Raw genomic sequence first — 252939 nt, forward strand, 5'->3', positions numbered from 1 at the left:
GCGTGATAAATAAAATTTACTTCTACCTCGGATGCTACGATGATCATTTGCATAGCAATCGTCGCCTCTATACGGAGAAAGGCGTCAGTGATTCAGCCTCACTTTGATTTACTCCGCTCCGACTGTTGCTTTCAGGACCATGGAGAGGGTCAGCGCCGCTCTGTTGATCACAGCGAACACAAACCTCAGAGATCCCTTTCAGCCAGCGATACAATACAGAGCAATGTGCAACACAGGAGGCGGACATCGCTCCCTCGATGCACCCGGCTACTACAAATCCAAATTCAAACCACCATGCTAGGGGGTCTTACTATATTTTTTCCAACGTCAAAGACTCCGTCTGCTAAACGCATCTTTTGGTTTCCAAGTCATTCATTACCCGAATAGCACCGAGTGTCTGGGAGTGTGAAATCTCATGCAGGACATGTTTTACAGCAGCGAGACGAGTAAACACAGGAAATCTAGCGCGCGCTCTCTCTCTGGAGAAACTGCAGGCACATCCGGGTAGGGGCCCGTCAAATAATGCATGGAAAGTGAATACTTTACAAAAGCAACATCGAGGGCTGCCCAGCTGTGCGATAAGCAGTTTTTTCTATATATAACAGCAGGATTTAATGTGTAGGCTTCTACGCTCTGGCAGCGATGGTTCACCCAAAGGCGGTTAAGTGTATCCACAGCGTTTTACCGTAATGAAAAAGCAGCATACATTACGCACGACCACTTTTAAACCGATAATGTGTCGGTCCGCAAAGGGTACGAGGTAATGACAGCTCCGTGCACACTCGTGACATATAAAAAACCCACATTATCACCCATTTGAGTGCCCTTGGCCAGCAGACTGTACAGATTTTAGAAAAGTCTAAATGTTGTACAATCCGGATTGATTTAAAAGCAACCTAAATCCGCAAGGAAACCCGTCAAAAGCCATGTCATCGGTGGCATCTCCCGAATCTGCTCTCCGCTCCGTGTCCCCCCTACTCATCTCCTCCCATCCTGCAGCCGAGCATCCTTCACCCTCCACGGTCACAATGTCAAACGCTAAAGCGCGGCATTTTTCCCGATGAAAGCGAAGGAAATTGTACCTTCAACAACAGCAGATCTGCCTCCCTGTCCTCGCCCAAAGCTCCTCGGATATCCCCCGTCCGTGTGTGTCTGATCGCCAAAGGGATGGAGGGCACAGGGCAGCAGATAGCGAGCGATCAGCATCCACTCCGCCTCCTACGCCAGTGCGCAGGCGCCGCATCTGACAGGTGATCACAATATATATCACGCACGGAAATTGAAATTAAAGGGGACAGGGCGATTTATACCCCCAGAGTCACGTGTTATCAGCGTCGTAGACCTTAAGATTTACCATCCTGCGTGATGTGTTGCACATTTTCTCAGGGACTGCTGACATATTTGAAATGTCACTGCAGTGATCATGAGAAAAAAAGAGGGCTAATGTGATTTTAGCCCCAAGTGTGATGAGCCATAAGAGTGATATCGGATGTATTCAGTTTGCTTTGAATTGCATTTGACATTATAGGCTCAGGGGAGTAAATATAGACAGTGTAGGTGGGCAGTTGCACTGGGGCCCATAAGGTGAGGGGGTCCATAGAGAGTGGGCCCTCCAGCACTATGTTGAAAACAAGCACCTGTACTAATTCAGATTGCCACCTTTGCAATACATTTGTGTTTAGAAAAAAAATCCAAAATAAATTTAAAAAGATTTGCAATGTATTCTTTTGAAAAACCAAACCCACTGTTTTTTTAAATTTTATAAAATGGTCAATAGCAATCTAAAACAAAATATATGATAAAATACACAAATGTGTATGAAAAATATACTGACAGCACAAATGAGGCAAACATTTATTATGGATTGATTATAGATATGTCTATACATAGTTTTTTCCAACAGTTTCCAAATTAGAGCTGCAGCATTAAGTGATTAATAAACTGATTGGTTTGAGATATTTTTTAATAATAATGTTAAAATTAATGACTTCAGCCTCTAAAATGTAAGCTATGTCAGTTATTTTTTTAGATTTCTTTCATGTTTTTTTAAAATTTGTCCTGCATTTGTGTTTTATTTGATTTTATGTGTAAAGCACTTCATAACGTTGATTTTGATAAGTGCTATCAAGAATAAATCTTAAATTTATACATTTTATAAATTAATTAATTATAAGAAATCATTAGTTGTAGCCCTCGGCCAAATACACACAGATCTGTGTGTCCACGTGTGCAGGTGCATGCTGGGTCATCTCTCAAAATGAGCTGGCCACGTCTCCCTTTTTTCTTTATGAATATACCAGTCTTTACCTGATAGGATCAAACAAGAAATATTGTCATCCAAACACTGATAGATCATCCATCTCCATCTTAGATATCCTGAACATCATCCATCCATCAACCCTGTCATAGTACCAGCACAAAGAGTAACACAACCCATTTCAGCAGAAATCAATACATCTCAAAACAATCATTAAAATCCCCTTTTCATATTTCATTCTCTTTGCCAATTTAGCATACATAAGTGCTCTGTCCATAGACTATAGCCTCCAGACCTGCTACACCAGGTACAATATGCTGGATATAATCCACATAGCTCAAAGCTTTGGACATCAGTTCATATGATTGTAAAGCAAAATGTCTGCTGGTAATGACATTTTTTATTTATTTATTTTAGCATAAACACATCTTGGACTAGACACCATTCTTCAGCAATTCATCCACTTTGCATACATTGTCTAGACACTCCCTCTTGGGACTGACTAAATGGTTGTTGCTGCTGGTTGCATTTTAGTTTATAGAATACCTGATGGAGATGTGCGTAATAGGAAGTGAACACCCACGGGCACAGAGCACCTATTTAGACTGTGTAACCTGTCTCTTCTTCCTGTGCTGGCCTTCTTATCCTGGCATTCCTCCCACAAGAGTTTTTCTACAAAGCAGATGTGATGTGAAGAGACAATCTGGGCAATCTTATCCTGTGCCGCTGTCAGTGATAAAAAACTTGCTGGCTTTTTTATCTTCTCCTTCCAGCTTAAGGCCAGACGAATAGACACGCTGAGACTTCTGTCCAACCGTGAACTGACAAACATTACACTGTAAAATCTGACAAGTCAGTCTTACTTTAAGTAATCTTGGAAAACTGATTGTCTTGAAAAAGGAAAGTAAATATAACTACAAATCTTAATTTATGTTTACTTTACTGCTAATTTTTAAGTTGACATAAAATTTCGCTGTATTTACTTTATTTTGTGAAGATGTTGCAACTTAAAAATGACAAGTGGAATTAACTTTTTTTTAGATTGTTAGCAACCAAGTTAGTCTGACTCAACTTGATCATCACAGAGAGAATTTTGCCAATGATGAAGTTAGGAGACCTGTGACTTCTGTTTTCTTAACATGTTAGAAAATACAAACATGACTGACTAGTTTACAACCAGCAGAATACAGATACAGTATACTTGTTTTACTGGTTGCTAAAACTTAAAAAGATTGTCATTTTTAAGTTGCAACAACTTCACAATATTAAGTAATTAAAACTAAATTTTAAGTAAACATATAAAGTAAACATAAATTAAGACTAATAGTTATATTTATTTACCTCTTTCAAGACAATCAGTTTGCTAGATTAAAAAAAAAGTAAAATCAACGTCTCAGATTTTTTGGCTGTTCTGTTTTAAAAACCCCCAATGAAAAGCAAAATAGCAGGGAATTAAAATAAAGCATTTAATCACTACACTTCCTGTGAAGTGGTTTGCAGAATACAATCTGGAGATTTAGAAAACTTGATTAAAAAGCAAGAAGAGGATGCATCACAAAAACTGGAAAAAAAATCTCACCTACAGATCACCCTTCTGCTTTAAAAATATAATTTACCATCAATGGTTACTTATCAGTGACGGAAAGGACATATCTACAATTCCTTAATGGACACATGCCTCCCCCACGCCCCTCAAAGACACATGCAAATCTACACACGACATACAGTAGATGAATCTCTATTCAGTAAGTGGTGAGCGTGAGTGTGGGAAGGATGGAGAGCAAGTGGTGTGTGGGCGTGTGGAAGAGTTACGTCATGCATGATGTGTGAGCTGCATGAATCGCTATGGTCTCTCTTTGGAAAGCGCCAGATTTGGCTTCATCGCAGACTCTCACACACACACAAACACACACACACACACACACACACACACACCACACACACACGAAACATTCATCAGCACAATCTCCATCTGGGGATATAGGCTGTAGCTTTGCAGTGGGCTTGTACACGGTCCGGAAATCCTTTCAGTAATCTTAGAATACTTATATCAACCTCATCCTCTCAATCTGGTACCTGGAAATGTTTTTTTGGTGGACATATTACATGATGATCCTTTTTTGTGATGTACAAATAAAGAACAAATGTCAATGCAGGATGAATTCCCTTACAGTAGATGCCACTATTTATTATCTGATGGAAGATATAACTTAACGTTTTCTCTAACTCGAAGGACAAGAAGAATGCGCTGCCTGTTATTTTAAAACACATGGCAGCAAACAAACAGCTGTCCAAAAATCTGAGTTTGTCATTAATGTATTTGGTGTTGTTAAACTGCTTTCATCCTGCTCCACAAGCGAGTCGTGTTTGTCAGTCAACAATATTATGTAAGACTGAAAGACAGCAGGCAATCACCAGATGCGGCACCCCCATGTTCTTCTCTTTTTTGATCCCCCCCCCCCCGCTTGTCAGTTTAAATGCAATAACTACAATCTCCTCTGTCACCATCCTTTTTTTTTTTTCTCCCACGCACACTCTGATAACACCAGGACAGACTTAAATCCCGCGCTCACACAGCTGAAGCATCATCGACTTTAACAGCATCGCTCGTTTGTAGAGGCAGACCCCAACATAAATTGTATGATCTCGCGTGTACTGAGGGGTGAAAAGAATTCAGCCTGCCCGTGGGGAGCGATTTGAAAAGCTTGAATATTAAAATATGTTTCACCTGCGGGTCCCTTTTGTCTGGCTTTACCACGTATGAGTAAATTCACACGAGGGATTGAGATTAAATTCCCATCAAAGGCCTTTTAAATATCTTTTTTTTTTCAAGTCTTTTCCAAGCTGATTCCCCGTGGAAACACAGAATTTCCTGCAGGAATTTTCAGAGATGATTAGCATCAGTCACTCTGCTTCCTTCCCTGTGGTGTGATTTAGTTGTCCAAAAAGAGACACAAAGCCTACATTCATTTACCAGAAGCTTGTAGTTTTTATATATATATATATACACACACATATATTTAACCCTTTAAGTAATCCCATTTCTTCAGTTAAGGTACACAGTCACATATCTAGCATCCACATGTAGACATGTAGGTCTAGCAGTTGATATAAAAAAATGAATATTGATGATGAGAGGCATTACGAAAGAATTCAAACATGTTCATTGACATGCCTATAAGGGATACTTCGCCTGTTTTCAACCAGCTTTGTTTTATAACAATGTGTGTAGTATGTGTAAATAACTGACTCTGTGGCTGCTTCTCCAACAACAGATTCGACTTCTGCATTTTCGTGAGCCCGCCACTTTCGACACAAAGAATAGAATAGAAGCAGAGCAAGAGAGATACCTGCTTCTCTCTGTCTCTCTCTCTCTCAAAAGCAGACCAAACTAAGGTCAAAATGTGAAAGTAGGCACTGTTGATCACATATACACAGATTCTGTTGCTGTATGTCATATGTGTCATGAGTCATGAGTCATATGTGAGCAATATGACTCAAATATGGCTAAAATGTTTTTAATCTGTGTCGAACACAGCCCACCAGAAACTGCACTGGGCTTTGAAGCTATGTAACAACCAAACAGTGTAATTACACCATCACATTATGATAAATGAGGAATGCCTTTACAACGCTACTCACAGACTGCAGCTGTGGTCGTCCCTGAGGTGAGAAACAGACCAGTGGTTCACCAGAATATACTCGTTTGATTTCCACAGTGCACTTAGTGTGTACAAGCTAACATTACGCAGTGACAGAAGGTATGTTAGTGACTGCAGCACACACATAGCATAAAGCTTATCTTCGAAGGTCATTTTCTTTAAACAGTTTGAATCAATTTTTTCGACTTTTTTGGCCATGTCTTTTTAAGTTGCTGATTGCCCACTCCCAGTGTTTTTGAGAGAAATCGATTTGCACAGCTTTCAAAGGGTCAAACATTGTATGCTTCCAGTTTACATTTAAATGAAGCACAAACTCCAGTAGCCTGTTTACTGCACAGCTGAAACTGAAAGCTGATCTCCATGAGAAGAAACCTATCCTGTTTAAGGTTCAGGTGTCTAAATCCTCAGGAGAGAGGTGGGCTACATCCCACAGGTCACCGGTCCATCACAGGTCCCATGCAGACAGAGATATATAGATTAGATTTACACCTACGGGCCTTTTAGTGGCTGAGTTTTTACTGCACCTAACCTGGAAGTCTTGACTGTGGGAGGAAACCCACACGGGTTTGAATCCAGGACCTGCTTGCTAAGCACACACCATCAAAAGCCACCTGGGGCTAGCTCAGAGTCCATTAATGCTAACTATTAATGTACTTATTCACTGAATTCCATTTTCCAAACATTAATACAGGCACGAGGGCATGTCCCAACTGACAGTTGACCAGGTGCCTCTGTGCTTTTCCTCTCTGCAGCATTGCCTTTCTGCTCACTCAGGCGTACGCCATTAGAAAGACATCACATTTAGAGAGCATTTGTATTCTTCTCTGCACGGTCAAGCCAGTTCCCACACACTCGTCTTTCTCTCTCTCTCCCTCTCTTTCTCTGTGTGGCTCTCTCATACACAAACACACTCAAACAAACAGAGCTCTGAAGCAGTACTTATCTCTCTCTCATTTTAATTAAGCCGACACACTGGAGCATAATGCTGCCTAGCCGGTTCCAACTCCCTCAGCCGTAATTCTCATGCATGAGACTGCAACTTCCACAACAACCACACACTCACTTACAGATGCCTTTTTTTAAAAAAAAAAAAAAAAACAAGTATTTTGGTAAAGAAATGAGTTTGCAAAAAAAACCCTGTAAAAAGCACACACCTCTGACGTTGACCCTTGAGGAAGGCAAAGCAGTTTTTCCCCGGCATGGTTTTCTTTGGAGCGGAGCCGGAGCGGTGTGGAGCAGTTACCTGCATGGAGGTAAATTACTGTCCTCTGTAGGTCTCTAGGTCTCTGTGCCTGTGTGTTTTGCAGGGTCACCATGTAATCTATACAGTAACCTGATCACACGCACTTTGCCAGTGTCATTAAATTTACATATCTGCCCCGAGGAGGGGAAAATATGCACTCACGATACTACGCTCTAGATGGAACCAAAAGACTGGTGGAATGCACCAAAACGACAAAAAGAAAATTAAAGTTGACAAAAGCTGATAAACTGAGTGCGGCATGTAAAACTAGATATAATTTGTCTCTCTATAAGCTAGCATTTTGTTTGTATCAAATTAATTGTCCAATATATGAAGGAAAAAAAATTGGCTTCATAATAGGGCCGTCGGTGTTAACGCATTAATTGCAATGCGATTAAGGTCTGTAATTAACGCATTAATCTTTTTTAAAATCATGTTAATCCCCGGCCGACATTTCTGTCTTTAAGAGGCTGCAGCGGGCTGATTTCTAAAGCTAGAGTAACGATTCGTACATCATATGAAACTAGAAGAAATAAGGAATCCAGTGAATTACAGAGTGTCAGATCCTTTGTGCTCTTGTATGAAATGTTCATTTACCTTGTATTTGGTATTTCCTACAAGACAATCCCAAGATTGTGTGTGTGTGTTTCTGCATACAGCTTTTAAAGTAAGGCTCTCCTCTCTCTTAACTCCCCCTAACCTTAACCATTAGGGTTCCTCATTAGGGCTTTTCATGGACAAAATTTTAAAACTTTTGCATGACTTTTCAAGGACCCAAAATTATTATTTTTTTCTTTCCCTACTTTCCCAGCATTTTTTTTTTTTTTTTTTAAATAACATAAACTCTTTTCAAACATAAGAGTCTGGACATGGCGAGAAAAAAAAAGGCACGTATGTGATTATCCAAAGAACAACTCCGGTAACAATTTCATTACACACAACAAAATTCTAAAACTTTGTTGGTTTTTACTACGACTGTCAGCATTAAAGTGTTAATTCCTATGAGATTAATTTTTTTATTGCATTAATCACCAGCCAACATTGCCATCTTTAAGAGGCTTAAGTGGGGTGAGTTTTGGTGATACTGGTATCATATGAATAGTGCCACCAACCACGTCATGCTAGCTTCTCAGTAAGGGGTCAGAATAATACTCTGTTATGTTAGGCTAAATTTTGGCGATGGAAAAACGGCATGGTTATTTCCTAGGGGTCCCTTGACCTCTGACCTCAAGATATCTGAATAAAAATGGGTTTTATGGATACCAATGAGACTCCCCTTTATAGCAATTCCCACTTTATACTAGTCCAATGCAGTTTTTTTGCTGCCATTTGACTCCTAATCAATTGCTTTCCCTTGTCAACAAGGACTTCAAAACTATTTTGTCATGCAAAATAACGGAATAGAAAACGTGAATGTGATTAAAAAATTTATTAATCACAATTAACTATAGATATTCTGCAATTAATCACACCTTAAAGAAATGACTGTATGACAGCCCTACTTTATAATAATTATATATATCGTAATAATATAATTCATAGTAGTAAAGTGCTTCAAAGGTCTCTTTGTCTCCCAAACACCTGATTATTCACAGACGTATTCAAGCCAGGACTGTCACACATTATAAACGTTCCAACAATGTAATTGACTGACTGATATCTTGATTGTGTTCGAATGCTCATGATACGCAGGTAGGGTTACCACGCCTTGGCAGTCTGCTGTGTGTCACGAGGGAGCACGGCTTGTGCTCTGCCTCCTCCCTCCCTCCCTCCGCATCATGCCAGAACGCTGCACAAGTCTCTAAAGCCACCCAGTCTTTTTTTCCTGACGAGTGACCACTGCCATCCGCCATACTAAAAATACTCTTAAAGGAACAGCGTCCACAAGGCATCACTACACCCTTTCTGTCGCCACTTCCCCTATTCTTATCTCGCTTTTCCCACCAGCCCCTCCCTCGGCTGCCATGTCATGGGAGAATTCTCAGGATAACACAGTTCACGCCCCCAAATCCTACAAATCAGTGAGCAGGAAATCACTGCTGATCAGATTCAGACTGGCAAAGGAGAGAGGGGTGGGAGAGAATGAAAATGTGAGTGGAAAAGACCGGGCAGGATAAAAATACATCTGATAATGGAAATGAGGACGCTAAATTGATAAATACCATAAAGATAAGAGGAAAAAGTCACTGGCAGATGTGAGGACAGCTATGGAGAGGATGCTCTAAATAGAAAAAGGAAGGAAGATGTGACAGAGCTGCAGATGCTTCATTGCTAATGTAAGCCTTTATTGGAAGTGGCAAATGACTTGAGTAAGAAGTCTTTCTCGCATCAGACATATCTTGTAGCCATTAGTAATCTCTAATCTTACAAGGCGATGGAAAGTGCACACATCTGCATTGTGCTCTCAGATATGATCTTGCATTATAATGGCAAGGCAGACAAGCCTCTGAAATACAGATTTTAACAATGTGACAGTAAATTCACCACTGAAAAGACAAAACTGTAACGCTTGTCGGCTTGTAGCCTGAGATATATTGCATTTTAGTGAACAGTGATGTTTGCCGTTCGGCAGATGGACTTCAGAATATTTGTAGAGGTGCTGTGTTAAGGTCTAGACAGCAGGCTGTATATAATTGAAGAGGTGTAAAAGAAGATGGGGTTTTAGACTACCTGAGGACTCAGGCCTCCAGTGTACAGTGTCAGATCCAAACCTTGCTCAGTTAACAGGCAGGTACCACAGTGCATATTTCACTTTCGAAGAAATCCGAAATGACTCAATAGCATTGTTACTAAGAGTTTACAGGGGTGCGCTTTTTAAATATTCAAATTTGCATTTCTGTCTCATCATAGATATGATTCATGAACAAATGTTTTACCTCTCAAGTCCTTTAAAAGCCCCTTTTCCACTGAACCAAAAATCACTAACAACTCAGGTCGTTCTCACTCCTTTGCTTTCACGATGTGGGCCACCAGAAAATACTGTCTGTCTTGCCAAAGCAGCGCTTGAACATCGTTCCTCATCAGTCTGCACCGAGTTTGAAAAAGAGGAAAAGTCAGAAATACTAAAAAAGAAGTAACCACTGTCACTTTTTCACTGGCCTCCATGCTGTTTTCTGTAGTTTGCTAGCTAGTTTTCTGGCCCATCCATGATGTCAAACCAGACAGATTAGTTAACAAAACATGCATACATGAAGGCATCTACTATAGTTGATACACTTGAGTACCACAGTATTATGTTTTGTGCTGCTGTATTGATTATTAAAAGCACTATAGTTTTTTTTTTTTTTTTTTATTAATAGATTTGTGGGACTGGTTGATTTTGTGTTGTTTTTAGTTTTGTTATCTATCTTCAGCCATTTGACTCTTCCACTTCAATATGACAACATATTGCTATTCACTAGCAGAAACACAAAGAAAACACAGAGTCATAAAGGGAACCCAGCTAGCACTGACAGCTTTCCTGAAGTTCAACTTTAAAGAAAATTCACAATATATCACCTTGCTTACAGTATCGCAATATATTGCGATATACCAAATCATAACCCCTGTAATGTATCGTATCACCAGACTCTTGCCAATACTAAGTCCTAATTTAACAACTACTGACTTGTAGTATTTCAGGTTGGTTTTCATTCATAGCACAACAGAGTGAAAAAAAGCTCACAGAGGCTTGTTACTTGCTTGTTTAGTCCACCCAAATGAACACCGTGTTGAATTGTTTTGTTGTCAGAGATGCATTAACCTCTCTATGCTAAACTATGCTAATGCAGTTATAAGTGCACATCTATTTGAAAAGTCCGCACTGCAGTGCCAAAAAGAAAATAAAAAAACAATCACGCCTCTAAAAAGGGTTGTAATGCACAGACTAAAACATTCAGAAAAGCTGGCCTGATCCTCTAAAGTGTACAAATAATGCAAACGTTGAATAAGAATCAATGAACAAGTGCACTTGTAATTGCTCAGTTCTAGGCATCCTTGCATTTGACTTGCTCTTAGTATTCCTCTCTTGCTACTTGAAAGCTACTGTTGAAAAAGTGAAGATGACCTTGCATGTGTGCGTGAGCGTGTGTCCCAATGATTTCTAATATGGAGACCATGGAGAATAAGAGGCATCACTTTCTGGTGTGCTTTTCATCAGCAGTTATGCAGTGTACTCTAATATCACCTTCACTGGCACCTGCTTGGCGTAAGACTATGGAACAGCAGCGAAACCGCACCACCCGATGTGGGTTCACATATGTGTATGCGCGCTTGTGTGTGTGTGTGTGTGTGTGCAATTGAGTATGCACACTGTACTCAACCTGCCCAGGGAGAGGATCCATTCTCTCATCAAATATTCACCAGCAACCACAGGCTCCCAGATGCCTGCTGCTGTAATGCACACACATTGCTCTGTTATTGGTTCCTGATGTACTCACTAGAAAAAAGTGCCCCATAAAATGTTTCAGCAGTCCATTTTGAAGATCATTTTTCAAGTTTATGCGGCTAAGCTTCAAATGTAACTGCCACACACCTACACCTGGATGCAGCAAATCTCCTACTTGAATGCAAGCTGGCTGCTTCGCTAGATTGTGAGTAAAAAGTCCCACTCAAATACATGTGCTCACGCGCTTCAGGAGTAGCTTGCGGCTGTTTGTATAACACCTCACCCTAATGCAGTGCCATGTTTGTCTAATGGTATTGCTTAACATGTTATGAAAGCCAAATATGTATAGAGTTTGATACACAAAACTATAAAAATAAATACATGTTTGCATATACTCCTCTGCCTATACTGTTGTATTTATTTGCAGTGCTGGTATGTATTCAGCACTGTGACATGATCTACTTGCTTTTAATTCATGCATTTATAAATGATAGTGCCTTTGAAAGGGGAAAAAAATGTATGTGACTGGAAACTGATATGACTCAAATGTGGACCTATGAATTATAAATGTCTAGGACCTCATAACCAAAACTGGAGACTTGTGCTGCAGTGCAATGATGGAACAGATACACAGGTAACCTCCTTGGAGCTTTACAGTGAAAAGCAGATATCTGAATAACATTAATAATGTTGCATAATCTTGTACATAGGTGTGGATTTCAGAGGAGGATGCTGGGAAAACAATATTTAGAATAAGGGCTGTCAGCGTTAATTGAAATGCGATCCATACATAACATGCTTTTTTTTGTTGTTGTTTTTTTTCGCGTTTATCACCGTCTGACGTTTCTGTCTTAAGAGGCTGTAGCGGGCTGAGTTTAAAAGCTACAGCGATGACCTGAGGAATCCAGGTTTTGGTGATGGAGAAACTGCACGGTCATTTCACAGGGGTCCTTTGACCTCTGACCTCAAGATATCCGAATAGAAATGGGTTCTATGGGTACCCATGAGTCTCCCCTTTACAGATACTTTCTAATAGTCCCATGCAGTTTTTTTCTGTCATTTGATTCCTAATCAAGACAGTCTGGTAAGAACTGCTTTATCTTGTCAATATGGACTTCATACCTTTTTAGTAATACAGAATAATTGAAAATGTGATTAAAATGCAATTTATCACAATTAACTATTGGAGTTCTGCAATAAGACATTTATACCATAATTTGATGCAGAAAAGGCACCAATCAGTGCATAAAAATTCACCAAAATGCAGGAAATTCAGTGTTTGATGCTCCAATTTAGCTTCTTCTCTTTTATGTCTGTCCCCTCAATGTTAAAGAGGAACCTACTCCCTATTTAAGATTGGTCAAAATATTCCCTCAAAGAAAGGACCACAGTATTATAACACTGACAGAACACAGAAAGCATCCTTTACATGTACAGATACTGAGCCATAATTCATAATTCACTTCTGATATGGAAAAGCAGGCAGCCCCACTGAAAGTCTGTTTATTGTCAATGTCAAAGCATTTTGTAATAGGCTACAGATAAAGATACACAGTATAGTACTTCTGTAATAGTAATATTCTTTTGGGGGAATTAATTTCATAGCTGACTTGTTTCACGTAATCGTGAAATGCTGTCAGCTCAGACTGGAGCTGCAAATACAACTGCTTTAGTTGAGGGACAGTGCGAGAAACTAATTCAAGCAAATCTCCAACACACGCTAATACATACAACTATAACCAATTTGCAGGGATATTACATACAAATATGGATATTTTTATGGATTGTTGAGGCAAACTTGCAAAATGACAATCTTTTTATGAGTCTATGTCTGTGGCAATAGTAAGGTAAAGCTGAGAGTTAATCAGTGATGTACTACATTTGAGACTAATCTCATTTAATCACGTACAAAGTAGAAGTGAACTACACGTGGCTTTGCAGAATGTTTCTGAAAATGTCAGAAGAGGTGAACAATCTGCTTAACACCTTTAATTAGATCACTCATATAAATCCTTACTTTTTCTGCTGAAGCAACATCTGTTGGTACCTCACAGCCTTCTCTAAATGCAGCTTGGAGTTAGGAGGGTCTGACGGATTCAGCATCGGGTAAAATATTCTCTTCTCCCGTCTCCTTGCTTCATTTGGGGGACAGCTACACATTTCATCTTCATCAAAATATCACAGTTGCTTTCCTATGACTAAGCTATCTGTCATTTAGAAAGAATGATTCAGGGATTATATCAGCAAAAAGTGATGAGTTTCTGTCGTGCGGCAGACTTATGCCATTCTTACTTTAAAATCGATTTGGATTTTCTGGGTTTTATTTCATAAAGAATGACCTTTTTGAGGAGAGACGGATACACTATATAAGCTAAACATCTTTCTCATGGTTAGTAATGTTTATTGACTTTGAAAAAATAGACAGACAAAGAGAAAGGGATCAGTTTAGGCATATTGATTATAGAGCAGCTCAGTCAACTCCCAACTCACTCCAGTGAAAGGTTGCCTGCAATATAATGTATGCTCACTTAATCACATACACGGCCTTGAATATTCAATACATGCATTTCTTCAGCCATGCAAATCTTTAGGGACCTCCAGCATAGAGAAATTCCCAGCTACTACACTGTATGCATGAGTGTACCGCTTCCAGCAATCACATTTCACATCTCTGTATTTAAAGTCGAGCCTCTGTAATTGATCCTCGAGTAAAACCACAGTATCCTGCTGTATGCACACAGTGGTATTTGTGTTTAATGCTATACTTTATGATTTCTGCAGAGTCAATATGGTTGTGTTGATTGACTGTTTATTGTTTAACAGCCTCGGCCAGCTGTTGGGGCTGCCACAGTGCAGAGGTCAGAGTGATGTAATGAGAAAGATGCAGGGGATAAAGAGATGGATTAGAGGAGAAAGCAGCCCCCACAGGGACACAGATGTAGTGATTACACCCAGATTAATGACACAGCACTCACTGCGTCACTCACATGCACACACATCCGTGGCATGTGTCGTAATTTCACTGAACATAATGTACTCCAGAGCGTGCAGACATGCGCCCAAACAAAGTTGCACAGATGGGTTTGTATTTCCGACATTCTGCTGGAAACGCAATCCAAAAATAAAAAAAACACATGACAAAGACTTGTTGTTATTTTTTAGCTGTGCCAAATAGCATTACTAATTTATACCTGTCAGACAAGTTTCAGCGTGTTCTGGGTCGTCAGTTTTTCTCACTTGCATCAGGTCCCAGCTCTCTTGGCAGCCTTAAAGTTCAGATAGCCAGATCAGGCAGCAATATAACTCAAAGACTTTTTTGGTCTCATGGGAGGCAAAACCCCAAGGTGTGGAGAGCACAGAGCTCCACATCACACACCTCCTTTCTTTTCTCTTTTCTTTTTCCTCTCCTATTCCTTCTCACCGCTTCGCTCGCTTCACACTTTCTCTCTCACTGATTCACTCTCCCTTCTCTGCTTTCCCTTGGCTATCAGCAGTAGGAAAAAGCCAGATGATCTCTGCCTCCCATCTTTCTTACTCCTTCGGCCGGCCTCTCTGGGGTATGTGAGTTGTGGGAAACATCACAGGTTTATGGGTGGTATAGGCATCTTTTATACAAACTCTCTCTGCGCTTCATGGAAAGACACACCTCAGCCTAGTGAATCATGTTGAATAAATGGATTCAGTTTTTATTAAGCTGTGTGTTGCTTTTGGAGGCAATATGTGGGGGGAAAAAAAAGATCATGGACACAGATTTTTAAATACAACATTAAATTCTGCAGGGATCAGTCCGACCTCTCCCGGCGCTGGTTATTTAACTGCTGAGGGGGAATACTGTTCCCCCAGACAGCTGTGTCAGCGAGATAACACACAGTACATGTTGACACGCTGCTTGTGTGTACAGTGTGTTCATGTCTATATTATTTCAGATTCAGTTTATGTATTTTGTGCCGTCATCATATCTAGTGGTGACAAATATACACCTAACTTCAAAACTGAAGTATCTTTTGTCCTAACCTGATATGCAGGGCAAGTTACTGCCTGCAAATCTACTGATAGTGGTTCGTCTTTGCTTATCGATGTGGAGAGGATTGTATCTGGTGTTTAACCTTCACTTTTTGCACCAATGTGCCGAGAACATCTAGAGATAAAAACGAAGGCTTGCTCTGTCTGGACACATAAACAAATACTAAACTAGAATTACCGCCACACAGCTGTTTGCCTCCGTGCATCAGTCAAGTCTCACTTACAGTTCACATCGGTGTCTATTAAAACATGGATGCTTCACACACATCTAACCCCCCACCAGCGGCACAGGAGATCCATACAATCAGCACAGTTTCAAGGTGGGCACCCAAAGTTTTTTGAGTTATGGCCAAAAAATGTTTTATGAGGTCACTGTGACCTTGACCTTCAACCACGAGATTATAATCAGTTCATTCTTGTGTCCAAGTGGATGTTTGTGCCAAATTTAAGGAAACTCCTTCAAGGCCATCTTCAGATGAAAAATGAAAATGAGACGTACGACAGCTCACAGTGACCTTGACCTTTGCACACAATATTATAATCAGCTCAATGTTGAGTCCAAGTGAATGTTTATGCAAAATTTGAAGAAATTCCCTTGAGGCATTCATGAGATATTGCATTCACATCGACTGGACAACCAGAAAACATAATGTCATCGGCCTTGCCTATCGCCAGCACGGAGGCATAAAAAAATTATAATAAAATGGCCATAAATCAGAGCAAATCCAAAAGGGTATTTTTTGGAAGTATCAAAAGTGCTGCAGTGCGGCACGATGCTGTATTTAGAACCTAAATGAACACTGAAGAACTAAGTCCAGAATATAAACAATTTATTTCTGAAAGCCTTTAATCTGAAGCTCATAGGTCAGGATCAAAGAGAGTTTATCAAGTGAATGCTATGAAAGTGAGAGATGTTTTTCCGTGGTGTGTGCATAAGATGTGTATATGAGGTTAGCCTTGCATACTACTGATAACACTAAATCAAAGAAAGGAGAAAGACGGAGACATCTATCTGTTCACATCTGCTGGGCTTTCATTCTCTAACAGACATTAAGGCTTGTAAATGCAAAAACAGCTGCAAAAACATACAAGACACTGCACACACTGACAGCATGTGGAGTGATACTGGCTACAGAGGCTCATTTACTGTTTGTCCTCCAATCTTCATTTCCCTCTGCCTCATAACCTCTCCTTCCCTCTCTGACATTTTCACTTGTAATAAAGTGTTCTGGTGCATTGGCTTCTGATAGAAAACAGCTCTGCATGGGGACAACAAAGATGTAGAGAAGAAACGGAGAGGGATGCCAGCCGAGGAGGAAAAGGATAACTGTCATCTTCACACACTGATAGACACATACAGCAGCCTGATTATTGTACTGCCCTTTGACCTTTTGATCCCTCTGTAGATCAATGAATGGATTTATGCTGCAGCATTTCATTCCATTAAATTAGCCCCTTTAACCTTGAAATTTATGACGAAACTATGTGCAGCTCCAGTTTTAAGACCTATTTTTGCATTTGTTCCCACTGGCGTCTATCTGTGGGGTCAGAAGCTCCATCCAGCAGGCAAATGCCAGCTCCAGTCCCCAAAGAAAAAAAGGCACTTTTAAGTTTAACTAAGGAGACCAGCAATCTCATACATTAGAGTCTGATCTATAAGTGGCTACGGGGAAGGGAGCATTGGCTAGAGGGTGCCCAGGGGCCACAGTAACAGTGTTCAAACTTGACAGTGAGAGAGCAGAGAGCTTTGATGAGGAGGGGAGCTGAACTGGTTCAGAGCCTGTTGCTATGGTAGCCATGTGGAATAAATCAGCAGCATGAATTCCATTCTCAAATGCCTTCAGCACCCCACCGACTCAGGTACTGTAGACCCAGGCAGAATTTGAATGAGTATGGTGTCCTAGTGTGCAGCTCACTGTGAGAAAAAAAATGTCAGAACCAGTCCTTGCTGTTAATACTAGATTTTGAATTTCCCCATCTTAAATATCTTGTTTACAGCACTTGCAAGATCAAATAAAAATGTAACATTACATAATTATGAAATTGCGTGTTTTAATTCAGAGGTACAGTGAGTAAGATGCAAAAATATAAAATAACTAGGGCGGTCAGGCAACTGTATTTTTTAATTGCGATTAATTGCATAATTTCAGTATTAATCGCTTGTTTTTAATTCCATTATTTGCATTAAAATTCAAATTTTCAAGTCCATATTGACAAGGTGTAGCAATTCTTACCAGGTTGTTTATTAGGAACTACATGACAGCAAAAAACTGCCTGAGACTAGCATAAAGTGGGCTTGTCTGTAAAGAGTAGACTCGTGGGTACCCATAGTACCCGTTTTCATTTAGATATCTTGAAGTCAGAGGTCAAGGAAAATGGCCATGCTGTTTTTCCATTGCCAAATTATTGGAAATTATTATTATGCTCTTACTGAGAAGCTAGCACGGCATGGTTGGTACCACTGATTTCCTTAGTTCTTCTAGTTTCATATGATACCAGTATCATCACAAATCAGCCAGCTGACACCTCTTAAAGATGGTAATTATGGCTGGTGATTAATAAATGATGATGATTAAAAAATATTAAATATAGTAAGATAATAATAATATATACACTTTTTTTATTGTAAAGAAATCTTAAGATGGGCATCTTCCCCCATCATCCCCTACTTTTTACTAAACAATGAAAAACTTGTGTTAGTCCTTTTTTCTTAATAGCCCCATTTGATGCAAAAAGCTGCTGGCCCCCTGGTATATTTCACATTATCTAATCTGGCCCAAATTCAAAAAGCTCGCTTTAAGCAGTGTTGCGTATAACGCTTTACAAACCCTGCTGAAAAATAAACAGCTTGATCATCTTAAAATGGTTAAGCTGGTTGACCAGCTGTTTGAAAAGCTTAATGTATGTTTTTGCACAACTTTTGATGGTTTAGCTGGTCATTCCAGCTTGTGATGGTCACTCTAGCTGGTTTATCCATGGAAGTTCCTGTAAAACTGAAACCAAATCAATGCAACTGAGTATGGAGAAATAACAATGTCATGAGGGGGAAGCATGAAAAGCTAAGGCCATAAATCAGTTAAGTCTTCTCACATGTGTTATGTTTATAAGCATAACACATGTGTTATGTTGTCATGTCAACATGTCTGTTGTCACACATTTCCTGCTCACTTGCTTGGACAGTTGCACCACCTGACATTTTAAGATTGTGAGAAGCCAAAACATAAAATAATATAATTATTTGAATTAACTAAAAAATGTATGAAAATAAATAGGTTTTATAGAATGAAGTGACAGATGTCCTGAATAAATTATTATTATCATTATTTTTTTTTTGAAGACTCAGACACAAAAATATGCATGTCATGTCACTGACCCTTATAGATATGTGTGACCCAGATGGATAGATTGGGCAAACCATTAAAGGCCAGAAAGAACTGGGTCAGAACCATCTGCGACCATCTTCAACCAACTTAAACCAGCTAAAACCAACTAAAACCAACTAAAACCAGCTATCAGCATAAGCTTTTTCCAGCAGGCAAGAAAGGCCTTATCTCATTACTTTGTGAAGCAGCATTGTAAAGTGCTGCTGTTCTGAAGTTTGTTATCTCATTACAGTTTCTATACAGTCGTTATTTCCACATTATTCCGCAATTATCTGCAGAAAAAAAAACAAACAAACTGCTGCCAACAACAACAACAAACAACAACAATGGCGTCTAGTAAAGAGTCTCTTCAGCCTGGACAGTCTGAGCAGAAACCGGGGTGAAACCAGTTTATCTGAGTCTCCTCCTCATGAGCTTTAACGCCGCTTCAGTCATAAACATCTCAAATAAGCTGAAGGAGTCCGCTACAGAGCTAAACTTAGCTAGCTGCTTAGATATACACATACAAATGTTAACACGTCTGTCAGCTTGGTTAGATTCACATTTCAATCCTTCAATTCACTTACTGAAACCATAAACATGAAAATATTATTCATTTACCATGATACACCGAACAATAGACACAAAAAAAGTGGTGAATCCCTACCTCTGAGGCCGTCATAAAGTCCAAACATGTGTCCATCTCTTCATTATATTTTCCCTCAGTCCTTAAGGGTCCACGGATCACATTAGCAAAACATTTTTTAATTAAAAAAGTAATCCAAGTTGTGGACATTGTTGTAACAGGAAGTGTTGTGGTGTTTAGCAAGTGCCGTAAACCGACCGCCATAACGCTCTCTTTCGACCGCGCGCTCTCTCTCGCGTGCTCTCTCGCGCGCTCTCGCCTATACAAGCAGGGCCAGCTCTACCCAATTGGTGCCCTAGGTGCCCTAACCCTAACGACACATCACGTGCTCACACCTAATTTAGGAACATGTCACTGTTTATTTATTTGTAATGTTAATATATATTTTTTTCTAGACAGAAAACACTAAGTGAGGGCGCCAGTGGGCATAGACAATTATTATTTTATTATTATTTTCCCTCGAGGCCAAGGGGGACTGGTGGCGTGGCGGCGCCCCTCCAGCAGATAGCGCCCTAGGCAACCGCCTATATCGCCTATGCCAAGAGCCGGCCCTGTATAAAAGTGATATTCAGACTTGTTTAAATACACAATTTATAAATGGCCTATATGCCATTTTGTAACACATGACTGCGTCTCAGGCAATGATGCAAAAATGCAAGTGTTTTAACAGGTTGTGTAACAAATTACTTACAATAGGGATTAATTAAATGAAGTAATGCATTTTTTTTTAAGTATTGTGTAATTCATTATCTGCTCATACTTTTTGAGTAACTACACCAACACTGCCTTTGACCCTTTGAAACTTGAGCAAATTTGTAAGATTTAATTCAAAAACATGGAGAAGGCAACAAGCCATTTAACAAGACAAAAAATATATTTGAATAATTAACATTTTTTTTAAAAAGCAAACAAATGTAAAAAAAAAAGTTCCAAAAAAATTACCTGAAACTAAACAGAAAAGTCTTTACAGACATGCCTACTTATGATAGTCCCATGCAATTCTTGCTGTCATTGATTCCTTATCAAGACAATCTGATAAGAATTGCTTTACTTTGCCAAAACGAACTTCATAACTCTTGTAATGCAAAATAATGGAACTGAACATGTGATTAAAAAATGTGAGTAATCGAGATTAACTATTGAAATTCTGCGATTATTCAGGATTTTATTTGTTTAATTTGTCTGACAGCCCTTGTATTTATTTATACATTATATTGTTTCTGTAACATAATTTTGAATGTATAATTGTTATAATTAAAAACTGAGACATTTTCTATTTATATTACCCTCTTTTTTAAAACAACTTTTTTTGGGGTATTTCCCTTTTACTAATTTCTTGCAATTTGTGAGACATTTCTTATTAAGTTGGTCATCGCCTTTTTCCCATGCTTTCAAAAGAAATCGTACCAATTTGCTCAAGTGTCAAAGGCTCAAATGCTTGTGAAAGACATCTGAATGCAGAGCAAGAAAAGTGATGTCGATCCAGGTTTCTAAGGGTTAATTGACTACTGCACATCTCTCTCTCTCTCTACCTCTTTCTTTCCGCTTCATTGACTGCAGACTCTGAATATGACTGTGTGTGTGTGTGTGTGTGTGTGTGTGGACTCAGTATACTTTGTCATTATTGATGGCTAAACCACAGAGGTGACACCAAGGGAAGGATGGTCCATCTTTTTTTAATGGCAGGTATTTATAAGGTTTATAGCAGACACATCATTTTCAATCTACGTCAAACTCTTAGTTGAGGAATATTCAAGGAGAGCAATGAGTGACGATATAAGGCCTTGACAGAGACCCCGTTATAAATACGGGGAAATACAGCTAGGTCGAAACTTTAAAGTGACAAAATTAACAGATAAATAAGGCACAACATGAAAAAAGAGGTGATCCTCCACACTCTATTGCACTACAATGCATTTCACTGTAACATCAGATTGTTTGATGTTTTTTTGTCATTTTAGGATTAACTGAATATTCATGAGGCTGATTCATCAGTTTTGCTAATGGCATGCTTGGATGGTCACCCTAACATTTATTTGTCCTTTTTTTCCTTCTGAGGGAAATGTGGTGTTCTACATCGCTGTTTTGTGGTGGTAATTATGAATCCCATCTGCAACATCGTTACAGATGAACAAATGTGGGGGGAAATGAAGGGGTGATAGAGGGAGAAGAAGAGAGAGAGAGAGAGAGAGAGGAGGGAGCAGCCTGCAGAGAGGGATGACTTTTCGGATACACAATTAGTTACCAGATGTGCACACAAAGACCACCCTGAATGTTAGATAAATACAATATACAACACACACAATACTGTTGATACATTTGATCACAACCGGTGTAAATGTAGACACTTACAACAACAATAACATCAACTGATAGGACCACTTTTTAGCTACTGTAACAGTTTCAACAAGTGCTTAAATAGGAATTATTTTCATTGAGGGCATAATTATAACCAAAACATGCCTCAAATATCCATAATAGTGGCATTGCAACATCATACTGTATGCATCTTGACCATAATAACCACACACACCACAGCCATGACCACATTATAATCAAATAATCATAAAGCTCAAGGCATTTTTCACTGTACAAAAACAACAACACTACATATTTTCCAGTTTATGACATCTAAAAACTACTACAGAACTCAAAGTAAAGAAATAAGTTATCGTAGTACAAAAAAAAGATTAGAAGGCCATTACCTTTTACGTAGTTTTCTCTCATAATAGATACAGTCTAAGTTTGTCATATGGGGTTACTGAATGAGAGGTGGGGCGGAGGTGTAGCCGTCTCTGTGTGCGTTTGGGTTGACAGCTGGGTTGGGCTGGGTCAGTCCACAGGAGCTGATATATTATGTTCTGTCTCTTCAGATCAGAGGCAACGCCTCTAAATCAGTCGCCCCTCTCCTCCAAGGGGCCTCCGCTCTGACACTGACGTTGACAGTATTTACCCAGGGTCTGCACCACATAATCAGTTTACACAACACACACAAAAAAAGGCAAAATGTTGCTTTTTAAAATAAACATCACAGTCAAACTACTGAGTGATAAATGTAGCTACAACAGCTCAACAGCCTGCTGCTGTTGTTCTTCTGGTACTGCTCGCGTTAAAAGCAAAGTGAAAACCTTTTACATGGTGCAAACACTGAGTGAGTCCGACCTTTAGACTATGTGAGTGTGTGTGTGTGTGTGTGTGTGTGTATGTGTGTGTAGTCAGTCTCAGTTCTCCTCAGGTGTCCAAGGTGTGCCTGGGCGCTCGGTGGGAGTTCTCCTCCCCTCTCCCCTTCCCTCTCTTCTCGCCACCCATAGGAACATACTTCCTTTTGGTCTTTTTACGTTTTTTATCAGAGCACCACACTCTCTCACAGTACTCCTCTACTCTCTGGGCATCCCCGTAGCCAATCAGCTGGAGAAACTCCTTGTACCACAGCCTGGAGTGGGGGCCTGGGACTGAGGAAGGCAGCAGAGCCCTGGGGCTGACGCTGGGGCCTGGTGGGGGGCCGATGGAGGAGTGGCACTGAGGAGCAGCTTTCTCTCCGTTCCCATCATTAGCCCTGTGGATGGCTGACTCCACCCTCTCCCCTCTGAGCACGTGTAGTGAGATACGTAATAATGTGTGCACGTATCCGTGTTCCACAGTCTGGCACACGTACACGCCAGCATCAGAGCTTCTCACTCGGAGAAACAGCAGCCCGTGTGAGGTTATAACAACTCGCTCATCGCCTCGAACCTGTAAGGAGGAGAAAAAAAATCTTTTCTCAAGTCGTTGATGTAGCCATTTTTCAAGTCTAGCAATACAGACATTTGCAGCATCACTGCTGCTCCATTTGTTCTTCTCCTGAGAGGAATTTTAATTAAAGAAACCTGCAGAACTAAAGGATAAATTAAGGAATGATGGAACTTCAATAGTGAACTCAATAGAGTGACTTCTGTACTTAAGGTTTTGTGAGATATATATAACCATGCCACATTTCTGTTTAATGTTTAAAACTGCATGTTTAAATATAATGTTTTTATCAAAATGTTCAAGATATAAACATTTTAATCTATTGCAATTTATTCAAATGAATTTCCCAGGGTTCTGAGATATATGGTGCCAGCCTGTTATCATTTATTTACTCATTTATTTGTTTTTTGTTTTTTTTTACACTTACATTGATATTGATTTTTTAGGTGGCTTAAATATGTTTTAAAATGGTCTTAAAACAACACTGACAATTATAAAGTTTGCCATGATATATTCTTTCATTTTATTTTTCCTCCAACAAAATGTATTATTGTGACAGTCCGACTGAAACGTCTGTTTAAATTATGTCGATTTTACTGATAGAGATTTTCCTAATGTGTGTTGGTGCTTTTTTATTTATTTTTTTATTGTGTATTCACTCAAATTTCAACTGTTTTTATCAGCACAGTTGGTCAATTGGAGCGCCTCAGTTTCACTGTCGTGCCTGCTGCACGCGACAATCAATCCGCCTTCAATCATGTGATCTAAATTGTGTTTTTGGACGTGATGTACACAGTTGGAACAGGTGGGAAATCATTTAAATTACCTGACTCTTATACATCATCTCCACTGCGCTCCTTTTTTAGTGTATTGTCTATAATCTACTTTTCATATCTCTGTTTGTAGTGTAATCTATGTTTAGTCTCTTTACGTGTGTGTTTTTGTCATGTATAGGTCAAACATCCACCTCACCTCCTGTTTCTCTCCATCTTTCTGCAGGAACCAAAGGACCTTGGCCTGAAGTGACCGAGGGACGCACTCCAGTAAAGTGCTGTTGCTCTCCACACCGTACACCAGCCTCTCCTCAGCTCTGTGCCACTGCTCATCTGCACGCAAACACGCAGACATCACACAAGACAGTGAGGCCAGAGAGACTGCGATGAACTGACGTGACCTTTCATTATCTGACAAACACAGAGCGGATTGTTCTTCCCCAATCTGTCGCCTCTGTGGAAGCATTAACCTCTTACCTCCAACTGCGACGAAACATGAAGAGTTCATATTTTGTCATGTTCAGTCTAGTGCTTCTAAAGAACTGCATCATTTCCTTGCTTGTATATACTATTTGTTTGACAATTTTTTTTGACGCACACACACACACACACACACACACACACACAGTCACTTATACACTAACCATCAATTTGCAGCCCATTGCACAGCTGGACGGCGTTGCCATGGCGAACATCCTGCCGCCTGAATCGTCTGCTGATATGGGAGCGAGGGAAGTACAGAGAGAAAGTAAATTAGTACATGATGAAGACGGGTGAAAGCAAAGAGGCAGAAATCAAAGATGGAGAAATAGAGAGAAAAGATAAAAAGAGAGGAGGGGTGATCCAGTGCATACTGAGAGGCATTACACAGCACCTGGCTGTCAGACTCTGTGATAATGACTTGGCAAAGCAGCCTCAGAGCTTTGTGTCATTCAGAGCGAGATGCCATGATGGAACAGAGCTACTGGTAAAGGTGTGAACAGCTGGTATCTCACTGACACGTCTGCGGGGACAAAAGATGGGAGCTGTCTCTGAGTGTTTGTTGTTACCTTTTGGTGTAGACTCCAGCAGGGTAGTATCTGGAGCAGGTCAGACCATCCCAGGCGCAGTAAGGGTCTCTGGCCAGGCAGCAATCAGCACATTCTGAGCCATAGAGGTCACACTGATGCAGTCTGACCTGGGCCACACCCACCTCTGACCCCACATACAGCTGTTGCTGTGGACCCGACAGTATGAAGCATTAGCATGAAGACAGTTTCGTTGGAATCAAATTTTATATATGCACTTATCAGCCAAAACATTAATAAATTCATCTTGTTTAAAAACGTTAGTGTACCATGCTGCACTGCAATTTGTCACTGATTAACGTTCCCACACATCATGGCAGTCTTGGTGAGGAAACTGGTTTGTCGTCTCTATACAAACGTAGAATGGGGCTCTGATACGCTTTTTTTTAATAAGGCCATTTTACATGAACTGCCTCCTTATTTATGTGCTCTACTGCCTCCTGAAACTGTCAGAAACCTTCGGTCATGTAGACAACTTCATTATATCGTTCCTCGAGCCCACACTGTCTTTAGTGAAAGTGCTTTAAAAGCCTTTGCTCCGTCATCTCGCTGTCAGCTGCAGTCACCTTAAACTAGCCTCTGTAATAAGCCTGAGCGATTTTAAAATCAGGATTAAGGACTCTTTGAAAACTGAATGCACATGTCAATGCTGCTAATTGGCTGTTTGTTTGAAGTTTGCTGCTTGCGTGTGAAGTTTTATGCTGCTTGTTTTAACTTTTGCTGTTGTGCTTTCGGTCTGTTTGTTCTGTTATGTGAAATTCTTCATGCCTTCTTGGCCAGGATTTTAAATGTCGATGGGATTGTTAAAATAAATAATTAGTTAAAATAAAAATACAAACCAACTTTTGGCTGTGAAACCCTGGGCATTCATGTGGATGTCACCTTACACGCTCCACCCTCCCAAACGCTGTTACAGACCAAGCAGCCCCCCTTAAGGTAATGACACTCCCTGATGTGCCCCCAGCAGGATAATGTGCTACACCACACTGTAAAAACTGCTCGGGAATGGCCCGAGGAACATGGCCTGGCCTCCAAATTCTCACAAAATCCCAATCCCATTAAGCTTCTATGGGATGTGCTGGTAACTTACCTCATGACATACAGGACTCAGAGGATCCACTGCCAACGCCCTGGAGCCAGACACCACAGGACACCCCTAAGGGTTCTCTGTTCATGCCAACTCCAAGAGGTCAGAGCCAAGTCTGATTAAGGAGCCCCCACTGCATACCTCTGGGATACAGGCATATCCCACATATGCATGATCAGTTTGGGATCTGGTTTGGTGCATAAGGGTAGTGTACTTAGACTGAAACATTGTTTAGGTGGGTTGTGAATGTCAGTTGGCATCCACATGAATGCCAGACCCAAAGTTTCCCTGCAGAACATTGAACTGAAATAAAATGTTCAATGTAATTCACTTCACCTGCCAGTGGTTTCATTGTTTTGGCTGATCAGTGTATATGCTGTCTGTCTTTACATCATCCAACTGAGTTAGTTTGCCACAAGAGAGAAACATATGAATTATGTCAATGCAAAGTAATGAAATGTGTTGCAATGTTAACATCTTGTGGCTAAACAACAGAACTGCATGAACGAGCAACAGTATGGAGATTCAGATGATCCTCTTACCCTTTTAGGAGATATTATGATTTCTCTTATTGGTGCAGGAACCTGCAAACAGGGAACATTTGACTCTCATTCAAAAATTCAGCTGAATCAGTGGTTCATTATATCATAAGAATTAAGTAACAAGCGCTGACTTTAAGTTCTTTGTCACTGGAGGCGTCCCGTCATGCTTCTATCCTCCCCAAATCATTTCTTAATTAAAATGGCAGCAGCCATGGCTTGGAGACTAGTTTTCAGACGTAACTGATATAAGCTAAAATGATATATTCAAATCAGTCTGAAGATCTCTCCCAGCAAGCGGGCTGCACAATCACACTTGTACCCCTCTGATGATGGAAAGTGAGCAAATCAGCAATCAGTGTTTTCAAACTGTCTCCTCTTAACTGCTGCAGTAATGGGCTGTGATGTGTATGCAGTAAAATGCAGAAAGCTTGGTTACTAAAGTCTACTTTGCTTTCACATTTTGCAGCTAAAAATAGAGTACCTTGAATACTTGAAGCTCCTCCAGCAGCACCTCCTCCATAGTGTCTGTGTCTTTGTTGTAGATGGTGATAACTTTCAACACCACTGAGTCGTCTAATAAAAGAAGACAGGCAACGGCATAACATTCCTCTTCACAATTGCAGTAGTGAATGCAGTATTCAGATCCTTTAGTGAAGTGAAAGTCCTAATACCACATGGAAATACTAATTTCAAAATAAAAGCCATGCATTGAAAATGTTACTTAAGTAAAAGTAAGTATAATCAAGAAAATAAAGCTTAAGTATTAAAAGTACCCAATGAAGAAAAAAAAACAACAAACAAAACAAGCCAAAACCTTATAATCAGAAAAAATGAATACATTAATCAAAAAACTACTAAATAATGTATTTAAAAATACATTATTTAGTAAAAATAAAAAAACCCTCTACACTATCAACCCTAAAATTACAGCCCTCCCCCCCAAAAAAAGACACTATCCAAAAGAAAAAAAACAATGCAAAAAATTAAAATGATTAAAAAAATATAAAATTAAATAAAAAATAAATATATAATAAATATAAAATTATCAAAAAAATCCATAGGAAATTATTTAAAAAAAAAAGAATAAAAAATAAAATGTTTATCAAGAAATTTGGAAATCAATTAATTAATTAAAATGTCACTTTTGATGGCAAAACATTTTGGTTTGCTCCCAAATGTTCACAGTACCTCCTGCTTGTCCTTGGATTTAGCCAATCAAGCATGTGGTATTCAAGATTAAGCATAAAAGGTATTCATTTTTCACAGTGTGAGTACCAGTGCCGATGTAGAGAACATGGTAGTGTCCATCCTGGGCTTGGACTCTGTCCACAGCGATCTGGGTCAGCTTTCTTCTGCCTGGCTCAGTCTGCAGCAGGACAGGTCTGCGGTGCTGGGGAAGGACTGGACGATACATCACAGGATGAGAACGCACAAACCGCAAAACCTCGTCAGGAAACTCCTTTGAGCTGGAGAAGCCGCCGCCGTTCACTTTACTGGCACACTGTCAAAGAGATGGTAGGACAGAAATAGAGGGAGTCAATGAAGAAGCAGGGACAGAGGAGAGACATTAAATGCACTGACCCTTCTCACAGTGTAAGAAAAAAAAAGCTGACATGTTTTTGTGTGGCTCAGGCTGTCCCCGTATGACCTGCTGAGGTAGCTACAACAGTGCTGACATTCACCAGAGCTGTCCTACATGCTCTCAACACTGTCCCTCCCAGAGGACAGCTGTCATGGACACAGACTAACAGAGAGTGCTGTGAATGCATAATGTTGGTGCATCAGGGGATTAAAACCCATAAACATAACTTTATGCAAACTTTAAAGACTCACAGATCCAGGTCGAGGGTAGGGGACTTTGTCCTCGTAAGGTGTCCAGTGATGCTCGGGTCTTTCTCGGTAGGCAAACGGACCGTTAAAGGCTGCTCTGATATCGTCCATGTGATAGACACACACTGCGTAGCCTTTGAACACCGCACTGCAAAGGCAGGTTTTATTTGTGATTTGATGGATGGTTAAGCTGTGACCGAATCATCACACGCTGATGTCGACCTCCACTCACCTCGTTGTGCTAAACAGGCCAAAGATTTCTGGGTTTTTTCCATCCTTGTTCTTGAGCACGAACACGTCCTCTGAAACACAATATTCAGAAATTAGCTGTTGTTTGTTAGCCACACTAAGCTGATATTTTTGTATTTGTGACATGATAAAGACATAAAGCCCAGACATATGTAAGCATTTTAGTTCTCCTGGTTCCCTCGTCTCAAAGTCAATGTTTTTTTTTTAATGGATTTTTGTTTAGATACCTGAAATAAGGTCAGTGTTTAAGAGACTTTCATGTTTTGCTCTAAAACATAAAATACGTCAGTAAACACCCCACTCATGGATTTTGAAGCTGTGCTAACCAGTGGCTAAATAAGACTACAGAGGGTCATCAGGCTGGACCAGGCTTTACGTCCTCATTGTGGTGGTGACGGTCATGTGACCATCGTGTAGTTTGTTTATAGCCTAGTGTTAGCTTTTTACTTCTGTCGTTTGCATTTATGCTTCAAAAAATCCTTAAAGTTGTTTCATTTGTGAAACTTAAAACCTAAACTCATGTTTTTTTTTTTAATGCAATAATCCAAAAAAAACATTGCTCTATTGTCTGGGGAATCATACTGATGATAACTTCCTGGTTGGCCTGCTAAAAGACATTATCCTTGCCCTTCACCATACCTGCTAAGCATCAGCATGTTAGCACTGTCGTGGTGAGCATGTTAACATGCTGACATTAGCATTTAGCTCAGAGCACTGCAGGGCTGCAGTGTTACAGAGCTGCATGTGGTTGAGACAGTTTGTTGAAGGCAGTCTTTGGGAAGTTTGTAAAAAGTCTCAGGTTACTACTCGCTAGTTGCGAAAAAGATTGAAATCTTTCTAATTCTGCTTAGCAGACAGAAAAATGTTTTTCATGTTTTTTTATCCAGGTGCGTCCAAGAGTTTTTGTGGATTTTGAAAATACCTTCAGGAGAGCAGTAAGCCTTGTTAAATGAGTTTCTGGGATTTTCAAAGATCACTGCTTCTTTATTTTTCCATAAATTGAATGCTTAGCTCTGTGACTGGAATGTAATGGTGGGTGCGTCTGTAAATCCAATCTGATGCTCCACACTACAATGAGGAAGCTCTTGTTCAAAGAACCGCAGCGTTCTTGTTTCTACATGAATTAACGAACCGTTTAGTTAATCACACATTCACTCTGTTCGGTGCTCTGCTGCTCCGTCTCCCCAGAGGGAGCGCCCAGAGTGCACTCTGCCACTCCCAGAGTGCCGTGCTCTGGATAACTGAACGGTACATTACAAACAGTGCTCCGAATGTACGCACAGTCCAGTGTGTGCCAGAGTGAGCTGCGGCACTCAGAGTGAGGGTTTCTGAATGCACCTGGCACTTCACGAGAAGCGATCACTGGGGCTTCGGTATCTCTACACTTGCGCTGCTTAAATGTTGAAATGCATTGTTTTAACATGATTCTAAATTTGGTCACCACAACTGCAGATCAGAGACACAATTTAACAAAAACCCTTCATACCATACTGAGGTTTCAAATCTCAGTGTATAGATAGATGTGTACATCACTGTGAAGCTTAGAGACCTCAAAGTTTAACAACAAATAAATAAGATGGCAAGCAAACAGTCTCCATGTATCCCCACCGAGTTCATCAAAGTGTGTATCGATGCCGTTGGGTCCAGCCACAGAGCAGATGAGACGAGTTTTCAGGAAGGAGCTCCACCTATTCACCAGCATCCTCTGCCCTCCTTGGTCATTCTGAGGGATGAAGGCGGATATAGAATGTGAGTGCAGTACTTTGCTTTCGGCTGGAGAAAAGCCAGAAATCTTTCTACGGCATTTGCATTCTCACCGCACAGACTCGCCCCACACGAGTATACACAGCCTTGTTCACTCCCTCGGCATCCATTTCTCGCTCAGTGAAGAAGAAGTAAACTTTATCATCGTCCCTGTCATCGTTGTCAGGAATAACTGTTGACCCGACAAATTTGGGTTCTGTGGGAAGAGGAGTTTGTCACAAAAGGCTTGGAAAGTAAAAACAATGAGGTACTGGAGGAAGTCGTTTTGCAACCAGTATGGCCGCTATTAGCTGTTCATTTTAAATTCATGCTGATGTGGCGGTAGACATGTTTTTTGTTTTAACTTATCATTATGAAGTAAATGTTGATTGCACAATGAAATGGCTAGTGACAGGCTGTAAGCCTCAAGTTCACTGCAACTCTGTGTGTGAAAATGAAAGCTTGTTTTATAGCAAAAATGATGTTTGTCAACCGTCAACAAAAACAGGTAGAGGATAGCACTTTTTTACCACCCGTTATCTATCAGTAGCCATCCCCAGTTACCAATGTATCAATGAAAGTTCTCTGCAGTTACTATCCCTAATAAGAGACAGTAAAACATGGATGCTTCACACACAGAAGATCTAAACAATCAGCACAGTTTCAAGGTGGCTGTTGAAGATTCTTGAGTTATGGTTTTTGTGCATGAAATTTGTTAGCGCACACACACTATATGTCACTGCACTCTGGTATTTTGCTGTAATGTTCACGAACCGTTGAGTTGCTGCCTGTCGTCTCTTTCGGTGCGTGTGTAGGTCTGGTTGTTAAGTCGACAGAAAGCACCATCATTCTCCCAGTAGTCAGTGTACAGGCCGATATACAGCTCTCCTCCTAACACACACACACACACACACACACACACACACACACACAAAAAAAAAAAACAATCCTCAGTTATCTGAATGTATATTTTTAAATGTGAAACCCCCTGTCCTGTGAAATAAAGACGTGAAAAAAGACCACAAGATGGCAGAATCGACTGGTTAGAGGTCAATAAAGAGGAAGTTCATGGTATAAATGTAAGCACACATCGAGGTCTCACTAAGGTGCCGTACGCTCAGCTGATGGTGACGCGATGAGCGTGACAGAGTGAGTAGTGTCTTACTGGAGAGCGTAGACGTGCAGGGACTGTTGGGGTCGTAAGGACAGCGTCCTCTGCCACTCATGATGCTGTCTTCCTCAAGAGCAAACATTCTGTCCTAAGAACAACACACACACACAGATTAGGGAAAGGCAGTTCATTGATAGTATATTGATAGCGTGATATGAAATATTGTACCTGATGCAAGAAACTATATATAAAAACTAATTTTTGTTCACAACCAAGATTTATTCTCATTTCGTTCATATCCACTGATTTTAAGGATCTGACAATGTTTTCTTATTTTTACTACTCTCTTGGGTAAGAGAGCATTTTATGACTGGTTGAGAGCACTCTGACCAAGATAAGAGAAAAACAGCTGGTTTTCAAAGGCCACAAATTGCTGCCCAGCACAAGGGAAAAATAAGTTTTACATTTGAATAACATTTTAATCAAATTTAGATAATGTTTCAGAGTGATTTTAATGATTGGATTATTAAATTTCCACTTACTTGATGCACTGACCCCAATTACTGCAATTTCAGTTACTGTGCTTCCCTCTGCTGGCCAGTGCTGGAATGGAACTAAGTACATTTACACAAGTAATGTACAAGTACAAATCTGAGGAACTTTTACATCAGTTGAGTATTTTTATCTCATGCCATTTTCCACTTCTCCTCCACTACACTACAGACGAAAATATTTCACTTTTTACTCCACTGCTATTATTAGATAACTACTTTACAAATTAAGATTTTTGCACACAAAACAAAAATATGTAAATATACATGTACAGCTAAAACAATTAGTCAATACATAAGAAAATCATTTGCAACTATTTTTATGATCATTTAAGTCATTTTCCCAGCTTCCTCTATATACTGTATATATGAGGAAAAGCTGCTTTTCCTTTTAAGTACTCCTACTACTTTGATTTATGATATATATTTAAACCTTTTTGCATGCATACTTTTACTTTTAATGCTTCAATACATTTCCGTGAAATTATATTTATGTCTAAATTCATTTAACTATACATCAGTTTCACTTTTTCTGAAGTTCTTCTTTTTCTACAACCTTTTTTGGTGTCATTTCTCTTCTTTGCACACGGCACAAAACCTGCCCTTACATCGTTTTTACAGGGCGGAACTTATGCTAATAGCTGACTTATGATCGAGTGGGATTCATCATTGTGCACGCCCTGTAAGAGCAGATTTGAATGGTTAAGAACATTTGATGTGTCTGGAGTTGACCTCCCTTTTAAATTTTTCTGCCAGAAAATTCAGAAAAAATATAAAAGAAATTTAAAAGAATGTGAAGATTATTTATCAGAAATCTTTTTTTGCAAATATTTGTTTGAGAGCACCAGTCAATCATATAATACTGTGGCAATATCGATATCGAGGTATTTGATTGAAAATATTGTGATATTTGATTTTCTACGTATCGCCCGGCTCTAACAGGCATAGTTACTCATACACAAAGATGCATGAATATGAATACTGCAAGCACACGCTGAAAATCTGTACCCTTGTGAAGGCTGTAACAGCATCCAAACAAACCCCAGCAGGAGGCGGTGCGTGGAGAGAAAGATAGAGGTGAATTAGAGAGAGGAGGCATCAGAAAGTGATGGATGGGACTGAGGACGAAAGATAGATGAGACGAGGAGTGATGGATGACCGAACGAAGGATTTCTGTCTGCATGCGTCGAACAAACAATGTTCTGCTCTTATATCACGGTGAGTTCACCACTTCTGCTCTTCTGATCTTACTGCTCTGCACAGCAGGTGGCAGAAACACACATGCACACGCACACACGCACCACGCACACACGCACGCACACGCACGCACGCACACACACACACACACACCAGTAGACCTGAACTCCCTACAGCCCCACAGCTCATATCTTGTGGGACACCACCGTGTTTATGGCTGTCACTGGCAGATCAGAGAGGATGTCATATATTGATTTATGAGTAGCCACGAAACCCTACTGTGCTGTGACCACCGCCTGACGTATAACTGTAAAAGAAGTCCGTTTCTGGGTTAAACTCATCCATCATATCATAACAGAATGGAAAATAGTTAGGACGATACAATATTACTCTATATGCAGTACTCTAAAAATGTTTTTTTTTAAATGTCAGGGCCAGTGCTGCCTTATTATTTGATTTGTTACTCAGTGGCTGGCTTGATGAATGGCAATAGTGTTTTCTATCACAGTTTATCGCCATATAAATATTATTCAACTCAGGCTTTATGGTAATCTAGATGTAATCTCATACACCAAGTACGAAATTTATGAGGAAACCTCATCATAGAGAGATTAGGTTGCTTATATGGACCCAGTTTTGCTCAGTCTACAAGCATTCCAATGATATGAGTGATGGTGGTTCCTGTGTGGATGGTGTGACTGGCCTGCTCAGCCTACTGGACCAGCGCTGGAATGCAGGGCGGAAACCTTCTCCCCTCCTCACTCTCTAAATACACACCAGGCGCACACACTGCTCCGTGTTTGACTTCTGGGAGATATGTGTCATACTGTAGACAAACACACTCGCACAGATGGATGCAGGCCATTTTGCATGGACAGCAGCATGCAGGCGAGCCCCTCCTGTGCAGCCGACACACACGCATCTGAACTGACCCCCTGAGCGACAGGACATTTGTCTTCCCTAACCATGCTCGTACAGAGAGCAGCACGTGGCCTGTTGTCCGTTTACCTGGACGGTGGTGGTGTCAGCTTTTTTCCATATAAATGAAAATCTTGTGTAAAAGTTTTCTGCCTCTGAGGAAAACAAAAAAAAAAACTCCACCCTCTCACTGTCTTTTCCAACTCCACCTCACATCACTCCTTGTTGCTAGGAGGGTAAACTCAATACAGTAGTAAGAGTTCAATAACTCCTGGTTTAAAACATCAAAACTGTGTGAAGGAGGTTTTAGCTACTTCAACTAAACACAAAAGAGTATAGAGGCACAATGGGAAAAATTTGGCTGACTGTATAATGAAGAAATTAGCAACATTTTCATGGCATTAATCATCTGTTTTGCTGCCCTTTTTAGCCCTTTGAAACAAATTGGCTTTTTTTTTTTTTTTTTTTTTTTTTTTTTTTTTAAAAAATGGAAAGAAGGCAATGAGCAACTTGACAAGATTAGAAAAAAAATATAAAATTGCAAGAAAATTACATTACCTAAAACTAAATGAAAGGAAATGAAAGAAAAATAAAAGAACAAAAACAGGAAATAACCTGAAAAACTGCTCAAATAAAATCAATATATATATTTAAATAATATATTATTTAAATATTTTTCCTGTAACCTTTATTATATAATTATAATAATTATAAAGGTATTTTTATATATTTTTCCCTAGTTATTCTGGTGATTTTCTCTATCTAACTTCTTTACCTGTTAAAAAAAAATTCAAACCAGTTTTTTCATGTTTCAGAGGTTTAAATGTTTGTTAAAGGCATCCAAACACGTCTTTGGGACTCACCTGGCCTGTGTGGCCGACTCTGACCAGGACACAGAGGGGGCTAAAGGCTCCTGTTCCACACACCAGCAGATGGGTCTGGTTGTACTGTTGCAGGACCTTGATGTAGTTAGCACACTCCGCCTGTTGGATGAGACGCAGAGATGAAGCAGTGGGTGCAGAGGAGGTTGGGAGGTTGAGGGGTCATGAGGGCGGATTGAGGCCACGCAGGACAAAATGGTGTACTGGAAAAATGCCAGATCTTTTACTGCCTCATCAATAACATCAATACCTCGGGTTAGACAAAGGTTAATGAGCACAGTGAGATATGTAAATCAATTCATACATGCTGACAGTATCTATCTCTATAATATCTACCTACATAATATATCAGTCCTGTTGTACATATAAATGCCAAGTTAATGCACATGATAAACTGGGCATTTGTGCTTTTCACATGATCATCAATCTCAGGCATACCGACAACGACCAGAAGAGAATTTATTTGCATGCAGTCACGTAGAGGGTGTCTCATACCTTTTCCCTCCCCTTCATCAGACACTCCTCTATCTGAGATTCTGTACTGGCCCACTGGATCTGCAGGAAAACACAGTTCCACTCATATTTACAATATGGTTGTTTCACCCTAAATAAACACAAAATGAACTTGTTGAATATAGCACATATTTAATAGGGGATGCATGATAATACTGGCCAACATCAGTAGCAGCAGATATTGGCTTTAAAATGAAATATTCAAATTGGCCAACATGCTGATTTCTGCCAATATCACAAACCAATACTTTTATATTTTAAATTGACAAAGTTGAATGTGTGCAAAACATCAACCTTAAGTCGAAGTATTTTTTAATTTAGTTTAGTTTAATTCCACTACAGAAGAGATTTGATGATCGCAAAAGTAAGGTGGGGGAAAAAAGTGGATATATTAATAATAGTTATCAGCCAAATAAGTTATTATACTGTATATCAGCATATCAAAAAAATCCTATATCGTACATCCCTAAAATTTTAACTTAACTTTCAGAAAATCAGAAAAAGAAAATATGACTTTATGTCCTTGAATACTGAATATTTGACTCATTGAGATAAACAGTAGGGGGTGCTAATTATCCAGTCAGTTTTCACTGTAGAAGAAGAGGGTGCAACAAGATGATGTAATTTAAAAAGTCCCAGTCGAACATCAAACAAATCCAAAATTATTGGCGTTTCTATTCAGGTTTTTAATGCGCAAATCAAAAATGTGCATTAAGGAGGAGAGGGAAACACGCAGATTGTGAAGTATTTTGTACATAAATAGGTGTTAAATTAAAATTTTGACCATTATAATTATAACAACCATTATCTTCAATCCATAACAGGCTCACAGGGTTATTGTGCCACCTTTTCGGTGCCTAATTATAAAACATACTAGTTTCTACTGAGCAAAGACCGTTAAGGCTGCACACACGCACACTCAGTTTGGCTAACCTATTGCCCTATAGATGTTAGAGTTCAATACGTCTCACTTACTAACAGGCGTGTGTGTGTGTGTGTGTGTGTGTGTGTGTGTGTGTGTGTGCGAAAACAGGCGCACCTCTCTGTGGTGTGTGTTAACCCGGTCCAGGCTAAGCGAGAACAGAGTATTCTTGGCCCCAACGTAAAGCCTCTCATGGCCCTCATCCAGCAGCATGGTCTGGGGCTGAAGAGACGATCCATGTCCCTGAAACACCCAGGTCCTGTTCAGCTGCCAAAGCTCTGCACACAACAAGAACACACAAAAAGAGATTAAAAACATAAAAATCTAGCAACGCAAAAGTACACTGTAAAATCTGACGAGTTGATCTTACTGAAAAAAAGTCTGAGAAATCAATTGCCTTGACAAAGGAAACTAAATAAAACTAGTATTCTAACTAATTTACATTTTGTTGCAACTTGAAAATGACAAGTGAAATGACCTAATTCTTTCTAAGTTTAAGCAACTTCAGTAAACCAAGTTAGTCTGACTGAACTTGATCATTACAAAGAAGATTTAGCCAGTGATGAAGTTAGCAGATCTGTTTTCTTAAAATGTTTAAGAACATTTTTAAGAACATACAAATATGATTAACTACTTTGCAACCAGCAGAATACAGATATACAGCACAGTATACTTGGTTTACTTAAGTTACAAAAACTCAGACAGATTGATTTAATTCAACTTGTCATTTTTAAGTTGCTAAAACTTCACAAAATAAAGTAAACGTAACAGTTAGATATAAAGTGAACACAAGTTGGGATTTATAGGTCTTTTTGGGCAAATTACACAAAGCGCACTTTTCCTCGGACGCGTCGATTTTCAGCCAAAGCACTCTGATAAATGTTTCATATTTTGATTTCTGCTTGCACTCTCTGAACCCCACACAATTCGGGATTGGACAGATATCGTAAATGTCATTTATGTTACGGAAAAGATTACTTTCTCTCTTCACGTGTGTGTAAGTGTGTTCATTGGATTTTGGATCGAGTGAGTGAAATATGTAAGACCTTTATGGCCAGGGTCTGTAGGTATTTGATAAATGACCTTATTATGTTGCTCTATTCTGACGGCTATTCTATTTTCTTTTCTCAAATATCCACCTGAAAAGTTTTACAGAATTTTTACATGCACACTTTGTCTAAATGGTTCTCAAATTTTGGAAAAATCTGAGCAATAGGGGAATATATATATATTTTTTTTTAAAGTAAAATCAATTTGGCAGATTTTACAGTGAAGTCTGCAACTTCGGCAGGGAGAGCTCTCTGGAGTTTTCATTTCATTTCAAACCTGAATCCTCCTCTTGCTCCTTGCCTCTACTAACCAGCAAGATCAAATTTGACCAAACCCCATCCTCAGGGGATTTCTAACTGATCCAGTATCCTGCGTCTGAGTCCCAACTGCTCCCATGGCCGAGGGCACATTGCAACATGTGTTTCTGATTCATAGCTTCCCCTAAGAGAATGTCAAAGAGCAAAAGCAGGGTTATCTTTCCATCTCATCTCTCCATCTCATGTGGCACCTATGCCTCCTTTCACTCAGTTTAGCCACGCTTCTTTTTGTCACTGACTCACAGAACTACAAAGCATCTTTTTTTTATCATCAGCAAAAGTTCACACCGCTCACAGGCATCAGAAGGTACCAATAAATTGCTTCAAGGACTTCTGAGAGGAGTTCTGAGAGGACATTTTGGCAATCCTAAAGGCGCTTTGCAGAAGCAGCGGTGGAAGAATGAATCTCGGGAAAGATGTTGTGATTATTTGGAGGGACATTTGATGTTCTCTGGTCTCTTCTACCGGAGGAAGCAGTTTTATCAGACAGGAAACGGAACCTCTTTATCAGCCATTAGTTTGAGATCAGCTGCCACTCCCAGTCAGTCTCGCTTTAGGTGATTTGAAATCCTACTTTAAAAAGGAAGCAGTGGACCATCACAGATACGTCATTACATATAAACACGAAGACATCGGAATAATCACAGACCGTGCAGACGCAGATAGTTTGCATGCACACATGTGACACACCCAGTTCTAGCAGCATGTACCTGATTGGACCTGACAGGCTGCTCCTCTGTACCTGCTCGCTGTGAGCTTCTGGAGAGTTTGGGGCTGAAGGGTTTCAACAAAGTACTGAAGCCCCAGAGGTGTGCATGTCCTCTGGGTTGCATTGGCCTTTGATTAACACATGGTCGGGTTGGTGTCCTTGCAAAAGATGAAATGGGGATCTGGTGTGTGTTTGCACAGCTTTTGAAACGTTAGACAGATTTAAACTGACAAGCCAGATTTATTGCTTCACACAGTCTGTATTCTCTCCATTTGTTTTACTTTCATACACAAAGTAGGCCCTCCACGCACTAATCTTCAGAAAACTCTCTTTAAAGGAACAGTGGATTTAAGATTTAAGGGGATTTAGTGGCATCTACTGGTGAGGATTACAGATTGCAACCAGCTGAAACTTCTCCTGGTTATAATTCCTTCAGTGTTTATTGTTCAGGAGTTTTTTTTTACCAGGAGTTGGATTATCTGCAGAGGTCTGTTTCTCTCCAAAACAAACAAACCAGGTGATTAGGACAGAGGGATGTTGTATACTACGAAATCCTGAATACACTGAATAAAGCACTTTACGTTAAGAAAATCTAAGTTCTTCTGACATTATTGTTGCAGAGGGACTTACAACTATGATGGCTGATGCCAAAAATGCAAAAGACCCCATCTAGAGTCAGTGTTTGGTTTGTCCCTTCTGGGCCACTGTAGAAACATGGCAATGCAACATGTCCATATCTCTGGACGAGGATATGCTCCTCATAAAGATATAAACGTATCATTCTAAATTAACGCAAACACAATGACTCTAATTTTAGTGTATTACATGATAAAGAAAACATGCTTGTTATACAGTATTATATTCAAATGCTGCCAATATATACTCCTGAAATGTACACAATGGACCTTTAAATGAAAAGAGGGGAAGAAAAGGCGACCACCCATTATTCACGCATAACTGTAATACTATGCCAACCTTTCAACCACCACAAATTATGCTGAGATGTCTCTGCATGCTTGGGGTTCGAAGGGTAATTGTTTGATTTGTTTTCCTAGCAGCTGTGTATTTTCAGTGATACTTGATCTCCAAGATAGAAGGAGAAAGAGTGTTTATCCCATTTTTGAACATTACTCATAGCAACAGCACTCCGTAGAAGGTTTTATTTGTTTAACATGGGATTAGGTATCCACAGAGGAGTGGGTGACTGTGTATATTTTGTTGCTATTAAGATTTCTATGATGGAGACAAGCGAGTGTTTGTTTGAGTAGCATTAGATCTCGGGTGGTTAGGTGGCAGAGACTGAAGGGATGTGGCAGTGGTGTTCTGCCAGGGCGCATACATGCTTCCTGTAATTATCTAATCCACACACACTTGGAGCTCGCTCTTTCTCTAAAACACGCATGCACGCACACGTACGCACACGTGTGCACACACACACACACACACACACAGCCTCTATCTCCTCACAGTCCCCTCTGAGTTAAGCCGTACTTGGATCAAGGACAGTCCTCCCACATTCCACTCTAACTTTTCTGCAAGTGTTAGGCCGCGCTCTCAAACAATCAGCTCCTTCTTTATGTGAAGGCAAAGCTGCTACCACTTATTTAGATGACAGACACAGACGGCTATTTAAAGTGATGGAGTAAACAGTCCATAAGCCAAAAGCTTTTTTTCCGTCTAGTTTTCACTTGTCTTTGTTAATAATCACCAGTGGCAACTGATTTATATGGACACGCAGACAGATGCTGACATGCACGAGCTGTCTCGCTGTCTCTCACACAAATAAACACACACACACACACACACACACATACATTTCATTCTAGAATTTTGTTTACATGTGCAGAATTGTAAATTACAGATGTATAGTGTTCAACTCCAAACTGGAATATTTCCATGTCTCCTAAAAGGAGGAAGTCTAACAAAGACCAGTGTGAAATTTCAAACTGAAAGAAAGAAAGAAAGAAAGAAAGTGAGGAAGAGAGAAACATAGAAAGGAAGGACGGACAGACGGACAGACGGAAGGGAGAAGGAATGAAAGAAGGAAGGAGGAAAGACAGAAAGAAAGCTGAGCAAATGGATGAACCGATGGATGGACGGAGGAAATGAAAGACAGAAAGACAGAAAGAACAAAAGAAAGAAAGAAAGAAAAAAGAAAAAACTAAGTTCGAAAGAAACAATGATAGGAAGGAAGGAAGAAAGAAAGAAAAAGAAAGTGAGGAAGGAGGGATGGACAGAAGGGAGAAGGGAGGAAAGGAAGGAAAGAAGGAAGGAGGAAAGAAAGAGGAAGAAAGGAAGGAGGGTGGATGGATGGACGGACAGAGAAAATGAAAGAAAGAAAGAAACAGAGAAAAAGTTTAGTTCGAAAGAAATAAAGATAGGAAGGAAGAAAGGAATAAATAAAGGAAGGAAGGAGGGAAAAACATCCACCCCCATCAGTGTACAAATACAAGTGATAAGAAACTATAATCATACTCACAATAAAGAAGAGGCTGATTAATCAGCTTAATTACACGTGATTACAGAGTTACTATGAAGCACAGTTGGTAGATGTGATTACACGCTGACACACGGAGTGACACTTCAGAGCCCACAATGCTGTTTAAAAGCTTTCTGCTCTGTCATTACGTGCACCAGTTACAGACGCTCGCAGCCACTGCTCAGACTGAGGAGGGGAAGAGGGGGATTTCCGCAATTCCCTTTTCCTCTCTCGCTCTCTTTTCCAAGTTTTTCTCGCCATCTGCAGCCAGCGAGGGCTCCTTAGCTGTCAGCTGAGGAGCTGTGAGGAGGAGGTGGAGGAGGAGGGGGGGTTCTCCATTTGCAACCAAGCCAGGGAGACACATGGCCCTGGTGTGATCCCACTTCAAATGGAAAACACAGGGAAAAAGAAAGGACTCCCTCAAGACAGACACTTTCATCGGCTGTCTGAGGAGTGCTGAGAGATGCCCGAGAAGATTTGCTGAGGTGAAATGAAAATAAACTTTGTGATCTCCTCTTTATGGAAACACTGTTTTGCTGCACCAGGGGACAACAATGTGTGTGTGTGTGTGTGTGTGTGTGTGTGTGTGTGTGTGTGAGCAGTAGCAACCTACTTCTGATTCTCTTAACAGCAGGAGCTTAATATTCATGTTTCGTCAAAGATAAATACACACGGGAGTTCACATAAAACATTCCTCAGGAAACTTAAAAACGCAAATTAAATTTGCAGTCATAATTTAATCTGTTGCCAATACTAGGCACACATTTCATGTCAGAAATAAAACTTGGGCAGTCTCGTATTTCCAGTTAAAAAAGTCTATGTAGGTTTGCTTATTGAGTTATGGGACTCGTGCTGGAACAGAAACAGAGAGAATGAGAGGAGTGGGCTGGAGTTAAAGGGGACAGGCATAAGGAGAGAGTCTGTTCTCCTCGTGCCGTCCGGGCCTGAGACTGCGGAGCCCCTGGGGGTGGGGTCAGGAGCTGGAAAGCTGGGGTGTTATGCCATTATCGGTATACAGCCTTGTGTTCCCGTATACCTCCTGTGTGTGTGTGTGAGGGGGTGATGTCACAGGGCAAAATGAAAGCCACATGGAGTGTGTGAGCCGGACGCGAACGAGAGAGAGAGAGCAACGTATGTTTGTCTGCAATAAGACTGAGTGTAAGCCTGACTGATGTCATAAATCAGCGGCACACATTGACAACTGGCAGTTCATGTTGTTATTGGCCCGAACAGATGTATATACTTCTATAATTAAACCATGCAGGTATTCACATACAGTACCTGTGTCACAAGTGAGCTAAATTTGACGGACATTTAATCAAACTATACTGCCTCAACTGTTCATACATATATGACCGTGGAGCCCAAATGGATGTGTTATTGATGTGGGTTACTGTGTGTCAATCTATATGTGTAATACTGCAACTATGTCAAAAGCCCGATGAAGTGCAGCATCTAATGCCTTGTTTCTGCAGCGTTTCGTTTTGTGTGTGTATTACTGAATAGTATACAGACTCGCCCCTAGTCTTCAATGCCAGGTAATGCATCTCTTTACTGATGGATAAAAACAAAAAAGTTGATACAGAGTGTTTTTTCGTAAGGCTGCCCCTTGAATGTCGAAGGCTAAAATTAGTTGACTGAGATTGCTTCAAGTTGAATTTTTTTCCATGCAGTGTACTTTTGGGGACATTTTGGTACGATTTTGCAACAGAGCGAGTGCTCTTGACTTAGGCGCTACTCTGCAGCTGCAGATGTGCAGGCAGCGGCACAGAGGGAGAAAGAGGCCGCACTGTAAGGTGAATAAGTGGTGAATTTACAGCTCACAGCAAGTTAGTACTATAGTGTCAGGCTTTTATTTGATATCTAGTGTCGGCAAAAAATCGGCATTTGGGATCCATCGTTTGCGCAGTTTGTTGTTAGCTATATAAAGTGATGCCACTGTCACACTGTAAAGTGGCAGTCCTTCAATCTTTAAAACATTCTATGAAAAACAAAATGAATCCTCAAATACGCATATTGAACAGCCAAATCCCATTCGACTGGCAATTCTAAGTAAGGTGCAGCCCGAAGATTGGCTCAGCATTTGTTAATCAGTTTATTCCCCTTTTAATGTCATCAGCCTCTACATTTAACCAAAAACTTGCCATATTTTAGATCAACACTTTATGTTTCTTCTCTGTCTCCCACAGGTTGGCAGAGCAAAATAACAAGCTTTGCTTTTAAGTGCCAGCCTATAATAAGCAATATCAACATGGCATTTCTTGAAGCGCTCACCTCAGTAATCATCCATCATCCTCTTCTTTTCCCCCTCTCTTATATCATTTTAAAATACTCTCTGAAGACTAAAACAATCTTTGTGCCTTTGCAGCTTTTCCCATGTCACAAACTTAACTCATCTCGTGTCCCTGATCCCTTCACCGGGAAAAGGTCAGAAAGGATATTAGAGTTTCACCAGCTGCTTTCCCCTCCGGACAGCTCATTAATGAACTGCAGAGCACACACATAACACAATGGGAGAGAAAAGGACGCTGAGATGTACACAGACAAAATGAGAAAGCGATAGAGGGGGAGAGGCGAGTGTGCAGGGGAGGGGAGCTCAGAAAACATCCTTTTTTCCCTCTGCTGACCTAAAAGGTGTGATTTATCTAATCACTATAACCTCCATTTTCCAGTGTTAGATGTTAGGTCTGTAACTGCCCTATGGCCATGATCCAGTGTGGTAAATGTTAATTGTAGGGTGTGCATGGAGGCGGAAGAGAGTTAATGGGACTCCTCACTCTGCACATTAGTTTTACATACAGAACATAAAAATAAAAATCCCCCATTCACTTTATCTCAAGCAAACACAACTTTAGGCCATACTGGTATTTCCCATCTCCCCCTCAGAAGACAGACACCTACAGCCACATCATTTCAAGGCTGTAAAATATAGAGGGAGCGTTTTCTTGTCTGGAGAGGAAGGTTTAAAATTACAGCTCAAAGGGGGGTTTCATACATACAGTAATTGCTACCTGAGTAATCCCTTTGTTCACACACGCACGTACCTCAGCTCCTTCTGTTTAAATCTCACAATTTAATTGTAAGTGCTGCAGAAAATAAATGGGTTTAGCATTTGTTGACCAACGTATTTGCACAAGCTGCATGCACTCTCCTTTATTCTCATTCATTAAGTTTTAGAGGAGTATAAACACATGCATGTATGAGTGAATCCAGCTGCTTTGGCCAACTTTTGTTTAAATTTTCTATGAAGTAAATGCTGGGTTGAAATAGGGAAAGCACATGCGTTTATTTACATAAGCGAACATATACAGTATGATGTTAACCCTGTCAGAACAGCTTAGCATCACTGGATAACTTTATTCACCTTCACAGGCCCGTGGAGGAAAAATATTTATATTTTACTGAACGCTTATGACTTTAAAGTAAACACATGTTTGGCAGACATGCTGAAGGTAGGCCTGCTCAGTTTAATTGTTGTGAAATGTTCCAGTTTTATTTTGTGTGTTTCTTGCCCTCATGAACACTTTAACTTAACTCAGACGTGTTTTTAGGAGAGACAAGCTTGACTGCAATAATAACTTGTCAATGTTATTTTTCAGGACTGTCCGAATGTGACAATTTTGGGACTTTCTGAAGATTTTTTTTTCTGCAATTGCAGCAAGAGTTCATAGACTCCCTCAGTTATGAAGTGTTTAGTTTGAACACACCAAGCAGACGGTCAGCTGTGGGTCAACGTTTGGTCGTCGGAAAGCGTCTGTCGTTCCAGTCGCTGTGTTGTATCCAGCAACATTATACCTCCTCGACCTCTATCGGCCCTTGACACCTTTTTTAGCATATTCAGCATGCTGACAAAAGGGTACAGAAATATAACTACAGCAAACTAGTTTGTTAGCACTGTTTAATCTAATGCATACTGCACATTTAAAAATGTAGCACTGTGTGGGGTGTCCAGTGGTTCAACTGGTCCCGGCACCCCATGTACAAACGCTGTGTCCTTGATGCAGAGGTCACAGGTTTGATTCCAGCCTTGGCCCTTTGCTGCATGTCATCCCCTCTCTCTTCCCCTTTCAAAACTTGTCTGTCCTGTCCATTAAAGGCCAAAAAAGCCCCAAAAAATAATCAAAAAAATCCCGTTGGGATCTTATGCCGAAATCATTGCAAAAGCAGTGGGATTTGACGATTTCAGAGTGAGAACAGGCTTTTAATCTTAATCCAGATTAAAGATTTTATTTATCCTAAACACTGCTGAATTGAAACCACATGACTGAATCAGCAGGAACTGAACGTCCAGCGCAAACCTCACCTTCGAACGTAAAAGCAATGTGAGCCAACAAATCAAAGTATGCAGAAGTGAAGAGTTTTTGGAAGTGACTTTGATCTAAATAGGTCATCACTATCATGAAAAAACTGCTGCATCACACTCTCTGCAGCTCAGTCCAGGCATGATGACAGTGTTGTAGAGGCAGCAAAATAAGTCAAAGCCTGGCCTCCTACCTGCCGCCTGTCGAAATTCTGACACATACTAGCTGCGCAACTGCTTCATTAGCAGAATTGATGGTTGTCCTAAAAGAAGTCCTGGAGATCTGAAGCTGCTGCCAAGAGCCTTGGACGGTGTACATCCAAATCTCATGGATTTGCATCCAAATGCACAAAATAAAGTGCAAAACAAACTTTCTGGTCTATAGTGAGCGCATCTCCCTGCGGGGCAAATCTATGTGTAATATGCCAGGATTTGGAGAGTCTGATTGGCCAAAGACCTCGCAATTGAGGTCTTTAGGTTGTGTTTAAGGACTTTGGTAGCTGTGCAGTCTAAGATTAGGGTGAAATCTCCCTTAACACAGCATAGAGTGTGTGAATGTAACTCAATACTGCATGTGATTTAGATAACAACCATTTGGAATTGCAGTTAATTCGGGGAGTAAGCAAATGAAAGGATGACCGGGATGAAAGTGAATTGAATGCATTTGGTAAAGATCTTCACTGGTCCAGAAGTCAAGACAAGAAGAAGGGAAACAGATGAAAGAGAGGGTGAATAATATAACCACACCATGTGTGAGGTGTGTCTAACATCAAAGCCTGCGGAGATCCATACCCGATGGTGGTAAGGTCGTCCTCAAAACACATGATAATGTGCCCGAAGGAATTCATTCCCAGAAACCAGGAGAAAGTTGATCCCATATTCTACTGAGATTTCTATTGATCCAACACTTGTTATCTGCCCCCGTGACCAGCAGCGGGATAAAAATATTTCTGTGCCACATTTTCTTCTCATTATCAATCTTTATGTCAAAAAGGAGAATCTGGTTTTTGATACCAGATGTTGCCGTTATATTTTCTTAGTCCTAAGGGCAAACAGTTCATGCCACATCCCTCTCCATCTCCCTGAACCCAATCCAAGTCATTGACGTGTGAGGAATTCACACTATTCTGCCTGTGTGTTTCTGTGTGTGTACATGCATGTGAGTTTGTGTGATTGTAAGTGTGTGTGCAAAAATCACTGGGAGAGCCCATGAGGCATATATTAGGGCTTAGATGTTTTTCATTCCATAATGAAAGGATCCAAGTGCAGCCCTTCATGGCGCTGTGTGCTAGCCAGAACACGTATCAAAGGAGAGAGGCAGAGGTGGGATGTCAATCACTGCAGCAGCGTTTCCCTCAGGCGGTTAATGAATTGGGTGATATTCATCAACTACGAAGTCACGATCATGTCACATTTTGACATGATATTTCTGACTAAGAACATCAGCACCGAGCTGCTCACTTTTATTTATATATAAGCTTTGCATCACTGTTGCCAGTCAGACTTGGTTCTTGTCTTTTTCTCAGATTATCTTTCAAATTAAGTCTAATTCTACATCAGTTTCCTTTACTTCTCAATACTTTACTTTATCTATTTATCTTGTCTCAATGCTGACAAATTGTACAGAGAAAATCAGAATATGCAGTTCATATAATATACCAAACCCTCCTCGCAGAAGTAACTAACAAACCAGACTTGTCAACTCTCATAACGGACTAACAGCTCCATATTTATGTATGAGTTATTGACCATCCAAATTCCACACCTATATTCAACCATGACTAACAGGCTCATGTGGAATCATCACCTTCTGTTGGTGTAGAGATCAAACAAGCTGTGAGAAAGAGCCCGTGTTTATTCTGGAGTTTTATCTACAAAGATAAAACCCCCATTATTGTCAAAGAGATACACAACCATCGGTCCGCATACCAGTGCATGCCACATCCATGTCACACACTCCCACGCACACGTAAACAGACGCACACACACACAAGCATGTTTCTCTCTACGCAGCCTCATCCATTCCCATGGCCAAAAAAACACCTCCATGGCTCTGCCGCTGTGGCATGAGAGAAAGCCACATTGTGGATTCTCAGCCCGCATGGCTGAGGAATCAAAACAAGCTACACGGAGGCTCCTCGATCCCCAACAGTGAGTAAAAAAAAAAAAAACACACTTCACAAAGTCAGAGCACAAGTCAGATCCAACCCTGACTGTTTCTCTCAGGCTAAAACATAAATCTTCAATGACCATCTCATTACATGGTAATGATAACCTGCGGCTTCTTTTACTCACTCACAGAGGATGCTGCCTCTCCTGACTTTTTTATTTATACATCTTCTACATTTACGGTTGTGCTTTTGAATATTTTCTACTTATATTTTAAATATATCCTGAAGACAAAGATGCCATAAATATTCCATGTTAACAGCTTATTCTTTGAATTGCATTTACTCTTATTGGTATGGGTTGTTATTGTTATTTTTGTTTTGTAATTGTTTCTGTGTCTATTTCTCATTATCGTCTGTCTTCATTCTAATATGTTTATGCCTCAATCTCTTGTTTAATTCTACTTTAAATTTTGTCTGGCCCAAGTTCGGCTTATTGTTCTGCTCCTATAGTTATGCTGCCTCTGCAAGAAACCCTTCTTGTTTCTGCTTTGCCTTGTTTGTCAAAGCACTTTGTAAACTCTGTTTTAAAAGGTGCCATAAAAATAAAGTTATTTATTATAAGTATAAACTTGTTAAATAAGGGCAGATAGGCAAAACATTTTTTTAACATTTACTGAGCTAATTTTAGTTATGCCAACAATAATTATGCAATGAAAACTGCTATAATGTGAGAGCAGAGACGTATTAAAGAGTGAAACATTCTGCTCAGTTACACCTGTCTTATTCTCAACCTGCACTAAAGGCGCTGAACAGAGAATGAGAGTTTCAGTTGAGGCAGCAACAGACTGCATCACCTAAACACTGTCTTTCCTGTTATATCTGTGCAACACAGGAGAGCATTTGAATTTGTTGCCAAAGTAGACTTAATGTAATAAAAGAAACACACACTGAGTGTTTCTTACCTTTGTGTGAGAGCCGAATTCTTGGGTAGATGCTGTGGGCTGTGTGAGCCGTGCCCAGCAGAACGAGATACAGCAGCATCAGTGTCAGATACACAGTCCTTATGAGCTCTGCCATCCTCAATGAGACGCTCACTCCACGTTCATCTACTCGGAAATCCTGCAAGTCCGCTCAACATGGGCAGCAAAGTCCATGAAAAGAAAGTCTTTGCCCTCCAAGTTCCTGCAAACAATGTTAAATAAGAGATCCAACAGAAGTCCACTTAGAGGTAACAGTCCATTTTCTGATGATCACCCCAATGTGGATCGACTAGATGTATCTCTGCAGCCTCTATACAGTCTCTGCTTTCCCTATAGCAGTGCGATGAAAGCTGCATCCACCCACTACCTCGGAGGACAGGATAGTGCTCTGGCTATTATCCTTGTTTAGTCTTAGTAACCAGGGAGAAGAGAAGTCCAGTTGCTACATTCACGCCGCAGTGCCCACTGCTCTCTGTCCATATGTCAGTCCGTCTGTTTGTTTGTCTGTCTGTACGCCCAGTTTAGATCCAGTCTTTCTGATCTGATGACAGAAAAAAAAAAAATAAAAATAAGTGAATCCCACAAAGGTGTTGGAGCTGATTTGCAAAACCTCAATGCATTTGTGTGTCCCAGCAGGCAGGCAGGCAGGCGGGAGCTGCTGTACTGTATCCTCAGGCTGCGTTCCTCCTCTTGGGTCCACTGGAGCCAGTCATTCTCTGGACGGGAGCCCAGGAAAAGGCAGAGTGGGAGAGGGGAGGAGTGGGGAGCCTCGTGCCTGGCGTGCGGTCTCTCTGCACTGGGAAAGAAAGTGAAGCTCCACTCTAACTCTGCTCACGCTCGAATGGTCAGGGAGGATCCAAAGCTCAGCTCCAAACCTCAGCGTAAGATGGCTTCGACCACAGCTACCGATCTGGGCAGAGGCCACCTGCCACGGTGTGGTCTGACTGAGGAAAATCCTCTGTGTGTGTGTGTGTGTGTAATGAGGGGAGAGTGTATCAGCTTGAAGGGCTGGAAATTGCCTGCTCCTTCTTCTAGATTGTCTTGGGATCTCTCTCTCTTTCTCTCTCTCTCTCAGGCAGCTGGATTAAGTGTGCTGTGTCTCCCCGGCTCTCCTCTAAGAAATACTGCCTCTCATGTCACTCTACAGACCACCCCTTGCTTCTCGTCTCCCCTTGCCCTCCTCCTTCACCACCTTCTTTTTGCCCCTACTTCCACTGCATTAACAAGGACCCGAGCCAAGGTTTTCAGCCTCTCTACTCTTTCATTTTTCAATTATTGCTCCCTTTTGTGTTTGTTTCCACGTGGATAGTCATTATCACTGTTACCATGGATTTTCATGTGCAAGGTTTCTTTCATGCCCTACCTATTAAATCTCTCCCTCTGTTTATCCATCCACCCATCTCTCACACTTTTGTAGAACCTAGTTATTACTTTGTCCTCCCATAATGTAGCTTGGCTTTTCACTTTCTCTCTGCTACTGTATTCTGTCTAAATGAATTACCTCCGTTTGTGTACCTGCCTGAGTAAAATATTAATGTTGAAACTCATTGAAATGCAGCCTTATGTTTTGTCCTTGTGGTTTTTTGTTTTCTCTCAAGGTCCACAGCTTTCTGAATCTGATTAGCAGCCACACAAACTCAAAAAGAAGGGAAAAAAAATCATGTACATGATGTGACTCGAGTCATTATTGAATTTGCACATATCCCACAGGAAAGTCCCACAGGCTTCCTGTTACTGGAGCAGAGCTGTGTCTGTCTCCCGTAAAGCCCCTCTGCAATGCATCTGTTTCTCTCTGTCTCTGTCTCATGGCTGTGTGGTGACACTAACATGAAGTCATGCTGCCTGACATGGAGGCATTCCCCCAGTTTGTGCATGGTTCATTTTGTGGTGTTTTTTATTTTCCAAAACAGGGATTTAATGAGAACACTTCCCAGTGGTAATCCTCACTTATAATTTGGATCTGCATTCATTAAGTTAACCCTTTGAAATCTACAGGGCAAAACTTTTCGTGTTTTGCTTTCAGATGCCTTTCGCAAGTATTTAAACCTTCGAACAATGAGCAAATTGGTGCCATTTCTTTCAAAAACATGGGGGAAAAGGCAATGAGCAACTTGGTAAGAAATGTTCCACTAATTCCAAGAAATTGGTAGATTTTGTAAATTATTTTTAAAAAGCTTGGAAAGAATGTCTATGACAAAAAGGAAAAAATAAATAATAAAAATACTACATTTTAATGATCACAAGGTTATTTTCTTGTTTTTTAATGTTCTCTTTCTTTTTATTTATTTTATAAATATTTTATTCTTAGTATCATTATTATTATTATTTTATAAAAACAAATTTTCAAGAAATGTTGTGTACTTCACTTTTTTTTTTGCTAAACTTTGGGCCATTTCTTCTTTTGTTGCTCACTGCCTTCCTCCAATGTTTTTTGATAGAAATCAAGCCAATTTGCTCACGTTTTAAAGGGTTAAATTAAAACTGCACCAAACTCACGCACAGACAAAGCAGGCATTTTTCTGAATAAACAGGCTGAATAGCTGAACAGGGTGACAGAGAAAGTGGAAGCTCGATATATGCACAGTGTGAATGCAAGTGTGAATACCCATCAACAAATGGCATGCTTATATATTAAGACACATGCAGTAATACAGAATTTGACATGATTCCATTAGGCTGCAGCAGCTGCAACCCCACCCCCTTTGCACCACCCTGAGATCTGATGACTCCAACTCCCACGTTGCACCTGTTCCCTGCCAGAACAGAAGGACTTTGTGTTTGAGGAGGTCTCGTAACGTACACTATCTCTGTTATTCCATTGCCTGGTGCAATTATAGACTCTCATCTGTTGTTGAGAGTGAGACAACTGTTCAATGTTAGCTTCCCACAGAGATGACACTATCTGACCCAATGTGACACACAATTTCATCAAGTTGAACCTAAGAGCATATTTTAGACTCGCATCCTGATGAAAGGTGCGCCGGAAGATCTTCATTTCCGATCTCTTAAGCCGCTATCGCAGATTGATAGCCATTTAAGGAGGCTAATGCACACAGGCTAGCGGGCACAGCATCCACTTATTCACATCGGCCCCTCGGTGACTGAATGGGTCTCTCCTGCCTTCGCCCAGTCTAATAGCAGTAATCAGTCAGAAATCTGCCTGAGACCAGAAACAGCAACAGCTCAATCCCCCAATTCCCAAACCTTTATAACTGTCCCTGCTTCCCTTCGCTGTTCTTGATTTGTGTTGCACTTTCAGCCCTTGATGTTTCCATTAGTATGACTCCAACTGTGCTAGTAGCTTCTACCAAGCGCCCTGACATGCAGCACTCCCACACAGCAGCCAAACACCCACTTTCTTTCCACCTCCATTGAAATTCTGTCCTCTTACGTGCGTCCCTGGGATTCCAACAATACCTAGAATATTTATTCAGCGTGTACTGCACTGCAGAGGTTTGCTCTGCACTATCTGAGTCCTGTGCATGCGTCAGATCTCAATGATTTCATGGTCGGACCTGCAGTCTGTCACATCACTGAGTGCCACCTTCCTTTAGCTGCTGTTTTAGGAAGCAGCCATGTGTGAAAAGACTGCTTGATTGAGTGCTGATGTCTGGCGTTTGTTTGAATAGGCCATGTACAAACGTCTGGCGGCCTTCCTTTCATGCTCTCTGAACACAGAAAATATTTTCATTCATGTTAATGCTGTGTCAATATCCGCCCCTGTTCAACAGAAGCCCTCCTCACCTCCTGTGTTGACCCGCAGAGACAGACACTCCTCCTGCCCCCCAACATACACACTGTTAATGCCCATGCAAGTGTCTAACAGCTATGCACACTGAACTGCACAGCTGCAGTGTGAGACTAAAAGGAAATAGAGAGATTAAAAGCAAGATATACTTAACTGTGTGATTATGTGTGCATGAATTTATGCATGAAACTGTATGTATGTTGGTGCATGTCTACCATTGACCGCCTGCTGGGCTCAGCTCGCTAAAGAGAGGTCAGGCTCCTTGTCTCCCGCGGCAACAGAAGCTGCGCTCTGAGGATCCTGTGTTTCAGAGCCACTGGATACTCCGGCCGTTTACACAGGTGGCTATCATATGGCCGGTGAGGCTTGTCCCCGCGGCACACGCTGACTACGGACACATCAGTCAGAATTTGACAGCAGGTAGCAGCCTTTCCTTGCTGTACATCAGCGATCACAGTACACGAAAAGTGGTTCCTATTCCTTAAGGGGACTCTTTTTTATCAGTATACTGACAACCCCTGACTAAGTGATGTATTTTACGGACATATTACCTTCAGTGCATAACAAATACTGTACAGAACAGCTGATAAACTGTGTAATAAGCCCAAATAGTGAATGCAATAACTGCAGGAAGTTTGTGAAAAATGAGCTGAAAATGAGAAACTGAACCCCAAATTGGAGTGTGAGTGTGTGTGAATGGTTACTGAGCACTTTGTACAGTAGCCTTGGCCACCAGTGTGTGTGAATGTGACATGTTGCGTGAAAGCGCTTTGAGTGGTCAAAAGACTAGAAATGTGCTATAAAGGTGCAGTCAATTTATCTTATCTTGTGAGTTTCAAGTTAATAACTTAAATAATTATCTAAACTGTGAAATAGGGCTGTCAAAGAGTTTGGTTTTTTTTTAATCGCAGAATTTCAATAGTTAATTGCAATTACAAGCATTTTTTATTGGCAAGTTTTCAATTTTAATTTTTTCATTAATAACGCTTTTGAAATCCAGTGTAGTATACCAGTATCATAACTGCAGCAATAAAACTCAGCCCTGTACAGCCTCGTAAAGACAGCAATGTTGGCCGCTGATGGCCGCAGTGGACTATGACATAGTGGTGAGTGGCCCGGTAGCAAAACCTCACACACAAATGTTCGTCCTGTTTGCGCGATGGTTTAGAGATTCTTTCAGGGAGCTCGAGTTGCATTGTGTATGATACCACGCAGAGAGAAGGAGTCACTGTTAGCCACAAATGAACGAACCGGGAGAGGAAGCAGAGAAGAAGTGTGGGCCGACTCTGACTGAGAAGCCAGGTGTGTTATGGTTGGCTTGGCTGCGTCTGCTGAGTGCGAACATCATGGTATAAAACCCACTGTGCACACCTTCACGCATATGAAATCATACATAACCACTTTTAACATATGTTTGTAGAGAAGTGGAAAGAGGTCTGCATATATTCCGTTACACTCCATTATTTCCTAACATGACTCCCACTGAGCGCTGCTAATCCTCAGGTGAGACGCTAAGTAGGTGCATGCTTCGCATGAGCCGCCGTGGCACCAAAGCGTGGTGAATGCATTTTCTCTTTGCCAAATAAAACGCCAGAAAACTCAAAGGATCATCCAAGCTCAGGTGGTTACAAACCGCTATCAAAGACGCTATGTGGCCACCATTTTGGCTTCCTTCGCTTCCTGTGATTCAGCGCTCAGGGCATATTTCTTAGTTATAGTGTAAGTAATGGGAAACACAGGCCAGGCCAGTGCTCTGCAGTCACAGATGGTGAAGAGGAGGAATGGGTTACGCCTCTGGAGTGATATGTGGAAGTGACCATCTGGCCTCATGTGTATTCTCATCTATCATCATGGTAACCGTCACATAGGCTACAGGTGTTTTTCGTGGGTGTGTGCTTGTGAATGTGCATTGTGTGCCCTCAGGTGAATTTTGTCATGTTTTTGCACATGTGCAAAAGATGAAAAAAAAAAAGCTCACAGACATGTGAAAGCAGCCATTTATCCTCCTGTGCATTGTTATCCGTCATGCTTGACATCATGACATGAGTGGATTTATGTTTAAAAGTTAAAAAATTGAAAAACCAGACTTGACAAGCTTTTTTTTTTGATGCTGTCCATCAAAATCTCTCTTAGGTCTGATCACAGTTAGCAGACAAAATGGAGATAAATATAATAATAATGGTGATGAGTACAGACTAAACATCTGTCTTAATGTGTACTTTTGGCTGTTTCTTTAAGCCCACTGGTTTGTGATTTATTCCCACACAGAAATGTCCAACACTTTTCATTCAGAGCAAAACAGAATGGAAAAACAGCGGAGTTTGGATCACCGTGGGGAAAACAGTGTTGAACATTGCATCAATTCAGAGTTGGAAAACCTCACCGCATAAAATCAACCAAACTGGAAAAACAACTTTTTGACTGCGGGTATAAATGTGCAAGTTGCCTGTCGCTGTGTGTGAGTGCATGACATCCGTGTGTGTGATACGCTTATATGTGTTTATGCGTACCCCTCGGTGTTTTGAAATATGAATAAGGACACATTAATTGAATCAGAGCGCTCCCATCCTGCTTCGCGGCAGGACCACCGTGCGCTGCTGCAGCAGGGGGAAACGCTGTGGCACTTTGTCCCTGCCTCAATTTTACGACAGTTTGCTTTGAAGTGGCTCAGAAGCAGTAAGAGTTCCTTAAAATCATGTATGGATTGATTGCCTGTGACCAATAAGGGCAGATCTTGTTTTTAAACCATGACATTAATTGCTAGACCAATCTGAGAAATAAGCATTCAACAGAATGAAAAAAAGAAACTCCCTGTCTGCTGTAAAAAAATAATAAAATTTGTTTAATTGGGACCAAATGCTTGAAAAAGTAGTACATACAGTACCCACATCCGAGTGTGAGTCACACTTTTGGGTGTATTTGTTGATCTGTATGTGTGTCTCAGTAAATTATGGGCTTGCGTCTGTTGTTTCCTGCATTTTGCCCTCCTACAAATGTTTGACATGCTTCACATCAACACCTTGTCCTTGTCTGAACTCCCTGATTATCAAGATCACAGAGGTGACATGATCTTAAATACTGAGTTTTACTGTGCTCCAGTTGCACCCAATGCTTACACACGGACATGCCGCGTGTCTTTGTCATTGTCAAGCATGAGTAAGAATGTGAGTGGGACGATGAGAACTGGGTGGAGGGTATCTGGGCTAATGTTTGTTACAGATGTGCAGCTCTGTCTGGCAGAACTATCAGTTAACCTGTTAACCTACACTACATCACTCTGACTGCTCCAAATGGCACTATCAGTGACTTTTGTCAAAAGCTCCTGTTAATCCATCTGCGGATGTCACAAAGTTTACATGTCTCTCGAACTGTGATTAATATCCTTTAGCAGTTGTTTAGATCACAATGAGAGATACTCCAGAGAAATGCATGCAAGCAGATTCAGGCCGACTGTACGTGTAGATTTGTAGATGCACACATACAGAAGAATGAGGCGGGCAGTATCAACCTTGGAAAAACAAAGATAGCCTTTGCATTTTCTCCAGCTGAGCCAAATACACTATACTTTTAAGTTTGACATTTGGGTAAGTTTTCATGTCTGTACAATAAAGATGGAGGTTCAGACAGTATATTGTTAATTCAGCTTAGAACGAAGACTGGAAACAGGCTGAGAAAGCTAGCCTGGCTCCAACCAAATTCAAGAGTCCACTTTTTGAGATCCCTAATATCTCGACAAAACATTAACTGTAAAAAGGACACATCCGGAAGCTAGTTTTATATTTACTGTACAAAAACAAGAGTGGTATCAATCACTCAGCCCACTCTCACCAGCCACATAAGTTGACTGAGCAAGAAGCTCATTATGACTTATATCAAGTTTACTGTATGGCAGTGCTGTCTAGTGGCCATGGTAATTATTACAGGAGGAGGAAGTGATGTGACGAAGCATAAAAATCGACAAAGTCTGCAAATTTCCGAAGAAGCCCCACAGGGAGGACATGAAGGGTAGTGACTTGGTCAAACAAACACAGAACTTTCACCCAGGACACCGGCGTTCATGTTCTGAAACCAGCGTAAACTTCTTTTGATAAGAAAAAAGCCTAATATGCTGGTATGAGTAGAAAGCTATGCTGGTGACGTATGCGACATGTCACATGTGATGTAAGTCACATGACAGAGGTCACATTATGTTAGTGACGTTAGTACCTACTGAATGTCAAACCCTGATCAAAATCGTTTCATGACGTTATGGACATATTTAAAACTGAGACCAACAGAACAGTAATATCAGTAAAAATTTACCTATTCTGTTGGTTAGTTTTGAGAGACCATTGCAATGTTTTCATGTAACTCTCTTCAAAAAAGGTATTAAAGAGTATATCGCACAATGTCATACTATTCCTTTTACTTCAACATGTTTCTCTCTACAACTAAAACTACCCCTGAAGTTCCAAACTAATGAATTCTTCCAAATAAAACAAATGTCCCGTAAGTTATAAACCCGTTTATAAGTTACAGTTTCAGACTGAAGACGGTGTGTCACTAATCAAAGCGATGCCAGTAAGGCTGGTATCCGACTGTCTGACTGTTTCGTGCTCCTTTAACCTCCAACGCCTTTTGTTTGTCACTTCATGTGTCCGTAATTACTGGACGAACAATTCCACAAAAAACAAGGCAAGATCCGCTTTGACTGTGTGAGAGGAGTTCGTGGTAAACACCGGGGTTTCCAAGTCAATAAAATCTTCACTTTATGTCAACTGACAAACACTTTTCCTGGAACAAAACACACTTGTTTTGGGTCAAGTATTTTGAGCCACCAGTGCATACTCATCAACAGTCTCAAACAGGCAGCGTGAGCTGTGAAGACTAGATTATGCGGTGGCTGAGAAATTTTCTTCCCCCGACCACTAATTGGATAATGGGGCTATAGTGCAAAACAGATGTGCTATTTTCATGTGTTTACCACATGAAAAGGTTACCTAATGCTTACATTTAGACAAAAACACCTTGAAGGTAACACCTGCTATCAAAGATCCTGTTTAACAGCAATTTCGCTGTAAAAATGTTGTGCACATACTGACAGTCGAGACTGAGGAAATATAGCTTTGTAAACCATTTGAGACGTTCACAGCAGCTGCTTTTTAACTACCTGTCAAATCTGTGTGAGATGGAATGTCTAATTTACTTTTTTCACTGTACTTTGTGCCTTGAGCATCTCTTGTTTGTCTTGTTTCTGTTTTGTGATTGACGTGTCTTGGCTACTGTAACAAGGCAGGGTCCCACTGGGTGCAATTAAGTACTCTGTCAATCTATTAACCTGTCAATAACATTATGTACAAGCCCTCCTGGTCCTGTGATGCAAACTGCAGAGAGAAAACAGTTATGTTCAAAGAGCTGGCAGGATAATTTATTTTCAATGTAAAACAAGAAAAGGCACTAACTCTTTGTAACTTTGCTATAGAAAATCAGCAACAGCTAAACTGGGCAAGCATAAGGACCTTTCGCATAAAATGTACCAAATTGGTTGATGAAAAGGAAGTGTAACTTGATCACTAAGTAGACCTGCATACTCCTGTATGCTGTTTTTCCTTTTCCATCTTGAAAAATAATTGACAGGAAATAAATTGCAAATGTGCATTTCATATTCTAAGTGCATTTGTGCTGCTTTGTAAGCACATAAACTTTTGTGTGCAGTAGATTCAGAAATGCAAATATATGCTGACAAATATTTGTTTTGCTGCCAAAGGATTTAATTACATCTAGACTGAGACAGAAACACTATAGCAGTGATTAAAGGGTAAGGAGGGTTTTTTTGTGCACACTCTGTCCTGCATATGGCTGCAAAGGCTAATCTATGCTGACAAAGATGAATTTCGGTGCTGAATGTTTAAGTTTCCATGTTTCTAATTTATCAAAAAATACATCAACACATTTTTCACATGCAGCGAGGGAGGGAGCACAGATGGAGATGGGGGATTTATTTGTGTATACTTGCAAAGTCTTGCAAAGTTTTGGCAATTTTAAAAATTTTGTTAAGTTTAAGGAAAGTCTCACTCTTGGTTATATTAACATACATAACTCAAAACAGACCTTTAGCATTTTATTAGGCTCGGTTGCTTTCAAAATGTGGAGTCATGATTCTTTATCCTCCTAATATTCTGAAAGCCGGGCTGAGCCCGAGTGACACAGAGCTAAGCCTTCCTCTGGGTGATGTGTTCCAGGAGCTGCAGCCAAACCTCGCTTAAGCGGACCTCAATCAGTTACAGATTAGACATGTGGAGGGGAGCAGCCAGGCAACAGTCAGATGCACGGCAGGCTACCTAGACACATTTCTCTGCTCTTTGGTGTCAGGACCCTTGACCCATCTCAGGGTCAGCTAAGGTCAGGTCAGAGGCCTCAGTCATCCACTGTCTTATCATGTCTCATCAGCTCCTTTCTGCAGCTTTTAGGCTTTTTGGAGTTTTTTTTTTTTTACATTGCTCACTCTCATGCCTTTAAGAAAACATTTTACTAAAAACATAGTGCTATGTGTTTTTTGGCATTTTCTTTAAAGGTCTGGTAGGATTTGTTCAAAAAAAAATCACAAAAGCACACACATCCAGACGACAATAAGACTAGGTGCTGAACAAGTGATGATACAAGAGAGGAAGAAACAAAAACCTGTCTGATGCAGAGCGTGCAGCTTGAAAAGTCATCTCAGTGGTAATTATATTAAATATTTATGGGAGCATCATCTAGTGTGCTGACTTAGTTTTTTCCTCTCCAGTATGATTTGTTGGCATCTACTGGTGAGGTTAAGAAGAACAGAAAACTTCTCCCAGGTACCAAATGCATGGGATGATACGAAAGTTTCACGTCACGATTTTTCTGGTCTTATAATTGCAATTTAATTTAATTAATTTAATTTTTTTAATCAGCGTTGGAAATTAGAACCAGCCGCCAGCCAAATGCTGTTAAAATGTGCAAGTGGCTGCTAGATTTATCTGACTTATCCATTGAGTGGCTGGTAGATTTTAGTCCATAAGCCACAGTGGCAGGTGGAAAAAATAATTTCCAACCCTGGTCAGCGTGCTGTGCAAGCCCCAAGGAAGTGCGCCAGGCTGTGATGCAAATTTTACAAAAAGTCCAAAAGTGGAATGCATGCTCTATGGGCCAGTAGGTCCGGATATTTTACACAATTCGAAACTCGGAAAGAAAGAGCTTTTTCTGCTTCATGTGCCAATGAACAGCTCTCATAGGAATGAACGGGGCCCCGAACACTCTTGACTTCCCTGCTACTCTTTGGAGCTGCGGACTTGCAGACACAGAGGAGGAGACAGGAAAGACCTTTGGCTTAAAAGAAGTACATTTGCTGCTCACACCAACTTAACACAAGTTGGTCTGGCTTTTGTTTGATATCTAGTGTCGGCAAAAAATGGGTTGCGCATGTACGCCCCATCGTTAGCACAGTTAGTTTGTTAACTGACGTCTATAACCCTGTCACACTGAACATCCTGTAGAGTCCATTAAACTTCTAAAACAAAAGGATTTATTGAACATTTGTATTTACCAGACGAATCTGATTTGACTGACATAATTACCTGAGAGCCAGTGTCTTAATTGTCCCTTATGGGCTACTGTAAAATAACAGGGTAAAATCTGGACTCATTTTATGCGAAAGGAGGAGAACCTGCTCCGTATGTCGATACAAAGGACTCTTTCTAAAACACCAAGAGTCTTAGTTTCAGTTGATTTTAAACTAATGAAAACATAGTAATTATATTACATTCAATTCCTGCCAATATATCCCCCTTAATCCTACACACTGGACCTTTAATATAAACTCACACACGCATTGTCCACCGTCTACGCGACTATTATGTGGGATATAAACACCGGGACTCACATTCCCGCCAATGCTAATATTGGACTGTCTAGACAATTACATTACACAGTGCTGTACACATGAACTGATTTACTGGGCTTGTACATCATTGCCACTGGATAAACAATTCAAGAAGCTTACAAACAGACTTAGAATGATTGACCATTTATGGTGAAGTTTACTCCAGTGTAATTGCATGTTTATTCGTGCGCTCCATCGGCCAAGTGGGAGCCACTAAAGGTGAAAGAGGAAAGACTTCCCTCCTCTTTTGTTTACTCTGTCTGAAGATGTTCCAAAACTGCCTCGAGTCATCAAACGTCTGGTGGGATGAACAACTGACAAATCATTTGATTAAAAAAACAAGTTTTATTCTTGTGAACTGTCAAAATTGCGATAGAAACACTTACAGATGACAGCCCACAAATTACAGAGTAATTTTGTACTCAAGGGAAACCAATAAATTACTCATCATATTTTCAGTCATATGGCGTTTGACGTGGAAATAGTTTTTTTATCTCATCACGTCTGACTTTGCTGCTGCAATTCATAAAAAGTTTGCTTGTGTGTTTGTGTGTGTGCTCAGCTTGTGTGTCCTTTTCATGAATTCTAAAGACAAATCCCTGCATATTTCCCGAAGATGTAGCAGGATCGAGGACAAAAGTAATTTTGTTTTTTGAACTTGGTATAAAAAAATGACCACTTAAAACTACCTTCTACCTTCTTCTTCTGTTATAGGTTTATTAAGATAGTAAGTTACTGTTTGTAAATCTTGCTCTTTCTACTACGGTAGTTTCCCAGAGAGTCAAAAATGCTGCCACCCGAAGTGTCCCATACTGTCCCTAAAGCTGCCTCTGTACATCCGTGTCTGACGCTGAGGGACGCTGACAAGGCCCAATATTCGACAAGTTGGGAGTTAGATAGGGTTGAATGTAACTGAAAAAAAATCCCAGATTTTGACACATCAGGAGCCTCACTATATTTGCGTTTTAGTCTTTCAGCACTAGGTCTCCTGCTGGCACCTTGTCTCCAACTTTTATTGAGTGCTGTGTGAGTACACGCCCATGAATAACCCAAATATGGGAAATAAGAATAAAATACGAAAATACAGACAGAGGGCACAGTCTCTGTCGAAAAATACATTGCCACACACTTCTAGTGGTTCCTAAATGAAGATTAAGAGATTATTTCTGTCTATACATGACAGTTTGTTTTTAGGAAAATTCTGCATAGTAAATCTTTAATGTGAAATATCTGCATACAAGAAAAAAGGTCCTTGTGTATTTGTGTTTTGTTATATAAGTTACTGTATGAAACATTGGCATGCATATATATAGATATAGATATAGATAGATAAATTCAATTCATGTTTGTTCCATAAGCATAAGTAGACCATTAGTAACTGACAGCCATAAAAAAACATCAGAGCAGGTCTTTTCCACAAAGGAAATGAGCTAAAGTTCTTGTCATATCTCCAGTCTAAACCTCTTGTGCCATGCAGTCACTCACAGCAGAGAGGCACTCGAGGTTCCTGCCAACTGTACAGCACACCACCAGCACTGACGCTGCCAAGCTGCCACGGATAAATACTCTGTCCTCTGTGTTACCCCAGGCGAGGGATGTGCCCCTGCATGCAAACAGGCTAACACGCTACCAAGGTCTGATGGAGAGCAGCTCTCACAGAAACAAAAAAAAAAACCTGATCATGCTTCAAAGTGTTATCCTTCGATGATCTACTAACCCCCCACCCACCCGCCAATCTGTAAAATTAAGTTTTCCAGAAAATAACTTTATAACCCCCCCCCCCCCCAATCACATACACACACTTCCACCACCAGTACTGCCTCAGTGACGCAGACAGAGACACCGCCAGAAATCTACACGCCTCTGATAAGTGACAGCTGGAGGGAAAATAATAGATCATTACCTCACTCTGAGAGCGCTGTAATATACCACACTCTGCTTTAAGGTGGCAGTACAGAGGTATGACATACGAATGTTATTTCTCGCCTTGTTAATGGGCTACATGCTGTCAGGGGTCATTCTTTAGTCAAGCAAATGTCAGACATGCTGTCGCTAAGAGAGTCGTGTTCGGCTGCACTGGGTCTCTGAGGGAGATGCAGCTCTCTCTGCAGCTCTCTCTGCAGCTCGCAGCTGTGTGGCGTGTCCTCCTTCAGGAAAATAGTTAAAATGTTGGGAGTTTCCATGTCTGTTGCTTGCATTAGGATCCAAACAAATATGTGGATGAACATGCTAAAACTTGGGGCCGAATCTTCTGCTTTTTGGAATTTTCCATCAATCTTGCAGATCAACCAGCGTGCTGTCTCTCAAGGTGCTTCAGAACAGACCAGCTGGAACGCACCGGTGATATGTGCATGTGTGAACATGTCTCCAGCAGAACCCTACTGGGCCTAGTGAAGCATCAGCCCGCCGTATTGTCACTAGTGTAAAATAAATGACTCCATCTCTGCTCCATTTCACTTTTTCCAAGCCTCATGATGGAAGGGAATACACCGATGCCTCTTCCCCACAGCGGCAGTTAAAGGATGCAGCAGCAGTAAAAGATGATGAGTGTCTGAGGGAAAGAGTCGAATGCATTGTGTGCGTCTGCATGCAAACATGCGTTCTTGTATATTCCCGCAGCTGCCTGCCAGATGACTCCTAATCGACACCTTTCTCTTGAAGAGAGATCTTGGGAAAGATGAGTTTTCTCATGAAACAGAGTAACCACACTCAGGTTTCAGTGAAACTCCCTCCAGTCACTGCATCTCGAGCAGGTCTGTCAAACAGTTCATTGTTTTAATTGTGATTAACCACAGATTTTTTATCACCCGTTTTCAATTCCATTATTTTGCATTACTAAACAGTTTTGAAGTCCATATTGACAAGGTGAAGCAATTCTTACCAGATTGTCTTGATTAGGAATCAAATGACAGCAAAACACTGCATGGGACTAACATAAAGCGGGCGTGTCTTCAAAGGGGGACTGATGGGTACCACAGAACCCCATTTTCATTCAGATACCTTGAGGTCAGAGGTCAAGGGACCCCTGTGAAATGGCCATGCTGAAAAACTAGCACTGGATTCCTCTGGTCTTCTTGTTTTAGATGATACCAATATCATCCCTCTAGCTTTAAAATTCAGTCCAATACAACCTCTTTAATATGGAAAATTTGGCAGGCGATTAAAAAAAACATTACACATTATGCACAGACCTTAATCGCATCGCGATTAACATGTTAATGCTGACAGCCCTTATTTCTACATTACATGCAATCTTGTCAGATTTTCTTTCAGATACCCACAGAGTGTAGCTCCACAAAAGCTAATCAGAGTTCTTCAAGCTGAACTGAATACACCTAAATGAGATTAAACAGTAAGAACTAAAAGTATAAGGTGTGTACATGTTTGTGATAAATGTGACTCTGACCAAAACTTCTGATTAAAATATATATATATATTACTCTACACAAATAAGCCACCCTAAAAAGTAATGGAGCAGTTTCAGTGCAATAAAAACAGCAGCAAAGTTGTGAACTTCTCCCTTATTTCTTTATTCTTGCTCTCCCGCTCTGTCACTCGCGTCAGTTTTTCCAGTGAGTGTGGTGGTCTTTTGTGTGAGTGTCAAGGCGGTGCTTCTCACTCACCCATGGCCTTGGCTCGGAGACAACGGGGGGAGCTGCTATTTTCCATCACACAGGGCGGGATGCCGGAGCTGAACCGTATCGAAAGAGGTCCCTTCAGCCACCGGAGGGCAGTCATGCTCCGTGTTACAGGTATGACTGCAATGCCACAGAAAAATCCTGTCACAGTCTGTAGGGCTAAATGTTACAGCCAAACTCTAATATAACATGATGATAATCCTTAAATGTTACTGTAGCATAAGGTACAGTGCACACACACCGGTGTCTGCCCTGTGATATCAAACTTTGACCTGGCCTGACATCACAATCATTATGTGTAACAGGGTGTTTTAAGGATGCATTACTGTCAAACATTATTTTATATTTATTATGTCTCAAATTACTGACAGATACATACTGGTAGTGTATCTGTTATTTTTTATTATATAACACATTATTGTAAATCTGCATTTATTCAGTTATTTTAACTGTGAGCACAATTATTAATAAACTCAATTCATTTAGCAATGTAAGGCCATGGTCAAGGGCAGGGCCACAAAGATTTTATTTGTGTGGGTGACTTAAGCTACCTCATGGACACATTTCAGACTGAAAACCCGTTAATCGGGGGCAGCTTGTCCAACTGGAGCCAAAAGCTTTGTTCTCAGTTCATAAAAAGCTGAGTTTTTGGGTCAGTGGTTAGGGTTAGGCAAGCAGTTTTTAGGGTTAGGTTAAGTCTCCAGGAAATTAATGTAGCTTAAGTCTATGTCATTTCCTCTAAAATAACCTAATGTGTGTGTGTGTGTGTGTGTGTGTGTGTGTGTGTGTGTGTGCGTGTGTGCGCACACGCGTGTTTGAGTGTGTGCTCTCTGAGCCGATGCTACCATCACTAGAACCTCTCAATAATGTTCCCTGTGAAGCGTCTGAGGAAGTTAGGACGGAAACTCATGAGCTCCCACAGCAGCAGCTGAATTGACTCCAGAGGTCAAGGTCAAGGCCCAGGTGAGACATATGCTCAGTGACCTATGACCTCAGATCAAAGGTGACCAAATGTGTCAACAGAAGCTGTATTGTGATAAAGCACGTCTGCTGTGTTTTTTCACTGCAGCTTCGGGACCACCATATCGATACCAAGCTCCTATAGCAGGCATGTCCAAAGCCTGGCCCGGGGGCCAACTGTGGCCCTTGAAACAATTTTAAACAGCCCTCGGGTGACTTAAGTATACTTTTGTAGCCACCACACAATATTGGTTCATCAAGCACTATTAATTTGTATTATTTTCCTCACAATAGCAGGACTTTCATACAGTTTGTAGACATGCATTAAGAAGGAACTTTGCAGGCTGAACTGGTGTGTTTTTATAAACAGGCAGTAAACAAGAAAATGAAGCTGTTATCTACCAGCAGACAGTTCCTGCTAGGTGTAGCAGACATAGCCACAGCAAAGAGGCATACAGTTGACAATGAAGCAGTTTAAAGTTCAATACTTTTGACTGAACAATTAAAAAGTTGCATTTGTGTTCTTTGAATAGGATCTGTTTTATTGACTGATGCAAACATTTTTTTCCTTTATTTTACCAGGTGAGTCAATTGAGAACCTATTCTCATTTACAATGACGACCTGGCCAAGAGGCAGCATAAAGCAAAGAAAAACAAACGAGACACATTCATACAAATCAATACAAAAACAAAGAATACAATAAGGGTCATAAAGATAAAATAGACTAAAAGCATGTACAACAGTCAGCAACTGTTGCCTTCACCAAACTCAGAAATCAGCTGGCCCCGGGTATACTTCACATGATTCAATCTGGTTCCCATTCAAAGAAGTTTGGACACTCCTGTCCTAAAGCAATTAATAAGATGATGTTTACATGTAGACCAACCCAGAAGCTAATGTCGGCCGATTCCCTGTCAAAAAGCCTATGGGATTTTTCCATTAAATTTTGGATTATTGCAGAAAGTACACTCTATGGTGAACATACGTTTATAATACTGACATGCTGAGTTCAGCAAGATAATCTTTACAAATGAACCCCACATTCAGGATTTTTGAAGCCTTATTGTAAAAAGCTATTGCCAGGCTAAAATGGACTACACAAAGGTCGTGACTTGTGCCTACCAGGCTGTAAAGTCCTATTTGGCGATGCGCCGTGTGATGACGTTCTGTAGTTTCATTTAGCCACTTGTTAGCAACTCTCTTTTAAGAAACTTAAAAACTTCAAACAGTGTGAGTGCTGTATTTAATGTCGTGAAATGAACCATGGAAGTCTCTTACGCTTGTGTTAACCACAGACCTTTTTTTAGGCTTCTAACAATAACAAAAAACATTCAAAAATCCCATAGACTTTGAGATGAGGGAACCGGAAGTGCTGAAATGCTGATGGATTCTCGATTATCAAGCAAGTTCTCATTAGCAATGACACAGGATTCACATACTGTACAAAAGTGGCTACAAAATAAGTAGTAATGAAATGTAACTAATGGTATAAGAACCAGTAGCCGATGTTCAGTATCGGAATGCGAACATATCCTCAGGCCACAGCGACCGACTATGTTTTTATCGTATGTTTAGTTAGCAACAATAAAACACACAGGTCAATTGAATATGAAGCCAAAAATAAATGTACACCGACTCACCAATCTGTAGATGTATGCTACTTTTAGATATCACCCATCCGTCGATCTTTCCCGGTGAAAACATCATTTCGCCGTTGTAAAACTTAAGTTAGCGGAACAGTGGCTGACTGCTAGCACAACCACGCACAATACAGCCAATCTTTTCCGTCGGACTAGTCCTTGTAAAATCACTTTTCTGTCCGTTTTGTTGATGTAGGTCGGTTAAGGAGGTCGTCTTCCGTCTCGCCATAATTTCGTTTTAGCTTTGAAAATCCAATTTAGCAAAATCGCCCGATTCTCAGATGTCCTCTGCGGCTGCCATGATAGCATTGACACACGTTAGCTACTCTGACGTAATGACGTTCAAATCCAACTGCGCACCTTTTCAGTGAGGAATCTCGATTATACGTATAATACGTAACAGGGCATTTCTGGCATATTTACGAAAAACGGCAGAGAAGAGTTTTGCTTTTTGATTTTGATGCTGCAGTATTATAGGCTGTATATAAAGTTTTTTATTTATTAAAGATTTATAAAAGACTCTTTATATACTGTGTGTCGGACACGGGATTGAAATGCGCATGCGCAACATGCTGCGGTTGTGCGCAACTGTTATATTTCTCATTGTAAAATCTATTGTTGGATTAATCAATACATCCATGCGATTAATGCACAACTGAAAGATAGAAATCACAAGAACTAACTGTAACATTACAAATATAATTTTATTGATGAAATATTATTTGGTTTGTATGTGATTTAAAATCTTAAGACATTCTACTATGATATTTTTATGATATATTTTTCGACATACGATGTCATGATGTTTTGGGGGGGTTCTCTTTAAAAAAAACCATTTTATTCAACATACTATACTATGATATTTTCGTGACTTTTTGTTACATACTATACCAGGTTTTATGATTGTTTTCGACATACTATATTATTATGTTTGTATGATTTTTGTGTTGACATGGTATAGTATGGTGTTTTAATCACTTTTTTTTGTCAAACTAAACTATGTTTTTATTGATTTTTCAGCTTTCTTCTGATTTTTTAAAAATTAATCGTTGTTTTATATTGTCTAAGTCTGCAGTTTCAACTGATTTCTATTGTATTTTATGTATAGTTTTTAATCATCATTTCCTACCCTTTCTTATAGTCTATGGTTTTCGCCATCTATCACAAATGTTTTGCATTTTATTTAAGTTCAGCAGTTGCATTTTATGCATACATTTTGCTATATAAATGAAAGTATTATTATTATTATCATCATCATCATCATCATTATTATTATTATTACATGGGAGACAGGATAGGCAAATAACTAAATAACTTTTTTCCATGTCAGGGATATATACTGTATGTGCTTTTCTATAATAACCGCCAGAGGGCAGTAGTTAAACACATTTCCTCTTCTGTTGAGGGACTTATTTAAATGAAGTTAAACCCAAGAGAACAGATATTTAATTGCAAGATGTTGGTTTTCTGATTCTTCTTCAGTTGTAGACACCGGAGGCTAAAGTTGTGATATGTCTTATGTCTTTAACCACCAGCTCTTTTCAGTATGCAAATACAACAGTTGGGTTTCAGTGAGAGACTGTGGGGGACCTCATGTATTATTCACATCAGATCACACATCAAGCTCTTAATAATAACTTACAGTAATTCCTCTTCTGCCTGAGGCGTGCCATCACACACAGCTTCACTTTTCAATACACATTATTACACAAGAGGCTGCTGAGTGATAGTCTTTCTTAAGCACTTAGATTTTTAATATATTATCAGTTATGCTAATGAATTCAGCCATTCGATCATTAATTAGCCCGTTCTTCGATGTCAGTGTACTTTATTTGTCCTGATGTAGCATAATTAAATAAATGTCAATATTAAGGATAAGTTTTTCTCATTAATATGGAAATCTATGCAGCAAGGTGCTCCTCAATCTAATCCGATCATCTCCGCTACATGAAATTTTCTTTCCACTCACCACATACCATGATAGCAGCAGGACACAGCACATTAAAAATAGATTTAATGAAACCAACACTTCATGAAGAGACATTTATTAGATCAGTAGAATACATCACCACCATCATCATGCCAAAAAGCAGCAGCAGCAACAGCACTTCATCTCCTCATGTTCACTGTATGTCTGAGACAGTGAGGCACCCTCTATTTTATCTCTGTAATGATGATGTTATCATATGCCCATCTCTACTGAAAGTTCCACAACTCTGGTGTCCCGTTAGCCTTAAATCGCTTTCTCAAGGGCGGCTCCAGCTGTTTCTCATCTTCCTCCATCATGGCTTCCAAAAAGCAGATGAGGTTCGCAAACACTCACTAGACACAAGGTCGTCTGACATACTGATGTTGCAATGCTCAACCGGCATTGTTCAATGTTGTTGTTCACTGTTGTTAACGGGTCTGCGGACGTGAAAATCCACAGTGAGATCTTGTTTATAACTTTTTTTTTTCATGAATACCTACCTCAGGAATGATCAATTATACAGCTTAGAGTCCTAACAGAAATAGTATGTACATCTTTGAAATAGTTAATATCGTGTACTGCATAAGCAAACAACAGAATAACGGTGACAACACCAGACTAGTATATCATTGCTATAGCAAAACGGGAACACTACAATAGTATTCACATGCACTAGTACACAGTGTCATACTTTTCAAACATAGACCATAGTATTTATATTTACATAATGTTCACAGCTACATTCCAGGTTTGTGTTTGTGCATTGTATAATAAAGGATTGTTATAATCAGAAAATGTTACATGCAGTGAAATGAAGTTGTTACACTGCGCTGCCTGTGAAGAATATGAATATGAGGCAATTAATGTGGGATAAAAATACAGTATAGATACTGGGTTATTGCTCAGTGCATTTGATATGCAGGTAATGCATGTGATATTGACCAATATTGATAAACAACTTCCAGTCTTACTACAGTATTTGTGATAATACAGTTATTTTAAAGGAATGCTTCGCCCACATATTGACCAGTTAATTGTATATTGATTAGTCTTGCTATGCTACCCTGAATTTGTGAAGAAAAAGTCCTCCCTTTAAACTCAGGAACATCTTCATTTAATGACTGACTGGGGACCAAGTTTAACAAAGGTAAACTCTCATAAAACATGAATTTTCACCCAAAAAAACCAGTATTGGAGTCTGGCTTTGAAGAGAGCATAGATAAGTTACACTTTCAGTGTTTGGGAAGTACTGAGCATTCACCTGGATAAATGAGACTTTAATTTTACTGCATGAACTATGTGAGAGTTGGTAAACAGATGTTTTGATCGAGTTTTGCCTATTAGATTTTGTAGTTTAAACATGGTCCCCAATCAATCAATAATTAAAACGATCACCGTTTTCCTTGGAGGCGTGCAGGGAAAGTTTCCCTCACAAATTCAGGTAACACCGCCTGACTTATTGAAACACCAATGATCATTTTGTGAGTGGCGTATTCCTTTAAGAGATTGGTCCTGTAAATCAGATTTATCAAACCGAGGAGAGGAAAAGAAAAAAAGCCTGCACATGGAAACATTTTCACAATGTACATAACTGTATATCAATAAATACACATATAGTGGAAACAAAGTGAATACAAATCAAATGAACATGGAAGAACTCAGTATGACATTCGGTGCACTGAGATGATGCAGTTGGCAGACATCCCCATGAAGTGACAGTCAAATTAACGACTGTTGACACTGGAAGGAATCTGAGGACAAAAAAAAAATAAAGATGAACAAAACAGAATAATAAAACCTGACTTTGTTTGGGAAGCTTATCTAGGGCGTAGACACACAGACTCGTACAAAATCTCCCTGTTTACAACTGCTTTCCAAAGACTTTTTCTTAAATAAATGTCTATCTGGGGGAAACAACATAAAGCAACAAGACAACTGCAAGCCATTCCCTTTAGTATGAGGAGACGTCATAGAATACAGTATTTACACATCTTAGCTACATAGTTGTGTTTGTTGACAAATGGTGCTCCCGGTTTCTTGCAGCGCTTGGGCATTTTTCTTTCTCGTGTTGATTGATTTAACCATCTATAATGCCAAAAATGACCAAATATCCCATTTGTGCTTTTCACGAGCTTCACTTATTTTGTGCTTGTAATTCCACTGCAAGCCCATTTACTGTTTTAATACAATCCCACCTCCTCTTCTGTCATATTTGTGAAGTAAAAAAAGAAATGGTCAGGTTTTTTTTTTCTTTTTAGGTATCTACTTAGTTTCACACTGATAAAGACACCTAACTAGCATGCCATGAGACAATGCCGTTGACATCTGGACGTGGAGTCAGTCATGTCTGTCGGGCGGGTACATGTATCCAGTTCTTGTGCTGGTTGACACTGTCCCTCTGCAGTGTTCAGGCCACAGAGGCCAGCTGAGATAATATGCTCAAATGGTCTGGTGTGATACAACATCCCTGCAGTCCTCTGTGCTGTGTAAACATGGCTGCCCACGCACAGAACACACCAGCCGGCAGATCAGGATAGCTTTTCCAGTTTAACTTTTCTACCCAGTCTTCAGGGGAAGATGTCTGTATCTCGGTATGAAGGAGAAAAGTGGTTAATCGAGGTTACAGAATGAGGGTGTGGTTTCAGGTTTAAAAGTCAGGTATTGTGGGTCAGACACTGCGGGGAGCCCTCTCCAGTTCATGGGTCCTGCGGTTGCGTCCCTTCTGCCTCTCCTGCAGGTGTTTCCACTTCACTGCCAGCCCCTGAGCGTGCACGTGGGTGCGAGGGCTCACAACCTTCTGCTGCTGCTGCTGCTGCTGCTGGTGCAAGTGTGCTTGCTGTACCAGGTGAGCTTTCTGCTTCCTGTGCTTTCGCTCTCTTTTCCAAACCTGCTCGCAGAACTCGTCCACACTGTTCAGAGTCGGGTGATTGACCAAAGACAGGAAGTCTCTGTACCACAGCTTTTGATTGGGAGTTTCTTGAGGCGGGGAAGGATCCTGGGCGGGGACGCTGGCTGTGGCCTCTTCGTCGCGATGTAGCAGATCCTCCAGGCGCTCGGTGTCAATGACCTCCAGGGTCACCTTCAGGAGCGTCTGCATGAAGCCGTGCTCCACCGCCTGGCACAGATATATCCCAGAATCCTTCTTGTTCAGTGTGCGGATCAGCAGGCCCTGGTCTGTGCGGATGAAACGTTCCTCTGATTTGATCTACAGAACAAGAAAATTGAAAGCGATAGAGAAAGAGTGAAGGAAATGGAGTTAAAGATGAAAAAGATGAGATTCAACATCTCAAATTTTAATCAGCAATGCCTCATATGGCTGTTTGGATTACACAACATTTATTTCATTTCAATCAGCTGTGGCATCAGATATTAACCCGTTCAAAACACAATTAAGTTCCAAGGACACAAAAATACAGCAATGACGGATTTCTGCACTCAGAAATTATAAGCAAAAAGAGATTTTGATTAAGATACTTTATTATGTGTTTTTTTTCTGTCCATTCCAATGGATGAAGAATCTTAACGCAGAAATTGCCTTTTAATAAGAATGACAATAAATGGTCTTGACAGACTTTTTAAAAAAAAAGACATTTATTTTTCATGGATAACTTATTCATATCTATGAACAACGTGATGTTTAAAACACATCACATACATATTTTTTTTTTTATCATTTTTGCCATCATGACTTAAAATATCCTCAACTTCTGAAATTTGTCCTTAAAATAGTACATAGATAAGTCCACTGGAATGGACGGGGGATCTGAATGGGTTAATAAAATACCATACTGTCTGTTTTCCATAATAATCTTACGTGTGAAATGCCATCTATCATTACTTATCTGCTCTGCAGACAGACCGTATCTGAGTCTTTTTCAACAAAAAAACATGATGCGTGCTGAGGTGGCGCTAACCTCTTGTTTGCGGTCATCAGTGGCGCGCTGATACTGCCAATACGTCAGAGCCCTCTGGGACTTGGGACTGCACTCAAGGAAAGTGCTGCTGTTCTCCACACCGTACACAGTTTTGTCCAGGAGAGTCGTCTGCCCACTGAGTTCATCTAAATTTCAAAAACAAAACAAATAAACAGAAACAGAACATTAGTAAAGGATGTAGGTTTCATTCTGCATTCTGGTGAATTTTTATGCAACAATTTGTGCCTTTTCTGCATCAGTTTATGGTGCAAATGTCTTAACTTTGCTCAAAATAAAAGTCCTCTGCTATTTTTCTTGTTTTTATTGGGAGGGGAAAATGCATGCTCTAAATGTTGAAAGGAGCGTGTCCCTGTGGCAAAGGCCACATTTGATAATGTTTTACACAGCTTTTGGGATTATTAGTGATTTTCTGTACAAAACTAACTTCTTTTCTGCTTTTCTCTAAATGAAAAAAAAAAAACAAAACTTTGCTCTACTGCCTGACATAGGGGGTTGGGTTTAGTTTTTTTCAATGCCTGTGTTTTACATTATTTTGTCACTTCATCCTGTCTCTTTTCTTATCACACTCAATCATGTGCAGAATAGACAGCTCCCACCACAGAGGCAGTCTAAAATCTGAGCTTTATTCAGTGAAGTGGGTGCAATGCTATTCAGTCAAAGAGGTTTTACTCTCTAAAGTCTTCTGATTGATCTCCTAAAACCTGTTGTAAATGTAACAACTCAGACTCCAGTGTAGCTACACTATATTGTTATTCCCTCCTCATTTTCTCAAAACATTTTTCTTTTATCCTTTTTTATAGAGTGCTGGGGCTGTTTAAAATGTATAACAAAAAAGTGTTGCTGCCTTCTGAGTGGGTAGCAACAGGTAACAGTATTTTTTATGTGTCTGAATTCCTCCTCAATGCTTTCGATAACTCTTTTTTTTCTTTGTTTCTCTCAGCTGAATGAAAGAAATGTATAATCACAGTGTTTGACACCAGTATGAGTCCTGCTTTTGGACTAAGACCACTAACAGGGCAGTAGTGGAGGGCTTGGCGACAGAGAGGAGGCTTGGAGGAATCCTGACCATGTTAATTATAAGCTTCACATGGGCCGACTCTAATCTTCACACCACCAGAGACACATAAAAAAACACACATTTTCTACTGTTTTGATCACTTCAGGAAAGGCCAGCAGCAGCTTTGGTAACCATTTTTATGTTCAAAGACGAAATAAATCCTTAAAACAAAAGCTCTTCTTAATAAATCATTTGGAAGTTATTCGTCAGAGTAACAATGTCTCTGCTAAAACCAACATAGAAATGTTTTATGCCTTGATTAGACCATATTTAAATACATTTTCTTTTCACTGATGTACCGTGATGTTGCAGATCTGAGCACTGTGTGAGTGGGTCTCCGTTCCTGATATCTTGCCTCCTTGTTCTCCTGCAGAAACACAAATATAAACACCTTCATGAGTCAGCAGACACACTGGCTTCTTTGTGTGTGAGAGCATGTGTGTGAACATGCAGTTTGTGTGTGTAGGTGTGTGTTTGATTGAGGAGCGATAGTGGAGGCCAACACAATTAAATAAACTAACAGCAGGCGGCCCACAGCGTCGCAGAAAACCTTTAATTATAGGGTGTGTGTGACAGAGGAATTCAACCCTAATCAATCATTTCAGTCGCTCTGAGTCGCAGATGCAAAAGAGACGGAGCTTCTAGCAAAGTGAGACATAACCCCAAGGATATTTTCTGTAAACAATAACTGTGGACGCTATGGAGACGCCAAACTGGTATCATGGCCTCCTCTGATTCCCATTGTTCTCGCCCAGTGTTGTTGTGTTTGTAATTGGAGGTAAGAGCTCACTCTGGCTATCTTATGTTTGAATGTAAGACTCTGGAGTCCAACTAACAGCGAGAACAGGATACTGTGCGCAGCTAGCATTCAAATCAATAAGCCCCATGGAGCTGTGAGTGGGAGGCTGCACACAGAGCACACACACAAGCACACATGAACACACACAGATCAGTCCACTACTACAACCGCACCACCACCGAACCTCTAACACCTGCCTCACCCCTGGTTCACCCAGACAGCCTCCAGACATCACTGACACTGGGTCTCATTTACAGTAAACACATGAGGCAGGTTATATTTCGAGCTCTCTGCTAGAAACACGACCCCTCTACCTTTAGGGGGTTTTGGCAAGTATACAAAGCCCGCACTATAAGAGTGCCCCAGCTCCAGCCCTCAATCGCGGTTGGACTGCACATGTCCTCAATCACGGCGTGAAAAGCCTTCTATATGATCTGGTTTTACCTCTTTAAGATACAATCGATATGTTTAACAGTTCTTAAACAAGTGTGATTCAAACATGTGTTGTACATTTGGCCTGTTTAAATCTAAAGCAGGTTGCTCTCATGCAAAACACAAATTTCTGATAATGTTCTTTTCATGTGAAACCCACGTGTCGATTTATCCAAAGTATGCATCAATTCCAATAGACCAAATTACAGTGACATCGCGCTAACACTTCCAGGTAGACAACTGGCAACTGATTTGAATTGTAGAGATATGTGAAATCATTTTCAGCTGTAAGTGTAACATTTAAAGATATATTGTTAAAGACGGTGGTCCGACCTATCTGCTGTTTTTTTTTTTACTTTATAATACTTTATAATATTCAAAAATGCAGCGTAAACTTAAACTGATATTGACTTTTTTAGGTAGGCCTATTATTTGGTGACTAATAATTAACCAATCAGAGCAGTATTTTCTGTACATGATGTCAGGGTGTTTTATGTGGAAGTTATTGTAAACCAACATTGTGATTCAGTCTATATCAAGCCAGATGTGTTACACCTGGAACACACTGCATGCGTGAGCAGCGAATGAGCAGCTGCTGCTCAGATGCGTCTCAGCTGCTTCTCAGGCACAGCACATCAAGAGAAACGGTGGTTCGGCAAGTTTTCTAGGTGACGTGCGTGATTGTCATAAAAAACAGAGAGTGAAAATTGTGTTTTGATAATTATATCAACTCCATACCATCTTTTACTACAGTTTCAATGTCTTTATCTGTAACTGAGAAAAAGAAATACAAATATATGTTTTATTCAAACGTTCCTGTTTCCTTTTCAAACTAAAAGCCCTATGACAATGTCTCTCTCTCTCTCTCTCTCCCATCAGTTGTTGACACAAGGCATTGTATTGTAAAATATTTGCAGGACCTTGTTGGTGACAATGCTGGAGCTTGCACAACTTCATGAATGAGTGGAATATGTGCTTATAATTATAGAACTAAAGTTTTCATAGCAGCAGGCAGCCCTGCAGAAGCGTCGCAGCAACAACGCACTGCTCTCATGCACTGCTCACGCATGCGGTGTATTACAGGCATTAAAGCATTTGCTGTTGTGCCGGGTTGTAAGACCACATTGCATTTGAGGGAAACTTCAAAAATAGCTGAACGGTGTTTTGAAACGCTGCTACGTCACTGTGCGCAAGGTGTCAAACAGCTTGTAAAACACAATGGCAGAGTGGTGACATGACATGAGTACGGAAGTATGCGTTCTGTACCTCTTAGCCATGGGAAAATATCTGGAGCACTCGGTGCCATCCCATGCACAGTAAGGGTCCCTTGCCAGGCAGCACTCAGCACAGGCCTTCCCGTAAACTTCACACCGATGCAAAGGCATCTGGGACACCCCAATGTCTGAGCCAAGGTACAGTTGTTGCTGTGAAGGTAAAAGAGAGAGACTTCATTTCCGATATCACATATTGGCTTGCCTGTTCTTTCTGTGAGGCGGGATCAGCATTTATTTTTTATTTATTTGGAAAGCTCTTTTACAAAAGCTCTCCTCCTACCTGTCAACCATGCTATCATGGACTCACTTACACAATGCTGGACCTCTTTAAAATGTGGAATTTTCTTTAATTTAATGCATTTTATAAACCACTATTTTAGCTTTATTTTTATTAACATTATCTCAATGGGTTTTTTGCATTATGCATTCTTTGCATTCTATTTTTATCCTTATTTTTATCCTTCTTTTACTAGTATTATCAAGTGGGTTTCATCCATGTGAAGATGCACTCTACATATTCTATTGTGATCTTGTGTTATTGGTTTTATGATGTCTTTCTGTCTTTTCATATGAAGCACTTGGTTCATGCAATTTCTTTGTTGCAAAGCACATTGGGCTGCATTTCTTGTATAAAAGGTGCTATACAAAAAAGTTTAATATCATTATTATTATAATGATTTTTATCATCACTTTTGGCAGACACCGTACTCTTTTTCAGACATGGCTCACCCTGCAGATGCCAAAAACATCACAGAGATAAGAAGATCAGCCTGATAACAAAGACAATTCTAAAGTTTAATTTGTGATCTAATTCATTGTGTCATTGTTTTTAGGCTTGTTTGTTTATTTGATTTTTTATTGTATAAGCCTCATCTTCATCCTCATTGCTATATATTTTTAGTTAAATGTTAAATGTACCTCAGGTCCACTAATAATGAGGGTTTATCCTCAATGTGTTTTCCGAGGCTTTAAACAAAATAAAAGATGAAATGATGATTTTAAGTCTTTGAAGCTACCAGTTAGGTTTTATGTCTGGATGAGATGTGTGCTTTGAGTAATACACCTATGTTTGTCTCAGCTTGTGTGTGTCAGTGAAGCGAAACTGAGTCAGGAATGTGGATGGACCGTTTTACTACAGGTGCTCAGCACCCTCCTACCTGTCAATTAGCTGTCTCTTTTCGTCTCTCCCTGCCATTTAAGTTGATGAGCTAACTGCTGCCTGAAAGCCAACAATTGAGATCTTTGTGTGATAAAAGTGTTTCATCTAAAACTGTTTAAACAAGCATGTCTTTGTTCTGTATTTCAGCCAAGCAGCAAGGTGTGTCACCTGTGAGGTTAAGCTCTAACTCTCTAAGAGACAGGTTTTTCAGCCACATGCTAAAACAGTGCTCACTCGTAACATTTTTCATTATGCATCATATCTCCACAGGTTTGTCCCCAATGCAAACCACGAGGCTGATCTCTCGCCTTCACTGCACTCATTTACCGAGGTAATATTCTCTTTCAGAGTTATCTTGATATAAGCTTGAGATCTCCTCGTTGGCTACAGTCCTCTGTTCTGCCATGCGCGTTGCTATAGTTTCATTTTACATGCAATAATATCTATTATAAATACCTGTTTTGTTGAAAGTTCCATTGCTGTAATGGCTGTTGGCTCCTGTAAGAAATAACAATGACAATAGAACAAAATGATCAGACAAACTCCCTTTTTCTCTACACTTACTACAGCTGTATTATGCTCATTTTCGGGATCATATTTGAAACCTGAGCAAATTGGTCGATTTAATTTAAAAAAAAGAATTACTAAAAAAATCTTAAAATTAGTAAAAAGGTTTTAAGAAAATTACCTGAAAATAAGCACAAAAAAGAGTACAAAAGTGCTGAAAGAAGAGAAAATGTATTTATTTAATTTTATTCTTCTACAACATAACTGAAATACAAAAATGCTATACTTATAAATATAATTTTCTGAACATTTTCCAATTTTTCAAATAATTCTCTTATATCCTCCACTATTTTTGAAAAATAATTTCTAGGCAATTTTCCTGTCACCTTTTTACCAATTTCTCTCAATTTTTTTGGGACACTTCTTCGTCAAACCAATTTACTCCGGTTTAAAAGGGTCAAAAAGCTTGTGAAAGGCATCTGAACGCAGCACAAGAAAACTGATGTCGATTCAGTTTTGAAAGTTTTAACATGGAGAAATTATACAGGCGATAAGAGAATAACCTACCCTGAAGACAGTCATTTCTTCCAGTAGGACTTCCTCCAGATCATGCCAGGAGCCTCTGGGGATGGACACCACTTTCAGTATCGTCCCCATGTCTGGCACACAAAGGAAGCACATTTGAGTCCACTCTGTAGAATATCTGCATTCATCTATCAGTCAATACAGTATGTATGCAGGTGTATTTAAGCAGATACCTGTGCCTATGAACATGACGTCATACTGGCCATCTTCTGCTTCTACTTTGTCCACCACTATCTGAGTAAACTGGTAGTCCACATCTGTTTTGACAATGATTGGTCGATTGTTAATGGGGTAGACAGGGTTGAACATGGCCGGGTGGCTTCTGGCAAAGGTTACCACTTCATCAGGAAGATCCTTGGTTGTATCAAATCCTCCAAACGTCTTGCTTGGGCACTGCGGACAATAAAGTTTTAAAATTACAATACAGGACACAAAGGAGAATAAACTTTCAAGCTCAGTTCACACACATCCCAGTTAAGAGTGTGCTGTACTCACTGTGCCGGGCCGTGGGTAGGGAACACGTCCCTGGAAAGGCACCCACTGATAGTTTGGTCCATCTCTATGAGCATACGGACCCAGGAACACTCTCCTGATGTCTGTCATGCTGTACATACACACCGCTGAACCTTTGAAGATGTTGCTAATGGACAGAAAGACTGAGTTAGTTAAGGAAAGGTCAGGTTCTTGTTAAAAACAGGGGTCATGCATTCAGTGATTATGGCTTAAACTATGTCCATGTCAGCCACTGTACCTGGAAGTGGTGAATACTGCATAGATGATCGGGCTCTTAGGATCCTTTGTGCTCATGAGAAAAACATCCTCTGAAAGCCAAAGAGAAGAGACCGAATATTTCAGATCTATTCTCCACTGAGAAGACAGCATTTCAAGGAAAGAATCTCTACTCACGTAGTTCATCGAAATGTGTGTCTATTCCGTTACTGCCAGGCACGGAGCATATAAGTCGAGCTTTCAGGAAGGTGGTCCACTTATTTACCAGACTCCTGTGACCTCCCAGGTCATTCTGTTTGACAGAGCACATGCAGACGATCAGCAGGGAACACCGTCAAATCTGACAAGTTGATCTTACTTAAAATAATATGGAAACTGATTGCCTTGAAAAAGGAAAGTAAATCTAACTATTTTATTTTATTTTATTTTATCTAAGTGTTATGCTTACTCAATATTTAGCTAATTTTGTATTTACCTAATTTTGTGAAGTAACTTAAAAATGACAAATTGATTTTTTTTGTAAGTGTGAGCAACTTCTTGCTCTTTTTGCTCTATTTATCTTGTATATACCATGTTTTGATATCCCTGCAGTGTGAATTGTTTTTGCACTGAACAGTGTGAATGTAACAGTTTTGTTTTCACAGTGTATTTTAGACTTATTGTAGGAGCTGAGCTGGAAATGTGAAGATAAATACAGTCTTGCCAAAATGTATGCCATATGTATGAACACAGCCAATATTATCGAAAAATGAAGAATGAAAAGCATGTAAAAATGTCTGTCCCGAAGGGTTCAACAAGCCTGTCAATGAACCAAACATCCACTTTAAAACACATTTTCCATGAGGAAATGTGGATTTCCAGATGCTGCAAAGAAGAGGGCTGTCTCTAAAGTTCTGTAGGTTCCACTACAAACCCTAATAATATGTGTCTGCATGCTTCACAGTATAGTGTTTGTTTTGCAGTACATAGCACACAAACACAAAGACACAAAGTGCTGGCTCATAAAAACGTATCCAACTTGGTGTTGATTTATGACAGTAAATTAGAATGTGTCCAAATATGCACAGGCCCAAATTAATACCACAGCCTCCAGAATGGATGGCTTGTCTTTCGTTGAGCATAGCAGATTCCTGACATACTGGGCAATCAGGCTGTTATGACAGTCGCACGATATGCAGCTAAATGGGAGGCTGAGGCTGGACATTACTCGCTGATCTGCAGTCAGCCTGGTGGATTCCTGCTTAATGAATAAGAATAGGATTTGGAACGTGAAAGCTGATACAAGGCCAGTGATTTAACATAAGCATCCCCTGGAGCTAGGGGGTGTTGCGGACCCAACGAGTGCCAAAGCCGGGCATTAGGATAACAGTGCAGCCATTGACAGCGTCTTTGCCTCTCAGGTTCTGGTGACATTTAACATTTCTCTCAGGTTTCTGTCTTCGGGGGCTGATGGTACCACACACAACAAAGCCCACTCTTCTCCAGGCTAAAAATACGCACAGATAACAGCCCCTGAAACCTGCCATCATAAAAGCCACTCAGACACCCGTCAAGTGTTTTTCCAGATTACAGAAGCTATTTCACATAATGTCCTTGTGATTGTGTGTGTGTGTCTATCTCCCATTGTGTGCGTCTGAATTTTCCTTTGTGAAAGCCAGCTTGTGTGAGCAGAACGGACATGTCGCTGTGTGTTAATGTGCGTACTTTGCAGAGCTGTCCGATGCGAGCGTGCGTGGCCTTCCCAGCATGCTCTCCATCCATAGCGTTCTCCTTGAAGAATAGATAGATTTTGTCATCTTCTGGGTTGTCGCTCTCTGGAATTAGATGAACACCGACAAATCTGGGATCTGCAACACATACAGAGACACACATCTTAGATACAGCATATCAAGCTAAATTAAGTAATTATGCTTTATCTCCATACACTTTTTTTCCCGTAAAAGTTACCAATGTGCTTCACAGCAAAAGCATTTAAACAGGCAGCATAGTCAACACAAGAGCAATAATCTCAGCAAACAATGGGCATCCCTTCATTTTCACAGAGATGATTATGGGCTTCCCTGTGTTCAGCCTGATAAGTAATAACAAAAGTTTTATATTGGATTCTAAACTTTGCAAGCAGCAACCAGAGAGAGGCCAACACTAGAGTAACACGCCCCTCACTCTTTGTTAGAAGACAGACTGCAATATTTAGAGCCACACAGAAAAGCAACAGCTCCCAGGCTGAAGAAGCAGTATGATGAATTACAAAAACATAGTTGTGAAGACACAAAAGCACAGATTAGTTACACACAATTCGAAAGATAGAATATGCCAACACATTCTCACTCCCAACTCACTCATACGGGCATGCTCATTACATACATTGTGTCTTTCCAAAATAAATGTACAGTCCCTGCTTGGTAAATGCTATTTTTGAAATAAACATAGAATGTAGAATCATTGTTTGTCTTAAAATAAGTTTGTTATTAATGTAACGTCAAAGGACAAAGCTCCCATACAAAGTATACCAGAAAAACTAGCAAGTTACATTGTTATTTAAATAACTTCATTGACTTTTGGTTTCACATGGGACACAAATAGCAGGTGAAAGTCCGGAGTTTGTTTGATCCATCCACCTCCCCTCTCTCACCCTCCCTGTTTGAACTTTCTCACTGTTTATACTACAGTATTTGCTCGGAGCATCAAAAAATGAGGCCGCCCAGTGTGTCTCGTACAGCTGCTACTGGGTGCCAGAGAGATCGTCATGTTTGACGCACAAGTTGAGTGTCATCCGCATAAACATGAAAAGCTATATCTAAACGTTTTTTTTTCAAGGCATGACTGCAGTAAATAAATAGAAAATAAAAAGGCTCTCCACAGGTCAGAGCAGCAGCATCAGCAAACTCCACTGAAAATGTTTAATTAATGTGTTAAATATAAAAACTAACTAAGAGTTGCTTTTACAGTCATAAGCCCAAAAGTACTGCATATTTAAAACTTCTCAAAAAGCCAATTAAAGAGTTGACCGCCGATTTCTCACCATTTAGCCAGCGGGAGTCATGCTGTTCTGTCCTGATTGGGTGATGCTTTCCGAGAGTGCGAAAGATGGCAAAATCCCGCCCCATGAAGTCAGCTGATGTCCCAGCATACAGTTCTCCATCTGAGTGTCAGAGGAATGAAGGGTGTTAGTTTAGTAACACAGGATGAGAAAACAGTCTGAGGTGATTTCTCCCCTGTGACGCAGGTGTAGAAGTCTGAGGAATTGTCCAGGGGCTTAGCAGTACAGGTAGACACGGAGTCCTACGAGAACACAGACAGTGACGGACGTGATGAACATCAGGAGTGTGAAATTGACATTAACACTGGAGTCAGGGCTGTGGAGGAAGGCATGGGTAGGCTGAACGAATGCAGGGACACATGAGGAGGGACAGGACAGAGGTGTGAGACAGGGGGAGTACATAATAATGCTGGTGAGTGGGGAGAGAGAAAGGGGAGAGGAGATGAGGGGTGATGGGCTGGAAAATAGCCATCTGCTGGGTTAAACGCTGTGATATAACACAATGTGACTGGCAATAATTGGGGGTAGAGAGAAAAGGCATGCTCACATAATCCTGCTTTATTTGCCAAAAATTAAGATTGAGCACAAAGAGAACTCAATAAAGTGTCATCTGCCATGCACGCCCAGCACTTAAGAGAGGCATATTCAGATTGAAATAGAGTTAACAGTCCTGCCAATGAGGGGTTCCCAGTGTGTAAATACAAACTACAGAGCAGACCCACTTGTAATGAATGACAGGAGTGCGCTGTTCTGTTATTCACATTTACTTTACACCCTCTATATCGTCCGAAATGACAGAGCGAGGCAGAGGGTGTTTTCAGGACTCCCACGTTTTTATTTGACCTTGCTCTAACACACAGAAGAACAGCAAAGCACATCCGGTCTTAAACTCACCAATTAGCATGGAGGCAGTGAGTAACTTGGGATCATAGGGACTCTTCCCACGGCCATTTTCTATAAGAGGCTCCAGTCTGAAGACACTGTCCTGGACATGAAGAGACAGAACGTCACAGGAGTTGTAATGAACTTTCAAATATAGGGCTGTGTATTTTCGGGCCTGTGCAAAAGGCACAGGGAAAAAATAGTTGAAATTCTCTCAGAGGAACCAATTCTGCTGTGACATCAAGGTTGGGGGAACATTGTAGTGTTATACTTGAAATAATCTTGGAAACTCATTACTGATTTGTACAGTAAATATAATTATAAATCTTAATTTATTATGGCGTCAAGAGTTAAGTTTACTTAAAATTTAGCTAGATTTACTTAATTTTGGTAAGTTGTTGCAATTCAAAAATGACAAGTGAAATTATTTTGTTCTTTGTAAGTGTTAGCAACTTCAGTCTGACGTCTGACTTAAATCAATAATGACAAAGAGGATTTATCCAGTGATGAAGTTAATCTGCAAATTCTGTTTTGTTAACACGTTTAAAAAAATACAAATATGACTGACTAGTTTGCAACCAGAATATAGATATACAGCGCAGTAAACTTGGTGTACTGAAGTTGATAAATTTAACGAAACTTGTCACTTTTAAGATGCCACAACCTCACAAAATTGAGTAAATGAAGCAAAATCAAAGTAAAGTTAACAATTAGAAATAAAGTTAACATACATTAAGATTAATAGTCATGTTTAATTCAAGGCAATCGTTTTTCTTTTAAAAGTAAAATCAACTTGTCAGACTTTACAGTGTACTTTATAGTTACGACCCACAAGGTAACTTAATTTTTAGTTCAAACTGTTGCCAAATGTTTAAAAGCGAATCACATCAAAATGTAATGCATGAGTACAGCTATCAACAAATGACATTTTGGGGTTTGCTTTGAATGTTTTTTGCTTGAAAAAGTTTGAAAAACATATTTAAAAATGAGAAAAGTGCGCCCAGTAGAGTGCAAATCTCCAGCAGGCGAACAAGCGGCTGCCGGGAATGACTACAGCCGCTCTGAACAAATTTTGTCGTTCCAGAAGTTGTGCTGCAGCGTGTTTCAGAAACATCCTAGACACGAACAAAAATACATGCCTTGTCTATTTATGACAGAGTCACAGCAAGTTGCACAGAGCAAATCCTGCTAACAAGTACTGTTTTTAAAACAAAGATAGAATATAACAAAGAATTAATGTAATCAGTATTGTCCCTCTCGGTTCTCTTATAGTCACTATAGTGCTGAAGCTAACAAAAACAAAACAAAACTGGGACTAAATCATTACGTATTGCGCCAAACTTCAGTGGATCAGAACATAGCAGGTATAGAATTAATCTGCAGATGCTCTGGTTTAAAATGAGATCAAACTTTTCAATGGATGCCGGTGTTTGAGCCATGACAAAAAAACCAAAATGTGGCCTGCAAAAGACAGTAAGGCTTGTTTTAGTAGAGCATATTTCTGGAAAACTTGCAGCCTCAGGAGTCAGAAGTCAATGTCAGCATAAAACAAGACCATTGCAACCAAGACGTGTCCTTGAGCATACATTTATATATGTACAGACTAAATATTAGGCTGATTGGTCCAGTAGTTTGGGAGATTAGCTGCAGACTTTCTCCCATTGTAGTCTTACATGAGGGGATTGCGAATGAAAACGATGAATCTCATCACACTCTGACTGGGTGACCTCGACACAGATGAACTTCATTTCTAGGTTATGATCTATATACAGTAGACGGCTTTTGTCAGAGATATTTACTGCCTCTAATTGTCTGTAAATAGCCATCTAATGAATAGGAAAGGCACATTCATAAGTCTGATTCAGTGACATTTGGAGGAGAAGAGAGCCATTTCCTTCACTAAATGAACACACACACACATAGAGCTGGTTCCATATTAGAGTGATGAATTGAAAATCCCGCAGACTATGAAACTCTGTGTGCAATTTTCCACCTCATTTTGCTGAATGAACCCATTTTTATGCACTTAGCAAATCATCAGAGAATGCACTCACACCCGACCACACACACTCCTTCACAACTTTAAATACTTAAACTTTACTATGAGATGAAACTCAGTGTAGATCTTATATCTTAATGCTTACATGCATCAATGTGTTGGACAGCAAGCTGAGGCAGTAAAGAAAATGTAATGTGTGACTGTACCTCGGGTTTCTTGCCCACCTCCAGGTAGGAACACACAGGGTGGAAGGCTCCTGTCCCACACACATAGAGATGGGTCTGGTTAAATGGCTGCAGCACCTTGATGAAATTTGAACACTCCCTCTGAAAGAACAGAGACGAAAAACAGATTAAAAAGATTGAATAATCTAGCTGGCAATTTACCACATTGGACTGCTTATTTGCTTTGGACTGTACACTGTGCTTCCATCTTCCAGGATACCTTCCAGGAGTCTCTACTAGACCTTTTCCTGACCACACATTGTACTCATAGTGCAAGCTGGCTTATACCATAATTGAACCAGTGTGCTACCTTTTATTATTTTATTCTATTTAATTTTCAAATATTTTTTTCTTTGTCATTGTCGTTTTTTGCTTTCTGTCCTGTATCCCTTATTGTCTGTTTTTTTGTACTGTTATAATGTAAAAAAAACCCCATCTATTTAAAAAAAGGATGAATAATCGACCTTTGACACAAAACTATTTAAAAGTCACAGTTTTTCACAGCTTGTTGTGATAGCAGCTGACATTGGGGTCAGTAAAAAAGTGGTGAAACATCTGCAAAAATAAACAGATCAGACCTCACTAAGAGTTCAGGTCAAAGAGGAAAATCCAAAACTTAAACAGAGAGAGATCTGTAATGATAACAGAGAGTAAAGCTTACTGTAATCTGCTGTAATTCCCCAGAGAACGGCCTCCAGACTCTAGCGCTGTGCTGAGTAATGATTCTGAAAATAATTTTATGACCAGACTAAGCTTTATCATCCGTGACTCTGTACTTTTTATCATATACCACCCCCGCTCCATCTACACTCTGAGACACACACACACACACAAACACACACAGTCCCTCTGAACTCAGTGACATCTTCCCCTGTTGGCATCAGAGACCTAATGCACATGAGCTGTGTAATTTCCCATGAAATAATTGTGAAATCCATACAGAAGGGAATTAGACCGTAGGATAACAAAAGGCCATAAGTAATCAGAAACTCAGCCATAATAATCCTGCTGTATACCAATCACAATACTGCAGAACATTACTGACTTACTGTCGTTCTGTCAGGAGAGAGTACAACTTATGTTCTTAATTCTGCACTGTATGGGACTCATATGTTTTTGTTTTAGGATTATTGTAGGAAAATAAAAATATTTCTTTTGCTGTCTATGCATTAGAAAGGCACAGATAATTGTTTAAATGGTGCTATATGATCAGAGTGAACAGAATAAAAGGGCTGTGGCTTTTTGCTCAAGAGGTTAAAAAAACCACAAAAAAAAAAACCCTACAACTACCAGAATGCACTGCACCGCACCAGACCAATAAACGCTCCTACTGGTGGGTGACATAATGTGAGCTTAGCTGTTTTACCACAGGAAAAAATATGGCAGCCAGCTGGTAATAAACAATTTCAAATTAAAGTTAAACAGTAAAGTAAAATATGTTTCTGAAAACATTTAAGGAAGGTATGGCGACTGCTTCTTATTCACAAATTCTCCTATTACACCCAAACAGTGCACTAAAATGTATTACTGAAGAAATATTAGATGAGAAATAGGTAATACAGTAACAAAATTTTGCTTTATATTTGATCCGCACTGCTTGGTTTTCGATTGATCTGAGTTTGGTCTGTATTTGAGAGAAACAGAGGTGTCGGTCTCTCTCGATCCGTGTCTATGCTCTTTGTGTCTGTGCCGAGTACAGTCAGTAGTTAGAGCAACGCCAGTGGAGCCAGCAAACTTTGAGCTGAGAGCTGAGCAGGGAGATCTAGGCCCTGGTTAGATGGAGAGAAGTTTCCCACAGTTCATTTACAAATGCTACCTACACTGTCTTCCTACACACTGGTTGAAAATTAGCAAAGTATTCCTTTAATGAATCATTTCTTTCCCAAAAGTCCAAAAGAGCCCACACTATTGCCCCACGGCACACAACAAAGCCTTGTCAAAATTGAAGTAAGTGTGTGTGTGTGTGTGTGTGCGTGCGTGTGTGGCACAACAGGCATCTGTATGTGCTGTATGCATTGCTCCGTGCTGTCGCAGCACGTGGCTGAGCAGACCTGACCTCAAATAAAACTGAAAGTGTCATCACATATTCAAAGAGAGAGTGAAAAAAAGAGAAAAAGCGCCACGAATTATGCATGACTAAGTTCATCTGGCTTTACTGGGTCATCAGCAGACAGCAGCTTCTGTTTGTGTAAGCTTTTGTCATTTAAGCAGCTGTCTTTGCTTGGATTTATACGGCCTGTGTGGGTGGATTTATCTGAGTGATGAACATTATTGTTAGACACAACAACACATTCCTGTAAATATCTGCATAATCTCTTTGGACTGTGGTACCTCTGAATATTTTGCATGATGATGTAGACAAGATGACTCAAACCAAACAGTATCTAACATGTCAGATACTACAGTGGGTTTGTAATAAACAATAAAAAAGCTGATTAATTTAAACCCTTTAAAGTCCCCACTAAGAAATAAGCAATGGAATTTTTTGTCTTTGCATTTGTTTTGTTCCTTGGTGCAATAAAAAAAATCAATGCTAATTTTTTCAAGACCTAATATTTTTTTAAATACAGGCCTCAACCGAATGGTCAAAATTGCAAACCATTTACTGTTATAATGCTGTAATATGTTAGCTTGCGAACATATACCAATATATTTGTGACCACAGAAGTCCTAGTATTACGAGCACTAATATTATTTCCAGTCTTGTATTCTAGATATTTACCACTACACCACTTTGAAAACATCTCATAAATGGTAAAAAAAACATACAGATATATTTTTTTTAATCAAATGCATAATGGAATAAGATTAAATACAAACGGTTAACAACAGTTTATATTCATCTTTTTTCTAATTTAATAAAAAAAAGTTAATTTATGATCTCAGAGTTAGAAAGTAAAAAAAAAATCATACTTGTGAAATCATTTCATCATAGACTGTATATTATGGATAGAATTAAAATGTATCATTTCACAACAATGACTGATCAAAAAATGTATTTCTTAGCAAATAGTCAGTTTTTATTTAATTAACTTAGCTTTACTACCTTTACCATAAAAGGCCAAATCCACCATTTGTTAGAGCATTATTTGACTCTTAAAATATTTCTGTTTTTTGTATAAAGTTACATGAATACATGAATATGTTCATTTAGACCCCTGAATCTATATCATGTCAAATAGCTATGTAAAAATCGCCCCACACAGAGCTCTCATGTCTTGAGTCACTTTTTTTGTTTTTTACTAAACTCTTGTAGGAAGCGAACTAAAAATGCAGGCTGTTTGAAGACACAGCGACACCTGGTGGATATTTTTATTAGCATAACGTAGCTAAACCGAATGGTAGAAATCGCTCAATCTGGTTGAGCTGATTTCAATACATTTTTCATCAGAATACAATGACTCAAAATGTGCCCTACCAAACAGCTGAGCAGGAAGTTAAAGCGTTTAAATAACAATCACACTTACAATCCGATCACCTGTTACCATCAGTGTTGCTACCAAATATCTAGTATTTTATTTAAGACTTTGTTGTAATTGAGAAAAAGGGACCGTGTGCTTTGGACATGTTGAACTAAAACGGCAGATCCTTTTTCCTTTATACTTCTTTTTTTAAACTAGGGATTTTCATGTTTCATTGCATAGACTTAGCGCATTTTTTTAGCTATAGGCGAGCTGCAGCTTTCCCTTCTCTCTTGTGGGTGTACGGCCACACATTTCACACCCATCTATCTCTTTCTTTCCTCTCTGCTTTATCTCCAGAAGTGTTTGCTTACAGTGCATCAGGGGGCATCAGCAGACTCACTCTCCATCTCCCTTTAATTCTCACTCTCCTCCGACTCTATAACAGAAAGACCACCCCTCAGGGCACCTTATTCATCCACGCCATAATGTTGACAGAAAACACACAAAGGGCTTCATGAAGCTTCAGATCAGCCACACAGAAGGGCAGGAGGGCTTGGACAATGTCTAAGCAGCGTACTGAGGCACAAACAGCATTGCCATGATTTTACATTCTAGCATATTGCTTTGGGCTCTATTGAAGATAGAATTCATAAGACAGCTTGAAGGGAGCAGAGACAACCTCTCAGCGTGTTTACACAGAGTTTCACCACACCACACAAGATGCTCTAAAACTCGGCACTCGGCCACAAATGGAGAGATGTGATGCTTGGCTTGTCATGCGAAGGTTGAGTGAGGTAAGAAGAAAAAGCTCTGGATCTTAAGGCCGCAACAACTCTTTTTTTGTTTCAGATCCTCGACCCACACTACACTGTACAACTTTAGAAATCCCAGATGATTAAGTGTGTGTTTTGTTGTCAAATATATTACTGTTGGGTACAAAGTAAGAATAATATGCCTGATTTAGGGAAAGGTTTTACTTTATTAGATAAAGGCCCAGTGTGTTGGATTTAGGGAGATATAGTGGCAGAAATTAAATATTATACAACAAGTATATTTTCTTCAGTGTAAAATCACCTAAAACTAAGATTCATTGTGTTTCGTTACTTCGGAATGAGCCGTTTATAGCTACATACGGAGCAGGTCTTTGTCTATGGAGATTGCAATGTTGCACCAACATGTTTCTTTAGCAGACCAAAACAGACAAACCAAACACTGGTTCTAGACAGGGCTATCTGCATTTTAGTATCGGCCACAGCAGTAAGAAGAGAATGATGTAAAAAAAGCAAGGTGAACCTGCTTTAATCAATGTTTTTACCAGTATTACCTAGTCTGTTTGTTTTGAAGAGGAGTCGACCTCTGCAGATAATTTGACTCCCAGCAAAAAACTCCTAACAATAAATACAAATACTAATCAGGAGAAGTTTCAGCTGGTTGCAATTTGCAATCCTCACTGCTAGACGCCACTAAATCCAACAAGTCTTGCACACTGTTCCCTTAAACTGACTAAGTTTAAAGACTGAAGTCCTATTAGACATGCCAGTCACACCAATCTTAACACTTAAGATAATGCAAACTATTCTGCCTGCAAGCCAAGCCATCAAGACCAAGTCAAATTTTTTATGAGGTTCGTCAAAAAACACCTGAAAGAAAGGAATGTATGAACACAGAAATTTAAGAGCACAAAGGGAAAAACATGGAAACACTTCCGTCTAATAACATGGGAACAATAATTCCCATGACGATCCCTGAATATATGACAGTACTGTTTTACTCATGCAGTAATGCTATACCAGTCGTTCTGGCAGAAAGCACAGCAATTTCCCAGGCCTCAGTCTATTAAATGGAGTGCCTAGAGGCTTGATGAGTGATTAAGGTCAAATGATGGTCTCAAGCTTGGCGCTGAGATTATGATCAGACCTATGGTGAGCTGGGCGGCGTGTTGTCCATGTGACAGATTGGATATGTCAACAAAAAGGAATAAACAGGCTGAAAGATAAAGAAAATCTCATGTTGTTTATGATTAAAATGCCAAATATATATAGAGCACACATCCCACATAATCCCAGTGCAACTACAAGTGACTCTGAGACCTGCAGAGTTGCACTTTTTTCATAGCACAAAAGAACAAAGACATTTTCAAAACATCTGAGGGAGTGCAGGGGCAAAATGCTGACACCCACTTGCAAGATGGATGGTTTTAGCTCTTACCGAGAGATCTTTTCCTGCCCACTTGCATTCATCTCTTCTGGTGGGTGAAGCCGGCCAGGGGATCTGCAACACAAACACAGTTCCGGTGCATGTTAGAGAAGAATCACCCCCCTCCTCGAATCAATTTAACAGAGTGAGTCGATACAGCTAACGCTTGTGTGCATGAAAGTGGGTATATATGGGGGTTGAAGGGGTCACAATGCGATTTGTTATCCACTTTGTTTCAGTTTACTCCATTATTCATCCAGGTGTGCAGAGAGCAGCTAACATGCCTGGCACAGCGTGTGATCGTGTGCGACAGCCCTGGTCTGAAATATTCATGAGGCTCTTTTCTGTAGAAACAGGAAAGAGAGTCTCGAGATACCTGAGCCCCTGACTGGCACTCTGGATGGAGACACTCGCTCAGCAAATGGTGACCAGGATTCAGACTCTATAAAAATACATAATACGCCACAAAATGTTTTCATACTGCTCATCCAAAGTAATCCAAGTGTCCTGAAGCCCCGACATGCCAAGTTGTTTTGAAAACATCACCGGTGCCATGTTTTTAGACTTGTTGTAGTCTAAAAACATGGCACATATGTGCGCTCACACCAGACCAACCAGAGCTCGTAGTATCTTCACACCAGTGACATGCTGCCCGGAGGCATGCGTGTAGGAGGCTTCCTGGAGCAGTATAGAGACATGTTGTGGTTTTAGCATGTAATTTTTAACATTTGAATCCTGGTTACAATTTACTTCAATAGTTCTGGTGATGAATGCAACTCCTTTTCCCCGTGAAACTCTGGCAGTGTTTTGTAGACTATAAAACTTCCCCCGACTTTCCATTGGCATGAGGGTGAGTAGATAATGACCGAATTTATCCCTTTAAGTCCGTCAGAAACACAAACAAGTCATAATAGACAGATAAATGGATGAAAGCACCAGCCAGACTGACAGAAAATCAAACATTGGCTGCACCTGTGCGTAGTCTCTGCTGATATTGAGCAGGTTAAAGGAGAAGATGTGGTCCTTGGCTCCCACCACCAGTCTTCCTTTCTCCTCGTCCAGCAGGAAGGTGTGGTAAGCCGAGCTGTTGGCCAGGCCTTCAAACGTCACAAGGTTGTTTGACTCCAGCATGTCTGCAGAGAAAAATGGAAAGAAAAGTGAGGATCAGCAAAATATGATAATCACTGTGTGAAAATCACAGTAACTGTGGGCAGCATGGACATGAAGAAAATCCATCAGGTCAACATTTATTTCAATTATTTTATTAAGTTTCCAGGGGTGTTTGAAAGAGACATCCTGGGTTTTAGAGCGCTTTCAACATTTCCAACCACTTAGAATTTCTGTGACCACAGATTCACCTCTCCATTCACTCGTCTGCCTGCTCAGTTGGATGTGCACTGAGGATCACTGCTCTGTGCTGTGAGGGTTGTTTTGGCTATATCCCAATAGACTGGTCCTCTTCTTCCTTTCCTCAAAGACCCCCTCAGAGCTTGTTTATGTGTTTTTTTAATTTATTTTTGTGTCAATGTTGTAGCTTCCATTCCCTTTATAAGGTGATCTCAGGACTAGAAATTGTACAGCTTGGCCAAGCAAGGCAACTGACAGAACCGATGCCAAGCCAAATTGGACTGGGCAGGTAATGCCAGCTCTGAGAGCCAATGATCAAACTGTCTGCATGGGGAAGTGACCTTGACCAGAGCAGCCAAGCAGAACTTGGTACACTCACAGTGGAAAACTGGGAGGAATATGTAATGTCATATGACTCTGCTAATATTTCATAGTTCAAGCTGCAGGATTACTCTAAACCGCATCAGCTATCCGGGCACGTTACTATGGGCTACAGCTCACGTTTTGCAGTGTAATGCGATGGTCTGCCAAGTCTGGCAAAGAAGCGCCATTTGCTTTCACAGCAGAAAGCCGAACTTGTCACAAACAGACATTGAGGATCTCATTACCGTAACGACCTCTAAAGGTGGCATTATGACTATGGCATTATCGCACCTTTTGTGTAAGATGTGCATAAACAAACACACATTCATGCTCTGTCCTTCTCACATTTTGTTCTCACCCGCAAAGTCTAACCACACCATGGCGCCCTCCCATTGACCACCCACACAAAAGGCTGGAGAGTTATGGAACAGGGGAGAACTGGTTCCTTTGGTACACTCTTTCTCTCTCTCTTTCTCTTTCTCGGGGAGTAAATAACAAAAATGTTCATGAATGTTTTAGCAGGGAGAATGCCCCCTCTCTGAAGTGTGTCAGAACCCGAGAGAGTGAGAAGACACAAGCTGGCGCATGAGATGGTGTAAAAGAAAAGCAAACTGGAGAAGAGGGGGCATCACACTGCTTTTACTCATTCATAAACTTCATTTTAACAAGAATTTAAAACATGAACATGAAAGTTATCCAACAAAACTTTGACAGATGTAATCTGAGAATGCTGATTTTTATAATTTGTTTTTAACTAAAAAAATAGTAAATGGGTTTTTAAAAATTTGATATTTAGCTATAGGCCACTACAAACCCCTTTCACACTGCTTATTGAGGGCAGGAATGTCCTGTCATTATTCTTCCTTGTCATTCTTTATGAAAGGTACTGTTGTGCCTTGACACACCAAGCCAATGACCTTGTTGGCTGTTGACTGATTCAGCATGGTGAATTGATGGAGGCAGGCATGGAGCCCATCCTTGAATGAAATCACTCTGATTGGCCATTGAACTCAGCACAGAAGAAGAAAAATGTAAATGAAAAATGTAAACAAACAGCTAAAGTTAAGTTCAACTAATTGGCTGAAACACAGCGACGTGAGACAACACAGCAGGGCGCTTTTGTCACTAGTATTTCTTGGATGTTGGCTTGGTGTGTCATGGCCTTAAGTTGGCAGAAGAGGTAGTAACAGCACAGAATTGATGTCTGTGTAAAAGGGACAGCCAGCAGGACAGGACCATGGATGAGACGGAATGAAACCCGTTTTATGTGCGACCCATTGCGGGAGATTTACTAAGCAGCTAGCCACAGTTAGCAGTTAACTCAAAAAGAAGAAAAGCGTTTGAAAAACAAATTTGCGTGACTAGTAGGTCTGGGAGCTCCAAGCAGAGTGCAAGATCATCTGCCAAAAAAGGGACAGTGAATGATTGTTATGCCATATTATGCCAGAGTTATTGTTAAGAAAGCTCTACCTAAGCAATATGTTACTTATCACACTAGAGGTCAGCACTGTTGTGTTGTGCCTGTTATGCATCTTTTGCTTCCAGAATGCCAGCATGCTATCTAAAATCAAACACTGGGTTGGCATTGTGCTGCTGTTGTTTGGTTTTGTGTAAGAATGCAAAGTCATTCTAATGAAAGGACTCGTAATGGCCCTATGGTGCAATGTCTATGTAATAAAGGCTGCAGTCAAAAACCATGAATGAGCCGATAAAAAGCTAGATGAGAAGCAGTAAAAGTCAACTACAAAGACAACTATTAAAAAAGCATCATGGGTGAATAGTATAAAAGAATACTTATAGTGGAAATGATTCTTTCATAGGTTTTATGTTTTATGATTATTGCCTCAATGAAAATCAAATAAATATTTTATGTTATCATGTGGTTCAGTTGTTTTTGAATTAAGAGGCATAAGAGATTTGAGTATAATCTTTATGGTGCCAGTATGCTGGTTGAAAAAATGGCCTTAACAGGAAGTGTATCATAAAAAGGGCGATGAGACAAATGGAAAGAAAATAAGCTGGGCTTGAAAAGGAAATATATTAAAAGTTTAGGAAACACAGCTTTGGAAAGCAAAAGAAAAAATAAGAACATTCCTTCATGTAACATTTAGGCTCTGGCACTCTGACAAATACAAACCTTTTTTTCACTGACTTAAATGCATGCGAATGCTGCATTTACACATGCACACTGCTGTACACACAGGATGGCAGTAAACAATGGGTTGACATTGAGCCTCCATTTGCATTGTTTTGGTGATTTAGTTGGTTTCCTGTCCTTCAGCTCTGATGGGGACAGATTTAGTCTCCTAAGTATAAACTCACAGTGTTGTGTGACCCAGCCAGAGAAGTTGAAATCGAAACCTAATTTAATATGTCCATGAGGATTTAAAGTATTTTTAATGTCATAAAAAAACAACTCTGTAGCCACTCTGATACATAATGGGACTCGTTCCAAACCCGAAGGCTGGTTAAGACCTACAGTAGCATTGCAAGCCAAAGCAGTTGTAACAGTTTAAATTATGATTCAATAAATGCTTCCAGACATTCACACTATCAACTTTTATTCATATTTATGTGTCTGTAAATCACAGACAGAGGTACAGTAGATCACTCTATTTGTATTTTATTGGTAAAATGTTCTCGGAATATTACTAATTTAATTTTCAAAAGTGATTACTGGGTTGCAAAAAATACTGCCGCTGCCTTAAAGAATGGAAAGATGTGTAAGGTCATGAAAAAGTTGCAGAAAAAGTATTGCTTATCCCAGTCCAAAGCTGTGTCCCAGATTTATGCTCCTCTGTAACCTTGGTGATCAATCATTAGTGGATCCACTGTAAGCCCTTCACTGACAGCACAATAACACCCGCCTGCTACCTCTGACCCTCTTCCACCTGCACCAGCGCTGCGTTTGTGTGTGGGCGAGAAAGACGAAGACAGAGAGAAGACATCCTCCACATGTAATATTTTTTTACTTTTGCTCCACAGAAACAGGGACGGACTTTGCTTTGCAGATTGTAGCAAACTCTTTCCAACTACCTGACATCCAGCAAGGTTATTACACACACATGCACATTGATGGGTCACGTGGAAAAACAAAAAGGAAACTTCTGCACATTAAAATAAACTGACAACAATAAAAGTAGTGTGTCTGTGTAATTTGTATGTCATTTGTTTATCTGAAGGAAATCAGTAATTGCCCACAGAGTGATACACTTGTTTTATAAACAGCAAGGTGTCAAGGAGCTGCAGGGAAACTGCACAGACGTGATGACTGCACTTCACTTCTCCTCAAACCACATCGTTGTGAGAGAATGGAGAACAGCATCACCACATCCACCCACCACACACACACACACACACACACACACACACACACACACACACGTCTCTGGTTTGTGGAAACTGTCTATGGGAGTAGTGTCCATGGCAACAGACCATTCAACAGAGACTACCACTAACTTATTAAAAGCTATTCATCCAGAGACAGATACTCTATGGGTATTGTACGTGGATCAGTGTGTGTGTGTTTTATGGAGCATGCTCTGATGTGTGTTATTGGAAAAAAACAGGATGTTTCCAAGCCATGCCACAGGTAGTAACCTACACATGTTTGAACTGGTGTGCCCTCTGGGTAAATAGACACCCTACTCATGCATAAAGCAACACTGTTTTTTCTTCTGTTTATCCTGCAGCAAAAACTAAACATTTTTCTGCAAATCAGTTTTGATACACTGCAAGACCTCTGACAGAGTTTCACAGTAATATTTAGAGGTGTGGACTTGGGTCACATGGTTTGGAGTCAAGGCAGATTTGACGACTTTAGACTGGATAAAATCAAGATAGATTTGCAGCCCTACTTGGAATTAAACACCAATGACTTGAGACTTCACTTGGACTTGAGCCTTTTGACCAGAAAATACTTGATAACATTACATCTCGTGAAGAGTGCAATATGGCTTGTGTTAAGACCTAGGACTTTGGATTTGTCAGTCTTGATTCAAGACTTCATTGGAAAGTCATGAGAGTTACTTGTTAGTTAAAAAACAATACCTTGATCCCAACGTTGGTAAAAATACTACTTAAAACTTGTCTGTTAAGTCGTGCTACATAGAACATGCTTAGATGTAATAAAAAACAAACAAACAGAGAGAAAGAGAGAGACGTAAAGACAGGTGGATCAGCAAATGTGTGGCCTGTAACAGGTGTCAGCTGCTGCCCTGCCATATTTAACAATTCTTTCTCTTTTACTCTGTAACTGTTGAGGCCTTTTAAGAATCCTGCAAATGTCACTTTTGTTACCAGCTGTTTGTTGCCCGCTTTCACTTTCACATCTTTTTCCTCTCTACACTTATTTTAGTTAAATTTTGCCCACTTTGCTCCCTTTCTTTCCGTTTCACTCCCTCACTCTCACCACCGCTATATTCTGTTGCGATGAATTTGAGAGTGAAGGACTGAGAGAGCCGAAGAGCGAGAGGGAAAAATGGAAAGCGAGAGAGAAAGAGAGAGATAAGGGGGCAGATGGAATGGATGCAAAGAATCAACAGTCCCATGTGAGACTGATAAAAATAAACTCTTTTACCCTACATTCTCTCCGTCTCCCTCTCTCTTTCTCTTTCTCGACTGGAGGGCACAGAGAGTGTTATCTAAGTGCTTCCTAAGAAAAAAGCAGAAACACGTCTTAACAATAAACCATGTGTGGCCGCACTGTGTACGGGAGCGCTGATGTTTGGCCGCGGTTCAGCAGCTGCACTGACGTTCATCCTTCACATGGCTGATTGTATGATTGCACACTGACAAAACACGACGTATGACTGTGTTACTTTAAGTGTATACAGTCACTGATTCATCCATGCCTGAGGGAAAACACGACAAAGCTTCATCAGTCAAGTAATTTGTTCAGTGTCAAGCAGAAATGCAGGCAAACGCCTCCTCAAACCCTCTCACATATTACAGGCTGCTCTGCAAATTTGCCTGGTTTGAAGTTTAAGGTGATTGCTTTAGTTATGAACGAAATAATATTGACGAGATTGTTTTAAAGATTGCAATAAAGTTAGTTTTATTAAAGTTATGGCTGGGCAATCAGGGGCGTAGGTTTCTTTTAACACTGGGAGACACAAATATGAACTGGGGGTTTGCTTATATTATATACTGATAATAAATACTGAGGAGGACGTGTCACCTGCATCCCCTCTTAAATCTATGCCAATGATTGCCATGTATCATATGTCATATTGTGATGACATGGTCCTGCTCTGTTATTGTTATACCAAATCTTTTGTGAAATAAGAATAAGTAAATGGAGTTAAAACTTAACGATCAAGTTTGTAGGATATAGTGGCAAGACTGCATAACTGATATTTCTCCCGCATGCCAAGCACAAAAACACGTTGGAATGGTCCTATCTAGAGAAAGTGTTTGGTTTGTCCATTTTGGGCTACTGTAGAAAAACATGGTGGACTCCTCAGGAAAGGATCCACATCATACGGGGATATAAATGGTCCATTCTAAGGTAATAAAAACACAACCGTTCTTTTATGGAGCAGCACAGGAGACCACTCCTGCCCAGTGCAAAGAGACTAATTCATCTGCCTTTGACAGAACGGACTAAATTATTACACCGACTGACATGCATATGGATTAATTATTTACCTGTTTAATAAGTTAGTTAGTTACCTGCCTTTAGTTATGATTGCCTTCTGTGTTTGCATGTGTTTTTACTGGGTTTGGAACCATCACTGTTGTTTTACGTATTCATCGATGAGTACCAATGACAATGCAGTTTCCATTCAGGGAAGTTTTCTATCCATCTCTCCATCTACCTACTTATCTACTTATCCATTCATCCATCCATCTACTAGCGAACAGCTTTGTGTGATGTGATAGTTCAAGTTCGCTGCAGTTTGTGGGACCATTTTAAATGTGATTTTTTGCCATATTGTAATTTGTAATGATATTGGAAAATGTTCTTATTGATGATTTATTACTGATTTCAACCACACTGCTCAGCCCTACATCGTACTATGCCTGTCAGTCAGCCGATAGCCAGGGGCACTGAAGATGATGTAAGCGGTCATATTTCAACAAAGTGAATTTATTCTTCAGTGTGTCATACTTTGCAGCTGGTACAGATGATGACTAAGTCAAATGACTACAAAGATTCCTCTCAGAGCCCCTGGTGAAAGAAGTCAAACAAAAACTGAACAGTGCCAAACAAATCCTGAGTACGCCTCCATTTGGAGGGGAACAGTCTATTCAGAACCCGAGAAAGCCTCCAAACATCCAGCTCCCTGAGTGTACAGGATACCTTCCCATGGCTGTTCAGGGCCATTCAGAGTTTATACTGTACACACCCCGAGAAACCCAACTCCACTCCGAAGATTCTTAACGTGCTTATGGATTAAAGGTCTTTAAGGGAACTTCTCCGTTCTCCAAGTCTGATTAAAAGTCAGTTTGCACCATAACAAAAACACAAGACAAACACGAAGACAAAAACAGCTGAACAGGACAACTGGAGAAAGAACTTTGTGAACAGTAAGGCCGAGCAGTTACTAATGTAGTTTCAATTTTCTTGGCTCTTTTCCTCCTTGGTATGCAAGAATAAGAATTTTGTTGTGCTGCTCTGAATATATCTGCCTGTGTGTGTGTGTGTGTGTGTGTGTGTGTGTGTGTGTGTGTGCGTGTGTGTGTGTAAGCCATTGGCTCTGCTGTGGAAATGGGTGGACAGGTCGAAGAGAAGGAGAAGAGAAGAGAGCGAGTACTTTTGGCAGTACACACACATCCTATAAAACTAAAGTGCCCCCTCTTCCTTCCCCTGGACAGCAAACAACATGTGCTCTACTTCTTGTCGCCCATAAACTTGCAAAACCATATGGATCTGTGTTTACTCCCCAGAGGATGCACTCACCTCGGGGGTGTGAATCAGTCTCAGATGAATTTATTAGGGCTGTCAGCATTAATGTGTTAATTGCGTTTAAGGTCCATACGTGATGCCTTTAAATTTTTTTTTAAAAAGTTCAAATTGCGTTAATCGCTGGCCAGAATTCCTGTATTCAAGAGGCTGTACTGGGCTGAGTTTTGAAGCTAAAGTGGTGATAGTGGTATCATATGAAACTAGAAGACTTGGGAAATCCAGTGGTATGTCATGTTAACTTCTCAGTAACAGAATAACGCTCCAAAGTTTGGCTAAATTTTGGCGATGTAAAAACAGCATGGACATTTCACAGGGGTCCCATGACCTCTGACCTCAAGATATCTGAGTGAAAATGGGTTTTGTTGGTACCCATGTTATGCTAGTCCCATGCAGTTTTTTGGTGTCATTTGAAGACTTGAATCATTAAGGACTCTTGATAATGTATCAATATCAATAAAATTAACGATACCCATCCTTAATGAAAATGTGATTAAAAAATGTGATAAATCGTGACTAACTTTTAAAATTCTGCGATTAATCACAATTTAAAAATGAATCGCTGACGACCCTACAATTTATGAAAAAGTGTCGACGGCCTCACACTATCTCATCATCACCCAGTCGCAGTTGTTGATACAGTTGGACCTTAGCTCGTGTTTAGGTAGCCATGGGGTACCATTGTAATGTTTCCCCCACTCCACTGCCCTTCTGCCCCTCAACTGTCGCTTTCAAAGATTTTTTGGAATCTCCTGGGGTTCAGCGGGGAGTGTGTGTGTGTGTGTGTGTTTGTGTGTGGGTGTTTTTGGTGGTCAGTCATGGAAGTATGTAGAGATTAACAGCGTTCACTGAGGGGCTCATACTGCGGGGGAGCAGGCTGCTGCTCAAGTTCACGCTTTCGAGATAAACACCTCCCTGCTGTGTTCATAAGAGTTAAATCTTCAGTAGAGTCAAAAAACATGTGCAAGTGTGCAGAAGCCTGCACCCACACAGACACATTTGAACACACGTTGCTTTTCCCAGTATTCCCAGTGACCTGTAGGGGTCAGAGTTCCTTCACCTCACAGCAAAACTACCGGACAACTTCTCAGGCTGTCTGAGCAGGTACTGCTCTGTAATCCACCACAGTGAATCATCTGATTTCCTCCTCTCCATGAGTAAAGCTGCTTCACCTATCACAGGGGTAATAAATAATTTATATGATGATATAAATGATTCATAATGCAATAATCCCATGTCACTTGCCTAATGGGACCTACAGTGGATAATGTTTGATGAAATTCTACAGTATTACATGAATAATATTTCCACCACGTTCCAGGCATGAAAATGATACCTGCATGCTTTCCTCTGGCTCCTCAGCCAGATATGGTGCCAAATATTGTCCCCAGCAGCCAAAATGAGAATGAGGTCTAATGGAAATATTGAGCCAAATAACCAAGCTGGCCAGGCTGCTACCTGAGGGCCTGACTCCTAACAGAGATATCACTGCATGGGCGTGTTTCACCAAACTGACAGCATGTTGTTTTAAATGACTGATGCACTCACAGGTATCATTAGCTAACTACAGATGGCCATGTATTTATGTGTGTTTGTGTGTGAGCGCATGCTCGTGTGTATAATTATGGATCTCCCAGTGCTGAGCGAGAAATTTTTCTCTTTGGGAAAGCCATCTGCTGAAACAGACCTGCGCCATTCATCCTGAGCATAATTACCATGCAGGAAAGAGCGGAGCGGAAAAATGACATCCAGGAAAAAAAGAAAGGGAGAGAGAGAGAGAGAGAGAGGGATAAATGACGCTCAACTGCCAGGGAGTCCGTGTCTGGCACCACTTTTCATTGCAAAACTGACAACAGCAGTTGATCAAAACAGAGAGAGAAAGACAGGAAGACACATCAGAGACAGACTTCTATCATAAACAATTCAGTTGTGTCATTAAGACACATGTGGCAGTTAAAGTTACTTTCCTGAACAAGACTTAACTGCTCTCCTCTTGGCATAATCATACAATTATTCCCATTAATTCCTATTTATTTTTCCTAGCTGATTGGTTTACTGAACCAATTTAGTATTATTTTTATGACACTGCCAAGAGGTTTCCATGAGAACAACACATTTGCTTTTTTACAGCTTAACTGGATGTAATGGATCATAAATACTATATTTGGAAGAGTTATCTGCATGACTCAGTGGATATTAAATGGGAAATTGCTGTAGAGACATGCAGATGATTTAAAACCACATATAAAACAGCTTTTGGACTAAAGTCACAACAAACAGATATGCATTATTTCATCTATACACATCTGATAAGCCATAAAACCTGACAAAGATGTACTTGTTTAACTCAGTTTGCTTTGCTGTGTTTTTACATGTAATCAGAGCAAAGCATCTCTCTGCCTCACAGTAGGATCTCATAGTTACAACTTCTTTAGACAAGCCTTCACTTCAGCGGCACACCACATGTGGTTTGGAGATTTATGTCTAAACAATCCAGAGGCAAAGCATCTAACTCAGACAAAACAGTAAAGAACTGAAACATTTAGAGATGTGCATTTGTGACAGGTTGCACAAATGCAAGTAACTCACCTTTATAGGAGAGTTTTAGCCGGGGGACGTTGTTCTTGGTCTGTTGGGCTCCGCTGCCCTCCGTCCTGAGCAGAACCACCCCACACAGCAGCAAAATGCTGCCCCAGAGAGCACCCATGGTCCTGGGGCAATAGAGGCCAGAGAGGTCCTTTTAAATACACGCCTCCAGCGCGGTCTCAGTCTCAGTGCCGGTGTAGTAAAAGAAATGTTCCTGCTGTCCAGCGATTATGAATAAATGCTCGTGCTTCAAGTCCAGACTGATTCTCAGCAGGTCTCGTCCCCTGCCAAATCAAAAACCCTTTCCTGTTCCAGGGGTCAAAAGCCAAAAATTAAGAGTCCAACTCCAGGGGAGACAGAACCTGCAAAGTAGAGTCGGGGGTCAATGTTGCTGCAAGTGAGCCTCCCACACCAGCAAGTCCAAGGCAAACTTAACCCAACTAAAGAAGAGATCTTCACCATACTAACAGCGAGGAAGAGTGAGATGGTCTGTGTGCGACTGCCATGGTACTTAACCAGCATGCTGCTCTGTCTAACCAGCCATCCACGTTGTCGCTGAGCCTCTACCTTCAACTAAAGAGAGAAAAACAGGTCCAGTTTGTTTCAGCTGTTAATCCAGTCTGCTTTGTAGAACACAATCTGCACTGGCTCTCTCTCCTTTTTTCACTTTTTTTTAGCTACCTCTCTCTCGACTTAGTACTGCTCTGGACTAGTTCAGCCCTACTCAGCGCAGCTCTGCCCTGTCCCCACAGCGCAAGGCACACAGTGCAACTGAGAACAGCTGAGGCAGACGGCATAGTCAGAGTGAGAGAGAGGAAGAGCGAGAGAGAGGAGAGAGAGAGAGGGAGAGGAGAGTGAGTGCAGTGTAGGTGGGAGAAAGGGTGAGAGAGAGCAGAGAAAGCATGAGAGAAAAGAAAACACTGAAAGCAAAAGTGGTAGGAGAGGAGAGGTTAGGGCAAGGCAGGAGGTTAGAAAGAGTATGGAAACAGGAAAACAGCAGAGCATGAAAGCATCGAAGCTCAGTATTAGTAAAAAATAGATGCAGCTTTTCAGTAAAGATGAAACTCTAAAACGTAGTACTTTTAGTAGATGCTGCAACGCTTATCTACAAAATAAATGAACACGCAGTCCTTTTTACCTAATTTAACTTCTTCGCCTTCCAGTTTTCTTGTCCTCTAACCTTCATTTTGCACAACATCCCGTTCCCATTTTTTAATGCATTTCAACAGTTTTTAATGCATTATGCAGGTATTGGGATTAGCCGCTGGAAATCATTTTAACTCAACTGAATCCCCTCTGTTAATTCTGTGTTGCAATATCTGCCTCTCCTTTTTTTATTCTGAGGACTTGCATAATATTGAAAGGTATCCATTTCACAATGATATATTTCCCAGGAGACCGACTGCATCATAAATTAAACTATACATAATTTATCATCTCAGTTATGCTAAAATGTAGTATGCTTTAAGATTCAAACGAGTCGGCGTGCTGTGTGGTTAAATGTCCATTACTTTTTGTTAAGTGTTATTTAATTTAACAAGAAAACATACCAGAGATTACATCAAAGATTAGATAAATTTTTTTTTCTGCTGCCTAAAAATGCCAGACAGTGAGACATCATAGAGGCCAACTGCATGCTATTTAACTGGCTGCTTCGCAATGTAAAACATCAGCAACCTACTTTGCCTGAGTCAAATGGATTAGTGGTGAGGCTGACATCACAGTGTTGTGACGCATGGTTTACATGTAACTATCTGACAACAATCTCGTCAGGCCCATCTGTCTGGTGATGGCGCCACTTGTGTTTCAACAATCACATGGGCGAACGCAGACGTTCCTGGAAAGACCTAATTTTCAAGCTTAACTTAATTTATGAGATTTTTTGCGTCAAAGTATAACAAATCTCATTCGGTGGAAAAACAAGAAATGTTCTTGTACTGAGAAATCATTCCCAGAATGAGATAGAGAACATTTACCAAATTTGGGCATGGACCTGAACAAGTGTAATAACTCTTACATCATGCACTATTAACAACAAAAAATCTCTCCACTGACAGATAAAGCTGGTCTGCATGTGTCCAACAAAAATAATCCACGTTTAAGATGAATACAGTGTTCCAAAAAAACATTACAAGACCCAATTAACATTCTTAAATAGTCACTTAAGTATAAAGGCAGATTGATTGGGTATTTATTGGCTACTCCATCATAGTCCGAAGGGGAGTCTCCTGTCTTTTCTCTTAAACCGTCCCAAATGAGATGTCAATCTCCCTCTAAACAGCAGACCCTCAGTGAGCTGATTTCTTCCCGTGGTGAATGATAATGACTTTAGTGCCAATGGTGTGGTTAAGACCTCTAACAGGCTGTATCCATCTGGATAAAGAGCCATCAGACAGTGGGAGGAGAGCTGAACTAATCCTGTAGTGAGTGGATGGGCCTCACGGTTATGCTAATGTAAGCTGGCGCTTGGAGGTTTCAGGGAGAACACTGGAGACTACGGGGAACAAGTGTCACGCCACAGTCTCTGCTTCCCAAACAGACTGGATTAGGGGCTGGAACAGACAGATCCTTTTCTCTGCTATGTGGGATTGGCAGTGTTGACGTACCAGTTCATTATTCCAAGGATCGTGTAACACAATCTGCCATAACTAAGGCCAGACGGAGCGATTGTTTGAGGGGAATTAGGAGTGAATGGCCCACTTGAGAATGTTACTCCACACTTCTACCGGCCGTTCTCCTCGCATGTTGATAACTGCAAAGTGTCTCATGAATTTGATGTTCAAGTGGATAACGGTAACTAAAGCTACTTGTACTACACTGCTAACTCACAAACTGATTTACTTTTTTACATCTAGGAAACCGATTGCCTCGATAAAGGTACGGAAATACAGCTATTAGTTTTAATTCATGTTTATTTCTAACTTCATTGTTAAGTTAAAATGAGAAGTAAAATAACATAAGAAACTTAAGAAATTAAGTAAACCAAGTTAGTTGGACTTATCTGAACAGTTTTATGTATTTTGCAAGTTTGCTGCCTGAAACACTATCTGTCATTCTGATTTTATTTTGGTGGATTTTTATGTATGTCAAGTTCTGTTGGGTTTCAGCCTCAATTCCTGCCTGAACTTGACCATCAATAACAACCGAGGATGAAGCTCAACTCCACTCATTTCAACTCAGTTTATTGAAATGATGATTGTTAAAATACGATTGTTAGGCTGAAAACCTCAGAGAAAAAAAAATCATGTTAGTTAATTCAGCCAATAAATTCGTTTTTTTGAATAACATAAATCCTGTCAGGTACGTCAAGCGAAATCTATGTCTTTAATAAAATCACTTGATTTTAATCGTTGAAACATTGTTTTATCATGATGCACACCAGATTTCATTTAATCAACATCATGTTGTGCCACATATGTATTAAACACATTCATTGCAATTTTTAATTATTTATGCTTTGTTTTTTGCTCTTTTTAAAATAATATTCGCAATAAGTGTTAAATTATTTTCAATTTACCTTTTAATTCTAATGGCTTAACAATGTTGTTTCATGTAGTGAAATGTTAATATTTATGGACTTTTACATATTGCCCTGATTTAGGTAGTGTAGGCTTTTTGCAGTTTGTTTGTTTTTGTTGGTTTGTTTGTTTTGTTTACCTGCCCAGGTACAACAGATGCAAATTACTTTTAAATGTGTGCCGTCCCTGTAAAAATAAACAATGAATTACATCGTAAATTAGAAGTAAATTAAATATTTTTGATAAAATAGCATGACATAGAGTCCTGTCAGACTCTTAAGTAAAGTCAAAGAGAAAGATTTAGTCTGAATATTTCCATTAAAAAAGGTAGATTTTTAAATTTATTTTTATTTATTTATTTATTTTTTAACAAACACTGATCTCGTCTCAAGATGCTCCAATGAAAATAATCCTGCAAACTAATCATTTCTTTTTTGTGCTTACTTTTTTCATCAAATGCAATCAAATACTTCTGAGTAGAAACAACTGTTCAGTTAAATCAGACTAACTTGGTTTGATTAAGATGCACTTAGAAAGAACAAGTTAAGATCACTTTTAATTTTTAAGTTGACTTCACAAAATGAAGTAAATACCAAAAAAATTTAAGTGAACCTTACAAAAAGATATAAAGTCAACATAGTGCAAGAATAGTTTTATTTACTTACCCTTTTCAAGGCAATCAGGTTCCTAGATTTTTTTTTAATTAAGATCAACTTGTCAGATTTTACAGTGTACATGTCACATCAATAATGCCATCTAAGATCTTAGTTGAGGAACCGCCACTCGTGATTCTGTTTGATTCTGATTAAAAATGCATATGCAGACTTGACAATTGGCAGTTAAATCCTCCCGGCCCCGTCCTCAAAGAGGAAAAAAGACGGTGGTGAGAATGTCCCAGTTCCTGACATAGGGGAGGTATTCAGAGCTTCCAGCTCAAGAGTTCTCCACTGAACCCGACTGAAGCCTCTCAGTTCCCATTTTAGTCTAACTCTTCCGTGCACTCTCCCTAACTTTTCTCTAAGCTCTTTATTAACCCTCAAAATTTCTGAATTGCCGGGGAAACAAGTTTTCTGTGTTGCAGATTCAACATTTCCTTCAACGTTACAGTCTTGTAAAATGTTTGCCTCTCACCTCTCAGCCTGGCTATGGTTCAAAAATATACTGAATTACGTTGGTCCAATAAAAAAAGAGGGACACGTCCTTGACTATGTGTGGGTTTTTACAGAGCCCAAAGGGAGTTGTGGGTTTCAAGGAGAATGGCCCTCTCTGAAGCACCAATTCAGCTTCATGGTCTAAACTCTCCTATTCACTAAGACAGAGGGCCCAAAGTGGTCTGTCCAACCCAGAGTTCAAGAAGGCCTTTGTGCAAGGGGAGGGGGGGGGGCGTGGGGGGGGGGCTTCTTTAACTTCAGGAGAGGCACGGTATGTTTGGAAGTGGGGCCGATCGGGCCCGTGGAGTAGGAATGGCAATGGATCTGTCAATACTCATTGAAAGCTGGAGCCCCCCATCAGAGTTCACTCAGCCCTCCTTAAACAATACTCTCCCCACCTCATCACGCCTCCTGCCCACACAAGTGCACCCCCCAGCCCTCAGATCTCTCCACACACAAGCTGCTTTCCTCCTCTGCCTCCCTCTGAGCATCACCTCCCCCAACTCCACACCGCTACATACATTAACCCCCATCTGCTGCCATGTCTCCACGTCCCTCAGCTTGCTCTGCTCGAAGGCCACTATTGCAGAATGACAGGAGGCCGGGGGCCCGTCGCAGCGGCACCATACATGTTTCTAGAATTTTAGGACTTTTCAAGGATTTTACGACATTTCTTGGACCTTTGGATCCTGCTGAAGACATTTCTAGGATTTAAGATTTTAGGAAGTTTCTCTGACTTTGGGATGTTTCTAGGTTTTTAAGTTGTTTCTAGGATTTTAGTACGTTTCTTGAATTTTAGGACGTTTCTAGATTTTTAGGACATTTCTTGGATTTTAGGACATTTCTAGGATTTTACAATGTTTCTAGGATGTCAGGACATTTCTAGAATGTTAGGATCTTTCTAGGATTTGAGGACAGTTTTAGGATTTTAGGACATTTCTAGGATTTTAGGACATTCCCAAAAATTTAGGACGTTTCTAGACTTAAGGATGTTTCTAGGATTTTAGGACATTTGGGACTTAGCCAGGAGCTGTATTGAGGGATGCGAGGGATCATCAAATGGCGCTTCTTTTGATAAAGAATCTCCGATTGATGCTTTTGTAATGCGCTCTGACACTTTATTTAGACTAAAAGTACACAAACAATTTGCAGTGTGAGTGACTTCATTTTTATTGTGAATTAAAAAATGGTTGGGGGGGGACCCTGAACCCTATCAGGGGACAGATTTGGCCTGTGGGCTGTAAGTTGAGTATCACTTTTCTACACCTATACCACACACCGAAAGCTCTTTCTATCACTTTCCTCATCGCTCTGTCCATTCCTCCTTTGCTCTGTTTCATCCTCTCTGACCTCCACCTACTCCCACAAGCCTGGAAACATAATCCTCTAAATGAGAGGATTTGGCTCAGCAAAATTAACCACGAGCCCAAAGACAAGCAAATGAACCACATTTGCCGCCCACCTACCCCTTTACAATACCAGCCAGCATAGTTCACCCCTGCATCCACCCACCCAGCTGTAGTTAAGATTAGCTTCACAACAGGCAGCAGTGAGTGATTGGAACAGGCAGCATGCAAGACAGAGAGAGAAAAAAAGAGGAAATGCATGAATAAAAACTATCAAGAGTAATATTACAGGTTCGAGGATGGAATAGCCTTTTAGGAACGGTTTTAGAAAATGATTCGTCAAGGCATTCATGTTCCATCAGCCTTCAGTTCCTCTGAGTGGAATAAATTACCATAAGAGACTTTAAATACCATTGTATGACATTTTATTCTCATTCCCCAGACGAGACGAGATATATGACGCAGTGACGCAGTTTGCTACACTACCATGGATATTGGGTTGCTGCCTATGACAGGACTGATGTATTGGCATTGTGGTTATTATGGGCATAAAACACACACAAACATGGAGTGATGGAAGCCAGCTGTGTGAGTCTGCGAGTCTTGGTATGAAGGAAAAAGGGAAGGCCTTTTCTTCACCTTGGGAGCTACTGGGATCAAGTCCTCACCAACTTACCCCAGGGGCAGCTGGGAGACAATATACAAGAAAAACGCATAATGTCTGACCACATCAACACTTATAGTACAATTTAGATCATTAGTTGGGACAGAGTAAAATCATATTTGAGCGTATCTGTCATCACTGTCATCAGACAAAGTGTGGAAAAACTCTTTTCCACTTCAGTTCTTCCATGTAAGGAGACTCCTAAGAGTATGGCATATATAGACAGGGTATGTCGTGCACTATTCATGACTGAATAAACCACATGCTGTTGGTGATTTACTCTTTCTTAATGAAAAATGGATGAAAATACAGCAAAAAACCTCAGAGCTATGAATAAATTACTGGGAACAGTGCATCGTCTTCAACACCGAAGCAACCACACCCTCATTGTGGCGTCCACTATGGCAAAACTGAGAGGGGGCGTTTTGCCAGTTCATATTAGAGAAAACGTACATTCTGTAAGCGCATTAAAATCTGATTACAGCGCGCTCAAATATCACAATATATTAACAAAAACAAACTCAAATTCATTCACAACATCGCCTCCTCTAGAGGACAATAGCAGTTTGCCACAGACAGGCATTAACACTGAGATAAGAGGACACGGCTTCACTCTTTCACCAGCCACATGAATTTATTATCATCCATCAATATTTCAACCTTCAGGCTACCTGCTTCTCACCTCCACAGGGAACAACAAAAACACACACAGCGTCTCTCTGACTCACATGTAGCCACCCAGAGATTACATGAACGAGGAAGGGGGCTGAAACAGCACCTTTCTCGGTCATATACTCTTACAAATAAAGTTGCACAGTATGGAAAACCGTCAGCAGAAATCTCTTTGAGTCATTTGAGACATATGGTGTGTAAAATAAGACATCTTTTTACCATGTGGAAAAGGTGGGAAAAAGTAATTGTTTTGCAAGTCACAAGTGAGTCTCAAGTTTTGAACTCAAGTCCCAATTCAGGTCCCGAGTCCAGAAAAAGCAAGTCCTAAGTCAAGTCCTAAAGTCTAAAGTTAAAGTCTAAAGTAAGTCTGAAAGTTTTGAGTCCTAAACAAGTCATAATGTATTCTTTACTGAAGGAAATGCTATTTTAGCAACACAGTACCAATACATTTGGTAAATTTTTTTGTAAGCAAATAAAATTAACTTGGTATCATTTTTGTCCTTCTCAATTCATGTTTCTCTCCTGCAACTTAACTGGATGCTGTCCGACTGGTTCAAACAAACTGGATCTGGTGAATTACGTGTTGACTTGCTGGTGATTCATGAAATTAATTAATTTGTGGCACACTTTTTAAATGACATACTTTTCTAAGTTTTGCGGAAGGTATCAAGTCAAAATGCTCAAGTCTAAGTGCAGTCACAAATCATGGTGTTAAAGTCCAGGTCGAGTTGAAAGTCTTTTTTTATTTTGTCGGGTCTAAAGTCAAATTTTGTACTCAAGTCTGACTCGAGCCCAAGTTGTGCGACTTGAGTCCACACGCATGCCATGTGAAAAACAGTACTACTAGCAGAGAGTAGTATGATATATAAACACAGTGCTATGCTAAAAGCCACAGTGTGTTAATGTAATGTGATACTTCTTGTTTGCCTCCTGTCTTTGAGGTTAGAGTGCAGGGTCAGCTGCAGCACACTGCCCCCAGAGCTGGAGTTTTACTTTATATTTCTGCAGTGTGGACTCGTGCAGGATATTCTCTCGGTGCACGTTATGCAAAGTTCCAACCTTTCTCAGATAATGGTATTTGGAGATAGGCAGAGGTGCTCTGCACCAAAAACCTTTCCATTCGTCATTCCAAATTCCTTGGTGAAGTTATGCAGCACCACTTGGCAGACACATTTAATCTCCTTGACAATGTTTTCCGTGCTTAGGCTTCTGGAGATGTTCCCTCTAACTGTTATCATGGTGAATCAGCTGTTCTTCTAAACTTTGTCCCATCTGAGCTTTTATGGTTGGGAGATACAAGCCAGACGAACAGTGCGGCTTAAGCCAAGCACCATTTGTGCCTTAGCGATCTATTAATGTATCAACTGAAGAATAATATTAGTGCTGTTGCTTCTTTAGAAAGAAACCATCACACTTGCTCTATGATCCTGGGGGACTTTTCCAAATATCTTTCCATAAACTGAGTTTGGAAACTGTAAACTATTCCGCTAACTGGATGGCTGGTTGATGATTATCTGCACCGGTAATGACGGCACACATAAATCCTTCCTTTCTACAACAAATGCAGGCACAGTTTAGACAAATCAGTAGGCAGGTTTCCATTAACCTCAAATTGAGCAAATTGAAATTGAATATAATATAATATAAAATACGCCTAATGAAAACACTTAAATAAAAAAAAAATCCTCCCATTTAACTCAAAAGAGTTTTTACATTCACATGAGGTGGTATTTCAGGTGATTCGAAAGAGCCATTCACAAAACTGCAATGGAAACACTTTTTTTCGTTTTTATAGGTCACATGATGCTGTGGCTATGCGCTTGTCAGTAGGAACTTGTTCCCTTGGGCATAATGCAGCAGGTGCTACAAGAGGTGTTAATGCATAATATAACTCTTCATAAGTTGAGCAGATCATACAGAAGTTTAGGAATCCACAATTCCTCTGTGAAATCACCTCCCAGAAATCCCTCATATATGGCCGCTCCCACGTATAAGAGGCTTGCCTTCCCATTGTTGCTCACATATCACGCCTGCATCGCCTTCATTTGGAAGTAATGTGGGCTAGTGCTGTGGCTGCAATCGAAATAAAGCTGCTATTGTTTTGAACATCCAAGAGACAAGTCGCTTAATGTCACTCAATGGAAATGCAGTCATCTCGCAATTGTGTTTTATCGACATCTCGAAAATATTGCTTAAGTTTTGCGCAAATCTGTACTGAAATAATCTAAAATTCAGGCTTATCATAAGCTCTGGGTTTTACTACAAATAGAAAGTTTACAAGAATTATACATATGACAAAAACGAGACCTGCACAACCGAAGTGCACTCTCTGGAAACTGTTATCATAACTTATGTTAGGTTGTTGTGGCTACTTTACTCCATCATTAAATCCAGCATCTGTCACATAAATTGTATGTTTTACAGGGTTTGTAAAACTGCTGCAGTTTTGCAAATTTACTGTACAGAAGTAATAAATAACTTGACAATAAAATACCTATGTTTGCAAAGCTCGTGTCAGAGCAGAGACTCACTTTCCAGGAAGGGGGGGGGGGGGGTAACTGAGAGAGAAAGACCAGTTTGTTTCTGTTAACATTGCGTGTGTGCGTGTGTGTATGTGTGTGCATGCGCGTGCGTGCATGAGTGAGTGAGTGTTTAGTGGAGACAGACAAGCTGAAACTCATCACTGATGCTGTTTATTGACTCAGTTCAGCAGAGTGACAGCAGTCCAGACATCACACAGCTCACTTCCTTCATGCTATAACAAACTGAACCGACACGACCATTCGCTTAACTTTCTGTCTCTCCGTCACACTCCTGGTGGTTACCACAGTAAGTCCCATATAGCTTAAGGTGTGAGTAGGAGAAGGTGGGAAAGAGAGAGGGAGAACCATAAAGCACTAAACCCAGCATGTAATGGTATACCTTCTGGAAGTAGACATAACAATAACTTCTTCTGGGTAAACGTGACCGACTCAAAGCTCTTTTTCCTCCTCATTGCGGGCAGTGATATAGTGATAATAGCAAAGTAGTTTGTAAGACACACAGGAGCGACTGTTTCTCCAGTTTCAGAGTTCCAACCTACTGACGCATTATTCTTAGTATCCTGCTTACCTGTCTGTGCCAACTCATACAGAGTCAAGAAATAATAATTAACATTCAATACTTTCTAATGCTTTTACTCCACAACTGTTTAAAGGGATATGCTTTCACTCTCCGACTATGATTTTCCACAAGAGCCAGTTCGACAGTCAAACTCAGTGACGACTGTCAAGGTATGCCCGGGATTATTGAAGGTTAAAGGTTAGACTTCATTAAAAACAAATACTGAAGACTTGGGATTACATCCCTGCTGAGTCTTTGATCAAGAAAAAGGGAGGTCAGCTGAGAGCCTGTGTCACTCGGGGTTAAGCCTAACCTCTAAGCCTGTAACTCCAGTAGCCTGAAAACAATATCTCTCACCAGTCAGTGCGTTTACGTGATGTTAGAAAATGTTGAATTATTGTGTTTGTCCAACTAAAACTGGACTTTTAAAATACATATAAATGTGTTGAAGTCAGACTAACACACCCAGATAATTGAAAGTCGATTTTTTTCCCGTCATGTGCACACCTTAGTTGGACTGTATTCTGTGGATGCCCCTAATCATCGTGCCAGACTTGTTCGGTAGTTAGGGACGAGGACTGCTTGTTATTCATGTGAGGTAAAGGGGTGCTGCAAAAAAGGTCAGGCATTTTAAAAAAAATTAAGCACTGAGAAGGAACTTGTGTTTTTAATTTGGCTCAGGTGAGGGACATACAAATTTAAAAGGTAGCATTTTATTCTAAATAAAAAAGTCACATCCCAGCCCACCGCACACCTCTGACAAACAGAATATAGTCCAACCCCACCAGCATGGAAACTAAGCAATTAACTGTTTTAGCCCCCTAAAAAAACATCTATGTCGATTTAAGTGTTATATTATTTCTATATTTGAACATGTGCTCCGCTTCACCTTAAACAACAGCTGATTGAGGCAGAGGTAAACCCGCAACTCAGCCATTCAGTAAAATGAATGGAGTCTGGTGTTTTTAATTAGCGGCTTTCAATCCTGGTTGGTAAGTGCTTTTATGTCAAGGTAAAGTGGTGAAAATTTTCTAATTGTAGCGTACACCTAAACTGATATTGACTTTTTTAGGTGGTTTAAAAGTAGTTAATTAAGGCAGAGTTTGCTCAGCGCTGTTTTTTTTGTAGCCTACATGAATCAGAGGTTTTCTACCCTGAAGTTATTATAAATAAACAGTTATGATTGTGATACTGTGTATATCATAGGCTGTATAAAGAATACAGCATATAGCTGAAAGGGAGCATATCAACACCACCCGTAGTGGAGTTGGACATACTTCTGTCAATAAATCGATTCTATCCCGGTGCTTGTGTGTTGGGACAAGGACAGTAGTCAAATTAAATGGCCTTATTGAGCAGCTCCACTAAAATGTACATGTAAATATACTGAGAGAAGTAAAAGAAAGAAAAAACAGAAATGAAGTTGTGAAAATCATCCTGCTAGATCTTTAAAAACAATTCTGACAGTTCCTCCCAATCAGCATTGTTTGTCCCTTCAAAACGATCCATGCGACCATTACAAATATGATTCATATGAATGTTTATGATATGTCATCTCTGTGATTAACTGCTTGATCATGGTAAACTGAAACCAGCGTTGACTTTTAGTAGGAGACGGGCCACTAACCGCAGTCTCCTGTGTCAAAGTCAGATACTTTTTGTTGGACAATAATTGCCTAAACGAAAACCACGTATGCTTTGATGAAAAGAACATTAGTGCATTGATTACTGTTCTTCCCAAAGACTACACATGTTGAATGTCCTTGTAACTCTCCCTCGTGCATTTTAATCAAATCGCCTCGCTCGCCGCAGCTGACCCCTGAATGTGCACATCAGCAGTGTCGGTTGAGCCCATAAACATTCTGTGTTCTGACATTTACCGATGGATTAACTGACCTTGTCAATAGCAGGGGAGTCTGGAGGGGAGAAGGAGAGGGGCTTGATCGATCGATCTGGGGCGTCTCTTTTAATGGGGCTTCTGGTGTTAAGCTGAGGTCAAACAGGAGGGATCCATGAGCCGCCATCCTTCCCTCTAGATTTATACCTTCAATTAGAACCTTGACTCTGACATAAACCCAATAATCCCCATTCAGCCTTGGACTGTTCGGTCCTGACTGAATACAATCTACCTACTCTAAATCACTGAGGGACACAAAAGATGAAGGAAGAGAGGGGCGGGAAGGGATGGCAAAACATGGACAGCAACAAAACTGAAGAAAAAGAATAAGCAAAGGTGTAAAAAAGGAGGGAAAAGTCAGCCTGCTCCAAAGTCGTCAAACACCGCTACTTTTGCAATGATTTCGGCATAAGATGCTAACGTCAAAAGCCACCTTTTGCTTCTGCAAGAAATGCTGCTGGATGGCGTTAGCTGAAAATGCGGCTGGACATGACAGCTTGCGGCAGCATGATGCACGGATAGACGGCCCTAGTTGAAATTGAGGCTGGATTGAACCTGTTGCGTCTGCATGATACACTGCTGGATGGCGTAAGGTTGAGACACTGCTGGTAACGCTTTAATATAAGGAGTAGGGGTGGACAGATTATCGGCCTGGACAGTTATCGGGGCTGATATTTGACTTTTTGCTGTATCTGTGTTTTATTTCAATGATCACAAATACAATTAATTAATGAAAGAGTGTAGTGAAGGCAGTCTGCAATACATGCAAAGAAAGTGTCAGCATGGAGGAATTTTTACTTTGTAAAACCTCAGGGAGCTATTTTTATTTATTCATTTTTTATTTAAATTTTCACTGAACTTTTTAAAAAAGTTGCTGGGAACTGGCTGTGTAGGATGCTGAAAGTTTCAGTTTTGATTAAACATTTGCTAAAGGCATTTTAACAAAATTTGTGTTGGAGTTTGTTATATTCCAAATACCACATCAACAGAAATAGTTTCAATTTTATCATAAATGCATATTAGTTCCACATTATCACTCTCATTAAGTACTACTACTACTACTACTAATAATAATAATAATAATAAGTACTAATAATTGGTATTGGTCCTAAAAAACTAATATCTTTTGACTCCTAATAAGGAGCATGAAGGTCCCTATAGGATGGGCAGGAAGGGGTGGGTGAATCCAACAAACCCCAGAGAGATGTTTCTTTCTACACAACCTAAACTTAACAACGTCCAACTTAATCCCACCATGTTCTGAACAGCAGATGCACAAGGATACCTAGAGCGTAATATGTGGACACTGAAGTCCACTGCAACTCGGCAATATGTGACGACTTGGGATAAGAACATGTTAGAACATCGATAAGAAAGAGCCAGAGGACAGGATCATTCATTACTTCATGTTTTTGAGGAAAGAAAACAATTTCCAAGTGAACATCAATCCAGTGTTCACTCCGTCACTGAGCAAAAGCACCTAAGAGAGGGGTCATTACTGGCCGGCTGCAGGGCTTCAAGGCGCCACTGGTGCTCTTAACATTACCTAAAGTCAGAGGCATCTTTCTCAGGTCATTATGAGTTGAGCTTTGACAGCCATGAGACAAAAGAAAGGGCTTGAGTTTCAGCCCACATTGCCCCGTATAAAACCAACAGAAAACAACTTCTGGCTGATGTCTTCCATCGCTCCTTTCTTTCTTGTTCACACCTCTCTGCGTCTTGTCTGTGTCTGTCTATACTCATCCAGACAACTTCCAGCGTTCTCTAGCTCCAGCTAGAAGTCCACTTTGCCGAGGCCCCGGGGAGGTTGATAAAACAGCACCAATTCCACACTAATTAGTCAAGAGGAAATTGCACCTCATTTTGGCTTATTGCTGGACACGTAGCAGAAATGTGACACAACATGTCTTTCATCCTACCCAGTCTGCCCAAGTGTTGACTCTAAATTTACCATGGTACATTCCAATCTACATTTTTTAAAAATAAATAAAAATATGCACTTTTCACTGCATATTTCTGTTAAAGTGCAACAACTCTACCCTTCAATCCACCTCTGTCCTCCCTTTTCCACAGGTATGTCTTCAGACACACGTGCTTGGACTTCTCTCGCAGTCTTCCAGGTGCAGCAATATAAATTTAACAAGATTTTTAACATCCGGCTCATAAATTATCTTGTGGCAAGTAGCATTTAAGATTAATGTTCCATTTGTATAATGCCTCACTACAATCAGAGCCCTGCAATATTTCATTGATCTAAACACCTCTTGCAAACATGTTTTTAACAGATCAAATTTCATGTCGCATAAAAAGCATTTATCAAAATGAGTGCCCCGCAGACAAAAACAAGTCATCATGAAAGGACAGTGTGTTTAGTTTCACTTCTAAAGCCTGCATTCCTGTAAGGTAATACAAGGCACTCACTGACTATGAAGACTTTCTGCTCTAAATTAGGTAGGGAGAACCTCTGCAACCGGCAGAAAGAGAAGGGGGTATTATTGTATGACCCCCTTAGCTAAAGTATCAATAACTGCCGGGCTTGTCATGGTTGAGTGAGAAAGGCTGTTACCTCGAGGGAGACGAGAAACAACACATATACATCTCCAGATCTCTGATTACAGCACTGATAGCAAGCACTCTGCGCTGAAGTAATGCCAATATTGGGCAAGCAAACCTCGGGAAGAGCAAAGAGGAGTGCAGAAATCATTAGAGAGGAGAGGAGAAGCTTACAGCATCCTCTTTTGTGAAAATATGAGGGGAAAATGGTCCAGCTGTCCAATTAAGCAGACGCTCCAACCCAGAAACTCATGCCCAGGAAGGAACCCTTGGCCCTGCTTTCAGTACCCAGTGTATCACGCCACATTAGTCAGGCACCAGTCTCTGCCAAGGCATCAAACACAACACAGCCACTACTCTCCGAGTCTAAAATCTCATTTATCCGCCCTTCCTTTCCCTAATCCCCTTTATCTCATCCTCATCCAAGCCTCATGTTCTTCCGCTTGGGTGCCACATCACGGCGCCCATAGATGTTCAGTCTTAAGTGACCCAACGGGTGAACGAAGATGAAGGCAACCACTGTTACAGTGAGTGGACACATCCTGGTAATGCCGCTGATTGCATACAAACAAACAAAAGAACTCAGAAAACCATCCCAACATGCACTGTCAGTGTATTTTCCGCCTGTGCCCCTTTGGCCTCCATGTTTGATGCTCTGCCCCGCTGACCGTGATCAAACAGGGTTGCAGTGCCCAACCTGCCATCTCCAATCATACCACAGCATTCTGCATCTTTCATGTGTCCGTCAAATTGGAAAACACTGTGTAAATGCATCATTTTGTTTTCATCATTACGGTGGATCCATTGAATCTGACCACTCTGAGTGTTGTAAACATGGGTTTAAATGACTGTTAATGAGGGCTTAGTTTTCTCATCTTCTTACATAGACTGTTTCAAGTTTATGGAAAAAACTGTAAAGTCATCTATGTGAGAATGACAACTCCATATAAAATTCAGCAGTCTCTCCATTATCAAAGGGATGGTTTAAACAAAAATAGAAATTCAGTTGTTACCTTCTCACCCTCATGCCAATGGAAAGTTGGGTTAAGTTTCATAGTCCACAAAACACTGCCGGAGTTTCACAGGGAAAAGGCCTTAAGAAAACCAAAAACCAAAATTTCTCCATAATGCTCGTCCAAAGTAATCCAAGTGTCCTGAGGCCCCAGTGTGTCAAGTTGTTTTGAAAAACATCACTGATGCCATGTTTTTAGCTTTGGTGTTGCCTGTAGCCTGTAGTTCCTAGTGTGGGAGCCGCGTTCACATCTGCATGCTCACTTGAGACCAACGAGAGCTCGTGGTATCTGCAAAACAGTGTTTACTCGCTACTCTGGAGCCTTACACACACACACACACACACACACACACATACATACACACAAGAAAGCGACAAGTTGTTTTGTCTGATTTAAAACTACTGTGTGTAGTAAGCTACAGGCTACAACAAGGCTAAAAACATGGCACCAGTGACGTTTTTCAGAACAGCATGGCAAACTGAGGCTTCAGGACACTTGGATTATTTAGACGAGCAGTATGGAGACATTTTGTGGTTTTATTATGTATTTTTGTCACGTCTGAATCCTGGTCACGATTTGCTTCCATTGTTTGAGAGATGACTGCAACACATTTTCCCCATGAACCTCCAGCAGTGTTTTGTAGACAATAAAACTTCCCCCAACTTTCCATGGGCATGAGGGTGAGTGAATAATGACTGAATTTTAATTTTTGGTTGAACTATCCCTTTGATGATATGCCTTCTTTTGGATATGCATTACAAACTAGCCCAGTGCCAAACCTGCTACAACTGCTACTGAATATTTTGCCTTGTTTGTTTAAAACAATCAAATTGAGTGGAAAAAAGGACCCACTGAGCATCATCACTCTGAATATGCAACAAAGCATAATTGAGAACACAGTGTAAGCTACATTGTTAAATTGAGTAATTAACCAAAACCCGCAGCAGTGTATTACCATGCTTGGCTCCCTCTCTCTCTCTCTGGTATGCGGTCCACCATGCTGCTGCATAATATATTGTGTTGTGTTGGAGTTAGCAGTAAATGAGAAGAAGCGGCTCCAACTCAATAATATCTCAAAAAAGTGCAGCTCATGGGATACATAACACCATATTACACCACAGAACAATAATAATGTTATGAACAAACACAAACACTCAAGATTATTTATGATGTATACCTATGATGTGTAATAATTCTTCATGCCACAGCCTTCACATTAGGTTTCTATTTTTCTTTACTTTTTCTTGTGCTGACAACAGCGGTTCCAGGCATTCACTGGCAAGTCTTTTTTAGCTACCTGGTGTACCTAAAGCAACAAGCTGCACACTGCTTTTTCCGCCCGCCTGTAGGAGACATTGTCACAAAATCAAAATAGTGTTGATGATCTGTAAAAGTACTGAGGTAAGCTAAAGAAAACTAACTTCCCTCGATGTCCCTGCTAATGACAATCTCTAAGATAAACCAGTTGGATGACACTTTAATGTCTAATTTCCAGGCGCCATTCTGCAGTAAATGCAGATAAGAGTGATAACAGAGAGGCAGTAGATAATGTGTTAATGAGTGCAACAGACATGTCGATTCATCACGTCTTAATTAGTCTTACCTTCATTAACTTTATCTTAATAACGCTCCGCCAAAATTAATGACTCATTTAGCTAATTAGGATATCTGTGTGTGTGTATGATTCTGTGCCTTGGAGCGACTTTAGCAAATGCCAAATAATCGCTTAAGTTAATTTAATAAGGCTTTGTCCTTCAATGACATAGGCTGACTTTAATTCAGAACAGCAGTCGAACCACAGAGGGCTTTCACTCACCCCGTTCTCCGGGAATGAATGTCTGGTGTGTGTCTGTGTGTGTGGGAGCGCGCGCAGGCACGTCTGCATGTGTCAGTGAATGTGTGCACCAAAGGGTGCTATGGGGGGGTGATGTGGAGGAACATGCCCAGATCCCCTGTTCCTCCACGCTGCCTGCACCTACAGAAAAGGGTAAATCTGATACTTTGTCACAGTTTGCAAACAGAAGCGTCCGGTGGGGCAGAGGGGTTCACCTTATGGGTCAGCTAGCATGAACTAGCAGAGCACCCATCTGTGTCAGCACCGGGAGGACGTTGGTTAGGGAGGATGGTGTGTGGCTGAGACAGTGGTGGACGAAGTATTCCGATCCTTTACCTAAGTGAAAGTACTAGTACCACCCTGTGAAAAGACTTTGTTACAAGTAAAAATCCTGCACTGAAGTTGTTACTTAAGTGAAAGAAAGTAAGTACAACCAGGAAAACACACTTAAAGTATTAAAAGTACCCATTGCAAAAACACCCAAAAATTCAAAATTATTTTTAATAAAAAGAAAACACCCAATAAAACTAAAAAAAAAAAAACCAAACAGTCTGAATTATAGACATGGTGGGTGGGGGGATTATTTTAAAAATAGGGAATAAAACAGCCCCCCTAAAACCTAAATATTATTTTAAAAAAATAGGAAGAAAACACCCCCAAAACTCAATATTAGAAAAAATAGAAATAAACACCCCCAAATTTTAAATGATCAAAAAAGAAAATTATGAATAATAGGGAAAAAATACCCCCAAAGAACTCTTATTTTAAAAATGGAGAAAAAAAACAATTGGCGAATAATTTTCTATCAATTGTCTGATTAATTGACAAACTGTTGCAGCTTTACTCACATAAACTGTTTAGTAATTGAATTTAAAAACTCTTCTTATGTTTTTAATGCAATCTTAATTTTTAAAGTAACAAAAGCGTTCAGATAAATGTAGTGAAGTATTTTCCTCTAAAATGCAGTGGGATAAAATATAAAGTGGCATGAAAATAAAATACTCAAGAAAAGTACAAGTACATCAAATGTTCACTTAACTACAATACTTGAGTAATTTTACTTAACTACACTCCACCACTGGGCTGAGACGAAAAGAGTTGAGCGCTGGGAGAGTGGAGTGGATGAGGGAATTTTAGAAAGAGCATCCAGATTGAAACAGGGAGGAACTAGTCCTAAAAAATGAGAGATGAGGTGGAGGAAGTGAAGGAGGAGCAGATGTCAAAATGCGCAGCAGGAGCTCTGTGCAAACTTTAGCAAATACAGTAAACACATACCTTACTGCAAACTACACAAGCACATGTTTGCACTAAATCAGACTTCTGTTATTTTCAAGATGAAAGGCTGCAGTAAAAGACAGCTATGTGTTGCTCACAGTTTGAGGGCACATCCATTAGTTGGGGACTTGAAAGAAATCTGAGCCGGTGTGAAGGGGGTCGTTTTTTTAAGATAACCTTGGAGATAGTAACTGACAGTGGGTCAGAGATTAAGACAGTTAAGATACAACATCACCTTGATGTGAGCTTAAAGGCGGATTGTGTTTCAACACTTACTAACAAATCAGTACAATATTACAGGAAAAACACCTGTGTTGTATTAAGATTGCAAAAGTAGCCAATAACTTGACATTTATGTCTGATTTCTGCACTTACTTTTGGGCAGACTGATACTTAAGCATAAGGCTAATGACACTGACGCTGCAATGTTTTACAAAGAGGCTTCAACCATATGGTAGGATGCTTATGACTTTTTAAATACTGTATGAGCAATGCTGACTCCTTCGTTTGTGTTAAACGAACAAAACAGAATATTTTCTTTTTTCCGTTTAATTTCTGCAATACAACAGTGTTATTTTCACATATTGTCAAGAAATAAGCCGTCATAGAGCCACATGTTTTACCAGTTTCATTCACAATGAATCACCCAGAGGTAGTCTAAGCCTTTCGTCAGAGGCACACTGAAAGCACTATCTAGATAAACTAAAATGTCCCCTCAATGAATTGATGAATTGATGCAATGATAATCTAGGGCTGTACTCAGAATTATGTCAGTCGAATCAGATTAAATATGAATAATCAACAATTCATATTGAACGGGGCTCAACGTAGCGTTCCGGGACAGTGGCTTACAACAGATCGCAATTGTGCAACAACACTTTTGCTGACACTAAATGTCAAACAAAAGCAGAACCTGAGTCATATTAAGTTGATGTGAGCTGTAAATTCACCACTTCTAAGCAGAAGAGAGAAAATAATGTTATCTCAGAGCCTTAAAGTGCAGAGTCTCTTGTCCTCTGTGCCGTTGCATCGTGTCTGCTGCAGCCTCTACTAAAGAGTAGCATGACAGTCAAGAGCACTCACTCCGCAGCAAAATCTGGGGACCAAAATGTCCCCAAAAGGACACTGCACAGCACACTGACAAGCAAAACAAAAAATTAAAAAAGGACTGCTCGACTTGAAGCTATGTCAGTTGACTAAGGGGTCTGTGGCCGATGATTTGAATGGGGGAGCCCTAACGCTGTCATAAATAAACAATAAATTTCCATTATTTTAACTTTATGCTATAGTATTACAGTGTACAGTAGCTCTGTGTGTTGTCCGTGCAACTGGTGTTGCCGTAAACCAGCAGAAGTTTTTGCTAAACTGCTGTGGGAGGATAACAATCAATGTCAAACTGTACTGTTTCTCTGATTCATTACTTTGTATTAAAAAATAGAAAACTAGAATGTAATATGAGTGCTATGGAGGCCATATCACTATCAACTGTTTGGGTAGTTTTTGTAAAGTGTTAGTATATCATAAAACTTTCATAAAAGTGTCGTCGTAAAGTTTGTCATAAAAGTCATTGTGTCCACATTTTTCTTGTGCAGCCCTCAGTCATATGCTGGATCCTTAAAACGGCACTCACTCATCAAAACTATAAGAGACCCTGATCTAAGATTTATGTTTCGAAATGCTCCAAAATGGTCAGTTTGGTTGTTAAGTCTCAAAAAATGTCCTACCCTAACCCCCCAGTCCCCTCTGGAAGTTTGGATCGCAGAAGGTGTTGATTGAAAATGGTCCCGTGTTAAATGAGTGATTACGGACATGTGTGATATATTCAGGGAGGCTGTCTACTGCAGTATTATTTTCATACACAGTCCACTGTGTTAGACTTCATCAGAAGTGATAAAGATATTAAATAGGGATAAACGTTATTGGATTTTATGCTGATATCCAAAACGCTGATATATAACAACTCATTTGGCCGATAAACAATGCAATATTTGTTGCCCAACATAATTTTAGTGATCATCAAGCCGCTTCTGTAGTGAAATTTACATCATATTATGATTGTCTTATTGTGATGCAAACATAAATTACAATTCTTACAATGTTATATTCAGTCATTGTTCAAAATAAGAAAAATACTTCAACTTAGAGTTGATGTTTTGTACATGTTCACTTTATCAATCAATGAAAAAAATATTAAAGCTGTTGTGTTATTTACCTACAAGCGTCCATCAATATGTCACCTTTATATGTGTTTTGCCATATTTCTGTTGATACTTCTTTTGGGGAGGGGTTCTGTTAAATAAGAGCAAATTGTAACCACATGCCATAATCAACAGTAACAAAATTCACCATTTAATTGCCCTGACATAAATTAATTATATCAGGGTCATTTTCCAATCTCTGGAAATTATTAAAGGCAGGACTGCTCATGTTAAAACCTTCATATAAAGTACAGTAGGTACAGTTTAACAAAACCCCAAAGCTTTCTTTGGGAATTCCTCTGTCTACCTCTTTTAGAAACTACCCAGCAGACTCTTGACAGATGACTGTTTCTGTCTGGATTCTTAACAAAGAGTCTCTGGTGAGAGAAATATTCATCTGCCAGCAAACATTCAAAAGGAATGTCTGTTTCACAATGAAACCACAACAGCCACTCAGGATGTGCTGCTCATGCCAGTGACAGACTGTGGTGGGAGTAAACTAGTAGCACATTTCTTCTGAACTATCTTAAGGTTCAATTAGCCCTCTGCTCACTGACCCTAGCGCTGCGTGTGAAGAGGGTGTAATGAGAGGAAATGGCATAAGTGACTCCATGCTTTCCACCACCCTGCTTAAAGACAATAGACACTGGGGGAGAATACATTTCCAGTTGGACAAAAAAAAGAGACGTTTTACTGCCGAAGAAGCAGTTTATTAATATATACACTTGAGTTATTATTAGGGCTGTGAGTGTTGACGTGGTAATTGCGATGCGACTAAGGTCCGTCATTTACGCAGTTTTAAAAAAAAAAAAATCGTTTCAATTGCTGGCCAACTTTGTAGTCTTTAACAGGTTTTACTGGGCTGACTTTTAAAGCTAGAGTGATGATACTGGTATCTCATAAAATTAGAAGACAGTGGTAGTGACCATCCAATGCTAGCTTATCAGCCAGGGGGCTAGAAAATGCTCCAATGTTTGGTTACATTTTTGATGATGGAAAAATGGCATGGTCATTTCACAGAGGTCCCCTGACCTTTGACCTCAAAGTATCTGAATGAAGTAGTGGGTTCTCCTTTAAAGATGTGCCCACTTTATGCTCGTAACATGCAGCTTTTTGGTTTCATTTGACTCCTGATTAAGACAATCTTGTAAAAATTTCTTTACCTTGTCAATATGGACTTCAAAACTGTTTTGAAATGCAAAATGATGGAATCGAAAATATGTGATTAAAAAATGCAGTTACCAGTAAACACAATCAGCTACTGAAATTTTGTGATTGATGTGATTTAAAAAAGGGTATTACCTGTGCCAGGGATATTATGTTTTTAGTTGGTTTGTTTGTCAGCATTACATAAAAACTGCGGGCCTGTTTTTCATGAAAAAGTGTTTAGCACGGGCCAAAAAATTAGTTTTCCCTTTTCCTGACACTGTGCGATAGGGCGCTCACTCTCCCTTTCAACTTTTTATAGTTATTTCACAATGTGAAGAGAGTAATTCCAAAGAACAACAAAACTTCCCTGACCGAACTAATTTCTCTCCGTCCCTTCCAAGCCTGTAAAAGCAGAAGCTGTTTTGTCTTGCAACATTCGTGTTTTTGAATATTTCCTATTCAAACATTCAGCTCCCTTTTTCCTAGAAGCCATTCACATTTTACAGGATCTGGTTGAGCAGTAGCAGAAAAGTTATGCCAACCCCTCTTAACCTCGCCTCCATGTGGTAATGGTCAGCTACCCTTAATGAGACCTATTCTGCTGCATTGTGCCCACAGAAATAAAAACCATGTGCAGCCTGGTTCTAGCTTTGCAACAGCTGACCATGCGAGGGGAAAATTTAGACTAATAGTCAGGAGACAATGCATTTTCAGTTCAAGCTGGTCCACATGTAATGCCTCGATAGAGATTCAGCACTTTTTGTATCCCAGAAAGCAGGCTGCAACTTTTCAGGAGCTGGGACACCACTAATGACATTTGCTCTGTATGTTCAATTTTGCATCAAACATGTGACTTTATTTTAATAATGTAACAGTGAATCTGAAAATCTGTCACTCCCTTTTTTTTTTTTTCATTTTTGCTGTTAGTTTGTAATTATGTGTAAGGTAGGGAGTGGTCTTGTTGAGGAAAGTAGTCTGTTCTCCTACACTCTCCTGAGACAGGGCACCTGTGCACTATCTATCTCTATCCGTGTGTGTGTGTGTGTGTTACAGTATTTGGAGCAGTATGAACCACTGTCAGCGCCTCTAACTAGTCCCCACAGTGCGGCATGGCAGTAAATAAGCTTTCATGCCTTTCAGCCTCTCACTTAAGAGAACACATCCCTGTACATAGCTCTTAATTAGGGGCTTAAAAGATCAGTGTAAACACATACAGACGTGAGGAATAACATCCCTTAGAGCACCACATCATTTACACAAGTTATTTGCAGCACTCTGTGGTATACTTAATTTCACTGACCAACTTTTGACAGCATACATCATCACAATGCAACCCAATTTGAATCATTTGTCAATACAAGCTATGCATGTTGTGTTTAACTGATGCAGACATTTAGGAGTTTAGAAAACCTATCCCCTGAAGGAAAAAGATACACTGCACTGAGTCATATTAGGGGTAATTTAATGCATCAGGGTATCTGATCAAAGATCCTCAGTCACTTATGGTTTACAGTAAAAGGTGGTGGAGACCTGCATGCTTGGGTGTGTGTGTGTAAGTGTGTGTGGTGTGCTTACTAACTTGCTCAACAAAAGCTAAAGTATGCAGTTATTTAATCACCACACATCACTTGTACCCTCTGTAGTTAAAGAAGTAGTGTTTATCTGCTGGAGATGGTCTTTTTATAAACTATGCTGTCTGCTGTCTAAAGAGGAACATACTTTTTTTAAAATTGTAGCTACATGAGAGAAACCAGAGAAAAAGGGCTGAGGCATTTGATTTTGTTCAAGAGGTGGAAAGCCTACAACTAACAGAGTGCACTGCGCTTCTGCGGACCAAAAATACTCAAAGCAGTTTGACCTTTTGACACAGGAGACGATGTCGTCTGGTACCAAACACTCTCAAACTACAGCTTAACAGTACATGAAAATATATTTCTGAAAACATTTGAGGGGAAAAATAGGCAACACTAACAGAATCTCGGTTCATATTTGATCAGCACTGCTCAGTCCTACCATTTGATCTCCGAATTTTCAGCCTCTGTTTTTACAATACAGGAAACAATATTGTGCGGGTTTCTTGTTCACAACTTATTGTATTACAGCCAAGCAGTGCACTAAAATATGGCTACAAAGAAACATAATGTTGGTTTATATTCAATCAGCACTACCTAGTTTTAGAGTCTATCTGAGTTTGAGAGAAAGACAGAGGCGGCTCTCTTGATTCACCAGGTGATGTGATGGTTTTGACTAGGGCTGTCAAATGATTATTGTTTTTATTATTTTGCATTTCAAAATAGTTTTGAAGTCCAAATCAACAAGATAAAGCAATCCTTACCAAATTGTCTTCATTAGGAATCAAATGATGGCAAAAAACTGCATGGGACTAGCATAAAGTGGGCATTTCTGTAAAGGGGAGACTCATGGGTGTCAACATAACCTGTTTTCATTCAGATATCTTGAGGTCAGAGGTCAAAGGACCCCTGTTAAATGGCCATGCCATTTTTCCATTACAATGATTTAGCCTAACTTTGGAGTCTTTTTCTATACTGGAGACCTCAGGTCTTCTAGTTTCATATGATACCAGTATCATAACTCTTAACTTACCACATTAATTTATTGCATCATGATTAACACGTTTACACTGACAGCCTTAGTTTTGAGTTAACAGATGAGCAGGGAGAGATGGAGGGAAGTTTACCACAATTCATTGAGACATACTATCTCTATTCTTATGATACAAAGCTGGTTGAACATTGGAAAAGTATACCTCTAATTGTGTAATATCAGACAGAATAGCAAAGTTCTTTAATAAATACTGCTATTGTGAAATATGGCCCAGAAACTGGAAAAACAAATGGCCTGTGAAATGTAAAACCAAAGTCACATTGGAGAGATATTCCCTAGCTTAACACCTAAATGCAACACAAGAGCTGTGAGTGTTTTCCTCTGCTGAAAATCCCTGTTTAACTCCAGACCAATATGTTAATTATGAGACTCTACAGACTCCATAAAAGCTTTGACTTTATTACTGAACACTTCATAATTCCATAAACTGAGCTGCCATCATAAATCACACACACAAGCATGCACACCTACACACACACACACTGTCTCTGTCCTGGTTACTACACTGATGTGATGTACACACAGAGAAAAACATCAGCTTGTGTTATTGGATCATATGGCATGCCCCCTCAGGTTCTGTCTCCATATCTTTTTACTCAGCCCAACAACATCAACAAACTGTAAATGAGACTCATTTTATTGCCATGACAAGAGGTGCGATCACTGAACTCCTTTCCCGGACTGTATGATATCAGCGATGACAAGACAATAGACCTCTCTATGGGTAACCAACAACAACTGTCCTGTCTCTTACCTAAGATAGACATATCAAATCTCCTGTAATAATACAAGATTGCTGCTGAAACAAACAAAAGGGTGTACACTTACAATGATTAATCCAGATTGATGTTTGTATAGAGCTCCGTGTGTCAGAAAGAGTGTGTCTGAGAGCCTCTGGATGCGTGTGAGGGACAGCCTGTGGATGAGTCCAGCCTCGTAATAGTGATGGGGGTTGGAGTAACAGCAGATGAGTTTAAGTGGGCAGTAATATCAGTCCTCGCTACATCACTATACCATCTGCCAACCACCGATCATTAGCATCTTGCTCTCTCCCTATGTCTTTCAAACATAAACACAGTTGTGCTTGTGTGTGCGCGCACACACAGTTCCTTGGTTACTGGTGCGATGTGAAAAATCATACTGGTGTGTGAAAGTGTTGATGCATCTCACAGAATCACCTGGGACAATAGCGGTGACGTCAACCACTCTCAGAGGAGGACAGTGGTTGGCAGTGGGCATGCCCGCCTTCTGCCTGCCTCTGTGGGGAACCTGGGAGTGTGCAGTATTTGGCAGAGAGAGGGAGCAGGATAGGGAGAGACAGGTAGGCAGAGTGAATGAAGAGTGTGGGTGGGGGATCACAGATGCAAATGTGTCCCTGCGGAGATAGGATGTGCCGGGATACAAACATCATACCGCAGGATCCAGCCAACGAATAACGCTCACCCGTGACTCATTCGTGGAGACTGTGTGACTGAGTGTGTGTTCCAGATGCCACAGACACATAAAAAAAGGCTACAGTATCTACAGCCTATGGTTCCCAAATGACAAAGATTTACAACTCTCAAAAGTGCTGTACACAGTAGAACAGCCTGCCTGGTAACCATTCAGAATATTCCAGCAGAGCAGCAAATGTTTCCTTCGCAGCAGTCCAACACATGACTTCATATGATCCGTTTTCTGTATGTTCTCATTCACAAAACTCACACACACACACACAAACACATCAGCGTGTATTAATTTGGAGACACGTGTCATCACGGGACATTAATGCAGCTCACTGTCAGAGCCTATTAACAACATGTCCACTGAGTCCAGACCACAATCCACTTAGTTTGAGCCTCCATAAAACACACACAGTAACATGGAGACCTGGCAGTGCATGTGGTTTTCATCAACACATACTGTCACCACCATGCGGCAATGGAACAGCCACATATCCTGCACCTAAAGCACTTTCAAGGCCGCCTCTGAGGCAATATGTCCCTCGATTCACATTTTCACATCTACGTTCAGAATCATAAAGCAAAACATGTGGACCACACCATACGCTGTTTCCTTCTGCATGTTCACATTCTTTTAAGTGTACATTCATGTGTGTTTGTATCTGTCTGTAAATGAAATCAATGCTTAGATATGTCATAGTATCATGGAGCAGATGCACAGCTTCCAGTACATGCTAAACCCAAAATCTCACTCAAGATATTCCTATTGGATTGTACCACATTCAGGCCAAAAACAAGAGTGCACTAAAACAAATTATGGTGAGGGTGTGTTGCGACAGGTTAAAAGCACAGTTAATCAAATGAAAACTACTGCACAGTGTATGTTATAATATTACTATGACAAAGGGTTTTAGAGCTCTGGAAAGCTATTACAGAAGCAGTTATTTTCTTCTTTGTCTCTACAGTTAATAAGTGAGCAAAATTACTCTGGTTATAAAATACAGTATATCAGGGATACTCAACTTGCTTTGCTCTGGGATCACATTTATAAAATAACAGGAGGCCTGGGGACAGTTACTAAACAAACATTAATAAGATAAAATGAATAAACAAGGAAAATCCAATCGGACCAGCCTCGCACAGCTCAGGTGTACACTGGGGCATTTCTAGGATTTGGCTATGCATCGCTAAAGTGTGGTGCAATGTAAAACAATAGTATATATACAGTATTTATTCCAACAGTGCTCCTAATTATTGGTCCAGCTCCAACATCCATATGGGGCTTCAGACACCATCATACCTTCCTGAAATTTCACTTAAGTATACTGTATATGATGGTATACGTGTGCGGCATTTCATTCAGACATTTCACTTCAAACTGTTCCAACAATTGCCATCTCTGGTTTGGTGGAAAAAAATCCTGAATTCACCATGTTAGATGCTGTTGCTGGCCGCCGGCTGTTTATAGTCCTGTAAGTTATCCCTCTACTACTGGGTGTCGCGGTGTCTTTTAACTCAACTGCCTGTGCTACCAGTAGAGACTGGAGACTGAGCTCTCTTGGTACGTGTTGTGCACTACCTAGAATGAGTTTTATCAACAGAGGAGCACCTGTATTTGTGACGGTATGGAGGAAAGCACCTTCGGGATTTCCCAGTTGGCACCATATCATGGGCCAGATTTGGCCAGCAGGCTGTAAAGGTGACTATCACTGCAATATATTTTACCTGAAATGTGTACTTACACATCTGATTATAATGTATGAACTTTTTAGGGGGTAACAAACCAACATGATAGTCTTATTGAAATCAAGAAAGAAGCCACGTTTTTCGATTTATTAGTAATGTTGGTCTGAACACAGTTTTACCCCTTGCAGCACAATGGTGTTAAGCTTACACACTCCACCAAGGTCATACTGAGCACAGCCAAATGGCAGTGAGACACTTGACAGCATGTCAATATTGTCAGCTCAGGACAGTGTTTAGCAAATCAATAGTTAAGACAACAATCCGCAAGCTTTTACTGAGCAAAGACACAGAGTCAGATCTGTTTTCATCACTTAACAGCTCGTAATGGAACTATGGTAATCTGATACAAGAGATGCTTTAACTATAAATTCTTCACATACGTGTCTGCCTTTCACTCAGAGGATTTGACGTAGAGCACCCATTTCAAATTTTATGCAGTCAGCACTACTTAACTGGCAGTCAGCACAACAGTGTCGTCGAATGTGTTGCACACACACAATTCACTTGTGTGTGGTTTCTATTGATATTGTCAAGGAAAGTGGGTATCTGGTTCTTAAACAGGCAATTACGAAGACCACAGCAACCGATACAGACTTGGCATACTGTGCATGAGTAACTGTTTAAATTTTTATTTTTGACAATATTATTATTATTTCACCACAGAAATGTTTTCACTACATGATCAATAGCTCCATTATGTCCCCCTAATGAGTGTTTGAAATGATTGATCAAATGGTGAACATCTGCGGTAGTAATTCAGTTTTCCCAGATTCAATTTTCGATGAAGTGTGTGTGTGTCTGTGTGTGTGTGTGTGTGTGTGTGTGTGTGTGTGTGTCAGGGCTGAAGCTGAAGTGGGTGTCTGTCCTGGTCCTTGTCCCAGGCTGTGCTCACCAGGGTCGTAAAGTTATCCAGTGTCACCGCAGGAGTATTGGATGGCTGTCAGCACGCTAAATTAAAAACCACAAGCACGCAGCGTTTAATTTCTGTGTTTTTACCCCTAACGGAGTGGGACTGCCTGCCGCCGCGGTGCTGTTAAGTGTGTGTGCGTGCGTGCACATGGATGCATACATGGGTGTGTGTGTTACCTTAACAAAGCCCCTCTGTGCTAAGTGTTCTACTGTCTCTCCTGCCTGTCTTCCTACGGAGAGCGAGCCAGACAGACTGGCCCAGTGTAATAGCATTACATAAAACAACATGGATGAATAATTTGTCTGTTATGAAAGTTTTTTTTATTATAATAGAATAAAGTACATGATGAATGGTTGAACTGAGGCATGACCCGTTCCATCAGCAAAATCTCATTTAAATCAAATTAGTCCAAATGACAAGACAATTAAGCCTGACCAAAAAGTTTGGTCTGAGGAAATTCAAGGAACAGGGGAGCCAAGAGATAGCGAGAAGTCTTAAGAGATAATTATGTGTCTGTACAGATTAGCGTACTGCTGGTGAACTTGGTAAACAACAGTTATTCAAGGCTCCAGTGTGATTAGTGGCTTAACAACACAAGAGCAGCAGACCAAGTTATACTGTTTACAAGCTTGAAATTAAACTTAATAGCCTAAATTGGACACTGTTGAGCAATCAAAGTTATAAGTACAGTTTTTCATTAAAAGTCAGCGAAGCCCGACTGAAGAACTCAAACTTTTGTGAGTTCAGCAGATTTGATCGAATGAATGGAGCGTTCTGTTTAATGGAAGAAGTTGGGATGTAACTGTTTTATGCACTCTGTGGTATCCACATTCATGGACCAAAACAGACCTTTAACCATATAATCAAGCATATTAGCGTTCAGCCATTTCAAATACGTGACACTTCTCTGACCTCCATTGTAAAGAGCACCGTGCATTGGAGACGCTGCAGATGCCCTTTAACTGCCTGCACTATAATGCAGAAGTGAGGAGAGAAACGGATGTGACCAGACAGTTATTAAAAAAGAGGGGGGAAAGAACTCTGATGACAAAACTTCTAACCTTGTCCCAGATTTAAAGAATGTGTGAAGGTGTTTATAATCTCAGGTCATCCTGTTTAAACAGAAGAAAAACAGTGACAAAGAGCTTTAAATGGTACTGCAGTGCGATCTGAAATCTGTCGTCTAAAAAGTCAAAAATTTTACAAGGAAAATCCCATAAATGGATATTATACATTATTATGACTCCATACAAAAGAACTAAAGTATGAATTAAGGTATAGATTTTAGTTTGTATTAGTCAGATGCCTGCATGTGCATACTAATGCAAGTAAAGTGAACTGAAGGGGCATAAAAATCCAATATTCAGATGAAGATAATATAAGGCTTCAATGTGAGTGAGATGAATCATGAAGTATTCTCCAAAATTAGTTTTTACAGTAAACTGTCTCGTTGAGTTACCATCCCTCCATGACAGATCAGCGAAGAAGCTATGTGGAGAAACAAAAAGTGGAAATTTGGTTCTGAAAAGACAGTAACTTCAGAAGATTTCTTCTTGATTTGATTAACTCAGACTGCTGAAGCCTTATATACATTTTGAGCAAACTTCTGTATACATTCTTGCAAGTTACGAGGATTATTTTGTCCCCCGTCTCCGATTCGACTGGCGTAATTCTGAGATGAGTACAGCCCGAGATTTCTTACAGGCCAGTATTACAAGGAGACATGATTAAAGCAAAAAAAGGCTGTTTGACTGTACATATGTGCCCCTATTGTTTTAAGACAGGCTTGAAAGATGTGAATCTGTCCCTTAAGTGAGGTAACTACAATAAAAACTGTTAAATCTACAATTTGTTTGATTTTAAGAAAAGCATCAAGGTTAACATTTAGAATGGGACAAAAATGTTTTATACCTATCCACCACCATAACTGCAGCGATCTATTATATTATAAATTAAATGTGAATGCCACACTCCATCATGTGTTTCCTTTAAACATTTGGTTCCTGACCTGTGAGTTTCAATGGGACATCAAATAATTTTTGGGGGTCACAAAATGGTTAATGTGTGAATACATTTTTTTTCTACTGCCTCTCTTGATAATTTCACTTTTTCTTGTTATTGTTTTAAACCAGCAACTGAACTCAAAAAGCCTGTTGCTTCATCATTCAGTCATTAACATGGCTGTGTGTTATGCACAGGCATTAGATATACAGTATATGCCACTACATGCCAAAAGAAGCTGCTTTTTAAAAACATTATTTAAATGTTTAAGAGTGAATTTTTTTCCTTTAAGTTGGCCTACAGAAGCAAGGTGGGTGGCAATAAAATCAACCTTTCAACAATTTTCCCAAATGCTTGACCTCTCTTGTGTGCACAATGTAGACTATGACAGGCAGATTATTATCTAACACAGTAAATCCCTGACGAATTGCTGAAAAAAGTAGCTCTTCCAAGAATCCCTACAAAGACATTATCAGAGGTCTGGTCAGGATTCAGCATTTCAGATGGATGGAGAATGAGGTATATAATCCATGGTCATCTTGTTTAAACAGAAAACCAGCACCATTAAAGGCTGGGCTTTGAACAATACAGTCTGATATCATTGTAGGCATATATATCATCATTTAGTTATTTTATATGTATGTATCTATATCTTCTGTTTGCTTGTTAATACTTTTACTGTATTTAACCTATGATTTTAAACATTAACATTAAACATTATCAAAAATGTTGAGGACAGGCCTGGGGAAAAAAAAAAAAAACGAGAAAAAAACCCCCAAAACTGCCCGGACTTGTTGCAGCTGTTGCTTTTACAGAAGCAGGAGAACACAAGTCATAATCATGGAAAGAGAGGATGTTTATTCTGGCAGGATTTCTGTTTCTGTGACTGTTAAATGTCAACAGTCAGCCTGGAAAGAAAATTAATTTTCTTGTGACATTACCCTGAAAAGATTGTTTTCTCCTGACTTTTGTTGACTGGAAATATCTTAAGACTAGTTCTTTTTATATAAACAGTGTTTGCTTTACTCTGAACGTTTCCAGAAAGAGTTATGCTTAATAATTTCTGTATTTTTATCTGAATCAGTGAGAAACATTGATTGCACACTGTAGACTATGACATGCAGATTATTATCTGATGTGGCAAAACCCTGACGAATTCTTGTATAGACTCTATCCTTCCACAAAGTCTACGCAGGCATAACGGAGGTCTGGTCGGGCTTCAGCATATCATATAGCCAGGATGGAGAGAGGCTAAGTCCTGTAGTTGACTAAAGTGAGTGGAACCATCTGTAGGGCATTAGAGCTTTAGCATGCAACCCTTGTCTTCAGCTGTATGAAAATACACACCGGTCTCTTTAATCTGACCTGCCCAGCCTTGCTATTTATTATTTCTACCTGAGACGGAAATGTTTGGTAACTGAACCTGCACTGGACGGGCGACTGCACGGACTGTAGGTGACTGTAGAAGATGAGGAGCTTTAGATAGGTGTGCCCAGGAGCACTGCTAGCAATTACTGACCAATTGAGAACATTTTGGGCCCTGAGCAGGCGTTCAGATGGAAAACTGCAAAAAAAAAAAAAAAGCAAGGGGCATGTTGCTTCTGATGAGACATGAAATACAATCCAGGAAATCCAGGTTGAGACACAGATCCATGAGTCTGAGGACTTACTGGATGTCAAAACACTGAACAGAGGTTTATAATACTCACAGACTGGATTTTACAACCCTCTAGAGTGGAAATAATTTTACCTTTCGTCACAACAATTAAAAGAAAGATAGAATCAATAAGAATTCCTCCCCCAATGAAAACCACAATAAAAAACATAAAAGATATACACGTCAAAAATATTATGCAACAATGACAAGTACTAACCAATTCATTTAACCATGTACTTATGAAAGCTCTAAAATCAGGCAGATGTGTTTTCAAGCGGTATGTCCATCCATCCGTCCGTACAACCTGAAAACATTAAGCTTCTGCCCATGGCTGTCGCCGGCGCCAAGGCATGAAAATACATTCCTCCTTATAATCATACTACTGTATCTGTATTTCACACACGGTGCCTGTTAGCAGGACAACTCAAACTGCTCTGTGCAATGCGAAGCGGCTCCGTAACAAATAGATGAGGCATGTATTTTTCTGGGACGTCTCTGGAACCTGCTGCGCTGCGTCTGCTGGAACCGTCTCGAGTGCAATGAGCTCAGGCAGCCGCCCGGCAGAGATCTGCACGCTACTGAGTGCACTTTTTTCAATAAGACATTGTGTTGTGACAATAGCTAATGTGTGACGTTTCTGATCCTCACTGAGTGAGTGTGATTGATCAGGTGAGTGTGTGTCTGTGGCTGCGGGGACATGATGGGAAAAGCAGCTGGACCACAGACAGAGCGTGAGAGAGTCTTTGATTTGTCACAGTGCTACTGAGGACACACTACTTAGGACACAAAATGACTTTTAAAAGTCTGTACTGTTTTAGCTTTCCATCCAAATCCACATAAACTGGTATTTTCAGCATACAGCTTTTCAAAAACACTGGTCTCCCATTGTTCCCACACTTGAGTTTCTCTCAACCTCAAACACCTTTTTGTGTCAGGGCTGGTGGGGCAGCAGCTGTTAGTGACACGAGTGTGTTTGTCACCATGTCTCAGGGATATGGAAAGTGTGTGAGTGGAAAGTGTCTTCTGGCTCTGTTATTGTTTTTCAGTCACAGATGAGTCACATGACGAGTGAACAGCATAACCAAAAGGAAGATCAGGCGACGGATCTCTCTCTCTCACACACACTTGAATAAATTTATTTTACTCGACCAGTTACATTTCTCTCGGCTTTTTTGTCACAGGTGGCTAAAAGCTGGTGTGTGTGACAAGGTGTTGATTTACACACACAACAGGAGCTCTGCGTGGTGACCAGGACCAACCAAGAAAGAGTAATAAAAACAACACCTTGTGAGTTAACTGTAGAGAGAAGGGGAGGGGCGTGAACTCAATAAAGATTGAAATAAGGTAAACATCAGGACTTGGGGGGTGATTGGCACTCAGTGGGACTCTTAGGGCACACAAACACACATGCTCACCCGTGTGACCCTCACACACACTGTGTAATATTAATTGCACTGTCCAAACTGTCGCAGTGAAGGTGTCATTTTGCAGTATGAGCATTTACCACCATAAAATGTAAAGTACTGAAACTGAGAGCACAAGCATTGAAATTGGAGTGCTTCAACATTTCATCTGTGTGGAGCTTTAGCAGTAATACTATCAGACCTTGAGCCATTATTAGTATATCATTTCTGCTGTTATTAACACCTGACACATTAACAGTAAAATATTTATCAATGGTAGGAGCAGCATGTTCAAAATAATGCTTGCACACACACACACACACACACACGCACACAAACACACACACACACACACACGCACACAAACACACAAACACACACACAGACACACACAAACCCAGACTCCTTGCAGGTCATCTGTCTGGCCTTAACACCTGGTCAGTGAGAGGAAATGAGTGGTGAGCCATCTCAGGACAATGGCCACAGTGTCCGTGCAGCTCTGACCTCTCACACACTCACAGCCAGTTCACAGAAAACACTCACGGCGCCATGGGAGGCCTCGACCAACTGCACACTGCGCTGGCCTCTGTGACACTGTCCATGTATCCTGTTGCTGTCAGCGTCTTTTCTCTCTCTCTCTGTCTTATTCCTCCTTTTTCATTCACCTCCTATCTTTCCGTTGTTTTATCTTACTCTCTCACACTTTCTCTCTCCTTGAACTTCAGCTGTTTGACACAGATGTTAAATGCAAAGAGATGCAAAGATAAGTTGCAGCAACTTATACTATATTATACTTAACTATGTTGTCGTGGCACTGCCTGGATAATATTCAGTTTTGTTTCTGTCAGTTGACAAAACACTACATTCATGAACATCATCAGCTTTTCAAGGAGGATAGCAGGTGAACAAAGTGCAGACCTTTGACACCAGACTCCTGTCTTAAGGCCCAGACACACCAAACCGACATCAGACAACACAACCCCTGCTGCATCAACTCATGTCACTGTGTCTCGGCCCGAAAGCTGCACACGAGCACACCAAACTGACGGCCAACCTGCCTGTGAGAGAAGAAATACCCCTCCATGCCAGCAGACGTCTGTAATCATCATTCATAATGGGAAACAAGAAGACTGTCATAACGTCAGTTAGCCAGGTAGCACATCACAACACAGTCCAGAATGAACGAAGCATATCAACGCTGCACCAGTGAACAACAACACAAACCTTACCTAATATAACAAGTTTTTTCTCTGCTTGTTTCCTCACTTCCATTTCTCTTCTCGTGCGCTGAGCTGAACAGCCATTTAGCAGTAAAAAAGCCGACAACACCAACACGGGCCACAGACACTTATCCAACGACAGCCGACCACCTGCTTGGTGTGTCAGGGCTTTTAGCTTTAGGCAAAAAAACACTTCGATTAAGGTAAAGACAGATTGAGATTTCTTTAACATTTTAATAAAAATCATAATAACATTGACTATTGACGTAGGTTTAGGTAAAAAAATGCATTTTAGTTAAGGTTCGTTAAAGATTGTGGTTTTCATTAAATGTTACTAAAAAAGCGTAAGAAAAAAATAATGCTGTAGTCACTTCGACTGGATACTGTATCATAAGATTGCCTGTTTTTGAAGAAACAAAATACACTGCCAGTGAAAATTTTGCTCATGTTTTAAAGCATATGTTAGAATATTTACTGAATATCAACATTTTTCGTGACTTACTTAATGTTTAAAATTTGTTGTATAATAGCAAAAACTCTTGTCTTGGGTTTAGGGAACAAATGCACTTAAGTTTAGGTTTGGTAAAGATTGTGATTTTGATTAAATGTTACTAAAAAGAGGGTTATAAAAACTAATGCTTTAGTCTCTACCACTAGATACTGTAACGCAAGATTGCCTGTTTTTGCAGAAAACAAAATACTTCATAAGGGAACCTTTTGCTGATATGTTATAGCTTATATTGTGAATAATGACCTTTTTGTGACATGCCAGATACATTAATTGGCAATCTTTTTCATTATTTTAATAGAAAAGGAAACTGCTCTGCATTATGTTTCCCTCAAAATGGTTCTTGCTGTTTCAGATTTGTTGTAGATAAATCTAATTTGTAGCAGAAAGGGCTCATCACCAAGAAATGCAGACTGTCAGCCCTTGGATGGCATTTGACTCTGAGTCTGAACTGTTATCCCAGTCCGACCGCATACAGTCAAATCCTCGTAGATGTCAGGCAACAATTTTGGTTGCAGCATGGGTGTGCATTTAGAAGTTTCTGCTAAGACAGTAAATCAAAATTGCAGAGGGAAACAGTATACTAATGCATATATAAATATAAATTGAGGCAACAATCATGACAGAGGGTGAACCGATATGTTACGCTAATAGCTATCCCACTAGACTGCTTTGTGCTTTTTATTTTCTCTCGAACCACATGCTGGACTGCTCTGCCAAACCACAAACTAAAAACAAGGGATGTAAGAGATGTGAGAATGGGAAGAGGAAAGAAAAGCAGAGCGAAGGAGGTAGGTGTGAAAACAGGTCATGTAAGCTGTAGAATGTTTCTGCTCGCAGCCCATTCACCTCCATCGCAGGGCGGGGGTGAACAGACTCTATATATAACTGCAGTGAGGCTGCTTTGGTGTGGCTGCTCATCTCTCTGCCCTATAACTGACTCCAACTCTATAGACTACAAATGCACTAAAGTGCAACCACAGCTTCCTGTTAGCTTTCATTAAAGCCCAAGCTAAACAGAGACGGAAAGCTTTGCTCTCTTTTTGGTCTCATTAAAAATCACTTTATCCTTAATATCCCTTTTTTCCTCATATATGGTCAAATAAACTAAATTCTCTCTATGTTTAAAGGTATGACATATGGTATATTCTGCTCCTCTTGTTCCAGCACTTCATTTAAAGTTCATACTTGACTGAAATATATCCGAGGTATTATATTTCAGAGTTGCTCCAGTACATGAAATGGAAATTCTTGTTTTTTTGTGGATTATTTTATACTGATATGTTTACCAAAAAAGTTTGAAACCTTGGAGCATAGTTTGTCTGCAGGCACCTAATTTATGACAATGGATTTGTAAAATGGTCCACATGGCTGAAAAGGCAAGACAGATTAACCCTTTGAAACCTGGATCAACATCACTTTTCTTATTCTGCATGTATACTCCTTTCTTTTACTTTTTAAAGTTTAATTTCATTTTTTTTTTATTATTATTTGTTGTAATTTTCAGATAATCTACTTATACTTTTTACTAATCTCCTGCAAATTTCTGGGGTTTTTTTCTCTTCAGTTGCTAGTTACCTTCCTTTTATGTTTTTAAAGAAATCAAGCCAGTTTGCCCAAGCTTCAAAGGGTTAAAAGTAGATATTAGACCTTCAAGGGGGAACCACATCCTAAGCTCACATGAAGGGGACAGAATGGCAGAGGAGCTGAGGCAGTGCTTCACTCTGGTGCCTCGTCTGTGATTAATGGGTGCGTATGTGACCCTGAACTTGATGGTGCACCTTTGTGCACTGGAGGTCGCGTACAGAAACCAGTAAAACACACACACATACAGGAACCGTGTGAAATAAATAGCTCATGTGTCAGGGTGGTGACTGTTTACAGCCATAGTTGCATTTGGTCTTCCGTTTGTGCATGTGGCAGCATTTTAAAAGAACTTTAGTCCACATTGCTAAAAATGTACTCATCACATATTTATTTTCGGTCTGTTGTTTTAGGCTACTTCGCTCTGCAGAATTACTAAACAAAGATGCTGTGTGGATAAATGTCAAGCGTTTAGCTCCAGTAGTCAGACATCTCCCTTTGAACAGCCCATCCATCAGCAGGAGTCAGGCTGGCTGCAGGGTTCTGGGTCACCTTACACCGTGTCTCACACCACAATCCCTGTCCCCCTCTGCATTTTTACCCTTGTCAACTTCTTCCTTCCTCCCCATCTCAGTGCATCATCCCTCCCTCCTTTCATCCTGAAAACTTTCTCTCAATCCTTCCTTCTGTTTTTTCTCTCTCTCTGGGCTTCTGTACTTCTTTTCCCCCAGGCGCCATCACTCTTTCCCTTCCTCCCTCCCACAGGCTGGGCAGTAAAACAGGAGCGGACTCATGGGAGGCCATTAACCACCAGAAACGCGGCATTAGAGCTCTGCTGCAGAGCAAACGACTGCAGACTATTTTACACAACCGCTGAACCCAGTTTGGTAGACCAGCACTATGCAACAAATGGGACTTCTGCCCCTGCAGCAATACACTCGAGACAGTGATCAGCAATAGATCAGCTGCATATTGTTGTATCCAACACACTGATGACAGCCGAGATGATTATTCATTTATTTTATGTGTCTCAGAATATCACAAGGCCTCCTGGTTTGCGAGTCAACATTCATATGAACTCACAGTGTTGAGAAGGTTATTTTTGAAATGTAACAGGTTACAGATTACAACTTAACCTATTAAAAATGTAATAATTTATGTAACTATTTTAATTACATCATCAAAATAATGTAACTCATTACAAGGGGTCAACAGATTATCGGCCTGGCTGATTATCGGGGCTGATATTTGGTATTTTGACAATTATTTGTGTTTTATTTTAATGATTAATTAATTAAAAAGTGTCAGCATGGGAGGAACTTTCACTTTGTAAAACTTATCCACTGATTTTTCACTTGACTTTATAAAAAAGATGCTGATGTCTCAGTTTTGATTAAACATTTGCTAAAGGCATTTAAACAAACTTTTGTGCTGGAGTTTGTTTTATTCAAAATTCCAAATATTGACAGAAAGCATTACATTTTTATTAAATGCATATTGGTTTCAAATATCATTTATCGATCTCATTAACGACTAATAATCAGTATCGGCATCAGCCCTGAAAAAACATTATCGGTCGACCCAGACTTATTACATTTGATTACTTTTCTAAGAAATGTTTTAAACAGGGCAAAAGATCTAAAAACACAAGTTCATAAATGTTGCACTAAAGTTTATCTCAATGGTTTCGCTGACCCGCGTTGACCAAATATATGCCAAAAGAAGACATTGCTGCATGGCAAAAAGATATGAATAAACTACTGTGGCTGTAACTAGTTAGTCCCCAACACACTGTACTGGTTACAGGATATTACACACTGACTTCTTTATTTTCAAGTAATGTCTTTTTATAAAGTATCAAGTATAAAGTTTAATGATCTCAACATCTCTCAGACAAAAGAAATCACACACGAACAAAAGTTAACATTAATAATTGCAGTCGTGCTGTAGCACTTCAGAGCGCAGCACCAATGAGCCTTTGAATCTGGGAAGTTATGGGATGTAATTTTGTTCGTGGGGTTTGATGAAGGAGTTGGTCACTCTTCAGACAATCGCAGCCCCTGATGCTGCGACATTAGTTATCAGCCAGGGAACTAAACGAAGCATGGCCTTTTTTGGCACCCTGACTTAAGCTTTTAATTAAGGACTTTAAAATATCTTTGGATAACTGCACATTTGAGTCTGTTGCACAGAAAGTTTGCCAGAAGCTTTGGTAATTTACATATTCCCCATGGCCAGAGAAGGTCATTTGATTTACCACCAGGCGTTTAAAATCATCAGTGAGAGGTCATTACCTTTGGCAAATCTAATTTGGCAACAAGGCCAAACTGCTCCCTCTGCGCTTCTGTTGACAACTAGAGGCAAACACATCAATTATGAGAAATTACAATTTTAAGGGTGAGATAATTTTGGAAGATCATTTTGGAGAAAATTGTTCCAAACTTAGTTTTAGTTTAAATATTTACTTTAAACATCAACCAAATATAATGAAGAATAAAATAAATCAAAGCATGAGAAAAAACACCAGATTGCCCACTGGACATATTCAGTAACATTTCATGTCCAAAAAGGAGTAGGAGGAAGTAAATACTTATCAAATCCTCCCCCCTTTGTTCAATTTTATCAATCAAAACAACAACAGTGTTGAATGAATATTCCCTCTTTCTGCCCCAATATTCACAAACACCCCTCCATCAAATGAAACAAGAATTAAAACAAAACAAGAACAGATCAGACACACACACACACACACACACACATTACTAACTAACAACTAACTTTTGCTCTGCTCATACTGTTCAATACACACTTGATCTACAAGATCATCCAACATCCTCGGTCAAGGCAGGTCTCACTAATGTCTGCAGTGCACTTATCTAACTGAAACTATTCAAAATAATCTATAATTAGGACCTGTCGCTCTGACAGTGCAGTGTTTGTGTGCGGGTGTTCATGTGTGTAATGTGTGAGTGAAGAGCTGCTCGGCCCTCACCCAGGTCAGGACAGCTGCGTTGAGGACTAAACCAGACCTTCGTCCTCATGTCTCTTCCTCTGCCACACACAGACACACACATTGACAGGATTTTCTCCCCTCTGCGAGGCTTTAGCTGGGTGCCGATCTTGCGTGTGGTCTGTAAGGCAATGCCCTTGTTATGAAGTGCTACGTGCTCGAGACGCTTACTTCAGGATTTACATGAGAGGGAAGTCTCTACCGCATACACACACACACACACACACACACACACACACACACACACACTCACACACACAATTGCCACCAAAAGCCAGGTGGTATTGTCTCACTTTAACGAACAAAGGTAGGTTTATTCTCACGTAATGTATGATGGGAGAAAGACATTTGTCATAGAAAGGAGATTAAAACCACACACATCCTGTCTGAAAGGAGGATTGAGTTACTTCTACCAAGCTATGAAGGAGAGACTAGAGTTACCAGGGTTGAAAAAGGGTCAGTAGCATCAGATTTTGTGTTGATGTGTCACACGCAGTCAGAGTCACACAGGGGCAGCTTTCTGTGTCGAGCTATGGACTAACTTTACCTTTTCTCTGCGACAGCACTGAGCAGTTTGCAGGAAGAGCGAAGCACATTTACACAACTATATCTTTATCTTTTAACATCCAACACATTTTATTCACTCTCTAGCCTCCCTAATCTTAAACTTTACCATCAGCACTACCATCCTGCCTTACAAATATGACCCTATAAGGATATGAAGACAAGCTTTTTTTTTTCCGGACAGAAAAAGAAACACTCTCATGCAATTTACTTTACCTACGTTTAAAAAAAAATTGAAACAGCTGAGAAATCTGTTTTTCTGCGCCAGATATTGGGTCTACGTTCCCACCTCAAATGGAAACCACATGCTATGCAATCCTTTTTAATAAAATCAAATTGCACACTGTAACATTTTTACTACTTACATAAAATATATTGCTGTAGCTAATTTATGCAAATAAAACTCATTTAACTAATAAATCCGATTTTTTTTTGCATGAGAAATCCTACTTAGTATGACTTACAACCCCGATTTAAAAAAGTTAAGATGCTGTGTAAAACATCAACAAAAACAGAATGTACTGTTTTGTACATCACCTTTTCTTTTGACACTCAGTAAAAATTTGGGAACTAAAGACAGTAAAAGTAAAATTTCTTTCTCAAGATTCATAAGTCGGCCCTCTAAAATCTCTCCACATATTAAAAACATTTCAGTTAGTGTGTTCAGCACTTTTTTCCTGTTACAGTCCACTTCACTGACCATAATTTTTATGGACTGAAATGTTCATTTCTTAATCAGTTTTGTAGTTTTTATGAGTTATTGTCTCATGTGAATAGTTGCATTGGAAATATAGTATATTAAATGAAAAAACTGATGCACTGAATTCTTATTTGTTAAAACAATTGTTGATCTGTTTTGCACACACAACATCTGTTGCGCGTCTGTCCGTCCTGGAAGGGGAATCCCTCCTCAGTTGCTCTTCCTGCAGGTTTCTACCATTTTTTTCCCATTAAAGGATTTTTATTTTAAAGGGTTTTTTTTTTTTTCCTCATCTGCTTTAAGGTCCAAGGACAAAGGGATGGCGTATGTTGTACAGCCCTCCGAGGCTAATTGTGATTTGTGATATTGGACTTAATATATCAAATTAAAATTGAATTGAAATCACTATGTCTAAAGACCTTTGGGACATGCCTTGTGGTTGACCTACAGTGACCTTTGACTTGACTCATCTTTAAAGCACCTTGTGTATGAAATGGACTATATAAACAAATTTGCCACGTCAGGATTTGCAAATCATGGCATTCTGTTCTTATGTACGTTTTACACAGAACTTTTTGGGAATCTGGGTCGAAAAATCAGTAATTAATAACTGCGATCCACTGAAATGATATCAGGGATGAGCCCGTCACTAGTGTCAACTGTAGGCAGCCTGCTGAAACAACCCAATCTGCATGCCACTCAATTAACTGAGTTTTCAATTGTGGTGGAACATGATCTCGTACTTAGGGGGGCTGTTCTTCAAATTGGTTTCAGAGTCACACTGCTTAATAAAGATCAAATAGAGATGTCTCAAGACACCTGTGTGCATGTGTGTGTGTGTGTGTGTAATGTAACAGAGACCCCTCGACTGCTCCCCAGAGACAGGCTTGACACAGAAGCTAAGAATAGCTCCGGCTGTATTACCACCAGTCAGGGGGGAGAGAGGGGGTGATAGGGAGGAGGCAAGGAAGGGGGCAAATGACACCATGCCTCATGGGAGATGACTGCTAGACACAGGAGCCTCCGTCCTTCATGGGACATCTCTTTTACCTGGCGTATACATACACACGACCCAACCGACGACCCCTCCACACCCTCAAAGAGAAACACACACACACTCTAACGCAAGCTGCTGCTGTATCTTATACGCCAAGCATGCACGGGTTACGGCCTTTGGAGCCTAACCTCTTATTTTTAGACTGAGTAAACAGTGGTCTGTGCTTGAGATGTCCATCATCACTGGGTGTGATGCCATGAATTGTAGGAGGCGGGTAGAGAAGATGAAGGGGAGGAGGAGGGGAAAGGGAAGAGCAGGCGTCAGGAGGAGGGAACGGGAGGAGGAGATGGATAATCATCAGGAAGTAGGATTGCCGGGGCGCGCAAGACACATCCTTGACTTTAGATTCATGAAGACCTAAGGCTATCATCACTGATTAAAGGAGAGAGATGCAATCTGTATCACCGTTTGGTTACTGCTGACATTTCAAAAGATTTTTTTTTTCACCCTAACAGAGCGATGAACAGAGATCTGTTGGTTTTTGTCGCTGCCAGAGTTTGAGGACAGATGGATAAACAGGGGAGAAGCAGACGAGCTACAAAAACATATCACTGGATGTTGAACAGTTAGCCCTGTGTCGGTCAAATGTTGCACACACACCCACACAGTCTTCTCACATGTCAGGTGAAAGGTCGTGACCCTGCACTAACAGCTCCGTTTCCTTTGCTATCGAATACGAGAGCTTCACCCAGCATCCCTGAATGATTCAGAAAAGGAAACACGGCACTGAATGACCCGTCAAAAAACGGCGTATGACAGCAGGCCAAGGACTAACTATCGTGTGTGTGTGTATGTGTATGAGTATGTGTGTGTGTCTGTCTGTGTTGACATTAAGTAAATGGAGACATGAATAGCTATATTCAGGCCGGCAAAACAGCGACTCTAGAGGTGGTGCTACAGCAGTATTGGTGATGATGTCTGATAATCACCCGTCATTTTAGATAATTGGGTAAATGGGGTAATGGGTTTCACTACAGTCCTCTGAGCTCATCGTTACAAACAGGTTCGGACTGCTATTTTTACGCCATCTACACTTTCAGTCCAGTGGCATAATAGGATGATCCTGAGGTAATTGGCTGTATTTTTATTTTGGGTTTGAATACAAGACAGAGAGCACACTGAGGCAGACAGACACAAAACCAGGATGTGAGGGAAAGACAATAAAAAAAGAGGCTCTGCCAGGTGGTTAATGGTGGTTCAGGGTTGTTCAGTGTACAACAGGGGGAAAAACGGAGCGCATAACAATAGCAGCCTAACATTAAGGTCCCACTGCCATTTTAGATTTAATGACATGCTGGGTGGCGTCCAACTACATTTAATGCGCTCATCTGCATAATAGCGCCGCCCTTACAGCACTCGCAAGGGTGTAATACCTCTCAGTGATCAATCTCCCTCTCTTTATCTCTACCTTGCACTCTTTCTTACACACACACACACACACACACACACACACACACAATCGCACACAAGAACAAATCAGTATTCACTCGGCATAAACGAAGCCAGAGGAAAAGGGTACAGCGGACCATTTGTGTTTGTGAAATATGATCAAGCTAAATTAGCAGTTGTTAAAAATGATCCCTCTGCCATTAAATTGTGTGGATTTTATTTTGCACATTAATATTATGGGCATTTTCTTGTAATATTTTTTCCTTTACGCTAATGATTTTGTTGTTGAAAGTTTGAGCGATGACAGTACAAACAGTAGTAAATGATATGCCATTAATGAGGCAACAGCTGAATGGAGTTCAAGTCTTTTACGCCGTCTCGATATCAGACGCCATCGACAGGAACAGTTGAGCCTTGAATCCAGCGAGCAGACCTGAACAGCCGGAAGGACCGGGACTCATGAATCTTATGAAATGACACTTTCCACTGAGAACGTTATAACATTCATCAAGTTGATTGTGACTTTTATTTCATAACACACACACACACACACACACACACACACACACACATATATCTAGGGCACAGGAATCTGAACCACCATAAAATTCAGAGCAGATTGGATGTGACCTCCATGTCCAGCGTGAAATATATTCTCTGCTCATTCTTTCACATATTTCAACTTTAAGCATGGCTGAAGGAGCCATAAAATGGCAGTGAGAGCAGTCAGCTGTCACTTGCACAAGGCTACCGAACATCCTCTGCCCCGACGATAGTGATGCCCTTCGTGCTTGCCAAAAATGGTGCCTCAGTACCTCCCACTGTGCAAGCAATTTGAATGCAATGTTGCATTTCTTTGAGTACGGTTGTGAAAAGGAGTTAAGGGTAAGGGTTAAGGTGGGCATCTGCTGTTCATGAGATGTTGGATTCCTAATGCCCGTGGCTGGAAATACACTGAACAAAAATTTAAATGCAACACTTTTGTTTTTTCTTACATTTTCTACAAACTTAGGGCACATTTTTATGTTTCTGAGCACTTCTTCTTTTCCAAGATGATCAATCTACCTGTCAGGCGCGGCTGCTCTGAAACATGCAGTTTGATCACAAAACAAAATGCCACAGGCACTGCAAGTTTTGAGGTTGTGTAACATTGATATGCTGACTGCAGGAATGTCCACTAGAGCTGCTGCCCATGAACTGGATGTTCATTTCACTACTGTAAGCCGTCTCCAATGTGGTTTTCCTGAATTTGGCAGTAAATCCAACCGGTCTGACAACCAGCCTACCGTTCAGTATAGTTGGAACTATCATTCAGAGGGATTTGACATTTTTGCACATCATCACGCATCTTAAATGGAAATTATATTGTACCAGCATTTACATGAGACATATGGAAAGGAATATTTCTCTTTTGATTTGACGGAGACATTGAGCATGTGTGCAAGTGTTTGTGTGCTGGGAGGCCCTCATGCTGGAAGACAGGAATGTGCCTGCCATGAAGCAACATGACGACCAACATGCACGTGGATTTGGGAAAGACATCAAAGGCTGAGCCATATGGGTAAGGTTATCAAAACCACAGGAAGGAAGAAGAGAGGTAGGAAGCAAGAAAGAGAGAGAGAAAGAAATATTGAAATGCAGAAATGCAGAAAGGAAGAAATGCAGTAAGACATAAAGAAAGACATAAAGAAAGAAAGAAAGAAAGAAAGAAAGAAAGAAAGAAAGACAAAGAAAGAAACTACATAAATATTAAAAATACAGTCCATTTCACAGCCTACTATAAATAATAATCATAATAGACTACCATGTGTCTGGTGACGATTAAGGAAAGTAATTAGCTAGCAATGACTGTAGAATGAGCTCATTAAGACGAACGCTGGAGGACGGGGGCTTATCACACTCAAAGAAGCACACAGGCAGCTTCTCCTTCATGAAAGCACTGAATCATCCGTCATACAAATCAGTTTGCAGTACAGGGAAGACCTGCTGTGATCACCGGGCCATGGCATCGGTTTTATGAATGATGAAGCATTGTATGGGATGCAGAGCCACTGATGTCATTTTTCATTTCCAGCTGCACACAATAGACCTCACAAACTGGACTGTTTCCCCTCTGATGACTGGCATTCATTACCGGGACATCTGAATGGCCCTGAGTCTGAAAAGGAATTTCAGTCAATAGGAGCACGGCCCTATCATTTATTCTTTAAACTGCAACCTGATTAATGCTGAGAATATCAACACACACTGCCTTAGCACTGCTGTGCTCCTCGCTGCTGTGCCAGAACCAAATGTCGTTAGCAATCGTAAATAGAAATGTGACAGGTCAAATGCCCGTCTATATATACATCTTAGTCTGGTGATGATATTGCACTCTGCTTGCAGTGGGGTTAGTAGCACTTAAGGTCATAACAAATCTGCCTGCTGAGTTTCACTTAAAGCAAGATTTCTGTTTTTATTCACTCTTTTCCTCCTTTTATTGCTTCTTCTTGAAGTAAACTTTGTCCAGATTTTCTGTTATGTAATGTTGTGAATTTGGCGAGGCACCTGGGGACTTAAATCAAATACCCCTTGGTCTTAATGAAAACCGTTCTGTTTGGAACTTCTCCACAGTAAAACACAGAGGAACATTGTGTGTGTTATTGCAAAAGAACAACAAACTGTTTCAAAACAACTGATGAGAATCTTGTAAAAATAGAAGTGACGAATCGGGTTAAACATGCAAAAAAGTTCTTCTGCAAGTGTTTTGAGTTAAAGGAAACAAACTCTTACTCAAATGCTTATTCAATCACCAGAGACATAAGAATAGAGGTGTCTGCAGTCTTGACTGTGCTTAACAGTATCAAGTGGAAATCCACAGTGCTGCAGCTGTTACAGTGACAAACATTTCATCTAAGCTTTTGATCTCCCAACGCTGGCAACTCATTACCATTCACACCTCTGGAAAATACTTAGAGCGTAGCGAGTGTGCACACACACAGCTACACACTGACAGTCTTAAAAACACTCATGAGCTTCCACGCCACCTTGTTTGTTAATGTGTTAAACGGGGCAATGATACTTTTCCTGGGTTACACGGCTAAAGTCCCTGTTCTCTGGGCCAGCCAAGAGCATCTGAGGTCAGTCTGTTTATCTCATTACCACCGTCTTTAATGTAGCTGATCATCGGAAATGGTTAAACGAAACAGATTTAATCGAAGCTGTTAAAAGGGGAAATAGTTGCAACAAGTACAAAGCCAATCCAGACTCACAGCACATGTGCATGTTTAAGACCAGGACTGTCTTTTTTTAGTATGGATAGGTATTCACGTATTTTCTCACTAGGACTAGAAATTCAGAGTGCAGGTTTCATTTTGACATTGGGGTCCACTTATGAAATGGGGAGTTTGACGGTCCTCTGACAGAAAATTTTGACTTTCAAACACAATTTCTGCATTCTGGTGAATTTTTATGCACCAATTTTTTTGCATCAATTTAGGAGGTCAAATTGGGGGGAACAAACGCACATGTTCTGAGTATTGAGGGGAATGTGTCCCCTGGAACCCCCCTAAAATCAACATTTATGCCAGAGATTTGCTTATAAAATCAGCTGCTGACTTACTGGCACCGCAAAGTACCAAAAAAGTTGAGGATGATCCACAGTTAAATTCATCATACCATGTCAAACATTTGTCGTAACAAACACTGTTATGCATTTGGGTATTATAGTATTTTAGTGAACAAGCTAACTGTGCTTGTGAAAGGTCTGAAATGTGCAACTTTTTTTTGCTGACGCTTGACATTAAACAAAAGCTTGAGACTGTATCATTTTAAGTTGCTGTGAGCTGTAAATTCACCACTATTAAGCAGAAGAAAGCAGATAATATTTTCAAAAATATTTTCTCAGTGCCTTACAGTGCAGAGTCTCTCTTCCTCTGTGCCGCTGTCTGCGTGTCCACAACCTCCTGTACCAAAGAGCTGCGTGAGAGTGTTCGATCCGCAGCAGACTCTGGGGACTAAAATCTCCCAAAGTACATTGCACAGCATACTGACTAACAAGAAAAAAAAATAAACGACTGCTCGACTTGAAGTCCACTGAGGGGTCTCAGACTGATGAGCCAAATCTCTGACTTTAAGGGGTCGGCCCTACATTATTCCTTGCACATTATCTCATTCTTAAACAATGTAAAACCCAGTACTGCTGCTTCATACCACAACGTGGTATCTAACCACCTAACAAGGTGCAAATAGTGAAAGAATCCCAATCAATCAATGCCAAGAAAAATACAAGAAATGCACCTAATCAACTAAAATTAGGCAAAAACACAGGAAAAAGCTGCACTGACAGAGTAAAGTCCCCCTGAAACTGTATGACACACGCTGCCCTACACGACGCTCTCACACACCGTCCCTCAGCTCAGTGCCCCGCAATGGCCAAGAGAATTAGTAACCCCAAGAGGCAAGTATCTGACCATGACAGGAAAAATGCAACTCTTATTGTTACTGCTTATAACGCATAACTAATCGGCTTTCAAAATGAGAAGGAATTTCTCTCACCTTGGAGTCAAGCAGAGGGAGACGAAGTCTAAGGGCAGCATTGGGGAGGTGTTTGGTTTCAAATCCTCAGTGGTATGATGTGATGTGGTATGACTGAAGAAGGAGGAGATGCCATTGCATGCCATCGGGCTGTAGAGGGATACTAATCTCATTCAAGTATGCACTTTTCTCTCTCACCTCTCTCTCCCTCTCCCTCTCTCTCTCTCTCTGTGTCTCTCCTGCTTTTCTGCCTCCTTCCTCTCCCTCACATCTGACAGCCCTGACCACTTGCCAAGTATCCTACTCTGAGATCAATATGATGAAAACCTCTCACTCTTTATCTCTGTATCCTTTTCTGTCTCCCTATTCTTGGCGTCCTACTGTTTAGTTATTGCACCTTGCATCTCTCAGACAGGGGCCTAAAAGAATTACTTAATCACCATAAATCACTATAAATTTGATTTGGGGGTGACTGAGAAGTTGGGGAACAGATGGACGCTCTGGTGGTTTAATCTCTCTCCAGTAGCTGGACGGCTTCCGGGCTCCCAACAGTGTCAAACATTGTCACACTGCTACAGAATTAAAATGAAAAATGAGCTACAATAGTGACGATATGACGGCACTCATTCCAAACATGAATATGTATAAATAGATTGACATGATATGACTCGAGAGTCAGCCTGAGCTATCTGCTTTCCTCACGGATATCTGCCACATGAATCTGGGAGAATATTTTCCAAATGAGATTAGCGCAGTCCGTGTGGCTGCAGAGCAACACGAGGATAAAGCAAAGATATGTGACCAATTGGAAAAACCGATTGAAAGGCTAAAGGTCAATGAGGTGTGGCATCAAACTGTACTGAAAGCCGTATCCATTTCATGGATATGCACGCTGCGTTCGCCCCCGGGATCTGTGGATGCCAGCAGCAATATGAGACACACAAACATGCAAACGCACACGTACAGAAACATATACAGTTTGGAATTTGGTCCGTTCTGGTGCTGCGCGTGTGCGTACACACACACACACACACACACACACACACTGTAATCCCTAATGCAATAAGACCCATGCTGATACAGACATTCAACTTGATATGCCAATTCATTAAGTTCATTAAACGAACTGTATAATACGAGCATGTTGTCTGCAGATCTACGAATCAATCGGCGTATCTGGGATCTAAAATCTGAAACAACAATGAAGTATACCCTTCAGCAGAAGTCTCCAAATTAAGTTCTCCCATAATTCAACATGACTTGACATGATTATACTGAAATTTAATAATTGTGGAGTATTAACTAATATAAGATAGAAATGTCAACTCCAATGCCAAACTTTCACAGTGTGAGGAAGCTTTCATTACTGTTAATTTTACTTTAATACTGTAATTAAAGTGTGTCACTATTGTGGGAGAAAATTATATGATGCAGGGGAAGTGATATAAGCAACATGAGACAAGCCCAATGACACCTTCTAACCGTGCAGACTCTTAATTAGTAATGTACTCTTTTTTTCCTTATTTGTTATCACTCTGAGCGTGTTTTTATGTTTGTTTTAATCACATATGTCTTGTGCCGATCATCACCTATAATACTGCAGAATCTGGTCCGCCATTGACAAAAAAAGGTTGTTTTGCAGGTATTCTTGATGGTATTTTAGAGTTTATCATATCCTGGAGAGCAACACCAAAAAAACTCAAAATTGTTTAAAAAATAGAAAAAATACCACAAAACTCAATAAGATTTTTTAAACCTTCAAAACTATAAGAAAAAAACCCTCAAAATTGCTTGAAGAAACATCCATAATAAAAAAAAAAGCCCTAAAAATACCAGAAAAAAAGAAAATAACCTTACCCAAAACTCATAATTATTAGAAAAGAAATAAAATATTTATCAAAATAGTTGGCAATACATTTTCTGTGAATCAGATGATTGATAAATAAACTAAACATTGCAGCTGTGCTTGTGTTTAGTAATTTCATTTATAACAAAACACCATACTTTATAAACTCTTCATTTGTAAAATAACTAAAGCTGTCAGATAAATGTAGTGAAGTAAAATTGCAATTTTTCCCTCTGAAATGTGGTGGAGTAAAAGTATAAAGTTGAAATTTACTTTAGTTATATTCCACTACTGTATGTCTAAGAATAGGACGCACATTTCAGAGACCATTCCTCTGCGATGTGAACGGGGTTTCACAAGTTTCACAAACCATGCATTGGAATTACTTTGGAATAATTGCCAGAATAACAGGATGTTAAATGGTTCGGCTGTCAAATATTTGTTATAATTTAACAGGATTTGCGTGACTTAGCTATACCAACATTTCTTCAATCAAGTTAAACATGTCCCCTTTCTGACAGAATGTAAAAACAATTAAAAACAGCAAAAACAAACAAAGCGCCCATTTCGAAAAATGATCCCTCCTTATCCAGGGAGGGATTCAGATTCACTTGGATCACCTAAAATCCAGTATTGACTAAACACAATCTTTTAGATTTTTTTTTCGGCTGGTGAATGATTCAATCATTCTGTTTATTTAATCCTCTGTGTTTTCACGCCCAGCTGTTTACCTTGTGGGTCAAAGTTGGGTCAACGCAGCACTGAAGCATGAACATAATTTAGGAATGTCTGAAAGTGTATCGAGTGAAACAGAACATGCACGTATGACATATTTTCTCTATTTCGGGAGAACCGAATTTATCACAATTACAACCTGCCTGTATCAAGCTTACCTGAAGCGTTTCGAAAAGGTTATTTTAACCCTTAGGGCACGCTTTAATATTTCATACACTTATATTACTCTGCACACAAAATGTGCTTTTCAGAATTTAGCTTTAAAAATATTATAAATTAATATTATTTTCTAATTTCATTGAGTTAATTTTTTAACCAACATCAGTCCTAATCATAAATATCAAATATTAATTTACTTTAGAATTTTGACCCTTTAAATGCCAGATTTTTGTCTTGATGCCACTATGTTTTTAGAAGGGAAAAAAACAAAACCAAAAAAATATTACTTTCGCTATAATAAATGAAAAGTAGGTTTTTTTTTGTTTCTGATTATCAGTGATTTGCAGCAACACTGACTGTAACAGTGCACCTAGTGAAAATAGCATGAATGAGACCCAGATATAATACAATGCATGTTTTTATGCTTTGATGGCTGTGGGATTAAAAATTGCAGTTTAAATGGATTTCAATGGTGCATTTTTTTGCACTTAACAGTATAAATGTAACTACTTTGTTTACACAGAGTATTTTAGACTTATTGTTGGAGCTGTGCTGGAAATTACAAGACCAAACCAAAATACAAAATCTTGCCAAAGTTTATGCCATATGCATGAACACAGCCAAAAATGAAAAAAAAAATTGAAGAATAAAAAGCGCCTAAAATGCACCAAACAGTCCCTGAGGGTTAAGAAAATAAGGGAATCATTTCTGTGCTGATCTACAAAAGCAAGCCTGAAATTTGAGTGATTTCTTTCTTCACACCCAGGCATGGAAAATAGCTGAAAATCCTCCCAGGCCCACAATGTTCTGGAAGATTTCCATGTTTACTGAGCTCATTAACCTTCATGGCTGAGGGTATTCTCCTGTGGGGTTTGGGTTTCCACAATGCACGGCCGACACAGGAACGGCCTCATAGGTTGTCGTTAATCGTGCACAGCACTTTGTCCAGTCTCTCTCTCTACCCTAATTTACTATTTTATTGTCTCTCTCATTGGGCCTTGCCCTTTAATATGCTGATGTTTTTCCAACTCTAGAATAGAAGTAGTTCTGCTTCTGCTCAATACTGATAGAAAGGACTAAAAATTGTTAATCTGAACCAAAAGCCTTCATTGGTATTAAAATGTCTTAAACAGTGTGTCAATGGGTATCAGACACTTAAATTTAATCATTTTTAAGTTGATTTTTTACCAAATTTAAGACTGACTTTTGGAGAAATCATCATTTTCCTATTACCTTAGTATAAAAGGTAAGTAGTCTCCATGTAGCCTCACGCAGAGGTAGGTTTCGTGTAGTAAAATGCATTTTGCAAATACAAGTTAGTGGTACTATAAAGTAAAGTATTAGGTTTTTGCAGTAGGTTTAATGATTTGTAACATCAGATATTCAGAATTTCACTCCAAAGAACTTGACTCATTCTTATAAAAATAAGTAAAAATATGGATAAAAAAAAAATAAAATTTGATAAAAGGTTTGTGGTAATTAAGACCTCACAAAAACTCACTTTTAGCTGAACCAACAACACTCGTATTTTGTTTCTGGCTGCGATGTTTTGGGCAAGGAGCCAAAACACAAAATCACAGAGAGGTCTCGCCAACAAACGCCAAGTATTTTCCAGTGCTGTTCTACTCTCGTCTTCCCCTCCAAACAAGCCATGTGTTATGTTGCAATAAACATTTGGGCAAAATTGTCTTTATCCAAAGTAAATGATGTCAGCTCATTGATTTTTCCTTCATTTCTGTTGATTGTAAAATTGGTCTTGAATTTCATTCAAAGTGAAGAGAAAAAAGAACAAGAAGCAAGAAATTCTGGAAAGTCTAAAATCAGTTTAAGCTGTAGGAACACTAATAATAATTACTAACAATTACTAATATTTTAACATAATTCACATTCACTCTTACTCTGGAAATTAAATGGCATTTTTTGAGAGACACTTTTTTTTTTCTAAAGATGTGTTCTTTGAATGTCAATAAGATGCCAGAGTGCATAAAAAGCATTCAAATATAGTTTGTTATCACCAAAAAAAGAAATAGAAAATGAGTGGAGAAGAGGCTAAAAATTGATAAAAAATGTTCTTCAGTTGTTAATAAGTTAAGTACAAAGTTTATATGTGGGACTCTGTGAACATCAGATATAATAGAAATCTGACCACCTGTGCTCATTTCTTTGAGCATTTGATTAACTGTACTTTCAGTCTCTTGTATATATTTCCTCCCATCTGAGTGAAAAGTTGACAATAAACAGAATGTAGAAAGGCAACCATATTCCCAGATACTATAACATCATACTGATTTCTATATTGGAGCCCATTTTAATTAACTTCTTCTTTGAAGAGGGGGTAAAGCAAGCCTGATATTTATTTAATCTCTGAACTCATACAGCACCACAAACACTGGATTTTCACACTATAATTGCGATTCTGTTAAGATTAATTGGCCTCACTGGAAACGTGATCACACACGTGGAGGTCTGCTCCTCTTATATCCTTTTCACATGTGTGTAGCGTGAGAGTTCAGTAGGTGAGCACCTCCACAAATAAACATGATGATAAAGACTTTATTGAAAAAAATGTTTTCGTTCAAAATGATCATTATCGTATGCTTTGGATGTAACCTAAATCTTTCTGTTTTTGCAGTACATAAAATATCAGAAAAAAAACTAATTTTACACATTTTCTATAGCTGTTTTAAGTGAAAGATTTTTTGGAGTGAAAATGATAATCAACTGATTCCATCTAAAATAATAAAATTATTAAGTAAACGATCTGAGTGAATTTTTCTTCTCTCTCACGGCTGTCACCAACATACTTGCAGCAGATGTGGTATCACAATGAATTCATTTACCAACCACAATCAGTGGTTACATAATCAGGAAATTTTCTCATGTTTGAAAATGTCTCACAGGGCTTGTGTGAATGACATTTTGATGCCACATCGAGAAACGTTCCCATGTCCCACTCCCAGTAGGAAGACTACAACCACAGGCCATTAAAACTACAAAAAGTGTCTTAGATGCTAGATTTAGCCATTTGAATTCATTTACATGTGTTTTATATTTAATCAGACACATTACTATAATCACTTTGGCTGCTACTTGTATTTTTTGACTTGCCAGTGCTTTAAATTAAATTAAATCAAATTTAATTTAATTTATTAGCACACAAGATTTGATAAAAACAAGTAGATCATAACAAACATAAATATTCTGCAGGAGAGGTTAAGAAACTTGAAGGGGCTTATAATAAAAACCTCCTGTCCAAAATGTACTATCTATTCAAATTCAAACGGTAATTCTCTCCTTAACATGACAATGTGACAAAATAACAAGTACTAATAAACATACATGGAGCAGATGCTTACACAATACACATCAACACAGTTAATGCATTAACTACAGCACAGGTGTTTTTTCATGTTAGACTTAAAAGACGGACAAGTTTTAATAAAGTGAGGACTGGTGGTCCACAGTAATGGAAAACCTGTATTCCTTAAACTCTGGTACTTCGATACCAGAGACCCTGAGCCCATGCAGCAGCCTCATTAGTGACCCCTGACCTCTAATGAGAAGAACATGGGCCTGATCCAAACCTCTAGGAAAGCAGATGTCGGTGGACGTCAACTGACACACAAGATATCCAAGCACGGATTAGGATGCAGAGACCTCTGGGCCACGAAACCACGGAGGAGGCCCCTCTGCTCCTCTTCAAATTTTTGTTTTTGTAGTCTAAAGTTTGCCAACTGTTAGAGATTATTAGCGTAGGCTATTATCTGTTGGGAACACCTGCAGCTTCTACAGGATTTACACTTAGCAGCTATATGATCACGGCCTGAAGGACATTGACACCTGTAGATATCTTTTTATCAAACTGGATTTACACCAAATGATTGCAACAACACTTTCTTGACCTGACAGCAACAAAATCAACACATCGGCCTACAGTGTGTCGCTCAATGGAAACGTATACAGCCCGACCACACACAGCGTGATTATTATGAGAGAAACTTACAACAACTTGTCTCTTCTGTACTCTTAAACAGACAAGCAGACCTTTTGTTAACTATGGTCCAAAATTATGGAATACCCTCCTAAAAGACATATGAGAAGCGGGCTCCGTGAACATTTTTAAACAACAGCTGAAAACCTGGCTTTTAATTAATATAATTATGATTTTATTAATATTTATTATTATTATAAAATATATATACATATATATTATATATTATTTATTAATTAAAATAATTATTATTTTTATGTCTTTCTGAGAGTATCTGGTTAGCTGCCTTGCTTGTGAAAGCACTTTCTAAACTCCGTTTTGAAGGCGTTATATAAATAAAGTCATTATTTTTAATATTAAACTCTTATTCTTATGCGTTTTATACTATTATTATTATTAATGTTTGGCCTTTCTGAGAGTTTTTTGGTAAAATCAATTAATTTAAAACTGAATCGATTTTTTTTTTTTGAAAGGATAACAACTGTTGATGAACCATCTCATTTTCAAGGGGGTCCTAGACTCAAACAAAAAAAAAAACATACAGATAAAACTGACTAAATAACACATACACTAAAAATACAGATATCTCGCTCACCATCTGATCTGAAGTTGGCTCCAAAGTTGGATGTAAACATGGATAAAAGCTGATAGATAAATAGTGGCGTTGTTAAACTGGTAGCCTACCCGCCGGTGCCACTTGGTCTCTGCCGCCCGCTGCGGGTCACCGTGGAGCCGCTGGCCGGCCGCCTCCGTGTCCGTGTCGGGCTGGAGCTCAGACGGCGATGGCGGAGCAGCTGAACCGGTGCCGGGCGGTGGTCCTCTGTCTCACGCTGTTTCTCAGGTCCTCTTGGAGGCTGCTGATGTGGGACAGGTTAAGGTGGGACAGCTGAGCTAGCAGTGTCCAGGCTAATGTCCTGTCTTTGCTGTCAGTGTTAGCATCGTCCTCGCCAGCCTCACTGTGTGCGGACTTTCGACAAAAGTCGAGCTAGTCAGCATGGTTTTCGTTAGTACCATGTCCCCGCTGTTATTCATTTTCTTTTGGTCTTTCGCTCAGCTTTCACGCCGTTTCCGCAATCCTGATTCCCACGGTCACATGACTCACCGTCATCCTCGTGATACGGACGCAGCCAGCAAACCAATCATGTTTTTTTTTTCTTAATTGAAAATAAAGTAATTTTGCATTAATTGTTTCGCATTTCAAAACACACACACGAATACAAAATTAATTAATTTATTCCTTTCAAAAAAAAAAAAAAAACAAAGACTGGATGACGTCACTGGGCCACGTGTGGACGGAGGACCCCAAAGTACCGGTCCAATCGGCCTGGTGAATATTTTGGTGCTTGCCAAGAAATTAACATTATTAATATTATTACTGCTGGTTCTAGTATTACGAACAAACTTAAGAAATTAACATTATTAATATTATTACTGCTGGTTCTAGTATTACGGTGTACTGCTCTTCTGTGAATTAAACATGCGTTACTTTAACATACACCTTGGACCATTATTTTTGCACACTGCATATTTGCAATACTTTGAACTTTTGCACATTCACTGCTAAACATTTTTGCACATCTTTGCACAAAACTGTACAGCTTTCATATTCTGAAACAGCTACATATTTGTTATGTCATTGTAATTTTTAACTATAAATTTTTACTGTACATTTTTCTATTTTATATGTAATTTCTTGAATGTCGCAGTACTTCACTTTTATAATTATTTACTGGTTGCACCAAAAAACAAAGCAAATTTTTTGAAAGTGAAAAACTACTTGGCAATAAATCCTAATGCCGAACGCTGTGCTGTCTCTCTTTTACGGTTCATTACTTTTAAATGTCTTAAAAAGTGGAAAAGAATATAATATGAGTGTTAGTGTGAATCACTAATTTTGTGCTGTACTGTATGTGTTATTTATGGAGACAGTCATAATTTTCATTTATTGCAAGTTGTGTAGCTGTACTTGCTTATGATAAATAATATTAAATTAAGTTAGTTTTCAGATTGTGACCTGCTGGCAGATTTGGCCCAAATGTTTACTCCGTATGTGACCTTCGTGCTTGCCGATATCCGATCAGCAGTGAGGACTAAATGGCCGATCCCACATCTACAAAGTATTATTTACCACAAAAAAAAAAAAAGAGTACAACAGGGCAAGCTTTCAAAGAGCAACATCTCTTTTACGTGGACTTTTCCAAGCAGCTCTTCACACAGCGAATGAAAACATCTATCACAGGGTGTGCTCAGGGTGTGTTCAGGACATGCACAGCATCCTGCCTGTCCTGCAACAAGTCCAGGAGTGAGGAGAGATTGTGTACGTCCGTAAATCAGGCAGAGGGAACACAGGTAGTCATTACTTCCGAGGGAACAACTGTTTGTAGCTCATACACGCATACCTCTCGCCTTCCAATACCCTCAGGCGGCCATCAATACCGCCCAGCCCGACAGCTCCCACACAACACTTGGCTGTCTTCACAAGTTCACTGTCAACACCTGATAAACACACACACATCTGCACAGCTGTAAATACCCTGTAATATAAAGGCAGAAACACCTCTGTGGTCTGACATCTCAATTCCGCTTGCTTCTCCCTCTACTCTTCCTGTCACGGTGTTTGATATCTTGGCCCTGGCGTGGGCCCGTAGAGGTTTGCAGTGGGGACAGAGTTTATTGGAAAACACCTTTGCTTTAAATTCTTGCACCTGGGCACACATGCATAAGCTGACACAGATATTTTCTCACTGGTGTCAGGATAATGGAAGCAGACAGAGTGACAGATTTGGGTCAACAGATATTGCAATAATCATTTGTATGTGGCAGTTAACACCAGGTGCTGACACTCTGGATAATTGTTTTCTGAGACACATTTTTGAAATTTAAGCCTCTTTTTAACCCAGTTAAATCAAAAGAGACACTAAATTGTGTTACTCAATCACACCTCAGTTTTCTTTGATTGAAAACATAAAAATCTTCGCCATGCATTGCTAGAAAATGCATCCAAAATAATAGAAAGGTTTTGACCAGGTTCTCCAAAGGGGGCAGGTATATTGTAGCACACAGCTCTCACACACATAATAGTTTTAAAGAAATATGACAGATGCCTCATGCACAGAGGAGAACACCAAAAAATAGTGGTTCCAAACTGGCGCAGCCACTGGAAAGAGATTTCTCCTCATTCATTCATTACTTCAAGATCTGCACATCAGAGAAATTAACAAATTCAGTTTAATTGGCAAAAATGTAAATAGCACATGGGCTTAAAACACAATGGTAAACAATTGCAAGAATAAGATGTAATTAGCAAAACTCAGGGCGTTTTTGAGGACATTGGAAGCTTAATCTTGACCTCTGTAGGAAAAAAAATCCTTTAATATTTTGGGTAATCTTTACTTTTTTTTGATGATTTAAAAAAATTACTGGTGATTTTCTTTTTCTCAAAAATATTGTGACTTTTTTTTCTTTAAATTTTTTTAATGAAAACATGCCTTCAAAACCTCGGGTCACCCAAAATACAAACCCGCAAAAAATAACACCATTTATCACAGCCAGAAACTTTAAAAATAGAAATTATCATTGGATTTTAAACATTTCCAACTGTCCTTGCACACATAATGTGGGACGAACACTTCATACATTTTCATATATATTCCTATATATATATATATATATATATATATATATATATATATATATATATATATATATATATATATATATATATGTAACTTTGGGGTGGATCAAAAACAAAACAAAAAAAACAATCGACTGTCAGTTTGACATGGTTGTGAGTCACTTGCAGTCCATTCAGAGTGGACCTGTGACCCACTTTTGGACTGCAACCCACCAGTTGGGAACCGCTGCGATAAACCACTTTTTAATCAGTTAATTAGAGAACCTCCAGTCTGACCTGTGCCACCTCGATGTGTCCATGTGGGTCACTGGACACATGTAAACCACAAAAATGGAGACAGTTAAAAAAAAAACAAAAAGAGTATAGTATGTGCATGTCTTTGTCTGTGTATCCTGTAAGACCACTACAGGGGTCCTTAGCAGACCTGCTTGCTCATTACACCGATCACATCAAATTAAGCACTTCCTTCTGCAAAATCTGGTTTCTTTCCCTGAATTCTCTCTCCTTGTTCGACCCCCCTCTGCCTCTGTCTGCCTGTCTATCGCAGCGAGTCATCTTTACTCATTGATTCGTCTCCAGCCAAATGTGAAGGTCAGTTCACTTACTGGGAACTGCCTGACGCACAGCCGCATGTTGGGAAGAGCTCCTTATGAATAAGCACAACATCTGACCACAGATGCCTTTTCTAGGAAAGGGCAATTATGTCTTAAAGCATTAATGCAAATATGAGATTAATGGAAAAACAACCTGCAAATAGAATTTTTGTAATAATCTTGTTAAATCATTGACCTGTTACTGAAAATCTTAAACAAAGAGTCCTTTCTTTTGACTGCTGCCACCTTCAGCTTGGTATGTAGCCTCACGCAGTCTGAAAAATTGATAAATTGTGCTATTAACAGGGTGTAGCAATTCCATACATGTGCAGTATGTGGGATCTCTGCTGGACACACAGCATATCAGTGTTTTCTCAGACATTTTACCCAAACTCTCACACCTTTTTCTCCTGCCTGGGAGCCAGATGAATCTGCAAGCTCATTATTTATTTGCTCCGGCAGATAATTTCCATTTGGTTTAATCAGGTGATATAGCTGACCTTTTCACCATCTTTCAAAAATGTTATGACCTCTCAAACATCTCACTTTTGATTTTTTTTGGAATGTTTTGTTTCCCTATCTGTTCCCATTTTCCTCCCTCTCCTCTGACATCAGTGAACTAATTAGTTCCCAGTATTTTAGAGCCATTAAAGTGAGGGGCGGGGGAGGAATTATCTAGGAGTGGTATGAGTGGAAAATTTGATATTCACAAATATTTAAGAAACAGCGCTGAGTTTGCCTAATAATAAATCAAAAGGAAATATTTGCAGCTGTGCTTCTCCAACAAACTACACTATGGTTTTTAATTTGAAGGGGGTTTTAACAATCATGTTTTATATTTCTAGAGTAATGTTGTGTTTTAAATCAGTTCTCGTCCTTTCCTTGCTATTTCCCTTTTTGGGGAGATTTATTAATAATAATAACAATTATAATAAAGATTATTCTTACAGCACTTATTAAACCAATGTTACCAAGTGCTTTACAAATAATATCCCAATAAAAACACACACACAAAAGAAAAAATAACAAAAAACCAAAAGCAAAAAACAGAAAAGAGAAATATAAAAACAATGGTTGAATTTAAAATCGAACAGAGCAGTGTAAAGTACAGTGTAACTCAGTGAGTAAACTATACACTAAGAATTGAAAAAGACTTAAAAAGAATCAAAAAAGAAATTGAAGGAATGCCTTTCGATAAAAATAAGTCTTTAAAAGATGGTGATGTAGCAAGCAGGAGTTCCTCCGTCAGGTCATTTCACAATCCAGGAGCCCTAACTGTTTGTTCTTTGCAGCCGACTGATAAATAAACTATAGACACGGAGGAAGAGCTTGAAATATTTATAGTCTTTGTTACACAAAACATGGAGAAATCACTGTGGAGAAACACAAAATGGGAGACTTGACTGTTGTTCATATGTACATACATATATATACCTAGAGGGGAAAATATGCACAATTAAATGGGCAGCATAATGGTTTCTGTAAGAGGTCAAGCTATAAAATGCCTCAGTGATAAAAAAAACAAACCATTTGTGTAATGGGGGAGGCCTATATATATGGGACCAGTAAAAGAATGGAAAGGCTATTGAGGGATATGTTTTTCAATATCTTTATATTACAATGGGACACATGCGTTGTGTGCCCGGTGATACCTGCAGGTTTTCAGCAGCTCCACCAAAATCTAATTTAAGAGGTTTCCACTAACAGCGGATTCCCGTGGCTCACGTCTTTCACTGAGAGATCCATACAATATTGTTGTCAGCATTATATCCAAGCTCTGTGTATGATATTATCTACGTTATTATGGAAGTCTAATAATGCTATTCACGTCACATTGGGTTGCATAATGCTTTGCTTTTCACGCCCATAAAATGGATGTTGACGCTTTTACAGATTTATCGCTTTATTCTAGGAAACCTGCAAAATGCTTGATCACAAACTTTATGGTTTCTCTCTCTCACACACACACACACACACACACTGAACAAGACACCAGCTGGTCCTGAATCATTCTGACATCTGTATACAGTGTGCAGGAGCTTGTGCTGCTATATCAGGACAGGCTCAGCTGAACTAACTCTAACCCGTTCTCAATCCGCTTGCTTGACTGTAACAGCACTTTTGCAGTAAAAGATTTTCCATAATTGTATTGAATTTATCTCTTTGCAAACTGTAAGTAATTCAGGGAACAGTGGCTCCAAGACACATTTATTTAAATAATTTTCCAAAAACAGCAATAAAGAAAACATCTATGAACCTACAGTATATAAGAATGAAACGTTTGTACAAAAATAGGTCATTTTGTTGACCCAAACATAATACATGATTATCATTATAGCAATACAAATCAGTAATGAGACTAAATTGAGCATGCTGTATCTCCTGTACAGGTTATAAAAATATTTACAGTCATTCAACATGAATGCATTGTCACCACATCAATTTTCTCAGTCTCATCTACTTAACTATATGTTTCAACATCATGAGATTTCCACTTCTATCCTGTCTGTCTGTGCTGTTGTGAAACTATTTTTGTAGGAAAGACAAGTCTTGTTGCAAACCGTCACCTGGTCAGCTTATCTCAGGCAGAGCTGTTGAAATATAAATCTATGGATGACTATGCAAAAGTAACAGTTTTATACGTTGCAATAATCAGTTTTTCAGTCTGTTTATTTTTTTAAACACGTCATCTGCAAACAAGACAAAGGAATAATTTCAGTTTTATCCAAGGCAATTTGCTTTCCTCTAAATCAAGCGAAATTTGTATTCATACTGTGGCTGCGAGATTAATGAAATTACATTTTAGGATCCAGTACTAATTGAAGTTGCTTGTAGAATTCAATCATTTTATTTTAAACTCTCGAACTGTATATTTCAGGGTTAGTCTTTCACACCCCAGTAAAGGAGCAGTGTGTAAGATTATGAGGATTTAGTGGCATCTAGTGGAGAGGATTGAAGATTGCAACCAGCTGAAACTTCTCCCGGTTAAAATGCCTTCAATGTTCATCGTTTGGGGAATTTTTACTGGGAGTGGAATTATCTGCAGAGGTCTCTTACTCTCCGAAACAAACAGACCAGGTAATTTAAACTGGTAAAAGCACTTAATAAAGCAGTTTTAGGTTACAAATAAGTGTTTCTCAACCATCTCGTTCTAAAGCCAGTGTTTGCTTTGTCTGTTCTGGGCCACGGTAGAAACATGGCGATGTAGCATGGCGACCTCTATCGACAAGGTTTATTCCAAGGATACAAAAACATTGTTGTTATATTGAGGTGATTACACACAAAAGAAAACATACTTATTTTGAGGACTGCCCTTTAAAGTTGGAGATTCAAATCATCAATCAGAGAGCACTCAGCTGACTGAGATTGCTTAAAGTTGAGCAGTTTTGGGTTTTTTTTTGGGCAGTACGTGACATGGAGGAGATACCTGGCACAGAGGGACAGAGACTGCTCTTCTGCTTTTAAGTGTTGAGATAAATGAACTCAACCATTGTGAGAAAAGATTACGTATAATGTAAAAGATACACCGCAGAGATTTTTTAAAAACATGGCAAGCCTGGAGTGACTTCCTGGAAATATGGACAAACCCGTACTCCGTCACCATCATTTAAAAAAAAAAAAAAAAAAAGTGTTTACTTATTTATTCTTCTATTTTAACTTTTTTGTCTGTTTGTTCATTTATTTTTTAAAAATGTATAATGATTTCATCAATCCCATTTTGATTCCCCTTTATTTTACTTTTGATTATTGTATTGTTTGTGGATCCTGAAAAGTTCAATAAAAACAATGTCCCAAAAAAACAAAACAAAAAAAGAGGCGAGATTACAGCTCACAGCAAGTTAATAAACTGCAGTCTCTAGATTTTGTTTGATATCTAGTGTCAACAAAAACTATTGTTGGATATTTCGACCCATTGTCAGCGCTGTTAGCTTGTTAACTATATTACCTGAATGCTGCTGTCACACTGTTCAAATTTTAAAACTTTATATGGAAAAAATAGACTTATAGAGCAGCCAAATACCATTTGACAGGCATAACTGGGTACAGCCCTACTTATGATATTATGTTCCATTTCTGCCCATATATCAATGTCTAAATCCTACAAACTGCACTGTAAAATCTTGGTAACCGATTGCCTTAAAAAAAGGAAAGTAAATACAACTATGAATTTTAATTTATGTTTACTTTATATCTAAGTGTCAAGATTACTTGAAATTTAGTTGAATTTATTTAATTTTGTAAATTTATTGCAACTTAAAAATGTTAATTAACTTGTTCTTTCTAAGAGTTAACAACTTAAGTAAACCAAATTAGTCTGACTTAATTTGATTATCACAAAGAGGATTTAGACAATGATAGGATAGACAACTTAGGAGATCTGTGAGTTCTGTTTTCTTAACATGTTTCAGAAAATACAAATATGACTAACTAGTTTGCAACAAGCAGAATTACAGAAGTATAGCTCAGTAAACTTGGCTTACTGAAGTTGCAAAACTTAGAAAGATTGATTTAGTTGAACTTGTCATTTTTAAGTTGCAACAACTTCAGAAAATTAAGTAGATACAACTAAATTTTAAGTAAACCTGAAAATTAGATATTGTGTTAACATAACTTAATACTGATAGTTATATTTACATTTTTCAAGGGAATCCATTTCCGACATTTTTTAAAGTAAAATTAACTTTTCACAGTGTGAACCGTTAACTCTGAGTTAGATTTTGCTTCCTCGTGGATCGATCTGTTGTTGCAGTTTTGCAGTTCTGCATCTCGTTCTGCTACATAATCCAACCTAGAATACAGACGGCTAACTCTGGATGTTTTTTTTTCTTACCACATTCCTCACTGCTGTGCTGTCCTCACCACCCTCCCTCGCTTCTGTTTATCCCACTCTTCCTCCCTCTCTCTGTGTTGTCTTCTGTTCCTGCTCTTCCTCATTTCCTGTATATGCTTCCATTTGCCACCGCCCAAGCCTCGTCCTCGCACCCTCGACGGCCTCTTCTCCAGCCACAGTGAATCGCAGTACTCCTCCAGAGAGCCAAAGGGAGAGCTCATCACTCTCAGGTAGTCTTTGTAACGCTGGCGGGACTCCACCACGGGGTCTTCACTGGGCTTGGGCTTCCCATCCAGTTGTCCATGTGAGACAAGCTGCAGCGTGAGACGGAGGAGAGTGTGGGTGAAGTGCGTGTGCTCTTGAGCTACGCAGACATACACACCAGCATCAGAGGCGTGAAGGGAGCGAATCAGGAGACCTCGGTCTGTGTGCACAACACGATCGTCCAGCCTGACCTGGGAGACACAAAGAAACATGTGAGTGCTTCATCACAAAGAGCAAGCTCAGGCTGACCAGACAGAACACAGTGAGGGCTGTCAGCGTTAACGTGTAATCGTGATGCGATTAAGGTCCGTAATAAACGCATTCGTTTATTTAATCCATAAATAGCTGGTTGCTAACAAGTGGCTAAATGAGACTACAGACAAACTGCGCCAAACACGGCTGTGCAGCCTAACAGCAATACGATGATAGCATAGTTTGTTTATAGCCTAGCATTAGCTGTTTACTTCTGGCAACTGCAGAATAATGCTCCAAAGTTAGGCTAAGATTTGACGATGGAAAACAGCAAGGCCATTTCATAGGGGTCCCTTGACCTCTGACCTCCAGATATCTGAATAAAAATGGGTTCTGTAGGTACTCATGAGTCTCCCCTTTATAGACATGCCCACTTTATGCTGTCATGTCATCTGATTTTAACTGTTTTGAAATGCAAAAAATGGAATAGAAAATGTTATTAAAAATGTGATTAATCGCAATTATGGAAATTCTGCAATTAATTGCCATTGTAAATAATTAATCGTTTGACAGCCCTATACACAATTCAACACAAAATTCTGTGAAATGTTTCTTTGATCAACTGCCTTTGCAATTTTTGTTTTCCTGAATCAAGTTCCAAAGCTCTGCTGCAAGAAGTCAAGAAATTCAGTGTCTCTCAACCCCAAAACAATCAATCAGAGCGAGTGCTCATTGCAAAACACCGTCTTGATACTTGCCACCCTGTCTACACACATACATTTTCACGCCTGATTTGTATCCAATGTGCGTTAAACATGGTAATGACCCCTGAAACAGGAAACATATTGAATTGGGTGTGGTGAGTGTTACCAACACACTAATGCAGCGTGGGGGAGCCAGGGGTCATTATGTGGTGTGGAGAGATCTTTAGATGCATGATGAGTGCAAGCAATAAGCAAGGGTCAAAGAAGGTATTTGACAAAATGTTGGTGAGAGAGTGTGTGTGTGTGTGTGTGTGTGCACGAGCATGTGCTTGTCGTTAAGGGTAAGTAGTGCACTAATGTTTATGGTCCGCTCTTTTCATTTAGCATCCACCATGATTCATCAGGTGGCACGGCTGCTGTCAGGGCCTAAAACAACACAGCTGTGTGTGAGGACAGACAAAGAGCAAGAAAATGTGTGTGTGTCCTGCATGTGCAGATGCTTCAAAAGAATGCCTCCCACAGCTCCGCTCCGACCCCCCAGAGGTGTAAGTGATAAGAAAGCTACAGAAGGAGGCCCAGGCTGAAACTACATAAAGAAAAACAGCAATATTTGCCTGTTTATCCTTCTCTATGAACCTGTGTGTGTGTGTGTGTGTGTGTGTGTGTGTGTGTGGTGGTTTCCAGGTCTGACACTGATGATGTGTTGTCCAGCCAGAGGCAGACCCCCGGGCCTTTGGATCTTGACCCTAACTCACATTAGATTTACTGGTGTGCCTCCCATCACATTCTCGTTTCCCGACACACTCGACTGACTTGACAAAACACATGGGATATATATTAAAAACAGAAAATCTCATTTATGCAATGCCTTTGCAGAGATATTATGCAATTTTTAAAATCGGGGGGTCTTCACTGTTTTTTAGACTAAGGACCCCTTAGCTGAGCTAGAGTAACAGAACAGGGACCCCCTGCTACATATATGGTCTGAAAAACTGATTTGCATAACCACCTGTGGAAAACCAAGGTTTTAAATCATTCAATCAGTATTTATGCGTTTATTTGTGTGGCTTTGAAGCCGCCCCCCTCTGCCATCCAAAAACAAAGCATCTGTCACTAAATGGCAATGCCAGACATTAAATTCACCCAGATGGTCTGTCTTTATTTGTGTACCTGTGTGTGTCTGTGTGTCTGTGTGTATCTGGGCTTTGTGTTTGAGCCTTGAAACTCCTGAAAGGAAAAGCAATGCAGCTTTTAAGAGTACTGCATTTTGTGTTTGTGGAGCCAGTTGCATGCATATTTGTATATGTGTCGAGCGATCCAATGGAACGCAGCTTTTAACAGTTAAATGAAGCACAAATGTGGGTGAGGGTTTAAAAGTTTAAGTGTCAGGTTAAAACTTCCCAAACTTTCAGAGGGGCTGTGTTTTGTTCTAATAAACACTACAGATGAAATTTAACATCTGGGCCTTTTTCTATCGCAAATATTGTAATGGGCCCACATTCCACACTCCAGGAGGTGAATACACACACACACACACACACACACACACACACACACACACACACACACACACACACAGGCGCAGGCGCAAACAGATGCATACACACAAACATGCTGTGAGTAAGTCAGACGAATCTCTTCCAGCTCACATCTTAAATGGCTGACTTTTACGAGGGGACACGCAGAGGGAGTGTTTGTGTGAGTGTATGATGAGAATAAGTCTTGGCTGCAGGTGCTGTGAGCAGCTGGTCCAGGATGCCTTTATCAAAACCCATCAGGAGGCACAAAGTGTGGAGAGAAACGCAGAAGGGAAGAGACTGTGGGAAACTACAGAGACGACAGGAAGAGTAAGAGGAAACAAAGTAGACGGAGTAAGCAGCGTGAAGGCAGGGATAAAGTGAGGAGAGATTAAGGTGGGACTGATGAGGGGGGCTGAGGGACAGAAGAGGACAAGGGATGACAGACAGAAGGAAACAGAATAGGGAGGAAAACACAGGGAGTGAGAGGCTGAAATGAGCCAGACACCTCAGAGATCACCTGCTCCAAAACCACGTGTCCAGCTTTAAGAGCTGGAAGACAACCAAGTCCTGCAGAAAGACATCATTATGTGTGCTATAAGGGCCACTATTGTTGGGCTGTGTGATGAATTCATATTGAAACTAGAATATTTTTTTAAAAACAATGATAAACTTATTTTGGTGTTATTCTAGCAAATCAAGTTGAAGTTTGTAAAATGCAGGTAATCAGGCTGCCAGTGAACCCGAGTCTGGTAATAAGAAAGAGACAACTGATAAGAAAAACAGAATTTCCACCTCAAGTAAAAGTCCTGCATTAAAAATTGTACGTACAGTAAAGTAAGTATTATCAGGCAAATGTACTGAAATTATGCAAACTAAAAGCACCCAGTGCAGAAAAATCTTAAAAAAAAAACACACATTAAAAATCTAAATTATAAAAAAGATGAAACACCCAGAACTTCAAAATAAAAAAAACACTCAAAAAATAGCTAAAAAGAAGAAATAAATATCAAAATTGAAAATAACCCCCAAAAATCAAAAATATTTAAAAAATTGAAAAAGACATTTACCAAAGTAGTAAGCGATTAATTTTCTGCAAAGAGACTGATTGATTAATCAACTAATTGTTAAAGCAGTGCTTGTATAAACTGTCTGGTAATTTCATTTCTGATAAAACATCACATTGTATAAAACCTTATGTTTTTATTAAAAAATCTTTATTTGTAAAGTAACAAAAGCTGTCATATAAATGTAGTGAAGTTATGTGCTGGATGAAGTATCCAATAGCTTCAACCGCAAGAAAGCTATTTGAATGTCTTCAAAGTAACAAGGCCAACAAAACGACACTGCGTGCGTGTTTCTTGGCCGTAAATCCCTGCTTGAGTCGAAATTATCAACCACTAACAGCCTAATTAAATTATCATTATCAGAAAATGTTTTACTGGACTTCCAGTAAGACCAGGTGGTGGCTCTCTCTACCTTTTTCTTTGGCAGAAGACAGTTAGAAAAAAATTCTAAATTAATTTAAGGTGCATATTTTAACACAGCCAACAACATCCTGCCATTATAAACACAGGTGAACTTGCTGTTGAACCATCATATCAGACACATTTTGCTGTATTTTTTTAGCTTCTGTGTCTATCACATGACAGTCCTGAGGGAGGAAGAACTCCTGCATTCAGTCCCTCATCACTTTGTCTTGAGTACAATAGGTCACATATCATTTCATGCCTATACACACAAACACAGAAAACACCCCATTGTGTTCATTACCCCAAAACACATGGCTGTCCCCAGGGAGCGCTCTGTTTTGATTTCTGCTGTGGGGGATCATAAAGAAACACACACACACACACACACACACACACACACACACACACACGGCTTTGTGCTGTGCAGGCCGTTAAAGGAACACATGGGTCTTTAGTGGCCTCTGCACCTGTCAGTGTGTTTACATTCACCCCTGAGAGAGAGGACAGGGGACCAGTCGTGGGAGTAAATAAGTGTAGCGGGAAGTGGGGAGAGAGAGGAAGAGTGAGTGGGTTGAGTGGTAAGCGGGCCACTCGCAGTGGGTGGAGGAAGGTTTATATGTTTGGATAGGGGAGGGGAGGTCACAGAGGTGCTGAGTAAGCAGGTCTCCGTTGTCTCATTCAGGAGACGAGTGTCATCATCAACAACTTCCTTTCCACACCTCAAACACATTTAACTCTGTGTCCACCATCCTGTCTCCCAGACCCTGAGTCTTTAAGTGACTGGTCCTATGCAATGACAGTTATTAAAAATCAAAGTGTACATTATTAATGGTTTTGTAAATAAATTTAAAAAATGCAGCAGCTTTGCAGATTCACCCTCCAAAATGACTTTAAAAATGGCCATTTCCTGCACACTATCACTTGCTGAGTTTTCAAGTAATGCTTTTGCTGCATTCATGTGGATCGAGCTATTTTATGAATCGGGAAGTAATTCTTCTGACTTCTTCTACAGGAATGGAATAGACATCCGGACGGACAAATTGAAAATATAAAGCCTGTGATGTTGCACAGACACACCAACGAAACAACCCGCACACACAAGCTGTCGGAAAGCCAACTTGTCTGTTGCAGCGCGGTGTTCACAGGTCTGCTATTGGCAGTGGGAATGCAGTCTATTGCATATATTTAGCGAGTCTACCCGTGTTAAAAAAATCCCACATGCAGGCTAATTTTGGTAGTAAAGGGGTATAAAAGGTTTGTTGGATGATGGATTTAAAAGAGGCATAAGACAAAAAATGGACTCAGTGTGCAAAGATTTCAAGTGAGCTGAATTTGTTTTCTGACCCACCACTCAGTCTCTCTGTTCAGAGCATAATTGAAAGAAACTAGTTTCCCTTTAATAACCTAGTGTAGCCCTCAGGGAAAGCATTGCATTCCAGCATGATTACCTCATAAAAAATGACAAAAAAAAAGGTTAAATGCAGTTCTTATGTTCCTTTCCTCTCTATTTTTCATATGAGATAAATATGTCTCATCCCATCTCTTCATGTGGGCCTGGTTTAAGTCATTTCTCACCTTCCAGAGGAGCTGCAGAACATTTCAGAACACCCTGGACACTCATAAACAACAATACGAACCTTACACAAGGAACTAGTGAGACCTTGGATTGCTCCCTGATTACCTATAATTCCACAACGGATGCGACTTTTGGGTATTTAACTTTGTATATAAGCTGTGAATAATATCTTCTGCGTCAAAGCGCTGTTTTTTATCCTCCCCAAGATAAGCAGGACCTGCAGCAGCGTGATTTGTGGTACAAACAGTTGCTGATGGGTTCAAGGCTCAGACCTCACAGCCGGTGAGGTTGAAGTCAAGTATGTTTCTGGATGTTTTGAAGTTCTTATGTAAGACTCTTACGGTGACAAACGTCTGTGTTTGGCCCTTTAACTTCCTTGTTTTGTGACCTGGCATGAAGAGAATGTGACCCCTCAGGTACTGTAAAGTCAAAGACAGCAAAAAGGCCCACCGTCAGACTTCAGAGAGAGTGGAGAAGGAAAACAGAGGGAAGGATGGACAGGAATGAGTAAGAGAGGTAATTTATGTTTGGGTGGCGTGTGTGTCGATGAGTGCACTCTCTGACCTCCTCCCTGCGCTCAGCTCCAGGTCTCTGTATGTACCACCGGATCTGGGCCTGCTGAGATTTGGGAATACATTCGAGGAAGGTGGAGTTGCTTTGCACCCCATACAGGACCCTCTCCTCCACACGTCCCCCAGCAAGACCTAAAGAAAACAAGACTTATTGATCCAAGAGTCTTTTCTCTGCTTTTAAAGAAAGGTATCTGATGCAGGTATTCTCCAGTGACTTGTTAAGTGACTCATTTATCTGTTCGCTGGATGTGTGTTTACAACTCGCAGAGAAAAAAGGAAACTTGCTCAAGAAGTGAGTGAAGTTCTTACGAGAACAAAGTTTACATACTGTCCTCTGTGTCCCAGCACTGACTGGCAGGGTCTCCATGTTTGATGTCTTGTCTTCTGGCTCGCCTGGAGAACAAACACACCAAAGTTATTAAGATAACAAGTTAATGCCAATTTTGAGATGCCAAGATATATTTTACTGTCTAGTAGATTTGATTGTTTTATACAGGAGTTGACATTTTAGCTTCTGTAATACCATCATCAAGCACACAAAAATAGCCAAACTTATGTAACACTGATAGGAATGCTGTTGTGAACATATGAGGAGGTTGCCTAAACATTACCTCCAGGGGCAATTTTTCAAAGTATCTTAAAACGTGATTTAAGGTGACCTCTGATTACTGGTAACCCTCAGCGTCTTTCTTTGGTTGACACATGTAAGGGCCCTGACACACCAGGTCAATGGTCAACCATCGGTCAATGCCAGGCCGTCAGTTACAGACTGTATTTAAAGATGGGTGACGTGTCCCCACTTACCCCCACTATACTTAAGTGATGCTAAAATATCTCGAATATGGTCGCTGCCATCTTGCTCTGGTCACATCAGTCAGAGCCGGAGTTTGCACAGTAGTGATCTCCATGGTGGGGGAGTTCCTGCCAAAAACCCATCCGACCAATTACGAGCAGCCCAATTGAAGACAAGTGCACGGATTGGCACACACAGCTGTCAATCACGGCGGAAAATCCCTGTTTTGTCGAATTAAAGAACTAGTTTAAACCCAACTCATTAGGAAAACGATGACTTGAACAAACATCGGGGTGACGAGAACTACTTTCAGTGACAGACACCATCTTTGGGAAGAATTTATTTGATGTGTACTTTGAGTTTTTAGTTCGGCCCATATCCCCTTCACTAGCATGGAGGCGAGGATTTTATGACCTAAACTGCAGCCAAACACAAAGAGGCAATCAAGATTGAAAGGGTTCACTTTGGGGGAGATGTCATGTTGCCCATCTTTATATACAGTCTATGATTCTGCACCGTTGCCTCGTTGGCCTTTGACGGGATTTTTTCGGATGATTCAGTATCATGAATCATCGTCGAAGTTGGCAGAGCTCATTGCTGAATGAAATCACTCTAATTTGCAGTTCAGCTCAGCAAGCAAGCAAATTTGATTTAATAGCACTGTTCGCAGTCACAAGTCACAAAGTGCTTCATAATCAAAATAAAATAAAATAGAAACAGATAAATCAAATAAACCCCGGATAAATTAAAAAGTGAGAGCAGATAAAAACACAGCATTAAAACATAAAAACACTATATGTTACCCAAATATCTGAGCAGGAAGGTTTTTAACTGCTTTTTAAAAGACTCCACAGAGTCCAGAGATCTCAAGCTTGCTGGGAGACTATTACAAAGTTTAAGGGCTGCCAATTGGAAAGAGCGATTTCCCAGAGTCTTGAAATTAATCCGAGGAACACTTAAAAAACCCAGAAAGGAGGATCTTTTTCAGCAACACGAGAAGAAAAATGGAAGTGTGTAAAGTAAACAAAGTGCTTTACACAAGAGGGTCAAGGTAACATTTTCTATTGTTATGCCATTGAGCTCTTAAGCAGAAAAGGTTGATAATTAATTGCGTTATTGTTAGATAGCGCACGGTTATTAACATTGGTCCTTTAACATTGGGCTGTGTTGTTAATGTGCCAATTGACCATCTAGATTCTTAAATCTTGACAGTCTTTCGGTTTTTGAATGGTGTATACCAACCAGCATTGCTTGCTGGTATGGAGAGTTATTTCCTCTCACGCAGGTGTCTGTTGGTCTGTTGTCTGTACTTTTTGCAGTGTTTCCAGAACTTTTTGGCCAAGATCAAGGTAATGTGAGGTGATGCAACAGTCGGCTTTTGTCACCTAGTTCCTTAATGTTGGTTTGGTTTGTCTGGGCCTCACTGCCTACAGTGAGTGCACTACTGTACTTTTCATTCTGTCTATTACTGTTAGAAAAATCTGTTTATTTGAGGAAATTCACAGATTCACAGATCATTTATAAATTGATTGTTTTCCACACAAATGCGGAAGTAGAAAATGTATTAAAAAAAATCAAGTTTCTTTGGCCTCTAGCTCGGTGTCGCTCTCTTGGGCTCCTTCACTTTGTATTGATTTCACCTCCTCCACCTCCTGTCAGTCCTGTGTGATGGGACATCTGTAGCCTACACTCACTGACACTGTGGAGATCAGCTTTCAAAGAGCCCTGGAGACCAAAAGCAGGGCCTCCACTGTTCCACAAACCATAACAGCATCCCCACTGGCCAATAATCTGGCAGTGTGACCTCTAACTGTAGGGTATAGATTCTGTAGAGCCTCGATTCGTGCAAGCAAGCACACAAAACAAACAACGCAGACGCACATGCAGCATGCACACACACACACACTTTTGCACCTGAAGGACTACACTCCAGAGGGGTGGAGTGACAGTCGCATTAATCAGCTGAGGAACAGCATCTCTAATCAATGCTTCAAATGGACTAATACCCTCTGGCAAGAAAAAAATGCTGAAGAGGTGAAGAGAACCAAAATAGAAAACATATTTTAGCAAGAACTATGAACTGTGGCTGACAGTCCCAGAATAAAGAACCAGCCCTGGGAACAAACACACCACTGAGAAGTAGGGCAAGAAAGGGTCAGTTTAAAGCAGTTTATGGATAGGCTAAACTTTCTTTTCTTTTTGCATCATGCATAGTTTTAAGATTATTGCTGTAGCTCATGCTATGCCACATTAAAGTAATTAAAAAATGAATATGCCTCTGGAAAAATTAGCAAAGACTTTATTTCTTTGATGTAAGTTTATGTTAAATATTAGCCCAAGCACTAATTCTACACGTGACATTATGACTTTATTCTTGTAATATTATTACTTTTTCTCAAAATCTAACTTTTGTTTTACTTTAACATGGCCCTTATCCACCATCGTAAGATTACAAATGCTTACAAGTCTGATTTTGTAATTTCCCTTGTATCTTCTGATATGCACCTCAAATTTTTATTTTAACTAACAGTGTTTACTTTGCATGTTTCTAAGTGACGGTATAGTGAGTGATATGAAGCAGTGAACAACTAAATGACTAAGTAAAGGCCATGAACGTGAACATTTGAGCAGAAGTTACCTGGCCTGTCAGATTTTTTTTCACTACACAGAAATTAAAAAGTTTCAAAAATCACAAAACACCCTCCCATCATCTTTCATGTATTCTGAATGTGTAAAAATTTGAGCTTTACCAGTCCTATTTTTTTACAGTGCATGTATGCACCTATAGGCTTTAACAAAACAATAATTAAAGAGAAACATTCTCTTGCTTTGGGTAATGTTACATACTCTGCAAAGTCAATTCTCAAGAGTTTAGCATACCTCTTGGATGCAGGGATGTATCGCGAGCACATGTGTCCGTCCCAGGCGCAGTAGGGGTCTCGTGCCAGGCAGCATTCAGCACAGGCTTGGCCATACAGGTGACACCTACTGACTGACACCTGGGCTAACCCTTCACTTGAACCCACGTAGAGCTGTTGCTGCAGTGAAACACACACCACACTTTGCTTCAGGGAACATACAGATCAATTTCAAGTTCAAGTTCAAGTCCCTTATCCATAAAGGACGTTTCAGGGTTCCCACAGTATTGGAACCTGGAAAAGTCATGGAATTCTGTGGTGTATGATGAAATTGTTACAGTAATCTTCCATGAATGACCTTTAATGTAATGTAATGCACAGCAAATTTATTTTTTGTGGTTGTCGATGCAACATGGTTCTAATAATGTGATGTTTTATTTACCATCATGTCAGTTTCTTCATTTTCTCCCTGTGTTCCCTCTCTCTCTTCATGTATGCCAGCTAGCTGAAGTTATGTTTGAAGAGTGTTTGAATCTGATATGTTTGAAAAAAACGCTGGGCAAGTGGGTCCAGAAAAAGTGTCATGGGTCCTTGAAAAGCTTGGGAAAAGTTTTGAAATTTTGTCCATGAAACTGTCTGAATCCTACATTTCCTTTAATGGTGCAAAAATATTTACATAGAGAAAGTGCAGCAACTGAAGCAGTCTAAAACTGTTTTGTATAGTTTTTGCTAAAAAGAAAATTAAGATTTTTTTTGTGTTATTTTTTCCTTATACTCCACATATATCAAAATTCCCCTGGAGAACTGTGACAAGGCTCAGGAATAATTGGGGGTCAATGCATTATTACAATAAGACTAATAGTTTAAAAGGCCAAAACCTCAAACAGGTACTTAAAAAAAGGTTATTTAAATATTTAGGGATTTCTCAGTGTGAGGATTTCTTTTTTTTTTTTACAAATGTGAGTCTACAGATTTGCTGTGATTTATCTGAAGTTAAAGAGAATCCTGATCAGAACTTCCAAACCACCTCTGAAAAACACTAGCAAGCATGCGTAGACAGACACAAGCACAGGTCAAACACTGCTGGAGATTAATGGAAGCAGTGATTGGGGTTGAAGTGTCTCCTGACACCCCTGACCTTAAGATAATGAGGCAGAAAGGGGAGAGTGAAATTGAATAGATGAATGCACTGGGGATAAAAAACAGTATATCTCATGCCACATCAGGCATATACACACAACTGACTGCATTTGGCATGAATGAAGGCTGAGAAATATTGTCATCAGATTTGTGGAAATAAAATCTATGAGAGTGAGGCCGAACCTGTTTAGAAGACATCTCCATGCTGAGGATGGGAGTGGGAACCTGCAAAAAATTAAAACAAACATCACCAGCTTTAACACCTCAATAAACATACACTGCTGGAGCAAAAACAACAGATGATTTTGTGAATTAATAGCTCCAAAAAAATCCATCACGTTGCATATTCTGTAACAGAGGCATGATGAATATTTCACTGTTTGATGAGTCAACTGTACCACCGAGGACAGCTAGAGAACAGTTGGCATCGTCGATCAAAAAGCTTGAGGTGAATGAAAGTGTGTGTGCTTCTGTTTCTGTTTGTGCGTGTGTGTGTGTGTGTGTGTGTGTGTGTGTGTGTGTGTGTGTGTCGCTGTGCTGTGCACAAAACCTGGAAAACTTGAAGCTCCTCAAGCACCACTTCCTCTGTTGACCAATTCTCTTGAGTGATGCTCACCACCTTCAGAACGGAGCCGACATCTACGGCGCAGAGTGAGACAAAGAAGCAGGAGGGCTGATTGGGATCAATCAAGCAAACCACACAGCATGAATTTTTCATTCTGATGTGAATAATATAAACCAGACAGGTAGGAGGACTGTTTTGTTTTATAACCAATGAAAATGAGCACTTGTGGTCCGGACACTCACACTCTTCTCTGTGGCACCAAAAGGTCAACACTGGACCGTTGTCAGACTTAGGTTTGATGACTTTACTTTGTCATTAATGTTGACCTAAGACATGATACTGGATCCATGTGCAACCTAACATTTATTCATTTTTCCAACTGCAAGACCTGCATCAGATAAGTAAGTATAAAGCTGAGGACAACTCACAGCTATCTAGTGCCCTCTGCTGGACAAATCTGGAGTTTCAAAAGTCAACAGAGGAAGGAGGTGTGTGTCTCACCTGCAGTGGTGGACAAAGTACACAACTTTTCTACTTGAGTCAAAGTATGCTGTAGATACTCCTGGACAAATATTACTCCAATACAAGTAAAAGTTGCTGAGTCAAATTATTACTTGAGTTAAAGTACTGCTTTCAATCTGTTGCTAAAGCCATTACCAACACCACATACCCAAATTCAACCTCCTGCTCGTGACCTGTCCTCTCTAACTGTCTCTACTGATGAGCTGCTCAATCTGAGCCGCACATGCCCGAGGTAGAGGTACAGGGACAACACTTCGACTAACAAACCACAAGCAGAACTGCATGATCACAGTTCTTTTGCATTTTAGTAAAGTTATCCGCTGACTTCAATGCAAATGTTACAAGTATGAAGAGCTTTCACATAACTGTAGTGGAGTCAAAAGTACAATTTTTGTTTTTCAAATGTAGTGGAGTCAAAGTAAAACATTTCCAAAAAAAGAACAGATAAAAACTGAGCTTAAGTACAGAACGTAGGTAAATGTATTTCATTACTGTCCATCACTGCTCACCTGTTCCCAAAAACATGACCTCATATTGTCCATCCTCCGCCAAAACTCTGTCCACCACAATCTGAGTTAGGGTGTAGTCCACTCGGACGCGTGTGAACACGGGTCGGCCAGTCAGAGGGTAGACAGAGCGAAACATAACAGGGTGGAACCGAATGAAACTGACCACCTCATCTGGGAAGTCTTTGGTGGTCTTGATCCTGGGATCATAAGTCTTGCTGGGGCACTAAAGGATAAAAATTAAAAATGTTACTTTAATACAAAATCTGACAAAAACAAGACAATCTCACTCCCTGAATGGGACTAATCTTCCCATATTTCCTCTCAGCTAACTGACTGATGGTCTCTGTCTGACAATGTAATGGTGCATGTCTCCATCTAGTGGTCAAATGAAGAACAACAGGAGCCAAAACACATCTGGAACATCTGTCACTCCAGCTCCCCTGTTTGTGTGTATGCTATAGTTCAAACAGCGGTGCACCTAAAGCATATACCGAAGTCTCCATATGTCCCTTTCCTTCCCTTGATTACGTTTTGTAAACAAAATGAATCTGATTAACCTCATCAGATGAACCTCATTAGAGCCAAGGTTATGTCATACATCATGTGTGCATGTGAGCATGCATACCCTACAGCATCTTGAACATTTAACCCTTAAATCATGCTCATTTAAATTAGGCCATGTTTATTATTCTGTAATTATGAAGTTGTATTCATTTAATTGTGAGACGAAAACCATATTTAGTTGGGAGCGATCAATATGAGTTGCCCATCATTGGGAAACGCACCGTTCCAGGGCGGGGATACGGTATCCTCCCCTCGTATTCCACCCATCTGTGGTCGGGCCCCTCCTTGTGGGCGTAAGGTCCGTTAAACACGGCCCTTATGTCAGCCATGCTGTACACACACACTGCTGAGCCCCGGAAAATGGAGCTGAGGGGAAAGAGGAAACAAAAAAAAAGTCAGGGAAGAAAATAATGACACCACATGTGGCGTTGATGATGGTAAGATAAATGCTGAACTTACCTGGAGGTGGTGAACACTGCGTACACTTTGGGGTTTTTGTCATCTCTGGTAGGGAGCATAAAGACATCCTCTATAAAAAAAAAGAGAAAAAGCAACATCAAGTTTTTTTTAACTTAATCTACACAGATGAGATTTTTCTATCACTCTGCCACCGCTTTCTGTCCATATCTAAAGTGCACCCAGAAGGTCGATCCTGGAAGATAAACCCCAGTATAACAGCCTGGATTTTCAGTTTTCTTTTTTTTGTTGTTGTTGACATTTTGGTTATTTGGTTTCACTATTTAGCAGCCATCGTACACTCATCTTCATCTAAGTATGTTTACAGGGTGAATACTTTTTCCAGGTTTTTTTACACTCTACAACAAAAACAAACAAAAAATAGGACATGGGGTGTTCAGAATTTAAGGTAAATGAATAGCAATAAAAATGCAGAATGGATCATATTTAAGCAAAATTACACAATTTCCAAATTTCTTCAAATATAGTTTTCTAAAGCCTAATTGAAACAGTGATTCCTTCCATTACAATATTTTCCTAAATTATACCATACCACTTCTCTACAGATGGGGCATTTGGCTGCAGCCATTTCTTTGTAACTGCTTGTCTAGCACCTAAACTCAGTACTGGATTTTCAGTTTTCATTCTAACAGTTACTTACGGAGCTCATCAAAGTGTGTGTCAACTCCGTCTGGTCCAGGGATGGAGCACACAAGTCTGGTTTTGAGAAAGGTGGTCCATTTATTGGTCAGACTCCTCAGCCCACCCACGTCATTCTGAAACACAACCACACACACTGTAACAAAACCACAGTCAGCACAGCGCAGCTGTCCAACATGACCAAAAGGTGACCACAATTAATAATACACATTTTGTGCTTAACCACAATCCCACTGTCATCTATCTAATGGGCTTACACATAGAGATAACACACAGCATCGCAGCCTGACTCTGGTTTCCTGCATTAATTGGGAAAATAAACAGGTGAACCGCATGCCTCGAGGATGGATCTGCTTATTTAACCAGCACAAAGGAGGCCTTCTTGTTAGTTTAATGACGGCCGGGAGTAATTGAAAAGGGAGAGGGAAGAGAAAGAGAGAAAAATGTTGAAGGAGAAGAGACACAAACGAAAGTGAAGCACGCTTGAGAAGAGCACTAAAATCAAGTGAGGCTGCAGACTGATAATGCAGGTTTCATCTTAACATATGAATTGCTGTTTTAAGTAGCAACCTTTGATTGAGCTATGGTAAGAGCATTGAAGTGCACCTCTTTGTAATGCAACGGAAACTTAAGAGCTCCTCCGTTTTAAAGTTGGCCTGGGCACTAAACTAAGTGGTATCGAAAAACAAAACATTATGGTTCGACACACAGGAGATGACAATTGTGTTTGAGAGACAAAAAATATAAGCACTTAACGAGGATGTTTCACAATGGTGATAATCTTCAAAGAGGATTGAAGCAAAGTGCCCCACTCCTTTTACATGCAGGGAAAAACACACTTGCAGATTTTGAGTGAGGGGAAAATACAAAGACTGTAAGAGAGAGATAGCTGTAAGAGAAGGAGAGAGAGAGGGCTGTAATCCAGAGGAATCTCCTCTCAGTCTGCCTTACAGCTTACTCCCAAGTCATAAAGACACTGAAAGCTTTTCTCTAAGAATGTGGCAATAGGCCTCTGAATGCTAATAGCAAACTGCTGTGTGGGATAGTCCCATTTGGAATGAGTAATGGCACACTGTATGGTATACAAAAGGTCCCCAACCATGAATCTATTTGGTCCTCGGTGGGCTGTGCAGTGCCATCCAAGCTTACAGTTGTTTTGACATGCTGTCAAACAGAACTTAATGGGCACTGAAACATGATATGCCTCTTGAACGTCTTGCAGCATCTAACAACTGAGCAGAGAGAATGTTTGTATCCTCAAAATGATTTAGTTTAGATATGAATTTAAAGTTAGTATTGTGCTTCTTGCAACAGACCAGTTCCAGCAGAGGCTGAATGCTCAAACTATAAACTGCATTGGACAAAAGCATCTGCCAAATTGACACATTCTTTTATAATGTAATGGTAACACACAACGTTTTCTTTGTCTGAGTGACTCAGGGAAAATACACAAAGTGTTCGTGCCCCCTGTTGTGTTCAAGGACTGTTGGAAATTTGAAAATCCAGTGATAATTTCTGCTTTTAAAGTTTCTGGCTGCGGTAAATGGTGTCATATTTTTATTTTGGCAGGCCTGCAGTTTGGAAGGCATGTTTTCTTTAAAAATTGGGGGAAGAAAAATTGCCTAGAAATTTTAAAGATAAAGAAATTTGCTAAAAAATTTAAAAATCACTAAAAAAAATTTTGAAGAAAAAAAAAAAATCAACAACAATATTTATACAAAAAAAAATTAATTTTCAAATTTTTCAAAAATTACCAAATCACCAAAAATGTTTTAAGAAAACATGGTCTGCAAATTATTTGGAAGGCATGTTTTCTTTTTTTTTTTTTAAAAAGCGATTTTTTTCATATAAAGGTCCAGGCTAAGCCCCCAATGTCCTCACATGCTAGAAACGCCCCTGCTTTTAACTAACTGCACTTTAGTATTGCAATCTATTTTATTTCCTTGTGTTTTAAGCCCATGTCTTATTTACTTTTTTTTTTTTTTTTTAATAAAACTGTGGTAATTTCTCTTATGTGTGAACCTTAAACTAATGACTAAGGGGAAATCTTGACCCACTGGCCAGACCAGTTTGGAATCATTGTATTAGAGAACATGTGCAAATCCTTTGGGAAAATAATGATGACATGGTGCAAAGATCTACATCGATCTCAGTGATAATCAAGGCAGCAGCTCTAAGCATGTCCTGTCAGCAGAGCACAAAGGTGCTAAAACCATGATGTACTGCCCCTGACAGACTCTTTCAGATGACTACAAAAGAAGAATGTATCAGGATTGCCTCCTCCTGGGGGACATAAAACACTTCTGTAGTGGCCAACACAAAGCTCCTTATCCGATCAGATCACTGTAGGAGTTATTCCACTATTATTCTGAATCTGATACGGGTCATGTAAACCGCATATGCCACCTGGACATTCAAAATTAAGCCTTATTCTGAATTTAGCATTTTCCAGTTAAGACTTGTGGGGTATGCCAGTATTATTTTGGTTTTAAAATAATTATTTTTAACATGTATACAGCACATTTGTGCATCCCAATTGGGGTTTTTACTGCAGTTTATGACAAATAGCCTCGTGCCTGTGTTTGCTTAGCTCTGTGTTGCACAGAAGACAACTCGCCAACAGTTTGCATGGCTGTGATGGAGATGCCCAAAAAAAGCCCACATTTTTAGTCAGAAGGAGAGACACAGACTTTTTTTTACATATTATAAAAAAATTGATATCAGAAGCTTTTTTTATGTGTGGATAATCCAACACCGACCTTTGCAAGAAGACAGAAAAAGAGGGAGGCTGCCTTTAGTCCGCCACTTTGAAACTTTGAAAAAGTCAGAATTTTACACCAAGAAGCAAAATGGAAGCAGCATCACCAACCGTCTCAGCTGATACTCAGGCACGACACAGCTAGAAAAACATTGGCTTGCCGCTTTTTTCGCGTGACAAGCATGGTTGTTGGCAAAAACACACAGTGAAAATGATGTTTTGATGATTATATTGACTCTATACCACCTTTTACTAAAGTTTCAATGTCTTTATCAACGCTGCCAATGTGAACACCACAAGCGTGTAAGACGTAGCGGTTCGGCGAAGGTTGCCATCACGTGCTGGTCACGTGCTCCAGACATCAGACAAGGACAGAGTGTTGTGGTACAGGGAGTTGTGGCTCCCCCACACTCTGTAAGAGGTCCCACACACTTACTGTCTTTCTCTATAGTTCCAGTATGTTGCACCTACTTTATCTTCCAAGCACCACTTCTCTCATCACCAACTTCTTTCTCCACTACCTGTCCACCCATCTGTTATATCCTCCCCTCCCCTCAATGCCACACAACTTTCTACACCTCTCTTGTGAAATATCTCACCTTGCACACACGAGCCACTCGAGACAGGATGCTCTTGTCATTGCCTTCCCAAGAAACTTCCCGGAAGAAAAAGTATATCTTATCATCATCTGGATTGTAGGTGTCTGCAATGGGATGAGCAGATATAAACCTGGCCTCTGAAGACACAGAGAGGAAAAGAGAGAGAAGGGAGAGTGTTAAAATAAGACAAGTAATGGATTTGCCATGCGCTGCAGCCTCGAGGTGGCATTAACACCACACTTAGCACAAGTTTATTTACAGTCTCGTTCTATTTCTACAGAGACATCTGATTTATTACCATTTTTCATTTTGCTGAGCTAAAGCTTGGGCTGCACATAAATCTTCAACTTGTCGTGGAGTTTGATACATGAGCTAAAACAGTGATTTCAAGGATATTTAGGTTACTTTAAAAGCAGTTTTGTTTACTTTTCTGTGATTTTCTGCCTGTCTGGCAGTATCTGTTAGGAGGCAGTGTGGCAGAGAGCTCATCCTTTAGCTGGAACACCAAGGCTAAAATATTGACTGTAATAATGTCTCCATAGTGTCTGAAACAGTATTCAGTACCACAATGTAAATACTTCATTACAAGTAGAGAAGTCTTGCATTTATAACCCTACTTAAAGCAGGATTAATTGATTCTTTTAGCCACTTGAGGGCAGCTATAAATGCAATGTATTACAAATCACCACCTAATAAAGCTGGACATGTTGGCAAACAGCTGCACATTTACACATTCAGCAGACAGAGAGCAACATTAGTATTCAACTGGAGAGTTGTTTCTGGGCATCCAATGAAAGTTAGACAAAAATTAATTCTCCGTCTTGCTCTGATTTGGTCTTCACCAGAAGTTAGGTGAAAATTTGGCTTTTTAGATAAATGTTCCATTATGTTCACCAGCTAGTTGCTAACTGCTCTTTTGTGCTGGACAGGCAGCATACAATGGGTTTATCAGAGCTTTTTGGTGGTTCACTGTGAGAAAAACATGAAAGTTGTCTTTAAACCACAACAAGGAGCCAAAACACTCAGTGGAGATGAGGGGAACTGCAGATCAGGGTAATGAATTCTCTGTGGGTCACTATAAATGACAGACTTCACACTACACATATTGATTATTGCAGCTTTAACACTTAAAAAAGTAATTAAAAGCAATAAAACTCAAATAATTGAGGTCTTATAGTACATAAAAAATGTATCATATTCTATAATACGATCCTGTTTGTATTCAATATCTCCAAAGCATTAGCATCTATAGCTGTCAAACAAATAATAAGTAAATGTGGAGTAAATAGTAAAGGGGTATTTATTATTTAATTAAGTAATATATATTTTTTTGACCAATGGCAATGTCATCAGTGTTCTTTGAATAAAGACATTAAACCAATAATGATTACTGCTTGCTATTTATGATGTTGCACGGCGTAACAAGAAGACGGTAAGTACTAAACATGAGGTAAGAAATGGCAGCAAGTTAAAGAGACAATCAGCAGCATGATGCCATCATTGTCCTGATTCAGGCGGGAACTACTAAAGTGTTGCAGTGACATTACATCAACATTAGCTCAACCCCTAGAAGCCGAGCCAACCACCAGAGGGTGATTCCCCAACTGCAACAGCTTAATGTGTGACTGCACACACTCTTAACAGAAGGTCATTGTTAGTCCTGCAGCACTAAAAAGATGTTCCACAGGCTTACAGGAACAGAAACACTGCAAGAAGTGATGTGCTCTTTCTCTCTGCCAGCCCTGCGCTAACACATGCTGTATACACACACTTAGAGACAGAGAGGGAGACATAATTACTCCAAACATCCCTGACTGTGTGGTTGTGAAATGTGGAGACCATGTGTAAGGATTTGGATCCTGATGACAACTGTTGATACATGACAACCCATCAGTGGCTGTAAAACACTTGAGACTGGAGATGTATACAGAGAGAAAAGACTCCCTCCTCTGTGATGGCTTTGTATGCCTCTGTGTGTGTGTAAAAGTGTGTGTGTGTGACTGTGCGGTTGTGTGACTGAGGCTGTGAATTTTGTGGCACACTGTAAATTCCCTTGTAGGTGTGGTCCCTGTGCAACTATGGCATTCATATAAAAGTTCCAGCTAAATGAATAAGTGGGCTGTTTCCTCCACACTGGAATGTCAATAACCATCCTGAGGGCACAGAGAGGCTCTTTGTATTGGTAAAGAGGGCCTGGAAGTTTGGTAAAAAAGAAATAACAAGTTTTGAGAGCACTCAGCGTGGTAATGTGGATATGCACGAGCATGTGTGTACCATTGATCCAGTATTCTTCAGACATGTCTGTGCGTATGTAGTGCTGGTCAGGTGGAGGGCCAAGGGAGCGTGTGAATGTCGTGTCTTTGCCCAGAAAGTCGGATGATGTACCTGCATACAGGTAATGATCTGAAAACAATTACAGACACAGGTCAATCAATCATAACATCAAAATATGCAAAAAAATAAATCAGTACAAATGTAACATTATTGGACATAAAAAGTCAAATAGAAGTAGTATTCAACATAGACCAATGTAACCAGGGTTCCATCTGCTTAGAGTAAATGGGACTAAGGATTTTTAAAGACTTTTTTAATACCACTTGGAATAAAATTTAAGACCAATTTTGCAGTAGCCATTTTTTAAAGGAAAAAAAACAATAAATAAAAATTGAAACATAAAATTTGACTTTTCGGCATTGTAAATGCAAGAGACATATGGTACAACTTTACTATTATTATTTCTTCAAAGTAACCTATGATTTTGAGCTTTTGCAATGCAATGACTGATTCAGAATAATGAATCCTATGTGAAATGAATTCCTATGTCTGAGCATTTTTAAGTCTTCTGAAAGAATAAGAATTTAGACATTTTAATGGTAATGAAATGGTATATTTAGATTAGTTGATTTAATGCATTTTAAAACATTTTAAGAAGATCTGCGGGAACCCTGAGCGTAACGTCAAACAACAGATTGTGTGATATCAAATAAATTAGGACCCCACAAATTACACTAGTTACATGTTAAGGTAAGTTTGCGTTTTTCAGGTTTAGGAAAACAAATGTGGTGATGATGTACCTTAAAATAACTAAATTCAATTTCTTTCACACGGGACACAAACACCAGTTTCCTGGGGGAAAGTCCTGTGTATGTTTGACCCATACATCAACCCAATGTGCCTTGCAATAGGACTTTTTTTACTACTCTTTTCTTTACTCTCATCAGCGCATTGGTCACAGGATTGCAGCCTTTCTGATTATATGGCTTATACACAAATTACTGGCTTATGATTATGTAGGTTATATATGAATTATGGCGCATTTCTTTCGTAGGTCTATGTACGAACAGTGCTTGAGAACAGTTTGCACGTACACCATAAAAACAAACAACTGATTTTACAGTTCACATTATTGTTTATCTTTTACCATTTCATGGGTTTACTATAGTGAACCCACAAACAAAAACACAGACAGAGAAATATTTCAAGAAACAAACATATGAAAGAGAGATAAGGCTTAAAAGCGCTTGTTGTTTACAAGTGTCTGCCAAATAAATGTGTTGCTGCCTGAGAAATGTCTGCTTGCCTCCTCCTTGAGTACAATAATTTGTAGCAAAGTGCTGGGAAAACAAGACACATGAATACAAATTTACTCTAACAACTGAGCAGAGACTTGAGGAGAAACATTATTTATTCCTGAGTAAATGGTGCTGTGCAGCAATACAATTCTGCTGCATTACAGATAAGGCAGAGCTGCCAGAGTGTTGTGTGATGGCTCACATTACCTGTGAGGACTGAGGTGAACGGCTGCAAGGGATCAAAAGGACATTTCAATCTGCCAGACTCCAGTGTATTAGACAGCAGTCGGAATACGCCATCCTGAGAGACGAAGGGAGATAATGTTGCACTTTAAAATTTAAATCCAACTCCTGAACTTGTGTAAAACTTATTCCGGCTGAGATTCACTCGCTCGTGGTTACTTTACCTCTCTGCGGCCGGTGATTTCAATGAAAGCACAAATGGGATGGAAGGCTCCTGTCCCACAGGCATAGACATGTGTTCGATTGTAGTTGTGAAGGACTCTGACAAAGTTAGCACACTCCAACTAGAACAAGCAGGGACAGAGTGAGGATGAACTATTGTAAGAGGTCTGACTGAATATGCATACTAAATATAAGAACACACAGTAAGACAGATAGTGTGCAGATAGACTTAAGGACCAGACACACCAAACTAACATCAGAGGACTAGGGGCAAAGAAGCGCAACTGTTGCATTGCCTCATGTATCCTCTGGTTCAGCCATAATGTTGCACATGGACATAGTGCAAAAGCTACAGCCAGGGCTTGGTGTCTCAGGGTCTGTAGAATCCACTTAATTTTTGTCCTCAATTCAAGTACTTACATTTGCATTTTTGCCTGCTAGTCTGCACATATCGACTCTGTCCCGGGGAGCAGGCCACTGAATCTAAGGAGAGATAAATACAGGAGAAACATTTCACATCTCAAAATGTAGTACGTGAGCCTTTAACTTCAAATACTAAATCATTCAGTCAAAGAGCTTGGTCACTATCATTTATACTTTCATTAAATCTCTGCTAGACTATAATGTGCTTTATAACTCTTTAAGCCAAAAAAATAATAATATAATGTGTTCAAGCTTCAGGTCGTACAGAATGCAGCAGCCTGACTTCCCACATCTGAGAGGAGAGGGCTCCGTACTCTTGTTTTAGCATCTCTTCACAGGCTACTTGTGCACTTTTGAGTAGAATATAAGATTTTATGGGTAACTTTAAAGGGCACTTCTGAGTAAGCTCCTTACCTCCTAACCTGATATGAGCCTCACTGCAGCCCAAGATCCTCCAGAATGTCACTTTTAGTGGCTCTTTACATCTAAAAACAAACTTGAGCAGACGGTACTTGCCATCAGAGCCCCTCAACTCTGAAGAAATCTGCCAGAGAAATTCTGGCAAGCCAGTTCGTTATTCTGTGTCAAATCCCTTTTATTCTACATTTCCGTCTTTTACAGTTTGCGTTCAGTTATTTTACATTTTGTATTTGACTTTCCTTTGGTCTGTACATTTCCCAGTGTTGTGTTGAAAAGTGCTACATTGAATGAGTGTGGCAAGATTTGCCACTTTCTGTGATATTTTGGGGATTAAAAAACATCTGATCTCAGCTCTACAATGATTAACACCTCCAGGTGCTGGTACGAGAGCGCAATGGATGCAAAACATCCAGTGTCCCCTCAATGCACCGGACCATGTTCACACATGTGTTATAACAGGCTTATGTGCTTAGCGTGTTACCCCCCTCTAAATACCTACCATGGAGAGCTATCGCCAAACTTATTCATGGGTCTACAGAGCCCAAATACGCATGCAAACACACCAGCACAAGTGTTAAAACATCTCATGATTCAGAATCATTGCATGCCGCCGAGGAATTCAAACAGAAAACCAGTGCTACAGTGTGATGTGATTAAGGTGTGGGACCTGTGAAGGGCTTAAACTGGGTTTGAAAACCAGAATTTGAAGTGATCAGTGGCCTAGTTTTAAAGCATATGGGGATATTTGAAGCCTGTGGCAAAAATAAAAGTATGACATAGCAGCTTTTGCCTGAAAATCAATGTAAAAACAACTGAAGTGCTTGCCAGCAGAGTATTTGGTGTTTTATTGCCCGAGGGTCCCTTCTTGAGGTATGCCTCTTCATTAACTGATAAACACCAAGACTGCTTTTCTAGATCAAATTCACTGTCAAGGGCTGATCCCAGAAGGCAGAGAGAATTAGGCTTTTGGTGCATATCTCCCTGGAATCAGTATCAATAACTAGAGAGGCAACACTTTGAGAGCAGGACTAAGAGTTAAAACAACCAGATAAAAATCAAATAAACACACTGTGGATCAACCTCAGCTGCATAAACACACACTCACATCAACAAACCTAAACATGTGGCATCCATCCAAATGCACTGGCGTGTTTGTGTGTGCATGTGTGTGTGTGTGTGTAAGCGTGAGTACTCGATAAATGTGTATATACTTGTGTGCATGCCCTCTGACATGATGACCCTGACCTCTTCAGACAGACAGTTTCAGTCTGCTTTTTACTGAAAGGTGAGCTTCTCTCTGAAACTATACACGGCTGAGTGCATTTCAGTTTAGGGACACAGTAATGGACAAAAAAACCTTACATCACCCACTTAATGGTAAGACAGGTATAAGTGTCATGAGCTGAAGCAAAAGGACTGTCTCTATAATAATCAACTGAAAGTAAAAGGGGTTATTTCTAAAGTGACTCTGAACATGAGTCTGCATGTCTGGGGATTGGGTCACTTAATGTGTGGTGTTCAGATTTTCCATCTCCTGTTCAAACTTGAATTTCTTACAGGAATATTTTCCTGTCAGAGGGTGTAGTGATTCTTAAAACTGCTGTAAACACGTCAAAGTCTACCTAAACAACCACTCAAGTATAACAAATGGCCTGAACGACTACAAAACCAAAAGCTCCTTATTTCTTTCACTTTATTCATTCTTGGCCTCATTTTTCTGTCTGAGTTTAGATTAATCGACATCCTTTATATAGGGGTGTGCCATGTCACATTGCCCATGATAATACTGGCATAATTTTTGATATGATTCAAATTGTGAATCACATGCCCTAAAATTCACATTGTGATAATGGCGATATTTGGACTTGCTAACATAATGGCATCACACCATTACATATGGCAACAACAAGCCTGGCTGAAAGTGAAATTGCTGTCAGCCAGGAGCGACCTCAGTAGTGTGGAATCAGTGGTCTGGGCATCCTGGATGTTTTATAAACCTTTCAGATTCTTTTTGTGATTTACTGCTCAGAGTAAACTCTCAGTGGCTCCGAGCAGCACAGCGGCAGCAGCACGGCATCTCTCTCTTTTCTCTCTCGCCATGTGCACACAGGAATGGTGTCATCAAGTAATTTTGTCATACCCTGTCATAATGTAAACCTATGTGACGCTCACAGCACAACAAATGAACACTTTATACATATGAATGTGCGATAGTCAAAATATATGCAGATTTATTTAATTATTAGCAGTAGTAGTAATAGTATTATTAATCATCATAATCATCATTAATAACAATTTTAAGTTAAACTTGTTACAGTTGCCAGAGACGATATTATTGTTGTTTGTGTTATGTTGATTTGTTTTTTACATGTACAATTGTAAAGTCTCTTGTAAATGTTAAATCAAAAAATGGAAAACAAAGCTCTATAAAAAAATAAAAAATAAATAAATACAGGTCTGTGTGTGTGGGGTGTCTGATTGTCAGTGTTACAACAAGAAGAGAGGAGGAGATATTGTGGCACATACACATCCAGGTGGAAAAAACAGATCAGTCATGTATATAGAGCTACTATTTTTAGATTGAAGACAATGTTTTTTGTATTTGGCAACTGTTGATTTCTTTTTTTTTTTTGTTATATTTTGTTTTCATTCAGAAACGGATTATCAGTTACTGCTGAAGAACTGAGAGATAAATTTTGTTCAGTTTTTACTAAATATTTGAAGGCAAACTACATTTATGTTGACATATACAACTGAACACCTGTTTTGCATTCGAATCCTCTTAAGACGTTCACGAATTTATTCACGACATTTTGTTATTAAAAATATTGTTATTGCAAAAATACACTAAAATACTGTGCTATTATTTTACGGCCATATTGCACACCAGTACTTCCATATATATATATATATATGGCACATTCCTATTCTGTGCTCTTCACAGTAAAGTGTACCTTCCTGGGGGCCCTTGCCAGATTGTCAGGGTCAAGCAGGTAGATGTGATCCCTGGCTCCCAACAGAAGACGACCTCTCTCCTCATCCAGCAGCAGCGTGTGGGAGTGGAGACCATCAGAGGGGCCCAAAAACAGAAAGACACTGCCAGCATGCAGCAGTTCTGGCCCAGAGAGAGGAAGACAGACACAGTGACAAACAAAGAGATTAACAAATCCCTGCTGCACAGTGTATGCACAGGGCTTACATTTCAAAATGCACTATCTAGCATTGAATTACAGTACGTTGAAAAATTATTTCAAAAGGATTATGCTGTCAAGCTCATTCTCTTCAGTTCACTCATACCGAAATCCCAAAAACAAGCACTGGGTTTCCTCTTCTAGAGAGAAAACGTGTCTTGGCTTGACTTGAAACTTGCCTAATCCTCTGTGGTTCAACACCTTAGCTACACATGTTGATAGAGAAGAGATACAGTAGCAGCAGGTTTCAGTAGCTTCAGAGCAGATATCTTTATCAGGGTATTTTTATATCTATTTCATTAACCATGAAGATATCTCTTGGTTTAAAAGCAGCTGTCTATAAGGAGATGGAGGGTTTATTTTTTTCTAAGACTACCTGTCTCTATATCAGTACTGTCCTCACTAGACCTCATTTGCAGATGACTGAAAATCTTTATAAACATGAACTGTGCACGTACCATATGCCTGTCATCTGCAATGTGAGATTAGATCACGACGAGAGCAGGTGGAGTACCTGTTGCTCACCCATTAGATGGTGGTTTAGCTCAGTTGCACCCCCAGAAATTTCTCATGGGGGCGGCAAGATGGGGGCAGTGAAAATGTTTGGGGTGGCTATGGGTGGGCAATTCGGCCTTCAAATAATATCACGATATTGCAGGGTATTTTTCTGATAACAATAGTCTTGATGATATGACAAAAATACTAAAAATGTTTTATTGGTATTTTCAAGAACATAAAAATGCAACAAAATTAAGTTAGTTAGTTGGTTAGTTGAGTTGTGTGTTGTCAGCGTTCCTACAGCTTAAGGCAAATTACATTTTTAAGACCTTTTTTATTGCCTCTTGGAATGAAATTTAAGACCAATTTCACAAAAACCTAAACTGCAGGATCATTTTTTGTGCTGTGAAAACGTTGGATTATCTATACCAAGTGTTGAAAAGAAAAACCTTTTTAGAGTGGAACACATGGAAGACAATGAACATATTATCATATAACAATCTATTGGTTTACCAACTGAAGTAGGAATATATTTTAGGAATATATTTTTCTGACTGGTTTTCGAGGCAATTTTGTGTTTTTCACTCTGCATGTGAGATCCCACTGCCTGGATTCCTATCATGACCACTTTAAGAGGAGAAATCTGGGAAATTATTTGACCAAAAGGAGATATTTCCACTTACTTTGAGAGTTTCTAAAAAAGTTTCTAAAATCCTACTTCTCAAGTCCCAAAAATGTTGCCAGAAACCTGGTTGTATATGTCAACATAAATGTAGTTTGCCTTCAAATATTCAGTAAAAACTGGGCAAAAATAATCTCTCAGTTCTTTAGTATGTGAACAACAGCAGAAGCCTAATTCAGAGCGAGATTAAAATTCTGTATGAAATATAAATATCTTGACAGGCTGTTTTGTTATGATGACTATCGCACATTCATATTTGACGTTTTTTCTGTCATGCTACAAGCATCGCATAGGTTTATGCTAGGACAGGCTTTTGACAAATTACCTGATGACAAAGACTCCTTGTGTGCGTAAGGTCAGAGAGGAGAGAGAGACACTGTGCAGCTTGGAGCCGCTGACATTTACTCTGAGTGGTAAGTCGCAAATAAAGTCTGCGGCTGTTCATAAAACACTCAGGATGGCCAGACCACTGACTCCACACTACTGAGGTCCCACCAGTAGCAAATTTACTCTCAGGCACCTTTGTTGTTGCTGTATGTAGCAGTATGATGCCATTATATAAAAAGTATAAAAGTATAAAAAAAATCTAAATACTGCCATTATCACAATATGAATTCTTCTTGTCATATTAAAAATTATATCGGTATTATCTTGCATGATATGATATGGCACACCCCTATTTTGGAGCATTGTTTCACCCCCATTCCTGACAACTTATATATTCTGTATGATGAATGAATGCCTTGGGTAGTGTAACTTTAAAAGACACCCATACCTTTGCACTAGCTGAAAAAATGGGAGTGCCAAAGTCTCTTAAAGACAGCAATATTGGCCTTCAATTATTTAAAGACTTTAAATTCCATACAAAGAGTTAAAAATACACCACCTATAAGGCTGTGTTTCCTTTAGTATCTGTTGGACCTCCAGCTTCCAAGGCCCTTTTCTGGGAGCTGAACATTGACTACATTCTCAGCTCTGTACTGCGTCCTTGATCTCCTTGATCTGAGGAAAATCTCTTCTATCACCAAGCTCTTTTCAGAGCGCCAGTATAGCAACATGCCTTGAATAAACACTGGCCCAATGCGGGGGAGTCCTGTGGGAGTCACTCTGAAAGGATTGACATTGTGATTACCCTCTTGGTGCGAAGGATTGGAGAGGTTACCAACCCTCAATATTTGAACTTGTGGGACCCCTCCACACCACGCAATCTTGCCTAATGCCTCCTCCCATACACGAGCTCACACACACAGCACCCCCACATGTTCATATCTTTCACTCCTACTCACACATCGTGCCCCCGGCGGGCCAAACCTCACAGAGAGATTAGGCCTGCTAGTCTAACGCTAATCTGTTCTGTAAACACGTAACACTGTGAGCCCATTGAAACAGTCCGCTTAGCTGTTGCTACTTAGCATAGTTCTCTACACCTTTCTCCAGAGGAGTGAGCCCTCATCCCCCTAAACAACTCTGTATTAGCCCCTCTGCTGGAGCTCTGCTGCACTCTCATCCACACATTTATTTGAGTAAGACATCACCATGTTGGCTTGCTGCCAACAGTTTAAGGCTCTGCCGATGAACTAGATTTAAGCTCTATAATACTTTAATGTCGGCTGTTGTAAAAGTGTAGACCACCTAACATAGGATGAGTGATGTTTTATCAGCAGCATCATTGCCTTTCGTCTGAAGGCTGAAGCTGATAGGAGTGCATGAAGTGGATAAGATACATTGCTCTAATGATGCTGGATATGAATCTGCCATATGTGATGGCAGAAGATTCACATTATTTCGTATTTTACTGCTTGAACGATGGTCTTCTCATAAAACTGCTCTGTCAGTGCAGAAATAGGACAAATACTTTTGAAACTGGTGTTAAGTAACCAGAGAAAACAGAGAAAAAGGGGTATAACATTTACTTTTGCTCAAAAAGTAGAAGCCCTACAACTACCAGAAGGCACTGCGCCAAACTGGACCAAGAAATGCTCCCACTGGTGGGTGACGTAAAGCAAACCTGACTGTTTTTCCACAGGAAACGAGTTGGTGGCCGATCTTGAATTACAGCTTGAACTGTACGCTAAAAAATGTTTCTGAAAACTAAGGCTGTTAGCGTTAACACATTAATCGTGATGCATTAAAGGTCTGTACATGACATGTTAATTTTTTCTTTAATCGTGTTAATCGCCAGCCAACATTTCTGATTTTAAGTGGCTATACTCGGCTAAAATTTAAAGCTAGAGTGATGATGTTGTATCATTTAAACTCCAGCAGTACCAACCATGCCATGCTGGCTTGTCAAGAAGGGGGCTAAATAATGGTCCAGCCTTAGGTTAAAGTTTGGCGATAAAAAAACAGGTTGACCATTTCACAGGGGTCCCTTGACTTCTGACCTTAAGATATTAAACTAAAAATGGATTCTATGGGTACCCATGAGTCTCTACTTTACAGAGAAGCCCACTTTATGCTCGTCTCACGCATTTTGTTTTTTACTGTCATTTGATTCCTAATCCAGATAATTTGGTAAGAATTTATCTTGTCAGTCAGGGCTTTATAATTGATTTGTAATGCAAAATTGTAAACATGCAATTAAAAAATGTAATCAATTGCGATTATCTTTCGAAATTCAGTTTTTTCAGCCTCAGTGTTTACAATACAGGAAAGAGTATGGCCCTAATTTCCTGTTCACAAATTCTCATATTACAGCCAAACAGTACGAGAAGGCAACACAGTAACAGAGTCTTGGTGAATATTTTATCACCACTGCTTACTTAGACTTACAGTTTGGTCAGAGTTTGAGAGAGAGAGAGGCGGGTCTCTCTCTAAATACTTCTATACTCCTTGTGTCCATGGTGGCGGGCATACAAAAATGTGGAAGTGCAGTCTGCAGTTTAAGCCCTTAAACCAACAAATATCTGGCTGAATGACGCATCGCAGCTGAAAGATGAGCACGGAGATCTGAACGCTAGTAATACATAAGGAACCACATTTACACATACTTCTCACACTGTTATGATACAAATCTGACTGAACATCTGCAAAGTATCCATTTAAGAATGAATTAGAACAATATTCATCAGAAGTACCTACTTGTACTCTACATTAAGCCAGCTGAGATAAGGCGGCTGTTTTCTTGATCACAGGCTTGGTTTGTCATCATCAATATGCAGTGCGGGATGTTCTGTAACGTTACAACTGGTCATGTTCATAAGAGCTAATAAATAAGAAAACTAATACAGATGATCTCAAGAAGAGCCAGATTTATCACTGAAATGTGTTTTTTGTGGTTACTAAGCAAATGAATCCACTAAAATGAGTTTAGGTATTGAGCAACTGTTTACAAGTAGACGGAAAATGTCCTATAAATTGTCTTTCGACTGTATGACTCATAATCTGTATCTTGCAGGCACTCGCCTAAGGACAGAATGCATGTGGTGTAACTTAATTCTTTTGGTTGCACATTAAGAACAAAGGCAAAACAACAATCTGAATGTGCAGCTTATTAAAAATATTTAAAACAGATGATTTCATTTCCCATTTGGCACAAGGCCATAATGTCTATGTTGTGACTCTGGATGAAACTTGAACCAGTGCCTGGAGATGTTTTCCTCAGAGGAACGTTTATACATTTGGAGTAAAAAGGCAGTTGTTTTGGAGGTGTCCACTCAAACAGCAATGATTTCACTTTGATCATTTCACCCTTCACTCACTGGAGCCGTGCTTTCACGGGAGAGCGATGCAATGTTTGACGAGTGATCGCTGCTGGGTGGTGTTGCTTTTTAAGAGTGTGCACTGACGATATGATGACACAATGTGTGCATGATGTGCGCACTGGGTCGGAGGTGATTTTGCTTTTGATGGATTCTTCTTTGCTTCAGTCATTCTAACTGGGCGAGCCAAAAATGGGCATTGTTCTACTGTTGTTAGTCTGAAGTCCAAAGGAAACCACTGCTTAGTCAGATGGCCCTTAGAGTGAACAGCAAAGTTTAGTCAGCCGTGCTAATACTCAAAGCCAAAAAACACACCCTGGTACAGTATCAAAAAGTTGTCTCAGATATATGGCCCTATTAACATTATGTGATCGTTTTTGCTTTATTTTATCATCTGGTTGGTTTGGAACAAACATAAAATGAGACCATCTCTAAAGCTAAATACTAGCCTAACTGCTGAATAAACACTGTCCCTACCAATCATTATTCCTTCAGCTACTAACATATATATTTATGTTGGACACTGAGGACATAAATGTGTATCTATTTCTAGCCATGGGCTTTGGGGCCTTTGACAAGAAGAGAGCTTTTCAGGGTTGAAGTCAGAGTGAGTTTACTTTTAGGTCACAGTGGGGATTCAGTTTTATGGAGCAAGAATGAAGTTCATTTATGTGGTTTCTTGTAGCTGATACATTGCATGAGGGATGGAGACTTTGAAGTTAAGTTTGCGCTGGAGTTAAGAATGGGTTTTAAGGGGAGCAGTAATTCAGCTTTCCCTCCGGTGGCACAAAGCAAACAGTTGACGCAAAACTAAACACATGAGCGCAACGCACATTGCGGGGACCAGCTAACAGAGGTGGGATCGAGTCATTGTTTTGCAAGTCACAAGTAAGTTTCAACTCTTTGTACTTAAGTCCCAGGTCAGCACTGATTATTCCCAAGTCAAGTCCCAAGTCCTAAATTTTGAGTCCTAAACAAGTCACAATGCTTTCTATACCCAATTTAACACTATTTTAACAACAGAGAAATTCTATATTTTATTTACAGAAAAAAAATACATCTGTATATTCGTTAAAACTAGGACTGTCAAATGATTTATTTTTTTATTTTTATTTTTTACATGTATTAATCACGATTAATCACAGGATTTTAATAGTTGGATTGATAGCATTTTTAAACACATTTTTTATAATTATTATTTTGTATTTCAAAACAGTTCTGAAGTCCATATTGACAAGGTGAAGCGATTCTGACCAGAATTTCTTGGTAAGGAGTCAAATGAAAGTAAAATGAACTGCATGGGACGAGCATAAAGTGGGCATGTCTGTAAACAGGAGACTCATGGGTGCCCACAGAACCCATTTTCATTCAGATATCTTAAGGTCAGAAGTCAAGCGACCTTTGTAAAATCACCACGCCGCTTTCGCCAAAATTTAGCCTAACTTTGGAGTTAATTCAGCCTAACTTTCAAATAAGAGAAAGTTCAGGTGCTTTCATGTCAAAAGGCTCAAGTGAAGTCATGAATTATTGGTATTAAAGTCAAAGTGGATTTAAAAGTCTACTTAGATTTTGTCAAGTCGAGTCTTAAGTCCTCAAATTTGTGACTCCAGTCTGACTTGAGTCTAAGTCATGTAACTCAAGTCGAGTCCTCTACCAGCTAATATAGAAACAACAGATTGATTGACAGTCTGCAGTGGACCAACATGAAATATAAGACTGGACTGGGAAAACATTGTATTTTATTAATTCACTTTACTTTTGTGTAATAAGGATTAATGAGAGGACTAACAGGTTGTGTTTACTTTTCACAAAAAGTGACCAGGGAAAATTTTTGTGCCCATCAAACTTGACAAAATGAAGTTGGCTAATGGTTCAGTAAGTGAGTCTCACATCTCTCACTCAACTTTACAGTCTTGTTTCAAAGACCATTTACTTTTACAGCGCAACTGAGCGTACTAATCTCTCTTTTCACTTTTCCTCCTGGCTGTGTGCACAAAGCCACAAGAGAGACAGAGACAAGTGGAGACAAAATGTTACAAAGAAATAGAAAGACATAGCCGGAGAGGCCTCTGAAGATGCACACTGAATAGCTTAAGCTCGGTATACACTGTGTGATTTTGGGCTGTCCCAGTTGAAAGATGACCAACATGAAAGAAATGTGGTAATATCTTTGGTCGTGGCTCTGAAACTGAGGTCCTACATCACACAGTGAGAGAGGTTCAAGGATGGCCGTTGTCATGGTCGTGCGATCAAAGACAGCCTGGGACAAAATTCTGACAGTGTCAGAAATGTGGGATAACCATCTCACTGCATGACTGCTGTTACAGCCTACGTCTACTAATCAACCAATAGAAATGCAGCATGAAATTATGCACTGTCCAGCGCGACTCTGCTAAATCCTAGAAGATGCTAATAAATACTTTGAGCTCTCGTTGCTAAATTGTCATGCCAATTTGGCCTCTTTTCCCCAGCTACAACCACATCCTAATTCTCCTCTTCCTTCTCTTCTTCAGACTTTTTGACACACATAAATGCCACTATAGCAAGGACTCGATTCATGTTTGTTTACATTTTTCTCTTACCACTACGTCAATGGATGAACATTGTAGCCTGCGATTCAGATGTCATCGTACAGTCTGCGTAAAGAAACCTGATGTCATACCCAAGTTTAATAGACCCATGCAGCACAGTGTAGCTGCACCAAATTTATGAGATTGCTAAAATCTCACAGTCTGGAGGAGGCTTTGAATGTTTTTAGCACGAGCGGTTGAAAAGAGAAGAAAAATAATCATCAGTGTGAGTCAATATAAACACTGATCTCATGTAACTTTCACAATAACTCCAGCTCTGTGCAAGTGCAAAGACGACAAAAGTTGTTGGCATGAGATAAAACACCTCTGATGACCTCAAATCAAAGTAAATTAAAGTTTATGTAAATATGTAACAGAGATTAAATTAACAGATAAACCAACAATATGTCTTACCTCTGTGGCTGAGTTTGACCCTGGGGACAGTTTGTTTGATGCTTGATCCAAAAGGGAGGGTGGCCAACAACATCAATCCCACTAATGGGACCCCTGGATGGGATACCTTAATCCTCTTCCCTTTGCTGCCATAATTACTGCCAGACATGGAGTGCAGAGCCGCAGCTTCATTCAGACTGTGATTGCCAGAGTCCCCTCTCTTCATGGTGTGTGGAGCCGTCTTGTTCAGTTTTCACTCTGTCCTTTTCTGCAACCCTGGAGGGAGACCAGAGTAAAGAGTCAAGCTAGGGAGGAGCAATAGAAAGTGTGTGTGTGTGTGTGTGTGTGTGTGTGTGTGTGGAGTCTCATCTAACTTTGTGCAGGATATGTACACAAGTTTCTGTTGGGACCATTAAGCTGCTTCACCATGGAGCCCTGCAGGCATGTCCCCTCTCTTTACCCGTCCTACATCAGCTGTTGCCTGTCACTGGCTTCTCTTTTGTGCTGCCTTTAAATCTGTTTGCTCAAAACAAAGGTCAGGCTAACAAAACAGTCCTATTCTACAATCTTTCACCCCGCCATGCCTCTTTCTGTTTCCCTCTCTCCTCTATCTTCCTTTGACTTGGATAACTCATTTAATTTGTGAGCTAAATGATACTTGCCAATAGTTTTAGCATTGGCTGACGACCCTGTCAGCTTCTCCTTTATGTCCTGTAAAAAAATGGCCCACGTTGTGTCTGGGACTTCACTGTGCGTTAAGGAGGCCTGTAACACAGACATTAGTTCACACTCAATGCAAAGTGAGACGTATGAGTGAACAGTCATGGGAACGCTCACTGGCTTTTCTGGCACTAATAAGCACGGAGAACTTGAGCAATGTGTACTAATTGAACACGGGACAAAGTGAAATCATTGTGGCAGAAACTGGACATTTTTTTTAGACCATGTTCGGTGGGGGATTTTAACTTTTAAAGTTCCAGTGTGAAGGATTTAGGGGAATATATTTGCAGAATATAATTATGAAAGTATAAGTGGAATTTCTTTAATATATTTTCACCTAAAAATAACGATTGTTGTGTTTTCGTTATCTTAGAATGAGCTATTTATATCCTCACAGGGAGCGGGTCCTTGTCCATAAAGATCACCATGTTGCACCGCTATGTTTCTACCGTAGCCCAGAGCGGACAAACCAAACACAGGCTCTAGATAGGGCCATTCATGTTTTTTTTTTTTTTTTTGTCAGCTGCTGTAGTTAGCAGCCCCTCAGTGAAAAGCAATGTCGGAAAAACACAATTCTATTTTATTTTTTTACCTGAAACTGCTACGTATATTCTATTTTTTTTTACCAGTTTAAATCACCAAGTGTTTGTTTTTGATTGAAAGAGACCTCTGCTGATAATTCTAAGCTAAAAATCTCCTTAATGTCTGTATCTTAAGTAATCATAGAAAAAAAAGGGCATACATTAAGAGGTGCTAGGCTAACAGCCCGTCTCCAAAATACAGAGCCTAAAACTGCTGAATTCAATGCCTTTACTGGTTTAAATCACTGGGTGTTCGTCCTGGAGAGGAAGAAAACTCTGTGGATAATTCAGCTCCTGGTAGCAACCTCCGAAACATCTGAATCCTAAGTTATCAAAGAAAAAAGGTGAGCACACATTAGCAGGTGCTGGGCCAGTAGCCCATCTTTGACATGCCAAACAGCGTCCAAGAAGATTTGTAATATTTCACTGTTTTTTGCAGTGTTTTTACTGCTTTATAGCACCTGGTCTATTGTTTTGGAGAGGGGGAGACCTCTGCAGATAATTCGGCTTCAGGTAAAAACCTCCTTAACAATGAACACTAAAGGAATTCTAACCGGGAGAAGTTTCAGCTGGTTGCAATCTTCAATCTTCAACACTACCTGCCAAGAAATCTTCATGAATCTTACACACTGCTCCTTTCAAAATGAGAAACATGCAAATGTGGCAACGTATTAATCCCTGTCATTTTGAATCAACAAAGATTAAACGTGCAAATGATTATTACAAGACCTAAGATGTTTTGGAGGGCATACAACTGACAATGTAAGCCTGCAAAGAGGATGTTTTTGCTTTTGTAATACTGTATTAAGAGATAGGTGATAAAAAATCAGGAACTAAGTTCTAAATTAGTAAACAAGTTGTGCCTGAAAATATAAACTATTGCAAGGGACAAGTATGCATCTAATTATTTACAGCTATCTATGTATCCTCATTGTGAGTACATAAATTATTCTTAATTAATTGTTCCAGATTTACTCTAAATCAGGTGCTAATACGCACAATTACACATATGGGCCTATTGGCAGTGTGTCTGTGCAAAGAAAAGTGGTGCATCCCACCACATCGGAATGCATCGTTACCCCATGATAACCTTGCCCTTGATTAGGATTTCTGTGTATGTAATGCATCACCGTGCTCCAAATACCAACTGAGTATTCAGTGTATTCAGTGAGTAAACCTGCATTCCTGCACATTCCACAGCCGTCTAGCTACTGATTAACAAAGCAATCAATGAAGGAATTAATGAATGCATTAAAAGAATTCCTCCCCCAAGACCTTATTGTTACATCTCCCTCATTACTTTCCTTCCACACCCATCTCAGATAACACACATCAACCTGTCCTGTGACAACACAAACAATGTCAACTTAAATTAATAGATCCGATGTGGCAAACACATATCTCAAATGCCGAAACCAAGCGTGTTGTTTCTGGTTGGAAAAACTGGACATGTTGACGAGAGGAGATTACCAAACATTGTCTACGGAGCACCTAGGAAATTATAGAAGTTGACATTCTGAGAACATACATTCATTCACGCCTACGCACACTGATCTGCATGGCATGTTGGCAGACAGATACAAGCTGTTAAAGTACAACTCATTTCACTTCATTAATTTTCCCTGTCCGGTTTTGGCATCTGGTGTTTGAAACTTGGGAGAATCAGGGCAGAGTGGCACCCATCCAAGCGCCCCGTAGCTTCAAACCGGAGAGGATTAGACGCTGATAAACAGACTGCTGTTTACTTAAGATGACAAATCGAGGCACCTTCACACCTTCGGGGTTAGAAATACAGATATAGAGCTGTGTGTGATGGATGGGCCATCGGCAAAGAGAGTGAGAAAGTGAGCGTGTTTAAATCTGTGCGGTCTGTGCACACTTTGTGAGCGACAGTGATGGTGCTGGTGGTGAGGCTCATCCACCCTGCAGTATCTTAGGGGGTGCAGTGACACGGTTTCATCCATGTGAAACGAGTTCGAGTAATGTATCTCTCTTTACTGCTTGAGTGCCCACATCTATCAGCAGCAGAAGAATACACCCCAAACAAAGGAGAAAGCTCAAGTGTTAGAGGAGCATTAAAAACTCTTCATCTGCTGAGAAAAGCATGACGACAGGAGATTGTCATACAATAAAGCATGGAAAAAAAGCAGAAATATGTGTTGCCAGTCAGTCAATACTTTGGAGAAGGTGAATAATAGAGATTAAAAGACACAGAGAGAGAAAGAGAAAGAAAGAGAGAGAGAGAGAGGTGTGAGAGAGTAGGAAATGACAGCTTGTGCCATGTGGGTTAAGCTAACACCCGTGTTTCCTGGCGGCCAGAGTCCCTGTTGTCTTTGGCAGCATGGCCGGCACACGGTGCAGGGGGTGATGGGAAACAATCCTGATGGCGATGGTGACAGATTTAAAGCTAGCAGCCAATATGGTGCTGCTGACTTCTGATCTCAGCCCAATATATAGCATCTTATAGATGTCACCTCTCCAGATTTACTGGCTTATCTCGTTTGGTGCTCAAAACAAATCCAGTGTATGTGAGCAATAGAACAGCTATTCACTAGCAAACATTAATTAAAGCTAGGGCATGGCAACTTATTTAGGAGCATTTTTTTGTTATATTTGTCAACATTCTTATTTCATCCTAAAGGTGAGTTACTAATGAAATGAAAAAAAAGGGAAAAAAAAATCCTGTATCTTTGGCTATCAAGGCCTGTTATACACCTATCTAATACTTTCATTTGGGGCCAATTAAATGATTGGATAGCGTACCTGTCTGTCAGCGATAGGCCGTTCCTATTCTACAAAAAGGAGGCCCACATATTTTCACAGACAAAATTTCAATTTTTTTCCCTGTTTTTCTCAATGGAGTCTGGTGTTTTTAATATAATGTCTTCAAATCCCTGTCAGTGAGGGCTGTCTTATGACAAGGTAAAGTGGTGAAAACATTCTTAATGTAGTGTATACTTAAACTGGTATTGGCTTTTTTAGGTAGGACTTTTTTTAGATGGCTTAAAACTAATCAGAGTTTTCTCAGCGCCATTGCATTTCAAGTATGTGATGCAGCAGTTTTCTACCCCAAAGTTATTGTAAATAAACATTTTGATTTGGACTTCAATCGATAAATCAATTCGCTGCCGGTGCTTGAATACTGGGACAAGGACATTAGTCCAATTAAATTACACGTTTGAGCTATAACTGTAGCTCGATTTATCTGTGCATGTGAACGTTCTGAATGCATGAAACACTGGCTTTTTGTATGAAGTGCGTGCATATGGCCACAGTTGTCCGGTGGGAGGGTTTTGGGTCAGAGAGGGGAGATGGTGAGGCTGCAGAAGGAGGGTGTATTTAAAATTCTGCAGGGTTTTTTCCAGATCTCTGCCTGCCCTGGCTTTAACAATGATCCAAAATCTATTATTAAGCTGCTATGTAAGAAATGCAAATTAGCTGAACTTTTCAAAGAAACTATATTCACAGTGGAAGTTGTCAGCAGACACAAGGAAGGAGCAGATGGTGAAGAAGTGCTCTGGCCACGGGCATTCTCACACACAGACCACCCCTAATGAGGCATTTAGAAACACCCAGGTGCCCTGTGGAGTACTCTATTATCAAACCTCTCCATCTCCACAGGACAGAGTGCATTAGCACGGCTATTTGTCTTTATTCCCCGACCACAGGCACTGACCTGGCAGAACAACATAGGTAATTGTTTCTAGCTCTCAAGACATTGGTTGTTTTTCTTGGCAACAGTCAATCATCTTTTTTTAACCTCACATTTAAGCAAGCATGTAACTCCCCTGTGAGTCTGGGTGAGTTCACGTCTCACAGGGGAAATACAGGACAGCCAGCAGGCCACACTGTTTGTGTTTTCACTAAACACAAACTATAAAGCATGTACAACAAGCATTAAAGTTGTTCTCCTGGCTGTAACTGCAGTTATAGATGGCTGTAAAGAAGGAAACACAACACTGCTCAAAAAGAGACAAGCACAGCTCTTTTTCTTTATGTCTTGGCACTGTTATACACTGTATGTGTTAGAGAAAAGGCAGTTTATTTCACTTTCTATGACAAGCTTATGGAAAAAAAGTTAAGCAGCGCCATCAGCTCTTTGTCCTAATAATAATACTAGTGATATTGATCTGAAGGATCCAAAATTGACATCTTCTAACTCCTGTCTAAACTGATTTTCCTTGATAATGTTAACACAACACACATTCTCACTCTTTTCAACTGCTGCCAGAGAACAAGTAAATGTGAAATGTGATCCTTGTAGCAATGTAAGATTATTCTGGACTCAGATCAAAAACCTCAACCTACATACTGTTACACTAAAGCTTTCTGGCAACTTTTATTGTATCACTTACTTTTCTGTAATTTGTTTACTTGAGTCATTAAATAAACGATCAAGGCAGCAAGCTGTGATTCATTTTCGATTTTAACCACAAACATTATCCCACCTTATCTTAGTGAAACACCGCATCTATCAGCACGGCGTGTGTATCTCTCGGGAAATTGCATATCACTCCAAAAAATGATTGCAAAATAAATTGCCAAAATCTCCCCTTACGCACAAAATGTAATCATCCAAACAGACAGAGATGGGCTTTGAAGTTGAAAACGCGACAGTAAATTAGCCCTAAATAATTAATGGATGCACAGTACATGTTAGGTAAGGATATCTAATACCTCTCCATGGACTATAACATGGATCATTTGATCCCTTGCCATTAGGAAAGTGTATTTCCTGCAGCCATTTACCTGCTAATAAATCCAATAAATCAGAAGTCTGCAGGCTGTCTGATTACAGAGTGCGCCTCGCACAACTAAACACCTCTGACAGTTAACTCCACTGCCCTAGTAAAAGAGTTTAAGCAAGGATTTCTCAGAGCAGATCATTCTGGCCTTGTTCTGCATGATGTAAACACATTCACAACACCACATTAAAAGTAACAGACATCCCATGACAGTCAAACCCTCTATGCATGAAATGACTGAGTGGTAATGCCCAGACGAGACGGCATTCCAGTGAAATTCCTTCCGTTTTGGAGCTGAAGAGAATGTCTGTGGAGAAAAACCTAAAGAGATGGATAAAATTCCAACCCTGAGGTCCTGTCTGTCCACATTTGTCCCTCCCTAGTTATCTGAAAACAACGGCTAAGAGACTACTCCGGGCAACTGCTGGTATGGTAATCAAATCCACCAAAGACACATAATAATGCTTGTGCTGCCTTTGTTAGAGACTCGTTTAATGTTTAAAGTTGCCGTTTAATCCTCCAAGATATGTTGGTGGCAGACGGGAGTCCACAGCTCAGAGGCAAGGCTGGCTCAGGTCTGCTGTCACAACGAGGGTGAATGGAAAGGTGGGAGAGTGGAGGTGGGAAGTGATACTGGATCTGCGGTTTAACTCCCTTCAATAGAGAGGATAGAAACAGAAAAACATTAAGTGGAAACAAAGTTGAAGGCTATTCAAAACAGAGAAGCAACCATGTAACTGAGACAACGGCATATGGATAAACATGCCGATAGGTTTGTTGATAACCGACAACAAAACAAGTAACTCTACACATGCTGACTGGGGCATGACCCGGGCGTGTACCTCTGAATGTGAATCAGTGTCCACATGCATGAACATATGTGCGCGTGTAAGCTAATACCATCCTGAGGCAGGCAGATGGGAGCAACAGGGCATGAAAACAGTGACTGACAGTTGGAAGTGCTCACGCTCGGCTCCTCATGGCCTGAGGACATGAGGGTACACCCATGTATGCTATGCAACAACTCCCCTCAAGAGCATTACTGTCTTCTACAAATGTGGGAAGCAACTCTATTGTTCTCGCTCGGTCTTAGGAGGACTTTTGTTATGTGGTTATCTCCACACCAGCTCTTGCTCAGACAGAGGAAACACACAAGCCACAGAGCTGCAGGGCAGGCAGCCGGGTTGTCTGTCTGCAAGTCATTGGCACGTAGCTGCTGTAGACTCTCCAAACATACTAACATGAGCGCTGCAGTAAAGGTGCCCTCGCTGCTTTGTCTGTGTGCACTGAAGGATTCTGAAAACACGACCATATAAGGCTGGGCTAGTGCGCAGCATGGCTACAAGAGTGTTTTAATAACACTTTGCACCGAAAAACGTGTTGAGTTTTAAGAAAGAACTCTTTCAGTTTTTAGTTTTCATCACCGGCCAGGAAAAGCCTCCACATGAACGGCATGACGTTGTCACAGAGCGCAGGAATGGTGCTGTAGGCCATTCAAAACACAGCTGAATATTGTTGCTGTGATTTTGGGCAATGTTGGATCAGTCCTGACACGCAATACAGAAGGCGAGAGAAGTGAAGCACACGGGAGGCTCAGGTTAAGCACAGCACAGGTTTGAAGTGATTGATAGCGAAGGAAGGCTACCAAAACCCTTTAACAGCTTATTAGACCTATTAAATTCATTTTGCATACCAAGCTCACAGAAATGAGAGAAGAATACAGTTTCAACATATGCTGCCACTCTTCAAAGTCCCTTTAAAGTCCTCATAAATCACAAGCGTACATTTCCAGCTTGTGATTCAGCAGCAGTCCTTTGCCCGTCCCATCCCCTGATGCTGTGTATACAGAAGTCTGCATTAAATATGCCTGGCAGACGTCACTGGCGTTATGATTGGACAGTGTATAAAGGAGAAAAATCAGACAAGATTTTCTGAGTTGTCTTTCAGTGGCCCCAAGCAGAAATCATTTATTTACCCCAGTCATGCTGATCGAAAGCTCTGAAACACTGCCAGAGAAATCAATATCGACACAACTCCCATCTCTCTTTCTCTCTGCCTCCCTTCTACAGTTTCTTTGCCTCGCTCACACAAACACCCCCTCAGCCTAAAGCGCCTTGTAAGGAGTTAGATAAACCTTTAGAAGCGCACTAAGTGGAGAGTGGGTCCTTGAGACTGCTAGATATACAGACACGGGAAGGATGGTTAAATAGCTGCCGCACCACTGAACCCACATGACTGTTTTTTTATTCATATGCTGCACAGTGAACCGCAGAAATACACACAGCGAAGTGAGCTCCATAAGTAAAGCAAACTATGTTCACTGCAGCATGTTTAATGTGCTATAGATCTGCAATGAGAATATTCTGGGTCAATGAAATCACTGTTTAAGTAACCTTATAGTTGCATTCAATTTGAAGGTATTTGGAGCTCCAACATTTGATTTTTATGTGAAATCTCAAGACGCATCTTTTAAGCCTGGCTTTTACTTAGTGGCGCCTCGTCATCTGTTGCCTCTGTTTTTGAGTCTTATCTTTGGTCTTTTGTACCATTTTATCTCATTTTTATTGGTTCTTTAAATTTTACTTATTTTAAAGATCTCATTTTTTATTGTTATAAAGAGTAGTCTTTTTTGCCTGTTTCTCTTTTGCTGTTTAAATCTTGCTCTGTGAAGCACTTTAGGCTTTATGATTGCATGAAAGCTGCTCCATTAATAACTTTGATTTGATTGGTGTTTACACATAAACATGTCTGATGAAAAGCATGTATTACAAGGATTTGCGATTTTTACATTTCATGTGATTTAAACATATTATATGTTGCAGTTCATAAAATTCTTCATAGGAAAACAATAAAATGTTCACAAAATCCATTGTATTATGTGAAAAAATCATCATGCTTGAAAGAAAGCTGTTCAGAAGTTCTTAAAAGATGACACTTTGAAGACACATGCTTAAAAATGTTGCGGATATGATAAACACATCACAGGTAAAGGGCTTAAAGTCAAACCTCCAAATCAACTGTTTTGTGTCAAAAAATATAAAAAAGTTCAGCAAAACTTGAAATGATACAAAGACATTCAGAAATTCTTAAAAGTTAACAATTTGGTAAGACAAGCTTAAAAATGTTGCTTTTTGACAATATCATAAACACAGTAAAAGGACTGTGTGTAAATTTAGAGGAAAAGTGTCTAAAAAATTTGAAGTCACATGTTCAAATCTGCTGTTTAGTGTAAAAAAAGTCAAGCACATGAGGTTAGGTGTAGAAAAACTTGTAATGATGGTTGCCCTTTAATCGGCTATTAACTCACTTTATGATAATTAATATCGTCCGGACAACGTCAATGAACCTCGCAAGTTAATTACTTAAATGCAACAGATGGGAGAGGCGATAGCTGACTAAATAACATAACCTACAGAAACAGCGTATTCACAGAGACCAGACTCGAAATTCTAACTTTTCCATTAACTGCACGTGATTTACATCATCGTAATTGCGTGTTTCACCTTACCTGCGCGTGCAACTCCTGTTCCTCTCACATGCAACACATGCCCACGCGGAGGACAGCAGCGTCACTCTCCTTTAATTGCCTGATGCTCAGAGTAAAGTAACTAAAAGCAGACACACAACCTTGTTCCGAGCCAGAGAAAAGTGGATAGATAAACTGAATACTTCCCCCAAATATTTCCACTCCCCTTAATTGTAGTCAACCGCACACTCGCGCTCTTGAACTCTGGGCGCACTCTGTGTGTGTTGGATGGCAGTCCGTCCCGGGAAAGACAGACGGTAAACTCCCAATTATACTGCAGGAGGGAGGGGCCCTTAGCATCTGCACCGCTGCCAGGCAGGACCCTATAGTGGTCACTACACTTCCTGAAATGTTCGAAATATGAGAAAAAGTAGAATTAGTCGGATATTCTTTAAGATATGAATATAGGGCATACCATGGATTAAAACAAATATTTTTGGCTTCTTACAAAAACCCAGCAAATCTGCAGTTGTAAATGTTTAAAAGTTGTTTACCAGTGGATTTTGTCCAGATGTTCTGCAGTATGTGGCTCAAACAAGCCCATTGGATGTGTCTTTCTGATGGATTTAAGAGCTACTTAAAACATGTTTACATGCTGGAGCCCATGACAGCTCAGCTACAACTAAAACTCCCCATTTTTATAAGGAGATGGGCATAAGGTATAAATTACCTTGGTTAGAAAACTTTTTGTGTTATTTTGAGGTTTATTTCGTCTTGGATTCATGATTATATAAGCATATGTACATGTATGTATGCATATGTTTAATATGTCATGCATGTGCAGAATACGTATGTATGGATGTGTATGCTTATGGAAGGTGTATACATGGGTAGCCGTGTGTCTTCTAAGGTTGTATGGTGAATCCTCATTCACATGTGCATATACTGTATGTCAGGTAAAAGCCACTGTCAAGGCAATTTTGTTCTGCAATGTTAATTGTCTGTTCATCATTGTTAGTGGCAATAAAGTTTAAAAAAAAATTGTTGATAAAGTAAAAAAAAAGGGGCAAAGTAGAATTTGTGCTGGGGGAGGATTTTCCACCTGTCAACACAGAAGTTGTTCTTATTAATAGCTTATAACCAATCTATAAAGCATTAACACATAATTGATTAAACATCTATAAAGTCAATAATTACAGCCATTTATAAAGGGGATCTTGTGAGAAAGTGGTACTGAATATCATTAAATACAATGAGCTGATTGTTTTGAGTAGCATGGATATGTAATAAGTATAAAAATATTACAAAGTTATGGGGTGGAAAGATAAAAAGCCTTTCATGACTCATTTTAAAAGTATCAAGTATGGGAGTGACTCAAAAGGATTTGATCATGAAAATGTGTGTCATGCTGCTGGGATAATCCAATAATTGTTAAATTTGAAATATGTGAGCATGTCCAGTGAAGGCCTATTGCTGATCATCTTGCTGAACCTGGTGTTTCTCCTCTGGGTCCCTGGGGGACTGGTGAGAGGAAAGAACAGCTGTATTTGGACATAGGCAGCAGATCCTGCTGGGTGGGAAGCCTAAGCCGCGTGTCTTTTAGACGGGAGCGTGCGGTCCCAATCCCCCGCTTGATTTTAAAGTAAACATTGATTTCTTTGGCACTCTCACAGATGTACACACAGACGTGAGTCAGTCCAAATCCACATCTTTTTTTTCCCTTTCTGCAGAAGTTGTGGAAGGGTCAGAGCCAAGTACTCACAGAGGTCACATTCATCTGAGATGAGAGATGTAATGTTGGACTCCAAAAAGAAAGCTGAAGAAAGTCTAACTTGTAAAGTGAGACGGGATAAGCTGGCTGCTGAGCTCTGGGTGTGTATCTTCAGCAGATGGGACCGGTCCGAGTTACCTAAGAGGACTAGGTCAAAGGTTAACAGGTTAAAACAGTGTCCTCCCTGTAGGGAGATTCACTGTCAGGGTGTGCACTTCCTCAGGACAACTCCCACACACACACACACACACACACACACACACACACACACACACACACACACACAAAAACCATTAGTGATGAGCAGCTACAATCACATAAATTGTGTAGAACACTACATACTGTCCATCCCATCCCTGCCCATTCTCCTGAGAGCTGTGCTAAACCTTTTATGTGTGCACGTGTGTGTGTGTGTGTGTGTGTGTGTGTGTGTGTGTGTGTGCGTGCACTCCTGTATCATTGTGAGGACCAAATTTCCAAAATTTTGACAATTTTCATTCTGGGATCTGGGCCAAGGGGCATGTAGGACAAACTGCTCCAGACATGTTAACAAATATCAAAGTGCAGTACAAGTACGTACTATGTAATATTTTACGCTTAAGATCAGTGTTTCTATACCAGGGGCACAGGGACCCCGAGCGGTCCTTGAGGTATTGCCCAGAAAAATGGGAAATTACCTATTTTTACTGCATGAGTCCTACTGTATGTGACTAAGAGTCATATGAGTGACTATTCTGATGATCGGTTTCACTTCCTTCACAGTTCTCAACTGTTGTTGATAGATGTCAAAGCTTTTCTTCATCTTTGAATATATTCATATATAACACCAAAATCTTTCAAATGGAGGCCCCCGAAGCAAAATCTTATTTAACAGCGTTCATGATCTAATGTGTATCAGTTTAGGAGTCCCTGACACAAAAATGTTGAGAAGCACTGCCTTAGATAGTGGCAGAGACATGACAAGAAATGAGGGAGAGAGGTTACCAGGGTTGGACCTCCCGGGGTTGGATTCAAACTGGCAGTGTTGCAGTTCACGGTCTGGATTTTAACCAAAGCACCCCAAAATGCCCAAATGTTATTGAGAAACTGTTTGTAGTCCCTTTGTAAGATTTGAAAATTTTCTGAAAGAAAATCCTCGTCCTAAAGGACAGAGTAATGCTGGTAGCAATTTATGTCTTCTTTTTGTTGCAAATCAATTGAGACACAGTTTTCAGTGGGTAGGTAGGAGGATTTTGGCAATGTTCCCAGAACAGCTGCCACATTATTTGAAAATCAGGAGCAGAGACCAACGACAGCACAGCAAGCGGTCCATTCGTCCAATTAGGGACAGGAGCAATTAACTGACGTCTGAAAGAAGGGACAAAATCGTTGATCATCTATTGTCAGCTTCCTTCAAGAGGCATTTGTCCCAAGTAAATGTCTGCTGAACCTTGCCATAAAAAGTGAAAGAGTCTGACAGCAAAGTGAAAACTGTTGTTGAACTAATTCACACACACAAACAAAGATATGCACATGCATACTCACATATGAGGTAACTGTTTCTCCCCACTTCTTACACAATGAGAAGCTTGTTTTGTGTTTCTTTTATCCCGTCCCTTGATATATGGAGTGTTGGAGAACTTAGGGGATTTGGCAATGGGAGACATTATAAGGCAAACTAAAGAATAGTCCCATAATCCCCAGTCATTTCTACAATGTTGTTATCCAGTTGATCCTCCATTAAGGAGGATCAACTGCTCATTCTGGATGAGGTGGGAAGCTGCAGAAATGTGAGATCAGCAGTTAGTGGTTATCCAAAGAATATACCATATTGGACAGTGCTGCACGATTGTGATGGTACTGTAAACAGGAGAAGATCATGGACACTGGAGGAGGAAGAATACGTTATCTAAAGCCAAAGAGAAGAAGCAGTTTCTCTTTAAGGATGTGAAATCTCTTGTTCGAAGGGATTAACGCTGAACACGCTGGAAACACTTTCACTCGTACATTATGTGTTTGGGATATGTAAGTGGCCAATACATCACTTTACAGTGTTTGGTCCATATACCCTGTCTCATCTTCTTTAAATTTTGTGTAAGCACTTGGCGATTGGGAAAACACTGAAGGTTAAGTTATCGTCCCTGAAATGAGGTGAGAGTGCAGAAATGATTATAAACTTGGGCATTAATGTTCCATTAGTAGGTTCCCAGTCCTCAGTTGTTTAGAGAAGGAAACAGTCTTTTTTACATACTTGTGGTATACATGGGGGACAGGGCCTTGTGCACAACCACACAAACAGAGGATATTAGGGTACAGAATGCAGAGCAATCTGTGAGTAATTTCTTACAGTAATCGTGAAGATCTCCAGCGAGAGGGCAGTCAGCCAGGCCTGATCACCCAGGGAGCCTCCACTCTACTTGGGACACACACACGCACACATGCACACACACGCACGCTGTGCTTTAGTGCCAATAGACTTGAACTGATTAACTAATCTTGATTACATGAGCTGCCACCAGGCTCGTAGTGCTCTAACTACAACTGGAGCAGAGCTAATTATCAAAGATTGTTACTTATCAATGATTAGGGATAAGGATCATTAATTAGATCTCAACTAGACATGTCAACAAGCATGGGAAGACTTTTAGAAAACCCCAGGAAATTTAAACACACACATATGCAGCAGATACATACAGAAAGCATTAATGTTGATCAATAAAAAATAGGTGTCTTTTACTTGCATATGACTGGTATAATAAAGTTCCTCACTGTTCAAGGACACCTTTGGCACACACACAGTCCACCTTAAGCCTCTCCTTCCTACATTCTTAGACAGGTAACCATAAAAAATCTTTAATGTACTGTGAATGTGATGAATGGCAGTGAGCACAATAAAACCAAATGGCCAGCATTCAAACAGTTGTCAGCATACATCCAGATTATGGCTGTGTTGGGATGACATCTCCAGTACTGTATACTGTATATCACATGAACACTAAGCTGTTTTTCACACCATGGATGTCAGTTTTGTAACTTATGGATTCAACTGCAACTGCCTCCCTGCTGCAGCCGGTAAAATGGAGAGATTTCTCTGTACAACATGAATTGAGTGCATATATTCTCTGCTTGTAAATAACTATTGAATTCGCTGTAAAGAGACATTCACTAAAACTATAGCTGTAGAAGTTAAAAAGAAAGAAAGAAAAAAATGTTTAGAACATTTAGTGATGGTTTAATTTTATTGAACTATTTAACAGTAAGCAAGTAGACTTTGTGCCACCTGAACTATCTACAACATAGCTGAACCCTACTGTGCATACATTTTTGTAAAAAAAATTAATCATATTGCGATGTTTACTCAAGTAAAAATTTTAGTAGCCTATGTGTTTAATCCAGCTTCAACCCATTCTCATCTCCAGGTTTTCTTACCTTACCTTACATTTTGACTTTTGATTTCACACTGGCCACAATCAGTGCGCTACGCTTTGAAGGAAGGTTTTGTAGAGGCCAAACTGTGGAATTCCATCTATCATGTAATTCCAGCCCGTTCTCATCCTGAACTGATAAAATACTGCCGCTTTGACAGTGCTTTTGAAATAAGATCACAACGCCAAATGCTATCTTTAGCGTGTGCATGAAACGCCTCTAGACGGATAAGAACGCAGCCGAACAGAACCGTTTGTGGTGTTATTATACACCTGCAGCTGGTCATACAGAATCAGACATGTCTGCATGAAACTGAGCAAGACAAGGTCAGGTTGAGGCACTGAGGGTAACAACCTAATATAAGGAGTGTGAGGATACTTATGGGGTGGTTGGGAGAGGCAGTGGATGGTTCCAACAAAGCTCGGACTTTCATGCGGGAGTGTGATGTTCACTTCCCATCTGAATTTGATGTTTTCTTTCTACACCTTAGTATGTGCCTCCCTCCCCTTAAACCAGGCATGTAAAACTGGTCCACAGGGGGGCCGGTTTGACATGCCTGCCTTAAACTAACCATCAGTGCCAGCATGTGCATTTGTTGATGTTCATGCTGTCTCAACATAAGCACATGCTGCATTATTGCACCATGTGCATTTGTTCACATCATGGTTGCACCATCCCAAAATATAAACAACAGACACAGAAGGATACCTAAAATGTAATATGTAGACATGGAATTCTACGGTAAAGCCACAACATGTAAATAAATATCTGCAAAGCAGAAACTGGTGACAACTCAGGATGAGAACATGTTGGAAATTAAATTTGGCACAAAAAATTATTTTTCCTGTAGACTTACATGACAAAACATCTGGAAATCAATGGATGATTTTTTTTCAGTGTCATAAACTCCATGAAAAGAGTATCTACTATCAGAATGTGAAAGTCTTTTCAAAAGTCTAGAAGAGCTGCACATAAAATCATTTCATCTTAATTCAAGTTAGCAGAGCATTAAAGCAAACGTAACCTGCTTGGCCAGCAGACGTTGCAAATCAGTGCCAATTATCTGGGTAATTTTGCATACAGCAGTTGAACTTTTTTGGATTCATGCTCTACTGAGCAACATTCGCAGTAATGAGCAAGGCCCCACCTTCAACGCATTATCCAGTTCTCTTAATATATCCATGGGTTTCTAAAGGGATGTAGGTACGTAAGTGATATAACGTTACATTAAATCGACGTGGACTTTCACTTTCACAAGGAACACAAACTGTGATCTTCTGGATCAAAGTCCAGTTTTGTTTGACCCATTGTCTCCTCGCAGACTTTCCCTCTCTAATACTATGTCAGTTGCTTTCAACATCAAGTATTACGCTGGCGTTAGAAGAAAGCCAGGTCTAATAACAACAGCAAACACTGCTTTTGACATTGATATCACACACCAAAGGGCTAATAAAACATCGGTAGTTGACGCCCTATAAATGAGAATGGTCTGTTCAGTCACTGCTAGGAAGGCACATGTGCTGCAATGGCCATTAACACATCAACCCTGTCTGCTTCTTTTCTTCCTGCAAATTCCCATAAAACCTTTCTTACACCTCAGTAGTTTTGTAACTTTTAAACAAACACAGATTCATCTCAGGCGTAAAAAATCATTTTCTTTGCAGCCACTCCGTTGAGTGTTCTCTCTTCCTCCAATACACACACAGTGACCCAAACAAAACACCAACAGACTGCGTTTCCCAGACTAAACGGGAGACAAACAATCACAGCTTCAAACACCACAGCCACGCAGTCTAAACAATAAACCCACAGCCCAATTATATGCATTTCCCAAATACACACACACTCTTCAACACACACATTTCAAAATCTACCAAGCCGTACAGCCAAAGGTAAACACTAAACACGTAAGCCCATTACACTGCAGCTGCAGCAACAACATACAGCCAGAGCCGTAGAAAGTGAGCACGCGTGTAGAAAATAACTTTTTGTCTCGGTCTCAGTTTGTTTACATCTGAGTTTGTTAGTGATTGTCAAGTGTCTGAGCGTGGGGTTATTTATTTATTTTTCAGCAGGAACTTGCAGCTTTGTGGCTTTGAGAGTTTTACAGTAGGAGTGAGGTGACCTTAAAGTGGAAACAGGTGGGATGTTCGGCAGCTGGAAGAAGAAGGATGGAAAAAGTGCAAGACACCATGAGGTATGTTACTGTATGAGAAAAAATAAAAAAGAAGAATTTATACATTTAAGTACAAAAATGTAGTTACCCAAGAGTAAAATTAAGCGTAGAAAACGATAAGTTCCTGCTGACAGCAGCCAACAATAAATCTTGATTTTTAAGTTATTTTAGCTGTGATATTGTTGGAAAACATGCAAAGAAAGAAAAACACTTATGACCTGTACAGTGTTTTCTTTATTTCTCTAGTTGCTTCAATTCTTACTGATTATTTGCAGTCTCAGCCCATTGCTGGATACCAGCTGGCTAATAGGGTATTGCAATCTGTAGTAGCTACAGAAAAACATTTGATTCGGTATCCAAAATGATTCTATGCAGGAAATAACCAAAGGAAAACCACAAATGTCTCACTCAGGTAGTCCCAAATGTTTCCAAGCAAAGAGCTGCCAATATCAGCATCATTTTTGTCTCGAGCATTTATCTTTTCTGCGCAGGAGAGAGGAGGAAAGTACCGATTATGAAGGAGGGAGTGTCTGTCCTAGGAAACGGATGGCTGTTATCTTGCCATAACTTGTAAAAATGAATGTTTTTCGAAGAAAATTCACGAGCTGAAACGGGTGTGCAGAAATTCAAACTCACAATCACTCAGCTCAGCTTGACCTTCATATTCTTTGGAATAGACAGTGGATCTTGTGGATTTTTTTAACCCTAACACTACGTCTACTATTTGTCCAACCTGTCAAAATACAGGTACTTTCCTTAAAGTCAAATCCAGACCATCTCTGTATAACTGTCCATTTTTTTTTTTTTGGCATGGTATCCAGACTAAATAATGAAGCTGACGTCTGTCTGACATCTTGATAGACCCTCACATTCCTCTGAAATGAACATCTGTGGATCTCATCGGATAAGCCAATAGCTCTTCTTAGGAGTCGAGGAAGACAGAAGGAGAGACTGATAGAAGGACAGAGTGTAAATTAGGCCTGCAGGGGAGGAGGCTGACACACGGCCTCAGATGGTCTGCGAGTCTTTGAACAAAACACATTTAATAACATCCTCCCTTGTGTAGTTTGCGAGTGTATGTGTGCGTCTGCGTGATGTGGCACAGCTGTGCTATGTGCCGTTTTATCAGGGAGACCTCTCCTCCCTCGATCAGCTGTTCCCACTGTGTAAAATAAATCCAAAATGTACGGTAATGGCTCAAACACGGGAGGTTTTCAGTTGCTGATTTCATTATCTTTCACTGCTAACTGTTGATGATAGCCAATATGTTTATACAGTATCTTGCAGCTTTTTCAACTTCTTCTGTGAGGTAGATATCGAAAAAGAATAACAAACACGTGTGTGCTGAATCAGACAAATTAGAACCAGATACGAAGAGACAACACAAAGGGAACACACGCAAAGCTCACAGTGAAAAGTCTTTGACACCATTATGTTATTCACCGGTCATGAAGGGATTCCAGTTTGTGTTGTCATCAGAGAGGGTCAGATGTTGGCAAAAGGGAGAGGAAATGGAGACAGGAGGCTTGTGCACTCAACTTCCTGTCAGAGGGCTTAATTGTTGTGTGCCAGTGGGGACGGTGCTCATTCTCTCTCTCTCACTCTCTCATATTCACCCTCCCTCTCTCTATCTCCACAAGTTTTTTTTTTCATGCTACATTGTTGACATGTGATTCATATCTACACCTCCAGCCCATCAAATAGTGGGGGTAGGAAAGATAGAGAAAGCTCAAGGGGAGAGAGAGGACTGCAGATAGAAACGTAGTGCTGCCTGTGGCCCGACTTGGCTGAATTTGCCGCAGCGTTCTCACAGCTTATCAAACATCACAGTTCACTCAGTCAGGGGTGGAAGAGGAGGAGGGGAGGCTCGTCCCCTGAGGTGGTCCCACATTCACAAACACTGAGACAGGTCGCCTTTAAAGATGGAGTCAAGATTTGACGTGCCAGAGTAAACACTGTCTGTAGGTCTGATTCCTGTGAGCCGATGCTGTATGCTTGTCTGTAGTAACCTTTGAGAAAAAGATATAAACCACATTTCATTGTTGCTAAGACCTAAAAGGGCAGCATTCTAACTTTGGAAAGGACGTGTGTATACTCAATCAATACCTGCTCTGGATATTTACAGTATTAGTGTAGCTCTCCATTAAGTCTTTTTTTGAGTGCATGTGTGTGGGATGCTGGGCTGCAGTGGGAGTATGTGTTTCAGTGTGTCAGCTCTCCGCATTCCCTAAATGAATCATTTTAAATCACTGCCGCATCCTGTGCTGGCTACAGCTTGTAATTGTGGTCACTCAAGCATAAAGAGCGAGAGGAGAGCAAGAGAGAGAGGGGCGGACAGAGGAGGGAAGAGAACAAAACAGAGAGGGAGATGGATTCTTTGATAACCTCGCTGCCCTTTCTGAAGTACTGTAAACGGTCAGGTTTGGAGACCATCAGCATGCCAATGACCTTTCTCAGTTTTGTGTAGAATTTCACTCTTTTTCTTTATTTGTTTCTGCTGTTTCTGTGGCTGAATCCAGTCAACAAATACCAGAAACTACGTTGTTTATTTAACATAATCAAGAACAACAATAACAAGTTCCTCTTTTCTAGCAGCCATGGTCAGACACGGACACTTAAAGGCACCCTTTAGAGGCAGTATGAGACGCCCCGGGCGGTGGCATTTGTTGATGCTCTGAGCAGGTATCGTTGTATGAAGAGTACAAATTCGGTCTTCGAGTTATTTTTAATAACGATGTAGCGTGATAGTATTAGTAGCAAACTATGCTAGGGACAAATTACACTAATGTTATATTACATTAGTAACAAACGTGGTTATTTTAAGCCAAACCATTATGTTTTTTACTGAAGCTAACCATGTGCTTTTGTTGCCTAAACCCAAGAAAGCTAACCTAAAAGTTGATTACCTACATTTTTAGGGGCCAATCACTGAGATGCATCATGCCAGGCTCAACTGCTCCAAAATTGCTTTGGAAGTGCATCTGGAAAAACAGCTGGGAGCACCTGTGGAGTTGGGCTGCATGAGTGTTGCCAAAAGTGACACTGATGAGTGGTGTGACTGCGCCTTGAGCAGAAAATACCAAAATATTTTAACTTTTATGCAAGAAAAATGTGTCGCACAGCAGCAAGAGGGGAGTGCCTGACAGGCACGCTGTACAACTGGGAAACGATGGTTTTACTGGCAACATTTCTCTACTGACATATCTCTGTGTGATCGGCCCTTTAGTTTATTTTGAAAATGACTAAATACGTTTAATAAGCAGCAGCTGTACATTTTGTGTGAAAACCAAAGTGTATTATAAAAAGAGATGATGCATTTAACGAGTGCCATCCCTGAATGTCCAAAACTGATGCAGCAAGGGGCAATATTTTGACATGATGGGCCACTGACCATGTGTCAAGCGTATTTGACGAGTTGGGAGTGAAAATGTGTTGTACAGGAAGTTAGAAGAGACATAGTCAAAGTTGGTCCAGATGATAAAATTACAGATTCGGCATCAACTCTGCTGTTATTTCTAATCGTCTTTACTGCACCACACTGACTCCCCCATTCAGCCAGTTATGATTGGGCTTGTATTTCTGCACCTATTCATTACAACAATGGAATGCATTTACATGACTTTCATTAGGTCTCAGAGGAACGTATTGACGATAATGTGCATGCCAGTGGAGCGTGGCCGCCATATCCCAAAAGTCTACCTCAGGTGTGTTTTTAATCTGCTGCTTCACTTTGGGGAACACTCAGTGTTGACGTCTGGTGCTGGCTGACCTGTTGGAAGCCATAAATCACTCTATTACAGTATTTCCAACAATTGAGAACAATTAAGAGCAGTTAAGCACCCAATTACCAACACATTCTGGTCACTGTGGAACCTCAACATCGTTACAGAGAAGTTCAATGCTTATATGGTCACAATACGTACTGAGGTCACTCAGTAACTCTCTTACTTCCACTATAAAACTAGATTTAACTGACCAATTTAGACTAATTGGAAACAATTTGCAGCAGTTAGGAGTTTCAGTAAAAGTAAGACCACTTATGGAGTGGTTCGGTAGGGGACCATGATGAAGCCATGTAACAAAGTTCTGGGTGGAAGGGTGCAAAATCGGAAGGTCGCTGCAAAATGGGAGACATGAGTAATTCCAGGTATGTGTGTATCTCTAAGTATTTGTGTATGGACATTTGTAATAAGGCCCTCAGAGAGAGTCTTGCATGGCACCTGACTGGCTGAATGGGCCAGACTGAGCCATAAAAACACCTTCACCTCCATTAGGCCATAATGAGTGCTGTGTCAGGCTGCTGGGTACTGCACTCTGGCTGCTACCACACAGCTCCAGCCGTCAACGGAGAGGAAATGAGGGGTGATTGGTACAATGACTCACTGTGAAGTGAAAGTGGCACTGGGACAAGCCAGGGATATATGCTCGAAGTAGTGGCAGGGTTTCCATCCAAAGTGATGCTTATTAACCTGCAGGGTGTTGGTGCTGAAACAGGAAGCAACTTGTAGCCTGTGCGTCTGTGTGTGGCTGCGTATGGGACCGATAAATGAAGCAATGTGTTAAATATGGAATTTCACTCTCCGGCACCATTCGCTCCATACTCCGTGTTCGTGCACCTCCCTCCTCAACACTGTCACAGGCTGGTAACACCTAATTGTGTCATGCAACAATAATCTCAAATGGCTGATTGCATGAACACAGACGGAGTACTGTGTGAAAGCACATAAAAAATAGATGGTGTGAATAAACCTGAACACTAGAGCTTTAGCAGTGCCAACAAAAGTAGTACGAGATATGGAATTTGAGGCCCTTCAATACTTTGTTTTGTTACATGGTAAATCTTTGGAAGTTACTTGTTGCTAGTTTTGTGATGATGTTATTGTAATAAGTTGTTGTACTCTGAGTGAAGACTGGTTATGTGCTGGTAGCATTTAGGAGCCTGGGGCACTAAAGCTGCCTGATTTTGACACCCTTAACTAGAGAAATGGGCAATAAATAGAAAGGAAAGAGGAGGAGAGGAGAGAAAAGGGTAGAGCAGGGATAAAGTTTGGAAAATGAAACCCTTTATCTGCTTTTCATTTGCGGTAATGGTCATTAGCTCCGTTTGTGCTAGCTTGCAGTGAATTTTTAACCTTTCAAATCACGGGGTCATTCCTTAGAATCACTACAAGGAGCCAGTTATAAATCTAAAGGGTTTTCACTTTTTTTCTGCATGGGATCGCTCATTAGATTGCAGCAGTGCAACTGAAACCAATACCATATGGTTGTAAACGGAAGAAACTCAATTAGTAAGCCAGCAGGGTCATATGAGGGCATCGGGTTTCAAGAGAGAGATGGACAGACCGAAAAGAGGAAGCTACATGTTGTGGTGGACCATAACTTAGGACTGCAGGATGAACATATTAAGCCGGAAGTCATTTAATAAACAGATTTAATCACTTTTTTGCTGAGATCAATACCACAAGTCTTTATGGTAAATGTGAAGCTACAGCCATGAGGATGTTAGCTTAGCTTTGCATAAAGACTGGAAGCAGGGAAAAGTTCTTTGCTCACTAATTAAAATGTAACACTACGAGTTGCCATTTTCACACTTTAGCTTTTTAATGAATTTTACAAAGAAGATATAACAAGTTAATTTGTGAGCTTAAGGGGTGCTGACACCCAAAGGCTTTTGCACACTGAGTTGTTTCTTTCATCTTAAACTGCTGCACATCAATATATATACACACATATATATATACACACATATATATTACCTCATGTTGTGTCAAGTTTGCACACTGACTCAGAAACTTTTTTGTCATTAAAGTTTACCTGAACAGGTAAAATTTTCTGCGGTTTTCTTTAAAGCAGTGGTTCCCAACTGGTGGGTTGGGGTCGAAAAGTGGGTCGTGGGTCCTTTCTGAATGAAGTACAGTGAATTACCACCACAGAACTTTTATTTTGAAGAGCAGTTTATGTTTTTCCAAAGGATTAGTTTTTTGTTCTTTTCAGAGACCTGGATGCAGCGTTCAATGCTATAACCAGATCTCTCTATATAGTATGCCCCAGCGATGCCATTTTTCTGCCAAACCAACCTGAAAGTTAGCATCGCCCTGGTTTTCACATCAAAAAGCCAATGGGATTTCACCATTGGATTTTGGATCATTGCAAAAAATCAACTCTGTAGGAAACAAATGTTTATGATACTTAATTTTTTTGTTCAACCAGATTATCTTCACAAATGAAGACCACTGTCAGGATTTTTAAGCCAAAATGCAGTCATCAGAAGTAAAAAAGCTATTGCTAGGCGATAACAAACTACATGGCTTTGCCAACGCTACGAGGCTGTAAAGCCATGTTTGGCACAGTTCTGTAGTCCATTTAGCCATTTGTTGGCAACTGCCTTTTGTAAGACACATAAAGGCTTCAAAGTTTGCGAGTGAGGTATTTATTGGCGAATCTTATGTTGTCAAACAAAATGTGAAAGTCTCTTAAGGCTGTGGTAACCACAGAACTTATTTGAGGTTTCTAACAAAAAAACCCATTTTTTTTAAAAGCCCATTGACCTTGAGGCGAGGGAACTGAAGGTGCTGAAATGCTAAAAGATTTCCAGGTTTTAGGAGTCATTACTGGGGTTCTCTATGGGCTATCCATGGTCTCCTGGCTGTAGCGTCATATTTAACATACACATTTGAGAGGGCTATTGATTTTTTAGGTCTCAGCAAGACAACAAATAAGCAGATTCCCATCAAACTGTTCCACTGTATTACTCTAGGATTTTCAAACTGTTTTACAATCTCTGGAGGTTAAATATGTTTACAAAATTGTGTCGTCTCATCTTTGATTTTACTAACTCTTTGACCCTTTGAAGAAAAGATAACCCCCTCAAACCCACCCTACCATTTCACTGGCCTCGACCCAGACCTTAACCTTAAACCCCAACAAATAGCAGCCAGTGGCCTCCCTCCAACCCCTCTCCCTCTAAGCCAGACCACCTGGGAAACTGTCTCTAGTCTCTGATCTAACCTCTACAAGTTTGAAGATCCCAGCATGAATCATGACCTCATTCTGGTGAGTTAATCACATCACAAAAAGCAGTGATCCTCGCAGGAAGCAAGACTTAAAAACCAGGAAGTTCAGACAGGGGGATAGCCCGAGGCTGGTAATCAATCATGGAGTGTCGGGCGGGAGGTCACCTGCATGTACATGTGTATTTGTATGTGTGTTTAAAACATTCATTGTTTCCAACATAGTATATATCAAGGTCCAACATAATCTCTGACTTTAGGAATTGCCAAATTTTAAGATATAACCTTTGTAAAACAGAGACGAGATATTTATGATACCATGACAACCACTAGCTTAGCATTGGCATCACTGAAATTTAGACCCATCCTGACAGGAAACCTCCTTATGATTGACATGCAGTATCAGGAAAAATGCCTTTATGAGAAGCATGTTTTTCAGTGATCCTTAAAGCGGAGATTATGATTGTGAGATGTCCCTTACTGCTGGCATTTGTGAAGTCAGTGCGACCCTTTGTTTCCAAGGTTACAGCATGACACCATCCAATTACTGATAATGTGCACAGAGCGCTGATATTGTCCCAGCTTCACAACCTTTTCTCCCTCTGGCTGTTAAACAGATAAAATGCTTTCTATTTTATTTCAGTGTTGTTTTTCGGTGTCGTCTTTGACATTGTGCTATCTTTGTTTTGATTTTTTTATACTACTTAGCTCTGCTACTCCTAATCCCTTGAGAAAAAGAAGGAGAAAAGGAAGAAGAAGAAGAAAAGGAAGAAGAAGAAGTACTTTATGAATCCCAAAGGGGAAATTATTCTGTTCTTATTTACTCTGTTCTTAGTACATGTTACACACACACACACACACAGGGCTGAAATACACACACATGCATAAACAAGTCCTATATACAGGCATTTAATAAAATGATATCAGAGGGAGGGGGCTGCCCGTGGTCAGGCATCCCAAGCAATTAGGGGTGAGGTGCCTTGCTCAAGGGCTCCTCAGCAGTGCCCAAAAAGTGAACTGGCACCTCTCCAGGTACCAGTCCACACTAAATACTTATATATATTATATATATATATATATATATATATATATATACTTGGTATATACGAGAACTTGAACCGGCGACCCTCCACTTCCTCATCCAAGTTCCACTGTACTGAGCTGGTGTGTAGGATTTAGGGAGATATATTGACAGAAATTGAATATTATATAATTAGGGCTATCAAACAATCAATTTTTTAATCATGATTAATCACAGAACTTTAATAGTTGATTGCAATTAATGACACTTTTTTGATCACATTTTCCATCATTTTGCACTACAAAACAATTTTGAATTCCATATCAACAAAATTGAGAAATTATTACCCGATTGTCTTGATTGGGAATAAAATAACAGCAAAAAAGCTGCATGGGACTAGCATGGGCATGTCTGTAAAAGGGAGACTCATGGGTACCCAAAGAACCCATTTTCTTTTGGATATCTTGAGGTCAGAGGTAGAGGACCCCCTGTGAAATGACCATGCCATTTTTCTATCACCAAAATTTATCGAACTTCAGAGCGTCTCAGGTCTCCTAGTTTCATATGATACCAGTATCATTGCGTTCGCTTTAAAAGTCAACCCAGTTTAGCCTCTTTATATCAGGAATGTTGTTCGGCGATTTAAAAAAGTAACGCATTATGTACAGACCTTAACTACATCACAATTAATGCTAACAGCCATAAATATAATATTTTCATTAGTATGTAATCATGAAAATAGGGATCAGTGTGTTTTTGTTACCTAAGAATGGGCCGTTTATATTAACAGTACATACAGAGCTGGTCCTTTTCCACAGAATCCGCCATGTTGATTCAACAGTAGCCGAGAACGGCCAAACCAAACACTGGCTCTACATACGGCCATTCATGCTTTCACATTGGCCATTGTAGATCTCCTACATGCTTGGCCCACAGAAGTTTTTGTTGGTTGCAATCTGCAAATTCACCACTAGATGCCACTAAATCCTATACACTAGACCTTTGAGTTTCAAATGTTTTGCTGTGCATACATTTCTGAGATGATCATTTATTTTTACTTTGTGATGATGTGCCTACTCTAAATGATGTCTGATTGATGCTTGGCTGTTTATGAAGACGCAAAGATTGTGTCGTCTAATACTGGCTTGATTTCTCACTTACCCATACATGTTTTATTCTAACGAGAGACTGTGTGTTCACGTTTATCATTCACAGTAAAACTAGAGCAGACTTCTTCAATCTCACAATCCCTCAGGGCATAACACAAGAACACAGGCTGTCAGCAAAGAGGAAAACAACACATCCTGGGGCCTGTGGCATGTGTCGTTAGTTAGAATTGAAATAGATTCATTCCCTCTGCTGACGGTCTGCAAGATCAGATTTTTTGGCTACACAGCAGTAATAAATCACATTAATATGGAATGTATTTCATTTGATTAGCTTCCTGCCTTCACATACGCACACACACACCACACAGATGCTCTCTACACACGCAGGAAAACATGGTCGCATTGTTTAGGGAATAGCTCTGGAAATTATTATAGTATTCATGTTAAGTCATATGCAGTTTGATACATCACACCTGTTCCACTGACACAGGCTGAATGGAAGAACAGGGCAGGTCTGTAAATGCACACTCTCCTGCTGTTTATAACTGTGCTCTCAAGTACCCCTAAACCCTCTGCCTGCCTCTCTGTCGCTCTCTGTAAGCCGTTTTTGTCAGACCCTTCTAATGGATATAGGTGGTGGGTATGGTTAATGTACCGTATCATCGTATGTGACACATCCTCCTTTCATCGTACCTCTTTACCGTGCTGCCAATGTGTGTACATTATGTGTTTTAGTGTGACTTAATCCAAGTCGTCGGGCAGATTGTTTTCATAGCGTCTCCATTACCGTCAGCTCTTGTACCGGCCTCAGGAAGTGGAGAACATGCTGTCAATTAAACAGTCCAAAATACAGTGATTGTATAAAACCTTACTAACTTAACCTTTATATACATGTGTTGTGTCCATGTCCTAAAAACCAGAGCAATAACGCTTCATTAAAGCACTTAAGTAAAGTACAGACACCCCCATCCCCCATAAAAAAAACTTAAGTTTTTACAATTCTGTCAACTTTTACTGTTACTCCACTACATTTTCTAAATAAAATGTGTACTTTTTCTCAACTACATCACCTTCAGTATTTTAGTCATTTACTACAAAACAGGGAATGTACTGAGCAAGGCACGGACAGACGAACAAAGAAATGGGAGGGAAAGAAACACTGAACTTTGTCCTATAAATCCCTTAAGTTGTCAAAAAGTTTTTCTTCAAGTATAATGTATGCTCTATTTTTAAGGTGGTGTACATGTTAAATAAATAAAATAAAATTCTGACCGCTTGCTTTTTTATTGACAGCATTTACTTGTACTTTTTCTTTCATTACATAGTACATTTAATATCAGAAAATCACTTTTGATACTCAAGTACAGTAAATATTTGATACTTAAAGGTTTTTACTCATGTAATATTCTAATAGAAAAAAAATCTGTACTTTTTCTCAAGTATGGCTTTCAGGTACTTTATCCCCCATTGCTAAAAACCATCATGCCTGAACTCTGACCCCAATCTTTGCCCGTATATTTCTTCAAGTAGGCCCAAAAGTTTCAGTTTAAAGGAGCAGTGTGTAGGATTATTGAGTGGCATCTAGAGTGTTGCAGATTGCAGCGAGCTGAAACTTCTCCCATGTGCTAAGCATGACCTCCCAGTTTGGGATTCCTTCAGTGTTCATTGTTCAGGGCGACAATAAACACTGACTCACAATCCTGGTGATTTAAACCAGTAAAAAACACTGAATAAAACAGGAACACATTAAAAATCTGTGTTTTTCCAAAGCTCTTGTCACGGAAGAGCTCACTATGATGCCAATGAAAAAGCGCAAATAAACCTTCCTAGAGCCAGCGTTTTGTTTGTCCATTCTGAGCTTCTGTAGAAACATGGTGGTGCAACATGATGGACTCAGTAGATGAGGACCTGCTCTCCATGTGAATATACACAGCTCATTCTAAGGTAAAGAAAATACAAAAAAATGCTTATTTTCCAGTGATTATACACCAAATAAAACCATATGTATCATATAATATAATCCATTTCTACTAATAATATCCTCTAAAACATACACACCTGGACCTTTAACTAAAAGAATAAAATGGGGGAAACATCTAGCCTGCTCCTGTCCAAAGGTAGCATGATCTCCCTAGAAGCACCTCTAAAGCTTACTATTTAACATTTTATATATTGTTTGTTTAATCTGTGTAAAAACTATAGTATCAAAGCAACAAGTTGAGGTATTAGAGGGGATCTATATGCAGTACTATTTCTTGACTGGGTTAATTGACATGAGTGTTTGTATGGATTAAACAAATGAGATATAATGTGTCAAGTGAACTTTACAGGTGTCTGTATGATGAAATTTCAAATAGAGCAGGCAAAACGGAGAAGTAATAATTCAAATATTAAAAATATTAATTAAAAATATATATAAAAATATATAAAAATATTAAAACTGAGGATTTAATTATTGTGGCTGCATAAAATGAAAACATCATTTATCCTTTTTCTTTTAAAGAAACGTGTATCATAACCATTTGACAAACTCATGCAGTTTGAATCCCAATTTAGAGTAATACTGAAGCTTTTCTACATGAAATTGAGATTGAGCAAAACAGGCTGAAACTCATTACTTACTTGTTTTTTGTATATTCATTTTAACTCCACCTTTGCAGCTGCAGCACAGTTTGTCCTGGTGCATTGCACTTTTGCACTGTTCTATTTGTCAAAGCTTAATGCACAGCAGAAACAGCTGTTTGCACTTTGCTATGGCTACCCTGATCCATCTGGCTATCCACATGGTCAGTGTCTGTTTACTACATCTGCTCTGCTTTATTCAGATTGAGTCATAAAAGTAAACTGTTGGTTTTGATAACACGATTATAATCTCCCTGTTAAAAGCTGGAAACAGCCATTGGGTAAAGCTCTTTTATGAGCCAATACTGGATGTACAGTACAAAAATATGTAGTTGTGGCTGATGCCTTCAGGGGTGCTGTTGAACGAGGAGCGCTTGAATGGTTCGGGGGCCCCGAGCTGGACATGCCAAGGATTATAGATTTCTCTTGTGTTAGCGCTGTCCTTGGGCTGTTGACAAAATCCCTAAGCTGCACCCCTGCTGACTGAAGCTGCAGCAATTTTGTAAACTCTCTCAACTAATGTCAATGTTGTAAACCCATTTTCATGGACTCATTCTCCTCTTAAGACCAGTGATTTTTATTAATACCTATAAAAGGAAATGGTCTGCTGACTGCCTATCCCAAAGAGCTGACACAGTCCCTCTGGGCCCGGGGAGTGACTGAAAGGAATGAAAGGACAGATGGAGCCAGAAAGAACTGAGACTTTTTGATGTGTGGTTAGTGATAGAGCTTCAGGTTGATGTGTTTGATGTCTGTGAGTTGGGCTGAACCTGTCAGGTCAAACAGTCAAATTCAGAGCACGCACCTGGAACGCTGTAAAATAGATATTTTATCAAGGGTTGCTCAACAAAGGCAGCATATTCAAATCTGAAAAAGTTTGTCTCCAGAAGTTGACGACATGATGCATTCTGTTTTGTTGTCCAAACTCAACCTTTTGTAACAACGCATATCAGGCATTTTAATACCCTCTCTCATCTCAAGATGAAAGAAAAGCTGAAGACACCTGACTCTTTGTAAACACTCAGAAAAGAGTCAAAGAAAACAGAAGCAGCAGCACTAAAGTCAACTATATCTCCCTTTGTTTTCTCTCCCTCTGGAAATCTAGACCTTCTTCCTTTGCACAATGTTTTTGCAGCAGAGTCTTATTAACAGTGTATCTATCATACAAATGTATTCTAAAGTGTAAATAATGCTCTTTTACTATTGTATTTATGATATTTTATATCAATTTACTCATTATTTTCGATAACCCAGGACTCAAAACTGTGCAGAAACCACAGTTAAAGTCATGCTACTTTGTCGTTTTTACTTCCAGATGTTTACTTCATTATAGAGATTCTGTTTTTGATCCAGAAACTCAAAGGGAATGCATGCAGGGCATGCAAAGTGTGCTCACTATGGGTAAAGGACTGTAAAAAAATGCTTTTGTGGTACCTATAAAAGTGTCTTAGCAGAGCCTCTCTGACAGTAAAACAGTGGGACTCTGTATATAAAAAAACACACACATATACCTATATATGCATGCACACACCCACACACACACACACACAGAGACATACAGATTCAAAGACTCCCCTGATGATGCCCCAATTAAGCTCTACCACATGGAAGCCATTGAGTGTGAAATTGAAAACAGGGACAGGGACGCCATTATAATGTCAGTGCTCTAACTTCATAATGGCAGTTCGGCACAAGATCAGATAGTTCTCATGCAGGCAGCCGGTCTTAAATCAAGATCTCTGACACTTGTGAAGATATGAATCAGTGGGTTTTTTTCCGGCTGTGAGTTTATGCTGAAAGTTATGACATGTAGAATTCCTCATCATCTGGTGTGAGATATACAGTAGAAATGTTAAGGACACTTCTGTAATGAAGCGTCTGCAGAACTCATTCCTGGCAATGCAATATGTGATGCTTGGACAAAGAGGCAATTGCCCTTAAAATGCTGCAAACAGTTGCAGCTTAAGTTCAAATGGTTGATATATTTAAGCAAAAAAAGGTGTCTCTGAGTTGCAAATAACCAGAACTATCACAGTTTGGAGTAAAATGGTCTGTGTGTGTGTGTGTTAAAACTGCAATAATCATGTTTAGAGCAATAAATAATCGAATAACTAAAAAGAGTCTATTTCAGGGAGTGGACTCATGGAATGGGTTGGGTGATGGGTTGAAACAAAGCACGAACATAAATCTCTTTAAAAAAATATACAAAAAGATATTTTTGGAAGGTATATGGATGAGGAAAGGTTGTGTTGGGGTGTTTCTATTTATTTAGTAACACTGGGGGACACTTGGATTGTAAATAAACCTGGGATGGTTATTTATTTATTTAACTGGGTCTTAAGTAAACTGGGGGTGGTTGTTTGTACACTAGTTGTACATTTGGGAATTTGTTGAAATAATCTATGAATTAAAAAAAAGTGAAAAAGGGGTAGGGAAATGTAAGTTTTACTTCTACCTACTCCTTTTCGGACACTGTACTTTTGTTTTGTTTGTTCATAATATATTCATTCAAAAGGGTGGCTGAAATTAATTGAACAAATAATTAAGGTCAAGAAAAAGACTGAGGAGCATTTCCTAACGAGCTCTTTAACAAAATCAATGAAGTGTTATCGTCCCCAGCACAGAGGAGCAGAAACAAACAGAGTGAAGGAGTGTGTCTCGTGGGTTTTAACAAGGGTCATAATGTTGCAGAAGTTCAATACCCTGTGGACACACATAAAAAACTCCCTTTGCCCCAGTTTAATTTGGAAACAAATACAACGCATACAAGCGTATTGTCTGCAATGAAATAATAGCACTGTACTAATATTATGCCGTACCAAATCTACATAATAATCATATACAGTAGAGTAGACGATGCATTATGAATGAACTCTTTCATCCTTTATATTCCATTTTCCTACTACTGTTCTGTTGTTAATCTAAGGCTCTTGGCTTTTGTGATGTTATTCCTCTCTGCAGCCTCAAGGCTCCAAAAACAGAGCAGTGGCAGATTGCCATACTCTCCTCCACTCCCAAGGAGGTTCGGAGGGGTGGTTGCAGCTCAGGGGGTCAGACTATCTCCTGGGCTCTGGTCTTCAAAGAATTCCCAGGAAAACCACAACTTTTTGAGTCTTTTAACGCTCCTTCCTCTCGTTTGTCACGGGTCCACTCTGCTGACAGCGGACCCGCTGCACTGCTGTCAGCTGTGTGATCCTCCACACAGAAGGTGCTGCGCTCTATGTTCACATATCTGCACCTCAAACTCACCATTTCCCAGGTACTATGTTTTTTTATCTGACCTAAGTTCACACTGTCATCACAAACTTACTCAGGCGCCAAAACTGGGACTTCTCCTTTTAGGATTAAACTGAAGGGAGGGACTGAGAGAGAGTCAGTGTTGTCTGCTGGGATTCATAAGACCTCTGAGGCTGAGGCATTGATATACCATTCTGTCATCTCTTTCTGTCTTCCTCTATTCCATCTGCAGGTCTGTTCCCTGTAGGGGTTGTGACGTGCCTCCTAATGCGTATTTAACATCTCGTCTGCCCTGTCACCACATAGTTAGGATGATGTCTGCCCTGCTGTCCTGCAGGACATGCCGTGGTTTTGATGACAGTCGAACCACTGCTGTAAGCTCCACTGGGGCCTGAGAAGCTCTGTATCTGTCTGCCTTTTTATCCCTCCATCCATCCTGTCCCTCCATCCCACCATCCCTCCTCTCCTGGGGTTTATGTCTCCTCTTCCTCCACCCCCCCACCTTTGTCACAGCTTGTCCTGTCATTACTCACACCGGCTAACCGATGACAGGAGAGCACAGAAGACAGAAAAATGTTTATGTGCAAGTGTGCGTGTGTGGATGTGTGTGTACACTCAGCATCTTTCTACATCGTAATCAGTAGAGTAGCAGCCAACAGCAGGGAGCAAATCACATTAAGATAATTGGGAAACACTTCATGTTGGACAGCTGGGGTTGTGCTGGATTGATTAAATAAATTTGATGTCACAGAGGAAAACCAGCCTTCCCAGAGCTAGTGATGCTGAGTGTGTGTGTGTGTGTGTGTGTGTGTGTGTGTGTGTGTGTGTGTGTGTGTGTGTGTGTGCGCAGTACATGCAGTGACAAAAGACACAAGCAAGAAAGATGTAGTAACACAAGACAAGGGTGTATTTGCTTCCCGGTGAAAAAACACAAAGTAGAATCAAATTGCTGAGGAGAAAATCTTTCATGCCCTCTGGGAACAAAACTGTTAAACTGAGAAACAAGCAGCAGTGCTATTGTTTGTCATCAGCACAGGTTGTCATCTTCATACTTAACACACCAGCCTTATAATTCTCCCTTATGACCACTAGGTGTCACTACTATCTGTGTGTTAAATCTAACTTCCACTGCCCTTGCTGACATGTTTGGCTCACACTGATAACAGTTACCTAATTTGCTTTACAGCATTACACTGTTGTTTTCCACATAGTTCCCTTAAGTAAAGTTTTGTCAAAATGATAAATTGTTTTAGTGGCTACAAAGTGGCTGATCATTTTGGCATGTATGAGAAGACCCCTCATAAAGTCAGGGAATTTGTTGGACGAATAAATGTGATAAATGTGCAACTTGTGCCTGTTTTGTTCATTTCTTTCAGAAGGTCACCTTAACTCTACTGGCATAAGGACATATTGGTTTGAACTAAGATTATGCAAATGAGCAGCAAGTAATCAAAGTTCAAGCTGAATTGTTTAAGAGTTCATTGAACTGGAATAAAAAGATGTGGAGGAAATTACTTCAGTTTGTCATCGCTGTGGCAAATTAGGCAAGGACTGAATAAATGGATTAGCAGAAATGTGTGTGCTTGGTGTGTGTGTGCTTGGTGTGTGTGTGTGCGTGTGTGTTTGAGGATGAACACGTGCATGTATCGTGCAGGTTGTGCATTTATGTGAGTGCACTTTATGTCATCCATACACAATTACACAAATGTATGTTTTTGTGCCCGTGTTGGAGTCGAGATACCAGGATACACAACATTGCTTCCATCTTTTTAATGGCGTTCATCCTACTCCTCCCTGTGTTGTCATGGTGATGTGTCCCTTCCCAACCTTTTTTTAGATAGGTATGCAGGGTTTGTTCCTCCTTTGCAATCTGACACACATACAGCACAGCTACCGTGAACATATACCGTGTTAACAGAATAATTGAAAAAGTCGTGCTGCAGTATTATGGACCAAAATTCTACTTATCCTCAGTTCATGAGGACAAGCTAAACTTATACCCAGGCTCGACCTAATCTAAAACCTAAACAAACCTTAAGGGGATTTGAATTTTAAAATGACATTTCCCCTTGAGTTATTTTGAGTAATGTAGGCTTTCATCACTCGAATTTATTTTAATTTGGACCGTTCTCTATTATAAATCCACCTTGCGCCACCCCCTGAGGTGCAACTCAACAGCGCAGAACTCTGATTGCCAGGCATCAGTAATCGATTAAAACGAAAGGACTTGGCGGCTGCCAAAACTTTAAACACCCAACTGATCTTATTTAGATTTAGTCAAGCAGAGAAGATGGGAGAACAGAGAGGTGTGGATAGACAGGCTTGACTGTCTTATCTGCAGCCTGTGGTCACATCCGCTTTTCACACCTTCTGTTCCATCTTCAGCCCACACAAACACATAAGCACACACAGGTACATGAACACACACACACACACACACACACACACACTTCCAAGACATGGTGGCAAATAGAAACATCACTGGATGATTAATTAGCACATGTATTGGAGATTATTTAGCCCGGTTAATATATTTACCGAAGCAATGGGCTGTCATCAACATCCTCCTGTAAAACTCGGCTTACGCGATTGTGACACTGATTTGTTCATTATTGGTGCACACAAAAGAAAACGGATAATACCCGTGTTAGTATGTGCAAAATTTAACACACCTGTAGTAACTCTATTATCCCCATCTGCAGCCCGTTTCCTATTTTCCAATTTCCCATTTTCTGCACCTAAACAAAGCCTTTGTTCCACACAGATACACACAGCCACGTTCAGCGGAAGCCCTTAGCACATTATTATCAAGGCAGACAAAACAAACCATTTTCCTGTATGAGTGGTTTTCTATTACATTTGAACAGGACGCAAATTAGGGTGAGGAGACTGTTGCTGATGAGAAGTGTGTGTCTGGATGCCAGGTGCGCTGGAGAGCTCGTTTTGCATATCAGAGAAGTGCTATTATGAGTAGAGCCATGCATACTCTGCATTAGTGGATGTAATGACCGAATGAGGGGCGACTAAATGAGGGGTTACCAAACACACACACACACACACACACACACACACACACACATACACACACAGGTACTCACAGAGATAGACATTGGCTCGCACACATTCACAACTAGCAACAATCTCAAACACACTCAGTCTACTGTATGTGCTGAGTGCAGGGTCATCATCCGTAATGGAGCAGACTACGGGAGTGAAAGCGACAGCGACGCACCCGCATCTCCATAAAACCTGTTCTCTCCTCGCAGCCTCCATACATATTCAGACAGGCCGACTGAAGCCGTGCCACATCGTTAGCAAATGAAAAGTAGTTTAGCATGAGAATGAGCCCAGGGGTCACAGGAAGAGAGATACACCGACACAGAACAAATTCCAGCCGGCCTGTAATTGGCCCAAGAGGAGGAAGGAGGGCGAGGCAACCGGGGAACATTTATTTTATAAGCATCAGCGCTACAGTCCAGCCTGGATCTGTATCTCTATTTTTGTGAGGAACATCTGTTTGCATAATAGAAGTATTGTTATTAGACGGAGCCATCTGATATTGAAATCACAGTGGCATTGGTGAGCAAGGTTCCATATTCAGGTAGGGTGATACATTTGCATCAGCAAGGGTTATGAGCTCTGATTTGACACAATGCCACACGACGGCGGCACCTCGCGAATCAAAACATCTGATTTTTTTTTTTGTGAGGATTGCAAACTAGCTATACTTTGGAAACTTTAGAGGAAACAATCTGACAGTGGTAACTTTGAGAGCAGCTGGCAGCCTGCTGTTGGCAGAGATTCATTAAGGCCGGTTTGACATCTTCTGCTTTGCACTGAGTCCTCCACAACATGCGCATCCACAACATCTCCACATTACAATAAGACACTTGTTGACTGTGACCTGCCTCCTGTCAACAAACTTGTGGTGTAGCCGAGCCTCCTGGGGTTTACAGGGTCTATGAATCACACTGGCTGAAAGGTGGAAAGATTCTTCAAGTTTGGTGAAGGTTAGGCAACTAAAACGCCTAAGATAAGGTCAGGAGAAGGTTCAGTGTCATTCTGAACTAGATGTACCACCACACAGTTGTATGCCACTGCGCACTAGTCAAGTTGCACTTGTTCAACTTAAGTTTTTCAAAGGCATCTGTGTGTTGTGAACATAACAGAGCACAACACAAATTTAAATTGTAATATCTTATAAAGACAGGCAATATTTTTGCATTCTTTAATTACAAAAGTGGTCAGAAACAGGTGTAGATTTGTTTGTTTTTATGCACAGATCAGAGCTACTGATGAATGCCAGAATACACGTAAATTTCCTTTTGCCAACACTTTACACACAAATTTGTTCTGCTCACATTGAATGAATGAGACCCACTGTCTAAGCGTTGTTACTACCTCCAATGCCGCTGTAAGGGCGAGACTGTTGCCTCATTCTGCGATTGTACCTTTTATATAGAACAGCGAGGTATCTTAACGCCATGTTTAAATTTTGCAGGTACAGGTTGGCTGCTGGCACTTTGGGGCCCTGGGCTTGTGCCCAGTAGGCCTGGTCTGCAAACAATCCATGACTGCAGCGGCTAGGGTTCGAGTCTGGCCAAAGGTCCTTTGTTGGAGGTCCTTTCCTTTTTCTCCTTCCTTTCATATTTCTCTCTCTCAATATCAATAAAAGCATGAAAAATGCCACAACAAAAAGAAAAAAAGGAAATGTGTCATTTCTGTTAAAGGAATCGTTTCAGGAAATACGCTTATTCGCTCTCTTGTCGACAGTTAGATATGAAGATCGATACCGCTCTCATGTGTGTCCATTAAATATAAATTGAATGGTTAGCTGAGGTTGGCAAAAAAAATGGAAACAGGGCAAAAAAAAAATCTGCCAACCAGCACCTTTAAAGCTCACTAATTAACACGTATCTTGTTTGTTTAATCCATACAGAAATCACCCTCAGGTCATCCCCTTTAATGCCACAACTGTTTTGTTGGTGCCTGGTTTTTTTCTGAACATTGAAGAGTAGACAAGGATGTGCACAAGCACTGCTCACTGGGACAGTTCTGTGAAATCTTTTGGGAAATGCCCCTGGAGACTCAGCCCTCCCATGTTTGAAAACTCACCCGAGCAAAATATTGATTTGCTGGCAAGATTAAGTTTAGCCCAGATGTTCAGTTTACTGTTGGCTGGATAGTGCAGGGCAGAGCAGGACCAGGAGCGATCAGTAATCAAGATCAACACCAGTCTGAACCAATTTACACCACCTAAGAGAACCTGGCATGCTTCACTGCTCAAACCCCCCACTCTCTCTCTCACACACTTTCTTTGTCTTTCTCTGTCCGCCTCTCTCGCTCACCCTTTTTTTTTTTTTTTTAATGTAATCTCTCTGGCCCAAGTTGTCCACGGAGCAGAAAGTCATTAAGTGCTGGAGAGGCGACAGCACAGTGATGGTTCAGCCTGAGAGAACACAGTCTACCTGAGCGGGCCTGACCACGGCTGCACACGGATTAGCTCATTACAGGTCGTACACTTACTCTCCTTGTGCAAAAGCGGAGAGGGAGTCCAAAGGGCAGCCAGACAATGTTCTCAATGGGACCTTTTTATTTGCAAATCAGTCTGATTCTTTTCTGTGCTTCTTTTCTTTTCTTTTACTCGTTGCTTGTACTTCTTTGTTGGGGCATCAATGGAGTGATTCATTTTATTACACAGAAGAGCGCCTCAAATTGTGTTACTCTATGTACCTATGTACCTACACTTACACACACACACACATATACGTACACAATTTTTAACACTTATCACAATTCAAACCACGCAACCAGAGAACATACAAAATCAAGTCCCAAACCGCCTCAAACTCTGCCCTGTCAAGCTTTATTGATGATACAGAAAAATGCTTTTGCATACTGAAGGCCAAACAACCATCGCAGCCGACGTCTGAAATTTCATGTGATGTGTTTGTGTGTGTATACCTCATTAGGCCCACAGCAGAGGATAGTAGCCTGGCCAATTACACCAAATTCTTCTTCTCTTTCCTCTCCTTCCATCCCCTCTCCCTCTCTCTCTCTCTCGCTCTCTCTCTTTGCCTCCATCCTTCCCCAACCACCCCAAACAAACACGGCCATTTGCATATTGCTTAATGGATTGCAAATCATCCGACCCCCCAAAATGAGCTTAATTGAGGTAATGCATCATATTGTCGGCTGATTTAAGAAGGATAATCATTTTTGATGTCATTTTCAGACACTTTGCCTTTCCTTACCCATTTGTTTACACTGAGCAAAGGGTCTTTGAGGGACTGGAGTTAATGTTACAGTACAGTTTGAGCTACGTGCCACAAGAAATCTTATGTTTCAGTCCAGATTTTGCATATCTCCTATTTAGACTGTGTAATCATGTGCGTTGGTTTTAACATGTTATGACATCACTCTGCCACTTATGGACATAGATGTGGAAAGCCATGCATTATATACAACTAAGTAGCTCAAAGTCTGGGACCAGTGGCCCTCGAGGTCTTGAGCACAAGTTAAGGCAGGTATAGCTGTAAACCAGTTGGCAAAAACAAGTGGTGCTAATCTGCTCTAGAGGGGAGTGTTGATACTGGGAGACAGAGCAACTGGGAGAAGCACCATGTCACACTACAAACTCAGATGCTTGTGTGTGTGTGTGTGTGTGTGTGTGTGTGTGTGTGTGTGTTCGGTGGGGGTGTGCGATGAGATGGCCAATGGAGACCCTGAGAGAGCAGGTTCCCATGACCCCTATAGTCCAATAGGAGGTCTCTTCAACTTGTAGAGACACCACTCTGCCAATGAGCGCACACACATCATCACACAACCATTCACGCACATGTACATGCACATACACGCACACGCACACACACACACACACACACACACACACACACACACACACACACACACACACACCACACACAGACCAGTTTCAGTCAATCCAATCAGATCTCAGGCTAATTTGGCAAACAGCATCCTCTCTATCTCTGCTCCTTTTGATGCTGCTCCTGAAGATTTCATCTGTCCCAAGAGAATTCCCAGGCCTACTCATCTGCACTGCTAAAATTTAACACACACACGCACACACACACACACACACAGTTCACACAAGCATTTATAAAGCACTGAACAACAAAAGGCAAACACCCACAGTTTGACTCAAATGCAAACAAGTGTCTGACATAATCATCCACCAAATCTTCGACGCTCAGCGAAATAAAGTTCAAAGAAACTTTTTAAGATACGTTACACGTCTGGACAGCAGAGTCTTTGACAGAGAAGCTGTCTAGTCTGAAATCTTCTGAGGTTATCATCTGAAATGATGTGAATATTTATGAGCTGAGAGGAATGAGACACAGTCATATCTAAAATATGAATTTCCTAATCAGAGCTAATAAATATTTGACTTGTGGAGTCTATCGTGCAGATTAATAGATATTCAGGGCTAAATTCTTAATGTGAAGCAGGCCATACAGTATAGTTCCCCATTAGGACCCAAGTCATCTCTGTCACTTACTTATGACGTCGCTGCCTGACCATGTCATTTCAGACTTTTCCCATTTCAGTCAAAAAAAAAAAAAAATCCTGCACAGATCTTGTGTTTTACTCTATATCTATATGTAATGTAATGTAATGTCAAACAATATATATTGGGAAATTAGGCTTTTGATGATCTTGCAATGGCCTATTAATATTATTGGGACATATTATTTTTATTTGTATTCTAGTCTGCAGTGATGCTTCCTTGTATGTGACCATCTCTCTCCTTTCTCTGTATATCCCTGTGAAGAATGATGCGACAGCCCCTCACCTTCATCTGACCATCTGTCACCTTGCTACTTCACCATGGTCAGAATTTTAAAAGTCCCATCGGCATCCTCTGGTCAGCAGAGGAATGGAGAGAAGAGATAACAGAAAACATGAGATAATCAAGATTTTATCCCTCTGTCATTTTAACTTGTGAATCCTTCACAGCGCTCGAATCAATATTTTGATATAATAGATCAAATGACTATGTGCAGTTTGAAAGATGTAACATTTCACCTGATTCTGCCGTTTCTCTAAAGGCCCAGACAAACCAAATCAACATAAAAGAACTTGTGGCTATGAAGGCTGACTGTTGCGTAACGTGTTTCTCTACCAAAAAGTTGTGCTGAACACACCACAAAGACTACAGCCAACAGCCAAATAGAACGTACGTTCTGCGCCTGCATGAGAGGAAATAACTCTCATTACCAGCAAGCAACAGGTAGTCTGTTTTCATCATTCAAAAAGGAAAAGTGGAACACCAGCAGGATGGATTCAAGACACTATATGTCAGTTAGCACATCAATAACACAACCTGATGTTGAGAAAAACAGTAGATAGTTACTGTTTGGTGGCATACAATACACAAGCAATTATAGTTTCCGCTTGAGAGCACAACTGATTTCAAAAAAACAAGCAAACAAACAAAACCCCCAAATATTACTTTATATAACAACTTTGTTTCAGTTTCACCCCCTATTGACTTTAGCTCCTTCTAGTTTTCAGTCGGCCAGTCAGTGTCAGTGTCTTGTGCTAAATCCCACGCTCAGTAACGCTCTCCAGCTTCTCCATGTTTGTTGTTTTTGGTGCCGTGCATTGTGTAGATGCCCCCTCGGCCAAGCAGAGAGACTAAAAGTGTTATCAGATGACATAAACGTAATGAACAATATAGCATAATATGAAACAAAGTATCATCAGACAACATTTTTTGTCATATCGTACAGCCCTATGCACAAGTATGGTAAAAGCAGAAATGCTCTTTCTTGGGTTACGGGAATGGTCAGTAGTACAACTTCCATGAACTGTATTGTTAAATCAAAACCAAATCTGCAACCTGCACAAAGAAAAAGACCATTCAGGACTGCAACTATGCAAAAGGACAGTGAGCAGTAGTAATGCATTTTAAATTCCTGTAAAAAAAAAAAAAATCATGCAGGTCTCTTGAATGTTCATATCTCTCAAATACTATCATTTTTTCATAAACACATTTGAGGCTGTTCTCTCAGCAAAACAAGTGCACTGCAGCTGCTTCATATTTTTATGCCGTATATTTTAACAGCCTTTTATGAGCAGAGAGGGAGGGAGAGTAGGAGAGGGGAAACTAAGAAAATGTAGTAAGGAGTATGAAGGAGGGAAAAGAAAGGTACCCAATCTCCTCAGGTCTAACAATAGAAACCCAGAGTCAGAGCCAGAGCCAGAGCGGAGTCAATTTGAATTCCCTCACTGGCTGCCTATAAACAGGACCACATGCTGAGAGCGATAAACCGGTGGATTTATTCATCCACCTCATCTTCACCAAAGTAGCCGTCCACATGTTAGCATCCACCCAAGTGAAGGAAACTACAAAAACCAGAGGAGAGAGAGGCTGATAGAGTAACTCAATTACTTTATAAAAACAGGCTTTTTATGGTGTGTGTGTGTGTGTGTGTGTGTGTGTGTGTGTGTGTGTGTGTGTGTCACCAGCAACACCAATCAGAGTACAAACTCAACTGGAGGTAACATAGACTAAAAATAGTGCACATACAGTACATGGTAATCACAACAGGGGGCCACACACCTCATTTCAAAGTGTGTGCGTGTGCGTGCGTGCGTGCGTGCGTGCGTGCGTGCGTGCGTGCGTGCGTGCGTGCGTGCGTGCGTGCGTGCGTGCGTGCGTGCGTGTTTACTGCAGGTCATATTAGAACACTAGACAAGAATGAGACCAGTATGGATTGAAAACATGTTTTCCCTCTGCTGCCTGTTTAGTATTTAACACACTAACCTAACATTGGATATATAAAGATTATTAATGATCATATAAAACAAAGAAGAAAAGTTTAACGAAATTTAATTCAGCCATTCCCTCTTTGACCATGAGACACCACAGATGCAATCATTTTAATCAAACGTACAGTTTGACAATTTTGGAAATACTTTGCCTATTGCAGGGTTCGTACAGACAGCTTTGAGTAAAATTCATGGACTTTCAGGTAATTTTATTATGCACTCATTTTTATTTTCAAGGATATATTTATTTTCTCCACAACCACCTGTTGCAACAAAATTGTGCAAATTGCTGCTTATTTTTTTTGCAGAATTTGTTCAGAACGGCGAGATGGCTCACATCGTCTAAGCAATATTCCCCCCAAAAAACCCTGTAACGGGGGAAAAAATGGTATTAAAGCAGCCTTTGTATAAACGGGCATTCACACGCCCTGGGGTCTGATTATGAGAGGCAAAGAAGGAAAAAACACGCAGAGTATTTATTCAGTTTCTTGAACAACATGTGGATAGGGGAAAGGTTATACAAAGGTTCGGGGAAACAAAGGATGCTTCCCATCTAATCAGTCTCCACCCTGATAACCAGCCACTTCACACCTTGACATAGATAGATAGATAGATAGATAGATAGATAGATAGATAGATAGATATACTTTATTGATCTCACAACTGAGAAATTGGGGTGTAGCAGCGCCATACAGTAAGAACAAAGAGAATAAAGAGCAAACAATATTAATAGAATATAAAAGGAATACGCTTAAAAAACTAAAAACTAAGAGACTATACATATATATACAAGTGTAAAGTGTGGAACAGTATCTGAATAAATAAAAATAAAGTCAGCAGTGTAGAGTGACATGGAGCTAAGACCAGAGTTTAAAGAGTTCTTACTCGCAGATCACATCTCTGTCCTACATGCTGTCAGACTTCCTTGTGTCCAAAGTGTCTGTGATGTATAAAAGTGGAAATGTACTAAATGCAAAGGGTATGTCTAGTAAGCAAAGTTCAAAAGGCTTGCCAATAAGACACATTTTCCATAACAGTTACATTACGTTGATGACAAAAAGAATTATTTTAAAGCCAAACCATGACTTTTCTTCCAATGTTCTGTTGGGTTTTTTTAAAGAGTGTGTTTATGCATCTTACGAGTAGAAACAGTACATTTCCTATTGAAAACGGACATTTATTTTGAAAAGACACAGGGCAATGTAACACAAATTTATAAGCGGTTCCTGAATGTCCAAAACTGACGCTCGATGCTTGCTTAGACCGCAAAAAATTGACAAGTTAGGAGTGAGATTGTGTTTATATTTCTAACTCTTTAAGCTTAAGTGGCTTTATAAACCCATGCAAGGGAGAGGAGAATATGTGATAAAATTAGATAAAGAAAGTGCTTGTGCAACACCTTTAGCTTTGACACAGTGGAGTGAAGTCACCCCTCAATCCTGGATCAAGGTTATGCTAAAAGAGCCCCACTGTGCATAAAAGTGCATGTCGCCGTAGGAAAGGTAAATCAGTTGAAGATAAGATCTCCCCCTCACCCAAACCTTTTTCATGAACTCCAACTATAAAGAGTGCATGACTCATGTTTCCGGAAGCACAAAATACTGTTGACATTCATATTCAGCTGGAAACAGTGATCTGTATTATTTTTATTCTTCTATCTGTTCATATTTTGACATTTCCTAATGTAGACAAAGAGCTATATGCAAAATATTCATGCTGATATGCAGATGAATTACTAAGTGCTGTTGTGCATTATCTGACCGGGTGTGTGAAAATAGTGACCTTTTTGTTCACTGGACCATCACACTGGAAAGTCTAACCACACTGTTAAAGGCTATTCTGTGGACGAAAAGGTATCCTACACACATGCATTTATCCATTCATGCGCACACAGAACTACTGACAGGGAGAGCAGCCTCTGTGAAAGAAAGATTATATACTGTTCTTATCATTCAGACACCACACTGTAACTGTGCAGAGCTCTATAAGCACAAGGTTTTTAGCTTGGCATACTGACAGCCTTGTTTATCTGGAACTGTAGAGTTAAAACACACAGAGAGTTGCTGCTACGTCTACCTTGACACAGCTCGAGTGTTCGGCAGAAATTCAGGCAGCGACAATCAGTAAAGTTAAACTCTAGGTATATTTTTGCTAAATGCAGAGCGTGAGACACTGTAAGAAGGTTACTTAAGTTCAACTCTATCTCTCTCTCTTGCTCTCCCTCCCTCTTTCTCTCTCATCTGGCAACAAAGCCATCCAACAGTATGCAACACTTGGCTTGGTGCTTCTGCACTTCAAACACACATCACCTATTCCCTGAACATGTGCACAGGCACAAACGCACAAATGCAAAAGGTACATACAGATGTGCAATAGACACACACGCGCACAAGCCCCCTGCAATACTCTGACTTCTGTCTAAAAGCTACACCTGTTTGGAAGTATGTCTTCCACTGAGGCAGAGAACACACTGGTTATCTAATCTCTTCTCAAACTGTGTGGGTAGACAGCTCTAAGAAAAATGTTGTCATGTATTTGACAGGATGAAATAGTGAGTGGTGGTCAAACGGTCAGGTCACAGTCCCCTGGAAATATTTTTACAGCAGATCTTACGCTAGAGAGAGACACTGCAAACACACCGAACAGATACAAAAAATACACAAATGGATGTGCACACACACACATTTCAGTGAAGCCTTGACATTTCTGCAGAGTATTCACAGGGAGGAGGGGGCTGAGAGCTATATATTGTGGACAGCAAAAAGATTTTTTTTTTTTTTTTTTGAAAAGACGAAATCAAGGCCAAACACTAGCTTTGATTTATCACGTTATCCACAGAATAGAAAAGCACAGAAATGTTTGTAGGACGCTTGTATCATTTGATTTATTGAACTTTCCTGCTCATCAATAGAGGCGACACATGAAAGGTGTTTCAAGAGCAGTAGATTCTATAGTCACTGGCACCATCCAGTGAACTTCAAGTGACTATGAGAAAAAATGTAGTTCCCTGTAAATAAAATTGCAAGCTAATTTCCAAGTTTGCATTAATTTGTGGGACAAAAACCCCTCAATGGGTTTACTTGTGATGCAGCGAGGAGCAGGACTTACTTACTACAGCTATTATCCAAAAAAAATAAAATAAAATAAATAAAATTTACACCTGTAAAAAAGGAATTTGCTAGACTTTATTGTTTTTACCCTTTAACACCTGGCAAACTGGAAAAAAACTCCAAACCCCAAATAAATGAATAAATAAAAATAAAATTATGTATATATATTAAAAGATGACATGGACATAATAACATTGAGGAAAAAAAAGAAAACTATATTTAAAATTCTCTTAATTATTGTTTAAAATTATGGAAGTTAAGACAGAAAATAATAATTTGGGGCACATTTCCTTATATTCCAGAAAATTTCTTTTAATGTCTCATTAATTTCCTGCTGATATTTGGGCAATTAAATTGCTCGCTGCCCTCCAATGTTTTTGAAAGAAACCCAGCTAATTTACGTAGGTTTCAAAGGGTTAAGTGCAAACAAGCATCACTATCTATCTAGATTTTATGCCTTCTCCATTTGCAGTCTATAATTATCTCAGTAACAACAGCAGGGGCAGGTAGATGTCCATATATGTGTATATCATGAACGATGACATCCTACAGTACAAATATGACTCATGACTGTATTTTGTGAGAATCATGAAGGCAAATCCTTCGGTTCTGCAGATGAAACTGCAAACTATTCCTGTTACTTTACTTAGCAAAACTGAGCAACGTCAGGGCTCGGGCTTTTATCTTCCTTTGGAATATAACGCAGACACACATGTGGGTGCGCATGCACACTCACATGCACACACACACACACACACACACACACACACACACACACACACACACACACACACACACACACAACCACACATACACATATACAAATCCCCGAAGCACAGCAAGACATGCTATCTAGATTCCACTTTCTGAAGATCAAACTCCTCACGTCTCAAAGACGAGACAGTTCTGCTACCCTGCCCTGTACCCAGCGAGGAGGAGGAAGAAGGTGGGAGTGAAGAACGAGAGCTGGGGCAGAGGCAGGAAGAGGTGAAGGAGAGGTGGGGAAGAGAGGGAGGGAGAAGACAAGGTGGTGCTTTTCTGTGAGCACACTAAATATATATATTTGAGGCCAAAGAATTCCAGTCAGCTTAAAAATTCAGCCTAAAACTACCTTCAGAGCGACACATAGCAAATGTATGTTAGAGTGTGTATTTTTGTGTTTACTGTATGTGCAATAAAAACACATGGAAGACGTCAGAGTAAAAGACGGAGCTTTATGTATTAATACACTTAGTCTCTGATTCCTGATATTTTAAGATTTATTGGCGCTTCATCCCTTACAAGCTGCATCTTTGCCTCTGGACTGACAAATATTGATGCTTCATGTGTATTATATCCAGCCTGCACTTGAGCATCAGTTCAGAAACACATGCACAAACACACACCCTTACATGAAGGGTGGCCTGACAGCACAATGAGAAACTCTGTGTGTAACACCATGATAGTGAACATTCTTCAGAGGGATTTACTACTGAATGTTACAAAAATAGATAACAGATCGCAGCTTCTTGCGACCTATTGATTAGCAATACATGCTCGGATACAAACAGAGGCACAAGCATGCACACACTTACAAAGACAGACATTTAAACACAACTGCAATGTAGCAAAAACAAATCGCTCTCTTCCACCTGCACAACACAATGAGTCAACCGACTCACACACATTGGTGCTTTGAGCTAAATGCTAACATTGTCATGCTAAAATGCTGATGTTTGCAGATCAATGCAGCTAAAAAAATGTATAAGGTTCACTATCTTTGTTTAGCATCCAAGTCATTAGGATTCATCATCATCATCAACAATTACTGTGTAAAATTGTAAACTAATCCATCCAAGAGTTGTCTAAACATTTTACTAAAGGTCAATAATATTGGTGCCATGTCATTGTTCTAATGGCCCTAAATTCTGAAGCCCCATTGGTCCATAAAATGTCCCATTCAACTGAAGACCCATTTCACTGATAGCCCGCTGTCCCAAAAACAAACAGCCATTGCTCAACAACCTCACAACTCACTACAACCACACTCCTTTTTGACATAGAGACAAGAGATTATATATAAATAAGAAGCAATAAAGCTGCAATATGTATCAACAAACAACACCATGTGCCGAAAACTGTCCAGCTACAGCAGCACACACAGTTTACCAACAAAAGTACACACACACAATGAAACAGGTGCTCGGTGGTGACCTGACTCCGAAATAATAACCTTTGAAATAGGGCACGGCAACCCAACAGATACCCCAAATCCCCTTAAAAAGCACTTGTACTCACCTATTTGAATGGTTCAGACCGTTGCTGCAGTCATGTCATTTTGGAAGGTCGTAGTTTCCGAGCTGGGAAGTCATTCTTCAGACTTAAATGTGTTCATGGTCTTTGAGGTGGTAAAGTGGGAACAGCATGAAAGCTACAAAGAAGAAGAGTTGTATTTTAATGCTAAGAGAGTTTAAACAAGAGGCTGATGGCTGTTTTTCACATTTATTTATATTTTTATTTATTTTTCTTATTATTTATAAACTTTATATATTACATTTTTATATTTAATCTATGTCTTGCTCCATGGGCAGCAGCTAGCATTACAATATTACACTTTACATGTGATCCAAAATTGATATTTAACACTTGAATCAAAAAAGGTTCTTACCATTGACCAAATACTGACTTTTCCCCACCACCTTTATGCATTTATGAAGTCAAGTTGGCATGCTTTATTGTAGGTTTGCTTGCTTTCTTCAGCTAATAGATGCTATACTGAAATGTGCAACTACTTAAAGTAAATGTTAGCAACTAGGAACAAAATGACAAAATATAGGCCCTACATTTTATTTTATTTATTTTCTGTCAACTGTTGACAGCTATTTCTACTGCCCTCATCGGAAACTCATCCACATTTCCTAATTTTTCGACTCATAGTTACAACTTTGGATGGCCATACATGCGCTCATAACTCATAAATATATTAAATACCATGTTTCCAATGGCGTGCGCATTAATTTACTGGTAGCCCACAACTTAATAACATGTACGCTTTGTCGTTAAATTATCATCTGACACAACAAGTCTTAGCCTAACGTTATGTACCTTGCTGCTATTGTTAGCTTAACTGCTACATGTTTGCTGACTCACCTCTGAGGGCAGCAGCAAGGAGGGTGTCCGCGAGCTGGAGACTGTCTGTAAAAACATCCAAAATTAACCTTTTTAGGAAGCTCTGAAACCTCCGGTTGTTTTCTCTCCTTTCCTTGAAACCGCGTTTGTGTTTGAATGACTGCTTGCTCAGCTCGCCTAGGTGTGCTGGGTTGTGTCGTCTTGTCACGTGATCAAATAGAGACTTTCGATTGGACAACAACATACATACGTAACATTGTATCTGCATGTGTTATACATAGCAAAGAAAATAAGAAAATATTCAGTTCTTTGAATAGTTTTAGTAGTTTTTATTCATATTTGTTATAGTTTATTTAGAATAAGCCTATAATTTTAGTATAGTTTACTTGGCACTTCATTTTTCAACACCATAATAAAGATATATTATTTTAATTTGAGGATACATATACCACACACTTATCATGATCATCATAAAAGACAAAATTTTTTCTATTTTATGTATTACTTAGAAGTATACATTTTTAAATTGTGATGGTAACACATGACACAGATTCACTTTATTGTTGCATCTTATCATATTAATAAACAAAAAGACCCACCAATTTTGCACTTTTTGTGTTTTTAATATGATAAGATGCAACAATAAAGTGAATGTGAATCTGAATCATTGCTGGGGAACTTCTCCCTGGAAGGCAGAGTCATCACAGGCCCCAGTGCTGCTGCATCGCCTGCACTGTCTATATTTACGCTCCTGACCCTTGGTGACATTTCACACTGAGCTTGGATGTTTTTACCGACCCTTAGCATGTTTTTCAGTGGCTTGTGTACAACCAAAAGTGGGTGTTTTAAACCATAACACGATCTTTTCCTAACCAAGTGTTTTTGTGCCTTAACCAAACCACATATTCGCCACAGCTTCGTATCTGCAACAAAAGAATGTGCAAATGTGACAAATTTGCTTCTTACAGAAAAATACAATGAAAAGTTTTTCCCGCATAGTGCAGGGAGTGTGTGTTTTTGCAGAAATATGACTTTGGAGCATTGGCCATTTTGGGATAAAGGACTGAGAAATGGACCTATGGTCCAACAGGGATACTTTTCAGATTAACGTGGTCTCAGAAGTTTGGGTTGTCTGAATAATGGGCAGTCCCCAAAATGTCAACCTGCTGGATTACCAAAGTCAGTAGGCTTTGTCCTCTGGGGGCCATGAATGTCCAAACAAAAGTTTTATGGCAGTCCATCGGATAGTTACTGAGATGTTTCAATCTGGATTAAAGTGATGGCAGGCTGACAAAATTGCAATCTCTAGAGCCACACCACAAGTTAGGCTAAAAAGCCACATAAAAGTAAAAGAAAGCCTTAACAAGACTGTGTGTGCTTGCTAGGCAAGAACAGATGGACAGACAGCAAGAGAGAGAAAACAGACAAAGAAAGACAGCTCAACAGAAAGACAGAAAAACTCAGAGTCAGATTCCTTTATGCATTTGTTTCATCTTTGCCCAGCTAAGCAGCATCCTTGTTGCTTTTTTACCCCATAAGAAGATTAGCTGTGCGAGGTGACGCAACACTCCCAGATTACAGTGCATATAGTTGTTGTGATGTTCTATTCATCATATCCTTAGCAGCCTTATTAGATTGGCACTCATCCCTCGAACATTTTACAATAGCTCTATTCATAGATCAGCTTCTGCCCTTTGAATACAGACATGCTAAATCCAAAGATGGGAGAAACCCTCTCTTTTTACACTAACAAGATGCACAAAAGAAGACGAGCATCCTCAGACACAAGCAATTAGAGTTGTCATATTGACCCGCTGAAGACAAGGTGACTATTGTGTTCTGTTATCAAGCCCACTCTGGGTTATGATGCCGGCTCCTTGGATTGCCTGTCACCTACACGCTCACCAGCATTCCTGGTACAATTCCTGTCTGATATCATCCATACTTTATGCTACATCATTTGGATTCATAGCCTGTTCCACTTGTTTATGTAAATGCTGATATGAGTTTCTGTCACTCCACTCAATATCGTTATGATTAATGTATGCTGCCCCACATACTCAGCTAACAGATCTCTAAGTCTTCCTGGCAGATGCTGCCAGCGGTTTGATAAAAATGCAAAAATGAGCATGATTTTTGTTTTCGTATTTAGCAGCACGCATGAGGATTTGAGGTGTTTTTTGCATGGGAGACTGAAAAAGAGATTTAGTATTCAAATGACTCATGAGATGATTACTGCATGCACTAAAAAGGATGTTCCACTTTAACACATGTGTATCGTCTTTGGGAAAGCATGCAACAGCATATGGTGTTTTAAAAAAGCATTGTCATTAACAGGAGCTGTGTTGAAAAGTGACACAAACAAAGAGGACACGCAGATGGTTTCAAAAATGACGTGCACACACACACTAAGGCATATAGTCACACTCTTCAGGTATAATTCATGTGCTGTCCTTTGTCAACAGTTACCCTTAGAGAGAAGTATGTTATTCATCTTTGCCTTATGCTGGATACATTCTCCTTCTGGATCTCCGAGGTAAGGCAGCAAGCTGTCTCACAGACACACAAATATATATATAAATATATATATGCCTGGAGCATGCAATTACCTGTGTGTATGTGAATGACTGGTGGCAGTGTCATCATGGTGGTTGGAGGATATTAGCCCCAGCAGGAGTGGCTGACATCTCAGTGCTGCCATAGGGCTGTCTAACAGTGCAGAAAATAAAGGCTGGGAAACTCATTAAGACTCATTTACACTGTGTTGCTACTGAGCGCTCTAATTTAGACATGAAACTGACTTCAGATCTGCTCCTACAAACTGTGCGCCGGCATGCAAAACAGATTCATGCCCCAGCCCAGCTTGATCCACAAATTGTCCACTTCACTGCAGAAGGCAGAAGACAACAAACTAAAAAAAGAAGAAGCACATGCCAACCACATAAAACAGACTATATCAGGCTTATTATTTGTGTTGAGGAATTGTTATTGATATTGATTTTTAAAGTCCAATATTCACAGTTTTATTCATATTGATAGGTATAATACAAAAAAGACTTTCAAAGTTTGCTTAACAAGTACAAGTACCATTTTATGGGTTCTCCTTTCCCTGCAAAGAGGGAAATTAAGTGTCTCCCATTTTTCTCTTGGCTGTATTGCTGTAAAGAATTAGTTTGAGCTGTGCTCGTCAAAACACAACAATAATAATCCACATCTCCTCAGAGCAAGAAACACCACAAATTTTAGGTGCATTGTCACATTGAAACTGAATAAAATTTTCATTTTTTTTCAACACAAAATTAGAAATGTTGAATCCACAGAAAATGATTGACAACAGAAGAGACACAGGGTTGGACAGTGAAGTGTAAGCCATGGCCATCTGACTTGCACAAAAAAAAATGCAGAAAAGTGCATCACACTCCAAGTTGGCCTGTTTTCCTTATTAAAAAAATAAATACAACTGTACTCCAATCCAAGTTTCTCTCTTTCACTGAACTAAAGTTCAGTACATTTACATGCACAGTTTAGTTGAGCTACGGTCATGGCTTGATTAGGCCATTTAATTGGACTAATGTCCTTGTCCCAGTAAACAAGCACCAGGGGAGAATTGATTTATTGATGGAAGCACAAAATACTACCATTTACAGTTGTATGTCCTTCAACCAAGCCAAAATAAAAACACAAGTCCCCTCTCAGTGCACAGTTTTTGTATCTTAAAAGTCCAGTTTTAGTCAGACCAACACAATTATTTGACTTTTTTTAACATCATGTAAACGTACTGACTGACAACATCTGAACTGCCTTGCTAACAAATCGTAAAACCCACTTCATTTAAACTTTAAACAGAATAAAAATCACCAAAATCATCTTAGTTACTCTTGTTAGTTGTGTATTTATCTAGTTAGTCCATGTTTCCTACAATCAATCACTTTAAATCCTTTATTCAACAAGTTAGAGGGGAAGATATGCTGATCTTCATGCTGTTTGTTCTCATGGTCGCTACCTCTCAGCTGTCTGCTCAGCAGCCGCTAAAGTAACATTACATCATGTTTCAAAAAAAAATTAATTTAGAGCAACAAAAGAAACTTGGAAATAACATTTACATTTTAGAAGAAATGACTTATGTGGAAATGCACTGCTGGTTTGGTTGTTCCTGAAAATCCTCACCTCAGTGAGTTCACAATTTGCCGCAACTAGGATTATACAGAAGTTTATACAAAAGTTAACCTGCAATAATTGCAATGGTACATAAAAACGGTCGCTGCTCTGACCATCCTGCCACGCTGATTTTGAATGGGAATGTCTGTTCTACTCTAATTCTATTTCTAGGTATGAATCTTGAAGTAGTAAGAGCTGTTACAGTGACTGTTAAGGTCATTGGTCCAAACTTAACTATCTATTCAGCATTTCAGCCCAATATTAATGCTTGGCTGATGAATCATGATCGCATCTACTCACATTGGCTCACCTGGTACACCACAGTACCTGGCTTCTTTAACTTGATCAGTGAGGAGGCCATCTCGAGGCTGTGATTTGAAATTGTGCCCCAAAGGCTCTGACGCAGTTCACAAACACACACATGCGCAAGCACACACACATACACACACCGGAAATGAAAAAAAAAATGGTCGAGAGCAAAATGTGCGCACCCATGGCTCGCACACACCTCCATGAATAAAATACATTCTGAGCTATATGTAGTTTGTCATCTGTAAGATTATGTGAGCAGGAAATGATTTATTACCCACCTAACTTTGGCTCAGTCGTGATAGCAATCAGCTTGTGTGTGTGTACATACAGGATGTGGATGCATGCACGCGTGTCATTTGAAAGGTTTTCTTTGCATTTGTATATTTGTGTTTTAAGAACCTGTTTGGCCTGTATTTCCATACTGCATGTAGAATTTATCTTTGCAATCAAAAAATGACATCCAGATACATTCCCGTCCTGGGCAGTTACTCCCTTAATCACAGTGTGGGGCCCAAGATCACTCACTGTACTTGGTGGCATTAAAAATTTTGTGCACTGGGGTGGCAGCTCTGCAGCCACACCGAATTGAACAGAGTGGCTTTCAGATTTTAGGGGGGGGGGGGGTGGACTTTAAACATGGT

The 252939-nt window shown here is 40.0% G+C and overlaps 3 protein-coding genes across 7 annotated transcripts; all 3 read right to left on the reverse strand.

Moving 5' to 3' along the window:
- Positions 1-21227: 21227 nt before the first annotated feature.
- Positions 21228-50124, reverse strand: sema3e (sema domain, immunoglobulin domain (Ig), short basic domain, secreted, (semaphorin) 3E). Its single transcript, XM_042496091.1, has 17 exons — positions 48601-50124; positions 36790-36950; positions 35733-35792; positions 35220-35339; positions 31745-31838; positions 31354-31470; positions 30654-30796; positions 30445-30559; positions 28820-28889; positions 28591-28735; positions 28033-28258; positions 27239-27330; positions 26758-26799; positions 25111-25277; positions 24706-24776; positions 24261-24394; positions 21228-23291 (listed from the first exon to the last, which is right to left on the reverse strand). The coding sequence occupies exons 1-17, from the start codon at positions 48713-48715 to the stop codon at positions 22791-22793; spliced, it is 2373 nt and encodes a 790-aa protein (XP_042352025.1). The 5' UTR covers positions 48716-50124; the 3' UTR covers positions 21228-22790.
- An 18431-nt stretch (positions 50125-68555) lies between these two features.
- Positions 68556-150660, reverse strand: sema3ab (sema domain, immunoglobulin domain (Ig), short basic domain, secreted, (semaphorin) 3Ab). Of its 3 annotated transcripts, XM_042495621.1 has the most exons (18): positions 127710-127759; positions 101888-102246; positions 91654-91814; positions 90694-90756; positions 85064-85183; positions 82871-82961; positions 81959-82078; positions 80641-80783; positions 79114-79228; positions 78959-79028; positions 78703-78847; positions 78381-78600; positions 78190-78281; positions 77572-77613; positions 75949-76106; positions 73751-73818; positions 72374-72519; positions 68556-71664 (listed from the first exon to the last, which is right to left on the reverse strand). In XM_042495621.1, the coding sequence occupies exons 2-18, from the start codon at positions 102003-102005 to the stop codon at positions 71128-71130; spliced, it is 2409 nt and encodes an 802-aa protein (XP_042351555.1). In that variant the 5' UTR covers positions 102006-102246; positions 127710-127759; the 3' UTR covers positions 68556-71127. The 3 variants fall into 3 exon arrangements, with proteins under 3 accessions (XP_042351555.1, XP_042351556.1, XP_042351553.1); XM_042495622.1 differs by lacking the exons at positions 101888-102246; positions 127710-127759 and adding an exon at positions 150609-150660; XM_042495619.1 differs by lacking the exon at positions 127710-127759 and having other exon boundaries at positions 101888-102631.
- Positions 150661-166158: 15498 nt separating this feature from the next.
- sema3d (sema domain, immunoglobulin domain (Ig), short basic domain, secreted, (semaphorin) 3D) lies at positions 166159-209690 on the reverse strand. Of its 3 annotated transcripts, none has more exons than XM_042495858.1 (19): positions 209507-209690; positions 200615-200717; positions 199974-200228; positions 191872-192032; positions 188495-188557; positions 188077-188196; positions 187877-187970; positions 186372-186500; positions 184098-184234; positions 180742-180856; positions 180084-180153; positions 179846-179990; positions 179061-179283; positions 178015-178103; positions 177648-177689; positions 176347-176504; positions 173002-173066; positions 172666-172805; positions 166159-166831 (listed from the first exon to the last, which is right to left on the reverse strand). In XM_042495858.1, exons 3-19 carry the CDS (start codon positions 200176-200178, stop codon positions 166385-166387), a joined length of 2403 nt encoding a protein of 800 aa, XP_042351792.1. In that variant the 5' UTR covers positions 200179-200228; positions 200615-200717; positions 209507-209690; the 3' UTR covers positions 166159-166384. The 3 variants fall into 3 exon arrangements, with proteins under 3 accessions (XP_042351792.1, XP_042351793.1, XP_042351794.1); XM_042495860.1 differs by having other exon boundaries at positions 166681-166826; positions 209507-209689; XM_042495859.1 differs by lacking the exon at positions 200615-200717.
- Between the last annotated feature and the right edge of the window lie 43249 nt (positions 209691-252939).

The sequence above is a fragment of the Plectropomus leopardus genome, chromosome 11 (assembly GCF_008729295.1).
Source record: "Plectropomus leopardus isolate mb chromosome 11, YSFRI_Pleo_2.0, whole genome shotgun sequence".
NCBI lineage: Eukaryota > Metazoa > Chordata > Actinopteri > Perciformes > Serranidae > Plectropomus > Plectropomus leopardus.

What these genes read in the sequence shown, in the direction of transcription:
- sema3e (XM_042496091.1), bottom strand. Translation starts at nt 48,715, where the DNA reads ATGGCAGAGCTCATAAGGACTGTGTATCTGACACTGATGCTGCTGTAT. An exon ending in TTAACACACACCACAGAGAG is followed by an intron (nt 35,793 to 36,789) that starts GTGCGCCTGTTT and finishes GTTTTCCTGCAG; the next exon opens with ATCCAGTGGGCCAGTACAGA. An exon ending in CCTACCCTCGACCTGGATCT is followed by an intron (nt 28,259 to 28,590) that starts GTGAGTCTTTAA and finishes TCTCTTTGACAG; the next exon opens with TGTGCCAGTAAAGTGAACGG.
- sema3ab (XM_042495621.1), bottom strand. Translation starts at nt 102,005, where the DNA reads ATGGGTGCTCTCTGGGGCAGCATTTTGCTGCTGTGTGGGGTGGTTCTG. An exon ending in TGGAACTTTCAACAAAACAG is followed by an intron (nt 76,107 to 77,571) that starts GTATTTATAATA and finishes TTACCTTCACAG; the next exon opens with CAACAACTGTACCTTGGCTC. An exon ending in CTCAGATCTGCAACATCACG is followed by an intron (nt 72,520 to 73,750) that starts GTACATCAGTGA and finishes TTTGAAATTTAG; the next exon opens with ATGAACTCAGTGGGCAGACG.
- sema3d (XM_042495859.1), bottom strand. Translation starts at nt 200,178, where the DNA reads ATGAAGAGAGGGGACTCTGGCAATCACAGTCTGAATGAAGCTGCGGCT. An exon ending in GGTCAAACTCAGCCACAGAG is followed by an intron (nt 192,033 to 199,973) that starts GTAAGACATATT and finishes TCTCTGGGCCAG; the next exon opens with AACTGCTGCATGCTGGCAGT. An exon ending in GAGCTGAGCGCAGGGAGGAG is followed by an intron (nt 166,832 to 172,665) that starts GTCAGAGAGTGC and finishes TGTGTCTCCCAG; the next exon opens with GTCAGGCTGGACGATCGTGT.